General features: G+C 42.9%; 6 protein-coding genes and 2 long non-coding RNA genes across 32 annotated transcripts; 5 read left to right on the top strand and 3 right to left on the bottom strand.

The window, feature by feature from the left end:
• Positions 1-1,839: 1,839 nt before the first annotated feature.
• SERPINE3 (serpin family E member 3) lies at positions 1,840-22,640 on the top strand. Its single transcript, XM_049815652.1, has 8 exons — positions 1,840-2,098; positions 6,532-6,765; positions 8,050-8,247; positions 12,826-13,024; positions 14,111-14,211; positions 17,571-17,657; positions 19,966-20,049; positions 22,465-22,640. Exons 1-8 carry the CDS (start codon positions 1,840-1,842, stop codon positions 22,503-22,505), a joined length of 1,203 nt encoding a protein of 400 aa, XP_049671609.1. The 3' UTR covers positions 22,506-22,640.
• Positions 22,641-23,915: 1,275 nt separating this feature from the next.
• On the bottom strand, positions 23,916-69,302 carry INTS6 (integrator complex subunit 6). 3 transcript variants are annotated; one of them, XM_049815649.1, is made up of 19 exons: positions 69,131-69,302; positions 68,597-68,757; positions 68,239-68,316; positions 67,305-67,454; positions 48,383-48,472; positions 40,212-40,395; positions 39,085-39,210; positions 38,077-38,231; positions 35,046-35,198; positions 34,773-34,905; positions 34,162-34,256; positions 33,633-33,743; positions 31,796-32,011; positions 31,561-31,687; positions 30,169-30,311; positions 29,278-29,512; positions 28,157-28,528; positions 27,604-27,697; positions 23,916-24,496 (listed from the first exon to the last, which is right to left on the bottom strand). In XM_049815649.1, exons 2-19 carry the CDS (start codon positions 68,705-68,707, stop codon positions 24,403-24,405), a joined length of 2,667 nt encoding a protein of 888 aa, XP_049671606.1. In that variant the 5' UTR covers positions 68,708-68,757; positions 69,131-69,302; the 3' UTR covers positions 23,916-24,402. The 3 variants fall into 3 exon arrangements, with proteins under 3 accessions (XP_049671606.1, XP_049671605.1, XP_049671607.1); XM_049815648.1 differs by lacking the exon at positions 69,131-69,302 and having other exon boundaries at positions 68,597-69,118; XM_049815650.1 differs by lacking the exons at positions 31,796-32,011; positions 69,131-69,302 and having other exon boundaries at positions 68,597-69,119.
• Positions 68,228-85,698, top strand: LOC126045072 (uncharacterized). Of its 4 annotated transcripts, none has more exons than XR_007507901.1 (5): positions 68,228-68,342; positions 70,891-71,118; positions 75,036-75,183; positions 77,442-77,647; positions 78,954-85,698. It is a non-coding gene; the product is annotated as an uncharacterized LOC126045072 (long non-coding RNA). The 4 variants fall into 4 exon arrangements; XR_007507900.1 differs by lacking the exon at positions 68,228-68,342 and adding an exon at positions 68,587-68,694; XR_007507899.1 differs by lacking the exon at positions 68,228-68,342 and adding an exon at positions 69,542-69,753.
• Positions 85,699-89,313: 3,615 nt separating this feature from the next.
• On the top strand, positions 89,314-161,975 carry WDFY2 (WD repeat and FYVE domain containing 2). Of its 18 annotated transcripts, none has more exons than XR_007508036.1 (16): positions 89,314-89,575; positions 122,884-122,951; positions 127,979-128,052; positions 135,049-135,103; positions 142,552-142,702; positions 144,724-144,836; positions 145,676-145,802; positions 147,744-147,849; positions 151,154-151,255; positions 152,783-152,913; positions 153,258-153,366; positions 154,041-154,265; positions 155,582-155,663; positions 155,948-156,379; positions 158,721-159,810; positions 159,913-161,975. XR_007508036.1 is itself a non-coding variant. In XM_049816095.1 (12 exons), the coding sequence occupies exons 1-12, from the start codon at positions 89,439-89,441 to the stop codon at positions 154,068-154,070; spliced, it is 1,203 nt and encodes a 400-aa protein (XP_049672052.1). In that variant the 5' UTR covers positions 89,314-89,438; the 3' UTR covers positions 154,071-155,163. The 18 variants fall into 18 exon arrangements, 1 of the variants encoding a protein (XP_049672052.1); XR_007508035.1 differs by having other exon boundaries at positions 155,585-155,663; XR_007508039.1 differs by lacking the exon at positions 155,582-155,663 and having other exon boundaries at positions 155,944-156,379; positions 159,913-161,082; positions 161,827-161,975.
• Positions 161,976-163,546: 1,571 nt separating this feature from the next.
• DHRS12 (dehydrogenase/reductase 12) lies at positions 163,547-191,497 on the bottom strand. 3 transcript variants are annotated; one of them, XM_049816097.1, is made up of 11 exons: positions 191,380-191,497; positions 190,740-190,873; positions 188,332-188,414; positions 181,485-181,577; positions 180,015-180,096; positions 169,984-170,045; positions 169,123-169,227; positions 168,529-168,619; positions 167,049-167,186; positions 164,349-164,425; positions 163,547-163,910 (listed from the first exon to the last, which is right to left on the bottom strand). In XM_049816097.1, the coding sequence occupies exons 1-11, from the start codon at positions 191,433-191,435 to the stop codon at positions 163,818-163,820; spliced, it is 1,014 nt and encodes a 337-aa protein (XP_049672054.1). In that variant the 5' UTR covers positions 191,436-191,497; the 3' UTR covers positions 163,547-163,817. The 3 variants fall into 3 exon arrangements, with proteins under 3 accessions (XP_049672054.1, XP_049672056.1, XP_049672055.1); XM_049816099.1 differs by lacking the exon at positions 191,380-191,497 and adding an exon at positions 191,007-191,116; XM_049816098.1 differs by lacking the exon at positions 191,380-191,497 and adding an exon at positions 186,775-186,956 and having other exon boundaries at positions 190,740-190,792.
• LOC126045271 (uncharacterized) lies at positions 167,194-178,230 on the top strand. Its single transcript, XR_007508048.1, has 3 exons — positions 167,194-167,736; positions 171,803-172,050; positions 172,977-178,230. It is a non-coding gene; the product is annotated as an uncharacterized LOC126045271 (long non-coding RNA).
• Positions 191,498-202,979: 11,482 nt separating the features above from the next.
• On the bottom strand, positions 202,980-221,460 carry TMEM272 (transmembrane protein 272). Its single transcript, XM_049816100.1, has 4 exons — positions 221,403-221,460; positions 213,982-214,041; positions 207,514-207,596; positions 202,980-203,342 (listed from the first exon to the last, which is right to left on the bottom strand). Exons 1-4 carry the CDS (start codon positions 221,458-221,460, stop codon positions 202,980-202,982), a joined length of 564 nt encoding a protein of 187 aa, XP_049672057.1.
• Positions 221,461-235,806: 14,346 nt separating this feature from the next.
• CCDC70 (coiled-coil domain containing 70) lies at positions 235,807-241,797 on the top strand. The gene is given in 3 exon segments (XM_049815686.1): positions 235,807-235,906; positions 241,129-241,442; positions 241,444-241,797. Coding segments are annotated over 3 exon segments (768 nt in total).
• Positions 241,798-243,793: the final 1,996 nt, after the last annotated feature.

Here is a 243,793-nt window from a genome sequence, read left to right on the forward strand (position 1 = left end):
ACCTAAACACTATTGCTTGATTGTAATGACCTTTTCCCCCATGTCTTCTTTCCCATTTGCAACAGGAATGTATGCTGCAAAATAGCTAAGGGTATATCTAATGTCAAACTCTATGAAGATCAGTAAGCTGCAGTTTTACACAAATTTTAAAGCTGAAACCCCACTTGCCTTAGGTGCCGTTGTGAAGCTGTGAGGCTGAACCTGTGAATATGACAGTCAGGATTTGATCCCGTCACATGAAGAAATCCATGAACCGCTGCAACTGCTTTTAAAGCAGTCACAACCGCAGCTCTTCTGTCTCCGGTTCGTTCAAAGCGACCCCTTCCTCATTTGGTCTCCTTCAAGTGCACCGCTTTGTTGTTTCTTTCCTCCTGGAAACTAAAGAGTGAATGAAAATCTTGCTATTTGGGATGGCATTAAAAAAAAAAAATAATGGCAAATAAAGACATTTTAATTGCATGGGATTTCTGAATAAGGTTTCAAAGTGGGGGGGGTGGGGGGGGAAAAAATCGCTGTGTGCCTGGTACACAGAGAGCCCTTTCTCTTCCCCTTTGTGGCAGAGGAATCAATGGAATTCATATAAAAGAAGGAGGGGGGTGGGAAGAGAGATAGGAGATGCCTTGCTCGGTACCAGCAGGTCACAAGTCTCATGAGGCTCGAGCAGGGCTTGCAAGGAAGTTGCTGACTGTATCTCCATGTGTACCTTTTTGTTCCTTGCCTTGGATTTGCTGGTCAGTGGCATGCTGCTTTGCCTGGCTCTCCATAGAGCTTGTAGCCTACAGGAATTTGGACAGAGTGGTACAGACATCGCCGACAGAGACTCTGATCACTGACTATCCCTTTAAACGCAGTCTCATGACTTAGTCTTTACTCCACTACCTATTAAAGAAGGAGACAAGACGTACATAGACAGCTTCCATTCAGACACCCAGAAGGACACAGAAAGGCAAGACAATTTAACAGAGCTAACTGTGAGTAAATACTAGCCATTAGAGGTGCTCTCTAGAGCAAAGGGCATGGAGAAAGATTTGTAGGAAATCCTGAAGTGAAAGAAGGTGCAGTATTTTTTAAAATATACTTGCATACGATGTTCAAAAGGCGAAATTCTGTAAAGAAAGCTATTCTGTCATTTTAGCATTATTCCTTTAAATGTGAATCTAAGCGTCTCTTAATATAACGTTGACCAATGCTCAATTTCCCATAAAAATCCAAAGCGGTGACTTTGTGCTGCAAGCACTGGAGCCTTTTGCAAATACGACCTTTTTTCACTAGGATAAATTTCACAGAAGCAATATCGGGGTTGGGGGGGAGAAATTTGAAGCCAGCCTTTTGCCAACTTGGATCTAAAGCCCAGACTGGAACCTCCAGTTAGATACCTGCACCTCACGAGGGGTGGCCTTCCTTCTGGGAGTGCTGGATGTGACCCCCTTTCTGCTGGGGCCAGAACGGAGCTGTGGGTGCTCGGCAGCACGGAGACCGCACTAAGGTGTCCCATCACACGTGCAGGTAGCTGACCTTTTAACCAAGGGGCTCTGCGTCTCCATGCACTGTAATGGCCGACCATCCTATATGGGTACAGCATTCTGGAAAACTCAGTTCTTGTTAGTCAACAGTGTCACCAGCATGTCCCTACACCGGGGGGGGGTGGGTTAGGAAAAGAGCTACTGGATAGACCTGGACAAGTATTTTAACAGTGATCATTACTATTGCAAGTGATACCTTAACACTGATGGAAAGAGAACGTTCCTCTGGCAGCTCAGCCTATTGCTTTTCTAAATAGATCTTTATTATTAATTGCAGGTATGATTATCTGGCAGAGAGTGTTCCCAGCTCGCCTCCATGTTGCCCATTTTCTTCTCTGCGTATATCCTGTCTGCCTGCTGGTTAACCAAAGGAAACTGCATCTCCTATGATGAGCTGAAAGAGCTGAAGACTGAATTTGCCATCAATCTCTACCGGCATGTATCCGAAGCAGAGAACAGAACCAATCTGGTAGTCTCTCCAGCAAGCGTGGCTGTTTCTTTGGAGCTGCTGCAGCTCGGAGCTCAAGGAAATACCTTTACGGAGCTGCAGGATGCCCTAGGATACAACATTCATGGTAATGTACTGCTTAAAAAAAATACTTCTTGTCTTACATTTTGCAATAAATTCACAGCTTTACTAAGGAGACAGCAATTGCACACATCATACTAAACTTCTGTCTTCTGTCTCACTGCAAGATGTAGCTTAGGAGTGTTTTCTCCATCTTTGATAGCCAGGTATCAGCTGGACAAAGGAAACTCAAGGGAGTATTTGATACGCATTATATTCCTCTTTTTTCTTGAGCAGTGCGTACTCTTTTACAGCACTGAAATACAACTACATCTAGAAAAGCTCCTTCCACGAGCAGCAGAATTGTGCCTGGTTTCCCAGAGGTTCATCATTGTGTCCCGGCCTCCTCTGTGTCCTCTGCGAGGAAGTGCCAGGCAGAAGACAGTCATTTTCTCTCCTATCCCACTTACGTTTTCTCTCCTAGCCCATTAACAAATTTTATGAAACCTATAGAAATTGAATTATCTCTAAGATTTTGCACCTTTTTCGAATGTTATTACAACTGGGCAAAAAGATGAAAAGTTATTAGAAGGAGACTGGCAGAGCGATATAGACATTGACAGATGGATGGTGCAATTGCATCTTTCCCTGAAAGCAGGCTAAAATAAAAACTCACTGGGAATCTGGAAGGGATATGGAAAAGGCAGATGTCTTAAAATCTAACATTAAGTCAGCTGAATTTAAGGATGCTGTTTTCGTTTTAGCTCTGGATTATCCTACCATTTCACATCACATGTCAAAAACTATTTTACATTATGGGCACAATGTTTATGAAAAGCAGATGACTGCCTCATCCTCAAAATTTGCAGCTTACATACAAGACTTATGTATAGACATGACACTGCTATTTCTCAGCATAAAATTTACTTTCAGCGTATGAAGACTGAAGACAAAACCTACAGCAATTTCACCGTCCTGCGCCGTAACCTCCCTCAATCCCCATTACCATTCCGTATAGCATTGATAGTCAAACCCAACACAGCAGTAAGAGCCACCTCGGGCTGATACACACAGATACAGCGGCGTGTACTGATGCAAGGACGGCGCACCTAGATCATGAGCAGCCTTGCCTATAAGACTCCTGTTTCTGTAAATTCAGTAGGGTAATTTTAAACAACATTAATTCATACAAGGATTATACATTGCTTGACACTTCTGGTCATTAGGGGCTCAGTTATTAAGAACGAACCTTAAGAATAATATTGCACAGTGAAATTCAGGCACAGCTCTCCACACAAAATCTAACGACGAGAAGTGCAGAGGCTGTTAATAACCTGCCAGCTCTCTTGTGCTGCCTTACTACTTCTCATGTGGCACATCATATCAAGCAGACACTTTATCTCCATTTCAGTTGTCTGTGGCACAAGCCACATGCACTGTGGCTTTCAATAATACTAATGCATGAATGTGAAAATAAAGTAGGATGGAATCTATTGCCATTCGTTATAACAGCACATTTCCAGTGACAGAGAAGGAAACCGCTTCCTCAAATGGTTTAAATCAAATAAATAAATCAAATGCTTAGATCAAATTTCCTATCTGATGAGTAAAACCAAACCAAGTATGTACCCATATCTGGTAAAAATCCTTTATTCCATTAGATGTTTGCATTAATGTTTCTGTTGGTCTGTCTTAAAAAATAATGAAGAATGTGGTTAAAATCTTAGCAGGCTGAAAACAATGAAAACATTGATGGTTCATTCACTATTCATGGAGAATCCGCTCTTACATGCACTTGTAATCTTCTTTTAATGTTTGGAAGATTTGTTCACCTTTATTCTAGTACTAAGAAAAACAATGTATAAAGGGATGTCTCTCTAGACAGCACAGACAAAATGACATGCGTTAAAATGCTTTCTTCTTGCTGTTTTATTTTATCAAGGGTAGAGTATTCTAAAGCAATTTTGAACTGTTTTCCGAGTAAGAATTCAGGACTTTGGTTAGCTAAGCACTTTGTTAGGACCAAAGTTACAAGCTCAGGATACCCCACCTCACATTAACATCTGCTTCCAATTTACTATCTTTGATTTCTTACGTCCTCCAGAGAGCTTGCCAAATGCTCCTGCACTAATGCAAAACACACGAGAAAAGCACTTTACGCCTCGGGCCGTGTGAGTTTTCTTGACATCTGTTCAAGTAGTTCAATATTTTATCCCTTAAAGGGTAATAGATCTAAATGTTAATACAAAACTTCCCACAGGTGATTAGTCTTCCTGCAGGTTACTGAAGGAGCGCTCTTAGGTAAGAAAACACTCACCGGATTCTCAGGTGGTAGAAACCAGCAGACGTGAAACTCCCTTTTCCCCCATCAAGAACCTGAAGCAAGGCAGTAGAAGTCTCCCGACGATCCAGGGACCTGGCTGGCAGCTGGAGGCTCCCGGCGATGCTGCCCCTGACCCGACGCTCAGCCTGGAGCAGGGTGGTCCAGGTGGGATGGATCCTTCCCCGGTTAGCCACCCCAAAACCCCAGGTCCCAGCTGGCAACCCAGCCTGACTTCCATCCAATGCTGCCTGGACCCATGGGCATCTGGAGAAACTGGGTGATGCCTTCCTTTGCCTAAGGTCTCCCTGGAGTCAAAACCAAAATTTCCAGCCAGGGCCATGACGGTGAGCCCAGCCATGCCCATGGGGAGCCGGATAGCTGAGGGCTGCCCGGGGCACCCCGGGGTTTCAGGCCAAGGCAGAGGAGCACCTGAGCCAAGTACGGCACCCTGGAGAAGCGAGGGGTACAATACTGACCCCTCCTGGAGATGGCGGATGGCAATTTATTGCTTAGGTTTCACACAGAAATTGGGACATCTGGTGCCTTTTCCCTGGGGGAAAGCAAAGAGATCCTGGTGGTCCTGCAGAGCCAAGAGACACTGCTGTCCTGCTGAAGAAGAGCAAGCTCCAGACATTTCCCAGTCCTCAGAGGAAGCCTATTTATGGGAGGAAGGAACCTGCTGGAAACATCTTAAAGGCGAGTAACAATCTCAAGAAGATTTTTATTGGCTGGATGTAGTCAAGTCTCCTCCAGAGCACAACAAGGGATATAGGAAACGGGCTGAACCACAAACACACAAAGCTTGAGGAGCTTTGACACAGAGCCCATCAACATCGTTCAGGTTGGGTGCAAGTCCCAGGCCTCAGGAGGTCACCTCGGCATGAACCATCCCATCACAAACCACTACAGTGAGCAAAATAATGACAGCCAGAAACAGCTGCTACATCACCCTTCAGGGGAGCCTACTAGAAACTTTGTGATTTTGAAAACACAAGATCCCCTAAGTTTGCAGGACTCATGTTCCTGTTGGGCCCACACCTCAACCTTGTACCTGCCGCAGAAGCCACCACCATCCTGATCTAGTTGACAACGTCCCTGCTCATTGCAGGAGGGTCGGACTAGATGGCCTTTAAAGGTCCCTTCCAACCCAAACCATTCCTATGAACTACCATGAGCACCCCAGGAACAGGAGCCTAGGGCACTATTCAACTATTTTCATTAGTAGACAATGAACTAGAGAATACATTACTGACTTTTTGAATGGCACCGAGCTCGTAGTTGCTACCAGCATTTTGGAAGATGAGAATAGAGTTCAAAAGGATCCCAGCAAATCAGAGAAATGTGTGAAGTGAATAGGACACAATTCAATAAGGACAAGTGCAAGATTCTACATTTAGAAGGAATAATCAGCCATTCAAATTGGGGAACGATGAGCCAAAGAATAGATTTTTAGGAAAGGATCTGAGGGCTTGTAGGAATTTAAAAAAAAGAATATTGAATGGGAAATATAATTTTACTTCAGAAAATGCAGACGCTGTTGTGGGTTATATAAAGAGGAAAGTTGCTTGTAACACACATGAAGAAACCTATCAGCTCTACCTAGCATTGCCAGGGCTCATCTGTAATACTGGGCCAGTTTGGGGCACCATCCTTGAAGAAACAAAACAACACGAGGGCCAAGGGTAGCAGAGACAGACGTGGGACAGTCAGGGAGATGCCCTTCTGGGGTGGGGGGCATCCATAACGGCAGGAGAAGGAGACAGCGGTAGTGGGGCATCAGCAGCTCAGCCAGTCTCGGCCAGAGGCGCTGGGTCTCACTGACGGGAACCCAGCGACCTCCCAAAAGAAAATAATGTTCCTTATGAACCGCAAGAGCTGTGTTTGGATAGAGGTGTGAGCCTGATGCGAAACTGGCCACTTGACATATCTGCGCTAGAGTGATTTCTACAGCAACACGAAGAGTACTTTCCTGTGCCCAGTGTGTCACCGTCCTTGATGGTAGTGCTTAACAGTAACACCCCATGAAGTCAAGGGTGCTTCAGTTGTTACAGTGGTTTAACTTTCAGAGGACACCGGTGTCAGCACTGGAATTGAGAGCTGCTGAGCCCTGGTGCAAGCTCTGCCGTCCTTAGCCTCAACATGGCAACTGCATTTTCTCCCTCTCTCTCGCCTGGCAGATGAAAGTGTCCAGGATTTCTTGCACACCGTGTACGAAGGAGAGACCAACTCCAGCCAAGGTACAGTGGTTCAGCTGGCATGTTCCTTCTTCGTGGACGCTGGCGTGCAGCTCTCGCCCATCTTCACTGCACGTGCTGTGCGATGGGCAAACAGCAGCCTGCAGCAAAGCAACTTCACTGACCCCAACAGAACCGCGGCCCAAATACAGGAATGGATCACCAGTAACCTTGGAGGTAACGTAACAGCCCGTGAGAGTGACTGCACATGAATAAAATGTAAAATAAGAGTAACGAGAGAACCTGTATTTAACCAAGGATGAAGTTTTTTGCCACACTCTGTGTTATCCAAACCAAGGCTGAGTGCTGCAGCATCTAATTCTTGTGCTGATGCTCGTTTCTAATGTGAGGAAAGAGCTGGAATAGGTCTGAATCTGTGAGTATGAGCTTGCAGTATCAAGCTGGTAACCGCTTGGCCTTGTTCCTCTCATTTTTAAAGTGGCAATCCTTTGCAGTATTTTCAGTTTTAATGAGGAGCAGCCAAATTCCCCATGGACTGAGTTTGCTGTGTTGAACGCTTTCATGCTGCTGCAGGGAACAGGCAGGGCCGTAAGCTCAGTAATCAGACTCTGAGTTTAAAAAGTCAAAATGGGAAATAAAACAAACTTACTTTCCACACAAGCAAGAAAAGTAATGAAATTAAATTCTGTGTTAATGAAAAAATAATTGAAAAACTAAGTCCTTAGAAGCAGCAGACCAAATCAATCCCCAATTTGCCCCATTGACTCCAGTTACATGAGTGTTAATTTGGCCATCAGCATGTAAAGTGACATTAAACACACACATTAAAGCTGCCATCAAAAAAATAATTTCTATCCTTCTCAAATGAACTGTAATAAGTGATCCATGATAGAAAAGTATTGCTCTAGAAGGAGGAACTAAAGTGGGAGTTCACACTGTGGTACACATACGAGTATTGAGGAATTAAAAGTGGATCACACTTTCAAAAATCTTTGAGATACTCAAAGCAGGATCAGTCGAACTGCCAGTTGAATAAGAGAGAGGGAGAATTAGGATATAAGCTACATTTGGCTTTGGTACTTCATAAAGCAATCTGTAAGCACGAATCCATTTCATGAGGGATTTCTGGCACCAAAGATGTGTGGGCACACTTAGGCTACAAGCCCAGTTAGGGCCAGGGCACGGCGCTGAGCACCGGGCTGCTGTCCTTGACGCGGTCCTGCGCGTAGCACAGCCCTGGCATGACTTTAGCCCTTGGCATGGACTCACTGGAGCTTGGTTCGGGGGACAGCATGGACCAACAGGCAACCCCAACGAGGTCCGCGTGCTGGCGGGGAGGGGGGGAAGGCAGAGGGTTTGGCAGTGCCTTGTGACCTCTCCTTCTTGCCCTTAGGGATGGAGAGCGGTCCCAACGCGCTTTATTTACTCACAGAGACCTGGGCTTTAGGGCTGGGCGAGTAGGACGGCGTGTGTCCCCCTCCCCGCCTCTTTTCCCTGCAGATGGGGACGTGCATGGCATGCCGCTGGAGAGCGCCGGGTCACCGCTCAGCCAGGTTGCCCTGGTAAGCACCATGTACTTCAAAAGCACGTGGCAAAAGAAGTTTTCCTTTATGGATACGCAGATGTTGCCTTTTACCACGGCGGAGGGCTCAACCCTGAAAGTGCCCACGATGCATCACACAGCCGAAGTTAACTACGGTAACTGTCCTTGATCCAGATTTGCTCTTCTGTACAACATGGAACAGGTTTACTTATTTAATTTCCACAGCTACCACACTAAGATGTGTTATTTTCCCAGCCTGGAGAAGTCTCAGAAGAAATCCCATCAAACAAAGAGACCACCTGGGTGACTGAAATGACTCCTTATAATCCCAGGCAATTCTGAAACAGATCCTGGGTTCAAAATGGGTCCTAAAATACCTACTGTCCATGACCCATCCCTCACAGACCAACACCTCCCAGCACTCCATAATGAACTTGTTAGCTATAGCAAACAACCAAAAGGCACTGAGATAACGTGCCGGAGGAAGGGAACAGGAGAGACTGGAGGTACCTTGGTATACAAAGTCCTTTGCAATAGCAGGGAGCTTGTTAAATAAAGCTGCCTAGGAAGGGAGAACCCTGGGAAGCACATCTGATCCCATGACAGAGGAGCAGTTAAGACTAAAACAAGACCCAGCTCCTACCAATTTGATTTGTGGGGTGGGTAAGAAATTTCTGTGCCCTTCAGCCCGATCACTGTCCCTTGAGCGTGTGAGCACCAGATAGAAGATAAGGTCACCAGGAGCACAAGCACTGCAGCCCCATCCCTCCTGTCTCTGGTCACAGCCTTTCTCCAAGGCTTTAGGCTAAAACTGCAAGTCTTCAGGGCCAAATTCTGCAACAAAGGGGAGAAAAATTTTTATGGCACTTGTACCCAATCAGCAGATGCTCTCAGCATGGGCTTAAAACAGTATAAATACAGATCAAACATTTATTTGTATACTATACGAATATAGTGTATGCTCCTTTCAAAGGCCTGGAGTATGTGGGTTACCGACAGAAGAACTCATGCTGTAGGCTTAATTTTCTACCACCAGAAATTCTTCCATTTAGCTCTACAGTCTCTTTCAAAACATAAAAAGCTCCTTTCCATTCTACCCTAAATTTCAGAACTGCACTTGGGTAAAAACCTTCCTAATACCAAGTCTAAATTTTTTCAGGACCAATTTATATCTCTTAGCATCGTGCCAGCTTTATCCTTTAAGTTAAATAGTTTCTCTTCAGCTTTTATATTTACTCCCAAATGTATTTGCCAGTCACCAAGTTGCCTCTCAATTTCCTGGTAGCTAAGCTGAAGATGCCAGGCTCTTCTAATCTATTAAAAAACCAGCTACTCCAATTCTCTACTAGTCCTTTTCTGCACTTTACCAATTTAAATTAATCTTCCTTGAAAATAAGTGACCAGGAACGTACATAATACTTTTAATGAGGTCATACCCATGCTCAATAAAATGCTCTTAGTATTTCTATGACTTGCTGAAAATACCTTGCGTAGTGCGCTGCAGAATGAGCTCAGGGTGGATACTCAAGGTTGACTCCACCTGGATCTTTTTTCTTTCTCCATTTTTTCCAGCTGATGAGTCCTAGGTATGTCAAGGGGAGGGAAACCTCCACAGGTACAAACTTTTTTTGTGGTTTTGGACCATCATTTGATTTCCACCACTCCGGTCATCACGGTAACCTCACTGTTTGTCTTTGATGAGTCTTGAGTGTTGGCAATACTTTGGAAAGCCACTGGTAACCTCTTCGGAACCTGGGAGCCAGACCTTTAACTTGGCTCATTGTCATCTCCCCTTCAAGTGGCTGCTTGCTGCCTTTCATTTCTTGCTCTAATTGCCACCACTTCTACCTGTAAAGAGTGCCATAGTGAAATGATGTTTTATCTAAAACTAGATGGTGGGATCTATGCCTTTTTATCAAGTTAGTTATCAAGTCAAAAAAAGCTTATAGATTTGTTTGCTAGGGTCTACCTGATGTTGCAATTTATCTCCCTTTCTATTTCCCACTTGATTGTTCTTTTCTCCAGGGTATGTTCTAAAACATCCCAAACAAAGACCTAAAAGTTCCCAGATCATTTTCTTTTTCTTTACAAATATACTCCTGTTTTCCAGTCATGGCAGAGAACGGAACCTATAGGTCTACTAAAAATCATTGCTGACACATTTGCAATTTCATATCCAAGTTCTTTTCATGTTCTGGGGTGGTGATCATCCAAGGATTATTATTTTTCTCTCTCAAGTAGTTTAAACTTTGTTTCTGTCTCTGGTGTTGTAGTACCTCCTGTTCTTTCCTCATTTCCTTTAGAAACCTCACCATTATGCTTTGCTACCTCATCAGATTATTTCTTTCCCATCAGTTCCAGCAAATACTTGGGATGAAATGAGAGGTCTAAGATGACTGAAGGCAGGGGCTGCCAGTGCTTATACAAGCAGAGATCTTGGGTAGAGAGCAGTGACCAGGAATTCAGCAGCTGAGCTGAAGACTGACCACAGATTTGCTCCTAAGCCCTTGCAAACTTAATGTGAAATCGTTAGTTGTGCTTGCCTGACCACTTGCCTAAACACAAGAACTCTATCCTATTATCCTTAATTAAATATTAATTACTTAATATTTAAATATTAAGTGGAAATACTTAATTATATTAATATTTGCACAGAAAAAGGAAGTTAACCAAAAACACTGGAATTACCTTCTCATCCAGTCTGAAACGTGTGAGCCCTCTGCAGCTGGTGAGACTTTTGAGGAAAGTTGAAATGAGAGGGATCGTTTAAAATTTGCTGATTGTCAGATTTGACAGGGTCAATTCAGTCTTTGTCACTGGAAATGCTAGAAACATCTCTAACAAATCAGTTTGAAATTAATACAGAAGGCAGGTTTACTACAGCAAAAGAGAGGCATGAGATAACTTTCCTTCATTATCAAATTATAGCAGCTGTCTACCACCAGGATAAAAACACAGAGTGAGAAAGATTAGCTGTGGCCTGTTATCGATCTCAGCATTTACAACAGTGTTTATCCTTTTAACATGGCCACACAGAACAAATCAGCCTGGGGACAATTAACACTGCTCCAAGAAAATGTCAACATCACTATTTACACAAGCCTTATAAACACTGCAGCTATTTTACATATTCATTTTTTCAAGCAATTTGTTAACTATATTTGAATACTGATTTAGCATATATATAATTCTTATGGGGTGCTCAAAAGCAGTTCCAGTTAGGAAGGCTAAACGTTCTGACTCAACAATCTCAAGTCTTTGATTTTCTTTCTAATTAACAAATAAGATCTGTATAACCTTTGTGCACAAGGTGCTGACTTCAAAGTATCAGCACGCCCACTCACGTCCAGTGTGCTACAAACGTAAATCTTCCCTGCTTGCCTGTTACAAATCAGAAGATCTTTTTTTGGCAAAGCGATCCATGTGCTGGGAGGTGGTTTTAACAGCGCAGTTCCCACTCCATGTTGCATGGCGGGAGGGCTAATCGAAGAGCCTAAAATTTAATCTAGCAGAATAATCAACACTTAATGATTCCTATTTAATCCAGATCTGCAAAACAAACACGTTGTACACTAAACATTTGAGAAGTCCTATAGCTACTTATTTACTGGCAAATATTTAAGTATTATGAACACGAGCTATCTATAGTCTGTTATTTATAATCACTGACTCAAAAAGTGTATCTACAAGATACAACTACTTCAGGTGGGTGAAGAGGGAGTCAATTAATATTTTGGATGGCCTGCGGCAATGGCAATGGTAAGTCATTTGCTTGCAACTTGTGTTGTAACTCCTGGCCTGCTATCTATTGCTGAGTCTTTCTGAAATGCTATTCATTGGATTAGCAAATGAAAAAATCAGAAAGTAAAATTGTGATAATTGAATCTGTTCTAAGGTATAACAGAATCCATCAGAAATACCCTGGACTAATTGTTCACTGACATACGGAATTAAAATGGTACTTTAAAATGGCTGTTACAAATTGTTACATAGCTAATTACAAGTTCAGAAGCCCACCAGCTCTTACTTTTGAACCAGTTTTTATAACCTTCAACTGATTTTGATATGGTTTAGGCCTGTATTTTCAAAAATAAGAAATTTGGTGCATAAATAAGCATAAGCCTAACTACTTCATTGTTTAATGTAGCCATTTGTTTCTTGAAATAAGGTTAAACCTGATTTTTAAAGGTAGTAAAGATGGAAACATGAAGCAAAGTAGGTTTCAGTTAATTCACTAGGACACTCCTCATTTTGTTTTTGTAATTTCTTCCAGTAGTGAATTTTTAGTGAAAGATATTACATGGAAATCACAGAGAAAACAGTAAGCTTATTCAAAGAACAAGCACTGCAGGAACAGTCACCATAAAGTTACTGTCATTGCCTCGGTAATGTTTTTAAACTCTGAGCAAGGAGGACAGCTACTACATGCTCAGTTGAGACAGTGCTTCAGGTACTATTACGGTCATCGGCATTGTCCTGCCAAGATGTATACAGATATTTATGCGTGTGTTTGCTTGTTTATTTTGACACAATCGGCTCTCTTCAGATGAGCTACTGTCGTGCTTTAAGAGCAGCCTGAGCTGGCTGCAAGAGCCCATGCCTTAGAGACAAGCCCTTCTATCCATCCCTGGCGTTCTGGACCGCCTGCTGACCCAGGCTTGTGTTCTGGGTTTGGGGTTTTTTTTTTTCCCCGCTCAAATGACGAAATAAGATCTGTATCTGCCCACCCACAGGCCAGTTCCAGACTGCAGCTCTGGAGGGTTTCAGCGTGGTCGAGTTACCTTACCTGGGGGAGAAACTCAGCATGTTCCTAGTGCTTCCCAGCCACAAAAGAACAGCTTTGTCCCAGATTGAGTCTCACCTTTCTGCCAAAACCATAACCCTCTGGGCCAACGGCTTAAAGAGAACAAAGATGGACATTTTTCTACCTAGGTAAGCAATGTTAGTGCTCCAAGATGGATTCACCACTTAGTGGTCAGAATTGTGTGTGATAGCAGTGACACAAGCAATGTGTGAGGCAAAAATCAAGTGAGATGTTTTTGGTTTTGTTATTCATCACATGATCAGAAAAGCTCTAACCCTTTCTTAAGCCATGAAGAGGTGAGCTGGGAATGCCAAAACTTTCTGGTATGCTCTGTGCCGTTTAAAAAAAAAAAAAAAAAAGAAAAGAAAAGTATTTCAGTTGGTCCTACAGCTTTTCCTTCAAGTTTGTTTGGGGTATAACAATCCTTTACAGGATCTAAAAGCGAAAAATGTTCCTGCCCCTTTCCCACACTCCATTTTTCTCTTTGCTTAAGGAAGAATAAATATACAGCCTTTATAAAAAACACAATAGCTTCTTTTTACACCTTGTTAGTGTACTACAGAAGTATTCTACAAAGAACTTGGGGCCTCCTACCAGTCACACCCATCTTTCTGTGCACAACGCAAGTTTCAGCAATCCGTTTTCCACATTAGTCATTCGCTGTTGCTAGCAAATGCACATATCCTGGAGATATTTTCTATCATCCATTCAAATGAAATTGCATAGCAGGAGGAATCAGGTGCAGGAGGGCCTTTTGTGGCTGTACCTATTGTATGGATCAGCATGGAAGGGCTTCATTATGCAACTCTTACAAGGCATTCCTCACGTTAATGAAGCGCTGAAAAACAATTTGTACATTAATATTCCTTTTCTCCAAGCTAATCTTTGACAAATGTTTCAAAGACCCCTTGGCTACAGCCAAAAAGATTGTTTAAAAGAGGACACTTGGGGAAATGCAGAGTTCACGTGTCAAGAAGAGTGAGAGGCAGTCTGATTGCAATAGCTTGAGGTGAGAGATTCCTTCTGTTAATGTCTTCAGGTGAAGATGAGTTGCTTTTCTGCAAAGTACACTTAATCAGATGGAACGCACTGGGCTCACACAGAAATAGATGGATGAAATGCAAAGGCTTGAAATAAATTGCATCTGTTCCGCCTTTTAACTCTATGAAACTACAAAACCCGCATTTAAATAAAATCTATCATATTAATTTCAGGTTCAGTATTCAAAGCCTTTTTGACCTAAAGACAGTTTTTTCTGCCTTGGGAATTAGAGATGCATTTGATCCCATCACTGCTAATTTTAAAGGCATTTCAGGTAAGAGGCTTGACAGAATAAAAAACGATCACTGACCCAATAGTTGTAGACTCTTACATTTGAATCATTCAGTAGACCTGGGTCTTCTGAACTCGTTGTAATTCTTCCTCTGTGAAAATCTAAAACACAATTCACACTTAACTGTTCTACTTTATTATTGGCAATTATATTTTGAGCTGTTGTTTCGTAGGAAAGAGGAATCTGAAAGGAACAGGGGTGGTTTTGGTCTTGCTGCGGTTTTTTCCTCCTTTTTCTCCTTTCTTGAAGATTAAAATTGTCAAGACAGTATAGGCCTGGAAAATGGTTATTTATTCAGAAATTTAGGATGCTTTAGTACAACTTGCATTCCTATTTGTGTTTTTAAATAGTTGTTTAACAGGTAGGGATGCTGATCCAACAAGTCTGTGTTCCAGCTCCTGACATGGCAAACAACATTGGCATATGCCCATGCTATGCTGTCTTGCTAATCCAGTGACCAGTGGACTAAATTACACTTTCTCTTTGCTAAAATACTAGTGTTATGATTGTAAACTGTCTTGATTTTGGAAGTCTGAAATTATTCCACACCTTGGAAAATTTTTATCCCTATTTAATATTAAACAGAAAAAGAATCCAAATTATATATTTTCTTTTTCTTTTGACTACTTTCAGCAACACAAATTATTTCAACATAGTTATTTCTGCTCATAGCAAAGACTCAGAGTGGCAGCTGCCTGGAGAGATGCAGAGTTCATGCAATTCTTGTATGTGTTAGCGAATAAATGAAATTCCTCCAATTCAGACAAACCTACTTTTACAGAAGGGTTGCTTTCCTGGGATGAACCTCAGAAGGCATGTTACTTATGTTTTTTTCTAATGCTGCTTTTAAAATTGAACATAGCATTGTTTTGTTGCAGTATATATCTAAATTGCAAAGAGATGCACATTAAAATAATTTGTTACGGCACACTTTTTTGTTAAAGCCTCCTGCAAACAAATGTTAATGTACTGATAAAGTGCACAAGGATGTATTTTATAAAGTTAATGTCTAGTTAAATAAGATAAATAATTTGAGAAAATGAACGTCATCATAAAAAAACCTCATTTAGCAGCTTCTTTCCTATGTACACAACTCAGTGGCTTTTGTCATACAGGGTAAGGCTTACAGAAGTATTTGATCCTGCCCGTGACGGGGTTAGGGATTAAAGGATATGTTGAGGCCCTTCTCAGTTCTACTCTTACATTACTCAGTTACGTATCGTAATAGTAGGGTTATAGCTACAGTGGTCTACAAGTTCCATGAGGCAGTTTATAAGGAAGGTTTCTCTCTTATTTAACCAATAGACACAGTTGGAAAAAGAACAGGTAAGTTTTCAGTTCCTCTTCCATATGAAGCAGAAGCCGTAATCTTCAGAATAATTACTCTCAGATCACATTTAGCAAACAAACATGTTACTTCATTTCAGACCTGGAATAGCTTCTTTATAGCTGAAGGCTTCTATTCTTTTTCCTCCAAAATAAGTTAGATTTATCTAATTAAAAAAAATCTGCCTTTCCTCAGTTTTGTCTTGTTTCCATCCCAGATTTTTGACCATACAAAATTCAGACAGAAACAGGTAAAAAGCTCTTTTAGTACTTCCTTGTTTTCACCTGTATGTCAGACTTGATCCTCAGATTCAGACACAAAAGAAAAAAACCTCTCAACCTCCCCCACTTTCCGCCCTCCGCAGTCAGCTGAGGAGAAGCAGACTTGTAACACTCACCTTGTTATCTTTCTGAAATTAATTTTTTCCAAGCTCCCTTTTATGTCACAGTCCCGTTGTTCCTTCCTGAAAAGCGTTTTTTCTGCAATTTCCCTTCCAATGGTTCCTCAATTCATTCCTTGTCCCCACGGTGTGAATTAGTTTGGAGTCTCACCATGTAACCTTGCTTTCCACCACAACCTGGAAGCCTCTCAACCTAGTAATTCCCATTCAGCATTCAGTCCACTGTTGTCCATGTTGTGGGGAAAAAAGTCATAGAGATGAAAGAGTAGGTAAACATGGGTAGAAACGAGGGAGAAGAGGGTATTCGCAATTCCTGCTCATGCTCTCAAGGGACCTCTTTCCCTCCATCAGCAATACAGAGATCCAAGACACAATGTCTTCCCTAAAGCAACGAAACATTGCCTTTCTCATGCGTTATCTCACTCTAAAGATGTTCCTATATTGTGTCAAAGCAATGCTCTTCCATAGCCTGAACCCAGCTCCCACCACTGGACGCCACTGGAAATGGGCCAGACTGCAGCTAGCTCCATCAGCAGAAACCGGAGGACACCCCACAGCTCTTCCAGATTTACACCGATGCGCACACACAGTCAAAATCTCGTCATTCCCCTTCCCCCAAACTAGAAAGCAGATCTGAACGATGAGTAGTCACTAGCAGAAATGCCCTTAAGCAGAACACCCCAACTTTGCAACAGTAGTGATTCTTTCCTAAGAACTTCACTGCCTGTCTGAAAGCAGGATCCACGTTTCACATGAAAGTCGAGGCACTTGGACCAACAAGCAAAAGGACATGTTTAGGGAGAGAAGTTCAATACACACGAGTGTTTTAGCTTATTCTCCAAGTTCACACTGTTCCAAAACCAAAGTAGTCATACTATCTCAGCTACATGCTGAGCTAAAAAGTCTGTAACATTAAGCTAGCTTAGACACCCAGGCTGTCCACACTCACCCGTATTAGGCACATGTACAAAAAATCAGGAGTCACGTCAAAATTAGAACTGAGGATCTTCTAATGCAGAAGCCAGGTACAGAAAAAGCAACTGAAAGGCAGGTTTATACTGTGCTGTCTTTCTGAACGTGATGCGCTGAAGGAACCAATGAAAGGAATTTCTGACTGAAGAAAAGCTAATAATATGACACGTGATGTATTCAGCATCAGTTCACATGTAGTGAGGTAGAGCGCAATGTACTTCATGTTACTGCAGTGAATTCCTTGAAAGCTGAACGTTGTTTAAAATTATATTCCTTCCACTAAGCATTATTTTGTAAGCAGTGCTATCTTCAGAATATTTTAGAAATTTTTGCTTCATTTTTTAAAAATGGAATAGAGCAGAGGCCAGGCATACAGCACTATTTGTCCAGCAACATCAGGTAATGATGCACTTACTGCTGCTCCACCTAAATGCCAAGGGACTGGAATCCCTTGGCCCAGCCAGCATTTAGCGCAGTTTGGTTTTAGTGATTGAATTAGTTGCCCAGCTGAAACATCTAACAGTTATGTTCTGCAGAAAAAAAAAGGTAAAAGCATTCTGAATTTAAAACAAACAAAGCAAAAACCTGTTCACAATGAAATTCAGAAAATAACTACCAATATTAATTTCTGGGGTTTTGCAGGACAAGATAGTCTTTATATTTCAGAAGCTATTCACAAAGCAGAGATTGAAGTAACAGAAGATGGTACGAAGGCATCAGGAGCTACAGGTAAATCAAATATACAGACTTTACTTCTCACTTCTGGAGCTTATCACTACAGAAACAACTACTAGCCTTTGGGGGGGGGGGGGGCGGGGAGAAAAAGCATGGTAGCATTTAAATGTATGCCTAACCTAAATTTAAACTTTTGTACTTAACACGCTTTCATTTTGCCTTTGTAATTGTTCGTAAGAACTCTTTAATTTTTGATCTCCAGCTGATATATAAAGGTGCAAGTGAAAACCAGCTTTACCAGCTCAGGGAAAGTCCAGTTTGAGAAAATAAACCACTTATTTTTCTGTTGGCTAAATCTGTTTGCTCAGATCATAAAAGCAAAGAATGAAAAACAGTTACTAAGATTTTATCTATAGCTCCGGAACTGTTACAGGGCTTGTTTTTTGAAGATGATCTCTTTGGTAGTATTGAAGGTAATGATGGGAAACTTTCGTCTTCATGAAGATGAAGGCAGGCTTGTTTCTTACATACTTGAAACGTGACCTTCATGTGCAGTAGCTTCTGCTAACAGATCATTTCCACGTGAGCAGCCCCACGTGGCTGAGTGAGAAGACTCAGAGTAAAACCTCGGCTAAGGACTAGAGTCAATAAATGACCTTCATAAGCTAAATGACATCTCAATATGAATCCTCCATCATGATTTACATAAAACAGGGGAACTAAAATTACTGAGCTGGGCAATCCCCCCTTTTTTTTTTTTGGTCACATGAGCCTTATCAAAGAAGGCCCCTGTTTTTTTGTTTCCCTTTTGGAAGCCTCAGGAGATCCTACAAGTCAGCATGAAAAGCAGCCCTAGACCCTGGCGTGGATTACATAGGCATTACTGCCACTTGCTTCCTCCTCTTGGGAGGCTGAACGTGTCCTCAAGCTGTTCAAACATCAGCACGGCAGAAGGGCGATCCTTACTCACACCTTACCTTTCTGCTTCCCTGGGCTGTGCCCACTACAGATGTGTTCCACCTGCACATCGCAAACGCTGGTGGTCCTCGACTGCAGGTCATGGCAAGACCTGGGTCTCTCCCATTTCTCCTCACTGGCCTCCTCGCTTTCAGGAGCTGCCCCGGGAGGTACACCTCCCCTCACCGCAGACACCCCACGGTCACAATGCCGAAAGGAACCTGAGGACACTTCATTTGGTATAGGATTCCTCTAGCAACAACTTTGAATAAGACACATGCTGTACATGTGTGCTGTACATATTTGATGTAATGAAGCTAACCTTTCTGCAGAGCTGTACAGTTTTAAATTTTAGGACAATTTTCATCTCTACCGGGGAATTAATATTTTTAGTAATTTTTATGTTAATTCCCAGAAAAGAAAAGCTTTTACGTGGCTTCAATTACATACCAAACTCTAAGGGTAATAGCAATCAGACATCAGACCTTTATCCCATTGAAACCAATGCCAAAACTTTCCTTAACTCCAGCCAGACCAAGCTAAGAAGCCGATTTAAAAAGGTATAACTATGTTTACTGTTTACTTTAAACACTCTGGAACTAGTCGCATGGTGGCTTGAAAGCTAAAATAGGCAACTTTTTTAGGAGCACTGAAATAGTGCCACTCAAACTAGTTTTACTGAGTCTTACTTGAATTTTCAATTTAATTCCATGTTTTAAATAGTCATTAAAAAATAATCCAAATCTGGGGTTTTTAGCATTAGGGTTTTTTTGACAACATATTCTTAATAATATGTAGCTACAAGGGAGAATTTATTTAAACAAGATGTATTTTAATAATAGCTGAGCCATCATAATTCTTAAGGACTCTTGGTTTCATCTAATAGTTAACCCACAACCAGAGAGAGGAAAGACAGTCATAAAATGTGATCAAGGATACTTAGGTTTTGTTGAGAGCTCTGACAGAGAAATTCCAGGATGACACAGGTATTTCTCTGCTGTTTGTTTCCCATTTAGAAAAGGGACTACATTTGTGCCTTGCTTATCTTTTTTACCAGAACAGTATAGCTAGGAATTGGCTAACAGGTTAGGCAATAGCATTGTATGACTTCAGCAGGGTTAGCGCTGCAATAACAACAAAAATTACATCACCTTTGAAATCCAAAGCCAGACAGAGTCACTTCAGCAATGAAATACACACGAATCACCTGCAGGTAGTCTCACAACACTTGACTTGTTCATTCATCCAGACTGATTTCGCTGTTGAATAAAACTGTTGGTTTATTCTGAAAGCAGAGGAGGAACTCAAAACTTGGCATACTCAAACAACAGAGCTCGAGGGCACTGTGCAGAAGGGGGGAAGAAAACGGACACATTTTACTAATGTTTTCTTTGTTGCATTACAGCAATGGTGTTACTAAAAAGATCTCGAACGCCTATTTTCAAAGCAGACAGACCTTTCACATTTTTCCTGAGACAAGCTAATACAGGTATGCATGCTCTGTGTTTCAGTAGCTGAATCCTTCACAAGTAGCACTGAGATCAGTAACAAGGTCTTTGTAAATAGCATGCCATTCTTCAGTTCAGGAAACTTCAACAACCGTGGAAACAGTGGGTTTAGGGTTTTTAAATCATAAAGAATACAGTTTAATTTTTTTAAAAAGAATGCATGATAGTAATAGAAGTCAGGGAAGCCAGATTAGCCTCTTCTACATATATGCAGTATGTGCTCAAAAAGATTTCTACCATAATCATAGGCACTAGAAAGGTCCTACAGATCTTAAATGCTCCAGGATTAGGGACCAACCTCCACAGGGTAATTCAAATTACAAATGGGCTGGATCAGCTGGATTAATACTTGAAGTTAAAATAGAAGTCTGTCCCTATAAATGAAACTTACTCATGCCTACACAGATGGCACACAGCAACCTGTAGGCACCAGGACCTGAAACTCCCTGTATTAATTCCTACCTCAGAAGTTTCTAGGGAGATAGCTCAGAAATTCTGAAGACCAACAATCTTTTGCCCAGCTACAGCTCAGGATATGCAGAAGCAAATTTCTCCTCCCTCGTATCTTGAATAGCAACACCTTCAAGGAGGTAGTTTTACACATCTGGACCTTTCACGACTTCATATCCTTACAAGACATTCACGTTATCAAAAGCCATGGATATTCGCTGTATGTAATCAGGTAACTTAGCTCTGCAAAAAGCTTAACTTGTTATCTTCACTCTTGCAAGGAGCTGTCAAAAAATACAGGTTTCTTTTGCAACTGAAAACTTTTTTCTTGCTAAGAAGCTCCTCCAGCCCCCAAAACAAAACTGCAGAGCACATCTGGAAGAGTGAAGCATCACGGTGCTCTTTTGGCTTCAGTATTAGACTATGTCTCATTTCAGATGTCCAATCATCTAAGTTACTCCAGAATCTCTGCCAAAGGAAAACACCATTTAGCTCGTTGGCAATAATAAAGAACAATTGCATTATGAACCATTTAGCAGGTGTTTGCTCCCCCAAAGCACCAGGCCATCTCCAACAACTCTTACCCTTCTTAGCAGTGCAGTAAACTTGCACCTTAAGTATTCCTAAAAATCCTTCAAACCACCAAGTTTCTCTCTCATGTCCATTCAGATTTCCAGGGAACATATAGCCATTTATAGGGTTCAGTAAAACACTGGAGCCTGGCAAGAAGACCAAAGAGAATAATTTTCCTTATCTGCTTCCAAGCAACACACACCTTTCTCTCAGTCAGTGAATACCGGTGTAGGTAACGTTCTGCTTTAAAAACCTGTACCTTAAACTTTGACCAAATGCAAACACATCTTTTAAAGAGAAAAGCACTACCTTGGTGGGGGTTTTATTTTAAATATGCTTTGGCAATCATTACCATTCAATGAATAAAAGTATTTTTACTTGGCAAATACAGAATTTAAAAAAAAAAAGTCACTGAAAGCTGATCTATGAAACCTGAGCCACAGATGCTTCAGGATTAAGAACAAACTGATTTCGGTGAATAAAATTGCGCAGTTTATAGTATATATATAAATTATATAAATAGGAAGGAAATCAGATTGTAAACCAGGATTTTTATGTGAAGCATAAAAAAATATATACCTTCCAATCAACTCAAAATCAGAAATAGATTTCTGTAATTTAAGCTTTTTAATGCAAAAAGTGAAAACTGTGAAAACATTGAGTCATTTTGTTTGTTTAGACTTGGTGACTGAAGTTGTTCACATATGAACAGGGGAAAGGGTAAACAAGATCTGCTTTTAATACATTTTATTAACCTAGAGGTACTTAAAAGTTACTATCCCCATAAAGATCACAATGAGTCTTTATGTAGATCAAAAGTCTTCATTGCATCAGTCTCCTAGTAATAGCAAAAATATATTTTCCAAGACTTAAAATAGCATAGATCTGCCTGAAATAATTGAAAAATTTGGGGTTTCTTTAATCTGAATTCAGGTTTGAATGCATTCCTTTTGAAGGACAGGCAAGGTAACAGCAATGCAAACTGAACCACAGATTTGATTAATCTGAGGCAGTGATTTCATTCAAGGGGTTGCAATAATCTCTTCTGTAACAACAACATCAAGACAAAGGAATGAATTTAGGCTGTTTGCTCAGTTCAAAAGTGGTTCTTTAGCCAATGGTCTGGATAAGTTCCAGGTTTTGGAAAATTTCTGGTTTGGGCTACCAACTATTTGGAAAGGCCTTTTTATTTTTAATACAGAAATGTTCAAGTTATTCTAAGGCAAGCATGCAATTGCAGTCCATTTTTCCATACCAGCAATGAATAATCACAAATCTGCTAGTTCTGTGCTTAATTTATGTATGTAAACGGTACTACACTTTGAAAATATCATCCCAAACTGAAATAATGTTAATATCATTTTCATTTACAGGTTCAGTATTCTTTATAGGAAGAGTTACAAATCCTTCGTAATAAACACTAGACAAATATGCTGTCTTCTATGCCTCCTATGGTGAGCTTTCCTTCAATGAAATTAAAGGCTATATTATATCTATTTATTAAAAACACTGGTTTAAACAACATCACTTTTGCAGGAATAAAAGTGAGCAAGCCCTCCACTACCTTATTACTTTGTACATGCTGTTGGAAACTTACAGCTGGCTAGGAATCATTAGCAGCACAACTAGAGCAAAGAAAGTGAGCATATAAACATTTGAGGAAATACTGAACAGATTTTGCCACCTAAATGTTTAATAATATGGGCCAACAGCTTCTGCTTAACTTCATCATGGCTAAAGTCAGCTTGATGGTTGCAGAGTATGTAGGTCATCTGAAAGAAAGCATCCCACAAGAAAGCTTTGTGATACATGTTATTTTTCACGCACAACTTTATTTCCCTGTCCTGAAGTCAAAAACTTAAGAACAAAATTGAGATTCAGCCTGGTCCCAGACTTAGATATAATCCAGCTGAGATAGTAAGGTAACAAGCAAACAGCAAAATGCTGTCAAATGGAAATCAAGTTGAGAGGCTGTTTCAAAACTGACAGAACAGGTAGGAAGCAGAAATACCCACTCAATCAGTGGCCAAACAAATATTATTGCCAAAAAAGGTAGTAGTACTACCTTTACTACCTTTTATTTTACTTTTCTTTTTAAGTGAACACAACATAGAATGGACATTCCTGAAGAACACCAAATGAAGCTAAAAGCATCTAGAAAAATGCTTTTTTTCAGCATCCTGACAAAAGCTGGGATACAGTGAGTATTCTAGTACAAGATTCAGCAACTCATGGCACAGGCATCAGAAACCCAGGCCCATAAAGACTTTGGGTGAAGACTGCAAACCACTGACTCCTAGGAAAAGCGTGAGAGGGGAGTTGCTCCCACTGAATCAAACAAAGCTTTCCAGAATTTAGAGGCATCTAGCACAGATGAAAGACATGGCCAATAAAGCATTCAGTGCTATTTTGTGCCCAAGCAGCAGCACCTTCTGGCTGTTCCTGCATTTGTAAACATGTAAAAACTTCTGACACAGAAAAACTCTGTGCAGGATTCCTCAAAGGCTACTGACCCCTGCTTTACTACACTGTATCCTCATAAAACTGTGGGGTTTGTCATTGCTGTGGATGTGCATACAGGACATCAGTTTGTTATGTTACTCACCAAACAGCGAAGCGCAAAGTACACAAGGCCACAAGGGATCATCCTACTGTAGTTGCGATTCAGCATTAGCTTCCTCTCACTTGCTCTCTGATTAAGAACAGAATATCCAGTGACACAAAACTGCTCTTCACTCTCTAACACTGATAGTAGAACATATAAGCTCTGGAAAGGGAAGGCAAAATGAACCATTCCAATAAAAACTGTACTCAATCCTACACAAAGATTAAAATAGAGCTTTTATTGATGGAATAACAAAAGTGCTTTTCTTAAATATTTTTCAAAATACATTTATACAACTTACAATAATATATCCAAAATAACTGTATATACAAAACATTACCTTGTTTAATGTATGTGCTTTTTTTTGAAAATTACAAAGCAACTTTTTGGCAAAGTTCAACCTTAAGAGGTGATAGTTTTGAAGGTTGGATTAAGAAAAATAGAACCTGAGGGAAAGTGACACTTAAGTCCATGACAAGCAAGAAGTTCTCCATTAGTTAAATAAAAATGTTTTTGTAATATTTTTCACATTACAAAAATAACAGAAGTGGAGAAAAAAAAGATGATGGATACTTTTCTCATCATTTTATAGAGCAGCTTCTCATTCTTTCGGGTACAGGAACTTGAGATAAGAGTGCATGTCAAAAATGAATGCAACTAAGGACAGCAGCGCCCTGCTGTGGCTTTCTCTTGTGTGCAGTGTTTCTTAGCTGCTGTTGATATGGTTGACCTGATTGGATCTGCGATGGATTTCTTCCAGAAAACTCTCAAGCTGTTCTATCAGCATTCGTTTTTTAAACCTGTATTTAAAAGAAAGCATAATAATGGATGCACACAGTAATACATGAAACGTAGTTCACAAAACTTTCACTGAACCATGGAAACTTCAGTTATTATTTTAGGTCCAGCACATGATGAGGTTATATATACCTCATATGTATATACGCTGTCTCCTAAAGTTCTGGTAAACTACTAACCTGCTCTTCCATTTAATGAGAGAATACAAAACTATGCTGACTAGTCTATTCTAGCATGTTGCTGAACATCACTCAGCCCTCAAAGCCAGGAAAAAGAGAATTGAGTGCTTGCTGTTTCCAGAAGTGAAGTTCTGAAGTACAGAAATAAAATATATGTCTAAAGAACTATAACCTTAAAGCTGGCAACAGCTTTTAGGGATTATTTGCATGCCTTCATGGTGCATTCACAAAAGTTAAGTGAAGTTGCTACTGGTAAAGGAATAGCCATTACACAGTGCAGAGCAGATTTCCTGACAAGAAAATACAAATTAAAAGTTTGAGAAAGAAATTGAAGAAAATGCAGATGTAATCCATACCTCGAGTCTCTGCAGTTCTATTCCATATCGATTACATAAATTTGAACAGCAGACCATTTTGTCCCCCTTGCTCACATCCCTGCCTCGGTGCTCACAGCTCCTTGCCGTTTCCAGCTAGCCCTCCCCCTTGCAACATTTCTGCATCTGAGAAGCCACATCCGACCGGTACTTTGGCAGCTGTACGCATACTCAAAGATAAGCAGCAATGAAAAGACCACACACTTTCTCAGCTCGGTACTATTCTGAACTACAGACCGGGTTCAGTCCTGTGGCCTTAGTAAACCCCAGCAAAAGCCTCGAGTCCTGGCCAGGCCTCCCAGTCCATGTTCTTCACTCACAGAAACATGGCACGTGCCCTAATTCCCAGACCACAGACCTCCCCACAACCCCAGCTTGGCTACAGGGAAACAAGCTCCCATTGCCAACCACTTACTATCTTGTTGAATACCCATGCTCTGGGCCCCCTACCCATCCTTCTCATCACAGTTCTCCTCAGTAACCCTACAGAAATCCCACACCTCCAAGTACTGCTTCCCCTCCCTCCTTCCTCATTGCTTTCACAACTGCTCCCTGCTTGTTAAAAAGTATCAACCTGGGAAATAGGTCATTATTCCTTCTCACTCCCTGTAGTAAAAGTACAATAATCTAATAGCAAAGTGCTTTACTATAATACAATCCTAGTGAAAATTTAACATGCTAATACTCTGTGCAAGTGACTCAGTAACATTACTTTCCAGAATACCTTCAAGCCCCTCTGAAGCAGCTGTACAAGTTAACAGCAGACATTTCCTAGAAATTTAAAACCTGGTGGAAGGTGGGGAAAAAACACATTTCTAACTATTCTCACAAGAATTCAGGTTTACAGTGCACTATGTCAAGCCCTTCAGCACATCTCACTGAAAGTTCTTTTCCAAATGCTAAACTCTACAGCAATTTTTTCCAAGTCAACAGAAACAATTTACCACATTAACTAATACTGTAATTAACAGAATTAAGCATTGACTCTAATGCAACTCTTCACTCTAAGAATATAAGTTCCCTTAATAAAACTTCCTTGAGTAGTTCTAGCTATTGAGCGTAAAGCTTCATTATTCTTTTGAAATTGGTTGTATTACTTCTTGCCAGCACTTTTATCACTAGTGGGTATTGGTCAGCATTTTGCCTAGGTACACACTCTGGGCTTTGCTATGTGTATTAGTAGCCTAAAGCTCTTAATTTGGAGAATAAATAAAAGGGAACTGAATTTCTCATACTGAGAAGTTGGCTGATTTGGAGAATGTTGATCTGTATTTTGTCAGCTTTTGCTCTAGACTATTTCGCAGAGAATTAAAAAAACACGTATTCTTAGTGCTAGGACCATAAACGGCTTGCTATGCCAACTCCAGAAATACTGAAGACCTCTCCACTACATAGGCTACTTCCTTTTAGCTCTTTCCTAAATAACTCTTCAGTTTGTGCATCCAAAGTTATAGCCATCTATTGGGAAGTCATGTCTCTTGTGTTCAGTAAGGACTCCTTATAAGCACTAATACTACCCACCCAGGCTGAACCAAATTTGTATCATTAAGCATAAGAAAAGTCTTTGCCAGAACAGAAATAGCTAAGGATTTGAAATTGAGATGTGGTATCTCCTTGTCCTTAATATTTTCACAATCAACTGGAAGATGGAAAAAAAAAATCCATTATCTACCTCATCTTGATTTCTGCCTCTCAAAAGTGATAGCTTTTCTGCTATCAGAAGACGAACTGCAGGACAGTTTCCACAGGATGCTGAAAACTGGACTGTTTTAGAAACCTTCCTCTCTCCTCACAACTCTCTAGTGGATTAGCCTCCAGAATTCAATGGGGACAGTTTTTAAACACACTGTTGCTGAAATGCTCAAGAGCTTTCTTAAGTCCGTGTTCAGAGTCAGAGCTCCTTGGAGCAAGGAAAGAGAGCAGGCATTCCAAATTTGAATTGCATTCCATTAGCACTGCAAAGGTCATCTGTCAGTTAACAAAACAAGACTATCCTGAGAACTCTGGAGAGCCTAGACATGTTTCCTGCAGGGAGTAGGGAACCTTGGTTAAATGTGATAGCTTGCCTGGATAAGGAAAGAAGCAGAGAGCTGCAGTGTTATCCAGGTGGATGAAATGACCACACTATAAAAATCTAACCAAGGAGAGAGATTAAGCTCTTCCTACACTCAAACCAATAGAAATTAAAATTTAACAACAGTCAACAGAAACAGAATTGCCAACTTTTTCCACCAGTAGATACAGAAAACTGTTGACTATGGTGGGAGAGAGGATTTAATTCTGATGCATCCAACAGTAAAACTCAACTGCTGCCAAATTTTGTAGGAAGAGAGTCACATTTTTAAAGACAAAATCTGAGGCAAAAAGGTAAGCTTGTGCAAACAACACACATCAGGAAGTTTATGTGTTTCTGGATTTTTTTTCTAGGGAATTATTTATTTGCAGTGCAAAGCATTGTGTGGCAGGTTTCAAATAAAGAACTGCATGGCTGTCAAGCAGTTATGTATAGCAGTACATGGTGCAGTTTTAAAAGATTAATACAATTCTGTTACCTACCTTGAAGCTTCTTTAATAACATTTTGTAAAAATATCAGTCGGGTTTGTAAGCTTCCTTGTACATGCTTCAGTAAAAAGAAGATTCTTTCATATTCTTAAAGAGAAGAGAAAAATCATAGTAACTTAAGAAATGCCTATACAAATATCTGTTGTAATAGATCTGAGTGAAATGCAACAGATTTCATTCAGCTTTTGTAAGCTTTTAGGATATATCTCCTATGAACCAGGCCTGTAGCAATGACATACTGTTTAATGAACACTAGCATTAAAAAAACCAGGAAACTGCAGTTTAGGGTATTACTGGAACACCTAACAAGTTAATTCTAACACTAATAATATAAAAAACATGACCATCATGGACATTGATAAGTATAGCAATGTTTTAATCACTCATCTGGGAAGTTTTTAGCAGAGGTTTTAAAACAAACCTTTTCAGCTTTAAATTTATTTTGCTTCAGTCTCATGGTTCATCGTGTTTCTAAAATAGTGATCTAACGTGAATTCTTTGTCTAGCTCTCATGCCAATCACCTGAAAGAGATTTGGTATACTTACTCCTTCCTGGTTTTCGGATCTCTTTCATAATTTGTGCTCTTAGCTCTATATTAATCTCTCTGGAACTTCTGCAATGCGCTGTTTTTCTCCCTTTGCTGGGTGAAGACATCGGCAAGTTCTCTTCAGTACTTTGCTCTTTACTACCTGATTCCTCATGATTCTCCAAAAACCCATCAACATTCAAGTTATTCTCTAAATGTTCATGGCCTACATCCTCTGTATGAGCTGCTGATCGATCCAATGAGTTGAACGGAGAAGAGGGCATTGAAAACTCTGAATCCACAGTATTTGGGAAAACGTCTGATGAAAGTGGGTCTGTAACATGATTCTCAACCACATCATCCACTGTAACCTCATTATTTGTTTCTGATGCTGAAAAAAAAAAAGATTACACTTGCCAGTTTCACATTCTTTATCATCTGATGTAAGTCAATAAGTCAGTTCAGTATTAAACTCTTGTAAAGCTATGCTCCAGCTTGTATAGTCTACTGTACACGCCAGGCATAAGAAAATGTATCTGTGGGTTGTAACAGTGAGCACATTACTATATCTTCTGGCAATTAATGGCTTAAAAAAAAATATCACAGGTATATTCTATATATGAAAAGAAAAAATGCTATATGGACTACCAACAAAAGAAAAAGCACCTGTAAAATCTGTTTTAATGACATGGTTGTCTTTCCCCATCAAATTGAACTGACAAAGTTTACTTTAGTGCTGAACAGTGAGCAAGACTTACAGCACCTCAGCTCTACACCACTGGAAGTGAATTCACCACACTTGAAGCAAAATTCAAATTAATTTCACATTGTGGTACTTTTGGAGCATCTGCATTCCCAGGCAAAGGAAGAACACCCTTCTGAATGTTTACATTGTCTTCTCATTTAATACAGGAAATACATTGTTTATACTGGGAAGTTCATATAAAAGAGACTTCTGTCTGAAGGACTATTTTAACTCTTTCTGTAATTAACCCCAGATGCACACTTAAATACTTCATTTTCAAAAATCAGGGATAAAATTGCCATATCTGGGAAATCAGCCAATGGCATTTCTACATAAACAAGTTTTTTGCATAAATTAAAAAGCAAGCTCTCTAAAGATGATGAAGATTCACTTACTTTTGTGAATAGGAATAGGTTTAATAACATCAGGCTGTGCTTGAGTGATTGGCATTGGTGGCCCTTTCCCTCCAATGTGGTTATTCACAACCGGAGGAGTTTGCGGTCGACCTCTGAGCAGTGGGGACATACAACGTCGTCTTTTTGGAATCCCTTGCATATTTGGTTCTCCAGGTCTTTTATGTTTATTTTGAGGTCCTGATACAAATTCATCTGCTTCATCTATCATCATTCCCTGTAATTAATTTAACGGGGACAATTCTTAAACTTTACACCAAAAATGCATCATATGAAATACAATGAACGCTTTGATGTTATGATGATGTTTACCATGTATAAGGCAACTATATAAAACATGCCATTATATACTGAATTCTCAAACGTCAACCAAAACATCCCTAGACTAAATCAATGTGCTTAAGGCCCTTATCCAACAGTCTGCCTAGTAAGACAACTGAGTGGGCTGTAAAACTTCCTTTTCAGTAACTGCAAAATAACTAAAACATTTAAAAGAGCCGCTGTAAATGACATTGGTAATTTGGTCAAGTCCAAGACAGATTTGGACAAAAGGGAGAGTCCATGCTCTCAAGGTTAAGGGAAGCTTTTTATGGAGGAAGTTTGGTAAAGAAAACATGATTAGGTATTAATTATAATACAGTGACAAACATATTTCATTTATAATACAATTCAGTGGCATAATACTGATTTTCCAACAAAGACTGCCCTCCATAGGATACTATTAATGGAAAAACATCTGAGACACTTTCTTGCAAGCAGTACTTTTCCAAATACTGGAAAGTGATTCTCCAATACATTGCTCTTTGAATGGTCTAATCAGCAGTGCACACACTCACAACAGCACATTTTTAAAAAGCTTTACAAGAAAGTCACCTTCTTGTCCAATTTGAATGGATTGCCAAACGTATGAAGCCTTCGTGGTTGATCAGGATCAAGCTCTCGGAGCGGAGAAGGTATTTGTTTTAGATACTCCTGGTAGTTTCCCATTTGTGCTATAGGTACGCTGTGAACTTGATCTATCATAACAGAAGGGTTTATTAATATATGATACTGCTCACCTTATGAGAATTTAGTCTATATCCACTTCACACCTCCAGTTTTCAGTCTTTTATCAAATGCATTAACAAAATAGATTTGCAAAACTCACCATTATTCTTGCCTAACTGGTATTTATACCATCATGTTTTGAGTGCAGGAAACTTGCTTAAATGAATCAGTACGTGCCTTGTGTATTTATCATTATGACAGGGAAATAAGCAATAGTTGTCATACATGGATGTTAGTTTTCCAGTATGTCCCATAAGTTTTCAACAGGGCAGATGGGTGAAAAAACTGAGACTGGGAACAAATTATAACTAAAACATTACTACAAACAAAAGACACATTAATGCAAAGTAGTAATGCCATGCTGCATACAGCTTTGACACAACCCAATTTTAGCCACCCAAAATTTACTTGATGAGACTAGCATTTTCCCAAAGCAATGGTGATTTTTGACCACTGGAATCAATAAATTCTTAAAATCCATAGGACCTGATTCTAAACTTGTTATGGATTTAAAGTTGCAAAGCCTTTGAACAAGCAAAACATATGCTAGCAGAAATAACTAATGTTATTTTTTTTTCTGCTTTTAGTGGTTTAACCCCCTCCCCAAAGAGTAACTTCTCTGCATTTCACCTTACATTATCACTTCATTACAGATGTTAATCTGACCCAAGTAGTGGCAGGACTAACATAACATACACTTTCACTTGCATTGCTCTTATTTTCTCCACTTATTTCATCATCTTCTGTTGCCATAAAGCAGTATCAGAAGACACAGTAGAAAGGTAAAGGAATAAATTAGCAGACTACTGAACTATTTGCTGTTGGCCTAAGGCAGCACCCAGCGAACAACCTTACTTTTCCACTGCTAAAAATCCACTTCTATGGAGAGAGATCGTAATGTTCAGAACTGCCCTGTGATTTTTTCTCAGATACATCATGAAAGCTGGGAAAAAACAGTGAACAAAATCTTATTTAAAAGCCCAAGTCTCCTCATACAGACTAAAGGACAGAGCAGTGAATAGCAATCTTCTCTAGCCTCACCATTTTTTCTTCCAGTAAGTTATTTAAGGAAAAAAAAAATAATCTAAAAGAACATGCAGTTTAATGGCAGTAGCAGACATCCACAAAGTTTTAAAGAATTACGCTACTTGTTATAGTCCTCATTTTTTTTAGTACCAATCACATCACAGGTAGACAAAAAATAAAGTGTTATCTAACCTTCATCTTGTCCTTTGAGGAACTTGCGAGTACTCTTCAGTAAATTAGATCTCATTCGTGTTAACTGATCCAAAAGATTTCTTCTGGGTATGTCATAAGCATTTCTAAAAGTCTGAGGTTTCAAATCCTATGGTTTCAGCAAATAAAGTTCCAATTAATACCATGTATGAAACAATATCTAGCATTTCAATGGAAGTATATTGAAAATAACAACATTACACACAGTGGTGCTTACCTTATTCAGCAAAGCTATTTGGAACCCAGCATACTCCTTCATATTGAGGTCTAGAGGTCTATGAGGAATTTCCCCAGTAATCCCCTGTAGCAGATGTTGAAAATCGTTCCTATGTGCCATAGACAGGTTGTGTGATCTGCTTCTGACCTTAATTCCAGTCTCTTGCGCTACCTTTTTGCCTACAGAGCCAATGACTCTATCGGACTCTATTTTGGCCTTAATTTGAAATAAATAAATAAATAAAATTGACAATATGCTCTTAAAAGGATTAGTCAGACTTATTCATTTTAAATTCCTACCCAGAAGATTCAACAATGTGCTAATACACTATGACGACCATAACCAGGATGAGTGCTTAAGGAGTGCTTAATACATAACCACTTAATGCTTACTACAATTTTAAATATAGTGAACAGTTTGTGCCTAGGTCTTCTGCATATTTCTCCTCGGCTGCCCATTATGGTATCTAAGCACCAATATGCATGCAATGCTTTTATTTTCGTAAAATGCCATAATTTGACTAGTAATTCTCTGCAAATCTATCTGTACTCACATGGACTGTTTTCTACAATCACAGCTAAACACTATAGTTCTCAAAAGACTGATTCTCCCACAACTATAGTTGTGATCAGTCACACAATGGTATCAACTTTTTAAAAGCTCAATACAAATAGTCATAACATTAATAAATATGAAATACATTACAATACCCAATTCTGTTTGACTAGACAGACCTAACCCCCAATATTATGTTAGATTTGTACCAAAATCAAACATGTTCATAAATGCCAGCTTTTTGGCAGAATATAGTTGAACAAAGAGCCAAAAGTAATTTACTAATACACCTGCCAATGCTGTTTTCACAGTTTCATATAAATTTATAGCCTACTCAAAATTTGAATATATACTTATTAAGAATACTGGGTCTCTATTAGCAGTGCCTTTCAGAAGTTAGAAAAGCTTTGAGTACAATTTGCAGTGCATGTCATTACATCTTAGGAGTCTAAGATGTCTAGGTTGAGAGATCGGTTCACAGAATACTGAGCAACATGACTGTGATTTAATAGGATATACTATAAACTTCAAGAAGTTTGCTCCCTCAATCATTTTTATTAATGTTTTAAGAAAAAGCTGGTCAAACTCATTAGTTAAGTTACAAGTACTTGCACTACTGTTTCTTGAAGTTTCAAGCCTACTGCATTTTTTTATTACCTTGAACAAGAAAGCTTAACATGCACAGTTTAACAAAATAAAAGTGGAGGTAGCAAGGCAGAAATGCTTTAGCTGGTGCAGGAGACTAGTCAAAGATATGGGCACTATTCTGAACACAGTCAACAATTTCAAAAGGTCACTTGCCACTTCTATGACTGTATCCTTATTTGAGTTTCTGAATTATGTCAGTTTATATTTACGGAACACTTTGTTTCATTTCACAAGCCAAAGAAAGGACACTTTCCAATTCAAATGCACAAAGTATAAATCTCTATTTTCTGAAAAAAATGCTAGAACATCTTCAATATCTAAGGTAAGACAACATGTTTTCTTTTGGACAAAAATATGTTACTGTCTGTACAAGTAAAAATGGTCCTTAAATATAAAAAAAATCTCAATTTGTACCTGAATATCTATCTCTATAGTCCAGTCTATAAAGTCTATTTTTAAATGTTAAGTTTTCCCTCAATTCAGAAAACTAAAGGGCTTTTTTGCTAATTGCTCATGGGAAGGTATTAACTTGATCTTTCTGCTCTTTTTTCCCTTCAAAGCCATTGAACTTGAGTATTTTAAGATTATCCTGATATTAGAATAAGTTTTTACTGCTCTTTTGCTTCAACATTACCTGCTGACTCAACTTTTTGAGATATGAAATGACACTGTAACTAAGTCCATATTCCACATTGTCAGCTATAAGGTTTGGTGCTCCCATCATTCTCACAGCTTTCTTCAAAGGCTGAAACATGGAATATATTGTATAGTCATATTTAACTTTATAAGTGTTGTATACATACTTCAACTGTATCAATTTCAACTAGAACCTAAGGTCCTCAAAGTTAGAAAAGAAGAAAAACAAAGATTTTCAAGGGCAGCATTTTTTGTTGTTCTTTTAAAGCATTGTTTCCATTCATACACAATCAATTATGAACAGAGATATTATTTATATACGAGTCACAGCTGATGAAATTTTCATAACATTCAGGTCTCAAGCCTTCCACAGGACTCCAGTGAAAACGGGATTATTATGCATGAAGTTTAGCTATTCTCTCTTAAATTAATACATATTCTACTTGAAATAGGGACTACACCCATAGTGGAAAGATAACTATAGTTACATAACAAAATAGAAATTTTAACAGAGTAAGTCATCTTACCCCAAGATAATAAGGAGGCATTGTCTTCAAATAGCTTTCAAATGACTGTCGCCATTTCAATGTAGGCTTTGCCTTGTGTACTTTAAACAAGTCATCTGATGGTTATAAAAAGAAAAGAGACAAAATGAAAGGCATGTCTGGACAGCATTGCATCTTTTTTTCTAATAAAAGAAACTCTCAAACAAATGCCAATTGCTCAGTGCTTAAATTAATATACATATTTTAACATACATATAACTAAACTAAATATACACACAGACAAGATTAATGCTGCAGCCAAAAGATGGAACCTGATAAATTATTTATCAAATTGAATTGGTAATTGAGACAACAGATTGGGAAAAATGGATCCTAAAATAATGAAAAGCGAGACCACAACATATCCAAAACAGTGGTTAAGTAAATTATCTTACACATTGAGTCTGGGTCATGAAGGTCAGCCAATTGGTGACAAGTGAAGCAAGTTACTGATGACAAATACATTGCTCAACATCCTACCTTTCTACAGATGTGTGATTAAAACTGGCATTAATTGCAGTAATCTAATTAGAAGAGATCAATTCTTCAATTGCCTACCACCTAAGAAAATTTTTTTATGAAGTGGTATTTACCTAGCAGTGGAAGGAGGACTGGATAATTGTAAGGCATCACAAATAAATTCACACAATTCAGCGCTGTACTAGCTTTCAAGTAACCAAAAGGATGACCAAGTTCACTGTATTTTGCACTATTGCTCACATATACCTGCAATAAAACACATTATATTGTATGTAAATCCAAAATATTGTGTGCTGAAAATTTACATCCTATTTTGATTATAGAATAAAGTCTATGAAAAACAGCACTCTACAAATAACTTCCAATTCAGCATGCACTCTACTTGCCTGCCAGCAGGTCTGAGGGGATTTTCTTTCCAGGATAAACTGGGTCAGTGGTGAAGGTTCTAACTCGTATTTATCAAAAGGCAGTTTGTCAATGACCATCGGTTCACAGTCAGTACAGGAAAATTTCACCACAGGATGAGATGTGCGAGGTGGCTAAACATAAGCATTCACTGTTAATAAGTCTGCACCATGATTAAAATGCAATTGTGCTATGACAACTAAAGTAATACAGGTTCTTTGAAAACAGACATGTATTTAATAAGCCTATTCAATACAGGATTCATATTTATTGTGAGTCCTAAGCAATTAATTTATGACCTTAGCACTGTCTTACAATCTGAAGGCATCTTATTTTCTAAGTAAATGCCAATTGTTTTACCTAGTAAGTCCAGAACAGTATGCAAGTAAAACTCCTTGCATATATACAAAAACTTTGCAAATGGAAGTAAATCCCAGTAGGGACAAAACCATCTTCAATGCTACTCTGGGGCATGCCCATCTTTATTCCCCACAGAAGCAGGCACTGTACTTTTGCATTTGCTGACTTCCTCCAGCACTTTTCCTTCTTGGCAAATTAAAGAGTTACAAGATCCAAACTGAATTATAATGACCAAGAGCAGCATGAGTTCAGAAAAAAACAAGCTTTAGAAGAACTCACATTTTAACTAGGCCTGTGAAAAATTATTTCAATTCAAGCAATTTAAGTGTTTGGATTTTAATCTTTTTATTAATCACAGGGAAAAGGCCTTTGTGCCTTGAGTTTCAAGTGTAGGTTAACAACATATTTGACATTTCTTTTGCTGGAAGGGAAAGCTGATTTTTTGTGTGCAATGAAAATTGGAGCTGTACGCCTTCCACTCAAGGGTCTTCAGGAGAGGAACATAAGCTCTTATACTTACCCTGAGCCTCCTACAAGACCACAAGGCTCTGGGGAAGATCTCAATTGGGAAGCCTCCTTCCATTTACTCTCTTTACAAGAAGGTAACTAATAAATACATAAGATAAACTAGGGAAACACAGAGTTTCTTGGACCTTCCTACCACCTCAACTTGAAAGTAATTTTCCTACATCTAGAAACTCTAACCTCTTCCTTTTAGGATGAGCCACCCAAATGTTATCTGTCCACAGAGCTGGGTCTTGCCTTGAGCCTCTCCACTCTGCGGGAGGCGTACTGTCCAAGTGCGCACAAAACAGGAGGCCCAGCCAACTGAAGGAACCACAGTTCTCTTCAAAGAAGATGCCTCCAATAAATAATTGTGGTGGAGTTTTTGACCAAGCCATGAAGCAGTTATACTAGCAATAAAAAGGCTGCAAAAGAAGTTGAATGCTAAGACTTGAGAAGTCAAATAACCCTTGGCTGGACAGCAGAACTACTTTTACCTCACAGCAGTGGGAGCAGCCATTTATACGTTGATCTGCCAACACAATTATTAGCAGACTTTCATATACATTTAAGAAAGCCTTGATAGTATCATTACCTACAGTACACAAAACAGTTGTTGGGGTAGGACTGAGACAACTCCACTGTGGATTAGGTAACAGGGAGGAAAAGAAAAATATCTAACTATGGACTCTTAAACAGCCAAGAGTTAGAAAATACGCTAAGTTTTAATACCATGTTTTCAGAACAGTAAGGAAATAAAAGTCTTGAAACATTATCAGCAAACTTAGCTCCACAATGTTGCATATAGAAGGTTCAATGTGGAATTCCAATTGACGTCAACAGGAATGCAGCTGCACATGCAATAATCCAGTGCTTTATGCAGTTATGAGAGCTATACATGCTACAACTAAGAGAAGAATTTTCTCATCTTCTTGCCATTTGGGTAAGTCAACCTCATGTTTTTAGCAGATTCAGTTCAACAACTCTTCACTTAGCAAGATCTATTTTAGCAATCACAATCAAGACCTGCAGCAGCAGACAAACTGTACTGACTCTATACAGTGAACAGAGGCACATAAGCCATTGATAGTTATTACAAGGAGTACACAGGACAGTTTTCCTACAAAGCAGCTTTTTAATATCCAGTACACAATGGCATTTTGGTTTTTAAATGACTATAGAAGATTTACTCATATATGCTAGCTTGCTTTGTAGTTCAGAAGGGCATCCACGTCCTTCAATCAATGTGGCCACAGATGCCAGCAATATCAAACCTGTAAACATGACTAAAATTTCATACTTGTATCACTCCTCAAAAACCTGTATTTCAAAGAACTTTATAGATTTTTCAAACAAAGGAGATAAAATTTATGAAAAGATCAATAAGTTTGCTAGTCAGCACACTAGTTTCAGATCAAAAAACCCACAAAAATTCAATAAAAATCATGAAATGTAGGGAACAATTATACAACTGCATTATTTCTATTTTAATGATTCTCAAAGATTAGCAGAAATACAAAAATACATTATACTATACTAACAATTAGTTCTCAGACCAAACAAAAGGCAGTGGCACACATCCTTTTATGAAAAAGAACAAATAAAATTAATTCTCTGGGTAGTATTTAAAAAAACAAGACAAGTTTCTCTACTTGGGATAAACTTAAGGTATGGTTACACTGCACAACAGCAGATGAAATAACATTCACATGCTAGAATGAAGACAGAACTATCACAAGGATTCAAAATTGGGAAGATCATACTATCTTTTCTTAATACCATCTGCGAGGTAATAGAATTTGATAGGCTATTATCAAAGTGCCACCTTATTTCTGGTTTGATATTTTAACAGAGTCCAAAGAGAAACACTACGTGCATGTACTAGGTCGACATATAAATCTGTTACAGGCAGTTTCTTAATGCTTCAAAGTTACTAAAAAGCAAACCCCATGGTATTATTTGCTCATCAGTAATTTATCGGAGATAACTGCAACACAGGTTTACACGTGTCATTCCTTCTTGGGTCACCCCATTTTTATGGTTGCTACAATGAAGTACATATCTCAAGATTTAAAAATTGGTGAATAGGAAATCCTGGAATATTCCCCAACACACAAACCCTTTGCTTTATCTAACTTCAGTACGTACCAGCGTTGGAGAATTTTGATCTGGCCAAAAGGATTCAGGAACAGGCCAATGACCTATAGGAACCCCAGTTTTAGGGTTTGGTCTGACATAAATAAGTTTGTGACAGCTGTGCCAGGGTTGGGGTCCAAAGGATCTAGATATATCCACCTGCCCATCTACAGAAGAAAAAGGCTTTATGAGTCAAAATAGTGTTAGAACTCAAAAAGAGTATTAAACAACTTCTGTGAACTAAACCCACAGGGAAGCTCTTCCTGCAGTTAATATTTCTAAGAACAGCAGACAGTTGTCAGTAAGCATTTCTGCAAAACCCCAGAAACTATGAGAAACTAAATAAGCATTGAATGTTTAGAGGATCAGAGCTGAGAAAGCCAATTATCTGGAGCCCTTCACAATAATCAGCTTCTTTCTCCTCCCATTGTTATTAACAGAGAACCTTTAAATTTCCATGCATAAAATAAAATTTTACACATGACTAATACCACTGGACTAACTTTTTATTGCAGCAAAGCAGGATTAAAAAAATCCCACAAACACTTCTCAGTAACATCTTAAGAGAGACCTAGCTAAGCTATTTAGAACAATAAGTTAAGGCTGCAGTTGTATTTGCTATTTTAACTCTTAATACAGTCACTTTACTACATTAAACAAAAAAGGATAAGCATATAAACCCACGGTATTTCCATATCAAGCTATTTACATTTCTAGCTGGTTGAAAGCTACTGCTTAAAACTCAAGAACCCATTTAACCATTGCTTGACGTGAATAACTGCATTTAAAACTACCTGAGTGATATGACCAAATGTAGAGGTTTTACATAGTGTCTAGCAGCTACACAGTATTTTGAAAAAGAACAACAGAATTTCAGACACAGCAGGTCTTTTTTGTAGTATTATCTTTTAAATTGCAACAGTTTTCCTTTTGTTTTGCCAACTATTACATTAAGTTCACTAAATTATATGGATAGTGATCCCCGCCATTTGATATCATAGTGTAAAAAATTTCAAGTACCATCAACTGGCGAGGGATCTGGTCCAGCTTTTTCAAAATTTATTACCACTCCACTTTGCACTTTTTGCACCAATGACTCAAGACATTGATTCAGCATTCTTGGAGAGCACACACAATATGATCGACCTAGAACAAAACAGTCAAGGTTAAGGTTGTTCAGTGCTTCTGCCCTTATTTTAACTTGGATCATTTAAAACTGTTCACCCATCACAAACATTGATTTACATATGGATTGCTGATTTAAAGATTCTTCCCTCTTTAAGCAGCAAGGCAGCCTAGTGAAGCAGTAACAGTGTTACAGGCACCTCATTGGAAATGCTTGGGTTTCAGACCCTTAATGACTTTAACTCCAATTCTTGGTTGCATTCATGGAAAATGGGCTCCCCCTTGTGACAGACATCAACACTTAACTGTCCACGAATTCTAAGTCAAAGCACTGTTAGTATAGTATGACATTACAGTCAGAAAGCAGTGGAATCAAATCCTTTTGGAACACTTTTTAAATCCCTTTGCTTGCTCTCTATCACATCCCCTCCAATGCATCAGAATAATCGTTATGTTTTTAATATGTGATGTAATAAAAACCTTTTACAAACAAATTATAAAATTAAAGCCTGAGCTTGATCTGGAATATAATTTCTAAGAGATTAAGAATATGAGTTATGATGGAGAGAAGAGTACCAATTTTGCAGAAATACTATGCATTCTGCATTGCATTCTGCATGCTCTGGAAGGGGGAAAAAAAACCCCACAACCCAACACATTTCCTTCACTTTTGGCTTCTTCAGATCAGAGTATGCCAGGAATTTATCAAAACTGCAGAACAGACTCAATTTTTACAATTTCTAATTGTGATACCAAGGTGCATTAGGAAAGAAGTTTTCTCTTCTAAAAAGCTGCTAAAGAAAGTAGATTCACACTCATCCAAGACAGGTTACACTAAATTATCTGTAGCTTTAATGCAATAAGTGTCTTTAGTTTTATTATATCGGAGTTCTGAGTTTTCACAAATAATGTAAGAACTTAGAAATAATCATGTACATGGGGTGGAATGAGTAATAGACCTAAATTGAATTAATTTTCATTTGCAAAAGTATTCACTTGTCAAAGGAAACCAGGGCACTCACCTCCTGTGACTTCGCACATAGGTGTGATTGCAGAGTCATCCACCGGTACCCCTGTCATCTGCTCTGATTCTGGTGCTGTAATACCAGGCAAACGGAGAACCAAAGCAAATAACCTCTGATCCCATCGAAAGGGTTCCTTAGTCAACTCACTTCCAGGTAGAGGGGAATTGAGAGGCAAATGGAGCTGAAAAGGAATTTAAATCTGTGAATATGCTGCTTTAAAAATAATTAAAAAAAAAAATCAGGTTACACTGTGATGGCAATTCACTCTAAACATACTTATAACCTCTCCACAGATATTTATAATTTGATTCAGGTACTGTACATTACAAGCAAGACACCCATCATTTAATCAACACTTCAAACATTTCAAGGCAACATGATGCACAAAGTTGAGAGTTACAAACTAAGTGGGAACAACCGCTTTTTAAAACCGATCTAAACTTCAGAATCAATAGAATATTTTCTTTAGAATTTCAGCAGTAAGAACTGCTTCACTGCAGTGTTCTTCAAACAATTTTCTGCAGAACAGGCCCATTCTCAGCTCAGTCTTTTCCTTGATTCTTCAAGATAAAAAGCACAACTGAATGAAAAGGTAATGTTCATCTAAGATTCCTGCAGAAGAAATATAACTTGGGCATAGTTGCTCAAAAAATCTAGCTGCCAGGATCACCTGCTCCAAATAACTCAGCTTCAACAAGTGAACTAATGTGGTAGTTATGTTATAGAATCAGAAGGCAGAGATTTTACGTCACTTGGGTATATCCCACAACTAAACTCATGCCTGTGCTTTAAGTGAAAAACAGAGATTAAGATTAAAATCAACACTGAAATGCAAAATGAGTTCTCACTTTTAGGTAATAGGTAACAGTAGCCACAGCTACCCATACAAGGAAGAATTGCTTGCCACATGCTGTTGTGTTGCCTCTGTCTGGGAAGAACTACGCAAAAGTTTTAGTTCAAAATATTGAAGATACCATCCAGGGACATACAAAACACAGGAGCATTCTTTTCTCTTTAATTCCAAGAGACAGTAAAAAGATTCAAATTTCAGGCTTCAAACTTGCTGCACTGAAGATACAGCAATGGTCAGGATATTATTTATTAACAACTAACTGCAACAGCCAGAGAGACTAACAGAACATCTAAAATTCCCAGGGTTAGTGGCAATTTTATAACCAGTTAACTGAAACAAGAAAAAAAAATAATCAACGCATTAGCTTCTAAGGGACAGCACAAGGCGTTCAGAACACTCTAGCCACTCTTTTTGCATCCAGACACCTCAACACAGAGATTAGCAGGAAAAAGAAAGCTTATCAAAACATTCAACTACAGAAGCCCTGAACAGATAGACTAGACTTACAGTAATTACAAGTTTCAGAAATATTTGATAGATCCCTGGTTTATGATACCAGTATCAGTACAAGCAAAATTCTCATTCCACCTGGACCACTGCAGCCATAAAGGGGGAAAAAAATCCCCAAAGCAATGACTCAAAGTGGTGCAAACAGTTCCATTACCTAGCTAAATACAAGGGTTAAAAGCCCAGAAGCTGAAGCAAACTCAACACTGCCTCAAACACTTTCCTTCTCATGCAGCATTCAAAAAATCCCAATTCTCAATCTCAACATTAGCAAAGGAAACTGCTAGTCTATTCTGAAACATGATGCAAGTCCACAAAAGCACCCATTACAAATTGCCTTCAATTTTAGTTCGTAGTGGTTCATTGAGGAGTTTGCAACAAGCTGTTGAAAAAGTTTTCTTGTTTGCTTATTTTTAAGAGATTAACTTGAAAGCATTCAACCTAATTTCTAAATTGGAAACCTCAGTTATTTCTATTTACATAATGGCAAGAATCTCATATTGGGAAAAATACATGTCTTTGTGTTTGAAAAATAATCAATTTATTGATACAATCTCAAAGCCAGGAACAAACACAACAAACTCACTCTCTTAACATGCGAGCAAGAATGAGAACACTTCGGACTTTTCAGCACACCTGATACTTCACCTTGAATTTCTGCTTTTGCTGATGCAACCAGAAAGCACATGTGAGAGCAGCACTATTTTCCCCAAATGTTTCACGTGAAATCAGTCAAGGGGCACTCAGCTGTGTACCTCGTTTATTACTAATTCACATGTATGTATTTCCCCTTTTCACACAAAGGGCCAGCAATGCCTGCCTGGCAAAGGAAACTCAGTTAGAAGAATAGCCACATTCTCAGTAGATAGCCTAGAATCTTGACTGTAAGAGGACTCAATTGCAAGTACTAAACCGTCCTCACCTAGGGCTATTAAGGAACATCATTCACCAAACTTTCCTACTTAGATCTGACTGGACGGAAGATTTACTAACTCTGAAGAGTACATTTCATCTGCAAAACATACATATGTAACAGCACTGTTTTTCTTCAGGCAGCATATATACATATTTTTTAATATATGTATTTATATATAAGTATCCCATTGGGCCCTGCACCAACACTATCCTGAGTTCAGTTTATCTCAAACTACAAGACCTTTCTTTGACTTAGCTGGTTATATATATTGAGAGAAACCCAAAACCAAACAGCACTCAGGAGCAGGTCTTTGCATTATGTACATATTACTATCAGGAACATTTTCAAACTGCAAGATGACAAGCAAAGCCAGCGGCATCAAGTCAAATGTCCTCACTTTCCTTCCCACAGTTTAATTCCAGTTAAATTTAACAACCATGTTACTGGCGAAATTATAGATTCAAACCAGGCTTCTTTCTCCACACACATTAGTAACTTGGTCTTCTTAACCTCCAGTTATTTTTTTTTAACTGGTATTGTATTACCATAGCAACAGCATACCTAGCAGAAAATCAGATGAGCCTAGAAATGTACATCTTGCATTTCATTTCTCTTTCCCCACACATATTTCAATATAAAGGCACGCACATCTTTTCCTCTTTATCCTTCATACTGGTTGCTGAGAAGAAAGACTGAACAATTTAAAGGGAGGTTATTTACCAGCAATGGTCTTCAACATGTCTGTATATAATCACAGACAAGGGTCCTCCCAGCTCAGTACTAAAACCAGCTGTTTTGTCTCAACACTAGTTTGTAGGAGCACACACAAACCCTACCATTCCCCAAATGCCATAATGCTACAGTAAGGTAGCAGTGTGTGCCTTATGCCTCTTCCCTGCCATCAAATCCACTAAAATGTTCAAGAACCAGGAGAGGTTGGAGGACAACCTTTTACCGAAGAGATCTTAAAGAACTCCGTTATTGGCAAGCAGGTCTTTTGCTTATTCTCAGTCCTTGTTTCTACATACATTTATGCCATCATAAGAAGCAGCACAGTATGAAATCCTCAAAAAGCATCAGAGCATCCTAGAGACCCTAGGCTGAATAAAAGCTAGCTAAGCATTAGAAAACTCTGCAGTGGCACAGTAGCTGGTGAAAGAGAGCAATGCTCTTCTGGCAATGATTGCACTTACAGGCTCATGCATTAAAATGGGCAGCACTAGCACTGCTTAAGCTTTAGTACCCAAGTAATTACAGGCAGCTCCATCTTGGGAAATCTCATAAAAGGTTGATACAAGATTAGGTACTCAAGAAAAATATCCATACAGAGACAGTCAACTTCTCTTTCTGTATCTAAAAAAAAAAATCTTTAAAAAATAAAAATCTATCGGCAAATATCCTTTCTTGCAGGCTTTTCTGGTACCCATAAAAAGACAAGGCACATCTAACATTCCAAGCAAATGCAGCATTTCCTCCTTGGAGAACTGAAGGACTAAGGATGGGCAATGAGACTCAAGCCCAGCTGAGAAAACACACTCTTCATAGGCTGAGAACCTCCACTTAAAGTTAGCAGCATTATGTTTTCCTATCTTTTTCCATCCAATCGTATGCAGCTATAACACAGAGATAGAAAGCCACAATTTGTTCCTCCATAGGAAATAACTTAAGATCACTGAAGAGACACCAGGTCAACGACATGATACACTTGGCCATTCTTACGCTAACATTAACCGTAAGTGCACACTGAGCTGATAGCTCCACAGCATTCACATGTCAAGAGCTCTGGGGCTCAGTGCCAAATGCTGCGATCCTGCCAAATGCTGTGATCCTGGCAACTGCTGATAACAGGAATAACATGGATGAGAAAGAATGGGAACACACATCTAATAAGATCTGCCACATGTTTCTTGCAGAATTTGGTTAGAAATCAAGATTTCCAGCTGGAGGAACTATGATTAAAAATATTATGGAGCATTTACAGTTCCTGATTACTCTTGAAAGTAAGCAAGACCTTACCACTTGTTACAGTTATTACAGCAGGGATGCAAGATGATCAGCCCTGAGAAGGATCAATGTGACAATGTCAAACAATTCTGGGATAAGGAGTCAAGAAAATCACTGATTCCTCCTGTAAGAGTGTCTCATAACTGGAAGATCAGAATAGCAACATACAGAAGCCAAGCAGCGTTGCTCATGCTTTCTGTTTGCACAATCATTCACCAGAATGTATCAATAGGTCAATAGCCCAGTTTCCATCTTGCGAAGAGGAGTTTTATGCTTCCTCTTAAAACAGAGGGTAGGTAGAAGGAAGACAAGGGAACATAGCTTAGCAGCTGCAAAACTGGAGAAGTATGACATCTTATTTCATAACATAAAGAGGAATAAGAGAAATCCCCTCAAGCAATTAAACACTTGTTAAAGGAAAGATCAGGAAAGGGCTAAGACCAAATTTGAGGAATCAGGCCAGAAGTGAAAGCCACTCCAAGAGGAATCCATACCATGAGACCAATAATTAATGATGGTATTCCAACAGTATAAGCCCATCCCTTCCTCAAGTTATGACTGGGACAAGTGAATCCAGGGAAGAATCTGGTCAACATGTCATGCTGAGCATAGAACTGATGCTGGCACTCCAGTACATCAGCACTGGTGCATTAGAAGTCAGTGCCACAAGGGACAAGACTGAAAATCTTACTAACTTGTACTGGTGAAGATGATAATTGCATAGACTGCATCATTTCTGTCTTCAGTCTGAGGAACCACATTCATCAGAGACAAAGTGGTGCTGAAATGAGTAAGGCTCTTTATCTGCGAAACCCATATTAAATTCCACAAAGAACAGGACATCTGAAGAATTCAGCAAGAGCTCTGAAACAGGGTTTAAGCTTGACTGCTTCACACTAGGGCAAATGACAAGTGTTCCCACAGTGATAAAGCTGATTTAGTTGGTAAGAATGCAAATGTTCATCCAAATGACAAAGCTTTGAGAAAACTTGCCTCCAGGTTCCACGCTGGCTTCACAGGCTTTCCAAAAACAATGTTCTGTCGGTTCCCTTGTACTTAAGTTTTAAAAGAACTAAAAATATACTGCCTTAGTCTGTGATAAGAACTTTACACAGGAAGTAAAAACACTGTTGTCATAGCCAGTGGGATATGATCACTTCCAACACCAACTCTGAATAGCTTCTCCAAAGTCAGACCCAAAGAACAGAAGAGACATTTGAAAGTGACCAAAAAGCTTTGTTATTGAACAGAAGAGCAACAACAGACTTCCATATCTCCAGGGTAGTGTTACTGTATTAATTCTGCCTCATTTCTGCATGTCCAACTTGAGAGGTAACTGTAAAGGATGCTCAAGCTACACTAAGAAAAATTCTGATCAATAGGACACACGTTGACAAAAGCAAAAGATTATCCCTGAAAGACAGAAGCACCCTCAGATGCTTTGTTCCCCTGCTCTTTGATAGTGTTAAGGATGTTCCTACCAGTACAGCTATAGCAAAAGAGGGGGAAAAAAAATAATCGCATCCATTGCTGGGTATGAAATATATACCCTGTAAATACATACGGAAGAGCACTCAAAGAAACTTGCATTTTGTCTTGCAGGAAGTAAGAGCAGTGGTCACTTGCAGTTCCTCCAGAAGACAATGCCTTTAAATTTGCTCATTTACCAAGAAATCATTAGTTCACTATCATTAGTAGAGCAGATTCTGCATCTCAAATCATGTAAGTGTCAAATTTGGCCCAATGTCACAATCATGACACTAAAACTCTGGGTGTAGTACACACTTATCAGTGAGCACCACTCATGAGCCAAGCCTAAATTCAGTAGATTAAAGCAGCCACCAGAAAACCCGTTTTCTCAACAGAAGTTACAACAATTTAAAGATGTGAATGCGTGACCAAATGTTTGCCTGACCATAAGAAAATGTCGTCTTGTGAAGACCAACACAAAAAACTTGTTGGCTATAAAAAAATACTCTTGCTGTAAGAAAAAGAGCTCATGACACCCAATAGAGCTTTCTTACCTAAATCATTTTGGATAAATGAACAAGATGAAAGGAAATGTAATGTAGAACCATAGAACAGTATACATTAGAAGGGACACATGAAGGTTATAGAGTCCAGAACCTTCCGATTGCTCAGGGCCTTGTCCAACTCAGTTTTGAGCATCTCCAATAATGGAGATTTCACTACCACTGGACAACCTTTGCCAGTGTTCAAACACCCATAGAGTTAAAATTTTTCTTGATATCCAGTCAGAATTTCCCCAAGTACAATTTGCAGCTGTTGCCTCTCACCTCAGCCCTGTGTACCTCCAAAAAAAGCCAGGCTCCCTCCCCCATTAAGTTGTTGCAGATGGTGGTAAGACACCCCCAACCCCACAGGCTTCTCTTCTAAAGGCTGAACAAACCCAGTTCTCAGCCTCTACCCAGATGCCATTTGCTTCACCCCCTGAGCATCCTGGTGTCCCTCACTCCAGGATGTCAATGTCAGACTTTACAAGTTAAGTCACAGAGAAGTTGCTTCTCCTCAAGAAAAGACTTAAGACAGCTAAGTGACTACCCAATTAGCTCTTAAAAAAACAAAACAGTATTCTGCTAACAGCACTAAATGTTGTAGAAGGCTCTACAGGTGTCACACTACCCTCTGTTTAATTAACACTTGCTCACTGACAATCACTGTAAATATGAGGCTGCAATTTTACTCAGTATTTTGGACCACACCCAATCAATCACTGGATTAAGCTGAAATAAATATGATAAAAGTGAGGTTTTATACAGACAACCTACTTGGTATCATGGATCCAGGCATGCCCTTTCAGTTACTGGCTATGGCTATTTGTTAGTAGTCCACATAAAATTATGAGGTCATTCAACTTTCTTCCTCTAAGTCAGATATATTACAAAAACACTCAAATACCACTTTCCATACAAACAACTTCTGTAAGTGCTATAAGAATGTGATATAATTGAGTATTAGGAGAAATTCAAGTAAATTATGAACAATGATGTATGACAAGTTAATCTGTATAGTCAAATGTGGTGTACCACATGGAAAAGCCTGAATCCTCCTCTTAAGCTTCAGGACAGACCTTTGGATATTAAGCTTTTCCCCGAAAAGGCAATGAGCTTAGGGATTTTTTCTTGTTGTTGGGCTGGGTTTTCTTTACTACTGCATGGAATGGGCACTGAGCTGGTCAGACCAACCCTATCCCTAGTGACCTCTTCCGTCTTTTTAAGGAAAGAATTCAAAACCACCAGTAAGTTAAAATAATTCAGTGCCTCAGAATTTGCTATAGCTCTGAGTTTTCCAGATGTCTGAGCAGGTATTCCAGTATATTAAGATCTGGTGTTTTAAACTGCTTTACAGATTTAATTTGAAATACATTTCTTCAGCTCTTATCTTGGATTATAAGGATACTACTGATTTGATTATAATCACTTTAAGAGCCCAGTGCGAAAGTAGTACGTATTTCACATACTCCCTAGTGGCCACATCCTTTGGGAAATCACTACATTAATTCGGGTCTATACATTAAGAACTTCTATCTAGACCTGTTAAAGACATACAGGCTTTACAGAAATCAATTTCTTCTGCTAACAACATATTTGAAAATCCATGAACTCCCTGGATAGAAATAGCAAACTGATTCTACTAAACAGATGAACAGTTGTACTACGTTTCTCTCACATATGATAAGGAAAAAGAGATATCCAGATTTGTGCAGTACTATTGTATAAAATTACCTCAAATTAAAAAGGAAAAAATGCAGGTTTAAACTATTAATGAGCATACTTTTGAGAGGTCATTTATGCTCCTACATAAGTGTAAACAGTATTCTAACACAACATTTAGTACACATCATTGTAAACAGAGGTCAGATCTTACCTCTTCCTGTATCCCACTGGTAGTAGTTAATTTACTTCCATCAGTAACTGTTATAATTATTGCTGGCTCCAGAAAAAAGGGGTTTCGTCCCTAAGGGGAAAAAAAAGCAATTTCATGTAAAATGCTGTAACAAACTGATAAGCTTCTGTTCAGTCATTAAACAGCCATTGATACCCACAGACAAAACAATGAGGCCTGAGGTATTTATTCTCAGGTACTATATAGTAAAGTGCTATGGGCTTCTGAGTCTTCTTGCAGTGAGGACATGTAAAGCTAGACACTTAATATATCTGTATTCAATAAATGCATACAAAAACACGGCAAAAATGGCTAACATAGGACTCCAAGAACAACATGCACTGCAGTATTCTGACAAGCTACTAGCTGTTTAAAAAGAGGAACTGTCTCTTCAAACCAGAGATGCTTCCAATTCTCCCTATTCCAGGGCTGATTTTATGCATGATTTAATTACTGTGTGACCAACTGAAGCATTTGCCCAGTACCTTGTGATCACGATCTCCAGGTTAAGAACTAATACTCTATGTATTAAGGAAAACTGACATGAACATTTTGAACAAAGTGGTTCAACCATGCACACAAGACTTACTTCAGAAACAAATACTTGAAAAAGATAAATTTTCTGTATGAATCATTTAAGACAGACACATATACAAGGCAAGACATTCTGTGATCCCACCAAGACATTCAACTAGTCTAGCTGTAGCAAACACACTTGGTTTGCTATTAGCACTTCCTTTTCCTACTGCCAGTATGCCAGGAGCCTTCTGTCCCTCCTGAAAAAGAGGATCCCAAAGCAATCCATGCACATGTCAACTCCAAGCCCAGGCAGCACATTCCACTCCAGCTAGGGTTGAAGACCGACTGGATAAAAGCCACCACAAGCTCTTGTTTAGTGGGTCCTACTCTCCTCCTATTGCCAAGCTTAAGGCCTTGGTTTTCATCTTCAGAAAACAATAAAGAAAAATACAACTAGACCCACAGCCTAGCTCTGCTTATAAAGACAAACTGTCTCATGAATGCTTACAATTTACTCTAAAACATAGAGAACTAATAGGTTTTGCGAAAAAGACCTTTTAATCCACTTTTTTTATAACCCATTTAATATAAAGGATCACCTACCGAATGTGTGCTTAGAGCAGAAATATCACCTAACAATTTGAAATATATTTGGTGAGCGGTGTCCAGTTTTAATTCACAACAACACATTTACAGTGATTAATTTACTATATGCCAACAGAAAAATTAAAAAGTTATTTGGGCAATATTTTCCTCAAAGCTTAGTGAGAATCCTAAAATTTTCTTTTAAAATAGGATACCATTACTACAGACAAAAATACGCAAAAATAAAATTAAACAGTGAAGATCAATCTCTCCCACGAAAGCTAAGCTAGTTCATAAACCAATTTAAACAATTACTCAAAAGAATTTAAGGACTCTCAAAACATACTCAATTTTAATTAAAATAATTTCCTAAGAATGTTTAGCCTTATTTAATTCTGAAGAACAGTTATGGTGTGTTATTCTGCCAACTAATAGTTCACCACAACTGCAAAACATCAGCTGGAAGCTAATTACATTGCACTGAAATAATACTGAAAGCAGGGTTTCTAACTAGAGGTAAAGGATATTGTTCTCATGATACTGAACATAAAAACACTTTAATCCTATTGCTAATAAACGATTGCAAAAATAAATTGATAATTGACAAAAATGACAAGGTTTTAGATTTAGAATGTCACAAACAGTGCTCTTTAGGTCAATATTCTGGTCCAATTTGTAACATAGGTATTAAAAATTTAGTCTCTGACAACCTGTATTATCCAGATATCTTCATTATCTTAAACATTTTGTGTACCTCAACTATAATCTTTCGCAGGAAAAATATCTGAGGGAGAAACAACTTCCTCAGGCTATCCTTTATAATTTCACAAGCATTTTACCTGTACAATGGATGATCACCGACATACTAAGTCAAGAATCAACTCATATAGCAACTTATTTACAAAAGCAAGAATCTCTTTTTACCAGAACAAGAATAACACTCATTTGTAACCAGAGTTAACAACTGATTTGAGAATCCCTGACCCCCAAAGACAAAGTAACTCACATTTCCACACCTATCATCTACAGGACAACTTTGGAAACACTAGCAGTGCACTGTTGCAGAATACTTAACACCTGTTTAAGTATATAAAAGGAAAGTTTCCCCTTGAAATCTCTTCTTCCCTAGCTAGATGTGAAAACACAGTAATGTTGAGTTCATCAACTCATCAATACAGCTACATAATATTATCCTTTCTAGAAAGAATTTATGAAATCAAGTCACAGAGTACACAATTCACCACTGAATTATTTAAAGACAAGTGAACAGAGCTGAGTTCACTTAGCTGCACTTAGGTTCACAGCTCCATGCAATTGAGAAACATGAAATGAGTATCTACATTCCACCTACAGGGGCAGAAACATAATTAGAATATAAGAGTTTCAGATAAAACGGCTATTATTGAGTTTTACTATTTTTGACTAAAAATTTCCATGTCATTAATTCTTAAAGAACACCACTGACTCTCCTGACACCACTCCTCACCTTGTATGAAGGCATACAAAATAAAGGCATATAAAACCACTATTAAGTCACGTATTCCTAAAAAACCCAAACCCTTATTTTATACAAGCTCTCAAAACTCAGAGATGTTTTAGTAAATTGGCAAAATGAAATTCCAGGAGACTTACCAATCTCTTTAACTAAACTGCAACAATTTTGTCAATTACTGGTTTAGAACTTTATTTCAATCTAATGAATCTAATTCTATGATAATCAAATTATTTTCTACTGCTTTCCCTTTAGAAATATACTATTAAAATAAAACACTACAAAATTTACACATCTTAGAAATACCATATTCTTCGTAATAGGTGGCAATACCATTGACTGGGAATGCACAGGAAATCAATTCAGCACAGCTCAATTATTTTAGTTACACAGTGGAACAGTGAGTGACACAGCATATGTTACCAGCTCTTTGGCAGCTTACAGGTATGCTGAAATGCACTGGAAATCAGCTCAGCATACCAAGGTGTACAGAATAAGCCTGTTTACAACTTACTCTGACAACTAACTAATCACCATGAGGTTTTGTTCATTTCAAAAGCAAAAATAACCCAGCAGCTAATTTGAGTATCATCTTACATTCCCACACAGGAAAGTGAAAGATAGGAAGTGTGAAACCCTGAGTTCTTAAAGGAATTAGGTTAAAGATCAACTCAGCCTCAGCACCAATGCCTTGGGAAACATAAGGGCATTGCTCACAATTTAAGCTAGCATTATATAGATCTATTCCAAGAAGCAAAGATACTTCTGTTCTTGTGTTATCTGTTTTCGGACAGATTATAACAACTGATAGTGGATAAACATTTTAGAGTTTAGAAACTCAGCTGCTGTATTTAAACTCTGGCCGTTTGAGTCCAAATTTACTACTCAGGCTACAGTAAATTGAAAAGTATTTTGAAGATTTATTTTAAACTCTTATTTTTAAATAGATTTACTTACAAACAAGTATTTTGGAAAAACTAAATACAACTTACTTTTCCAGCTGAAAATTCAGTGGCAACTAGCTCCCACAGGGACTTCAGCTAATTGCCTCATGTAGGCAAACTGGCTCATTTAGTATCCTTTGCAGTCTAAACAGCTGCTAGAGTAATCTGACTGCAAATTCCTTTCAATAATATGCTTTTCCCTCTGAAGGTTCCTACCAGTGGTGAAAAAAGTACTAAGGAAGAAGCACCTAAGGTTTTAATGGCTGATGATCCTGTTCAACCACCAAGTACTGTAACGTGGTACAAGAGGCGGGTTTTTTCATTCACATACAATCTGCATTTTCAAGGACAGATATGCACCAAGACTACAAAAAGCCACACACACCCCTCTTTTTGGAAGAAAGTTATTTAAAAATCAGCATCAATACCAGGGCAATCTTGTAAGCTTGCTAGGCTAAAAAGGAACAAGCAAGAGATTCAAAGCCTTAAAACTAACTTATCTCTTACACAACACACATTCTTTTGAACAATTTGACAGCTTCACAACTATTTGTTCCAAATCACAAAGCAACTCGGTTACATTGGTTGCCATTTCTTCAGTTTCCAGCTGAAGTAGTTCTGTGCTCAGATAAGACAAAACAAATACAGAGCTGGGAGCCCCACCGAGCTCACACAGGGTCACAGTAAGAGGCACAGCCAGCCCACCCCAGCTTGTGTGATGCTCTCAGAGGGAGCCTCAGATCCAGCCAGAAGTGTATCAAATTATCAAGACACATTACTGTCTGGTTAAGACTCTCAAAACTAAGAATTCACTTTCATAGGCAAGTAAGCTTAGCAATGAGTTTCAGCATGACTAACACATTCATGGGTTTGGGTTTTTTCTTCTTCAAAGTGTAGAGGCAAAGCAATTCAAGAGCTGTTGTGACCTTTAGATGTGCAAGTATGCAATATTATACATGCAGTAAGAGAAAATTGATTTAAGACTATTGTTATCTCAATGCAAGCATTTAAATATTAATTTCCAAGTCCGAAGTGTTGAAAAATTGAAGAAATAGCTGAGGTAGAAACATGACCAAAAAACCACCAAGTCAGACTAAAAATGGCACATTCAACAAGCAACTACTATAAAAAGTATTTAGTACGACAAAAGCTTCATGCCCAAGAAAGGCTAGAAGTTGAAAGTAAACCTAAACTGAAATAAAGTGCATATTTTTCAACAGAACACATTACTAATCACTGGAAAAAAATAATTTTCAGATCATGATCAAATGTCTAAAAGGTACGCTTTCATTTCAGTAAATCACAAAGTTTAACAGAAGTTTTATTGCACAGCCATCATACATTATATTATCTCAGCTGAGCCTTTTTATTTTCAGAAGTATCAGCCCTGATTGCCAGTAAATTTAGTCATCTGACCAAGAAATACTAAAGTGCACTATCAGTTTTTTCAACTGAATCAGGTTTTTTAGAATTTAAAAGGTCAAGATTCTCATAAATGCTCATGAGAATCTGTGAGCAACTATTGCTCAAAAACAATAGTTTAAAATGAAATCTAAAAGTCAGAATGATGGCAAAATTATTAGCTTCAAAGCTATTTTTTTTAAACTGACAACAGCTTAAAAAAATACCAAAACTCTGAGCTTGAATTTTAACAAACTAAACCAGATGGTCCAAATCCATCATAGTTTTTTCACTTACTTTTTGTATCTTAGGAACTTCAGTTACACTTTAGCAAAACCATGAAATGTCTAAAACATTAATTTAACATTTATTAGAGACTTTCCTCTGCATTGCTTGAGGCACAACACTATCAGTCAAGTACACAGAGGTATTTAACAGCTGCTCTATGCTCTGATAGTCAGCTACATAAGAACTGTAGCAACTTGTGCAACTTCTTGTCCCACATGCATTTTCAGCGACTTTTACTATTTTCTATTATCCCTGCAGAACCAGTCAATACAGTTGTGAAGACCTATAGAATCAATTTTATTTTATGCATTCATGCAACTGTTTCCGAAGTCACAAACACAACTGAATACACTGACATCATAATAGTACTTCAGTGAATTCATAATTGGCAATATAACTCTTCACAAAAACTACTTTGCCTTTAAGATTTTTTCAAAAGTACGTAGACATGCACCATAATCATGCACATATATGTACACACTATAGTACTCAGGAATGAACATGCTTTCTACTTCAGTAGATTAGTAAATTCTTTCCTACTACTTGATAAGATGCAAAATGGCTTTAAATGGAAGCTTTCCCAGATGAAGCTATGCCGCATATCTCCGAATTAATATTTAGCACAAACACACTATGAAACCCTGTGATCTACCAGAACACAAGTAAGAATACACTGGGGGGAAAAAGAGCAAGAAGGGCAGTCAGGTTCTACCACATTAGCTTTGATAAACCTGACTTCTCGCAGGATATACCACAAGAGCTCCATGATTCTGTAGCCAGACTGAAAAGCACAGCACCTCTGAACTACATCATGGTGTTATCCTAGCGACTCAACCTGCACAATAAAAACAGCTCTGAAACCATATTTAAGTTTGTTATGGCTGTTTTAGAATAGAAACTGACCCCACCAATGGGAACCACTTGTCAGAGAGACTTCTGTGGTTTCAGCCTGAGTAAGAGCTGAAGAACATACTGGAATTCTGTACGGGATTAAGATCTCTGACAAACCAGGCTGTACACAAAGAAAGTTGCTAACTCGTCTCTGTTTTGCTGTCCATAAGATTTTGATATATTCCCTTGATGCTGTTGATTATTCAACAGATAATGCAGTTTTGCAGTGGTAGCAATTCTGTCTTACTAGTAGACGATCAGATATTTTGTACAGTGCATGTATTTCCAGATCACCTTCAGAAGCCCCAGAAGAAAGTTCAACGAAAGCGACACTAACCAATTTTACACAGGATTCAAGTGTTTTGAAGCCTGTTATGAAGTTTTCAAATCATAAAAGAAATTTCAGCATAAAACAGAAATCTCCCTTGATGCCTGATTAATGGCAAAGATAGATGCCAGATCAGTTGCAGACTGGAATCTTACAAAACGACCTAATGAAACACTATTCCAGGAATTGTACTACCACCAAGAAAAAACGCCCAGTGTTTTTCTGAAAGGGAGGATTCTTACTATTAACTCTAGTTAATAGTCCACAAACATCTGCAGTACAGACATACATTCTCTATCATAACACTGAAACCTTTTAGCTCTCCCTGCAGTACACAAGATGAGGACTTATGCTCTACCTCCCCTTCATGTTAGGCAGCTGGGAATACCACCTCACCCACAGAGACAGATTTCTGGAAGAACACAGGTAAATTATTCACCTGTTGAAGGTAATTTGAGAGAGCCCCTTGCCACACTCAAAAGAAGAAAGCTCTACATCTTAAGGGGAAAATGACTGCTATCAGAAATGCAGGTGACAGTAGCAGGTTTTATAAGCTCTAAGTTTAGTCCTCCATAGTCCTCCCAATAACCATAAAGATCTAGTTCCTCTCTATATGAAACAACATAGACACACAGGGTGGGTAAAAACACCAAATCACTTCAACTAAGGGATGAGGGAAAGAAACAGGTTTGACAAATAGTGAAGAAGTCTTGTGTGAGCCCGTGACAATAACTATGCACTATGAAAACACCAGCTCTCAAGACCACCAACTCTCACAAGCTAGGACTCACATGGTTTTTGCTGTAGTTTTACCCCCATAAAAAGGACAAAATAGGACCCCATAAATTGATGTTTGGCCAAAATAGCGTATCGGAGAGTACCTCACCTACATAAACTTGTATTTTTACATTGTAATTGGAAAACTAGCCAGCAGAGGGGGCACAAGTTAATAAAATCTATCCTTGTATGAGGTGTTTTGAGTAACAAGGAGGTAAATGTGAGGCATGCTCTGTTGGAATACTATCGCAAAATACATCGAAACAAGTAAATACTTCTTTTCTAAGAAACCCTACATCATTATATAAGTACAAATAAGATGTAATCACTCACTGAACCTTAATCTTAATCCAATAGTTAGTTCATAGTTTCTGATACCAGGGACAGCACATACTATCATTCCACTTCTCCCTGTTTTGCTGCCGATTGCCCATATTTTGGAAGGCTCAGCCACAAACACTCAACTGTATTACACAGACACACATTTTTCCTTTTCTTTTGAAGCTAAAAATAGTATTCTATCTCAAATTATTTTCTCTTTTGGAGAACACCTTCAAAACACAAATTTAAGGAAGTCTACTGGAATTATCAAGGTCTGAACTCATGCCTCCATTAACTCACCATCTTTTACCCCAAGGAGATGGAAAATGCTGTTCAAGCAGTCATGGTTTCTCCTGTACTCATTCACACTCTGAAAGTCAGGGTATCAACGGCAATGATTTTGCAGTAAGGATGACTACCAAAAAAGGCCTTTCCTCCATGAGGTGAGGAGATTCCAAAACCTAAATTCAGCTATGTACAGTTGTCCTTCCCTATAGCCTACAGCAAGGTTATTACAGGCAAAGTAATTTTTCACGTCCTAGACAATTCTTTAGTTAACTACATTACAAATACCGAAGAGTTACTATAATGCCCAAGACATGCACTAATCACAGTTTCTTATTGGGGATGTCCATGGAAGATTACAAGGTAGTTACATTGGTTTGCTTCATCCCTTACTGGCACTACAGATTAGCGGTAGATAAAATTATTTTTGCACACACAGTTAGGACATTGATTTGGTGGCACAACTGAAGCCTTCTGTATTTCAGGCGATTGGAACAAATGAGTCGGAGGTTTAAACAAACAAAAAAAGAAACAGTTGGCAAAAGGTTTTCAAAGCAGAACACAAATGCATCAGCAGACTTTTCCTAAAACCAAGCCAGAAATTAAACTCCTCGGCATACCAGTTACAGAATACAAGAATGAAGTTATCTCCCTAACATATACTATGTAAGTTCCATTTAAGAAAAGGAAGTTTAAGGTATTTTGGAAAATACATGGGATTTAAAAAGTCACTTGCTCCTCGGTATTTTGCTACTAAGCATTTTTTTTTTTTTTAAATCTTTTTAAAAAATAACCATTTATGGCTTCAATTAACTATTGAAGCTCCAAACATATGTCATCTTATACTTGTCCTGCCCAGTCTGGAAGCCCTACAGCAAAAATCAAAAGATCCAGTCAGATATCACTTCTGTAAAACAGCTATCTGAATTGTGTAAGAAAAGACACCAAACACTTTGTCCAAAAATAAAAAGAGAAATCTATTTAAGCATATCAACTGCATGCTTTGCCTGAGCTTGCAGGTTTGTGCTCTATAGGCAATGATTTCATTGCATATCCATCTTGAAACATGCAACAGGAAAATTCTCTGTGCTTAGTATCATTTTTATAGATGCTCATAACTTTACACATTCTGGGTTTCCAAGTCTGGCACTGAATGTACTGCTTAAAGACTATTTAACTGCGCAACTTCGGTCATTTTGGAATCCTACTCAAGAAGTTTGTGCTAATAACAAAACTAACAGCAAGAAAGCCCAAAAAGCACCCCAAAGCAGCCCGAAAAGGAGATCCAATGCAAGAAATCATCATTTTGGAATACAAAAATCTCCATATTGATGTGTGGAGTGGACACATGAAAAGGGAAGTGATGTGTGTCAAGGAAGCATTTTTAGACTATGTTCATACTGAACAATAAAGGAATGATGAATACGTGGTAGGATTTACTAAGACATCAAACTTAAAATCTCAAGACACACTGATGTCTTCATGTGCCTAAATCACAGAGTTCCCAACATTACCGAGCCACACAGTTTCAAAAAATGCCAGTTTAGTATAAAGGTTTGTCCTGTTTCTTTCATCTAAGAACAAATTTAATTGAGTTCTAAATAACATATTATGTAAGTTATAACTTCTTGATTAACTTCTAACTGCTCCAATTAGATGAGGTCCTTGGTAAGTTTCAAAAACAATTCAGTCCTTGAATCTTTCACAATTATGTGACATTCTCAAAAAAAACCCAACAAACAAAAAACCCACAAACAAACATAGAATGGACTTCATATATAGTGAATTCCAGCAAGTAACTAAACAGTGAAGAACAGCATTGAGATGAAGAACAAAAAGTCAGTAACATTTGAAACATGTAAGCACTGACATGACTGGTACATGATAATCCCAAAAAGGGAAAAACTTTACTTTTTCCTTACATTAATTGAAATACATAAGCAGCAAAGCAACTGTGGTCACAACTTGCACCTTATTTTTAAGGTAATGGAAACTGTCATTTAAAAAAAGATGCACCTTATCAGTTAGTTACAGCTTAGTAAGTGAATCGCTACTGGAATCATCTGAAATTGGATAAATCAACAAACAAATCCTGGTGGTTTCCAAAGTTATTTGACTGAATATAGTAAATGCAAGCTGCTAAAAATAGGGTATATTTGAGCTTTTATAAACTTTAAAAAAAAAGCTAAAATAATCATCCATACCAACTATAACTTTAAAGTCAGCCCCAAAGAATCTGGGTTTAAAGACCATTTTGGTCATATTTCCTAAAAATATTTCTGAATGTTTTATTCCAAAAATAACTGACCTTGTCAAGCCCTGGATCAAGTCCCTAATTACTGCAGCCCTTCTGCTTCACAGCAATGACTTTACATAGCTGGTCCTGACTTTGTCAGTGCAATTCACAGTGCCAAGCCAGGCCTCTGTTCTCCATATACTGGAGAAGGATAATGAATCTCACAGTTACCAGCACATTGAGTAGGGAAAACACCAAAAGAAAAAGAAAAAAACAAACAAACCCAAAACAAAAAACAAAAAACAAACAAAAAAAAACACAACCACCCAAAAACCAAGGGGAAAAGCCAGAGAGAGAGTTGTATACAAAATTCTCCCCGCCTTTTGGGGGTTTATCAATCCAGAGTGCTGACAAGCTGAAAGTAGCTTATCGACTCACGAACACAGGGCAATTCTTCTGAATAACTGCCCCAAGACTCCCCCACAACTCCCTCCCAGAGATTATCACCACTACAGCAAAAGCAACTTAGCTGTTTTAAAACACATTCTAAATCACTACAGTTCACAGACCACCTTATTAAGGATCTGAATCAACTGCTGAATTATTTTGCTACATGAAGTCACACAACTTGAAGCAAGTTTGGCACAACTATGAGCACATGAGAGGCCATAAGCTCGGGAGCGGAGTAGGCAGCTAGGCTGGATATGTCTTGCATATAGATGCATACAAGCAAGTCAGCATTCTGGGATTCAAAGCCCTGGGGGGTGGCGTATTGGTGGAAGAAAGAGATGGCCACTTTTCACTCATATTCTGTATGCTGAGCATCAAAAAAGAATGTCAGTGACCTAAACTGATTCCAGTGACAAATATTCAGGATTTGTTCAATGTAGCTGCTTGGCTTTGGCTCAAGGAGACATTGACAAAATGCACAGTATATTCAGGCAATTTATTCTCAAACATTATTATTGGTTGAAATCAGATTAACACCCTGCTCTCCAGAAGCAATAGCAGTTACGTGTAGACAGAAAAAAAACCCTTATAAATGAAAGGAAATGGGAGTGGCTACATTGAGCAGATACCAAATGTGGTTATTCAGGTGAAAGTTTCCTGGCCAAGTCAACAAGACATTAAGCATGATTTTCAATACCTATGACCCTGAATCACTGTCAAAACCCCATACTAGAGACCTCATCTGCACCACAGCTCCTGCTAGATCAGTCGTCTAAAAGACCTCTGATGTTAAAGCCACGGAACTATGTTAGACATAATCAGCACTTATAATCTGCTATTCTAGTTATCTACCAAATGCAGTGCTGCAAGATCCACGCTTACCACCCATATTAGAATAACTAGAGTAGGATCAGATTTTGACAAACCCTCCTGTCCTCTCATACAACCACAAGTCTTATCTATTCAGTGTCCCAATCACAGTCATTCAAGGCTCCTGACTAAGGTTAGTATCATATCTTGCAGCCAGCAACTTTGTACCTGTCTATTTTAATTCAGCTGTAGACACTAACCTAGTTTCCCAACTGGAAAAATTTAGGCTTAAATCTATAGTGGACTGTAAATTTATGTAAGCTAGGGCAAATCAATTAACTGAGGCAGAAATACTATCTCTAGAATGAAAACAGGTGCTTAGATAACAGATAGTTGATTTCTCATTAATGTAAGACTGAAATTGCCTATACAATAAATTTTTTAAAAATCTACTCCATGAGGGGCCAACTTTACAGAAGAGTGATTAAATACATCTCTTCCTTTTTTTTTTAATAAAATATACAGGCAATAATAAAGAACCTGAAATACTGTTTGCTGTCAATATGCAGACTTGTAATAGTAAAAATATGCTGATACATAGAAAATATTTCATGAACATGTGGTATCCTTTGTAGACATCACAGAAATATACTACAACATCATCAGAAGTCTCTCACAGCTCACAGGCTAGTCCACTATAAAAAAAATAATCAAGGATCTTTTAATACATATGAAAGATTTATCCTAAATACACATATAACCATTATCTCCTATCTGCAGTATTAATTTTTCTTTACATGAGACTGGTCTACAGTTTGGACAATTAAAATCAGCACCATAATCACACAATGCAAACTGGATGTTTGAATAAGAGTTCTGTACTAGCTACATACTAACACTCACAAATTACATCAAATTCCAATCTGTTGCATAAACAACAGGTGAAAACAACTTGAAAAAAGGGCCAGGCATTATGATGCTAAAAATCACAACATGAAGTGAAAACATTAATACGCTCTTTAAGTGGGCGATGCAGATATGGGAATAGTCTATGAACTAAAAGACTCGTTATGTTGTTAAAGGTACAGAATGTACTACAAGAAAAAGCAACAGCAAGCAAGACTCCCAAGCAACACAATCATAGTTTCAACCAAACCTCAGTTGAGTTAAAATTCAGACGCATACACAAATAACCGTTCTTCCTTTCAAGCTTCAGAGATACGGACTGTCTACAACAGAAATCCAAGACTGAATGTAACTATTCAGTAAGAAGAGCGAAAACAAGCTTAAAGAGAATAAACATAATGACAGAGACACTGGGAAAAAAAATAAGTACTTGTGCTTCACAAGATAACCAAAGTCGTGGCTCTCTATCTATAGGTATTTGGTTTGCCTCCCTGACAAATGGCTGTGATGAAGTGCAAATACATTTCAAAGACAAGAATACTTCGACTATGGGACATGTACCTTTAAGCACCCAAATGAGAAAGCCAGTATATCCAGGGAGTCTATAATTACCTGAGGCAAATAAACTGTTCCAGACAGCAAGCCAAGCCAAGAGATAAAACTTTGGTACTCCTAACTGTCCTCAGACTTTCTCTGATGACTTTTTAGTGAATCCAAGAATATCAGCCAGAGATGGACATCTGTATAATCTGCATAAGCTTTGGCAGCATGAATGCACTCACCTGACCCTTAAAAATCAAAGCCACAACAAACACATTATGGCACTGCCCCTTCCAAATCAAATTTATTGAAATACCGAGCACTTAAAGATTCAAAGTGGTCAAAGCATATTTGATATTCAGAACACAAGGAAGTATCTCATTTCTTTCTGCTAGTGAAACAGACTGATGAGATCATTTTCATCCAAAAAAAAAATAAATGACTTTGTGTAAGCTTGTTTTAACTTTTAAATTCTTCTTTAAAAATATACTAGATTAGAATTAGAGAAGCAATTTTAAGAACACGTAAGTCTCACGTGATTATTATTATTGAGACTTTCAGTGAACTTTGTTGCTCTGGGAAGGCTGAAAGGCACACAGTTCCACCTCACAATATGAAAAAACACTTGCAACAATGCCTGCCATAGTTCTCATTAATGGATACTATAAAACAAAACTAACTATTTCAAGAGCGGACAAGATGGCATGTTTAAAGGTTATGGCCTAAAAAGCATAAATTGGAAGCAATATGCTTAATTTCATTATGTAGTAGGTGAGAAAGATTGACTTTCACTAGCACTTCACATATAGATCTTTGACATTAACAGGCATATAGGTTTACGTTAAAACCATTTCTATCCCACAGAGAACTGAGAAATCCCTTCTTACATGTATTTCCGCCATTACCATGCTTAAGTTTGCTATGTTGTTTTCTACTGTCTGAAGTTCTCCCATTTATTTTTGTTGGGGAAGGGTGGGGGGAAGAGAATGGGAAAGCTGCTCTACAAGTGCAAAAGTCTGCCTCTACCAACACGAGAAGCAAACTGCCTGTGCAACTGTGCCAGCATGACAAAGCAGGAAATGCTAACCTAAACTTTGGTTCCAAATTTGGATCCACACTCAACACAGGCCATCCCAGTACAGTGTTTATGACCCCAGAGTGCCAAGATAAAAGTCATGCTTGAAGGATTTTGACTTTTGAAAGCAAAGAAATCCAGTAACAATCCTCAAAAACCAACTGGAAAATAAAACTGCTCAACAATTTAAAGAAAATAGGAGATATTGCTGCAAAAGCATAATGTATGCAATGTTAGGGGACAATATTTCATGTGTGTGATTGTCGGGGGGGGTTTTAAGCTCAGCAGATCTTAGACACAGGTAAGCACATAAGCAAGGAGTCAGTCTACAATGCTTGACAAACACAAAGGTGTCGTGTGCCTACAAGCACAATTCGACTTGATCTCCTAGGTATGCTGTTTACATGTATTTGGAATACTATAGTACTGAAGCCATTATGGCAAAACATGCTGATGTCTACAGACCCACACTACATTTTACTGTGTGAACACATCAGCAATACTGCCACTGTATGTACACAAGTGGGTGTAAACAAATATTCAGGGAAAACTATGAAGTCACAGTTAACCTAAGATTGTATCATTTGATGGTCATACATGCTAGGAATAGAACCCTTGGGGAAAACAAAAAAAAACCAAACAACAAAACTGTGGTGTTTAAAAAAAATGCTTCTATATGCAGGACACCTTCCAAATTCCTGGTCAGAAATAGGTCTTTCCAGCCCTTAGCATATTTTTAAGTTCCCAAAATATTCTTAATCAGTTGAATTCCATTTGGATTTTAGTCTACCTCAAAATTTCTTAGTTATGCTTTTGTACGTATGTGAAATGCACTGCAGAAAAAAAACACTTTCACCAAGACTGCACACAGCCTGGTAAGTCATCAAAACAGTGTTTCTTGTACCAGTTTAAATCCAGAGAGCACCTTATTCATCACTGTGAATGAAAAATACCTATCCCAAGTCCACTTGGATTACAGAAGCATTATAGTTGGCTTTTCTGTTTCAAACCAAATAAGTTATCATGTGCTTTTGTTACATCAAATTTGTTTAAAAGTCAAACTCATCTCTAAGCCCATTTTACCGTCTCAATAATAATTATGATGCTGAAGAATATGTGCAAGATACTCTAGTGAGATAAAAAGCTCATAAAAAGCTTATGTTATTGAAGAGTGCCGTTTCTAGCCGCAATACTAAAATGAAATTTCACCCTGAAAAAAACTGGAAAAATACCTTGATACATCAACTCAACCACTTTGAAATCCACTCAGATATGTACACTTTATCCTCTCAAACCTCATTCTATGCAAAATTCCATGCTGAAAAAAAAACCAGTAAGAGACCTTCATTATGCAAATAACAGTAGGCAAGGTGAAACACATGGAATATCAGAGAACCAAAGCTTTAGCAATTTCAAACATCCATCAGATTCAAGCTTTGGTAGTGCTGTGTTGGTCCTTTGCACGTGAGTATCAAAACACCATTGATGCATATTTTACCTACCTTAGATTCACAGCTCAGTCTTAGAAACTTAGCTACAAATTGCAAATAACTGAAGTACATAGATGGTTCAATTCAACCGTTTGTTTTTACATTTTTACTGCATTATAATAATAGCTACATTTGTCATGTTTTCTGTTTCCACAGAAAGAGAAACACATCTATTAGTATTTAACCCATCAACTATAACAAGCTGCATATTTGCCACACTCAAAACTACTCAGGTAAATTGTGACTACACATATACTGCTGAACAAGCCACAGCTATAAGATTTAAGAGTGTATTCCAAGAAGACAGAAAGTCTGCTAGTAAAAGGCTTGGTATTTCAGAAGACCTGAAACAATGGAGAAGCTGAACTGGGGAAAATATGACAGAGAGAAGTCAATTAGCTAAGTGCAAACTGGGCTAATGAAGTACAATATTTCGTGTGATATGACAGCGAGTGCTTACTGAATGTGTTTAATGTGTTTAAATTGCTGTCTTCCTGAAGATATCCAAATCCTGTATTTTTCCCTAAGCTTTCTATAAAAATGCAGAAGGTGAAGAGCAAATGCTAAAAGCTGACACCCTGTTTGAAGATTGAGTCTTCTGCTATTGTAATCAGCACAAAACATACTCCAGGGGAAAGAACTATAACTATTATTGGAGTCAAGCAATATAATACAGAATTTATCAATCTGAAAGTGCTGTAAAAACTAAGGGAATAGTCACCTTTAAATATGTGTACTTTCCAAAATCTTTTGTTGTTGACAAAAACCTTCACAAAAACGTCGATCTAACAACCCTAGGTAAGACAAAGGGTTTATAAAGCCATACCATAGCATCAACATCAGAAACAGCTTATGAGAAAGGTCTTCAGGTTCTTGACAATCTAAATGTGTTGACAGTGTCCCTTTAAGATGTGAATGCAAGATACTGTGATCAGCTAATACAGCTGTACACTTGGTAACTCTTATCTTCATGAGCAACTGAGTACTTATTTACTGAAAAAGTAATATGATAAATACTCATATTAAAAATCTGAACATTTATGTTGCAAGAAAATATGAAGCAGGAGATTTTCCTCAATTTCAGAATGACCGTTCAGCCATCACTCTTGTTCAGGAAGTCAGCTGATGGAGAACTCTGGTCTACTTTGGAAGAAATCAAGTATAGTGAGTCACACTGCCATTTAAACAAACAGTTCATACTCAGCAGGGGGACAAGACATCATGCCGTTGGATGACATAATCAGACAATCCCATCAAGCTTGTACCGTGTCTTGTCATTTGTATGTATAATAAAAATATGTTTTACAATTCATACATGTGAAACAAGTGGATCTTAGCAAATACCTTAGAAGCTTGTCAGTACACCAAAAAACAAGCATGATAGTCAAAAGATGTTAAGCCAGAGAAATTTCCCAGAGAAAAGCTTAATAAAAGTTTGGATTTATTACTTCACGTAATACCATGCCTAAGATCATCTAAATGTTGCAGTTTTGTAAAATTATCTTCTCCTCCCACTCTAAGATAATCACTCTTCAAACATGCATCTGCTATATTTAACTACTATTTTATGGTCTTAACATTTGTAGCTGCTTTAAAAAAAGTGAATCAGCACTTTATGTTCTGAGTGAAAACTATTTCAAATGCAACTGAGCATTCTGATCACTTTTATTATCCTGAACTTCTAAGTTTCTCATACCATGTATGTTTAAATACCCATTTATCTTGAGCAAATTTTAAGCAGTAGACATGAACAACAGGAAGTTGACAGGGTAACATGACACAGTGCTCAAAGGCCAGTGTGAAGTTGAGGAAACTTAACTGCCCTGGATCTCATCCTGTGAGTGCTGAAGGACCAGTTAAGTGCTCCAGACTTTGATCTGATTTATGAAAAAACGCTACTTTGATTAGTAGAGCCCAAATGGGAACCTGTGACTTCAGCAGCAGATGACCTGGCACTTGCAATATATTCATCTATTTTTGCAGACACTAAAAAGAGTTAGAATTTCTATTTAGTTACCTGACTGCACACATGCACACCTCTTCAACAGCCAGCTCCAGAAGTGGAACAGAGCAAAAAACATGCCTAAGCAAGGGTAGGTTCAAGCCCAGAGAGACTTGTAACCAAAACAGATCAAAAAGAAAAAGTCATTGCTCTACAGACAAAAGAGCAGCTATTTGCAGTAACGAACACTACTAGTGAGTCAAAACAGTCACGGCAACTCAACTGCTCACTTCATTGAGTAGTTGAGCACAGCTGGTTCACTTAGAGCAAATTATCTGACATGGGTTTAATCAGAATGTTATAATTATCAGTAGCAATGGGAAAGAGCAAGCATTTTGTGTGTGTGCCTACAGTGGCAAGTGTTCGAAAAAGCTTCGTATAGCTCATGTAACTAAACAAAAACATCAGAAAATGGGAAAGATTAGCACGCAGATGTATAAGAGGACAGCAGATGGTAATAGACAAAAAAATAACCATGTGTGGAACTAGCACTTTTTTTTTTTAAGTTTCATCACTGAACTGGCATTTTAAAAATGTTTAGGCTCACTTGATCACCTAGTGGCAAAGCCATACAATGCAACATGAGAGAGAGAAATTTCCTTCCCAAACAAACATGGCATGTTATCACATAGACTCTTAGAATGGAAAGGGGAGGGGTAGAAAGGGGACTTATTTTCACAACCACATTCCCATGTTAAATACCAAGAGCAGTAACTAATCCTCAGATAGTAGAGGAAGCATTACATGAGAACAACAAACGAACCAGGGAGGTTCAAGTTAGTACATCCCACATGAAAAATACACGATATACTTTGCCCAATACTAATAATGTCCTTTATGTGAAACAAATCCAGGGTTTGATCCAGTGCCAGAAAGAATTGGGTACGCTTCCTAAAACACATTTAACCTAGATTTTGTCTTTTAGCAACTCCTACTACTGAGCAAGAGAATGTTGGCCCACCCCAAAAAGAAGTCTTGCTTTAAAGGGATCGCTGCAATACAGACATTAGAAAAGCACAGCTTCTCAAGGCTCTGATACAACAGGCAGGTTTATAAAAATGCAGGTATGCAGAGAAAAGTTGTAGTAAACTCATTGGAAAGGAAGGGTTTTGAAAAAGTTGTGCTCCATTCAGTACTTTCGGACATGCAGTGTTGTTAGAAAAATGGCTCACCTCCCAGACTGTACTTAACTGATTATACAGCACTGTACAGAGAAAGCAAAGTTTTCATGACCCCACCAGGCTCACCAGCTAAGGTTCTGAAACCTGGACTTCATACAAAAGAAGACAAAGTTTAACTGAGAAGGTCAACCTGGAGGCTACCTCACAGTTTAAAAACTGAGGAATAACTGAAGTTTTAAAAAAAAAAAAAGATAGAAGGAAAAGTTGGGTACCAAAATTATAGTCAGCGACTGTATTTCTTCAAACTGTCTGAGCTCTGCTTACTTTTGAAGAAGCCCCCATATTGAATATTTCATGAAGATGCCACTTTGGACAACTAGCTAGCTGTTGTCTCTGGGAATTTTGTGTTTTACAATTTTTCCACCTATTAATAGTCAACCTACCTGCCCATAGTTGTCTATGCCAGTTACTAATCTATTTAAGTTTAATAAATCAAAAGCTGTCCTTAGAGACTGGCCAAGAGTCGTGAGTCCTTCAGCTTGAAGGTTTTTCAGTTCATTCATAAACGTTGCATGGTTTTCCTTCCAGCCAGCCTGAAAAGAGAAACGTGAGAAGACTTATTCTCCAGATACGAGCTTTGCTTCCCTGTTAGGCTACAAGCGCCTTCCTTGCTGCGTGCTGCTCACCGCAAACGCGAACGAAAACACCTTGGAAGTTACTAATGCTTAGTGTCGTTCCACGAAGCCTGAAAAGACGCACTTCTCTTAAACCGTAGAGCTCCCCACCTATGAAATGAAGATTTTTGATTTGTTCCACGGGACGAATTTCTGTGAAGTCACCGACGCACAAACCTCACAGCTATGGACACAGCTCTCCCACCGCCCTTTCCAGATGGAAGCCGACGGCACCGTGAAGCGACCTCCAACAGGTTCACCCCCCTGTGTCGTGCGGACCCACCGCCCCCTTACCCCCCAAATGCCGCGGCGGGGGTGAGGGAACCGCCGTCCCCTTCCGAGTCCGGACTCTGCGGGCTGAGCTGGCTCCTTCCCCCGCTCCCCCCCTCTTCCAAACTGAACTCTCCTTGGAGTTGCTGTCACTTCTCCCCAACTTGAATAAATATCCCCCACAGTTCATTGCTGCTCACACACACCACACAGGGAAAAAAAAAAATGTCGGCCATGTTGATGTCAGCGCCGCCGCCGCCGGAGCCCCCGTGTGCCGAGCTCCCCGGGACCGCCGGCAGCCCGGCCGAGGCGGGCGGCGGGACGGGGGAGGGCGGCCGCCGGTAGCGGCGCGGAGGGGCCGGAAGGAGACCGGGTTGGCGGGTTTGAGGTGGGGGGGCGGGGGGGGGGGCGGGGGGGGAGAAGCGAGGTTTACCTTGATCGCGTAGGGAGGCTCCTCGAAAGTGACCAGCATGTACCTGTCTCCTCTGCTGGCCGGGTCCCGGGCTCGGAGCTGCGGCGCGGGGGACAAAGCAGAGGGTGAGCCGAGAGGGCGGCGGCGGCGGAGCCCCCCCCCCCCCCCCCCCCGCACCGGCTCGGCGCGGCCCTCCCCTCCCTCCCTGCCCGCACACACACACGCACTCCCTGCCGCCCGCCCTCCCTCCCTGCCGCCCGCCCTCGCCCCGCGCCCCCGGCCCAGGCAGCCCCCCGCGCCCTGCCTCCCCCTCCCCTTCCCCGCGCAGTCACTCTCTCGTTCTCTCTCTCGCCTCCTTCTCGCAAGGCAGAGCCGGTACCTTCATGAAAGTCTCTACAGCGCCTTTGGCTATGTCCAGATAGGTGGTGCCCAGATGGGTGCGCTGGTTCATGGAGGCGGACGTGTCTATCAGGAAGAGTAAGATGGGCATAGTGCGGAGGGGCCGGCGGCCGGGCGGCTACATGGAGAGCGGGCGGGGGGCTGAGGGGAGAACCGCGGGGCGGGGTGGGAGGAAGGGGTGGAGGGGTCGGAGGGGGGGAGAAGAGAAGAAGAAGAAGACGGGGGACGGGAGAGGAGTAAGTGGCTGTGAGTGCTCTGCACGGGGAAGGCCGCCTCCCCGCTGCCCCTCTGCCGAGGCGAGGGGGGGGGAAAGGGGGGGGGGGGGGGGGCAGCCCTGCCTGCCCTGCCCTCCTTTGTGTGAGGGGCCTGCTCAGCCCAACGCAGGCTGGTTTATGAGGGAGAGGCGGATAGGGCTGCGCTGCTGCTAACCTTCCCCCCCGCTGCTACCACCACCTTTCCTCCTCCTCCTCCTCCTCCACCGCCGCCCGCCCTCCCCTCCCCCTGTTGCTGTTACTCAGAAGTTTCGGGCGGAGCAGCCGCAGCCCCGCCACCCCGGCACTTTCTCTCTCTCTGACTGAGGCGCTTCCTCGCTCGCCGCCCGCTTTTAAGGCAGCCTGGGCAGGTCGGGGACCGCCCCTGAAGGACACGTCCCCGCCCCACGTGACCGCCTCCCGGCTCTACCATAGGGCTGCCGGTTACCGCTTCGTTAGCATATTCAAATAACCGGGGGAGGGCGGCGAAGGGCGGGGTGGCTGAGAGCCGCGGAGGGAGAGGGCGGCGGGGGAGCGGGACGGCGGAGGGGCGCCGACGCGCATGCGCAGTCGCGGGCGGGGTGGCGGGCGGGGGGTGGCCAGGGTAGGGGGGGGCGATCGTTCCCTCAGGCGGGCGTCCTACGGGGCAGCAAGGATGGCGGCGGCGGGGGGTTGTTTCCCCTCGCTGGGTTATTTCGAGGGCCACCGGGTGCGACGCTGTCCCTCGGGGGGTGGGGAGGGGGGGGTGTAGCGCCCTGCCCGACCCGCCTGCTCTGAGGCGGCGGCGGGAGGGGGAGGCCCCGGGGGAGAGCGGGTCGCCGCAGGCTCCCCCGCGGCGGTGACTCCGGCGCTGGCGGTTTAGTCCCCGCCGGGAGCGGGCGGGAGGGTGAGTCACGGCGGGCGCTGTCCGTCCTCCCGTCCCCCCCGTCCCCCCCGCCCTGTGGCCGCGGATCTCCTTGAGGCTGCGGGAAGGTCTCCGGGCCGCGGGGAGTCCCCACCTGCCCCGGCGGGTGCTTCCCCCTCACCCGGGGGAGGGAAGGGAGCCCTTGGCGGTGGAGGGGGGGCTGGGTTGGCTGTACAGCGCTCAAATGCCAGAGCTGCCCCTTGGGCTCGGGGTGGGGGGGCGGCCGCGGAAGCCGAGGTCAGCCTGGAACCCGCCGGCCTTGCTGCTGAGGGAGCCGGGGGCGGGGGCGGGGGCGGGGGGGGGGGGGGGGGGGAACGCTCGCTGGTCAAGGGAACTTGGGCTCCTGGCAGGCAGTGCTGGCGTCGTCTGTCATGTCCACTGGGCTTCGGATGTGGAAAACGAGTGTTCGGTACCGTTTGGACGGTGAATTCCCTGAGACGTGGTCTGGGCTTTCGCTCGATGTTTAAGGGGAAAAAAAAAAAAAAAAAGAAAAAATTGGCTAGCCCTCGCTGTGACCTTTTCTCCTACATACAGGCAGAGATTAACACTAATGTTTCTTTGATCCACGCTAAGGCACTTCCTATAAATTTACTTCCTATAAATCATATAATTGTGGAGTGTTTCCAACCAATTAATGACGAAGATCTCTGTTCTCAGTTGTTGTTTGTTTGGTGGTTTGGTTGGTTTGGGGTTTTTTCCCCCAGCAGTTCAGTCTGTGCTGTTTCTGCTCTCATAGCCTTGGAGCAGTAACTCCGGAGCCATTTCTTAGCATAATCTGTTCAGGAGATTGTTCTGCTTCCTATCTGACTGATATTTTTTGCCTGATCCAGCTGATGTGCTCCCACAGCCACTGCTTGAGAAGGTATGAAGCCACTGTGCTCCTTCCTTCTCTCAAAATAAAATTGGCAGTGTCCTGGTTTGATTCATCTTGCTCTTCCCGGCAAGATTTCTGTTGTTAGGCAAGAGCTGGTTTGGGCTTTTTTTTTCTTTTTTTTTTTAAAGACTAATGAAAGATTAGCATTTAGTTCCTAGGAAGAGAGAGGGATAGAATCCTATTTCCATTACAGATTGGTATGCATTCATATGCCTGCAAGCAGCTTATTTTGGCTTTCCTGACAGGGCTGCATCTGTGACCTGTGCCATCCCTTCTCAGGCATTGGGGGGAAGTCAGGGACGACACTTCCTTTCAGCCCAGTGCACCATTCAAGGCCATTAAGGAATCTCCAGTCTCAAGGACCCTGTGACAGCTGGGAAGGAATCTCTGGAGCTGGTGCACACCAAAATACGGCAACTGGGTTTCTTTGGAAGCAACATGAGTATTTCTCATTGTGGATCCTGCTGGTGGTGGTAAGAGTGGCCAGGCTCCAGCACACCCAGTGGCTCTTGGGCTGCTTATGCCTTTCCAGCAGCTCCATGTTAGAGCTCCAGCAGTGGTGCTCTGTCTTGCGACCAGCAGAAAGGCTGTTCTGGTCCAGGTTCTACGGGTTAATCTGAATCCCTGCTGTCAGAGGAAGCAAACCAGCAGGTGCTGCAGAGGCCACATCGCCGGGTTGCCCTAGAATCCAGCTGCATGCCAGTCCCCATTACACAGTAAAACATTTGGACTGGTGGAGAGGCTTTGTTCACAGTCATTTTCTCTCCACAGAGGTGTTTTGGGACACCTTTCTTCCCCTCAGCTCCCCACAGAAAGTTGCAGGTGTCTTCTGTGGCTGTGAAGGTCAGCGAGACTGGCTGCTGCTAGAGTAGTAATTGTCTCCCTGAGGTGGTGGGGTTCAAGTTGTTGAGTAAGGGCTGCAGTGCTGCTTTAACAAATCGTGCCTTGGGATTAGTAACTTCATTTGGGAGTAGTGTTGAGTGAGTGTATGATGTTGGTCTCTAGTAGGCTTCCTTCTAAATCTCTGGGATGGCATGTCTGGAGAATGTGCCTATCTTCTCTCCTATTTGTATGTTGCTGATGTTTCATTCACCATCCCAATAAAAACAGCATCACCTTCACGTGTCGGGTGTCATATATCTTCTTGGAGAGCATCCCAAAAATGGGAAACTTCGGGAATGGTTCCTTCTGCAAAGTGCTGGAAAAAAGGCGTTTATTTAAGAGCCCTTGCCATACCAGGAAAACGTCATGGTGAAAGGCAGCCTGGGCCATGGAGACTTTGCATAAATCCTGGATGGTCATTTGGAATTTTTAAGTTTTGTTGCCAGTAAATGAAGAGAGAGGGGAAAAAAGCTACTCTTCGTGGCAGAATTGGTCATAAACCAGCATGAATTCTGGATCAACTTGGAAAATTGCAAGCTGTAGGCACGCTGTAATTTTCTTACGACACAAGAGGAAGGTGGAACCAAAGCAGCTGGGCTCACTCTACCCCTAGTCCCTTCAGCCCTGGTGATTATCACTGATAGAAGAATCCCACAGACAAAAGTTACACGTGGTTTCAGTGGGATTTATACAAGCAAAACCACTTTACTGTGCTTTTCTGTATGTGCTTGCTTTTTGCTGTTATCTTTGAAGCCATTTGGAACATTCAGTCCTTCCCGCTCCTGTGCATCTTATATTAGATCCATATTAGATCCCCTATAGGGCAGAATCAAGGCTGGGCCTGTGTTGTCTGTGGTAGGCATTAGTGCTTTTCTGCTGGGAGCGGGCCAATTTGATTAATATTGAGAAAGATTCTTTCAAAGATAGATAATCAACCCAAGCCTTAAGTGTGTATCAGCCTCTTGATGTGAGAGTCGTAATGGCTAGTACTGCCATCAGAGTCACATTTATAAATCTGTACGGGAGATTTGCTGCAAAGGAACAAAACCCAGTGATATTAGTGCTTATGCTCATTACTGGTAGAGCTGACACAGCTGAGCAGGGAGAGAGCTTGAGGCTGTCACTGAAAACAGATGCATCTTTCTTTGGTTTCAGCTTTTTTACGTGGTGGGCAAAGTTACACCCCATGTGTAGTCTAAATGAGCCAGTTTTACCTTTTCTCCTAAATCTAGATGAATGATTTCAGCACGGTTCTGTCTGGAGGAATGCTCTTGCTGTCCTGATGATGCAGAAGATTCCAGCTACTTTCATACAGTTTTTGTCTGTTATTTGTCCTGAGTCCATGAGGAAGGATGAACATATATGTGTGTCTAAGAGCACTCATTTTCTGATCTTCAGAATGGGCGTTGTCCGTTTGGGGACAAATAAGGTGGTGGTAAAAATGCAAATTTCACTGTAAATTTGAATGCTAAATCAATACATCAGAACTCAAATATAAGTATGAAAATATACCTGAAAAAAATATCGTGAAAAAATTGAACGTTTTTGGTGTCATTTGCTGTTACTGTGGGGTTTTTTCCTTAAACAGCTGCTTCTCCCAGTCGGTATTTGTGAGGTTTTTGTTGTATTATCACATAGCGTTAGCCTTATTTTGTCCTAAACTGTAGGCTTGAATGGAAGATGTTATGCTAAACACCTTCAAGCAGGTCTGAGAACTGAAATTGACAGTATAACTTTTTTTTATTATTATTTAAATTGGATTTCTCCTCCTCAATACAGAATTGTTTCACAAAGATTATTTCAAGGTCTCGGTCAGTCCAGGTTTTAATGACACAGGTAAATTTTTCAGAGTTTCCTTTAGAATACCATTCTGTAGCCTTGTAGATTGTCACCATTTACCTTTTTTCCCCTGTATAAAAGTCGTATATTTTCCACTGCCTAATTTTATGTTACTGCTTATCCTTAAAATATGTACCTTTACACAGCATTCTGAGTTTCAATTTATTATCTTTTAATACTTGTGTCCTATTCCTTTTAGTCTTCCTTTAGCCAAGTTCTGGGCATTCAACTTTTTTTTTTATAGATTTTTCACTTGTCTTGCATACATGGCAGCTTATATTGTTGGGGTTTTTGGTTGGTTTTACTAGTTCCAATTCAGTGAGTTTTGACCCTACTTTTTTTTCTCCTCCTGAAATTGTTACCAAAGAGAAATGGATTTAATCTTCTAGTTCAGGTAGCTTAGGTAAACGTATAAAACTCATCCTAGACTGAACAATTACTGAGAAGGCTGGGATCAGATAAGATGTAACCCCAAAATTTTTTTCAGAAAAGTGACATTAAGATAACTGGATCTCGGGGGTTTTCTGTATATTCTAGGACTTGGGCTGAGAATGCCTATTTTTCTAAAATTTGCAGAGGCAGCTGCCTTCCTTTGAAAGCATCTAGCACCTTTTAGAATTCTGTGCTTTGGTTTCCCCAGCACCAGAACACAGTGAAACTACATCCCTTTGCAGAATGATGACCTCTAAAAGAAGTCGCATTCTGGCTTCTCTTGGCCCATCTTCAAAGACAGCCTCCTTTTCATTGTCCGTCCATCGGGAAACCCAGAGGATAGCCTTTGAAGCTTCCTAGGGATTTTTGTATTCCCCACCACCCCTCCAGTCATCCAAATCCCTTGCTGTTTCCTGGCTCGGGAGTTGGAACTGCAGTGAACAGCACTGTACCATCCAGGGGAAGAATAGTTCATGTGGAAATGCAAGGAAACGGGTATTACAGTAGTTTGATATAGTTGTTTTCTAACTGTACAGACTGAATGTGGGTACTGGGAGACTTAAGTTCATGAATGTTTGTCACGTACGTAGGTTTTTCCAAAGAAAGTTATGATAGAAGTGCACAGGAAGATTATTTTCAGAGGAAAAACTAATCTCTTTGAGGACCATCTGTGCTGTGACAGCAGAAGTCAGTCAATTAATGATGGAGAGGTTGCAAGGCACCTGAATAGAAGATAGGCTTTTGTCATTAAAATCAAACTGTATGTTTGATACATGCTTTTCCTTTAGTATTGCTGGCGCTAGATTGAAAGGTCTTCTAGGCTGTGAGTTGTCTTCGTATGTATTTAGCAGTGTTTAACAGAGCAGGACCTCTCCTATTTGGTACCATGGGGGAATATTAAATCTAACATGGAGAAAGCTGCTTAAAACAAACATTTCAAAACTACAGTTGTAATGAGGTAGTACATATGAGAATTCAAATAGATTTACAGTGCTTAGGTATCCTTCCTGATGCATTACATTGCTCCTTTCACTTAAGTAAGGTAGGATTCTGGTCGAGAACAAAAACCTGTCTCAGCTCCGGGCCTTTAAATTTATTCCATCTCTTGGGTATCTCAGCCGGTGTGTCAAGACCCAAAGAGAACAGAAAACACCCTCTAGCATACAAAACCTAAGATATTTTACCTGTCTTTTTCTTTTCTTTTTTTTTCTCCTTGAACTTATTCTCCATCCTTGAGATGCTGGTAGCAGCAAGCAGCAGCGGTCCACTTGATTCCTGATGATAACCCCAGAGCGCCCAGGGAAATACCGGTACAGAATTCTCCGCTTCCTTCCAGCCCCCCAGGCCGAGAAGAAGGGAGTCTTCTGCATTCACTGAAACAACAGGTCTGAGGACACCTTTGCTTATTATGCCAGGGAAAAAAGAATAATCCTACCTTGTCAGGGTGGCCAGAGATAATAGTTCTATCTATCAGATAGTTTGAGAGAGATCATTTGTAGCAGCCCACCCTGGTTTTGTTCAGCTTTCTCTTCTCGTAGTCCTGGTGAAAAGCTCCTGCGTGTGCGGTAAGGGGTTAATGCAGTCCTCCACGCAAATACCTGTAAGACACAAGGTTGCCATGCAGGCTCTGCTCAGGAGGACAGGAACAGAACTAGGATATTCTTCCCCCACCACTCCACTTCTCAGACAGTGGTGACGTCCCTGCCAGGGAAGCGTTCCTGGGCCATCGGTGCCCTGCCCGTACCCGCTGACCTGAGCGATCCCCTGTCACCGTTCCAGCAATCGCTTTTGTTCGTTCCTCCAAGCATTCCTTCTTGCCCACACTACCAAGTTTCACTAGCTCTGGAAATCATATCCTTCCCAAAGCGCTGGACCCTCCCGCACATTTCATAGCATAGCAACGTAACTCCATTACCATGGATCCCAGACACAGGCGTGCAGAATTTATCTAACTAATCGAGCGGCTAAGGGACACCAGTTCCAGCTACAGTCAGCTTGGAGTATAAAGCAGCTACAGCTAAAAGATGGTGTACAAGCACTTTCCAGGGAGGCAAAACAGTGAGGTGTATTTTTCTTTATTCTTTCTTTTCTTTTTTCTGTTTTAATGGCCAAGGTAACGGGTATAGTCTTGGTAAACAAGAGGACAGAATTATTCATTCATCCCTAAATTGCTTCCCACTGAGGTATCACACCTGCATGTGGTATTTGAGAGCTGGGAGCATTTTCTTTAAAATACTGCCACGCCGTAGAAGTTTATTATCCAGCTTTTACTCTAAATGTGATTATTATGCATTGCCATCTTTTGCCCAAAATCAAAATGCACTCTACAAGAAAGGTGCACTTGGTTGCTCTCTGCAAAGCAGCTGGCACGACTGGTGTCAAATGGAATATAGACCAGTTGGTCTGTCTTTTGCCACTTAGCAGTTAACGAAAACTTACCAAACCTCAACTAGTAGCTAATTGGAAATCTCTACAAAAGCCATCTATAAGCTGACATGGGTCTTCCAGAATAAAACAAACCTGATAAAGCCTCTTTCATCAAGGGAAGAAACCTGTTCATCTGTATTCCCCGATTTAAGCACCTTTGGCAAGATGCTTGGGACTGTTTGCTGAGCATGTTATTCAAAAGATACAGTTAAAATGAAGTGAGAGGGGTTTTTTTAACTTTTATGCACACATTGAAGCCCTGATATAAGGCCTATTTGTTACAGCAAACTTGAATGGATGCCACAGTGGGCAGATCTGTCTTGCACCAACTTGCAGAAAAATAGCGTCTTGTTTTAGAAATATTTCAAATGGGAAGGAAGGACACTTAAAACATGACTTTGAAAAGCACAGAAGGATAATTCTTACCGATCTGAGATTAGAGAAACATTTCTCTTTAGGAAAATTTTAGAACTGACTTGAGACCAGCATATAACGAACCTTGAATTACAAGCGTAACCCTTTTTTCATAACAACAGTCTTCACTAACCAGTGCTATTTTGGTCAGCGATGAGTTCTTTTGTTGTGGGAGATGGCTTTCAATTTCATGATGTTGCAATCGGGAAGCCTCGAACATTTTGGGATCAGTTCTAATATTTTCCTGTTGGTAAGCCATTTTTAAGGCAATATACAGTTTATGGTTATTTTCCAAACGTGGGTCCAAAATAAAAAGTCCGAGAAAGCCCATCCCATAATTCAGGCTGACACTAAGTGCACGCTTCTCCAGGTTTGGCAGAGTGTGTTGTGTACGCTGGTTGTGTGATGAATGTAACATTTTCTCCGAGATTCTCCTGCTCCTTCCCTCTTTTGAGGTATTTCTATTTTCTGTTATTTCTGTTTTCCTAGGACCTTGACACTGTTATATGCATTCATGTTGGCTGGTTTATGTGAGCCATGAATACACAGCTAACCATGATTTATATAACTGGGGTCTTGAAGGAAGATGAAACTTAACAATGCAAAGGAGACAAAAAAATCAGGCTTTTGACTATTGTACCCATTCCATTTACTTTCAAGGTATTGTGGGGTGGTGGTGGTGGTGGTTGTATGTTATTTTCCTTGACCGATTCTTATTTTTCTTCACGTCTTCCATTTCAGGTCCTCTTGTCTTTTCCTACAGAAAAGGTTACAATATGTTTTTCTTGACATTTCTACTTAGATATTCAGTATGGCTCTCCTCAGCTGGCCGAGGGAAAAAAGCCAAAACTACTCATTTGCCCTGACAAGTGTTTTCACTCTCCGTGTTCTTGATGATTGGTTGTGCTGTGTGCTTGACTTCTGCAGCAGCTAATAAGTAACTCCTGATTCCAGAGTACCTCCTGATTCCAAAGGTTGACAGCTATCACTTGAGCTCTCGTTTCCGAGGTAGGTGGCAGCCCTTCAATCCAATTATAGTCCAGTGCAGCATAATTGGACTCACTTGCGATCCTCTGCCGACTGGCTACTACAGTTAACTTATGGGGAATGGGACAGTATTCCTTTTCTAAGGAGAATTAGGGTCTGTTACGCTTTAATTTATACATTGTTGGGAATGCTCCAGCCTACTTCTACCATAGCCCCAATTTTTCCATTGCTGCATCTGCTCATTGTTTCCTAGCACCCTTTTTTATACTGAAATCTATTACTCATGTGTTAACATATTTTACAGTAGTTTCACTGAGATGTTTGGAGTTTTTACTTTTGTCTTGTTAGCTGGACCCTTTTGTCACAGTGTCCCTCTAATTAATACAGTAAATTTTGGTATAATGTCAGTTGCTTTGTGGAGTATGTAACTGTAATTGTGACCGTCGTCTAAATCAGTTCCTTATCGCACTGATAGCAATCCAGCAGACCACTGCCACTAGCACCAAACTTTCCTGTAATTCTGACATCGTAGTGAATTCCTCCCCAACTGGCAATAAGAAGGTCTTACACGGCTTTTTCTCTGCTTGAATTCTCTGTTTTCTGGATTGTGAAATTATCCTCTGCATAATTCAAGAACCGTTTCACGATCTATGTTTAGCAGAATTTGTTACCCAACAGATGTCTGGACAGTTAATGACCTCTGTAAGTACAGCCCTGTGATTTCTTGCTACTGATGGTCCAAGAATTTTTAATCTCTTCTGCTACAAGTCAGCACTAGGGCAGCATGTCACCTCTTGTTAAAAAACAAAAGCATAAAATGTGTATAAATTTTCCCTTCAGAATTTTTATGCCTTATCAGAAGGCATAAAGAAAAGATTCTCTTTTGAATCTTTATGTTCACAAATGTGTGCATACATAAATGCACATAGGTCCATATTTTTCTGGCCAAAACCAAAGGACATGAATAAACCCACCTGAAATTAATCAAAATATAATTTCAAAGAAAACGTACTTCCATAAATACAAGTCAAAACTGACACTGCCAGCCTTCAAGTTGAGGAAAGGGTAGATGCCTAGAAAAGTCCATGGTAGGAAGGCCTCTTCTACTGTCACTTTTACATGTATGGCAAACGTAGTCTTAGAAGAGGATTTGGAGGCACTGGATCCAGATCATTACCCCCAGCCAGTGATGAGTTCACAGTATGAAATCATGCTGCAGCTGCACAACCATTCCTTCTTTCCTCCTCCCCATTCAGATCAGGCTTGAGCCCATCCCTGCATAGGAAAGTTGTCCTAGTTTCTCTTCTGTTTTTTTCTCTCTTTTCAGTTATCAGCACTTGGGAGAGGAAGACTATTGGGCAGGACTGTATCAAAGAGGAGGTAAGAAAGTCCCTAACATCTGGCACTCCTCTCACAGAGGAGAGAGTCAAGGAATTGAGTGCCAGTTGATACAGGTCTGGTCAGACGTCCCTGTGGAGGAATTCTGCAAGCCACATGCTGAAGTCCCTAGAACATAAATCTGCACAGTGAAGTGCTTGAGAGGATGGCTCATACTTCATGTGCCACTGTGAAGGAGAGAAAATGGACTGCCTGCACACAAGCGCTGCTGTAGCAGTCGGGCTCCTGGCACCTCCCTGGGACTCCCACCACATAGCTCCTGAATGCCAAGAAGTTTGCTAGATGTCTTGTTAGTACCTGCTTCTACAGTGGAAGGGTCATTGTGGCCAAACTGCTGGATTGGAAGGTACTGAAACCACGGAGAAAGATTAATCAGCTGGATCTACACTGGTAAGGTTCAGGGGCCAACATTCTGGCACTGCTACGCAGAGCTCTTACAATTGAATTGTAAGCATGTTACCTGGCAGTTTTGGGATGCGACTCTGAGCAGCCTCTCAGATGATACCTGGACATGCTCAGAGGACAGCGTGGAGCAGGGACCATTTCCTTGAAGGCAGTTTTACATCATCACTCTTTGTGAGGGGAAGAAGAAAATGTAGATCTGTGATGCAGGCTGGACATGCTGTTTGGCCTCAGACCCCAAAGAACAATCTCTGGTCTGTTTTATGAGCTAATAGGGCTGGACGCATCCTAGAGCAGGTACCAGAACTTCTTGCTACAGTTTTGGCCTCAGGCTCTCTAGTTTTAGGGAAAGGTTTCTTCTTTAGTTTGGTTTTGTGGGGATTTGGGGTTGTTTGGTTGGGGTTTTTTAATGAGTTTAAGTATGTACATACATGCATACCTACCCGTGTGGCTTTTCAGATTGGGAAACCTACTTCCAACGCTCATTCATTACAATTTGAGGGGCTTTAAATGTTCTTATTTACTACCTGTCCCTCTTCCAATGTCTTCTCACTTGAACACTTTGGGACCACTAACGTGGCCAATTCTTACAGTGTTTCTTCTTGTGGCTCAGTGAAAAATAACTATTGCCCTAGCTCCCTCATATTACTGGGAACTGATCTGACACACCAGACAAGTTCTTTTGCCTTCAGGAGCATCACTTGGCCTCATAGGGAGCCTTTTGAGCACCTTTATTTTTGACACTGATACCTGATTTAGATACTCTGTGCGGAAATTGTCCTGCACTCATATTAAGCATACAGTACAGAGGCTATTCCGGGGCCAGTTAGCCTGAACATGAGGGTCTAATCAAAACTACTGAGAATGTCAGACTTTTTTTTTTTTTTTTTTTTTTTCTTTCTTTTCCTAGCCAGTCCCAGATGGGCTGATTTGGGGGGTTTTCTTTGTTTTCCCATTTGGAGTTTCCTCAACCACTTTCAGAGGTACAAGATGTACATTCACCAGTTCCTCAGTCTTCACAGAGGTATTTCTACTATCTTGTCAGATTTTTTTACACAGGGAGGTCACCAAGTTACAGATGAGGACATGACCAAATAATTGGTTTTCCCCTCCAAACATGTGTGGCCTCCTGTTTCTAGAGCATCTACTATTTTACAAATAAAGAGTATTTCTCCCACTTTCATGAATTTTCTCACCTGGTGGCTGTTCTGGCATGGGCTAGTGCTTCCCCACCCACTCTTGTCCCAAAGGATGTCTCCCCAAAGCAACTAAACCTGACTCAGATGTGGTTCTTTCTTCAAAATCAAAGGGCACTCTGTAGATTCTGACTATAGACATATGGGCCTACTGCTCTGCAAGATGTTCGGAGCAATCAGACATTCTGGCTGTGATCTATCTAGAATAAAAATGATGCTTATCAGGAATGGCCATGAGGTAATTGGGGAACCAAATGCTCCACACCACCATCTGTGATTGTGCCCATCTAAACGTGGCATCACTGGGACATATATATGTGCTCACAGGCTGAGGAACCCCTTTCTGTGATGAGGGCCAGAAATGCTGACTTACCTGCTAAAGTGAAGGTGACTCATAATATTTGCACAGAATGAGACATGAAAAAGTTTGATTAGACAATCTGGGATTCTTTTTTAACTCCTTGAACAGCCCTATGGTACTGAGTCATAAGTCCCTGTATGCACTGAAACTTCTGTAATTTCGCTCTCAAGCTGCTTCTCAGGACTTCTTTGCAGGAATCATTTTCCACAGAAAGGATGAGTTCAGCCACCCTGCTTCAGGAACCACAAGCTTTTAAAGCAATCTTTTGTCACAGGTTTGAGTTCACAAAAAATGGCAGATTTAATGCAGGTCTACCTATTTTTTTAAAGACTCAGATGTTGTTTTGTACAATATGAAACTTTTCATGTAATTGCAGTAAGGGGTAATCTACAAAATGGCTTGACTTCAAGAAAACTGCCCAGCTCCAAAAACTTTCTATTGAAAAATGCATATTAAAATGACGCTAGAGCTTTGTTAGCAGTAGCACTGTTAGGATCTTTTTGGCCATAAGTTGTATCAGACTTTTTTTTTTTTTTTTTTTTTTGGTGAAATATTCTTTCATTCCTACTTCTAAGGTACTTTCAGTATTAGCGAGCAAAAAATAGTGTTCAATAGTTTAATAGTAGTTTTCTTGTTTGATTTTATATGCTCAGATCATAGAATCACAGAATGGTTGGGGTTGGAAGTGACCTTTAAAGATCATGTAGTTCCAATCCCCCTGTCACGGGCAGGGACACCTTCCACTAGACCAGGTGGCTCAGAGCCCCATCCAACCTGGCCTTGAACACTTCCAGGGATGGGGCAGCCACAGCCTCTCTGGGCAGCCTGCGCCAGTGCCTCACCACCCTCATTGTAAAAAATTTCTTCCTTATGTCTAGTCTGAATCTACCCTCTTTCAGTTTAAAACCATTACCCTTTGTCCTATTGCAACAGGCCCTACTAAAAAGTCTGTCCTCATCTATTTTATAAGCCCCCTTTAAGTACTGAAAGGCTGCAGTAAGGTCTCTTCTCCAGGCTGAACAGCCCCAATTCTCTCAGCCTGTCTTTGTAGGAGAGGTGCTCCAGCCCTCTGATGGTTTTCATGTCCCTCCTCTGGACCCGCTCCAACAGGTCCATGTCTGTCCCATGCTGAGGACCCCAGAGCTGGACGCAGGACCGCAGGTGGGCTCTCAGCCGATGGGAGCAGAGGGGCAGAACCCCCTCCCTCGACCTGCTGCCCACGCTGCTTGGGATGCAGCCCAGGACACGGTCGGCTTTCGGGGCTGTGAGCGCACGTTGCCGGCTCGCGCCCGGCTTTTCATCCCCCGGTACCCCCAAGTCCTTCTCTGCAGGGCTGCTCTCAATCCCTTCATCCCCCAGCCTGTATTGATACAGGTGGTTACCCCAACCCAGCAACAGGACCCTGCACTTGGCCTTGTTGAACCTCATGAGATTTCATATGGTTGAAAGCATTTTGTCAACCAAACAACATCCACTGTAGGCCCATGTGTAGTAAAGGTGAGAAAATTAAGACAAAAGTTGTAAGAAAATGCTCCTTGATGTTCCCTGGACATGTTCTTAATTGTATACTTCAGATGAAAGAAAAGGAAATACTTCAAAGCTTTCATATAGTTCGTGTATTATGTAAGAGAAATTTATTTACCTTTCAAGCAGGTTACATAGGTGATTTTAATGCATTTTCCAAATAGAAAGTGTATTTATTGACAATAATCTGTGATTCTTCAATATCATAGAGGGAAGGAAGATTTAGGAAAAAAAAAATTCTGAAGTCCTGAGGCCTAGAAAAATACAAGAATAATGAGCTTAGAAGAATTAGTGGTCAGAAAGTTCCACCAAAAAGACAGTGAATTAAATTACAGAGTTTTTTTACAGCAAGTCGGGAACCCAAAATGTGAGTAATACTATAGCAGGATCAATGAGGACAAAGGAAACAGCAATAAGACTGCATACAATGCCAGAACTGCTTATGGGGCAAAATGTATGAGCCAGGAGTTCTCATTTGCAGCCCACACACTGACACAGCATCACTTTTTTTTTGTTCTCACATGTTCACAGCCAGTTACAAAGCCAACAGCACTTCCATGGCAGCTAAAAATGAGTGCATTTCTTCTCGATAAGGTGCTACACAGTGATGCTGCCATGCATATTTTTTTAAAGCTAAACTTTTTCTCTATAACTTTGACCTACAGCAGTTTCAAGCTGTGTTTCTGATAGGTCCTAATTTTCTAAATGCCCCCATAAAACAAAACGAATTAAATACAGAAGAAAATGGTCAGAGTGAGCATGTAGGGCTTATTAATAGAAATCTGATCGGTAGTACTGTTCATTGTGTGACTGATAAATACCTGGAGCAAAATAAGGAGCAATGTCTAAATTTGAGGGTGCATCTTTATTACAAGTTTTGTATTTTTAAGCAAAATGGACAAGTGAGTTTTCTACAGAACATTTTGGTGCTCTGTGAAGTTTGCCTTTCTATATAAAGAGCTCATCTATATTTGTTTCCCACATGCTTCCAAGAATGATGTAGCATCGAAATTAAAAATATTTTTCAGTGACTATCTTTTGAAGGCTATCACTGCTGACAAAACAGGAGGAGAGAATTTTAAGCACGCATTTTTGCAGTTGCATAGAAGTGCAAGTTTTGAAGAAATTGTATGTCCCATATACTGTAAAGCTGGAAAACATTTAATTTACAAACAGGCAGAGAAGAAAAGCATGGGAGAAAATAAAATACTGCCACATTTGATGGCTACTGAGAGGCAGCTCTACTTGTTGCCAAGTGGTTTTACCTTTTTTACGTGGTTTTCTTTTGTGTATCTAAGTTCTTTGGTTTTGCGTGGGTGATTGAGGAAGAGGCCTCAGAAGCTGGGATCTGGCTCACCATCAATGGAGCAGTTTTAAATTTAAGCATTGAATCAGTCAAAGTGCAGTTTCGCTCCCGCACTAGTTCCCCTCTTGCAGAGTGAGAGCAACTGGAATCAGATTACTTAATGGCTCAAAGGGGCACATGTTTAATAGTTTGAGCCTAAAATTTAATTGCCCTGAAATAGTTTTTCTTTATTAAAGGCCTGTTCTTGGGATTGTTAATATTGCTCTTATTATTGTTGAGCGCTTTATCAGGACTGCTTTTCTTAGTATCTGCCAAGAGGCCAACCTGTTTATTAAATCATCCTACTCCTACTCAGTGGCCCCAGTGCTTGCCAGTTTTAGCTGAAAAGTATGTGAGATGTCACCAATGTTGCCAGATCATGTAATGATCCTAATTTTGCAGAAAAGTTACAATTATGCCAAAACAGAACATATTTATGTGCTTTTTGGCCAAGGGCTGCCCCCTCCTCTGCTAACAGAAGTAACAACTTTGCAGGCAGGGGTATCCGAACACGGGGCTGACAGCAGGGCTGGAGACCTTCCAGCTCCCTCTGCTCTGGGACATCCTCTCTCCTGCTGGTCTGAACGAACTTTCACACAAGACGTGATTACCTACTTTTTAAAGCAAATTTAGTTTGTAAAGCCCAGAAGAATCTCACCCTGACATACCAAAATAAATCAATTTTAAAAATCAATCCCAACACCAACCAACCAACAAAACAGAAGATGGAGCCAGAGAGCAGCTTTTAAAGCAAATTACCCATACGATGGGGAATTCGGTTTGCTCCAACTCCTAAGATTCAAACAAGACTGGAGGTGAGGAATTGGATAAAGCCCTTCAAGACTGGTGCAGTACGAGGGGATGGAAAGTGGCTCCACTGTGTGTGAACACATCGGTTCAAACCAGCACTGCTTCTTCCCAGAGGTCTTTGGGCGTCACCCTGGACATGAATACGTGAGCCGCTGTTAGTGCTCATAGGCAGGCAGCCTAATTCTGCTCTATCCAAATCAAAGGAGTGAAAGTCAACCCGCATCAAGAAAATAAAGGCCAAAACTAACAGAGGAAAGGATGTTTCATTTACCACGGTGACATGCCAAAACGCAGAGTAAGAGAAATGATGCTAAGAAACAAAGATGAGGTAATATTAATACAATATAAAGTAAGCTGCATTTTTCAGCTTGTTTGTCACTCCATGTTAGTGACAGATATACTCTTCCAAGAAAGTTCAAATAATCCAGTGTGGTGGGTTGACCCTGGCTGGACCCTGGCTGCCCACCAAATCTGCTCTGTCACTCCCCCCCTCAGCTGGACAGGGGAGAGAAAATAGAACAAAAGTCTTGTGGGACAAGGTAAGGACAGGGAGAGATCACTCACCAATTACTGTCACGGGCAAAACAGACTCAACTTGGGGAAATTAATTTATTGCCAATCAAATCAGAGTAGGATAATGAGAAATAAAACCAAATCTTAAAAACATCTTCCCCCCCACCCCTCCCTCCTTCCCGGGTTTACCTTTACTCCTGAATTCTCCAACCCCTCCCTCCCAGCAGCGCAGGGGGACGGGGAATGGAGGTTGGGGTCAGTTTATCACACCTTGTCTCTGCTGCTCCTTCCTTCTCAGGGGGAGGACTCCTCACTCTTCCCCTGCTCCACCGTGAGGTCCCTCCTACGGGAGACAGTCCGCCACAAACTTCTCCAGCGTGAGTCCTTCCCACGGGCTGCAGTTCTTCATGAACTGCTTCAGGGTGGGTCTCTTCCACAGGCTGCAGTCCTTCAGGCACAGACTGCTCCAGCATGGGCTTTCTTTCCATGGAGTCACGGCCATCTTCGGGTGCACCCACCTGCTCCAGCGTGGGCTTCTCTCTACCTGGGCTGCAGGTGGAGATGTGCTCCACCGTGGACCTCCCTGGGCTGCAGGGGGACAGCCTGCCTCACCATGGTCTTCCCCACAGGATGCAGGGGAATCTTTGCTCCGGTGCCTGGAGCATCTCCTCCCCCTCCTTCTGCACTGACCTGGGGGTCTGTAGGGTTGTCGATCTCACGTGTTCTTGCTCCTTTCTCCCGGCTGCAATTTCTGTTCTGCAGCAACTTTTCACCCTTCTTAACTCTGTTCTCCCAGAGGCACTACCACCATTACTGGTAGGTTCAGCCTTGGCCAGCAGCGGGTCCGTCTCGGAGCCGGCTGGCATTGCCTCTGTCGGACACGGGGGAAGCTTCTAGCAGTTTCTCACAGAAGCTGCCCCTGTAGCCCTTCCACTACCAAAACTTTGCCAGGCAAACCCAATACATCCAAGCATACCATACTAGTAACCACACTTTCTACCGATTCAGAATTATGTTAACAGGAAAAAGAACCTTTAAATGAAGTCATCATGTAAATTTCCTTCCATGTAATTTTTGTGATTTCCTGCAAAAAGCACATACCAGAGGAGCATCATATAATTTTTAACCCTACAATTCCTCTGAATGTAGAAAAAGAATGGAATAAGCTTGCTTTTCTTGGTTTCAAATTCAGTTACTAACTCATCTTGCTTTCGGTCCTAGCAGTATTTTTAATCCATGTAATCCTACCTGAAAGCTATGACAGAAAATGAAAAAAAATCTGCTAAGAGGTATTTATAAGATTGATTGTCTTGATTTTTTTTTCAGTTATATGGGGAAACGCTTTTCTAAACTACCCTAATTTTGCTTCTGTAGATACTCATTAAACTTGATGTCTACAGCGACTCTAACTTGAAGAATTTTTGTCCATTAGTTTTTGTCATTATGGGAAAATTCTTTTTTAAAAGGTTTTGATTGAACTGTGTGTGACAACAGTAGATCTGGGAGAACACTCAGGCTTTGTTGGTAATTTCAATGCCTTTTCCACTATTATGACAATATTCTTCTAGCCTGTCGGGTGCAATGCAGGAGGAAGCTCCAGGTTCCCATTTCACTTTGAAATCTTTCTATTTCTTCTCTGCTTACGTTCCTCCTCTCCCCAGTTTTCCATGCCTTACTTTTTCTTCCTTCAATCATAGCAAAACTGCTTTTGTGTGCAATAATTTCCCAACCATATTTCCCCATCTTATAAGGAAGAGTAGAGCATTGACCCCAAGTTTGGACATCTCGTAAAGTGATGTACTAGACCTCAGGACACCTTTCTATTATTCAGGTGCCTTCCCGGTCTTGGTCTTGTGGAGGAAGTCACCGTTACAGATAAGCTTTAAAACATGCCTATAAGATTTTATCTTGACTGGCCACTGGAGCCTCTCTTGCAATGTGTTTTTGTCATCCCCGTCCCGTTCCTCACCCTCCCCCCCCCAAAGGTAACTTATTTCCAAAGATCAGACCTTTATATAAAGCATATATTTGATTTCAGCATAATATTATTTGGCTGTGGTCCAAAATGCATGCCTGCCTTTCAGTGTTTTCCTCCAAAGAGTGTCTTAAACCTTGAAGGAGTAGTGTTGGACCTGTAACTGTTTAAGGATATAGGGGAGACAAGGTCAATAGGGAAACGTAGTATGTCTCAATAGGCAATTGAAGAAAATCCAGCTAATTTGGGGGATACATAGGACCAATTTCCAGTCCTGTGAACCACGCCTCTGCCTATCAAGACACTCATTTTCTCCATTACGTGCTTCCTTAAAGGCCCGTTTGGCAAAAAGTATTCTGGGTCTCCCAAGAGCCTGCAGCCTGTTGTCTCCGGCATACTCTCAGCCCATTTATCTGTCAGCAATGCACAGCGCCCAGTCTTGAATGCAAACAACTGCAAAGACAGCAGACCTTGCCGGACTTCAGTTTTAAAAGACGTTTTCAGATACACGTCCATTCTGAAAACTATCAAGTATACTGATGTCTTCAAGGAATATCTCACATCTCATCAAGTAGCGAGACAAGCATTTCTTTCTATCTGTAGGCCTGGCCTAGGACTGAAGAATCATCCATAGCAGTAAGAGGATTGGTCTTTGCCTCTTTAGTAGTAGTTCCCTTCTGAGAATTGTGAGAAAGAGATGTTATCTAGTGCAATCACACATCCTCTGGGAAATAGTTTGAGACTGCAGATTCATTTCCTATAAGCCATTATACAGCTATCAGCTGTTGCTGACCAGACCTTTCCCTCCACAGTACTCTTGTGAACCTCTAATAGTTTAGTCAAGTAAAGCTTAGAAGTCTTGCTGTGGTCCTGTAGATACTGCTTATTTGTTTAGCATAGCACATATTACTAGAGATTGTGAAAATTTATTTTCTGCCCCGAAAAATTTACTGTATCTTTCCTCTGTTGCCTATATCTACTGCATAAGCAACCTAAGTGGCGAGTCGGCAATCAGGATTTGTTGTTCTGTTGGGGACGCTGCTGTATGTTACTCCCAGGGAAAAAGTAAACTCCCGATCTTTGAGCTTTTCATGCCTGAACTCTTACAAGCCTCCTCAGTTTTTCTGCTGATGGGCAGGAGCACTGCATTTTATCACAGAGAACTGCTGCTCATCGGCTTAGCGTGGGTAAATTTAAAGTTACAGCTGAAATAATGCTTCCCAATCTGCTGACGAATTCTGTGATGTAGGACAGCAGTTCAGACATTGAGCACGATTTTCCAGAATCTTTTGAGACAGATTATGAAAGTTTGGTGTATACCTCAGGAGGAAGCGCTTTTTCACTGGCTTTCGCACAGAGCTTTGGGTATGTTATGTGACCTTGCTGGACCTCAAATCCGTCAGGAAAAGCGAGTGAAAAGCAGCATCGTGCTGAAAATGAGCTGCTGGAAGCCTGTTGCGTTTCTCTTAGGAATATAAGCTCTCCGATGGCGAATTTCAGCCCTGCCACGCTGCCAACCTGCTGCCAGCCCCTGCCTGCTGCAAGGCTGGCGCTGACCGTTACCTCTGGCCTGGCTGGCCCCGCGTTTTGTTTCACCCATTTTCAACACCAAGTACTGAAAGTCACCTAGAAATTGTTCCATCGCGTTGTGCGACGCAGAAACCACTGCAGAGAAGTTCGCTACAGCAAGGTCCCGCTGCCTAATGCGGCGGCAGAAATCCCTTCGAGTCCTCGCCTCACTGGCCGTCAGACCCGAGATAAACTCGGGCAGGAAAAAGCAATATACAGAGAGGGAAGCAAATCTCCCCGCCTGATCTTTACTCCCCTTTTCTTTCGCAAAAGGGTTCGCGGCAACGCGACGACGAGGCGGAGAGCAAAGCCGCCTTCTCAGAAGCGGGACGCGTTTACCTGGCTGCCCCCCCCCCCCCCCCACTCCCGAAGCGCACCCGCCCTCGGCCCCGACAACCTGCGCCCCTGGGAGGGCAGCCATTAAAGAGACGTGCGTTTAAACCGCCGCCTGACTAGAGGTTTTCCTTCGCGAAGGCGCGGCGCCGCAGCCCGACACTGCGAGATGGCGGCTGGGCGGCCGCCATTTTCCTCCCCTCAGGCCGCCGCGCCCGGGCCCGGCCCAGCTCGGGGGCGGTGCCGCCGCCGCCGCTTTGGTTCCTCCTTCGCAGGGAGCCCGCGGCGGAGCCCGGCTCCGGCGAGTCCCTCCTCCGCCTCGGCTAGTGAGGGCCGGCTCCCCCGGCCGTAGCCTCTCTGCGGTACCCGCCGTTCCCGCGGCGCCCATGGCGGCGGAGCCTCAGCCCAAGGCGCTGACTCGCAAGCCCCTCCTGCTTAACAAAGTGGAGGGTTCGCAGGAGGTGGTGAACATGGCAGCGATAGTGCCCAAGGAGGACGGGGTCATCAGCGTCTCCGAGGACAGGTACCGGGCAGCGGGCGGCTGCGGGGCCGTGGCGGTGGTCCGCCGCCTCCCCCGTCGCTCGTCGGCGGTGCTGGCGGTCGCCAGCACCGCCGACGAGCGACGGGGGAGGCGGCGGACCACCGCCATCGCTGAGGTGACTGTAGGCTCCGCCACCGGCGTCCGGGCGAGTGTCAGGGTCGCGCCGGTCCGGCCTGGGGTCGTCGCTTTAGGCAGCCGCATTTGGCCCTGGAGGGGAAGGAGCTTGGGGTCAGGGTCTCCAGCTGGGCGTCCATCTCCTCCTCCTGCACCGCCGTGTGGGTCGGGGCGGGGAGTGGGGCTGAGGGGCCGCTGAAACTTGCGGGACTTGAGGGACTTTTCTTCCCCGTGGGTAAAAAACGGGGTTTGAGATCGCCTTCATCACAAGGCTCGCCGGGGGGGAGGGGGGGGGCTGTGGAGATCCTTGACCTTGCCTAAAGATTGCGGTGGCATTGGCTAAAACAGGAGTTTTGGTTCCCGTTTCTGGCGTCCAAACGTTTCTTGGTAATTGTTTAAAAATACCCTGTATCACTGGTAGGATCTTGGAGTTAAAGCCCGTGTTGTAAAGGTGCCAAAGAGGAGAATGTTTTCGGGCCGTTTAGCTGGGCTGTGCGGGGTCTGGGGCTGCCCAAAGGCAGAGCTTTGTCTCTTCTCAAAGAGCCCAAACTTAATTCAGCCCTGCAGCTGGAGCTTCAAAACTCCATCCTGAAGGTGCCTGCCTTTAAAGTAAGAGCTCATTTTTCTTGCGGAGTCCATATATAATTATTTTAAGGAGAGAGGGTTTTGTTTTTTGGTTTGTTTTTTTTTTTTTTGTGTGTGGTTTTTTTTTTTTTTTTTTTTTTTTTCCAGCTCGGGTGCACGGTGTGTAACCTATGTCCCTAGCTTGAAAGACAAATGTTGACTGGTGTGTGAATGTTTTGATTCTGAAGGGTTTTGGTTTGGTTTTTTTTTTTTTTCGTGGACTGTTACCCTGTTGATTGTCTACTTTTATGTTTCTGCTAGCTTTCTGGAAAACTGTCAGTATTTCTTTCATCTTGTCTTTGTCCTCACTGTGAGTTAGTTTTCAGCTAGTTGTCAAATATGTGCAAATTTCAGATCGTTTAAGTTCATCTAAGCTGTGCTCTCCAGGTGAACTCTCGTGCCTCTAGCAAGAGGAACTGAGCTACTTAAAACAACTACACTGTAAAAGGGACCTTAAGCAGAGTTTTACATTGCTACATTGCCACAATTTTATTTTCTTTACATTTTTTACTTATTTGTTGTGAAGTTGAATAGAGCTTGAGTGTGTTTCAGCTCGCTGTTGCTTGTTAGGCTTACTCAGCCAATTCTTTTCACCTGTAAGAAAGTATTCCTGAAATTAATTTGCTCTTGTATATGTCTGTCTCTCAGTCTCTGCCTCCCCTCCCACCTTAGAAAAAATAAGTAGCTTTTGCTGTTTTAGCAGGTATGAATTGTTGCGAATGGGTTGATGCTCCAAGTTGGCATTTCTCTGTAGAGAAAGGGGTTGTGAGAGATCTTTGTTTCACCAACAATAGAAATGTCAGGTTCAAGAAACAAGGGGTGAGGCAGAAACCAGGGGTTTCCCACTAAGAAACTGCTGGGTCGGGAGCACCACCCTCTCCCTTCCTATTCCAGAGCAACCCCCTGCTGTAGGTCAGTTACGTCCTGCGTACTGATGAAACCCAGTAAAGAAAACTGCTGTCAGGTGTGCTGCTGATGTCTAAAGCTTTGCCGGTGACACAGGATAGCTCTATGGACGTTAAAATACTGTAGTAATTCTGGAGGTTCCCAGGTTATTTTCTGTTTGAAGGCACTAACCAGGTAATTTACCTGCTTGTGGGGCTGATTTGCGGTCTCTTTGAGATGCTGTAAGCTATGATCGTGCCTTTTATTTCTTTAGGCATAAAGGTGTTGAATGATGGCTTTTTCTTTCATTTTCCATCTCCATTAGCATCTTTATTGTAATTAAAAGGTTCAGAGTCTAAACTTACTTGGAAGGAATAGCAGGTTGGGAGTCAAACTCGGAGGTTTCAGGGTACTTGGGGTGGAAGCATAGCTTATCAGACTCAGTACCTGTGGCTGATGACTAGGCTTGTGCAGATCCTTATGGTACCTTCTCCTGTTTGGACCTGGCTTCCAGTGCTAGTGTTGACTTGGTTGTTTAATGGCCTTGGAATGTGGAGGGCTTTTAGAGATTCCTGGAAACCGTAAAGGACGGTTATGGAGATGTTATCTGTCTCTTGTTAGTCAAATGAGTGAGTTTTGGCCTCGTTTACCAGCCTGTGATGTGTACCGCTCATATGAGAGAAATGTTCTGAAACTTTTGCAGAGAGCTTCAGCTGGAACGACTTGCTATCTCCAGCACTTGCTTCAGGCTGGAGGAGGACTGTTGTCTGGAGGCAAAGAGGAGGGAGTTCTCCCTCGGTTTGCTGGCTAATGGCTGAACATGTAACTGTTGAAGTTGCTAGTAGTCTTAACATATGCAACAACCAAGTACCACTTCGAAGGTTTTTAGTGCATGATGTGGCTCTGTACCTGTAAACCCTTCAAAGCGGGAGCTCAGTCTCTATTTTGTATGGCACCAGTGGTTTTATCTGGCTTTAAAAGACACGGAAGTGGTTTCAGCTATAGCTTGCAGACATAGTCATGCATTATATAGCCCTGAATCGTTGTATTTGTAGCACATATATGCACATATTTTAAGCAATAAAATGAAAACTAAGTAATAATAGAGAGTGTGGCCATTCCTCATAACGAATGGCATAGAGGGGGAAAGAAGGAATCAGGGGAGGGTGTTTACATATTTAACTAGATGATCTAAACTTTACATAACCTGCAAGGTTGAAGTTTCTTTTCAGTGTGCATCACCTGTATGGTCTACATATTTTCTTTTCTGAATCCTAATCGGTCAAACAATGTGCATTGTGTCCTAATCTTAGTTCTTTTGTCTGATTCCTTATTAGGACAAAATAGACTGAGCCTGTATCTCTTTACAGTACAGCTGGTGTGCATTGGAAGGGATAAGATGTAATTTTATTTTATGTTTTTCTTCTAAGGAAAAGGGATGCACCTGTCTACGCAGGTGAGAGTTAAAGGAGTGGCAGCATTTGTTATTCAAGAATGTATAAATCTGATGCAGCAGGGCTACAAGAAAAAAATTATTAGCTTTCATCCATGCTCTTTCACCTGCCAGCAAACTGGTGGAATTAATAGACACATATATCCAAGCATGTAGAGTCTTGAGTGATCCATAGCACTGAATGCCCTAGGTGCTATGTATGAAGCTAAAGTGGGATTTTCCTAATGTGCACAGCTGGCCCTAAGTTGTCATTAGCTTCCTGTGTGTTAAAAGCATGTGCTCCCATTTCAAAATTGCTGAGCATCCTTGTCTTTTGTTGCCTTCAGAGGGAGATGTGGGTGTCGGGCATGTCTGAAAAGTAGGTCACTGGCATGTCAAGTTCAGACATATCTAACTCCATGCTTCGGAGAAGATTTAGTGTCATTAATCTTACCTGAGCATGGGGATATGGTGGGAGAAGTGCACTGACTCACCCAGCTTTCAGCGCAAGCAAAGCAGTTCTGCTTGGTGTTGGCATGCTTTTGTGTTTCTCCAGAGCCTTGCCAGTGATGTGAGTGCTAATTCAGCTGGGTGTCCGATGTGATCGTGTGTCATGGTGCAAGACTGGCAGGAGGGGGCTCGGTGTCATCATGGTAAACCTGCACTTTGCCGCTAGCCGTCTTTTTTGTCTTTTTTTCCACTAGCTGTATCGTAGGTGAGGAAATCTTAGACATGTGCTTCTGCAGGCAACTTTCCTGGTAATTATGAACTCTGGTCTGTGCCCTCTTTTGGGTGAGTTCTGTGCTCACTTCCATGCTACAGACCTTGGAAATATACATGTTGCAGTCAAGAACTGTTCTCTTTAAAGTATTCACAGGAGGTAAAAAGCTTTCATAGTCAAATGAAAATTGTCAAAATCCATTCTTTTTAAAAAACAAGCATTCTAGTCTCCTAGAAGGTGACAAAACATAGGAGAAAAATATTTATGCCATATGATTTTTTTTTTTTTTTAAACAAGGGAACAGAGACCTTTGTCTTCTCTACTACCTTGTATCATCTTAAGTTTCTTTTGAACTGAGATGTCTCAGCTTCTTTGTATGGATCACTGTATAAACAGTGAGCCTAGACTGTTTGTCACGTATGTTCATATTATTGTCTTCATCTCACGTACAGAAAACTGTACAGAGCTTGTATTGCTATGTTTGGTTTCCAGTTTGAGGTTTTTAAATGAAGATCTGTACTTAAGAGGTTTTTAAATGCAGATGTGCACTTAAGCTGTTGTTCAGGGCTTGTCTTTTGGGTATGCTAACTAGCAGGTTTTTTAGGGGCTACAAAAATGAATTGAGTCTTGTGTAGATGAAATCTCAACTTTGCTAAACTAATGGTGAACTAGGAATGGAATGTTCATATAACAAGAAGTGTGGGGGTTGTCTTTGGCGTTCTGCTGACATGCCTTCTAGCATGAAGGAGCGTGATCTTTCCGCCCTTAAATATATCAAAACCAATCTTTTGCTCCTTGTGGTTTTCTTGTCCAGATCCAGGGTATAAAGCGTTTAGTAACACGCCTGTGAAATACCTCTGATGGAAAGGCTGGACTCTTCCATTGGTGCTGCATCCAGGCAGGACGTGAGGAAACTGCAGACCCTCAGTAAACTCTCTGGGTTTCCTTTCTCCTGCAGTGGAGTGGTAGAAAGCAATTGCTTTGCCCAGCAGTGTGGTTGCAGTACAGGTCTGTAATTCTCATCTAAGCACAGGGTTATGTCACTGATGGCAGCAGAAGTGCAGGTGGCGTGAGAACTGCTTTTGATGCTGTCTGTGTACGTTTACCTGCCGAAGCCTGTAGGTTTCACACCCAGGTTATTGCAGCATGAGCAGCAGTTCAAGCAGTGCAGAAGGTGTGGATGCTCTTCACAGGTGTAAAAAGACTTGTCCCTGCCTGGAGGTTCTTTAAATTTTGATAAAAACATCAGTCACTGATGAAATTGTTGAGAGGAGATGAAGGAACTCTACATGAACAGTGCAAAGGTTTGTAAGAGACCTGTTACTGTAGATGCAACTTGTTTGCTCTGATTTTTTTTAAACTAATTGGATGTGTCGCAACTTGATGACTGTGTTTGGAATAAAGCTCAGGGTGGAGGTTTGTGCTGGCTGTTTGAGTGAAAGAAGTGGATGCTGGCAAGAAGTTTAAGAGAAGACAGGAGGTCCAAAAAGCTCTTGGAGTCAGAAATTGTTGCAGATGTTGAAAAGTAACTGTTCCTGATTTGACTAACATGTATCCTGTTGAGATGCCAAAATCCTGGGATTAGCGCTTAAAATGTTTTGCTGAGTACTTGCTGGGGATGATAAACTCTACTTAGTGACTTCTGGGAGACCTTGCAATGTATTTTTTTTTAACCCTCTGTGGCACTTTGTGCCACTTGAAGACAAACTTGCTGAAGTTTGCCAGAGCTTGTATGTCCCTTGCCTTACGATGCGCTTCCCCAAGTACTTAGTGCCAGTTAAAGATTTAAAGCACAAGCATTTAGTCTTGTCTTTCTGATTTGAGCTATCCTGCAACTGCTAGCTCATGTAGGTCAGTGCACAAATCAGTGCAACTCCTGCAGCTGTATTAAGTTCATGTCTTAACTGCAAGGTGGCAGCTGCAAAAATGTGGTATGATGTGGCTTGGATCACAGCTTGTAGAGACCCAGTTTCAGCAGTGCAATTAGACATCAAAATAGAGTGGAACATTAGGTGCTTAAGCATCTTAAGAGTCAGAGATGAAGTGGTTTTTACTCACCTCTCTGTTTTAGAGAATATTCTTGATATAAAAGGTGTAGATGGCTGTATCTTGTTTTACAAGCTTTATTTGGAATAAGAAGAGCTATTTAATAGATCTTCCATTTGCCCTGTAGTAGCCTCTTTTTCTGCCAGTTGCTGAACAATGCTCTTGAGTTGCAGCAAGTTTCAGGATGGTGCATCTACCTCCCATATTAACCAGTTCTCCTTTTTCTTCTTGTCTTCCCTGACCCATCACAATTTCACTAGCATGTGCTTACACAGAGACTGGATCTCTCATCAGCATGTCTTGTACCTGTCAGGCTTGGTGACCTTCCCCTGCAGTCTCTCCAGTCCTGCAGCTGAACAATGCTCCTCGCCGAGAGGGGACTGTACAATGCCACCTCTGTGTGTGCCCTGCAGCCCCTGGAAGAAAAACAAATGCTGGCTATGGAGTATGTGCAGTACAGACCTGGCATGTAACTAAAAATGTGCTGTTGCAGGAAACTGGTTGGGTTTTCTCCTAAAGCTAAAGATAGCTAGAGGAGGCGGTGATGCTGCAGCATTAAACAGCTGCGATACCTTAAAATGAAGGAATTGCAACAGTTTTGAAGCTTCCAGGCTAGTTCAGTAAGGCTGGCCTTTCATTGAGGGTCACTTAGCGGACTGAAGGTCTCAAATAGCTTGTGAAGTTGTAGCACAACAGAAGTATGTCAGTAGCTTGTTTGACCTACCTTATAGGATTTTGGTTACTGAGGCAGAGTCTTTTTTCTTTCCCTCTCTCCAGCTGCATGGTTCCTGCATGGTATCTGCTGACACTGATCTGCGCCCAGGTTTCCCAGCAACATCTTTGAGCTATGTGATAACACATACAAGACAACTGCTTGAAAGTGGCCCAAGTTTCGTAAAATGTTGTTTGTAACAGTCTTAAGAGAAGTTAGAATATACTTGGCGGATCGGAGGACGAATGGAAGGAGAGAATGGGAGGGCGTAATGCAGCCACGTGCATGCTTCTGTGCTTGGGAGCTCCAAAAGCTTCGTAAATGATGTGCAATGCCCTAAGGAGAGCAACTGGCTTTTGCACAAGTATCTTCTGTGCATCACTGTGTTCTGTGCCCTGTAACTTCTCGGATGTTGGAAGGCCGTTCGCATAAAAGCACCCCAGAAGCTGTGTTTAATTGTCTTGCCCGTGGTGCTTCTGTCACACACCTGTCAAACACAAATGGTTCTCTATAAAACTCTTGTCAGTATCTGTGCGTATTTGCCCAGGGATTTGATGAGAATTGCAGTAGTCCCTAGCGTAGTCTGCTGTAAAGACAGGAGCAAGAAAACCCACAGCTGTTTCCCTTCTGCATATGGTGTGAGGGAGCGATGGGCGCAGCCGTGATGCTGCAGGATGGGGCGCTGTGGGAGGGATCGGGAGCGGCGGCCGCGGGGTGCTGAGGATAGCCACGCGCAGCAGGACGCATCCTGTTCGGCAGAGCCTTTGTCCTGCATAGGTCGTTTTAGGAAAGAGAAAATAAAACTTCCCTCTCTATGCTTTTGTGAGGTGAAGTATGAAATGCAGTAAATGGGGAAAACTATAGAACAAACGTCTGCACAGGAGTGGCAAGTACCCCAGCAAGCAGGTTGGGTGAGTGGCTAGAGCAAGCCTGGAGAAGGAAAAGGGCAAGTTCACCAGGCAGCCCTCCGGAGAGGGAGCTTTACAGAATCACGAAACCATATGCATCCCTCAGGGTTCTTCATATGTCACAGTCTGTGTGCCTGATGGCTTGAAACTGTGCATAAATAAGAGTCAAAATGGATATTTGGCTATCAGAAAGCAGGTAATAGATTTTGCAAATTAGACTGTGCTGAAATTTTAGATGGTCAAAATACAGCCTTCATCCTCGTAAGAGGGAGAATGGTTGTGGAGGCTGGGTTAAAAAAAGTGGTGTTTTAATTTTTGTCTTAGTCAGGCTGCAGGAAATAGTGTTGTGTAACTAACCTTGGCCAGACTTTGAACATATGGGCTTTGCTTGTCATACCATGTGTATTCACCACTTAATTTAAGTTTTTTCAGGGAACTCTTAAGGTTTTGAGCACTGAACCAAAGATGATGCCAAAGCACAGTTCTGGGTAGAAGAGCACTGCTGTTCTGCTGCCAAGTTTACTGAGAAGTTTGAGCTAATGTTATCTTTTATTCTCTGAATCCTGTACCCTTCCCTCTTACTGTGAGGTAAAAGATCGATGTTCTTAGCAGGTTTTTTGAAATAATGGTAGTGATCGATCAGCCCCAGAAGGCAATGCTTGTGACCTTTACAAGTCTGCAATCGCGGTTTCCTTAGGAGTCGAGTCCCACAGAGAGAAATCTGAGGAAAGGCTGTCCTAATGTGAATTGGCCTGTTTTGCCACCAGGTAGAATTATCTGGGTTTGAATTATTTGGATTCGGGTGACAGAGCAAATACAGTGCCCTGTCTTGAAGGGATATGCAAAGAAGATCCTTGCCTGTGTTTAGAACGTGACAGTTAATGAGGTTTTGCACCTCCAGCAGTGAGTGCAAATTTGATAAATTTACCGTAGGCTTTGAATTCACTTATAATAGCAAATAAAGGCTTAATTGTATTCTTAAGCAGGTGGTGCATCTGCCTTGTGGAGTACTTTAGGGTCTTAGAGTAAACAGCTTTTTTTTTTTTTTTTAAAGCTGTAGTAAGGTTTAATCATGAGTTGGTGCTAAAGCTTTTACTTTAGCTTAAAAGGTAATAAGGTATAGTGAAAACATAATTACATTTAAGCAAGCTAATGGATGCTAGAGGATGGGAGATGAGAAAGGGTTTTGGTGTTGGTTCAGAGCAGTGGTATGTATCCTCCTGGTACAATAGTTTAAAGATTTAGATATATAGGTACCAACAGCCTCTGACTTCCACACTATTTGGCTTATCTGTGGCTTGGAATAAAAAACATATAGGCAGTGACTGAAAGAGGAAATCCAGTAGGCTTATTGTGGTGCAAGATAAGATGAAGCAGGAGAGCACTGAAAATTATTCTGTTGTGATGCTTTTCTTCTTGTAGCTGTTTAGCCTTTCTGAAGCAGTACAGCAAAGCTTATCTTATAGGTGTCTCCTCTGATTTGGATGCTTCTTTGAGAACATCTACACTGAGGTTTCTTCCCTTGCAGATGTCAGCCGACACTGCAAGGTCAAGTGTTGAACTCAATATTCTGTAAGGTATTTGCCTATATGCATGTTTCTAGGCTAGTTTATTACACAAAGATCCAGAAGGGGTTGCCTTTTCATTTAATAGAATTTTCCCTTATCTCAGAAAACAACGTAATCCCTTTTAAAAGGCAGGTCATCATTAAGTATTTTTCCCCCTTTATGTATGTTGGAAACTTAAAGGAATAAAGGAATCTGTGCCATGAAACAGGAAATGACAGCTTACGTTTAGTTTGTAATTATTTTGCACTTGTTTTGCTTATGTGCTGAATTATCCTTACTTAACATGTTTTCTTCTTGGTCCTTAGGGTTATTAAGCTGTATCTTCTCATTCCCGTACTCCATCCCTGTTTTCCCCTTTGATACAGAGAAAGTCTGTCCCCCATGTCAGCTCTGTGTTTTGCTAGAGCAAATGTGGGCTATGGGGTCATCCAATGAATGGTTCAACCTGACATTGCAAAGGCCTCGGGTTTTGCAGCACCATGTGCATGGGATAGAATGAAAGTAGAATTTCTGAGGAGATGCTTCCTGCTTTGATGGTAAGGACATATGTATGTAGCCTGTGGTCCAGCCTAGCTTCTACTGCATGCAGCTTTGATTAAAGACAGCTGCAGCATTCTGGTGGCAGGGGAGACCCTCTACCTGGTGTCTTGGTTGGACTTACAAATCATGCCTTTGCTTCACTGGCCATTTCAGCAGCTCCGCCAGCAATAAGCTGTTCTCAAAGGCTGATTGTGCTTCTGCAGTTACTGGCAGTCCAGCAGGAAAGCTCATGCCTGTGCTGTTCTTCAGCATCGGGCATACAGCCCTTGTGCCTGCTCTTCTCCTGTTGGTCCCATTGCTTCAAACTCGTTTGTCACAGGCGTCCTTGGTCAGGCAGTAACTTTGGTGTAGCCTGCTTTCTGCTGGCCAGGAGCTTGAGGGGGGGTGAAAGGGCCTTTGCTGAAGAGCCCTGCATTTGGCTTCTAGAGGTGAATGATCTCTCTGCTTTTAATATGCCATGGTTTACTTTAGCACAGGCAGAAGCAGGTACTGATAAAACTAGAGATCGAAGTACTACCACGCTGCCCTGCTAACATGGGGAAGAGAGGATTAAAGCTGGCTCAACCTTAATTGTGCTGAGGGAGGAGGGTGAGAAGATAATGTATCTGTCAAGTCAAAATCGACACCTTTGGTTTTATTGTACCCTAGGCCTGGACTAAAGTTACTTAATGACTGGAATTAAGAAGTTGATGCTTTTTGCTGCAGTGAAATGATGCATTTTATTCTGTTCCACTGAGCCCTATTTTATGTCCTGTTCAGTCAGAATAACTATAATTAAGCTCCAGAAGTGTGTGTCAGGTCTACCAGAGCCTTGCCTGGGCCAGTCTGTGTGCTCCCTTAGTAGCTGAGGCTTTTAGCGCTGTCTGAAGAGCAAAAGCCTGTCTGATATTGCCTCATGTTTCCTAGGTTATGTTGCATCTGAAGTCAGGAGTAATAGGAGTTTTTGAGACTGCATTAGCTGCCATTGCTGGTGAAGAGTGGATGTATGCTGGATTTCTTCGGGCAGGAGATAGCAGGGGAAGCAGCTACCTTAAGAGTATCAACTGCAGTGGGTTGTAGACCACTGTACTTGGCATGGTGTCTTATGTATCAGGGGTTGGTTACACAATGTATAGGCACTAATCCATTTCCAGAGAAGAAGGCAGTCTCTTCCCTTCAGGAAATGAATCAGACTTCATAAACAAATCTCTTCTTGCTAACTTATGCAACTGGCAGTAAATGAGTGGGAATAGATGAATCCATTGTCATGCTTTCAGAATATCAGCTGGTAAATGATCCTGCCGAACTTCCAGCAGGGACATCAACTTAGACCCATATAAACACGTACTGAACTTTCAGGTTCACGTTCTGATTCCTGTTGATGCTAGGTTTATTTGTAGCCAGAAAGCAAAAGCACGTAACATTTTGGAGAGCTTGCTGCGGTGCTTGGGAGCCCCGTGGCAGCCTGAGCTGCGAAGCACAGGCAGATGAAGGGCCTTGCTGAGTGGGACAGGCTGTTGCAGAGACATGCTCTCAGACCTGCTCCAGGCAAGGTTTCTGAGGGCCACGCATTTGGGACCTCTGTTTGGCAGCTCATCTTCCCCTTTTTATGCTCTTTAAGGTTGCTAGTATGGTCGGGGAGCACATGACTAGCAGGAAGGTAGGAAATCCCACAGTAGCTTGTACCACTAATTCAGTTCCAAAGTGTTAGTTTTGGAGTGGAAAATTAAAAGTAAAGCTAGGAGGTTTTTGTTAAACAAGAAATGCCATAAATGCTGGTGGTCATGGTCCTTAGGTTTCCAACAGTTAACTTTTCCTCAAATACTGTGCTAACCCGTATTGGATACCAGAGAAAGCAGAAAGGGAGTCATGAATGTACTGATTGTTTAAAAAAAATTTACAAGCTGTAATGCCTGAAAATGCATGAATTTTATCTGCATTCTGAAAGCTCCTCTGTGATTTAGGATGCTTTTACTCCTTGTTTCCCTCCTCCCCAGTAGGTTCTTTGGTAGATGAGATAAGCTTGGTGAGGGTTTCCTTAGTAAGTTTTCATTAACAGGAAGCCAAGCCAAGAAGTCTCCATCCCCAGCTAGTTTCATCCAGAGCATCCTTGTCATCACAGCTTATATTTATCCTTCTAAAAACCTGATGACTTAAAAACTCTTGAGGAATCAGGAATGAACGGCATTGCCTGCTTTTTATGAGGTGTTAACACATCTGAATGAACGGCCCAAGGACTGCAAATGTTGAGGTCACCAGCAGGAAGCTTGGGTAAATCTAACAAATGGCTTGGTCTGCCTCGGTCAGTGTCTCCTGTGGTCTTTCCTTTGCTCTAAAACTAAGCTTGTGTTCGCGTGCACTTTTTGACATGAAAAAACACTTTTACATGGTTTAAAGAGCCAGATTCTTTTAGAAAGAAGTCTAATTGTTATTCAGCTCTTAATCACAAAACCTGGACTGCTAACTATGTAGGGAAGTGTTTTGTATACAAAGTGATATGGGAGAAGTAGGTAAATAACCATTTTGACAAAAATTCTGGATGTGGGAAAAAGTAAATGACATGGGTAATTGCCTAGTGATCTGTGTTCCAGTGTTTTGCATGTGGATTAAAAAGTGCAAATGGTGGTTTCAAAAAGCAGGGTGTGTGTGTGTGTGTGTGTATTGGCACCCCAAACTCAATGGTATTTTTCCAGAAATAAATGATACTGCCTGTGTTTGCAGGCAGGCTCCTAATTTGCAAGCCAGCCATTGTGATGCTCTGAAGCATTACCCTGGCAATGGTTGTCTTTTTGCTTTGAGTTTGATTTCCCTTTATTGCTGAGTATGATGACTCTGAGCCAGAAATTGCTGTTTATTCAGTTGCTGGCCAATGCCTTTACACTGACCTCAGGCTAATAAAAATGAAGGAGGGAAAGTGGGAAAATGTGGACCACCTTGAGGTATTATTGCGGTGTACAATGTAACAAGAAAAGAGAGCTCTTGTGAGCAGAGACAGCAAATCCCTTGTTCCAACTTTACAATTCTTCTAAACGAGCCCAGTAATGCACAGGGTGGTGTATGTAGGGCAGACTTCAGTGGGATCAATATTGTTTCCTCTTTTCAATGACTGCATGAACCAGCTGGGAGAAATGGGCAGCTGAACCCTGGGGCTGGTTGCTATAATGACTGTATTTCTAATAAATTAAATAGCGTGAAGGTATGTTTTCAAGCACGGGGATCTGGCTGACTGTACCGTCTGGTTGTTGGTACCAGGCACTGTTCTTGCCATGAGCCAATTTGCACAGCGTCAAGCAGTCCCCAGACAGGGTTTGGGAGTCAGCTTGGAGCAGGGACCGTTCCCAGTACACAGCTTGGATGCAGCTGCAGGTTTCTGTGCCAGGTGGCCTTGCTGCCAGAGACTGGTCCCAGGCCTGTGTCATTTATTAATCTAGGTGTGTTTCACATCTCCGGGGCACCCAGATCATGTGGCTGTCTTTGCTGGTGGGGTGTCAGATTGCCTATGGGAAATTGGTTCTGTGACTTAAAAAAACAGATCAACAAATTAAGCTGCTGGTTTAAACAAGACACAGCCCTTAAAATGGGTCTGCCTGTAAACATTTCTGCTCGTTTAAGATCTGTAACAATAAGTTCAAAAAGCCTGAATTTGAGACCAAAAATAGCTTGAGATTCTTAAGACTAACTTCAACCAGATGTCTGGGGGAGGATGGGTCTCCTGGGGCTGCAGCGCTGAGCCGAAGTGCATGCGCTGCCAAATTCCTGTGTGTGACATCGGCCGGCGACCCAGGGGGCCGCAGCCAGGGCTGGAACCCAGCTGGAGCACTGAGGTGGCACTTGTGGCCTCTGTGGCCAAGTCCTCCAGTCAGACCAGTGCCTTCGCTTGCTGCATCACTGGAGGCCCAAGTGTTGGACCTGCAGCCTGTGTGAGTATATCTCCTCACGTTCCCCAACAGCCATCAAGATAATTTGTCTCTGTGAGCCTTTGCTTCTGACGCCCAGGGAAGTATCTTTGACTCATTCATCATGTCCTGTAGGTCTGGGAGATGGGACACAAATGCTTCTTTACGTGCTAGCTTGTTCCCTGCTTACACTGCCCTCGGGTGGCATCCTTCTAGTGGGCTTGGTGTCATTGCAGCTGCACTGGGGCTGTTCCACGGGCTGCCAGTAGGAAAGCCCAGGCTTCTTCAGGAGCCCAGTTCTGATAAGTATGATAGTCCCTCCACTGTTGTAGGCCAAGTGAAAGCTTTCGTCCTATATTTTTGAAGTCACAGAACAGTGCTAAGCTGTAGTAATGACCAGTGTTGAAATACAAGCTACTAATCGTCTACCCCTTTGAAACACATGTACAGTTCAGTATTCTTTGTCGGTGTAATCCAAAGGTAGAGCAAAGCTTGGAGAAGATCAAGGAAGTCCAGAGACCCTCTGCAGGGAGGCTTTACCTAAGCTTTTCATCTTTGAAAAGACTCTTGGTCATAAAAATGACATTTCTGCTCCTTTCAGTCTCTAAAATACTTGAAATAAGTTGGGCATACAGTCATCACAGACCTTACTCCAAGTGTTGTTTTCCACCCATACATCTGTCTTTTCATGTAACTAAGGCTTCGGTAAGATCTTTGCTGTTGCTGCCAAATGACTATGGAAAACTAATAGGATACGTAGGTTGTATTAAAACTTAAAGGTGGGCAGAAGATAAGAGACTTCCATTTCCTAGTAAAACTGGTAATGCCACAAAGGAACTAAGAAGAGGAAGTGTGCTACTTCAATAGCTTGTGAGCTGCTCTACCAGAGAAAAGCATAGGAAACTTCAGGTACAATAATTAAATTAATCTTCAAAGCACGTTTGCAATAGAAAGCACTGTACAGCTAGAGATGCTTGTTCTGTAACTATTGCGTAGGTCCTTCTGCCTTATCCAGTTTAGCTGCCACTGGTAATGTAACAGAAGTTATATGTATCATTGGGGCAAAGCCTAGTGAGAGAAAGACTTTCCTTCGTTGTCTCACATACCTTATTTTTGTACAGGCTGTTTTTACTTGGGTATCTGGTTCAGGATTCACATGATATTGATTTCAGTCCTTTTTCCCGCCCCCCTTTACTCGCTGATGTGGAGACAGTGATATCTGTCCTCTTAGAAGAAGTAGTAATTTGCTTTTGCTTCAATATATAAACAAACACTGAAATTATCACAGTTGGTTTTATCCTGCTCCAGTGTCATTTGAGAGTTTTGCTGCTGACCTCATTGTGAGCAGGATCAGATGAGCCCTTGCATTACTGGAGGAGTGCATCTACAGCTGCTGTGGTAGGCAGAAGGATGATAGGCATCCCTTAGCTGTCACTGCCACAATAATTGGGATGGGGCACTGGTGGACTTGGAAAATACGTGTTGGATGTAGCGTTGTTGTTCTGACACTCTTTGGCATGGTGCTGCCCTGTGGCGCTTGTGTTCTTGTCCTGCTCCTAAGCTTGGCCCAGGTTGCTAAGCTGGGTTTTGTGTCTTGGAGCCAAGCTTTACAGAGGTGAGGAGTGTTGGGCTTTCCTCATCTTTCCTGTGTTCCCTCCTGGATTGTGAGGGAATTTATATGTTCCAGTTGCGGTTTCTTGCATGGAGTGTCTTGTTGTGGGAGCCTTTTGTGTTTATTCCTTTTCTATGAAAAGTTTCTTGTGTAGTTTTTAATATCACTTTAACTGTTCTCAGGATGGTTGGTCTGAAATTATCCTCTGGTACAGGTCCTCTGATACTGAGGAAATTGTGTCAGATTATTTTAGCCCAGCCCTAAGATGTTACAAGATTATGATTGCCTTTTTAAGGTCCAAGATCAGAGGATCAAGAAAGCAACAAAATCTCCTTAGACTCGTATGTACCTTGAATACCAAGGACGTAAGGGTTTTGCAACAGTCTTTATAGTATTTTTCTAGAAAATCTGCTGCTTTTGCTGTACCAGAAGATTGCACTTTCTTACTCTGGACCCAAATAGAAATTCTGCTTGGCCTCCATTGCACAAAATCTTGTGGATACAGCAATTTTAACCAGATACTAAGAGAGAGGAACAGATTTGGAGTCAAATAAACTCAAATTATGAATAGCTATCAATTATGCAGAAGTAACATAAAAAATAAACAGAACAAGATGTCTAACTTGGCTTCCCTTCCTCCTACTTAACTAAATTGTTATTGTTTCCTGAAATCATGATCAGACTGACACTGGTGTTGCCATTTGGCAATGTGTTATGGTTATGTATTATCTGAAAAAATTAGGCAATTGGGGGGAACAAAATCAATTGCTGAAGCTGCAAGTTGAAATGGAAGGTTTCTTTGTAGAGGGAGAGAATGGGGAAAATGTGTGATTATCCATCCTGCCTTGCAGAAAAGTTTAATTCTTGTTCAGTTGGTGCGTATCCAAGTCTTGATGCTATGTAAAAACGTAACTGCTACATCTTTGGTAAGTTTGTATAGTAGTAAGTTGCAATTTTAAGAACTTAGCAGGTACAGGTGACTTCTCAGTCTCCTGGGGAGAAAACGGCCAGGCTAATGTCCATCCTACCAGGGGACCTAGCGTCAACTGTTTGTTTAATCATTTTTCACCCCCCAGACTTGTGTTTGAGATGAGATTCTGGGGAGGATGGTATTGATCACCATGTGCTCAAGAGATCTGAATAGCCTGCCTTGTCCTCCTAGTTGAGTCCTTTTACAGCTAAGCTGTTACGGAGTAAAAATGGGTGTCATGAGGCAGGGATTTGGGGTCCAGGTCCTTAAGCAGTCCAAGACAGGATTGCAGGAGCATTGGGTCTGAGGAGGATGTGGGATTTCACACACCTTTTTGGCATTTTGTGTTCGTTGGGTTGAACTGCCATGTTTAATGAGAGTTCCGTTTTTCAGTACCTACCTCTTTAGTGGGAGCAGTACTCCCAGACCTGTGCACTTACCCTAGATCTGCTGGTGTTTGTTATCACTGTCCTTAAGTTCTCTTGTGGAGCTGGGTCATGGCACTGCTTTCTCTACCTGTCCAGGACTGATTCAGAAGCATCTCAAAACACAGAGTGTTTATATTTAATTAATACTCATATTTTGTATGTATTTCCTAAATAGGATCAAGTTTGATTCTGTGTGTTTGTTTATTCAAAAGCTAAGCTGCTTTGAACAGAAAAATGTTTTATTCTTGAGACCCAGTAGTAACTTGGGGGAAGAAATGAGAGTAAGAACTTGCTGAGAGTCAGTGCTGAGACTTGAAACTTTCCACAAGCACTGCAGAGGAAGCCAGCTGAAGTGAAGCTTTTTCTCTCCCTGAAAAAACGTACAGTGACAATGTTTTCTTTCAAGTACAAATTTTGCAGTATGCAGTTGAGCAAAGATCACTTGAAATTGAATTCAGATAGTCTGCATTGGTCATGACTTCCTTTTTCAAACTTATTTTCCTCTATGCTTATTTTGCAGTGATAGATAATGAACCTTTGTCTTAAATGCCAAAAAAACCCCAACCCTGTCTGTTACAAGTAAACTGTTACAGCCTAATGGATTTGGTGTCCCAAGTAGCAGAGTAAGAACTTCATATCTGTGAGGTACCAAGGTAATTGCAAGTGCACTATCTATCTGGAGAAGCTGTAATGTGGGAAATACTTTGTGTTGTGTATTTGGAGGTTACATGCAGAGAAGTGCTCAGTTGTGGAGTGCAGCTGGAAGGATTTTCATTACCATGTCTGTCACCAGCAGGCTGCTTCATAAATGCAAAGTGTGGAGCTGGACTTCTCCCTTCCTTCCCTCTGGTGACCTCATGCACAAAACTACCTTGATACCACAGTAATTGGGGTGCAGGGAGAGTCTTGGGGTTTGAAGGGTTTGTCTTCAGCCTATTGCCTCCATTTGGATATATCTGTTACGACCAAAACACTATGCTGTTTTCAGTTTTCTTGTCTGAGGGTTACTGAACCAGATGCTTGCTGCCACCCTTACTGCAGGCTTTGTATCGTTTGTACTTTATAACCTGTTCCCTACTGCTTATTCTTCCCATTCATGTTTTGTCTCTAACACAACTCCTCTTAACTCGCTCTCTCCTCTCCTCACCTTCCTGTTTATTAATTCTTTCAGTGAACCCCTCTTATCAATTTGGAATTCAAAAAAGGCAGGCTGTCTCCTTCCTGCATGAACTCAGAGCAGCTGCACATCCTTGCTAGTGCTGAATGCTGTTAAATACCAATATCCAGCAGTCATCTGATATGAAAGTGAGATGGGGCAGCTTGGATCAGGAAAAATGCTAGTACCAGAAATCTGGTAAAAAAACCCTTGTGCATTGGTGTTGTGAAAGGCATTTGGTATGTTTATCTGTTTTATCTGCCAGATGTTGCCTTCTGAAAACCTGAAGTACCCACTGTATCTTTCTGTGTTCCAGCAGCTCTGTTCCTAGCAGCAGTCCATAGTAATTCCCAGTTTATTATTGGATATTTTTAAGCTGTTTAAATATTATTAGAATGCATTCAATTCTTCTGAGTAATTGAGAGACAGTGAATGTGTGGTGCCTCTCGGGCAATGGGGAGTGGGCTGGGATATTATGAGCAGCAGAGAAATGGATATCAAATGGGAAGAGATTCTTTCCTTTGCAGTGGGGTGGAGGGAATGGTAGTATTTGCCTTTGCCTCACCACTTCAAAGCCACGATTGACTTGGTGAAGAAGGGGACAACAGCTGCTTGAGCAGGTATGTGGGCTACCTCTGCAGTTGTGAAGGCTTGCTGCTGCCAAGGAGAGGTGACCTTGGTAGTCTGGTACCTGCTGGTTAATGAGCGTCTCTGAAAACGGGAGGAATGAAATGCGGAGGGAGTATCTGCACCTTTCCCACACACACATCCGCATCTGAAGCTTATGTTCTTGCAAATAGTTGTGAGTATTTTTAAAAGGCCAAGTCTAGCAGGACTTGTAAATCACTGTCAGCTCTTGCTGAACCAGAGTGCTGGAGCCAAAACTCGGGGAGGGGAATAGCGTGGTTGAAATGTGCATAAAAATGAAGGGTGCCAGGGGAGCAGACAGTGTGGGATGACTGGGAGAGCTGATAGAAGTATATAAAAATCTCTCTAATCTTTTAAGTGCGTGATCTGGAAGTAGGCTACTGGACGACTGTCGTCTTTGGTTCCTATGGCTTAAGTAGGGGTTACTGGTTGACCACTGGGAAAGCTAGGTTGTAGCTAGCTTTAATTAGCATGTAGCTGCTATACCATTAGCTTTTGTTTCTTTCTACAGAAATAGTTTCCTTTCAAAAATTGATCAAACAAAACCATTAAATGCTCTGGCCAAAAAAAAAAAACAACTGGGGAAAGCAAAGACAAACCTTGATCTTTCAGACTTATGTGAGTGAAGCAAGTATTTTAAAGGTGCAGTGCCAGGGGGGGAAAAATGCATTTGTGAAATGAGCTGGTTGTTGCGTTTCTAAGAGCCTTTGTTAGCTTGCATTTATTTCTACTGTGCAGTGCAGATGATGAAAATTTGTGTGCATTTCCAAAGCAACCCATTTGTTCACTGCAGTGTTCGAGGTCATAACTGTTCTGGGTCTTTCTTGTAAACTTGTTGTTCCTGTTTATTGGTATTATTTAGAGCAAGCTGTCCAGCTGATCTGTTTTAGGGGCCTGTCCACAGGACAGCTCTGTCTAATCTCTTCTACCTCCTCCCCTCCAGCTGGAGTAAAAATTGATTACAAAACCTGTTACCTGTTACCTGCCCCTGGCCTTTGAGTGAATTATTAAAATTCTGCCTTCCACGTGCGCTGCCTCCCTCCAGATACTCAGTAGTTGGGACATCTCTGAATTAAGTAAACTGCTTAACCTGCTGCAGATTGTTAATGATTTACATTTCTTGATAAATCCGCACAAATTGTGTATATGTCTCCAAAGCTCACTGTGTGTATTTGGTAAGAAGACACGATTCACTTGTATTAGATATGACATGTGGAAGAGATTTACTGGACTGTCAGGTCATTCCACCTGGATGTTTTCAGCGTGTTTCAGATACCAGAACAGGAGAGTGGGAGGAGGAACTGCTTGACACAGCAGAACACACATGGTTTTGAAACCAAGAGTGGGTTTTAGTTTGTGGGAAGCGTATTTCATAGCTTGAGGTAACTGGACGTATCGTCTGAGCCTTTTTGCGTAGTAGCTTAACTGTCTGCAAGGAAAGCTGTTCCTCACCTCCCTGCCCTCTGTGTAAGAAGCAATCCTGTCTGACCCATGAATAGCTGAGCCAGAATTACAAACTGATTTAATTTTTCAGGCAGTGCTGAACCTGCAAGGCAGCAGGATCAAAAAGAACCCTTCCCTTATTTACTGCCTTTACCCCATCTCAGCTCATTTTTTTTCCATGCCAGATGCTGTGAGCTGATTTTATGCTTTAACTAATAGCACAAGGATTTACTTGCCCAATGGGTGGTCTCTAGCTGTCTTCTACCTTGTATTACTATTTAAAATCTGTTGTCCTCTGCCAAGGTCAGTGATAGATCCAGTCTGCTTCAGTCTGCTGCCATCCTCTGCTTCCAATGGCCTCCGAGTAGCTCCGAGTCGTTGCTTCAGACACATTTCTTTGCGCTGTTGATGCCTATGCTAATAGTTTTCTGCTGGAAGGCGACATCTCCAAATGAAGTGGTCTAGAACAGGGTGTGTTCATGTGCATGCAACTCCTGCAGGTAACTCAGGCCACTGTGAAAATATTACTTAACTCAGAGATTGGTGATGTGTAGTTGTCTTGGTTAACACCAGTTAACCTTTCCCAAAGAGAAACTGTACAAAATCATCCTCTTGTTACTAGTTTAGTCTCCCTACATCTTTACTCTCCAAATCTTTACTATTCTTTAAAGAGGATTGCCTGATTTATTAATAGTAGTAACAGGCACGGCACCATCCTGACCACGATAGGGATGGGTGGTACAGCGGTTACTCGCAGAATACGCTGTCTGTGATGGTGTAGCACAGTGGGTGATGTGCTCTTCGTACCTGCACATCTGCTGTGCTGCTGTTGTAGGCCAGCTCTGTGGTATGTGCTATAAAATACTTTGCATCTGTTGTAATCTCCATGCCTGTCAGCTGTCGGTGTTCTTTTCTGAGTTCAAGAATCCTTACCTGTCTGAATTTGGGCAGGCTGGTGGGGGAGTTTACTGAAAGGAAGCTCCCTAGTGAGGAACCTCATTTTTATTCAGGATGGGGAAAGCTGATCAGCTTTTTCCAGTGATCTTGTACAGTTGCTCAGTAGTTAAATCGGCAATGATGTTGAAAGTCCTTGCTTTGAAACTACTCTGTCTGGTATCCCTGATTCCTGCGAATATATAAATATTGACACCTTTATTGTGATCACCATGTCCAATAGCATGACCTAGTAAGAAGTTACTACTTTTGAACTAAAGGATGTTGCCTTTTGTAGTAGCTTGGAATAAGATTTCAGTGTGAAGGGCTGCAAAACAGAGAAGCAGATTTAGAGCTGATTTTATCTCACAACCTCAAATCTGTTTCTTCCAAGATAATACTGATACTTCCTCTATGAATGGCAGCAGTAAAGATCTCTAGAGTGCAAGCTGAGACAGCATCTGGACAGGAATTGAAAAGGACTCTTCTTGTAACCCTCTAGAGAAAAATAAGTCAGTAAAGTAAGCTAGTGACAAGGTGCTGGCAGAGAGGTTTTAATAATGTTTGATGCTTTTGCCATGAACTGGAAGCTGTCCCTTATTGCAAAGTAGAAGTTACCTATAAGGCAATGACTAGACAAATGAACTGAATCTGCTACAGGATTTATTGGTTTGGTGGGTGCGTAGTAGTCATATAAGCACCAGCTTCCTGTCAGTACACAGTTCCACCAGGTGTCTTTCCAAAGCTGCACTGTAATGTATTGCACCATTTCACATATTCAAATAATGTATTTTTCCATACCCAAGGAGAGAGTTGGTCTTGTGTCTTCCCTATGCTTATGAATAGACATGGCTTTCCTGTCCTATCTTCACAAGGAGAAAGTGTGATGTATACCATCAAGGTTTTCCCTGGCGTGTGATTGCCTTTGCCTGTTTTTCTCTATCATTTTCTTTCCACCTCTTTTGCCAGGCACATGTGGTTCTGGGATTGCCCCTAGGAGCTGTGGCTGATGAATCCTCTGTTCCCTCCCCTACCAGTGTAGTCTGGGCCAGTTGTCTACTCCAAATTAGCAGATAAGCTGATTGGGTCTGGAGACATGTGAAGAACTGCAGGAGATCATAGTAAGTGTATCATGGAGAGAATCTAATATTGATAAGTATACATTTTTCTTTCATAGATATTTTGTAAGTTTCTAAATCATGCCAGTGTGAATAAAAAACGTGCAGCTGCTGCCAAATAAGCAAATACTGCTAGGGTACGTACGGGGAGAAGATGGATAAAGAAAAGAATGATAATGCTCTTATAATTTAGCAGGTTTGTCTGTGTCTGGATTGCTGTATTTAGTACAGAAGATGCCAGTTCAGACAGGATATTGCCTCACTAGAGGGATTGGAAGACAGGTAAGGAGAACAGGACACAAGAACAGCTTTCCCAAGAGATTGCAAAGATTGATTACCTTAAAGAGGAAGCGTGTAAGAAATGATAGGAATACATGCAGGAACTAACCAGTGGAGAATGTAGAGACAACAAAAACTTCTAATCTTGTAAAATACAAGCAAGAGGATGTTCACTGAAATTTGCGGTTAACTACCTTAAAGATGATAGAATAGAATTAGCACAGTATGAAGTTGAATGCTGAAGAATGGGAAAGCTGTAACAAGGCTATATGAAAAGAGTAGCTGGATGTGAAGAGGCAGTGCATGTTTGAGATGGATTATTTTAATAATAAAACCTAAAGTTTAGGTTGTGATATTCAGTCTCGTGGTAGAGGTTTGAAGACTGTTTTCATCTTGTGTTGATTTCCATCTCCCCATGCAACCCCCACAAGAATGCAAAGGTGACAAACTGACTGTCTTGTAAGCCCTTGAAATGCCAGATCACCTCTAAATTACAGAGTCAGAGGTTTGGGCTTTGCTGGCACCTCACAGGGCACTCCTCAGTATGTGTGATAAGAAGAAATCTGAGAACCCCTGGCAAAGCACTTCAGGGCTGCAGTTTCTTTGCAGCTGAAGAACAAACCTTTCAGGATGGGGTTGGGTTTGCATTGCTTTGCCCTGTTTTCTCTGTCCCTTTTTGCTGGCACTAAAGCTGCTGGGCTTGCTGCTTTCCTTCCCAGAGAGTACGGTGACTCCCCAGCCAAAGTTGTCCTGCTGGGTCAGAGCAACAGAGTGGATTCTTGCCTTCTCTAGCAGAGCAAAGCAGGTAGGAGTTGGGTTTGTGTGAGGACAGTGAAAATATCTGAGTCGCGCTGCCCTGAGAGGAAAATAGCAATGAGCAGAAAAGCTGAGGGAACATTTTATCACCCGTGAATCATTGTTCAAGTTCATTGGTAAACTGGAGGAACTGGAAATGGGTTTCCTCTGCAGAAAGTCCTTGATGCCTCAAGGAGAGCATTTCCAGAGGCATCTTGCTGTGGTGCAGAGCACGCAAATACATTCCAAGTAGATGTGTTTGCTGTCTCTGGAAAAACAGTGCCATAATTGTTCATCAGTATTTGAAAAACAAAAGCCTATCTGTTATTAGAGAGGGTGTTTCAATAAGCCTTCAGCATCTGCAGATGCATATGACCAGCTGAGGTCATTTTGGCTAAGGAACTTACCTATACCATACAGGTATGAGGGTTGAGTTGAGTTTTGATTTGGGGTTGGTTGGTTGGGTTTTTGTTTGTTTCTTCCCCCTGCCCCCCCCCCCCCCCCCCCCGCCCCCAAGAACAAAACCAGAGAAACAATTAATTAAAGTGAAAGTTCATATAGCAACAGAAATAAATCTGCAAATTGAGAGGTAATGGACTTTACGGGAACTACGTGAATGTTAGAACTTAGAAGCTGCGTGCTTGGGAAGGGGTTCATTTGCACTGGGATATAATTGATGCTCTTCTCAAAATCCAAGAAACGCAGGTTTTCCCCTACAACTTTGTGTTGTATGAATTAAATGTTAGGTGTTTTCTGACTGAATGTGGTAAGTATACTGTCAGGGGAAAGTAACACTTTTACAGGTTGTGCATGCTCTTGTCTTTTTGCAGCTAGGACCCTATTTTCCTTACACTAGGATTCTCAGAATGGTATGCAATGAATGGTAATATTCTGCTTAATACATCAAATATCCTCCAAGAAACAGTGAAGTACTTTATGATTTAATTTAGTCTTTTGCAATGGATGATGCAGATGACTTGCATCCAGAAATTAAAATGCTGAGAGAGAGCATCATCCTATGGCTGTGGAAGTGTGGGTTCCTTCCCCTGCAGTAAAGGCATAATTGACTAGATGCTGCACTGTATAGTTAACTAAGGAAAATATTTGTATGAAAAATAAATTGAGGCCTAAGGGTATGACTGTTTGAGCCAGGATCTCTCGTCTTCCTTCGTATCCCTTTATTACTTGCAAACTTTCTTCTTCTGTGTTCATCTCTCCTCCTGCTGTTTTCTTACTCATGCCGTGGTATCATTTCAGAGCAGAATGGGAAAGGAGTAAAACTGAGGAAATTCTTTCTGCTCCAGCATACTAGCATTTATGTTTGTTGTAAATTCCACCTAGGGACTTAATTTAGTGCTTGGGATCAAATATCAATCTTTTTCTGTAAATTAACCTATATATGAATATAATTTCTTAGAAATGTTATGCTGATGGTATGTATATATATTGAAAATTGGGTATGTCCAGCTTTCACTTCATAGATTTAAAAGCGTAAGCTTACTTTTTTATCTGTTGAGTAATGAATTCATTTTTATGCAGAGTGAAGCATGTGCAACTTAAATGATCACTAACTTAGTTGATAACCTGTAGCAGCTTTGGGGAGGGGGGGGGTGGGGGGAAGTGTTGTGTTCTGCTGGACAGATGTTCCTACCAGGCAGCTGGAAGCGGGCTGGTGACCTGGTAGGTTCTTGTTCTTTGCCTTTGCTACATGGACAACTTAGACAGGAGCTGGAGTTTGCTTTCTTGCAAATCATGGATCTGCTAGGTATTTTTAGCATGGTTCCACTGAGTCACTTATTGCATAGCAGGCCTGTATTTTAATCTAATTAGGACCTTTCTAATAACTTCCATGACTGAAACATTTGAATGTGGGAAGGAGGTGAAAGTAATTGGATTGCAATAATTAAATCATCCAATGCCATTACCTTCAAAAGGTTGTGTGTTTATGCTTCCCAAATGCAAACAGGAATCGATCAGTACAAGCACCGAAGCTGCATCTGTTATGGAAGGGAAATCATTTGGTAGGGTGTGGGTGGGGGAGGTCTGTGGGATGGAGACCATTTTGTTAACACCAAAGCTCTGTAAGGAAGACTGATGCACAGGTCTTAATGAGGGAGTTAATTTTGAAACTTTGCTTGAAAAAAATCCTAGTGTGATATAACACTTGTTTAATAATTTCCAAAGCTGTAGGCTGATGCTCACTGAGAACTCCAGCCCTGCATTTACCTGCATTTGCAGATAAAATTAGATTCCCTACAGCATTTACGCTGGAAGGTGGTGTAGTTTCTGCACTGCTTCATGTGATACATGATGAGCAGTGCTTTTGTGGAGCTGCTGAGGCAGCTTGGCTCTCTGAACCTTGTGTTAGTAACCTCAAGGTAACACAATACTTTTCTGTGGTTGTGACTTCTGGTTCATTTTTGGTCTCTTGTTACTTGCCTGAAGTTTCTGCAGTGGAAACTGGTCAGAATCTTGATTTTGGTCCAGTGCCTGAACAGCAGAGCATGCATTGCTTCCAGGCATATGTGCTCGGGTAACTGGAAGAATCACTGAACTGCATTGCTCATTGTCCAGAAAACTGAAAAATGGGTGGAAACTGTTTCACAGCTGAGTAGTAAACCTGTCATGTCGCTATCATTTTTTTTGAGTCATAAAAATCCATTTCTCCTGAGAGTGTCTCCTATGAATCTTTGTTTTCTAGTCACTTCCCACAAAATACCCAAAAAGCCTTCTATGTAAATCAAAACTGTGTTAAATAAAGTGGTGTCTCTTTCTCTTAGGTCTAAGTACCACTGAGGGTTATAACAGTTTTTCCCTGACAAACCCATGCAATTCTATAGCTGCATATAACCTACTAAAACTTTGTCATTTTTCCTATTATGCAATATGCATTTGCATTTAGTTTACGGCAGCATGAATTAAATGGGGAAATACCTTGTAAAGCATGGTTTGAGCTAGGATATTGTGTAAGCTTTGTGTGTTTAAAAAAAAAAAAAAAAAAAAAAATTATTCATGCCTTTTGGTCCGTCTGCCTGCTTGCTTGGCATACGGTTTTGTGCAGTGCTTTTTCTGAAGGTAGGTGGTAAATGTACAGTACTTCAAGTTCACAGTTTCTTCCCTAGTGTACCTTTACACTGAGCTTCATTCCAAGACTTTTCCACCACATTCCTCCTAAGCAGAAAGGAACTAGTAAAGTGCTCTGTGAGATCATTAACCTCTGAGCTTAGTTTGCACAACCTTTAGTAGCTCATTCCCTGTCTTCTCTGGAGGTGTTGGCTCAAAATGAGATTATTCATGATCAAAAGTTTTATATAACATGTATACTTTAATTTTTGTAGAATCCAGGGTCTTGCTGGAGTCCATGGCAGGAAACTATACTTGTGACTCTGAGAACGGATGAGACAAGAGACATTCGCAAGGGAGGATTATGAAGGAGAGCAAATAAGACTAGTTAGATTTAATAAGCAGAATCATTAACGGTAGCAAAAATCAGATTTGTTGCCACCAACTGATGGTCAAAAAAAGCCGATCAGTGAACCTCCTTGTGCGTTTCTCCCCTCCTCTGCACCAGACTGCAGAGTTGCTCCTGAGGTCCTTGTTCAGCATCAGATGGGTGCCTGCACTTTAAATTCTGCATCTGGCGTTGTTGTTGTGTGGCACCATGTTTCTCTGGTGCTTCTGAGCTTTGTGCATGAGGGTTGCTGGACTGGCGGTAATAGCAGCGGCATTTTGGATACAGTAGGATGTCAAAGGTGTTGGCTGTTGGGAGCTGGCCCAGCTTCCTCTTGAAGCCAGACCTGACTGCTCCTATGGCTTTGTTGCAGGGCTTGAGGCATACAGAGTAAAAAGTGCAATTATTGCTCAAAAGGCTTTTATTTTATAGGAAGCCCAATGCTTAAGCTACAGACTGAGGTTACAATGAAGATATTGTATCTTCTAGAAATGCCTTTATGTAATTGGTGCTATGAGATAACCTCTCTTAAAACAGCCCTGAAATAAACCCCATTCTTCAAAACGCTTTAATCTTTTCCCCACACATTGCCACCCTTTCCTGAACTAGTAGCTCTTGCACTTCATTTTAGAAACTGAACCTGCCCCTTTGTAATATGAGAGAACCTATAACATCTACAGTGATGTGTAGCTGTACACTGTCTCATAGTCTTGGAAAGAGTCCAGTGGGTAAACCCTTGATTAGTTTGGTTTAAATCGCACATTTGTTCATCAAAACCACTGAAAAGGAGGTAAAACCTGGAATGTGCCCCAAAATCATAGTGTTTATGTGGAAGAGTTGTGTGATGGGCTTTGTAGGGACTAGCATGGGTGAACCTCAGAGACACAGTCATGCACTTCCCTGGGTCTTTGCAAGTGGGTTGGCATGGGGGGTGTGTGGAGGGGGTGGAAGTGTTGGTGGGTTGCGTTGGTTTTGTTTTGGGTTTTTTTCAGGACATAGGATGAAGACCTGTTAGATAAAGTCGCCTTGCTGCCTGAGGTTTTGGCACTCTGCTATTAAATTTCTTTTTGTTTTCCCTGAAACACAAGCTGGCTCAGAAATCAGTTCTGGTTTTGACTTTTGCTTTCATGTATTTTCTTTCAAAATTTATCAGAGAAACAAAACTCCTCATCACTGGTTCCAGTACACTGACTGTGGTTCATGAGCTGCCACTAAACATGGAAGATCTTTTATTCTTTCAGAAAATCCCAGTAGCAGCTCATGTCATTAATTGGTCGAAGCCAGAATCTCTTCATATGTCTTGCCCACAAAAGTCCCTGGAGAAGTTGGGGGGGTTTATAGTACTGTAGTATCTTTAATGCAATTGTTAAATGACAATGTTTCTTTGTTAAAGGCAGTAAAACTGTCAATGCTGTACTTGGACTTCGAATACTACTATTGTCATGTTTATTTAATGACAGCAGATAAAGCTTTTGCTGTTTCCAATGCAGATGTTTAGTTTCCAGAGAGATATGGCTTTTGAATACCTCTCAATGGTCTATTATTGGATATTTAGGAGCAGGTGGAGTCTTTAAATTTTTTGTTTCAACAGTAAAGAAGGCTTCAATATATTGATGGTGAGAATATGTGCTAATACTCCATTAGGTATGCCTGAAACCTCACAGGCTGCACTAACCCTGAAAATAGTATTATCCTAATCTCTTTTCTTTTATTCTGTCAATTAAATAGCTAGATGTGCATTTTAAAGAATTTTCCAGAATAGTTTAGTGTCTTCCTTTTCCTATTTGGAAACTGTTCTGTAACTGTGTTCAGTCATTTCTGTGGTTAGAACAGCTGACAGAAGGGGATGTCTTTATTTTTAACCATGTAATGTCATTTGCACTGGTGACCTACCTCCCTTTCCCAAGGAGCAGTAACGCGCACAGGGCAGGCGTTGATCTCTGGATGAGCCTGATACGACTTTAGAAAGTGGCAGATGAAAACTTCTGTACCAGATGCTTACTACAAATAGGAATAAAACTCATTTCACACCTTGTACTGGGTTTGATGCTTACTCCTTTTGGTCCCTTAGCACGACAAGAGATCAAAACAATCCACAATATATGGTCCAAGGTATAAACAAGAATGAGGATTATGTTAAAATGCCATTTAAAACCATTTCCTGAAGCCCAAGAAGACCTCCAAAATATTGTAGTAAATTGTATGTGTTGAGGGTTGCCTCTGCTCTGTTATACAGCTGGCGTGTGCCTGGGGCATGAAGACGACAGTGTGTTACACAAGTACATCTCAGCGAAGAGGAATGTTTAAAAAGGCAGGAGTAAGGAAGGAAAAAGTTCACAAACAGGAGAGCAAGGATCTGTTATGGGAAAATGATATATCGTGCTTCTTCACTCACGCTGTGCCACTAGAACTGGTGGTTTTATGGATATTCTGGAGAAGTGGAGTGGAATAGGGATCACTTGTTTCTCAAGGCAATGGTGGTGTTGGATCTCCCTACAACAGAGTTCACGGTATTGCAACGTGCAAACATCTTGGGACAATGCTTAGACATGTCTAGTATGTCTGTACTGTATGCAACACCAGTATTTGTCTTTTGCTTTAATTTCAGTCAAGGCACCAAGGAGAAAAGACAAGAGCTCTGTCTATGAGTCAAAGAGACTCGATTCCAGAGGTCCAAGCAACACTGTTTTCCAGCAGTGAGATGATTGCTCAGGCCAGCCTAGGGATCGAGTAGAGAATCTTGTATCCAGCCCCGCAGCACTACGCAGACTTTCGTGGAGCATATTGCAACCTAAATGCACAAATGTCTTTATCAGAAAGAAGGTACATGGCACATACCACTGATTGAGTAGGTTTCTGTAGCTGGTGAAGCGCAGAGCTGCTGTGCCAAGGTGGATGTGCTGCTGTTGACATAGGCACCTCGGTGAGGAGGAGGTGCTCAGACAAAGCCTACCTCCTGTGCAGCCTAGCAGGGCATTCGAGACCTGCTGGTACAACCACAGCCACCTGGACTTGAGACATGTACTCTTGAGCTTAACAGAGAGAAGTCATTTTTCTTTTAAAATACACATTTTTCACATCCCCTTAATGTATGAAGACATAGCCTGTCTTATGTGTGGCAGAATTATTTATGTATAGCCTGTCTCATTTAAAAAGAAATCATCTCTGTTATGAAAAGGCTAGAAGAGTATCCATCGATTGGACAGGTTCTAAAAATCTTTCCAAGCCAATTCACTGGCAACAAAATGAAGGGACAACTCATTTCCACGGTGATGCAGACTGAATCACTCTAGAGCAGTTGAAGAATGGAACCTGACCTGGGTGGGTGTTGTGTTTAAGTCCAGTAACCATGCAATCAGCAAGTACTTTTCATGCTATATATCCATAAAAAAGCTTATTTTTATTAATGCTTGGTTTTTTTCTTTGCATTCTTTAGAAGCTTCAAAAGCTCTGGGTTTCACATCTAGTGGGTAGTGTTAAGTACACAAAAATGTGCAGAACTGCAGCTGAACAAAAGACGCTCTCTTCCAAGAGCATTTGGCTTCTCCTAAGTTCAGTTGTTGGTGCAATTTGTTCTTTAGCCCAAATCTACTTTGAGAAAAAGTTATCCAGAAAAGTTTAATAAACTGAGATCAGTTTTTCTTTTTCAATAAAATGCCTTACCTAATTCAGTGATCTTAAGAGAAGAAAATCATGAGTTGTCATTTTCTGACATAAAGAAGAATTTTTACACTTCTACATCAGCTTATATATAGATATTGGAACTTTATAATGCTTAACATAACTTTTAAATGCTTGTTTTAAAGTTGTGCATAGTAATCATCCTTAATATAAAAATAAATTGTTTATAAGATCTTTTGTTTTCCTCTATTTAAAATGGTTTTACTGGAGAGAGAAGTGTTTCTGTAATGAGTTAAACTGATTTGCTGGTTATGTTCCCTTTCACACACCTTAGAGTTAGGTAATATCTTTTCATAGTCTTTTTATTCTTAGAATGCTTTGTTTCTCATTTTGCATGAATTAGTCATTGAATGGAAATATATTTGACTACATAAAGAAATGAGCATACTGCGTTCCTACAAAAGAGGCCTACACTAGTAACAGTAGTTTCACTCTTAACTAGGAACTTCCACCAGTTTTTTTGTTTGTGTTTTTTTTTCTCTAAGCCTAAGCAGAAAATATTTTTTTTGTTTCAATATCATTCATGTAACAGTCTTAACATTGACATAATTGTCACATTAATTAGTAAGTCTGCAGTGGGTACAGTTTAAAAAACAACAACAAAAACAACCCAAAGCATTGAAATTATTGCCATTTTTTCAAATAAAATTGATTTTTATTTCCTCCGGCTTTTGAAAGATCTTTTCTTGTACACAGTATTTTTTAACAAGCTGAATTATCTGTAAGATGTTGTACTGGACTTACTATTTGCCAGAGTCTTAAAGTAGAGAGGAGAGGCAAACTTGTGGAAGCCTGGGAGTTTTGAAACCGGTAACACTGAATATACAGATTGGGATGGTCAAGAAAGACAAGTCTCTCACAGGATATTGGTGCACCTCCTCAGGGCTGTTTCATATTGATTTTTTTCAGCTCCCTGTGATTCATCCCACTATTTTTTTGTGCACACTCATTCATTTCCACAATAACTTCACTTGTTGAGGATAAACATGTTAGAGCTTGCCTGGTTGGGAAACAGAGCATCTGATCTGCTTTGAGAATTACAGTGACCACCTTCTTAGCAAAAGTGGACCCAAAGCTTTTGGACCCTGTCCCAAACCTGGAGTACAGCCCCATGACTGTGGACATCTTCCCAGACCTGTGCACTGAGGTCCAGAGGCAGAGTGCCGCTCTGCCCACAGCTATGGTTAGCTACAGGATTTGGCCCTCTCGCTATAGAAAATAGGATAGCGTTGTTATCAGCTGATGAATTGTCCCTGAAAAAGTATTGGTGGTTTTGCTTCAGATCTGCTGAAGAGCTGCTGATGTGTTTATTGCAAAAAGGCCTGTAGACTTAGGAGGTAATCATGCTGAATTTTGTGTGTTTTGAGTAATTTGTGAAAGCTTTCTAACTGCGGGACTTGCTGACCCAAGGAAATGTTAGTTTTTAGAGCAACATACTGTGTTGAAGTGTACACAAGACATTTCTAAAATGATGCAGCTTGTGTAGTGCCCAAATACACAGGTCTCTGAATTATTTGCTGGAAAATGAGTTTGGATGCGGGGCAGGATGAGCAGAAGCCTGATTTTGGATGTATGCAATCCAGGAACACATAGTAGTGCAGCCCTTAACTTGACATTTGCAGGATAGATAACTAGTTCTTGAATTGCTTTATTATGTTGTACAGCATTTATGTTCAGACTGGATTTGTGTGTGTAATGTCTTATAGTGTATTATATTAATGCATTGCTCTAAACTTTTGCTGACTAAAAAGGGCTGAAATCTGCTTTTCCATGAAAATGACATAACAGTAGGAATGACTGTGTCGTCTTCTCCATAAGCTATGTTTCCACGTTTCATGAACTGCAAAGAACTATTCTTGCTTGGTTTTTTTTTTCCTTAATACTATCAAGTGCAAGTTATAGATTTGCTACAGGAAAATAAGGCTTATGTTTAACAATAGTTTTTTAAGTCTCTCTTGTATCTACCATTGCATACTAACTTTGGTGGAAAAGACTAAATAGAAGTGGGTGATGGGTTAAAATCTATTGTGCTACACTTAACATGATGCTGTTTTGGATAACTGAATTTTCTAGAGAAGGTTAATACATTGGGTGTAAATCACTAAAGCATGGTATACAGTATTTTATGGAGAGTTTACCAGTTAAAATTAAAGAATATAAGGATTTGAGGAACAGTAAGGCAAGTAAGTTGGCTGTAACTTAGATGACAGTGAGCATCTCATGCAGGAACAAGCAGGAGATTACTGGTTGCCTGCTGCTTTAACTGGTGACACTGTTACTAGGCATGTTTTAATGTAATTAGCTGATGAACTAAAGTTAAGAGAGAGCTTCAGTTAGAAAGAGTCTTCAGAGATTGGACCAAAACAAGTGAATGACAATGAGGACTGAAATAATAAATATTTAATGACCCAGGTGGTCCATCAAGTCCAGATCCTCCACTTGGGAAACAAGCATCAAGCGTCTCAAGTGTGTGAAGGGCATGGCTTGAGTCACAGGGAGCTGCTGGTATGATATGATCATAAGAAAGAAAAAGTAATTCTGAGATATATTGGGAAGGCCTTCTAGCAGAGAGGAAACCACTGCTGTGTTTGTAGGAAGGCCTGGAGCACTGCGTGGTTCAAGGTGCCTCTATTCAAGGTTGTAAACTCCAAACTGATGGGGCAGAGGGCTTCAAGGCTGCCTGTTGCCTTGATCATCCTCTTCAGAGAAGGATAAGAGTTTGGCTTCTTCAGCCTAATGCTCAATGGGCATGCGATAGCACTCTGAGTGTACTGAGGAGCAGGGAAGGTGCTGAAGCTGAAGAGCTCGTTGTGGCGTAAATGGACGTAATCTTAGTAAATAGAAGCTGACAATCTCGGAACCTCATTCCTTTGCTTAGAGGTTTTCCTGAAACAGAATGACAGAGCAAGAGGTGGCAGATGGACCAAGGTCTACCCTGAGAGCAGGGGGAGGGCTTCTGCAGGGGACTAACAGGCTGATACAGGAGTGTTTTCCTGGGCTATGTAGGGTGTCTCAAATCCTCATGTGAGGCGTTGAACGAACAGTCATGTTCCATTCCTTGGGAAAGGCAACGAACAAAAAGCCATAGCAGTTTCCAAATACTGTTGTGGTGTGTTCAGCCAAGATGTTGAGTACTACATGGAACCAAGGAATGAGCTACCTAACCTATAGAGGTTAATCTGAGGTTGATGTATAAGGCTGCTGTAGGATTTTGCATGTTTGTTTTCCCTCTCAGCAAAATAAATTAATTTTGAAGAAGGTCTCTCTTGCATTCATTGTCACCACTTTGTTTTCATTCATGGTTACTTTTTCATTCTTCCTCACTTGTGTGTTGTGTTTTTTCTTTCATAGAACAGTTCGTGTCTGGCTGAAGAGAGATAGTGGGCAGTACTGGCCAAGCATATACCATGCAATGCCATGTAAGTATAAGGAGATGTTCGCTATCTACTGTGTATTTGCAAAATGGCTTTTCTGGTTTTGATGAAGCTTCATGTTTATGATCACTTGCAAGCTTACCACTCCATATTAAATACTATTCTTGAACAATCCTCGTGGTTTCTGTGAAGCTTTACCAAGTTGCATGCTAATGCTTCTGAGAGGCATCAGGGATTACAGCACCATAAAGGATACAGACATGCTAGCAAGGGATGAGCATTTAATGCAAACAGAGATTAAAAAATGTGGGAGCTCAAAATGTAGTCTTGCATTCTGCCACTAATGGAGTCCATAAAGCTTTGTAAGTCTCCAGTATAAATCACTCTGCCCTTCCTACTGCATGTGCTCAGTCCATTAGAGTGCGACGGTAAATGGTTTTATTTGGTAAAAACTTAATATCCTGTGGCAGCTAATATGATGGAGAGGATACTAGACAGGGAAGGCAGCTCTTCCAGTGAAGAAGCAGAATCATTTTACCCCTGCAATTAAATGTGGAAAACCAAATCTCCCAGATGGATCCCTCCAGTATGATCTGCTGTATGTCTCCTCTGCCAAAGAGAGTGTTAATGCTTTAAAAAACCCTGCAGTTAGATGTCTATTTTTCCAAGAGGCAGTTGAAGAAATCACAGCCCTAGCTGTGTGTCATAACCCCTGTGTTGAGTGCAGGAGTTATAACTCTGCAGGTCACTAGCAGCAGGGGTATGTGGATGCTCCTCAGTCAGCTTCAGATATGCTGGGTTAGCCTGTCTTTGGAAAGCTTACGAAGCTGACCTTAATTTAAATCCACAGACTGGGGAGCATTTATCAAGTCCCATGGAGGTATTCTTACTGTCTGGAGAAAGAATTACTTTAAGACAGCTAGATTTGGAAGAGACATCTGTCTCCATGATATGTAAAATATTTAATAGATCTAAGTTTTAGTACCATAACACCAACTTGGGACCCTAGAGGGGCCATGGTGTTTGACTGCCTGCTCTAAGAAAGTGTTGATTTGGTAGAGGGGAGGATTCCTCTTCTTCCTTTGGTGATGGACTAGCTCGTAAGAATATGTCAAGCCTCAAAGGTACTTTCTGCTCAAGATTTTGCACAAAAAGATATTGGAAACGAGCTACTGATGTGGCAGTCTGGACCTCCGTCACAATCACTAGCAGCGGCCCGAGTTCCCTTGACCCATCCCAGGAGGTTTGCTTTCCCCAGTCAAACTGCTATGAAATGGCTATTCTAGCAGTTTGGCGTTGATACTTCTCTTTTTCCATGTGGTGTTTTTGCATACATTTGCATTTTTAAATCTTGTTAGGTTCTCCTCTGGTCTTAGCAAGGTTGCGTTATTGCCAGGAATAACAGCTTCACTGGAAGCGATCCTCTCAAAGGGGGGACTATTTTAAAGCGCCTTCATAAATTTGAACACCTGACACTGCTCCTTCACTTGGAAGGCTGGTAAGCTTTTGAGCCATGAGATGTTAAAATTATGCTGCGTTATTCACCAATTTCAAGAATGATCAGGTATAATTAATGACTGGAGCAATGCCAATTACGTTGTTATCCGCCATGGCTTTAAGCTTGGAAATTGTAGGAAGGGCTCTGAGTCAGTCTCTGCACAAGTCTGGTCTTTACTGGAAATGATCGTTTTGTCTGTGTCTATGTGGATCACCTTTTTGGATGGTCCTCTGCTTTAGGTTCATATTGGGTTTTGTTGTTTAGAGAATGATTGCCCAGAGGTTCTCTATGTAAAAAGGCAGTAGGCATTATGGTGCCTTTGTGCAGCTTAGCAAGCTGCGAGTGGCAGTCCAACCTATAGATACCCCGTTGGCATGACTCGTGACTTCGGTTATGGTGGTGCATGATGTACACCATTTTATGATTTGATATCAGTTAGCCCTATTAACTGGGCCTGTGCCTTGGGTACGCTGGGAGATGAGGAGGATGAGGAGCTGGGCCGAGTCAAGCCATCTGCTTTGTTCAAGCTCTGCACCCAAATGGGGCCATCAGTGCATCCTGAACATGAAATCCATTAAATACCTGGAAAAAAGATCAAGATTGTAGATCTCTTCTGAGTAGGGACACTTGCTGCTGTTCAGAGGTGGGATTTCCCCAATTACAAAGTTTTATGCCCTGCCTATGGGTGTTTCTGTGGTTGGAAAATTCTGGACAACATGGTGGCCACATTTTTGATCATCTCCTCTAGCCAATGAGAAAGAAAGAGCTTAGACTATTATACACACTGTAATTTTGTCAGTAAGGCAAAAAAGGTAAGCTGGAAACCTGGCTAACCTGCCTCCTTCACATCAGCGTTGTCTCAACAACTCTATTAACAGCAGACCTCTGACGAACATATTAACCCTCATGGTTAGATGTGTACTCTTGGTTATGCATGTGTAACAGGTTATATCTAACCATGGTTAGATGTGTGAGTTTTGGGTAGTGTCTGTACAGGAGAAAAAAGCCCAACTTAGTAGACACAAAAAAGGGAAAGCAGTTTTAGTCAAGAGAAGTAAGCTTTTTGCCAAAAAAAAAAAAAAAAAAAAAAAAAAAAGCCACCCCAAAAGAACCAAACCCAACCAAACAAAAACATCTCACAGATGTGGAACAGAGTAAAGGCTTTATTGTAGTGAGCAACAGTGGAGTATCCAGTCTTTGAGGCAGATAATACACTGTCTGTCTTATGATGGTTTTCATAGCTAACACTTCGCTTTGAATTGGAGGGTAAAAAAACTGCAAAGCAAAACATGCTCCTTCAGTCTTAAACTATGCCACTTTTAGGCACTTCAAAGGGGGGGTCCCTGAAACTGCAAGGACAAAGTTTGTATTTCTCTTCTACTTCTGTCAGCCTCTAATAGAGGTGACACACTGTTGAGAGCATGAAGTATATAATTGGGCTTTTCCTCCATAATTCATTTTCCAAAGGCTAAAATCAGTGTGTATTTGCCCTGTATTTAAGATAAAGACTACAGCCAGACTTCTGCATCAGGAATATTCTGCCTGTCCTCTGTAAAGTATCTGAATGTCATTTTCACTAAAGTGTAAGCTGCTGCAGTCTTGTTACAACTGGCATCACTTTAACTACATTAGCGTAGCTAGTGTGGATATAATTTTAGTGCTGACATAATGATTTTTCCAAGAGCACGTGTTACTGAAGAATTCCCTTAGGAAAAATGATTATAGCAAAATAAGTATCTTTATGCTGCTATGACTGTGTACACACAGGTCTGGAATTTAGAAGTGACTTTTTTTGTAATCAGCGTGTGTCAAGCAGTTGCTTGCACCTTTTATGTTTGAAGTGTTTTAGGCTATTTGGGAAAAGCATACTTCAAATAGCTAATTTACCTGAGAGTTTTTCTCTGCGAGCTGTTCATTGCCTTCAGAGTTACTAGTAGCTCTTCCAATGTACGCACAGTGTCTAGCGTTTGAAAGCTGATATGTGGAATATGCCCGTTCTGGCATTAAGTGCCTTTAAAAGGATTTGATGTTTATTCTGCTTAGAATTGCCTTTTTATCTGTCTGTTTTTCCTACAGCTGTCTTATTCTGCTACAACCCTAGAAGCCTCAATATAATAGCAAAGCACCACCATCTAAAGGGACAATTCGAGTTTGCCTTTTCTGAGGGAGAGATGTGGGAAGGAGCAATTTTGTCGCTGTTAGTAGCCCTAATTTAAGTGTTTCCTTTCTGGCAATTTCCTTGAACTGAAGCCTTTTCTTTGATTTAATTCAGTCAACCCTTCCAGGAAAGAAATAAATTGAGATGCCTGCCTGGATGTGGGTCTGGTAGGCTTTCTGCTTGCCACTGGTTGTTGGGAGTCAATACTTTATGTAGAACAAGTTTTGTTAAACAGTCAGCATAGACTGTCCTTCATATAGTTTTCCTGCCAACTAAACTGTCGAGGAAGGTTTGCTGAGCTATGGACTGTTTAATCCTAGGTGAGACATTACACAAATTGAGAATATACCAGATATACAGTACTGCAAAAAAGTGGACTCCAAGCTTGTTAGTAACAAAAACACTGCGAATAATCACAATGGAGAGTGGAAACCAGGAAAGGGGAAAAAAGCAGAACTAAAAGCACATCTGTCTGTACTCTATATTTATCACAAGAATATGTTTTAAAAACCACTCTTATCACTATCAAAGGAGCAAGAATGCCTGCCCCCCTAGCTGCAGTTGGCAATTGCTGCTGAAAAATAATTCCTGAAGGTTTCTTTTGGGACAGCAGGACTTCTAGCTGTGTGCTGCTGTGTTGAGCAGTAAAAACAATCCCTGCCTTTTGAATGCAACTTCACAATTTCTCAGTTAAACCAAGCATAGCTCTTGAATTCTTGCAAGAAAATTCTGGTTTTACCCTTGATGCGAAACTTGCCTGATCCTCGAGGGAGTGTAGTATGACTGACTTGTGTGCAATTTAAGAGTATATCCTGATGTTTACTGGAGTAATAGTGATACAATAAAACAATGGCTAGTTTTTGATAAAATCTTTTCTTTTGGCCATAGTATGTGACACTGTCATACCGTTGTCTGTGGTGAAACTGGAGTAGCGGAGAGTTGGACTTGCAGTCCTTAATATTGGCTGATATCTTGATTCCTACAGGTTAACTTTTTACTGCGGGTATAGGATGGAAGCCTCTGACATAATACAGTGTTTTCTTTTATTGTCAGTAAAGTCCAGGCAAATGTAAAAAACCTAAATTATTCAGCTAAGTAATCTCTCAGATTTATACTGAAATGTCAGGCGCCTCATATCAAAACAACACCACTGGTCTTGTATGACATGCCTGTTTTTAGATAACTAGTAAGCAAAAACGAAGAAGCTGGAGCAAGAAATAGCCATTGTTCCATGTCCTAATATGATAGGGTTGAATGAATTGCAAGAATACTTTTTTTTTTAATGCTTGTCTATTAGACGGGGCAAAATGCTGAACAGCATCATAAAGCATGTTGGCTAGTTTTAGGCTTTCCAGAACTTCAAGAAAATGAGAATCGCAGTTTTGTTAACTTCATCAACATGTTCATTTTTTTCAGCTCCATGTTCATGCATGTCTTTTAACCCGGAAACCAGAAGGCTGTCCATAGGTCTAGACAATGGTACAATCTCAGTAAGTACATCCAAAGATTTCTAGTTGAAATGCTTCCCTTTTGAGAAGTATATGTGTGATGTTGTGGTGAGGATATTTTTGCTAGTGTTTGGGAGAGAGACTTTTTACTGCTAGTGGAACTGAAGCTGTAGTGTAGAAAATGGCAGATTATTACAAATTTCATTCCAACTGCCACAAAGAGATTGAGTGGGGTTTACAATGTTTATTAGGCAACTCAACAAACTGTCTTAATTTGCATATCTCTTTAAAAATAACAATGCAGAAAAACAGCTGTTGTTTTATTAAATTTGAGTGCCTTGTTAATCATACCATACCAAAGTTTTTTGAAAGCAGCAATTAAGAGGGGAAAAAACATCTTCTCAGAGGCAGAAGGTGGATTTCTGCTCCATATTTAGCTGCTTTTCCAACCTTCAGGGTTAAGATTTTGTTTTCCTCTCACTTCCTTCAGTGGAGTTGCCCCTAACTGGAAGTGCTGTTGCTGAAGGATTTGGTTCATTAACATCTAAGATGTGTGTGTGTGTGTGGAAGGGAAGCAGAGTGGTTTTTAGATCTGGGACAGAGGGTAACAGCTGACCTTATTCATTGGATTTTTCTTCTGGAGTGATGAGTAAAGAACTATATCACTTTGTGGAAGGGTCATGGGTCAGTGAGGTATTTTTCACCTATGCCTCATCAATAGACTCCTCTTCCAGTTTAAGATCATTTTAAAATCATTGCAGATTTTTACTGCTGTTGCCTCTGCTTTATGGGCTTTATAACTGAATGAGTGTTTTGCAGGTTGACATAAGGGCAGCTGTCTGCACGAAAGCCAAGATGGTATTTGGGAAAGGGTGTGTGACCCTTTTAGCTGTTGCCTGTGAGCTGCATCAAAGATGTGAAGGTTTTGACCTATAAAGCTATTAATGGCTAGTAGCAGAGATTTTTTTGTGCCTGTAGGAGATTTCTCCTTTTGTATCTAGAAGATGGGACAGCTGCCAGAGAATTCCCTGCACCTCTGAAATTCCCTCCTTCCCACTCTCTGAAATAGCTGTAATTTGCCAGTCCTACTAGGCACTTCTTTTTCACCAGGCCTTTGAGGAATGTGAAGGCGACTGTAAATAAGGTATTTAAATACTGTGGCATGATGGAAGAAATGTGTCCTTTGTCTTCAGGGCATTTTGCCTTGAAGAGTCAGAGGGTGCTTGAGTCTGAATGGAGTCAGATATTTTCCATTCTGAAGCTAAAGAAGGTAAATGAGATATGCAGGTGTTAAACCAACAGGTGACTTCAGGTACTTATAGGCATATATTGTCATGTCTAAGGCAGATTCTATTTGTTGCTAAGCTGGGCTTTTCTTTTCCCATTCTTCTGGATACAAGTACATAGGAGGGGGGAAGGGCTTATGAGTGTTACTTGATTTAGTCCCCTCTAGCTGCAGGCATTTGTGAGGTAGAGGATTGTGCAGAGAATGTGCTCCACAAACTTCCACAAGCAATGAAATGTTTCCTCCCCCTGTAGCAAACCTAAGGCTTGTAAGAGAAGCCAAAACTGTAATGTGCTACACAAGAAGTGGTGGAGGTGGGAATGGAAGAAGAGCAAGGGTAGCCCCATATTCAAGTCCCAGCAATATTGGGGTGTTAGAGAAAATCCCTGAGTACTTTAAAGCGGGTTACAACCACCCTCTGGAGGAAAGGATAGATTTTTCCTTCCTGGGCACAGCTATAATGATTAGTTTAGCACAGGAGTATACAAGCAGGGCACACTGACCACAAAATAAGAGAACTTACTACAACAAAGTGACCTTGGTGCCATTACTTTTAATTGTGTGGCCCTCAAAGGCAAAGTACAGGCAATTTACTTGAGCAGCTTGAAATATTTGGGAATTAGTCAGCTGTTCCATGTTAGCACTTCTGGTAATGCCCAGTGTATGCTGGGTGCAGGACCAAAAAAAATGCTGAAAATCATTCTGCATCTTCACTTCAACTGTGTAGCAGGAAAGGACTCCTGGCAAGGGCTGTAAGCTGACACAATACTCATGAGAGTGCCACGTAATCTCAAACTGATCTTTTTGCAGTGCAAAGAAGTACTGCTTTTACTTTCAGTTGTAAATGGAGATAAAAAAGTAGAACTGCCTTTTTTCTTTTACATGAAATTTATGTAAACTGTATGGATTTTGGTTATAAGCCTGGCACCTCATTAATGTGTGTAGTACATTTTGAGAAGGATGGGCAGCAATGCTATTGTCACAGAAAGACATTCCAGCAAAGCCACCATGAGGTGAGCTTGTATGGCCACCTTTTCTTGTGAAACAGGGTGACAATTTTTGCTTCTACAGAGTTGAAGAGATTGTTTTCAACCTTTTGTAACTTCTCAACATGAAGGCTGCACAAACATTTGTGCAGCACAGCAGACCATTCTCTTGTGCTAAAGATTGTCTGGCATCTTGCTTGAAAAGCAGTGTGGTACCTAAAGTAAAAAAAGTTTCTATGTTTTTTTTGGTTTGGTTTGGTTTTTTACACTTTGCAAACCCTTTTTGAAAAGAAATAGCATTTCTGTTACTTTACGTCTTAGGGACTGCCTAAGGTCCCTTTTGGAAGCCAGAAGACTTTATCATGGTCATAAATTTCTCGCTCTGAAGTGGAAAAAAGCATGTTTTAACAGGTGCAAGTCTCTCAAGATACCACAACAAGAAGCAGCAGAGGAAAGGTCTATTACTTGCAGTAGACTGGAGAATTCCACAGCCAAGATGAGACTCCTCACCTAATTTCATCCACTGAAAGTTAGCTTCCTAGATAAAGTTAATCATTAGGTTCTGCAGGCAGTAGAGAAGACGTGAATTGCCTTTGGACACACCCATGTTACTTACCCGAGAAATTGTTTTAGAATGGCATAAATCTCTCTCCCCATTTCTGGGGAGATTTAAATGAGGGATTTAGTTTTTTAGGTAGCTGAAGCTGAATTAAATTGATCTTTTTTCTGACCATGCTTGTGTCTAAATGAAGCTGTTACATACTTCAAGGAGGGCCACAAGGACAACAGGGCACCAGAAAAAAACCCTTTAGAGTTCTTCCTTGGGGAAGAATTATTAAGATAAATTCAGTTTCCACATCACCTGATCTTGCAGGTGTCTACAGGTTCAGCCATAAACAGCACTTTGAATACCTGAGAATGAGTCAGGCTCTGCTTGCTGATGTATACCCTGGGACTGTGTACTGCCACTGTGGGAAGTTTACTATTTTTTCCTTCAGGAAAACTACAGGATAGTTTCTGTCCTCTCCCAGTTTTTTTACTTTATAAAGTGAAACCACTGTAGTAATTTTATAGAGGTTTCCTTGCAACAGATATGGATGTAGGGTCTGACAGTAGATTTAAAAGTCTTCATTCTCTTCCATTTCTGAAGCGGGTTTGTTGTTCTCTAGAAGATGTGAGAGTGCTGTCGGTCACTTGTGTTAACAGGACGAAGTCAAGCCTTTAAGAAGATCTGCCATGTGCTGTCAAAATGGCATCATCTATGAGCGTACAGACTGTAAATTCCCTGGGGTGGGAACTAGGTTGTGAATGGGTAACACATAACTAATATATAAAGATTATTCACTCTCAGAAATGGATTCAGTTTCCTAAGCAGAGGTATCTAGTGCTATTTTGGGATACATCAGTTGACGTCCACCTGCAGCTCTGGAAAGGCATGGGTCTTCCTTAGACCCTGGGCCATGTCAGCTGGCCCCGTGACCAAGGACTCTGAAATGGCACACGCCTGAGGATGGGTTTTGTTTGCCTTAACAAGAGTCATTTGAAACAAGATGCTGACAGTATTTCCAGGATGAGGATTTACAGAGGTCTTAGGCTCAAGAGAGGTTTGTCGTTGGTGTATATGTTTCAGTGTGAGGGAGGTGTGCTCCATGAAGGTATAGTTGAGAGTCTTTGTATAACAGTGGGCACTAGATTGGACAGTCTTTTCAGATGCTCAAGACTTCTCCTTTCTGCTTTGTGAAGGCTTTCATGGTACCAAGTCACTGTTCTAATAATAAGCTAATAACAGTCAAGACTGATCACTAACATTGATGGTAAAAAAGGTGGTAAAAAAGGTAGTAAAGTAGCTCAAAAAAACCCTCTAAGGAGCAATCTTGCCAGAAGAAATGTTTTTAATCCCTGCAAGGAGGGGTTTTGGTTTTGCCATCCTGAGCACTCTGATATATCCCAGCCCCTTCCGTGCTACAGGGCTTGCTTGCATAGGACTTGGAAATCTTTCTCCATTCTGTTAACAAGCACCAACTGGGCTGTGTGGGTGATCTCAGCCTTTCTAGCTCATTAAGAGGAGCCAAAAAGCTGCCTAATGAGAACTGAACGTCAGCAGCTCTGGGAGGAGCAAAACATCTGTGTATGGAAGGATAAAAACCAATTTCTGCTGGTACAATGTTAGAGATGTAGTCGGTGTTTTTGTAGCACAGATGACACAATGTATGTGCAGTAGGGCATTAATTTCTTGAGCAAGGTGCCCTGTGCTAAAATATCTGTCTATTGATGCAACCAATATATTTGGCCTTGAGAGGGAGAGGGGAACAAGTGCAATGGAAGAACACATGATAGTGTAAAGGGGAGCAGGGAGTAAAAGACCTGGGGAAATATTAGAAAATGCAAAACAAGGAAACATTGCAAATTATCGTATGCTTTCAAAGAAGAAAATGAGAAGCAAGAAGTCTTCAGGGGGGGAAAAAAAGAAGAAGAAATTATATCCAGCATTAAAGTTAATTGGAGCTGTGTTTGTTTTGTACTGTATTTGTTTATCTTTTTGGATGGAGCAGTGTATTAATAGTACATAGCTGTGGTTTGAATTAAAGCATACAGAGCTAATCAATACTTGGGTAAACGTTACGAACTGCAGTTGTGTTTGATTCACTGTTTTATAATGGAGAACTCAAAAGCCTTTTCAGCCTTCCACTGAAACCATGGGACTGTTCGGGTCACAGAACAGAATGGCCACGTCAAATTTTTCATCAGAAAACTGCAAACAAAAATGAGAGTGCAAACCGTGCTCTTCATCCCACCTGAAGTCACCAGCATCTGTGTGCCACCAGTCAAAGTTGGGGACAGCCAAGTCGGTAGGAAAGCCAGTCATATTCTCCTACCCCATTTCTCTTTAGGAACCAACAGCAGAAAGTTAGCATCCATAGTAAAGGGTCTTGCTTCAAGTAGGCTTTGTAGTAAAGCATTTCATGTGGTGCTTTACTATTCTTCAGGCAGTGGGTAATGAAAACCACTTCCCCTGTAAGTAGCTAGAGAGGTATAGCAGATTTTTAAAGTTCTGTGGTCTGTAGAGTTAAGGTGACCCTGATATAGAAATCCAGCTGACTTAATTCATTTGTTACTGCTGTTTAAATAACACTCCCCACTGTAGTCTTCAGTTGCCAGGGGAAAGCTAATGGGAGGTGGAGCAGATTAAGGGAAGGAAGATGAAGTAGAGCAATTCCAGAGAACATATTTATAACTAACTTATGAACAGAAACCTGGAAACGGCAAAATACATAGCTGCCTCAAATCACTCACGGTTGTTTTCCTGGAAGCTGGGATCTGTAGATGTTCCACAGATAAGTATTGCAGCCTCTCCACCTGCGTGCCAAGCAGTAGATATGATGTGTTAGGGTAATCCTGGTGCCGGAAAGCCATGCACATTACCTACAGTGACCCCACAGAAAATGCAGAGAGAGACTTTTTTTTTTCAATTCCGGTTTGGAAACTGTGGGTAAACACGGGCTTTTTGGTGGTTAGAATGTCTTCGCATGCTCTTTTGCACTAAATATTTGGTTTACCTTAAATATAGTCTGTAGGCTCCTGAAGTCCAGTCTTCTATACTGTTGCATAGTGCCTTTGGCAGTGCTTATACTCGAACATTTCCCAACTGTGTTCTTTAAAATTTAGTTTATCTTGTGTTTGTAATGTTTCTTTTATTTTTTTCACTCTCTTTCAGATTAAATGACTTAGGTTTTACTTCTTCTGCCCCCTAGGTAGATTAGCTCAGGGAGTTTCTATGTAGTTTGCTATAAATTATTAATATGATGTGTTTTTACACACCTTGGTTTTTCTCTGCGTTTCTCTGAGTACGTGACGTACGCATGTAGATACCTGACAGCAGTTTGAAAGCTAGTTCACGTGGTGGTGCCACAGAGCCTACCCTTTGCCTGGGTGTTTCCTCCAGAGAGAATTTGCAGGAGTTTTGTTGTGGCCACTCTGTTTCCCCAGCTTTGAGCAACTCTCCTCTTCAAAACGAGCAGCAGGGACACCCAGGCGCTCAGTCAGTTTAGCCACATGGGTTTTTCCAGGAGCTGAGGCTGCCAGGCAGACTCTTAGCTGCTGTTTTCATCATTGCCTCGTGCAAAAAGCCATACGGGCGGTGAAACAGCAGCACCAAGGCAGCAGGACTGCAGAGCCGGTCCCCATGGGTGTGTGGGCTCTTGCCTGGCCGCAGGAGCGCGACGGCTGGGTCACACCACCCATCTCTGCCCAGGCAGCCACAGCCTGTGCTAAGGCACCCTCCATCCCACGCACAACGGCTTGCGAGCCGCAACAAAGCAGTAGCAAAACAAGAAAGTCTGCTTGTGATGTACCAGAATAAACATTAACCACTAGTGGGAAAAAGTCTGGGTTTCTATTCATCCGAAGCACTGAGAGACTTTTAAAGAATGTATTCCTATCATGGATTATTGGTACCTAGTTTGGACCAAGCAACTTCAAGGGGCTCTTACGTTCCTGTCAGGTTTTTTTTTACTTCTTTTTTAATAGTTCCTCTTTTATCTCCACCGTTCTGTTCAGAAGCACTTGTGATGTTGTCTCTTAGGCAGCTTTAAAAAGTAAAATAATTTAGTTTTTTAGATGAAGGTACTCAAAATTAGCAAAGGTATACACAGGGCTATGCTTGCAAAGATGGGAGAGTTTACCTTGGTAACAAATTCAAATGAAAACACTCAAATGCTTTGCATCTCTAAGCACTGTTTCTTTTGTTCTTTCTTTCCCCTCCCTCAGGAATTCATTTTATCAGAAGATTACAACAAGATGACACTAGTGAAAACTTACCAGGGTAAGAACCATGATCCGTGTTAATTGGTTTGTATTGTCATTAATTTTTGTTAATGTTCTCTTAAGGAGTGCAAATGGAGAGAAGTCTCCTTTACAGTGATTGATTTTTTTTTTTTTTTTTTTAAACGTAAATGCTGGTTTTATCAATAGATCAATAAGGTGCTTTGTTCTGAGATTACAAGACTTTTAAAGAGCTGTTTCATGTTCTGTTTTTCCTTTTAAATGTTCCTTTGGAATATCATTCTAGACAGCAAACTGCCCAAAATCCAGACCACGTTTGGGGAAGAGGAGTATTAATTTTTAATCTTTAGTAATCCAGTGTATTTAATGAAACGACTGAGGAAACTAACCCATGTTTTAGGGCTGAGGCATTTAGGTCTGTAGCTTTTGGGGTTAGGTTATATGTCAGTAACTGTCGGCTTCAGTAATCTCAAGATTATCAGTGAATACCTGTCATAGTAAAAGGTCAAGAAATGCTAATCTATACCTTTTCTAATTTTATTCTGGTATTCACTAATTTGATGTTCTAAGAAACCTAGCTATTTATCCTTGTCAAACCTCTAAAGGACACTTTGCTTGGGACAGGCATTATTATAAAGGTAACAAATAACATGTCATAATTTATTCTTGTATCTCTTTTGCTGTTAGACTAAGAGGTGGTGTGATATTATACAGTATCATATCATATTATATGCTAGGCATCATGTTTCTGTATAGAAGCCTCTGACATGTTGTATGTGAGAAATCTCAAGCCATTTTAAAATATGTATTTACTCATATATTTTGAGTTTTATACCTTGAAATGTTGACAGGATAATTTAAATCTGTAAATGGAGGCTCTGGGGATTGCTTTATAACATTTAGATTTTAAGGTATGAAGACAATCTTGATTTTTGCAGAGCATGGCTAACATGCATTGGCTTTTGAGTTTTTTACTTCAGTTCTTTCATGAATGCCTGGTGTGTTGTAAAATTAAGCTAGAATGCCTGCATTTTTTTCTTAGCTTGTAAAACCTGAACAAAAATATCCAGTGATGATAAAATACATATGTGAATCTTAAATAAGATTGCTGCAGTCTGACTGTACAAGTCTTTAGTATCCGAATTTGTGATTGCTCCACAATCACCAAAGTTTGACACACCTAGGTTTCACATTTAGGGCTCCTTGCTCTGAAAAGTCCTACTGACTGTCTGTAGCCCCCTTTGTTATTAGCTCATCCATTTGTATGCTTGGATTCAGGCTTGCAGGCTTATCACAACCTGTGAAGGGTGAGCTGAAGTCTTTTCTTCTGCATATGCAGAACAAGATATGCATGAGACCACCTTTCCTGCCGAGCTCTTCAGGGAAAAGCCTGAAAATTTTGGAAGGGGGGAATGTATATCTTGGCAGTATGGCAGAATAGTCAGTTGACTGTGGCAGCCCACCCAAGGCCTGGGGAGCACCCTGCAGAAAGTTAGAAAAAAATTAAGGATAATGAAGGCTGATCTCATGGCCTTCTGCTGCAGTGTGCCAGATGTGCTGCTGCTGCAGAGCATTGGAGGAGGCCTTTGGATAGGAAGATGCCACGGAGAACCTCCATGGGTTGTCCTGTGGGAGAATCCCAAGACTTCAGATGGCATCCCCCAGATATTGGAAAACAGATGACTCTAATAAAGGTCCATTAACATCAGTAGAGAGGCAGTACAGCTGACCACAGTCCCAACTGAAGTCACATTCCTAGACTGCCAGTCTCAGCATGAGGGTTTTTGATCAGTTCTGGTCATTTTGTGCCAGGACTCTCAGATGATGCGTTAGCATATTTTATTTGAAAGCTGTGGACTTATTTTAGGGCAAGAGAAGCAATACTTGTGCCCAGAATAGGCATCATTTCGGTTCTAGCCCAAACCACAGCGAACACTGACAGCGGTCGCTGTCTGCCTTCAGGCGCTTCAGCCAGTGCCTGTGATGCTCGCTGCTGCTGTGTCCTTCGGGTACGGAGCCCCTGCCCCACTTTCCTCCCTCACCTTCAGAGTTTGATGTTTGGTCTTTTTCTTGTTTAAGCTGATGAAAACTGCATTCCCCTAATTTAAAAAATAGTGACAGTGTGCGAGTGACGTAGTTTGGGGAGCAGAAAGTGTGGTGATCCCAAGGCTGCTGGGATACCCCAGATTCACCTGTGTGTGGGTGTCTGTATAGAAATCCCCCCCGATAAAGAACCATTAGGGCTGGTGTTCTGCTTTCTGCACACTGCCAGCCACATGGGCTAAAGTTTGGTTTTGGAAAAATACGCCCTCAGGTACTGTTGGAGATGCTTTTTTTTCTTTTCTTTTTTCTCCCCCCACTGCTGGCTTAGGAAAAGCCAGACTGCTGTTAATGCTGCAAATGGAGATGGCAACCAGAGAGGGGGGAAAGGCAGTCCCAATTCATAGCTACAGGAGGGACAAGACTCAGTGAAGGGCCATTCAGATTCGGTAGGAAATTTTCCCTGGAACAGAAGTTGACAGCTGCCATAACACAGCCAGGCAGGGCATGGAGATGGAGGAGAGCTTCCGCATGAAGGCACGCTCTGCCCAGCATTCCAGCAGTCCTGGCAACCCATGCTGAGCTACACAAATCCCTCTGGGCCACTCCTCTGTCCAGACCAGAAATGACATGGCACTGAGTAGGTTACAGCAACCCAGGGACAGTCTTGAGTTGCCTGAGTTCCACTAGAGAGTGTCACCCAAAGTCCCGAGGGGCAATTGCAGCAGGCAGGTTTTTGATGAAGCAAGGGAGGAAGACAAAGCACGAGATTCCTTGCTGTTTGCAGTGCACCCATGACCTGAGGCTGCCTGCTGCTTCGCAGCACAGTGCCTCTCGCCACCCCCATCCATAGAGACGTGCTCCCTGATTCTCCGCTTTTCACACTACATGTGGGTGGGGGAGCCCGGCACCCCCTCCACCACTTCCCCTGGGCTCATCTGAACCCATACTGGAGGTCTGGGGTGCTGGGGAAACATCACGAAAGTGAGATGCTCTTGGGAGCTGCTTTGAGTCACGGGTTCCTGCAGTTCCATCGGACTGTACAGCAGTAGGTACTTCCATGCTCCTCTTGCTACAGCTACCTCCATCCAGGGCACTGGATCTGGGCTTACTGGGGGTGTCACTAGGGCCAGAGTCCGGTGGTGCTGCTGGGACACAGCAAGGAGGGAAGAGCCTCATCTTCACCATGCTCTCTGGGAGAATATGCACGGAGGGGCTGCGTAGTCCTTTGGGTAGGCATGTCATGATCTAACAGAGATGAACCTTCCTCACCTGGTCCAGGAGGACTCCCCTCCACAATCCCATTCCTGTAGTACGCCTTCCTCATGTGGCCATACCGAGGTGCAGGGGCTGGCATAAGCACCTTGGCAAAGCCCTGAGGCAGGGAAAAACATCATTAAAAAGGAACATGTAGTTTTGTTGGGGATGGTGGCCTTCTAGTGGTTCATTTGTTAAAAGTCTCACTTTTAGGAAGTGTTGGTTTTGTTTAAAGTTTTCAAGTAAGGCCTTTGTATTCCTTAAAAATATTTTAGGGGGAGTAAATAATTTTATTTAGCCTACCAAGGGTCTTTAGCCTTAGCTATGCTGGCTGGTTTTGTGTGTGCTAGCTTTGTTTGTAAATGTTCAGCAGTGCTCTTAAAAGTAGCACCTTGCACAGCAACTGCTGGGCTGTCGATTGTCTCCCACAACAAAGTATTATTATAAGTAGCTGAAGCTGCTGTAGTGATTAAAGGACGTTAATTGTGTCTTGAAAGGCCATGAATATATCTGCCAAATGATCTGCTAGTGGTGGAGAATGACAGCACATGCCTAGGCTGTGCTTTGGTCTCGGCAGGGGTCTGCGGCCAGGTCCAGTGTCATATGGTGGCCCGGCACCAGCAGCGTACGTGGCTGGACATGCTCCGTGGAAGTTTTGCTGCAACGCTGCGTCTGGAGTTGCGAAATCTTGTTTCTTGAAAGGGATCAAAACACAGAGATTGGGGATGTGACGCAGTGTTAGTCAGGACTCCAGGGTGGGTCACGGGGCGTTGGGCTCCTACAGGCACTAACTCCTTCCCTCGTCTGGGGAGGGGTAGTGCAGACGTTTGAACGGTGCCGTTTGGGATGTGCTGGGAAATTAAACTTTTCATTCTGTGTCGGTCTTTCATAACTATCACCGTCCCCCCTTCTTCGGCCACAGCACCAGCTGCAGGCGTGGACAACCTCCGCTCATACTGACCTCTTTTCCTGGGCAGCTCCTCTTGCATTCCTGCGAGACTGCGGGTGTTGAAGAAACCCTTCCCCCCGTCAGCAGTCTCGGCTTCCAGCCCCTCACCGGCTGGTCCTGTCGCATGGCTGTTGCCTCTTCCCACTCGGCACAGCTTTCTCCACCCTGCTTCTTGCAACTGCACCTTGCCAGTCCTTGGCCCCTTTGGATGATATAACAGCTCCTGCTTTTTTTATGTGTTTTTTAAAATTTATTTAACACAGGCTTGTTCTGCCAAGCAGGATTTGTAGACCTGCTTCTGCCCTGTGCTTTCTGCAGCCTGCCTGTTTTGGGGGTGTCCCCCTGCCTCCTTGGCCAGCTCACGCCATGCCCTTACTTCTGCTTTCCCTTATGTACAGCCTCTTCTCTTGTGCTTTTCTTGCACATGCTAAGCTTTTCTTTCTTACTCCTAACTTCCACCTCTCTTTCGGTGTTTGCTGCTGCTTTTCACTGTTGTAACTCTCCCTTTCACCCAGCACAGCTTCTTGCCCTGCACTGTGCGTGGCCATGCACTGGCTGTGCTTCTCGGACCTCTGCCTTTACACACAGCACAGACCCTCCTTTCCCCTGCGCTCTGCCTGCTGACGTCTCGGCGTGCACCTCCTGGCTGCAGTCTCTTTTCTCTAGGCACCCTTCCATCTTCTCTCCAACCTGCTCTTTGCACGGTGCTCCCTGCTGCTTTCTCATAGCAGGAGTGCAGCCCCCCTGCTCCCTCCCACCCTCCAGCTGCAGATGGACCTGCTCCCTTCTCCTGTCTGCTGCTTCTCTACCTTCTGCACAGCGTAATCTTCCCACACACATGGGCTCTCTTCTCGTGGTGGCTTACACAGATCTGCTCTTGCCTGGTGCTTGCTGTGGCTTTTTCTGTACTGTGACCACATTCATCCTCCATCCCCAATTCTCCATCCTGCTGTTGTTGCAGTGAGCAGCTTTGGAAGTGTTTGCTCCACGTTTTTTTCTGCACACAAATGGTGATCAAGCCTGCCGTGGATGAAAGACCAGCTTTTTGTTTGCTGCTTCACGACCCTGAACCTGTGTTAATCCTAGGGCCCAGACCTCTTCCTTGCTCCACTGCCAGCTTCCAACCTTCTGACATTTTGCTGCTTTAAGCCTTACGTGGGTCAAATTCCTTCTAAATGACAAGTGACTCCCTACTTGCATTTGTCCTCTCTTTCCTCCCTTACTTAGATGATTTCCACTGTGTTCTTTCACTTGGTTCAGATATTTCTGCCATCAGTGTGTGTGGGGTGGCACCAGCTAAAACGTGCGGTACTTGCAGGTGGGCAACGGAGTGCTGAATTGAAAGCTCTTCTTGGGGATAAGCAAAGCTATCATGTGCACCCCTCCCACCTCACACATTTCTTTAATGTCTACTCCTTACCTGCCAGAGACAGCTGCCTCACCATCCACAGGCAGTACTTCTAGCAAAAGGTACAAGCCCTGCCTTTTAGAAGAAGTTTTAGGAGGAGATTTAGGGCAGTTGGCTGGTGCCAGCTATCCCCACGGCCAGTTCAAACCATGGGGAGCTGACACCAGCAGTAGCAGTTGCCACGTGCTGAGAAAACATTCCTGGACAGGCCTTGAGCAGCCTGATCTGAGGCAGCTTTGCACGCCCTGTGGAAGTGCGTGGGTCTGTCTGCAGCACTGCTGGTGCACACAAGCCCCTGGGACACGTATACGAGCGCACCAGGTGCTTGTAGCAGCGTACATCCCATCGTGGCTAGTGCGGGTGCTCCCGGAGAGACCAACAGATAGGTAAAGGCAAGACCATGGGGTCACTGAATTTCTTCCCAGAGAAAACTGGAGAGGAGAGAGGATCTGTTTAAAAGAGCTCAAGTGACTCCTGGGTGGTCCCCATCCTTCTATCTTGATTACAAACCCGGAGTTTAAAAGGGTGCAGAAACGAAAGCCAAAATCTGGGCTCTTCTATGGGTAAGGGTGAAAGAATCTGGGCACAGTTCATGTCTGACACTGTAAACTGGTCTAGCTGCCAGTCGCAGTTATGGGAACTTGTGTCAATGCATCTATTGATTTTTCTCCGCAGGGAAAATCTGGGTTTAAAAAGCAGTGTGGATCAGGGGCAAATATTGCCTTGTGCAAGCCTCCTCTTCTTTGCTACAACTAGTTCCCCCTCGTAGGGTTTGAACACAGCTCTCATCTGTGCTGTATATTTGTATAGGGCAGGCAGCAATCCTCCCATACGGTTCTGAGGAATTTCTCTGCATTTCAAACAGAGGTTTCAGGCTGGTTTTTAAGCTTCCAAAGATATTTAATCTTTCCAGCGTGTCAGCTTTTACACAAACAAATACAAGCAGCCTGCTTTGTGCGGCACATGTTGCCAGGTCTCAGAACAGTAATAAACCAGTAGGGCTGTAGATTGAGGAGTATGGCATTTGCTGTGAAGTTACAGCTGGGAATAATTCTGCATGTCTTTCCAGCCACTTGTTTTATTAAAAAGTCGGCTCAATTGGCACTTCACAACCAAGCCCACTGGTCATTCATACAAAAAACCGTCTGTGCAAGCCTGAGTTCCCTTGTTTTAATGAAAAGCCTTGGATGGCTTTATTTAGGTAGCAGTAGAAATGTATTCCTTCAGCTGTTTTATTCATCTTTCCCAGCTGTGATCTTTTTGGGGGGTTGTTTTTTTTCTTTTAATTTTATTCCAATGTCCTTTTCAGCTGGTTTGCATGCAATGCTAAAAAGTCCCTTTGGTACAGGGTTGTGCCTGTGCTATAACTCATCATTCTGCTGGGGTACCACAGTCTGCAGCTCAAATCCACCAGACCTCACAGCAGGAGGAGCAGCAGCGTAGGCATCTGCACTTCTGTCATAAGACCAGCTCAAAAGAAGTTTAAGTAGAGCCCAGAGTCCTTTCCACAATGGCAGCTTTGTTGGTGATGATACAATGATGGAAGGAAGACTTGTGCTACTGTAGCAGATAAATGGCTGCAGTAGGCATGGAAGGAATTAAGTCTTGCTTCTGCTCTTTCTCAAGCAAACGCTGAATGTGCAGAGCAGGGATCTTACAGGCTGGCGTGGTAGCTCGTGTCAGCAGGATTATTAAACACCAGCTTCTTCTGTAGGGAAGAGTGAGCGGGTGAGTAGGGAGCGGAGCAGTTGGATGCAGTTGGTATTTGCAGTGGTCTTCTGCCCCTGTGTCCTTCTCCACTATGCGATTATGTGTCTGTCTGCTTCATTTTCAGCTCATCAAAGCAGGGTCATGATGATTCTCTTCGTCCTGGAGATGGAGTGGGTGTTAAGCACCGGACAAGACAAACACTTCACGTGGCACTGTTCAGAGAGCGGCCAGCGGCTGGGAGGGTACCGCACCAGCGCAGGCGCCTGTGGCCTGCAGTATCCTTTGCTGAACTCTCAGTTTTACTTCTCTTTGGTACTCAAACAGCCCTTTTAGTTTATTTTTCTAGTTGTCCTCCAAATTTTGTGCTGTGTATAGGTTCAGTGCTTTGTGAGAGAAACTGTTATTTAAAGCCAATTTTAAAAACTGTCTGTTCTCCTTGCTTTGTCTCCTTAATGTGCAGTGGCATATTTAGGTCTAAGCATTTTGAGCAAAACAATGGGCGATCTGCAACCTATTGTGGTCTGCTATTGTAATAAATATGGACAGGGCCTTCATTTAAACATGCAGTGCATGCTTTCTTCTAAGAATTAATGGTAGCAAAGTAGGTCGGTGATCAGGTCAGTGGGCCTGTGTGTATGCATGGTAAAAATTAAATGACTTTAATATAAAATAATGAGTACTTGTCCTTCACTCTGGAACAGCCCACTATGTATTGGGAATTTGGGTTAACTAAAGAGTAAATGGCTCCAGAAATGGCACTCAGGTGGCTTATTCACCTAGAGCTGCCCCAGCTGCCTGACAATAAAAGAAATATTAATTCAGCTTTATTGCAAATGAAAAGGGAAGTGGAAAAGTATGAGCTCTTAGGCTGAAACCAGGGGTTAGCATAAACAGAATTTTAGTGCCCTGTAGTGTATGCGGTATAGCTGATGTGTGTTTTACTAGTTCATGGGAAGTACGACTGACACAAATTTACTGTCTGAACGTGGACTTGCTTTGTATCATCTGGTCATTCAGCCAGTCTAAATAGCATAAAGACCAAATTTAATTTTTAATTAAATGATAAAGACTTTTGAAAGTGTGATGCAGGAATTTGTCCTGTATTCCCTAAATCTCTCTAAAGAATGGATCATTTTGAGTGATTTAAAATTTTGGAGGACCCTTTAATTTGGGTCATCAGATCATGCTGGTGGAGGGCAGGAAAAGGGAGAATCATTGACAAATATTGCAAAAAGCTTGGCAGTACCAGGAACGTGGGGGTTTTTCCCCCAGTGTCCTGTGTGCATAAAATCAGTGCTAAGCAGTTGCTCCTTAAATATCCAGTATGGACTCTGAATGTGGAATTAAAGTGGAAAGAGGTCAGAATCTGTCCAGTTAGGTGGTTCCAGTAGGTGGTTGAATGAGTCCAGATTTTATTCAGTTTAGAATATGAAGTGTGATGCACCTGATGTCACTGACACTTCCCCAAATATGACATAAAACAATACCCTTTCATTGTATTCATAAACTTGACTACAATGAAGAAGCAGTGCGGTGGGCTGACCCTGGCTGGATGCTGGTGCCCCCCAAAGCCGCTCTGTCGCTCCCCTCCTCAGCTGGACAGGGGAGAGAAAATTGAATGAAAGGTTCGTGGGTCGAGATAAGGACAGGGAGAGATGGCTCAGCAATTACTGTCATGGGCAAAACAGACTCAACTTGGGGAAATTAGTTTAATTTATTGCCAGTCAGTTCAGAGGCACTACCACCATCGCTGATGGGCTCGGTCCTGGCCAGCGGTAGGTCCGACTTGGAGCCGGCTGGCACTGGCTTTGTAGGACATGGGGGAAGCTTCTGGGAGCTTCTCACAGAAGCCGCCCCTGTAGCTCCCCCACTACCAAAACCTTGCCACACAAACCCAATACAAGCAGAAAACTAGTAATAGTTATTTTATACAGTTTTGGGAAGGGAAAGAGAGAGTGTACACCATCTAACTCTAGCACCTAAGTTAGAAAGCCTGGGGAGATGACTCCTCTGTTCATGGAAAAGGGCTGCTTCAAAGGTGTTTCATAACAAAAACACAAATTGTGTCCTCTGGAATAGTCTTTTTTTTTCTCACTCTTTGTTTTACTCAGGGAGACTGCACTATTAATATGCACAGGTATGAGCTTGATCCCTAAAAGGACACTCTGAATACCTCCTTGAGACTGGAGCACTATTCACGAGATTGCAGTATACTTATGTTAAAAGAATTAACAAGTCATGAAAGGAATGCAAAGCTTGTATAAGCAATGTATTTTCCTCAGCATTTACCCATCAGATTTGATGTGGAAACCCGGCACGTGTTTGTTGGTGATCACTCTGGGCAAGTGACCATACTCAAACTAGAGCAAGAGTCCTGTAGCCTTGTTACAACATTTAAGGGACACACAGGTAAGGCCTCAGGAGACCCAATTTGGTCCTTCATCATGCTCAGCGTCATGATGGTTTGACTCTCCTGTGAAACACTAGGATGGCTTGTGTCAGTGCATAGCATGGAAGGGAGATAGACCTTAAATGGTCACTACAGCTCAGGGAAGTTTATTCTTTATTGGTAAAAATGAGAGTGATCGGACTTCAGGTCAGAAAAATTCTATGGCAGAAAATGCCCCAATCCGTAGCTGCTAATTAGAACAGAGTAAGACTAGAACAAGTTGTGGTAATTCTTGGGGGAAAAGGATGCTCCTCAAGGGAAGATCCATGCTGGGACTTGTGCCTCATCACACTTTAAAAACAGCAACCCTGGGATGTGATCCTGCCGTCTAAGAGAAGAAATGGCAGTTGGCATTTTCTCTCCATATCCTTCCTCTGTTTGAACGCTAATAGCTCAATCACAAGGTAGCACACAGTAGTTCAGTCCTCGTGCTGGGATAGTGTGAAGATGCCCATAATATTCCACACTTCTCTTTTGTAATCTCCTGGGAATGATGGAGATGAAAAGCTGTGTAGTCACACCATGATCATCCTTCTATCATGCTTTACCACTCAGTGGATTCATCTATGTGAGTGGCAGCAGAACCCTCTGCCCACAGAAGAGCAGGATGGGGCTTCAGTAGGTTTTCTAGGCTGTAAGTTTTCAACTGGCAAGTACAGTGGCTGCATGGCCTTTGCTAAAGAGACCTGCATTTTAATCACTCTCCCTATTTTTGGTTGTATGTCTCTATATGTTTAGCTACATTCCTTTCTTCCACTTTCTGTAATGAAATGACTGTTGTGTGCATCTCCTGTTTCAGGTGGTGTCACTGCTCTCTGTTGGGACCCAATACAGCGAGTTTTATTCTCGGGCAGTTCTGATCATTCCATTATAATGTGGGATATTGGAGGAAGAAAAGGAACAGCCATCGAGCTGCAAGGACATAAGTATGTTCAAAGCCCTTCCTCCTGCTTTCATGGGAGAAAAGCTAAAGGTAGAAGCCACATTGGGAAACAAACAGCTCAAAGGTTACAGTCTTCACAAGCCTCAAGATTGTATCTGTGACCCCCTGTGGTCCATATACAACAGAAGTAACTTGCTTGTAGTGTTTTTCAGCGTTGGGCCCACAGGCTGGTTTGAGATGCTACAAAAGGTGATGAAGGAAAGCACAATATCTATAATCCTGAATGTGTTATGCCAGAGCCTGCACCTTTATTGGAAAGAGGAGGGCCCTCAAATGAGAACAGCTGCAGGGAAATTCTTGCTTTTTAGGTGTCAAGGTCTTTCCTTCCCCTAGAGGGAGCATCAGGCTTGACAATTATTCCTTTTTTCCTCCACGCTAACTTTTTCCAAGCCACTTTACTTAGAATTCAGGCTGTAGGTAATGTGCTTTACCCATAGGGGCCTTCACCAACTCCTCAATGCAAAGAGGCTTCATCTTTGCACGTACAGACCTCACATTTGCGTGGCATAGTAGGTGTCTTTTGAAGAAGAGTAAGCCTGTGCTGGATGTTGAGTAGAGGTCAGAATGGCTCTAGCTGCAATGACCTCCTAGCCTTTTAGTATTGGCAATGCAACAAGTTTGTTTCAGTGTACTGGGAGTGCATGTATGTGGGACTTTTGTGCCAGGCTCAGGTCTGGAGAGGCAAAATCTCACGGTGGTTTTGGTCTAACAGTTTCTTACATATTCATATGTTTCTTCTCAACGATGCCGCGCTCTGCTGAGTGATTTGGATGCTGCTGGGATTTCAGAGCACTGCAGAGCTCTTGCTGAAATTCCCAGATCACCCTCGTACCCTACCAGTGGTGCTTGCTAATGCACTGCTGCTAGATTTATTGACGTGAAAATTAGTTCTCCTAATATGAAGTTAGCCTCTGGATCTTAATCTGTGGCATGGCTGTTGGCTTGCACTGTACAGCATAGAGACCTGGTCCTAAGGGACGTAAAAAACATTTCCCCTGATGGTGCCGCTGGCGTCGGCAGGCAGGCGCTGGGAAGGCAGACTGTGTTGTACCAAACTGTCCCATAAACACCTTCCCCTCTGGAAATGTAGCCACGTGCACAAGAATATGCATTAGTGTGGAAGTCCTTTGGATAGACAAGACCAGTGGTGGTAGCAAAGAAAACCAAATGTTGTGGGTTATTTCCAGTTGCTGTATGCTTATTTACTGTCTTTCCATAACTTTGGGGTTTTTTCTATAGCAGTGTTGTATGGTCTTTGTTTCCCTGGTTGTAAATAGCTTGAGATGAGGCCTGGTTTTCTTTCTTTTATGAAAGAATGAGCACGGCTTTGGGGGTTTAAACTGACTTATTTCTCCCATGTTGCTTTTAATTTAAAAGAAGAAGCAAAAGCACCTAAATCTTCCGCCTTACCTTGGGAAGGCTTAGGAGCAATTTAGTGATTCCTATATTATTTTTGAAACTCTCTACGCTTGTTAGTGCTGAAAGAAAATCTTCAGTAGTTTCTCAGCGCTTCATTCTTAGATGTTGCAGAGATTTATGAAGACAAAGTTGTTCCTGACTTTCTGACAGAAAGGTACCTTACCAGGGCTGCATTTATGCATCTAGATGTGCCTTTGGAAAGGGCTGGAGCTGCAGGTCTGTTCAGGCTTCCCAGTGCATCTGGGACCTCCTGTCTCAGGAGCAGCAAAAGTAGTTATCAGAACAGGTCTTTGCTTTTGTGGATGCCACCCAGATGGGCCACACTCTGGTCTGGTCCCAGCTGGACCGCAAAGATGGATTTGCATCTGATGGATGCCCCGTACACTGAGGGGAGAGGGAAACATACGAGCAAACAAGTGGCTTATACTGCTTTATTGTATATTCTATGCTTACTTGTGTACTAGACATAGATGGTTGATTAGTAACTGTCTTGTTTCTTTTTCAGCGATAAAGTTCAGTCTCTCTCCTACGCTCACCACACTCGGCAGCTCATCTCCTGTGGAGCAGATGGGGGAATTGTCGTCTGGAACATGGATGTTGAGAGGCAGGAGGTAGATACTCAGTTCTTGTCGGTTTGGTCTGAAACAGTCTTGGGAAGAAGGGGCCTTTCTAAAATGTGCAACTTTCAACCTGAGCAAGATCATTCTAGGCTTTAAAAATGTTTTTGGACATGCTCCAGTTGTTATACAGCAATTATGCTGTGCCTTTGATAATCTAGTACAGGGGAAATTGTCTGGCAGAAAATGCATATTAAGTAGGCTGCTAAACAGCTCTTACCCTTTACATTACTGTTCTGAAAGACATCATCTAAGGAGGGTAGTGTGAGATGTTCTGCTTTGTTTCTCAGGACTTCGTGAGAAACATTATCAGTTCAGAGGTAAATGGATGGGTTGATAATTATTAGGGGGTTTTAAGGAAACAAAACAAGAAAGCTCTTTGTCATCTCTGGAAACCTGAAACCCAGGGGGTTTTTTCCTGTTCTTGCTAAAAAGACATTTAACTAGGGCTTCAATCTCACCCGCTACTCGGTCTTGCTTCCCTCCGGTGTAACCACATAGAAGCAGGCCAAACAATGACTTTGCCGATCCAGACAGTTAGATTTCACCCACGCGCTCCTAATTGCTTTTGTGCTGCGTGGCCTATGAATGCAAGCGGGTGCAAAAACGCACCCCGGGTCTTCGGTGCTGTGGGAGCAGCCTCCGCTTGGCAATTGCTGAGACCTGACTCAGAGAGGGGGAGCGAGCACCGCGCCGAGTGAGTCAGGCATCAGCCCTGCTCGGCAGCCTGGCAAATCCTGGTAACGTGAGTCACGGCAAACCTCTGCCCTGTTCCTGCAGGGGTTAGGAAGGCACCCCCAGCCCCTGCAGTGGGTAAGTGTGAGCAAGGCTTTTGGCAGCATGGGCTTTCACCGGCTTTGCTGGTTCTCAAGGGTTTTGGCCTCCCCAGGTTGTGTGTGTCTCCCTTGAGCAAGGAGGAAAGCTAAGTGGAAAATTGGATTTAAAAAAACTACTGAAATGGGCATAGCCAGAAACTGAGCTCCCTTTTTTATCTGGATTAGCATTCCAGTTGGCTCTCTTTAATTGCTAATCTAATGGCCAATTATGTCATCGGCTCCAACAGTGAAACGAAAGCAGAGTGGCTTCCTCCTTCCCAGCAGATGTTTCATTTTTGCTGCAACTCAAACATCCAGAAATGAAAACCTTTATTTATTTGCTGCCTTTGAAAGGCTACAGTAAGGGTTAAGACTGGCTGGCTGCAAAACAGGCAGCAATGCTGTGAGAAGGCTGGTTTTAAAAGTGGAGGAGAAATATAATTAGCTAAATGAGAGCTTAGCAGCAGGTGCTAATGGGTGCGCTGCTTTGTCAGACTATGGCTATGTGGGCTTGTTATCAGTAGTGCAATAGGGTGTTCATGGTGCTAAACCACTCCTGAAACATGAACCTTTGAGATTTTTAATACCAAACCTTGCTTTGGGGTCCTGGAGCATTTTCCTCTGGATTTTGGCTTTGGCATTTTTGCCTGCATTTAAGAGTTCTCTCCATGTGATGTGTGCTCAGTAGTCACCTTCATGCTATCAGATTTTCCCACATCTGTGAGACTGCATTAGAGTGAAGTCTGCCATTTTAGCCCTTGATTCTTTATTTTAATCTCTGTTTTTAAAAAGCTATAAGGCAACAACCTCTGAAAGGTGGTAGAAGCTGTGTTTCTATTTGACTACAAAGCGGTTACTTGTCACAAGCAAAATGTCATCTTCATCTGTCGTTTTCAGATGCTTAAGCGATGAAAACTTACACACGCAGGTGTAAATCTGTAGGCATTAAACAGAAAGACTGTTGTGCGTAGAAAAGACAAGGATTTGCCCCAGCAGAATGAACTGCCTTCAGAGTAACTGGCAGAAGAAGCTGAAGCAGGTGGTCGCTTTATTGCTGGGGGTCAAAGCTATCCTGGGAGCTGAGGGTCTCCATCAACCTTACCTTACCTTTGCTTGGCTTTTGTATTATTTTTAAATCTCAGCCTCAGCTGTGTTTCTTGCCATTTTAAATTGCAGCATGTAAGAAGCCAGTGGCTCTGATAAGACAACCACGGTTTGCCAATAGCACTTCCTCACAAAATATTAAACCTAATTTAGTGTTTATTTAATCTTGTGTGGTTGGTGGGGCTAGTTGGGAACATGAGGCAGCGCTGGCAGGGCTGTCCTGCTGCAGGGACAGGATGGACCTGCTTGCCAGCAGTGGCTTTGGGCTGACCTCTTGTCCTGGTGGGGCAGAGAAAGGAGAAGTCGTCATCTGCTGGGAAGGAGTGTCGGTCTTGCTAGGCCAGGTTAGGACAGACAGACTGACAGCCAGCTGGAGAGTCATCAAGAGCCAAGACTCTTCCTGAGTCTCATGTCCCCTGGAGGGTTTCCTAAACACTGTGGGGAGACGTGCTTCGTGTCCTCCAGCAGCCCAGTGCAAGACAAGTGTCCGGGGACCCAAATGTAGGGGAGGAGATGGGCTGCCCCCTCCACGTGCCCCCCTGCCACTTCAGGCATTTCTTGAGCTCTTTCAGGATCTGGCAAGACTTGCTTCCCTACAGGGCATCTGGTCCATGCTACACTGCACAGCAAAACCTGGCTGCAGGAGAGAGAAATGCCTTTAATATTTTCTTTCTTTAAGTCTTCTTACCCGCTTCATCCACAGCATGAGTGCAAAACTATGCACTGTGTTAGGAAGTAGACGACGTTCTTTCCATCACCTTTGTGTAAAAGCAGGGAAAAGAGCTGGTTTCGGTTTTAGGCTTTTTCAGGTGAATCTCATCTTTCTCCCTGCTATGTGTGATTTGTAGCCCAGATACCTCTGACAGCAGGAACGCCTCTTACAGTATTAAAGAAAGAAAGAAAGAAGAAAAATAACAAAACCACATCAGTATTTCAGATACTTTCCCCTTCCTTCCAGATGAGTAGCTTGGCAATTGGAAATACTAATTGCCCCCAGTTCCCACCAGAGGCACTAGCAGATGGTAAATGCTGTCCAGACAGGACAGAATATTTTTATATGATTAATTCCAGACTTGGAGAGGTGGGGGAGGCTTTGTCTCTTCCTGCGTTATTTTTGTGGTCTTATAATTGAACTCTGCTTCATGATCTGGGTGAGAATTGTTCCTCCCGTGTCCTTGAAGGCTCAGAGCTGAGCCAAAAAAGACATCTCAGGGAACAGGCAAAATGGCATCTTGTGAAAATGGGGATTCTTAATCAAGTTTAATTGGCCACATTACCGCACCCCAATACATCTTTCTTGTCCTGTCTCTAGGCCCCATTGGAAGCTTTTCTGTTTGTTGCTCACTCCCACTTTGCATTTATGTGTGTGTGTGTTGCAGACCCCAGAGTGGCTGGATAGTGACTCCTGTCAAAAATGTGACCAGCCTTTCTTCTGGAACTTCAAGCAAATGTGGGACAGTAAGAAAATAGGCCTCAGGCAGGTTTGTATGCGTCCTTCGCTGTGTTAACATTGTGCAGTTAGGCTTTTCTCTCATAACAGATCGTGGTAACCTTTTTTTCCCCTAAAGCCTTGAGAACTTGCGCTTTGTTCTTCCACTGAGTGCTCATTAGTGGGACAGCGGGCTTAGCACTGATGAGGCTTGGTTTTGTGGTCGGAAGGAACACACTTTTTCTTCTTCTAATTTTTTTTTCTCCCCTCCCCCCCCCCCCCCCCCCCAATAGCAAATGCGTGTAATTGGCCTTGGGCTGAGTAAATTGTTTTTGAGCCTTCTGTAGCTTTAGTCATGTGGGATTTTGCTTATTGTTAGTTGAATGTGCTGTAGATAGAATTTTGCAGCTGATTTTTGGAGACTGTGCTGGAACAAAAGCTGTTTTCAATGAGGTTGGGTAAACATCTGTAACTGCTCAGGCTGCAGTGGAAAAGGCTTATTGGTCTGCTTGGAACATGCTGCTGCATTTTCCTGCCCAGTGGGAGGGGGCTGCGGATCACAGACTTTTGGGAGAGGGGCGTCAAAGTGCTGAAAGGGATGTTCTCATGGAGCTTGGAGAAGTCAGGTGTCTGGCAGAGCAGAGCTACATCTTCTCTTTATGTGACGCTCGTCACTGCAGAGCCTGGCTGTCCTGTGGCCGGTGAGGCAGCCTCGCAGTTCTATGCAGCCAGCGCATGAGAGAACATGAGGCGGGTAGCGTCAAAATGCAGAAACACTAGTGCTTCTGGGGCTGAAAATGGCCCAAGGAGTTGACCAAGATGATTAGATGGTAGGTGTTTACACTTAGAGGCTGGGATGGGACTCTAGAATGACGCTATGCTAATGTAGCCCTGTCCTACCTTGACCTGGAGATGTTTTAATGTGTCATGTGCTGCTGAGTGGTGGTGTCATCCCCTATGCCCCAAAAGAGAGACTGTCAGGGACGGGGGTAATTACAGCTCCCAGCCCCTGAAGCAGATGCCCGGCTGGCTGGGACCATCTTCTGGGTGCGTAGCGGGGCTCTTTGTCCTGTCCTTTCATCTCTAGCTGTGCTACTGAAAAGAGAACAGCTTGGACTTCTTTCTTCCACCTTCTACCCTGTTGAAACCCCCCTGTAACACTGGTCACGCTCAGCGTAGAAGCCCTGACCACAGCTACATCCATAGAAGCCAAGCGGTGGAGGCAGTGATAATTTACTGGGTGGTGTATGGTGTCACCCTGGGGCTTGGGGGAGAGGTAGAGTCCACCTAGCCTGGGTGGTGCTTTATCTGCCTCTTCCCAGCATCCCTGCTAGTGATCAGCTGCTGCTTGCCCCAGGTAGCAGAGGAAGGGAAAAAAAGTAAGATTCCCCCCCACCCCATTTAAGGGGGAAGAAGTCCTTGCCTGTTTTCCTTCATCTCCCTTGGAAGAGTCACTTTCCTGTTTGCTGCAGCCTCAGCTGGGTCTTGCTGGAGCGAGATGGTAGAGCCAGTGGGACCTGAGCAGTGACCTACCTGGGTTTGTGGCTGAAGATGTCTTTCTGCATGTTGTCTCCTATAGCATCACTGTCGGAAGTGTGGGAAAGCCGTCTGCGGCAAATGCAGTTCCAAGCGCTCCTCCATCCCGCTGATGGGGTTCGAGTTCGAAGTGAGGGTCTGCGATAGCTGTCACGAGTCCATCACGGATGAAGAGTAAGTGTGGACGCTGAGCCGGCTTGCACTGGAGTGGGGCAAAACTCCTGCATCTGGGAGAGCCTGGGCAGATGCAAGGCTCCGGGAGGGAGCAGCCCGGCGGGGTTGTCCCTGGGCTGTTTCAGCAAGATAAGCCTCTGCAGTGCCTACCAAACTGGGAGGGATAGCGAGGCTTCCACCTCTGCTCCTCTCGTGCCAGAAAGGTCTCAAAGTGGAGTTTACAGGGAGGTTGCTGAATTAATGACTCACAGCAGCATCCAAATACTGATTTCCTCGATAGGGAACATTTTGGGGGAAAATCCTGCAATCACACCCTTTGCTGATTTTTGGATTTCTTTCTTTAGGCGGGCGCCCACAGCCACTTTCCACGACAGTAAGCACAACATCGTTCACGTACACTTTGATGCCACAAGGGGATGGCTGTTGACCTCAGGGACAGACAAGGTTATTAAGGTAGGAGTGAGGAGGTTGCTCTAGCTCCTGTATCTCATTTCCCCTTCCACTCCCGTGTGGTGGCAGGTATGTCCTACCTGCTTTCTTCCACCTAGAGACCTCTCACTGATGGACTTCTGCCCAATAAGGACCAAGGAGGTCTTGGTCTGTGAAGTTACTGCCTGAAGGGGCTGAGACAAGTGCTCACTGTAGCTTTTTCTCTGGGGGGACAAACTGTATTTCAACACAGTGAATCTCAGTTTGTGCAGCTAGGTAAAGAAATAGCTAGAATAATGAGTAAGTTTATAGCAAAGCTTGAATAATTAAAAAAAAAACCAACACAAACTCATTATGTGTTATGACTATGCTAATCATTCAAGTTAGCAATATAGTATGGGGTTTTTGGTTTCTCTCAAGGCCAGCTGTGAACCTGGCTCTTGAGGGTAAAGCATAGTGACATACAGAATGTCATTTGGTCAACTTCCACCAGTCTGATGCGAGTGCTGGAAAATGAAATCAAACTTCTTCAGACTTGCTGCATCCACTTCTAACTATGTAACCTCTCTTAAGCAAAAAAAAAAAAAAAAAAAAAAAAAAAAAAAAAAAGTACTAATTATTAGAGATGACATTATATACTACATTTTATTATCCTTTACCATCACTCACTATGTTGTTATATTTTATTATATTAACAGCTGTGGGATATGACACCAGTAGTTTCTTGATGGTACGTCAGTGGAACTTACAGAAGAAACAGATTTCCTAACCCTAATCATACTGCAGAAGATAGGTAACGCTGGGTGCATATGGCAGATCAGAAAGGAACTAATGCGTTTACAACGATTTTACGTCCTCTGCTTGATCAAGGCTGAACATTTGCACGAAGACTCTTTCCACTTATTCTCAAAATATACAAGAAGGTATTTTTTTAACTAATGGTTTGTACAATCTGACCGGTTGTCTTGAGTTTGTTTGGAAAATCCGTGTGTGGTGCAATTTTTAGTTTTTATATTTCACTATGTCAACAAACTTGCTGCTTTGTACAGAGGGTTCTTGGGTTGCATCTTACCATGTGAGTTTTCGGGATCAACATACTGTGTAAGGCAATCGGCTCTCCCTGCAGCGAGTACCTATTGATTTGGGATGTTTTGGGATGTTTCTGCTGACCATGCTCTCTCTCCAGTGGAGGAACTCGAGGCATGGTGTTGCATGTTCTCTGGGTGCATCACCGAGGAGCTGATGGACTATTGCAATTCCTAAAAGGGCTCTACCATTTACTTGTCCTAGCAGACATCATCCAGAGAGCATTTTATTGGTTTGTAGCAGCTAAAATCCAGCTTCCCGCCTCTTTTCTTGCTGCACAAGTTGCAAAACCAGGGGGCCAGGTTGCTTAGCAACTAATTTCTACAAAAGCTGAAATACTTTTCCAGCTCAGAGCATTACGAGGAGCACACAGACCTCTGTGAGTTTGATGAGGCTGACAGGCTGATTCAAATTAAATTATTGGCAACAGGAACTTTTGGGACAGTGTGCATTGGGAGAGGGGGGGCGGGCAGATCTGAAACTGGTCTAGGTCTGAAAAGTCTGGTTTACCTCTACCTCTACCTTGTGCAGCAACATTTCAGCATTTATACCTGTCTGTGTTGTTGAAGATGAATTTGATTTTCCTGGTTAGTCATATTTATTTTTTAAAATGCTGATGTTTTTTATTAATTTCCTCTATATATAGAACAGAAACTGATATTGCTGAATGACGCCCATTCTCCTGTTGTCATATTTTACGGTTTCTTTTAAAAATAAAAATTATTTAAAAACCTGGATTGACCCAAATTACCTTTTTGGAAGGACGTTGTCAAGACGAATAAACAAAAAGAGCCCTTTTTTTCCAAAAGGGTTCTTCTCTGAAGAGTAAACCCTCTGTTCCTTTAATCCATTTCACTTTTTAGCACGCTGTTGCTCATGTGCTTCAAAGATACTGGTGTAGAGAACAGAACTGCAGACCAGAACTAGGGCTTTCCTGCATCTCCTATTTAAGCAGGCCTCATGGTCTGTAGCTGCTGTGACAGCATGTCAGTGGTGCTCAGTCTTGCCCCATTTTGGACTTTAATATTCCCCTCTGAAGGAGGGAGGCCATGATATTTACCACTACAGAGCACATTGCTACCTAGAGAAGCTTTATGGTTTTGCTTGAGTGATAATGCCAAAAGAAAATAAAGCTTCTCCTTTCTTTGCCCAGCAGTAGTTCACTTTTGGGGAAACAAAAAGGTTAACGCAATCCATGGCATTAATTCTAGACTGGTGAGCTGCCAGAGTAAAGGGTGAGTGGACTTTCATGTGTGTGTTGCAGGACTGCTACGTATTTTCAGGGAAACTTGTCTTTTCAAACATTCTGTAAACTGTGCTTAAGCATTTTGCAGTCATGTTCTCTGAAATGATGCCACCTTGGCTTTCCTGGTCATACAGCCTGTTGTTGGTTCCCCTCTAGGCAGCATATTTTAAAGCATATTTTCAAATATAATTCACACAGCACTAAAAAGATTCTTTTTCCAGCTTGAATGTTAATTGTTTTCTAAGTCCTCCCACTTTCTCTCCTGGAAGCTAGATGCTTTTTTCCTCTTGGAAGGCTTTTCATTACACCTTGTGCATGTTTTCTGATGACTGAAGTGTTCTTGGCTGACAAAGCTATCCAAGATGAGCAAGTTGCCTGCCAATATTTCACTCCAGCTGGAGAAGATGTATGAAACTTTGCTGGACTGTGCTGGTCCACGTTACCTTGGGCTCAGGGCCTGTTGGCCGAAGACCTGACTTGCTTTGCTCTGCAGAGAGTATCTCTTGTGGTGGCAGAAACACAGGAGCACTGAAGTGCACTTAAATCACTGTTCAGCGCTCTGTTCCTGAGGAGACAGCGGTCGCAACAAGCCTGGGACTCCAGCATGAATTGCGCTTACACTGATGGAATGGTGGAGTCAGCAAGCTGAGGATCTGCCCCCGGGTCAACGCCTAGTCCTTTTGAACACGTAACGTTCAAACAGAGGTGAGGAACTGACTCCAAAGGAGACTAAATTGGGGAGCGAGGTGTATTGGGACTGTTCTGCACTAAACTCTTGGCCACCCCCGCATTCTCTCCCAAGGAGTTGTGGTTTCTGTGTTTCTTATGGGTGGATGTTGCGTATACAAATCCATTTTGCAAAATTTCCCTTGCTGTTTTTTTTGACTGAACTACCAGCAGGGTTGTCTTGCAGTCTCAGGACAAACTGGTCTTGGCTTAGAAACTGGTATAAGCTGAAAAGGAAGCTGAGGGGGAAAGGGAAGTTTGTCCCTTTGCTATGACCTTAAGAGCTATAATGTAGAGATGTGAAGGGAAAAGAGGTGTGTCTACTTCAAACAATAATTCCTTTACCTCCCAAATGAAACAAGAAGGCTTTGACGTTGGGAGAGTTAAAATGCCTGCTTTCCTGTTCTGCTATGTTGGGGTAACAACCTCAGTTTCTTCTGTCTTCTAGATCCGCACAAAAAGGTATCCCTGTTGCCTGGTCCTTTTCTTTCTATTTTAGTTGCTGAATAACAAATCTGTGCTATTAGTTGTATTATTGGGGGGATGTCTTTTGGTACAGATGTAAACTAAGCAGCACCCCCCACACACCCACACCCCCATGCACTCAAACGAAGTAAGGTCCCCTTTCCCCAGGGTTGCTGAAGTGCAGCAGCAGGCTTTTAGTGGTATCTCCTGCTGTGCCAAGGGGCGTGCAAACAATGCTGGCCGCCTTCTGCTCTTTGCTTTAGAAAAATTGATTTTCATTTCTCTCTTAGCTGCTCTTTCCTTGGGGGAGGGAGCAATGTTCTTCAGAGCATCTACCTGCTAGTTTTGGCTTTAAAATGAAGAATATCTGTAGCACTTAGGTGGGTGATGGGGCAGGCGCTGGTCACATACACAGTGCCTGGGCAGCTGACTTGAGCTGCTTGAGTTCCAGGTGGCTGAAGGAACATCAACCTGAGCCCCAACCTTCAGTCTTTTAAAGCTGAATATACTTAGGTAAAAGGAAAAGTATTGTGGGCAGCTGCAACGATAGCACTGACGGTGCTTCCATCTGTAGGAGACTAACATTGTGGTTAGTGATGGTTGAAACAGGGTAGTGCCTAGGGCTAAAAATCAGCCAGTGTGACAGAGAATAGTCCCGATTGGTGACATTAGTGTGCTCAGCTGTTAGCACTCTTGTCTACAGCTGATTTTTATAGTGAAGCCCAAATGCCCTCCCCACCTGGTCCTCTGGAACGTGAGGCCATCACCTGAATGTCAGCACAGTGACTCTTAGAACGTCAGAAGTGATGGTTGCACTTTGCCTGAGGGGGTGGAGTATCTCCAGTACCAGGAAAAGGAGGGATGTGTTTCTTCTGGGGCGGGGTGGCTGCTGGTAAGAAGGTGGATGGCCAGATGCACAAAAACGATTGTGCATGATCCAAAAAAGACGTAGGGGAAAAAAGGTTTACTTTATGCCTGCTGCAGAAATCAGTTAGAGAGGAATATGCAACTTTTTTTTTCCCCCAGCTGTGTCCAGTTCTGGGCTCCCCAGTACAAGAGAGACATGGACATACTGGGGAGAGTCCAACAAAGGGCTGCAAAGATGATGAAGGTAGAGGAGCACCTTCTCCTATGAGAAGGAAAGGCTGAGAGAGCTGGGACCGTCCAGCCTAGAGGAGGCTCAGGAAGACTCTTATCGACGTATATAGATACCTGACGGGCGGGTGCAAAGAGGACGGAGCCAGGCTCCTTCCAGTGGAGCCCAGTGACAGGGCCAGAGGCTATAGGCACAAAGTGAAACACGGCGGGGGTCCCTCTGAACATCAGGAAACACTTTTCCACTGTGAGGGGGACTGAGCACTGGCACAGGTTGCCCAGGGAGGTGGCGGAGTGTCCATCCTTGGGGATACTCAAAAGCTGTCTGGACATGGTCCTGGGCAACTGGCTGTGGGTGGCCCAGCTTGGGCAGGGGGGTTGGACCAGATGAGCTCCAGAGGTCCCTGCCAACCTCAACCAGTCTGTGATTCAAAGTCCATTTAACGTCTGTGTCTACTGCACGGGTTAGAAATTTTTTTAAAAAGTCTCTTTCTTTAAATCTAAAATACTAGGGCTACTAATTAGCAAACGCTACATATGTCTGTTCTCGCTGTTCCCAATAGGATTTGGATAAGAACAACCAAAACTCTGTTTTGTAGCACATAGGAAATAGGTCTACAATGTGCGGTTTTACAGGGCCATGTCCTTTCCAGGAGACCCCATTGCTCACATGGATGTTTTCTATTAGGATTTAGAAGACTTTGTTTCTATATGTGACAATAGTATGCAACAGTAACAACAAACTTGATCCTTTTTTCAGGATGGATTCCTGTGCCAAGTCCCTTCAGTGTTGTCCTCTTGCATAATATTGAGGAAGAAACAGATTTTTCTCTTCAAAATTGCATGTGAAATTTGGCAGGAAATCTTTGCTCCTCAGAAGAAAGAAGTGGTCCATAGTTTGTCAATAACCTGAAGTTCTGGAATTTAACTCTGGTCGCTCACATGTGATTTTTTCATTGCATTTTCCCAGTTTGGGGGATTTTTCCCTTATGACCAGTCTTTGGCCATCTCTGAAATTTTGTTTGCTGCAGGATAACACTGTGCTGCTAAGAACAGAAAGAGGTTGAGCTCAAAGGCATTGAAATTGGTGCCATGTGAGGACATTGAACTCAAAATAAAATCAAAACAAGAGAGCACAGTCTACTGGCAAAGTCTTTGCAAGGAAGAGATGCCAAGAGAGAATGTTATCGGCATACAAAAAAAGCCAGCAGTGTAGAAATGAATATTCATCAGAACTGTGCAAAGCCGAACCATCCCCTCTCCCAGCACTGCAAGCTGACCAGCAGCCCTGGTCAGGAGCCAGAAGCCACAAGGAGTGGAGTTGTTCTAGTGATGGGGTGGTAGATCGAGTCTATGAATATCTGAGTTAAATGCTGATAAAGAGCAAGAAATTTATCTACCTCAAGTAGTGCTGTAAGAAATGCATTAAATTTGGAAGCACTTCAACATTAAAATGATGGGGAAGAGACACATCACTACTGAGATGGTGCAGAAGAGGTGTCAGGCCTTATGAAGATACAGGTTTTGCCTCTCTCCAGTTACTTGTTCCCTATACATTAAATAATCTGAATTTATTAAAGGTTTTATCACCTTTGTACTTTCCAGGCTTCTTTACACAATTTTTTCATCCCTGTTCACTGAATTCAGCACCTTTGCAGATACTAACCAAATGCAAACATTTCATAACAGGTCAGGGCTTCCCTCAAAGGTGAAAGACCCATCATTAATACCTCTACTTTGTCCTGTCCCAAGAAAATCTGGTGGGGTTGCCACCACCAAGTAATCAAGAAAGTTTCAGAAAAAAAGGAGTTAACGCAAACTTGATTCATCTTTGCTGTTACTAGTTCCAGGTGTGGTTTAGTTTTCCAAAGGCTGAGCATTGCTTCTGACTCCACTTGGTAAGTTAACTTCACCATACCGACCTGTATCTTGTGGGCTTTGTTGTCTTTCAGAATAGAGGGATTTTACATCAAAAAAAATCTTGCTGGCTTTCGATCAGGTCAGTGTTTACTAGGAGTACTGCTCAGCAATTTGACCATCTTTTCTGCTAATTATAGTGTAACACTTTCTAGTTCTGTTCCATTATGTAAATAAGTGTCTCCAACAAAACCAAGTAAATAGTGCTAGTTTAACCCCACTAAATTAATTTCTATCAGCTCCTGGCTATTACTTTTCCTTCTCTATGTGTGTGTTGATTTGTAATGAGGAATTTGGGTTATTGAGTTCTGACTGGACCTGTTCACCTACATGTTCTCTGAGCTGGCATAGAACTTACAACTGTTGCGTGGGCGAGCAGGGTCATTTCTTTGCCAGGACAAATTCTCATTCCGCCCGGCCGGCCGTGGGTGACCAGCCCAGGACGAGGGTGTTTGGGCAGTGAACGAATTGCGCAATTTTCTGCATTGCCCTAAGGCTCTGTGTGGGTTGCAGCTTCTCAGCTGGAAAGTAAAGGGAAGATGCCCAAGAAGATTTTTAACCATCAAGGAAAACGCCACTTTTTGGGAGCTCCCTGAAGTTTGTACCAGTGCAGGTTTTACCCCTCTTCCTCTGTTCTAGGAATGTTTTTATCTGTGAAATCCTCCGGTACTGCTGGCACAGCAAAGGTTTGAGTTGTTTCTCATGCTGGTAGGCTGAAAACCTGCCTGTGCAAGACCTTTGGGCAGGCTGGTGCTGTGTCTCTTTGTAAGGCTTTTGTCTTGAGAGAGAACAAGTTTCCTTCACACCATTTTTCCTAACATTTATCTGATGGCTCCCGCTAGAGAGAGGAACATAAATACTGACCTACTTCACAAATTGAAGTTGATTTGGTCACTTTTAGTTCTAGAAGTGGGTTTGTTACACTTGCTCCCCGTTAAGAGTCCCTGCTTTTTCAATGCCTTCTTTCTTTCATTGTCTAGATCAGGATGACTGCGGGAGTAGAGAGTTTTCAAGTCGTCTCACTTGCATTTTGAAATTATCTCCTGTAATCAATCTCTGGATCCACACAAATGCACCCAGAACTACCTCTCCCAACGAAACAAGAGATGTAAGCCTGATGGACAAACAAGGAAGTACAGCTGAGCTGAGCCAGGAGGGACCTGAAGCTTCCCGCTGCCATTCAAAGTGGTAACAGCTCGTTTAAAGTGGGTGAATGTTGGTTGACCAGCACTAATTTTAGATAAGGAGGATCTAGTGTTATGAGAAGGGGCACTTTATTTTTGCATGAGGTGTGAGAGCAACACACACAGGGAATGGAAGATGGGCATGGGCAAAAGGAACTTACAAACCAGTTTAATCCTTAACTGCCCTTCTCCACTGGAGTCAATGACCACCACATTGGTCTCTGAAAGAGTAGCTCTTATGTTCACTCTCCACTCACCGAGTTAAACATTGGTTGATGAAAACTAGTACTGCTCCGACTGCTATGGCTTTAAAAAATGCTCTGTCATTCAAAAAATACAAGCAGTGATTGAATTGAAAATTGGCATGTCTGGCCCAGGGCTGTGTCCCACCAAATAAATTGTTTACATTGAGTTTTTCAGCACTGACCTAAGTCTGTCTACATTGACGTCTGTAGTACAACTCCCATCTTTGAGCCCGGGCAGGGGATTTCATCACCCCCCCCCGCCCCGAGCCTTGTTTAAGGGGGTGTCCCTGCCTGCATCTTGTTCCCAGGGGTGGAACAGGGCGTGGGGAGAGCTGGGACAGCACAAAAGCTGGCGGGGGTGCTGCTGCAAACACAGACAGTTGGTACGTGCAGTTTACTCCAAAATAGTGAGGTATATATGGGAATGCCCTGCCATTCAAAGGCAAACAACAATTGTTTATAACTTTAATCAACCACAGATTGCTTTTTTTTTTTTTTTTTTTTTTTTTTTTTTACAAAGAATAAACATTGGCCCAGAAATGAAGCTTTGAAGAAGAGGAAATGCAGGTTACAAAATCATCTGATATCTCTTACATTGACCTAAAATTTTCACCAAAGACAGAGGAACGTTTCAGTGGCATCACTGCAGTCACCTTCTATTTCTGGTAATCTGTCACTGGGTGCTGTTTTTCTCTTGCCCCTAAAATTATATAGGTGGCACTAAATGTATATGCTTACATGCAGGTACAAGTCATTCTGAATTGCATTAACACAAAGCATCTTACTGGCTTTACAGCCACAGGCCATGTTTGCTCTTGAGGAAAAGGGCTGAAATAAAGCATTGTCGGGACCATAATACCAGAGTGTGGGAGACTCTGGATTTTGTTTCTAATTGCTGTCTTGTGTTTTAATTCTCTTTAAATCACAACTGTTCTTAAACCACAGTATCTGGCTCTTTTACACTGTGACCAAACCTTGATTAAAGCAGCTTTCATACCTTTGGCTTCATTTTTAAGCTGTGACTAAAAAGAAAAATACAGGCTATTCAAATACATCAGTACAGAATGTGGACTAAAATACATGTTATATAGACTATGAACTTTGGTTATTTTTATGAACTATTTAAATAGCAGTCATTAAACTTTTCTACTATACTGCAGAGCTGAGAAGCAACTTGACTTACTCAAGTATGCAAATGTTATTAGCCTTGCAGCTACTGGATTGAGAAACATAGTTACTACATACACTTCCAGCCATGCTCTTGTTTTCAGTAACTGTATTTAACAGTTTGAACCATGTAAAATGTTAATACCAGACTTTTAGGAAATAAATGTCTGTACAAGTCTTGCCGTTGTTTTCCTTCACTGTAGTGTGGGAAGGAGTTAAGTTTCTAAAATGAAGCAATAGCTTGAACGCTGATCCAGCCTCTTTAAGAAGAGCTGTGACGACCTGACTTCTCAGCACTGCTTATCATGGGAAAACTTATTTCAGGGCCTCTCTTATTTGCAAGGAGACTGACAATAGGCTGAAAAGAGGAGGGGTTTTTTCCTAAACTGATACTTAACAGGATGTCTTTGAAAAATGAGTAAATGCCATCAGCCAGTAGGATGTCTTTTGGGAAACTAAGTTATGTAAAGCCCATCAGCACAGCCTTGGCTCTCAGTCACGGTAGCTTGCTCAAGAACGCCTGTGCTCTAGGTGTTTCTAGGCCTTTTGCCCTACCACAGCGGTCTGCAGCCATGGGTAACACAGCAGGGCAACTTGGTCAAGGTCTGTATGCAGTTTGCTATCAAACACACTCAGTTCAGGAGAAAATGTGTTACCACTATGGTTATCAATAGTCTTAGCTTTGCAGTAAATCTGAAATATGCAAGATAAAATGAATCCCACCTGAATGGAATAGTCTGAGCTGATTGTCTTTACCTTCAGTAGAAAGATGTAGGAAGGTAGGTGTCATTTTTAAACTAGATCCAGTAAATCACTGTGAAAAAGCCTGGTTTCTCTCTACTGATTTACAGCGAGAATCCTAATGAGTAATTCAAATGTCCACAGGTCAGGTAAGATGAATCCCATCCTCTGTGTCTGGAAATAAACACTTCCAGGCAAACTACAACTCTCTCATCAGGAGGTAGACTGCTCTAAAACCTGTGCCCCCACCCACCGTGTTCCCTTCCCCCCTCTTAATCCATTCATAATGATAAAGCAATTCCCCTTGATCTTTCACAGAAATAGCAAACACGTACAGCTTAGCATGTTATTTATTCTCAATACCTAGAGTCATGCAGTCATTTCTCCGTTGGATCCAGCCATGTCTGGGTGTGGTATGTGTTGAAACCTCCTACTTCATGACTTCTTGACATAAATGGGATAATATTCAGCCTTGGCTCCATAAAGTAATGTGGAAGGCATTTGGCAGCGTTCCTAAATTCTTGCTGTTTAAACATGAGGACGCAGATCACTTCTGCATACCAGCATTGATTTATAGCTGAAGGCCATGAGGAATCCTTCCATTTAGACTAAACAGGCGATGCAGGAGAGAGTTTCTGCATTCCCAGTTAGAGGTTTGAGCCCAGTCACCCCCACACAGGGAAGGAAGCCACTAACCTGTCAAATACAGTGGTTAAACATTGTTTAAAACATTCACTACTTCTTTCCTGGAAGGTACACTCTGCATTTCTCTGTGGTGAGAGTTTCAAATTATGTTGGGTAACTTCACAAAGCCTTGGGTTTTATTTTAATGCCTCCCAATTTTTCTTCCAATTCAAAGAATGCAACCTTACTGTGTCTTGAGACAGCAGGTGCATATTCACAATGGGAAAGACTCTGCAACAGAAAAAACATGTTGTAGGCACTGCTCTCCCCCAAGAACACCTGAACCCAATTTATTTTTAACAGGCCTATGGCATCCTACTTCCCCTCAACAGCAGGCACACTATAGCACTGTCACTGTGTAATTGGAAGCTTTATGGTTACGCTGTGTCAGCAGTGGCACTAAGTTCCTGGAGAAGTGGATTTAAACTTCTGGGAGAAATCTTCCAGCACCTCCATTAGCTTCTCCTCATCCTCCGGTGGACTGTGGGTGCTTGCCAGGGGTAAGTGTGTAGGGACTGGTTGCCTGTCTGGAAGACAAAAATAGATTTAAAAAAAATTAAAAAATCCTTATGGGTACATTTAACCACCTCTTCTAGCACAGAGGAGATTTTTCTGCTTGGCTTTATACTGCCCAAACATACGTCATGGTCTTGAAGCCAGGAAACTTACCTTCTAGGTATCTGTAAACAATTTTAGTTAAGTGTATCTTCCAAACCTGAAATTAAGCTAATTTCACTTGTATTCTGGAACTAGAGTCATTGTCCTTTAGCACAATATGACTTAGACTGGGGAACAAGACCTCATTTGTAGCTGAGGACAGTATAGCTAAAAGAAGGCCTTACTCTGGGGTTACACCTGCTCACTGTCTCTACTGCAACTCCTGTAGACAAAGACCAATAACTTTGGTGTTGCAGGCACAGGTTGCTTTTGCAGCATGAGATAGGGTTTTTCCTTGGCTTCTGGATAATGTTTCTAGTGCTACACAAATTCCCCAGCTGGGACTGTGTAGTTTGGATTATTTTCAATCTTAAAATGCTTACTTTCATCCTTACAAATAACAGTTAAATTCTAAATGCTAAAGAACTTAAGCTAATTGCTTAGTCATCTTCAGTAACATTTATCCAACATAAAGATGTCTGACCAACTTTGCTCAATTTGATGCTTTGCTTGGTTTTCCAAATCTCATATGCCTCGCTCACTCTGTGTAAATACAGCTCTATTGCCATCCATTCTAAGGGATTTTTTTTCCCCAAAAAACACGGTATCTAGAGCCTGGGAACCTTGTGACAATGCTCTCAGATGTATGTGAAACAAACATCAAAGCACTGGCGCAGCACTGCTAGTTTATTTAGTAAGTCCTTCCGCAGTAGCCAGCTGAGACTAAAAGAAGAAGCTGTTGCAACACTGGGCAGCAGATTCCTCTGGAAACCTATCAGGCTGCCATCGGGCTTCCCAGGGGAGCAGAGATGTTTGCTCTCTTAAAAGCAAATGTAAATGGCTGCACACACCTCATAACCTCTGCTCATGGAAAACTGAGGAGAGAGAAACATGCAGAGGAACATTCCCTTCTCCATCACTGAATATGAACTGCTTCTGACCTAACTGTACTGCTTCCAGTAGCCTGTGCTAAAGTTTGGGAACTATGTGTGAAAGCCAAGTTCATCACGGAGAAGATGCTTCTAGTCTTTGGAAAGCAGGATTCTGTCAAACATTTTTTATTTATTTTGGCAGACGCAGAGAATTCTGGTTGTCCAAGTCAGGTTCTCACTTCCCTTTTTTTTTTTTTCCTCAGGAAAAAAAAAATGCTGGCTTTGGTTTGCACTCAAAGGGAACAGAATAAAAGAGAACAGAAGAAATGGAGGGAAGGTGTGACTGATGCAGGTAATGGCCGTCAAGGACCAGAAGGTCTGTGGTGAAGTGCTCCTGCACACAAACCCCTTTACTGAAAGGGCCTGAAGAGGGCCCATACTAAGCTGTGGCTTCCAAAGGGCAGCAGGAGAGAAATAACTGATTTCATCACTATTTGATAAGCACAGGACACAGATGCAGGACTTCTCTTGCAGCCTTAAGAACAGTGCCAAGACCAAAGCTCTCAAAAGTCAACAGCTATAGCTAAAGAGCCAAGGCATGTGCCCTGTTTACTAATGCTGGGGGTAGACAGAGGCCAAAGGCAAGAGCCAGGTGGAATTATGATCTAGAGAAAGAACTAGACAGAAGCATGATAACTAGAAAGGTGACAGGAGCACGAAAAAGGCAAAGCCTACTTCTACAAAGATGACTGACCAGCTGGCATGTGGGGTTTCTGCATGTGCCACATGGTGACATGAAAAAGGTCTAGTTAAGTATCTGTCAACCAACCCTGTGTGACTGTCTGAGAGGGGACAGAAGGGACAAACTCAACCCAGCTCAGGAAAAGTCTGAACTCCCTGTGTGCTCCACCTAGAAATTCAGTGAATCGGGATTTGAGTGCCACATCCAACAAAAGTACTGGGCTTCTGTAAGCAATTATCCTGAGCTTTGCCTTTCTCCTTCTGGACTGACCTGCATCACCATTAACACATCTATGCTTCCACCTGCTCCTACTAAGATGCCTGTCATTCATCTGGGAGAAAAGAAGGGCTCTGCCCTATTTTTCCATTCCCTATGCTCACAGTGCCAAAAATGACTCTGCACTCAAGTCTCTGCCAGCATTAGAGAAAGGGGGAATTGGCAGTTTTAACTAGCATGGAGCAGTAGGAAGAAGAGCCTGTCAAAGCAAAGCCAACCCCTGGTGCTCTGTGAGAAGGATGCTAGTTTTCCAGCATCATAAAAGATGCTGTTTGACTGCTGTGATTCACCTTCCCTTGGCACAGTCCTGCATACAGCCATTTTCATTAAAAAACCCCCCACCTCTCCCTAAAGAAATGCTTTGAAGTCTCTATCAGCTACTTTAGAGGACAAAAGCAGAAACATAACTTAACACAGTCGTTCTCTGGTTGCACAATTCTCACCTGAACCTTTAGTCTGGGAACAATTTTGAGTAATACTTTATCCTTTGAACAACAATTGCCTGGTGGAGCCTTCATCCCCTTCCAGGCCAGATGGGGATCCTACAGTTCAGGCAGCTTAGGGATCTCCACTGCTGTGCAATGTAAGACACTGCTGCCTTACCTTGGAAGAACAAGCCACTCGGTAACTTTATTGCTTGAGATGATACTGCCAACCATACAACAGTATCAGCTCCCTGGGCCTCTGTGCGCAGGGTATTCTTCATCTTCTGATAGAAATCTGGCATTGACGATCTCACAGCTAGAAAGAATAACAATGGAATGGTGATCTGCCATGCGAGGTTTTTTGATTAAAAAAAACACAAAAAAACCCCAGCTTAAAATTGCCATTGTGAGTGTAGAAGGAAGAGAAGGCATCTCAGAGTTTATGAAGGAGAACGGGTATTTCCCCATAGCTAAGAGTACAATGTCTTCTGCTGGAATAGTGCTAAACTGCCAGATCATCCACCAGTTGTTTGTTTGGGTCAAATTACAGGACCAAAACTAGTAGGAGCTGAGAACAGGATCAGCAAGAGGCTCCTGAGCCAATTCCATTCTAAACTGCAAAGAAGCCAAGACATGGGGGAAAATACCAAAACCCAGGGGTTTTAGCTCTTATTTTCTCACCAGTTTTAAGAAACCAGTTGCAGCATTGTATTTAAAAACTGTATGGTGAACAGTACCTAAACCAACTATGTAATAATTCATGTTCAAACTCTGGTTTCTTTTTATTTTGTTGAACAGGTGATGACTGAAGGCCCATCCCCTGCAGCTGTTTATTTTTGGGGGTAGGAGAGTCCTTGAACTTTAAGGTGGGGTAACTTTATGGTTCATTAGGTTAAAATCCACAAAGAATGTACAGAAATAAATGTATTTTAAAGAAAAAGAAATACTAGGATATTTAGTTGGAAGGGGCATTTTTCAAGCATAAAGTAGACTGGGTAAATGCTTCTGTCATCAGAAGCAAATTTGGGAAACTGCATCCCTAGAAAAGACCTAGAAATCAGACTGCTAGCCTGCATCCCAAGCTTGGGTGTTAGGGGCTGGTAACATATTGTAGAACACAACATGCATACTAGATAACTGATGCTGGCCCGCCTGCCGAGACACAGTCACTGAAGAACAGCTGCAGCTCAGACAAAGGGCTGTCTGGCCAAACACGCTGCTTCTCAACAGCAGTAAATGTTTAGAGGAAGAGCAGAGGAACAGGGCTTGCACAATGCTGCGTGCTCGCTCTTTCCTATATGCCCTCACAAATTCCCAATGTCTACACGTTGGTACTTACAGAGGCAGAAGCTCTACCTGTGGGTTTAACAGCCCCACTACAAATGTAACTTAAAGGTTAGCTTAAAGCACTGTGGCTCTGCTGTGCATTTGCGTGGGGCTGGAACCATTCATTGCCCATTATTATTCCCTAGACATACACAGATAGCAGACACTGTGCAGAACAGAGCTACTGGGGGGCATAAAACTGCTTCAAGCACCAGTGTGGAGCCAAGAAATCACTGCACCTGTTGGAGAAATCTACCAGAAAGTTTCATTTCTCTTAGGTTTTAGACTAATCCTGAAAAGAAAAAATATAGTCAGTGTCAAGCAGATGTTACCTGGAGTGTCTGCCCAGCCAGGGTGCATCACAGAGAAATGAATGTTTCTGTGAGCTTTTGCCCACTGTTCTGTCAAGACAACTTGCTGCCTCTAGGATAGAGCAAAAAGAGCCAGACTAGCATCAAGTTAGTTCCCAGAGAGATAAACTACATCAAATGTGCTGTAAATACCAAGGCGTGCATAGCAGAAATATACCCTTGCTCATCCTGATTGGATTTATTGGATAATTTTGTCAGAGACCACCATGGTCATTGCAATCCATACCCTGGCCACAAGCTTACTTTTAAAGTGGTTACACTGCTTTTACTGACCATGTCTACTTGCTGCAGACTGTAGGTAAGAACTAAGCAGGCAGAAAGGGTTTGTCAGCTAAAGACAGTTCTCCCCCTTGAGACTTGTATCAAATCAAATGGAAGTCTACCCATGCTCTCCGTTCAAGATGGTATGCACGCATCATACTTCTGAAGATTATTGCTTGTGCACCTCTGTATGGGTTGGATGCAATGGGAAAGCAACAGCTTTTTGCAAAGCAGATGGTATAAGCCGCCTAACAAACAAGTGCTGGGCTTTGTTTTCAAAACCATTGACTGTACCTTGTTCTGTGCATACACCATAGTTCCATCAAATGTCCCATTTCCCGACTGCAAGTCAGATATGTTTAATTTTTGAACTAGCATGCCCCCAGAAGAGACAGTTATCTGTAATCAAATGAATGAAAAGCAAATGAACAAAAAGCAAATGAATGAAAAGCAAAACCAGGAACTCCCCACAATCGCACTCATGCATGTAATGGGGTCTTCAGGCCATATTTGGAAATCCCTAGGGAGCAGGATCCCTCTCCATACTCTTTGCACTACGCTTGTGCTCATGTTTGGAGCATACCTGGAGATGAGGTGGAAGAAACAGAATTTTTTTTAGAAAGTGATTTTCATTCAAAGTGGTGTTGACTGCTTCAGGGAACTTTGTGCTTCTTCCTTTTGAGAAGTAATTGGGAGAAAGAAAATAGCAAAATAGCACTATTTGTTGTTTATATGTTGAGCAATTATAGAAGCTAACTAGAAAACAAGAGACTGTATAAAACTTGGGAAATTTCATTTTAAAAAAAATATGTACCTGCTGTCCTATTTTACAGCAAGATCTGTAAGGTTCTTCTAAGCCTATACTCCTGTTATAGGTATTTTGCACTATGCTGCAGGAGATAACATGCCCCAAGGAAAGTAAAAGGGGAGGCTTCCAAAAGAAGTGTTTTACTCTGATTTCCAACAAAGGGTTGAGAGTAGCAGGCAGGAGCTTTGCCTTGGAGAAGGAGGTGGTTGTTAGCAAAATCCAAGAGGGTTCTAGAGATGCTTATAGCATTACAACTAATCCTGCATTGCTAGCATAATCAAAGAAATGCTGTCACAAAGCAGAAGGTAAGAGTAGTAAAACACTTTTCAGCAGTATCACAGACTCACCACTCTGGCATCAGCTTCTTTTTCCAGGAGGGGCAGCAGGGCAGTTGTCAGAATATATGTACCTAAAAGACAGACAGGCACCAACATTAACTCATCTTTTTAAAAAAGCTTTCTTCTCTCCCCACCCTCTGTAACAACCCAAAGTCTCTTTATTTCTGAAACTTGATCTGAATTTAATGACGACTTTTTTTTTTCTGCTTTACCTACAATATGCCAACTCAACTTGTAGTGGTCCACGTTGCTGCACGCTTATCAAAAGGCACGTCAGTTATTTTATAGACTTTTATGTTTATTGTATCTGTAGAGCAAACTGCTAACTACATTCAGCCATGACTCTGAAGGCAAAATGGCTCAGGTATGGATTTCCTTGGGGTTAAGGTGATGCCAGCGAAGAAACAGGGAATGCGTTTCCCCTCCATGTGTGGCATAGATACGTGTATCTATGCCAGGTCACAATCAAGAGAAGGAAACTGTGCTTCACACTTGTGTTTCTTAGGCCCTTGCATCTGCACTTAAGACTCATCCATTTTTGCCTTCTCACTATGAAATCACTCAGAGTACACTGACACTTTTGATTTGTGTTGCACACAAAAACCACCTCTTAAATCCCCAGCATGACTATTACAGAAGATAAGGAATCCTTGGGGGGAAAAGTATTAATGTTGTGTGCCCAAGGCCGAGCTAAATAAAATTACTTGGGAAACTTAACTCTGTCCTTCCCCACTTTAATCATGTTCATTTAGCGTAGGTTTGTACACACCACACAAATATATTCCATTACAGCTGTTACCATGACCAGCAGAGTTTGTTATTCAAAACATTGTTCAACTGCTAGTGTATTTGATTCAGACACACCTAGTGGTATTTCATCCACTCAAGTGCAACACAGGGATTTTTGGTTTTTTTTTTTTTATCTCAGAGATATTTTTAATTGTTTTCCCTTTAAACTGTATTTTAAAAAAATCTGTTTAATTCAAAATTAATCTAGCCCCATTTAGTCTAGTGTTTCTGCACCAAGTATAATACTTACCTCTCATCTCTTCACAAATGGCTCTAGTTCAACAATTCTGTGTCAGCAATAAATGTATTTTTTTCCATGAGCTACTGAGGCTATGTTTTTCAGTAGACATGAAGACTTCAGCATGTGTCTTTATAACCTCTCTTCCGCAGAGGCAATGAGATCACCCAGTTAAAATACAGTGTGTTTATAAATACGCTACCAAAAATCAAACGTGTCACATGCTTGGTGAACAAACTGTTCAGTTCCCCTGTCAGTCACAGCACTCTTCATTTTCTCTATATAATCAGAGGGACATCCATATGCACACAATATATTTAAAACCCTGGCAAATCAAAGCAAACGCACAGCAGATGAGTAAATGCAGCCTGTCTTCAGCAGAAAATGCAAGCAAAGGCAGTTGCCAGTGAATAACGAAAGCCTGTTCGTCTCCCCTGGTAGTGCCGGGGAGACTGAACAATGACATCATTAGGACAAGAACCACCGCTGATTGTCATGGGAGACTGCTGCGATGTAAAAAATAAATAAATAGAAAATCACTTCAGTACAAGCCGATAGCCTGGATTAAATTTTGATTTGCTATGGATTCTCCAAATGCAAAGTAACATCATGTCTTGGTTAAATAAGCTGCATCTCCAAAAGGCAGAGCTGCAATGCACCAGCTATGACGATGCTTGATTTTACTGTCCTGCAGATTAATTTACACTTTTAAGGGGCTTCATGTTGATTTGTTAATTCTAAAGGGATGCAAAGATGAATGCATTAACATTGCCTCATTAACAACTGAGTTTTGTTTTCCAGCTGGATGATAGGAATGTTCAATGCCAAAAATCCTGCTTATAGCAACTACAGCTTGTCAGAAGTTTATGTGCTTATTTAAAACCACAAACTAACTGCAAAGCCAGCGTCTCCTCTCTTCCTCAAGTTTATTAAGAATTCAGTAAATCCCACAGAGCCAGAGCATTCCATCTTTTTGCCCCACAAAACCACTTGCTCATTTGCTTTGAGACAGAGAGCAAAAAGACCAGTTTTGATCCCAGCTTCCTATGGTAAGCACTAGTATCTCAAAACACACACAGACGCGACACATCAGGCATTAAGACTGAAGCGTTTCTCCCATTACTAAATATTTCGCCAACTATTGTCACTGTTTTAAGTGTTCAAACACAAACTCCTTAGTACTTTAACAAATATACTTGGATATTATACGCTCTTATTTGCATGGGTTGGTCTGTCAGGCAAAACAGCCTGGACAAGAAATTTAGTACAATAATAGTGGAATAGACATACCTTATTAATAAGGTATGTTATTGGCTGGAATGCATCATCATCAATTGAAACCTCCACATTTTTATTCACGTAAAAGCTGGCACATAGTTTGATAGTTATGTTCAAACTAATAGGAAGAATTCTCAGTACAGTCAGGGTAGAGACCTGGCATGGCCACGTACCTCACGGCATGTATTTTGCCAAGCACAGCTGTATTGCAGCATTCAGTAATACAGAAATGAATTTCTAAGTAAAAGGGGAAGCTGCAAACAAATGTGTTGCCTGCCACAGTCCTCATAAAAACATGAATTGCATTAACAGTATAAAAGCAAAAAAGGAAAGTTTTCTTACTTTCAGTAAAACAAAACAATTGCAAGGAAAACCAAAACTGATTTCTTAGAAGAAACTACGTTCCCTTCTCCCCCCACTTAAGGAAATCAAGAAAACATCCAAATTGTATATCCTTTTGCTAATAATTGATTATTGATACCAATGTACTGGATAGCTGGCTTTCCAAAATGAACACTTCAGCATTCTAGTATTTTTCCTTGACACAAAAATAATTTTTGTCTGTTAAAGGAGGAACCTCCTCCCACAGACCTTAGTTAAAAACAGTAAAGCATATCAAATGTGATTAATACTTAATTATCACTGCATTCAAACTGTACAGATTTTTCTGAGGTTTCTTTTTTTTTAATTGTTTAAGACCAAGAGATAACACAAAGGTGCATGGAGGGATAGGCAATGATCAACAGTGATGTGCCTTGCACTGAAAGCATTAAGCACTGGGTATCTTGGTGATCCTGCCCCTCCTCTGAGAGGACCTTCAGGATTCTGCGAGAAAGAAAGGACGACCTTTTTTCCCCAGAAAACAAGAGCTGTCACTACTCCTGGGGGGTTCTGGAGAAAGCGAGTCCTTGTCTCAAGCAGATACTCTGTAAATGGAGTTGCTCAGCCTTGAGGCCACCACAGTTCCCAGTGCCTGCACCCCAGCAGTTGCATCCACAACAGAGGAGAAACAGAGAGCCCTCTGGTACACATGGCAACTGGGAGCAGGATGTTCCTGTCTGAACAGTTCTCCTGGACTACGGCTCATTTCTTGCACAGGTCCGAGTGCCTGTGGAAAAAGGCAGGCTACTTTGAGTTACTCACACAGCGGAAACTCGACCAGCAGCCTCTCTCACACGCATCTCTGACCCAGCAGGCAGGGAACTACGAGTACACCTACAAGGCAGTGCTAGACATACAGCTGGACTACCTGTATTTGTGACTGTGTGAGAGGCCAGACTCATACATCACCTTCTCCTGCCCCTGGAAGGTGTACTGTCTATATGGCCTGAAAGCTTGACTCCCACTAGGGTAACTGGGCAAAAAGAAAAAATAAATTGCAGTGAAATGGTATACAACACTTCCCCTTGAAAAGGGGTATTTGCTGTGCCATAAAGGAGTCAAGCAAGATGAATTTGGGAGCTCGTTCAGAAACAGCAGGAACACAGAAGGGGGTGAGTAACCATCCAGTCTATCACCCCCATGTACAGGATTTCATCTTGCCCTCACTGAACTCTGCTGAGGTGAAGAGTTGACTAGAGAAACCTATTGGACAAGCTTCAGCCCTGCTCTGTGTAATGAGGTTTGACACAGTACTTGCTGGCCATGTTTTCTCCAGTTAAAGAGGCTCCTGGGATTGATGCACAGTTTCTTTTAAAGATAAACATCCTCTCAACATTTGCTTTTCTTTGGAAAAATGCCTGTAAGTTTTATGTCTTGAAGCTGGGCTCACATAATAGGAAATAATGTATAATACAGTGTAATTAAAACTTTCCTATAGGGATACAGCAACTCCACCATTCCACACCATTCAACCAACTCTATCATAGCAGATTAGACACTGCAGGTTGTCAGTCTGTGCATTACACATGGTAATTCCAGTAAAACCAACGAGCATGGCACTTAATGAGAACACACTTTGTTCATACACGCTTCCTCCCAAGTGCTGATCACATTAATGTTTAAGTTTCATGTTTACTTGCTCAAAAAAAAAATTTGAATCGCCATACATTCCATTGTGGTCCATTTTGTAATTGCTCCACTGGCTCCGAGATCTTCTCAATTTAGTCGAGTAATGTGATATTGTGCTCTAATTAACAACTCCCATTTTTAACTCCATACAATGAACTCCTCTGTCAACCTGTATGAGCAGTAATTCAGTGGTTTCATAACCACAGAGTGAAACTTTAATGATGCAAATGTAGAAAGTAAAGAGCTGTTATGGAGATAAAGATTCAATTTGTACACTAAGTTGTTTAAAAAAAGACCAAAACCCTACAAAAATGAGCCTGTCTGCTTCATAAACTCCTAAATAAAAATCACACTACCTTTCACATGGCCTGAAGCAGAAGCTGAGGGAACTGTATGGAAAACATTATTGTTGGGTCTTGCACAGAACACTATTGCATGATCTTGCAACAGTTAGCTCACTGTGGATCTCACCATCTCTACCACAGCATAACCAAAATGAAAGCTATCCCCGTGCAAGCGCCAGAAGTCTACAGTATACGAGACACTGGTCTTTCCCACAGAAGGCTACAATCTTTCTGTACTAGAACATGAAACTAAGCAGTACACAGGAGAGTCCTAACAGAAAATGTAAAGAAGCACTATGAAGGCAGATTTCCAGAATGCTAGTGGTGTTACTCAGCTTTAGCCTGCTAAAACCTGGAAGACTCCTTAGGATTCATACATTTCAGACTTGGAAGTCAACGGGGTATCACATATAATATTGGTACATGAACACATACTCCTATCTGCTTTACAGATTTACAGTGACCCCAAAACCTGTACTTTAAAATTGATTTATAAAGAAAATTATGGTTTTAGCAGAAGTAATATTGTAAAGCCACTACCTGTTTATAACATCAAATTAATTGATGATGCAATTATTGCAGACGCAAGTGTCTTAGTGGACTCTAGAATAGTTTTTGCTTGATGTTCTATCTGGCAATTAGTGGTAAATTGTTGGTGAGGTTTTCAATCTGCTAACATTCAGGGTATTATTAGGAACAGTGTTATTTCAGCTGTGAAAAAAGTGGGAACAAAAAAGAAAAAGGTTCATTCATCTGGTAGGGGAAAAAAAAAAATCAGTGATATTGGCTTGCTTTTCTTATGTCCAAGTCTTAAAACCAAACAAAACCCCTGACATTCTTCCTTGACCTGGTTATCTTTTCAAGTCTTCAATTTATGCAGTTCCAAGTAAGAGACATCCCCGAGTCTGTTTCCCAAGTACAAGATCAGGAATGAAGATTTTAGTGTGCTGTCTCTGAGGGCCAATTCCAGCCTTCAGCAACAACTGAGAGTGTAGGGGAAGAGCTCATGAACATGAAAGACAAAACAAAGGTTTACATTTCCCTTGAATTACAAAGCTCAGCTCGATGAGGGTTCCTCTGTGTCCTGAGAACATAGGCTTTAGTATAGCTAGTTGATATGCAATTACATTCAACCTTATCTTTTCACATAGCACCTCTCATCCGTGAGTTTCAAAGCTCTTTAGAAAGAAAATTGGTATCATGGTCTGATCAGGCACTGACCTTACAGCAGACTGACAGCTGGTACCCAAGTTGCCCGACTTTGAGTAGTTCAGAACACAGTCCACCAGGCAGTGCTGGCTTGTATGAAACACCAGTTAGATACAGTTTATGTGTAGGAAAGACTGACAAATATCCATATAGGTAGGCAATTTTCCATAGATAGGCTGTACTGCTACTGTGGTAGAAAAGCATCTTATTTCCTCTGGCCCTACTCCTTCTTGCACAGAGAGTAAACATATATGGCTATATTATTAAAACATGAGAGCACGTTACACTGAAGAAAATATGCATACTGGGAGCATCATTTATTTATCTCTAAGTGTGTTTTAGCATCCCCTTGGCTGGTAAGTAGCAATAAAAATGTAACATATATGCCATTTTTCCATGTCAAGCAAGATGTGTTGAGTAAAAGTAAAGTGAGGCAGGCTATAAAATAGAGGAATGAGGATTGTTTCAGCTAAATGACTAGTGCTTCAAAAAGAACATGCTGCTGTTGCCTCTGCTTGCCTACCAATGCTGACAGTTTTTTCCAAAATGACTGAATACTGCCAGTTTGAATAGTCTTGTTGAGAGTTTTACTAAAACAAGTAAAACAAAATAAAATAAACAAATAAATAAAGTGTTGACTCAGCAGTCTGCAAGACTCTTCAGAACAAATGATTGCTTGTCACTGCCCAGCTCCTGGATACAACTCTAAGTACAAGGCCAGCCCACAGGAGGAAACACAAGGGCAACAACACACAAACTAAAGGATATACAAATAAAATCTGCCCATCAGTATCAGCAGCTCCCCAGAAAATCTGCCCACATTACCCCAAGCCAGTCACTCAACTTCATAGTGAAGGTGTGATTCAATCAGCCATGTGCAGTTTCAGACACATGTCCGGCCAGTGCTCCCACATTACAGTCTAAGCGCTCCACAGCTATTCTGCTCTCTACACCCTCACTGAACTCCAGCAATCAGAGCAACAATTCTTGGGGGTGTAGCAGGAAAAAAAGGTAAGGTATTTCATGTGACAGCAACAACAGGTCCACAAGCCACACAGCCTTTGTGCCTGAGCCCCATTTTAAGGATGCTAGGCACCAGCACAGATACGGCTGCCAGTGCCTGCTCAAAGCAGTTTACAGTTTGAACTTGAATATTAGACAAACCATACAAAGCCTGACTTTTTAACCTGCATTTTGCATTTTCATGACCTTCACCCACCTGTATATTCTAACAACATCAGAGAGGACTCTGTACCTCCTATTTCAGTGAGGCGTCCTCAATTAGCCAGTCAGTGGTGTTCCATATTAAGGGAAGTTTACTTTCTATTCTAACCAGTATTATTTTTGTGCATATTCATCTGGTCTACCAGAGGACTTGAGCATTCATTTTTGTCCCATGTACAGATCAGGATATAAACTATGTTTCACAAGTCAGATGATCAATTAGAACTGAACTCTAACATCCATTATGCTTGAAAACAGACTAACAAGTCAGCCAAGAGCAAAATATCCCAGCCTGGATTTAAAAGCTCCACAGCATTTTAGACACCTAAATGATCAATTTTACAGCTTATATGAATGTTAATCAGATATCAGATACAGAATTCAAAGACTCTTCCCTGCCTTTAAAGCATGTTATAGTTCAAATTCTTGCATTCTTAGATAGTTACAACCTACACACTCCTTACTAGACCAGAGCTAAGATCCACAGTAGAAACAAACAGTGAAAGAAAGATGGAAGGAACACCCTGCATGTGAAGATCTGAAAAAAAACATTAATATTATTCTATCTTATTTCTGCAGAAACCAGGCAGTCATGAGTTATTGTTTCCATGCTGCTGATGAGGGGGACAACTGCAGATTTTCAAAACAGGGGCCCTGAGCCCACGTCATCCTTCAGGCTTTAGCTTTTCTGGGGAAAGTTTGTTCTCTCGGACCACATCCCAGTTTACAGCCAGCCTATATACCAGCCATATCTAATTTAGCCAAGTTTTTCTCTAGGAACCTGTAACCACAGATAGTTACTGATACAGAAATAACTTCTCCAAAGAAAAGCATGCCCAAAGGTACCTAGTGCTTAGGGAAATGACTTAACACAGCATCTACTCTGACAGGCATTTCTGCATACAGCTTTCTCCTACTATGACTCCAGCAGATATGATTTATTACTTCATCTCTGACTTTGAGAAAAAACCCAACCCTGCACTGTTGATGGCATTTGGTCCTTCATGTGTGTCTGACCTGCAAGCACAGAAGCTTTCTCTTGCACACACAGCCTCTTCCAGCTCAGCCAAGACCCACTCTGTTCTAAAAGCTTCAAAATTTAATCCTTATTGTTGCCTAGAGAGAACCTGTCTGAGCAAACAACCCAGTCTTTGTCTGAACTCTGCAGAAGTTGGACAACAGTAGATGACCTACCCGTTTTACATTATCTACTCAAATGTGCAATCATCTCCTTGATCTTCTTATACAGTCATGCAGCAAGTGATACATAAATGAATAAAGGAGATCTATATGTAACATTCATAAAAGACAATACAAGTATTTTCCTAGTTTACTACAATCGTAATTCAGCTTCCTCTATGCAGCTGTATATCTCTAGTGAGGCTGATTTACAGCTGGGAAAAGCAGAACTTGCTGCTTCTACTTGTGTAATAAAATCTAATTCAAGTGAAGCACTAGTACAGTTCCTCAGCAATTAATTTTCTCGATGTTTAGAACTAAACCAAAACATGCTTTCATGTTCAGACTGTTGTACTTGTTTCATTCTGCTTCTCTCTGGAAGAGCTGCACCTTTGCACATTGCTGGATTTTTTGCTTGAAAGACCACAAGAGGGTTAAACTAATTTAAGGTGAATAAATTTCTCAAGGTACAGGTTCTTGTACTTCTGCAGTGAGGGGAAATTTGATGGCAAAATAAAATTAATTTTGAATTTTGACCATGAGAAACAGAGGAATGTTAGCAGAAAATTAATTTGAAGGAAATGAATCTGTGCCTTTATACTTGAGTTGTCAGTTTAATGTAGTCAGACTTGCAGAAAAAACAAGCTATATGCACCATTATCAGCTAAGCACAAGACATTTATACCCAAAATGTTAGTTTTCAGAAGTAAATAGGAGTTAAGGAAGCAACACAGGAAAAAGGCTAAGAATAAAACTGAACAATGGTTTCCAGGCTATATTAGTTCTATAAATGCCCGACCTTTATAGCCTAAGCTTCCCCCTTCCTCATCCCAGATATTGATGAACAGGAGGAAAACATAGAAACAAAGCACCACAGCTCCTCCTTAATGTGTCACTTCTGACTATATTAAAGACAGTCACTTGAGAAAGCCACCTACCCTACACAGAAGCAGAGGGGAAAAGAGACCATCAGGACCGTTGGTTGATGCAAGCACCACATCTCTTTGCAAGAAGTGTAGCTTTCAGTCCTAGAGATACCAGTGACGGCAGATAGCTCTTCTCTCTGCTGGCTGGCTGTTCACATCTTTTCCATGGCTTTTATAGGGGAACCTTCCACTTTGCTCAGTCTGCCCTGCTCATCCACATATCCCCTTTCCTCCTTTACTTGCTTCCCTTAATTTGTCCCTTGTACACCTCTACCACACAGTTCATGGGATATGCCCCTTATATATGGAGAGCCTAAGACTTACCCAGCACTGCTCAATCACTTGACTAGATGTTGCATCTGTTTGAGAGTGTCCAGGGCACTATATAAGGCACAGTCTTCCTACACAGTGCCTCTGTCACGTCAAACAGAGCTGTTCAAGCCTACTGAAACATTTAAATGTCTCTTTAAATATCTGAACATGCTCCAAGCTCTATCCAAGCCACAGGAGCACATGTATTACAAAGAGAGTATAATTAGCAGGATGGATTGGAACAAAATTTCCTAGCAAATTTCAGAATCAATTTAATTAAATCTTATCTGCATTTGTCTGCTGCTGCTATAATAAATAAAGGCACTGATATGAGAACTGAAAAATGGAGAAGTTAAAAAATGACACTCCAAACAAGGTGTAATATTTCTTCTTTTCCTTTCCTGCTTCTTCCCTGGCATAGCAATGGTACAATCCTCTTTGAGCAGGAATACAGACCTCATGAACCCAGCTGTGAAAACACACTGCTGTAACCAAAATATGTATATTTCAGAACTAAGCCTCAGTACTCACCCAAAGTGTTTGTTGCAAAGTTTTTTTCAAGTCCATCTTCAGTTAATTCTCTGTTATTCACCATACATCCTGCATTGTTGATCTGCAAGACAACTCCCGTAAACAAAAACAATCTACACAAATATCTACAAACAAAACCACACATACAAGCAGTCCATGTTAGTTTGCTGTTTTCCAACACTGCAACAGAAAGCTACAAACTGTTTCAATAAACCATGCTATTCCAAGTCACACTACTCTGTTGCTGCCAATAAAGGTTTTTCACAAAATAAAGGATCTTCAGACAACTGGCTGACCACAGATGTATTCCACTAAGAGGTAACAGTCCTCTTAGTGCCTTACTCCATGTTTTTAAAAACTCTTTTCTCACAGAAAGTAATATGCAAATTGTAAAGCAGATATTAGAACACAAATATGCAGTGTAGTTTGTTAGTCTCATCTGAGAGACCACACTGACTCCACATCATCCATGCTATGTGATGATGTATTCTCCATTAGGTGAAAATTCATGATGGGAAGCTGTGCAACATGCAGAAGAATGGCCCGCAGGAACTCCCACCCTCAGGAAATTAAAAGAATTGGCTCCAAACTTGGCAGATTAGCCAGGTCAGCAGGTTGCTGCATCCTAGTTAGCCCTGAGAAGAGCAGAGCTAACCAGCAGAGGTGCTTCATACTTTGTGCAGGACTGCCAGGCAGAGAGAAAAGCTGGGGTCCCTGCAACAAGGGCACAAATACCCCACCTGACTCTCACATTGCTAAAACAGTGCTCCACGACACAGCATGGATGCATTGTAAGGTAAAACCTCATGAACAGTCAGAAGCTTGCAAGCAGCTAGCATATTCGCAGACGTGCTTCTTTCTCTGCCTTACTTTCCAGGGGAAGCTCAAGCTTTTCTCTCCCACCTCAAAGAGATCTGCCTCTACATACCTTCCTGCTCATTCGCTGCCACTCCTCAAAAGCCGTTTTCCCATTTCTGTCAGAATTTCCTCATCTATTAAGTACCAAAACAACTGCTCCAGGTGCCTCAGTTTTACTACAGCCCCCAGAGCAAATTTTCACTGCTAAATAAAGGAGAAAGTGTACTGAGCCCCTTACCAGCCATGACGCTTAACTGTTTGCTCTCTCCCTGGCTCTGTTTTAGACTGCTCTAACTAGACTTTCTATAAAAGTTTAATCTTTAAGAAGGACAAAGTTATTAGTAATGAAAGTCAAACAAAAAAGCATGGTAAGAACCTCAAAAGATGCAGCTAAAAAATTCCTGCTTTTCTCTTTTTTTTTTGTAGCATGTCTCTGTATGTGAACTGAGAACAGACAAGAGCAAACAGACTATTGAGACTACTGCAGAAACATTTAGAGAAAAATCAAGAAGGGAATTGTGGGCCAAACTGTGAAATCTACACTACCTGTTGGACAAACTCATAGGCTACGCATTCCAAAGGCAGACATATGATTTAAGTATGCAAACTTACCAAAACATTTAATTTATGTTCATTTTTGAATTTTTCAGCAAACTTCCAGATTTCCTTGGGATTAGATATATCCACAACATGCAAGAAGATATTCTAAAGGGAAAAAAAGTTACAATCAACAGGGACAGTGAAGAGACCTTGTATGAAAAAATATTATCTCCAGAACACAATTAAAACACTTAAGTTAACATGCTCAACTGGGAAATCTAATTCTAGTCCTGAAAACATGTTTAGTCACTTGATTCAGTTGCTTCTGAGCCATAGCTTTTTAATGCCAAATTTATTGAGAGGCCTACTTGGATAAATACACGTGACAGACAGTCAGGCATAGCAGAGAACTAGAAAAATATTGCAAAGCTTGCAAAAATTCTGTTTAAACAATTCATACACCAGCTTCCTCTTTAGCTGAAAGGATCTTTCCAAAGCAATGCTCAAGGTCACAACATTTGAGAATAATTTAGGTTGGAAGGGACCTCTGGAGGCCGCTTGGTCCCACCACCATCTCAAGGCAGGTAACTGAGATCAGGTTCTCCAGGGAAGTTTTATTTCCAAAGATGGCGATTCACCAGCCTCTCTGAGCCCCCTGCTCCAGTGTTTGACCACCCTCATGGTGAAAAAAAATTTCCTACTATCTAGCCAGAATCTTTCCCTGTTACAGTCTGTCTGCTGCCTCTTGTCCTTTCACTGAAGGCCTCCAAGAGAAGCATGGCACTGCCTTCCCTACATCCTCCCGTCACGTGGCTGTAGACCACAGTAGCACCCATCTCAGCCTTCTCAACACAGCAAAAACAGCCATCTTGGCCTCTCCTTGCACATCACACATCCCATCTCCCTAATCACCTTGGCAGCCCTCCACTGGACTCACCCCAGGACATTGGTGACTTCTTTGTCCTGGGGAGCCCAAAGCTGGGCACAGGACTCCTACTGTGGTCTCACAAAGGCTTAATAGAGAGGAAGATGCACTTCCCTCAGCCTGCTGACTAGTGTTCACACAGCCTGGGGTATGGCTGGCCTCCCTTGCCCCAGGGCACACTGCTCACTCAGGGACAACTTGTCACCCCAGGTCCTTTTCTGCAAAGCTGCTTTCCAGCCAGCTAGTCCCAGTATGTACTGCTCCATGGGCTTATTCCATCCCAGGGCAGGATACACAATCTGTGCGTGGTGAACTTCATGAGATTCACGTCAGCCCATTTCCTCACCTGTTAAATCCCTCTGAAGAGTGGCCCTGCTCACCCTCCCTCCCTGTTTGAGATCATCTGCAATCTGACAACTATCACACTTCGCTCCATCCTCCAAGTTGTTAAGAGAGACATTAAATAGTTTTTGCCCCCGTATTGACTCATGGGGGATGCCACTTAAAAATTGTTAACAGATCATCTTTGTACTGTTGATTGCTACTTTGAGCCAAATGTTCCAGACAGTTTTCCACCCAGCTTGTCATCCACCAGTTCAAACCACATCTCTCTAAACTGGCTACAAGGATACCATGGCAGACCACGTAAAAAGCCTTGTCAAAGTTAAGGAAAATGGCAAGCACTGCTCTCCTCATGCCCATAGGCAGAGTCATCTTGCCAAAGGCAGCAACTGGGACGGTCAGGCCAGGTTTGTCCTTGATAAACCCATGCTGTTTTTTCTCAATCGCCTTCCTGCCTTTCATGGCTTCCATGAAGATTTGCTCCATAGTTTTCCTGGGGAGCAAGGTGAGGCCGACCAGCCTATAGTTCCCCAGATCCTGCTTGCCTTTCTTGAAGATGAGTGGTTTGCCTTTTTCCAGTTAACAGGAAGCACCTCCTGCTTTGAGGTTTCCCTTGAAGATCAACTAGCTTTGTCAAGGCTTTTTGCTCTCCACGTCTGTCTCCCATGGGATCCTGCCAACCAGGTCCATAAAAGAGACAAAATCTGCTTTCCCAAAACCAAAGACTGTAATTCTACTACTCATCCTTCTTGCCTGTCTCAATCTTAAATTCCACAATCTCATGGCCAACTCCACCAAGGCAGCTATTCAAGGCTGCTAGTTATAGCAGGTCCAACAGAGATCACCCCTAGCTGGCTTGTCCAACACTCATATCAAAAAATTGTCCTCGATGCTCTCCAGAAATCCCCTGGATTGTTTATGCCCTGCTGTGTTGACAGCAGGTAGCAGGATTGCTCAAGTGCTCCATGAGTACCAGAACCTGTGATCATGGGGCTTCCCTAGCCCTCTAAAAAAAGGCTCCATCTACTTACTCTACTTTATCAGGCAGTCTGTAGCAGACACCCACCATGATGCCATCCACATTGATCTGACCTCTGTGCTTTACCCATAAGCTCTCAACTGGCTCATTACCCATTTCAGAGCAAAGCTCCATGCATTCAAGCCACTCCTTTGCATAGAGCACAACTCCTCCTCATCATCTTCCCAGCTTGCTTTTCCAAAAGGGCTTGTATACATCCATTCCAGCACTCTAGTCATGCCAAACATGTCTCTCTAATCCCAGTGAGATCACAGCTCTGCAACCATGCATAGATTCCTGTGTTTCTTATGCTATCTGTGTTCATGTACAGGCATCTGAGATGGGCTCCCAGTTATGTTTCTTTCACCTGAAAACTGTGAGAGCCTCCTCCATTTTGCTGTCCCCATGACACATACTCACTGTCCCCATGACGCCACTAGTCTTCTGGGTTTGGTCACTATCCCCCAATGAAACCAGTTTAAAGTCCTCCTCACTAGCTTAGAAAACCTGCTGACAAAGATACTCTTGCTCCACTTTGCCATTCCTGCTTAGCAATGCTCATTTCTCAGAGAAGGTCAAAAAAGTCATAAAGGCCAAAGACAAAGCAACTAAGCCTGAAGTGACACCAGCTGCACATTCAGGTGTTGACCTGCAGGGTGCCTATGCTCCTATCCAAGCCTTTCCCTCTCACTGGAAGGATTTAGGAGAGCACTACTTGGGTCCCCATGCCCTTCAGCCTCTGTAAGCACTCTTGATGAACTCAAGGTCACCCCTCACCATGTCATGAGTGCCCATGTGGTTGGGCAACAAGAGGTACTAGTCCAAGGTCCAGACAAGCCTCAGCAGACACTCCACAATACCCTAGATCTGAGTCCCCAGCAAGTGACAAACCTCTCAAGACATCAAGCCAAGACTGCAGGTGGGTTCCTCCATCCCCCACAGGGGGGAGCCCCCAACCATTATCACCCACCACTCCCTCCCAGTGCCAACAACAGTTCAGGCTCACCTGTCTGTAACACCTCCCCTGACAGAGCTTGTTCTTCCTCATCTGTTATCATGGCACTACACCTATCTTATAAATGCACATCTGCAGGCAGAGAACAAGCCTGCCTTCTGTGGCCAGCAGTCACAAGCTTCCATTCCTTCCCATCTTAGGAGTCTCCATCCACCACTTATTCAAGCATAGCTTCCAGCTGTCCCTCCTTCCAAGCAATGTGGGGTTTGTGCTCTTCTACTCTCTGCAAAGACCCTGTCAGTCTCCTCTTTCTGTTCCCTGCAGTTATGCTCATCTCTTGCTGTTGCTTTGCCTGGCAGCCCAGCACCTTGACCACAACAGAACCCAACAGATGAGGCCACCATCACGCTCTGCCCCAGGCTGAGGGAAAAGTACCAGTCACTCCCTGCAGCCCGACATCTACCACATCATTCCTCTGGAGCTCTGTCTGGGCCAGCCTCCCACATGCAAGGCGCAGTCGCTCCAACCAGGACAGGAGAGCATGCTTTCAGGTGCATCACTGTGCCCACTCCGGCCGTCTCAGTGTTGGGTGCCTTCTGCACCCCCTTCCACGCTAACTGCTGTATTAACTGCTAAGTCCTTGTTAGCCACCCCATGTCACAACGGTCTTGTAATGTTTTAAAATACTATGGCCAGGAATGTGGATGCAATAGAATAAAAAAAAGGAAAAGCCTAACATAGAGCAAAGTTATAATTTTCTAAACCACTAAAGCTAGAAATATTCTTCTCTCCAAAACATCAAAAACCTTTTACTGTTTGTTACAAGCAATTCTTTTGCTTTTTGCAGATCTGTGTTCTACCTAGTACAAGCACAGTGGCATTTATCAGGATACAAAAGGCATGTCAACTCCTAGTCTTCTCCTAGACAGCACTTAGTCTCAAAGACGCACCACAGATAGTCTTACGACGTATCTCACAAAAAGGCAGTTTTAAAGTAATTATGCAGAGGATGTGTTCTCATGCAAAACACCAAATAATCAAAGGGGCTCCTCTCTTTCCAAGTTATTTCTTTAAATACCTACCATACAAGCAAATGAGATAAGTGAAAAACCTGAGAAAATTATAAAGCATTATTCCCTGCCTATAATTCTCCTTCCCTGAAGATAAAAGACACATGACTTTCTCTCTAGCCATTGGATTTCAGCTCCTTAGTTGAGTTCAGTCAGAATTTTCTTATCATAATGTTAATATCTGACCAAAAACTTGACACTGCTCTACTGTTTCTAACTGGATGGATACCTCTCTAAAAGCTTTTTACTTTTAAAGCTACTACCATTATTTGCTGGTACGGCAGAGCTGAAGTTTTTTGGGCAGATGTTCAATATTACAAGTGATTTCAGAGACTGAAGAATATCTAAATCAACACTTATCTGCTGAAGACTGTCACATTGGCTCAGAAAAAGGACCCACAGGCCTGTTCCCTAAAAAAAGTCCTCGATGGTAGCAAAGCCATTAAAGTGAGACCTAATATCTGTGACTAGATCTACTTTAATAGATTAGGAGAACTTCCCAATTCCCAGTTCTAGGTGCAGGTGTCTGCCAAACAATAACTCCATTTCAGCACTGAACTCCGGCATGTGTTGTTGTGGAAGATGGAAAAAAAAAATCTTTGGCATACACTACAACAGGATCTCCATCCAGATGATCAGGAAGAGCAAGTTAAGTCTGGATACAGCTTGTCAAGTTGCAGATAAAGCATTTTATTATCTCTCTGGATTGCTTCTGAATGAGTACTTATAAAGAAGGATGTTCTTGTGGACTCCTTATTAAAATGACTCTTCCCCGTGCAGTCACATGTCCCACAGGGCCTCTTGTACAGCTCATCTAACACTTCACTGAATGCTGCTTTCCATACAAGAGCCCTGATCCCAGGGTCACGAACAAGCTCTGCAGTGCCCTCATGCTCTTTCATGACTAGAGAAACTACAGGTTTGCAGCCTACCAAGAAGTGGGAATGCAGTAATTGTGTTACTTTTAGAGGAAGAACATTATTTGCCTCAAGTTTTGTTTCACCAAGTGACAGAAAACAGAACATGAAGGAACCTTCAGAGGTCAAACTCACCCCTCTTCCCAGGCTGTCTGGCTGCAGTTAGAAAAGGAGGCAACACAGATAATCACCAGTCTTACTATAGTCATGGGATTACACAGTTAAAGACAGCTGGAAAGTATTTGTTTCTACAGAAGGACTGATCCAATTCACCTCCATTAAAGAACTGAAGTGTAATGCTGGTTGGTTTCAGCTCCCTAGTGTGACACAAAGAGCAGAAATCTAGTCAATGTCGTAACTCTAACCATAAAAAGTCTTCAGAATTTTTTATCCACATTAAATACTATTACTAGAATCAAAATACTGCATTCAAGAGCCAAGTTAGTACTTAAAATGAAGACAGCTCTCCATCCAAGTGTTGTGCATTAGCCACAGTAGGCAGTTAAGCCCCATACAAACACTTGCTCACTCCCCTCCCGGTGGGACAGGGGAGAGAATCAGAATGGCGAAACAGACTAAACTTGTGGGTTAAGACAGTTTAATAAGTGAAGCAGAGCTGCATGTGCAAACAAAGCCAAATAAGGAATTCATACACTACTTCTGATTGTCAGGCAGGTGTTTAGCAATCACCAGGAAAGCAGGGCTTCATCATATGCAACAGTGATTTAGAAAGCCAAGCACCATAACTGCAAATGTCCCCCCTTCCCCCAGCTTTTATTGCTGAGCACAACATCATATGGTACAGAATATCCCTTTGGTCAGCAGGGGTTCAGCTGTCCCAGGCTGTCCCCTCCCAAGTTCTTGTTCTTGTGCACCCCCAGCCTGCTTGCTGGTAGGGCAGCGTGAGAACCAGAAGAGGCCTTGCTGCTGTGCGAGCACTGTTTAGCAATAACTAAAACACGGGTTGTCAACACTGTTTTGGTCACAAATCCAAGACATAGCACCATAGGAGCTGCTATAAAGAAAAATAACTCTATCCCAGCCAAAACTAGTACACCAAAACTAGTACACCAAGATAGAAAGCCAATGACTGCACTTTTCAATAAGCACACCCTCCTGAATAATTAGCAAAAGCAACAGTGAGAGCTACAGAGGTATACTGCAGAGTGCTATATGCAGAAGCAAAAAGAGCATGTAACAGAAGAGAGGAGGTGAGAAAGATATTGTACGAAAAGGAGATGGAAAAGTATGTAGAGCATGGAACTAGGGCCACACACAGGACTTCACAGAGCCGCCAACCTTAGCAAATCCAGAGCACGTTATTCAGACACATAAATGCTGTAAATGATGTAAACTCATAAACATTGTTGCAAGAGTATTGCAGTGCATTAACTTTTAAAAGCCTCAGCCACATAGTTAGGAATAGTAAGTAGGCCATCACAAAACATATCAACAACAAATATATAAGTAAAACAGCATGCTGCTGGTGATGCTAATAATCATAGAAAATATCACCTAGTGAAATTACATCAGTTCAAACCATATGAATGATAAACTACTAGATGTTTCCATGTCTGTATGAAAATACTACTAAGAACAGCAAAATGACAAAACATAGCATCTCCAGGCTTATGAGGTCTTTAATATTAACAATCTTTCTAAAAGTAAACAAAAGACTGAAAAACAGCTCACCTGATTGCCCGTTTCTGTCACTATTTCTCCTTTGGCGACCTCAGCCCGTTCCTTATTTCGGCAAAGCAGATGAACCGTGCCACCTGGTGGATTTCGACAAGAAACACTTTTGATAATTACTAACTGTTTGGGGGAGGCATCTGCAAAGAGGGAGGGCCAGGAAGTGATGTGCAATTTGCGGTTCTTGTTTGGGGTTAGTTTTTTGATAAAATCCAAATGAAACAAAAAACCTTTTGTGATTGCATTCCAGCTTGTGGGAAATCTATAGCCTGCTAGTAGTAGTGGCCATACTGGTCAGATGGTCACTGAAATACCACAGGAGCATCCCAGCAGGAACAAGCCTCAAGGTTCTTCTTCTGAAATTTTCTAACATGGTCTGATTCCTCCACTGCACTGCCAGAGTTGGCTTGGTTACTTTTACCAAGTGCACAACTGCAGGCAGCAGTGGGAAACTCCTGAATTTTGGATAATCATACAAATGACACTAATCAATGTTTAATACAGTTTCATCTTCAATTTGTTACACATATACCATGCATGGAAGGGACCATGCACAGACAGGCACTGAATAGATACAGATCAGAATGAAAGACAGTCTTTGCCTAAGGGAGAACATATTTCATGAGCAAGAGAAAAGGCTATCAGAAGGGGCAGTGTCCAGTGCTCACTTCTTCAGCCATTCTCATAGTGACTGCAGGCTTCACTGCAAAGGAGGGCTTTAATTACAGATCTCAAGGCAGTTAAGGATGTACATTTACAGATGTTTAAGGAGCTCTTCCCAAAACACAGGGGACAGCACAAGTACTGTGCGGGTACAAATTAAACACATGGAAGTCACTGGCCTTCAAGCTGATCAGGAGCATTGTCATAGTCTACAGTGGAAAACATTCCATGAAAACAGAGGTGGGCTTTAAGGGCTTTGAATATGAACATTTTTCTTGCTGTTAAGGAGAGAGGGAAGCTTTGGTGTGACCCATGAGCTAGGAGAGGGATTTGAATGTACTTTCCATGTTAAGGGTTGAAATTATTTGAACAACACATGGCAATTGTCAGAGTGGTTGGGAGAAGACTGCGTCAAACTGGAACTGCAGTTCACAAGACATGCAGGAAAGCCCAATCTGCAATACTCACGAGACACTGATTCAGAGAAAAGCTGAACTTGGGTAAAGAAATTGTCATCAAGACCGTCATTATTTACAAAGATCTGAAGTGCTTTAAGGTAAAGCCAACGTAGCCTGGTTACTCTTTTCCCCAAGTCCGAAATCCTTCTTTTCTTGTCATGATGTACTTGAAGAGATTCAGCTAGAAGCCGGAGCCCCAAGAGCTGACATTGAGTTTCAGAGCAACACAGGCAAGGTTAGGATCAGGAAGACACCGTTAAGTCATTTTAACTTCATATGCACAGCAACGCCCACGCAAGGTATCACGCAAACAGTCTGAGCCCAAGGTTGTTCTTTGGGCTCCAAATACTAGATATGGTGACCAAATCCTATGCAGATCCAGTCAGTCTGACAGCTTGCAAAACCTGGCAGGAATTTCTATGAGCAAAACAGTCATCAGACAAAGCAATGCTTACGTAAGGCTATTATAATGGCAGTAGTGGGAACCTGAAATCAGTCACATACTGGCACTGATGGGGATCTGTAACCCAAAGGCTCTTCGATACTAATAATTTTGAATTAGTTTAATTTAAATCGAGTCACCACCTTCCTTCATAAGACAGTTACGAAACCTAAGCAGGCAAAGAGAGAGCAAAGAGCCACAAGCTCCTCCCTTTCATTCTACATACCAAAACTCCTATCACTCTTGCACAACAGGAATTATTTTGTCAACTCTGAAAAGGATTAGGTTTATCCTTCAACAGCAGCTAGTTCCAGTTCATACCACCTCCTTGCTTACAGAAAGCAACAGGAAAAAAAAGTTGCATGTAATCAGTTAAAGGGCACAAACTCCAGGTTATTGAGATCAAGCACAGCTACATTGCTTCTTTTACACTCTCCCATCTCAACTTGGTAAAACCAACTGTTTTCTTTCATCGTATGATACATCTGTAGGTTCTCCAAAACAGTTCAAATTCAGCCAGGCTGCTAATTGTACTGAATCAGCCTTAAACAGACCTTGATCCATCACCAACATCCTTAGATACCACTATAACACAGAGTTTTGGTAAAGATGCACTTGAGAAACACTTTGCAGATCCTCTCCACTAATTTTGTTTCATTATTCCAGTTTTCATGGCACTGATTGTGCTTAATCCTCTAACCCACACTACCAGCCCTGTAAAACAACACGCCTGACCCCTCATCCCAGACAGCTGGGTCTTTGTGTTTGCACTGGAAGGCCAAACCTGCTTCCTTCCATCTTCTCCATCACAACCCCTCAGAGCTCCTCATTCCAGCCCACCTCACCTCTCCTCGCTATCTCTTTGGCCGTGGCCTTGCCAATGCCACTGTTTGCACCGGTGACCAGAAAGGATCTTCCAGCCACATTCACCTCCACATCAGCTGGATCGAAGTGCCTGGAAGCAGACTCGTAGCCGCTCCTAAATAAATTAGAGACACCTGTGAGAAACTAGAAGGGGGCACTTCCAAAAAACATATGGGAGGGCACTCTCCCCTCACATCCCGGCATACACTAAACGCCCCCTCCCCCCCAGCCCCCATTACTCTCCGTACTCGTGGGACAGGTCACGCACAGCGCCCGTGGCACTGCCACGAGGGTCGTAGCCCCAACCGACGGCCACAACCCACGCAGCCCGACCCCGGGCGCTCAGGAGGCCGCCCGCCTGCCGCCTCAGGCGGGGCCTGAGAGGACCCGGGGCGGGCCCATGCAGCGCCGCCGGGCCAGCTCTCACAGAGGCGGCGTCGAAATCTGTCCGCTCTGGCGGGGGTGGGGAGGCTGCCATTAAAAATATGTAATAAAAAAAAAAAAAGAAAGAAACCCAACACCTCCAATTGGTTAAACGCCCGCGGAGGCACAGAAACGCCCCCAGCCTGCCCGCGGCGCCCGCCCCGCCGCGCTCCCCGGCGGCGGGCTGCCTGCTTGTACCTGGTGTACTCCCGCAGCCCCTTCACGAACCACACGGCGTTGCGGTACCAGGACATGGTGGTGGTGCCGGCGCCGCCACAGCGCTGCTGGCGCCGCCTCAGCCCTTACATAAGGCGCCCGGCCCGGCCCAGCCCTGCCCGCCCGCCGTTAAGTAAGGGCCGAGGGGCGGGCCCGCCCTGCTTCGCCCGCCGCCGCCATTACGGGCTGGCGGCTGGAGCGGGGTGTGAGGGAGGGTAGCGTGTGTCTGCGAGGAGGAGTTGTGCCCCCTTCCTCCCCTACAGCGAGTTGTGGGTTGTTTTTTTTCTCATCCCTTCTATTTTCTGCCCTTCTTCGTTAGCCAGCAAGGAAAAGGGGCTGCTTTTAGCCTCCAGCCAGCCGGCTGCTGTGGTGAGCACTGCACCTGGCCCCCGCTGCGCTGGAGAGTGCCGTGCCCCGTGATGGCGGTGGCAGAGGAAAGAAGGAGAGTTGCCCAGGGTACCTGCTTGGGAGAGATGCTCCTGTCAGCCAAGCTGGGGCTGGAAGCGGGGTGTCACGTTTTGGGAATGGGGAGCGGTGCTGCAGGGCCTGGGTCTGCCTCCTCTGCTGGGGAAGGCTGTCAAAGGGACGGACGCTTCTGCAGAAACCTAAACAGCTGTGTTGTGCCATGCCAAGTAGCATTAAATAAACCCGTGAAATTCCTGGCTCCTGCTAATGGGGTAAAGCATACCAGTAGGAAAGGGTACACAAGTGGCCGTTGCAGTAGGGGGAGTGAAATTTACAATGTGTTTTCGGTTCCTCTGGTTATGTGCGTTGGAGCTGTGAAGCCCAAACGAATCACTGGGAGTTGCACATCTGGACAACCAATGTTAGCCATAAGGAAATTGTCATTGCAGGTATAATTATGTTTTGAAGTACATTAAAGGACTATGCACTTACAAAGTTCAGTGTGCAAGTTAGATAAATTCATGTATTTTATGTGGTATGCGGGGCCACACACATAGAAGCTACTTTGGGAACCCCATCTAAGTTTTCAAGAGCTTAAGTTACCTGGTTTCAATAGCAGAGAGGGGATGAATGGGAATATTTTGTCTTTTTTGACCCTGTATGATAGCTGGATACTTCTTTTTCTAAATCTCTTCACTCTGGCAATGGCCTTGTACTGAAGCCTTCCACTTTCTCAGCATGTTCTGCGAGTATTAGGCTCACACAAAAGTAATTCCCACCATGAAGTTAAAACTTTTGAACTCAGCACTGTCCGCTTGTACTAGGTATTGCGTGTGAAATGAGAGTTTTCAGAGGGCAAAGAGATACATTTTCACAGCGATATTTTCTTCCATTCAGAGACCATCCAGCTAAATGTCATATCTTTGCATGAAATCTGAAAATGCTTGTTCTTATTAGAAGTGTTGAACGAATTTATTTAAAACCAGCAGCCTGAGTCAGTTTAACTGATTTTGTTCTTGGAAATGGCTAGGAGTTTTTGACTGAAGTGTTCCTAAACAATTCATACTGATTCTAATGCTTGAAATGGAGACTTCTGGCCCAGAAAGGAACAGCTTGGCAATAGCGTGAGTGGCAGAACGTTATTTCCTATAATGGAAAATGAATGGCAGCCTGAACTACAGTTACGTACTGTGATGTCTGTAAGTATATAATTGTGAGCTATATGGAAATAGTTTTGTGATCATCACCTACAACATGCAATTAGCAACCAAAACTGTACAGCCTACACTGCTATAATGATGTTAGATAATCACACTCGTTGTGAACAGAACAGATGTTAGGCTTGTGCAAGTCCTGCATACAGGCTGAGATAATGTCCCTTCTTCCTACTTCCAATCCTGCTATGCCTTCAGCTTCTCCCTTTCCCTCATGGCCTGTAAAAGTCTGCCTGGTTACTTTCCTCAAAGTGTGGCTCAGAGACAATACACAGCAGGGGAAACCCAGAGAATTATGGGGGCACGCCTGCCGTTATGAATATCCAGGCAGAAAACTGCAGCGCTGCCCCACATTTTTATGCTAGTTAGAGAATGTCTCACCTTGGGGTCTGTGACTCTCGGTGCATCTCAGTGTGCTGTTAGGAGAACAACAAAGTTCCACGGTTGCTTACGCCATAGAATTAGCTGCGTTCTTTACAGGAAATACGGTTTCAGTTCGAAAAACATTAGCAAACCCCAAACAAAACAAAACCCCATTCCTGTGAGTAAATGCACTAAGCCAGGTTGTGCTTTATTGCCTTGTCATTTCTTTGTTTACCCTGTTTATTTCTTAAGCACTGAGACTATGGCTTAGTACAAGCAAAACTGGATGATGACTCTGATGTGTTTTGTTTGTAGTTTCAGTCTATGTTCTCATAAATTGGGGGGTACATCCCTGCAGTCTGCCGACCTCTGAAAGTAAATGGCATGTATGTAGATACAGAGAATTCCTTGCAGGCTAAATCATTTGCACTGCAATCAGCAAGATGCTGGGTGGTGCAGCCCTGAGGTACTAACCAATGTGAGTATGTACGGCAGAAGCTGTCCCTGAGTCAAACACAAAAATTTATTAATGGCAGCCAGACAATGGGAGCAGCTCATAATATTTGGGGGTTTAAGCAGTGACGGACAATTACAGCATATTATTCTTATTAACAGAGAAGAGAAGATTGTTAGGAAGACACTTGAATGTAGGTTTGGGAACCAGTGTCACCCTGGTACACACACAAAATTTTCTGAGGATATTAAATAAATAATGTAGTGCTACTACTGTGATGTTAGCCATACCCTTCTAACAAATGCCATTTTCAGGAGATTTTGTAAGCACCGAGAAATGATGCTCTTGCCAGAGTGCAACAATTCCTGAGCATACTCAGCTGAGAGATTTCTGCTTGGAAACACTTGCTTTTTCCATAGTAAGGGCCTGAGCTTGCACCCAGAAAGGAATTGTCACAGCACGTACTCTGTGTGTCTGAACAGCTTTACATCAGAAGCAAGCTGTTGTACACTGTCCTGACACCTAGGTGTTTCTGCTACCTCATTTCAACCCCTGTGATGGTTTGCTTTTGAATTGTTGTTCCAGAGGCAGGAGACTGTAGAGGTTGTATGAGTGCTCTCTGCTAACACAACCATCGCAGCGATGAGGCAGTATGGGTTGTGTGCAGGAGAAAGGTAAGGCATAGTTTTTGCCAAGAGTTGGCTGGTCCTAATGAAGGGCCTGCCTCGCAGTACTCTCACAGGCAAAATTTCTGCCCGCATCAAGAGTTTTGGCTGCATATTGCCTTTTGTACTGAATTCTAGGTTGATAGACCTTGTGAGCTGAATTAGAATCTGTTCTGGAGCTTTGGAAATTTGAAAAGTTACAGCTTTTGGCTTCTTTCATCATTGCCGCTAGCTTAGCATTAAACTCTGATAGGACACTGCTCTGAATGTGAGGGATTTTTTAGACAAGGAATTCTTCTTATGGATTGGCAGCCAACATCTCAGATAGTTATCACAGCCAGCAACTGATACATATGTGTAGCCTGGTTCCCCCACTGGAAGGGGGGGGGTCAAGTCTGTTGAGCTCCTGACATTTTCCTCATTTGAGCACAGAACAAGATGGCTTCACTGTGGCTAAACACAACCCAGTGTTTAGCTCTGATAAAACCTACCCGAGTTAACTGTTCCCCTTGAGGACTACAACACTTCAGGTATATCTACACTATCAAATAACTCATAGCATATTCCAGGTCCTGATCCTCTTATTGCCCATACTACGCCAGCAGTTGTTGATGCCCCGGCTCTCTTTAGGTATTAATCAGATACTTCTGTCCAAAACAAGCTCAAACATCGTCAGGGGGGATAGTTTGCTCAAGGGATAATTTGTTCCCAAGCACTATGGATGAGACTGCACCAGGGTTAACACTGCACAGCTTGGCTTGGCACTGGTGATCCTGCATTATCCCAGATATATGCATTTACCAGTGTAGAAATAGCCCCCGAGTCTGTTATGCAGGCCCTCCATGAATGCAGATAATCCTCAAAGCAAATAAAAATTCTGGAGCATTGTGACTGTGAGCCTCCAGATATTAGGATTTTTCATACAGTAATGAATTGAGAATCTCAGTATTAAAACACAAGAGCTGGTGAAAAATGCCTCTCTGGTCCCCAGCTGGACTAGTATGAAAAACACACCTTAGGCTTGATCCATCTTTGTACCTGTCAAAGAGCAAGGAGTTTTAAGCAAAGTTTTAATTGCCTCCCATCACAAAAGAAAAGTTGAAAATACCAATTGCTGTTACGGGCTGTTTTTCAGCATGTTTCATATCTTCTTCCCACGGGACAGATCTAAAAGGTAGATAAGAGCTGAAAAGCAGTTATATATTATACAAGATGTTTAAAAGCAGCTTCAAGGCCATCTTTCCAATCTCTTTTATTATCCTTTTTTTTTGAGAGAGAGAGAGAGACAAAGGCTAAAATGTCTGTCTTAAGGACAACTGTCTCCATTGCTTGCTTCCTACCAGAGATCTGGCAGGCTGTTGCGCATTTTCTCCTTTCCTTGCAGTTACCAATTTTCTAATTAAGTCTCTGTGCCTGCCCCCATTAAATCAATCAGAACATCGCCACTGATTGCAATGGGAACAGGAGCAGGCTTTAAGGGCCAGATCTGCAAAAAAGCTCGGCATCTGTAATTGGGGCTAGGTTTTCGAAGTAAGTGGCAACTACGTGCAAGCCACTGTTGCTGTGGGAGCTGCTCCTAACCCTGCATTTGCCATGCCGGCCTCAGCTCTGGGTGCAAAACGCTTGGAAAACGCCAGCTTTAGAAACCAGCGCTGCCCCAGTGAGTGTAATAGCAATTAAGAGCTGTCAGCAGCCTGGGGAGAGGCAGTCGGCACTCTTCCTTTTGCCTGGCTGAAGCGGAGGGTTTGGAGAGTGGTCAAAGAGGAATATCCAGGCCCTGAGGTCTCAGGGACGTGTCTGAAGGGCGAGAGAAGCAAAGGCTGCTCGTCCTGAATGCAGGGAGCGGTCAAAGCTCTGGCATGTGTGGTGTTTTTATGAGCAGTAGGGTATTTTCTTTGTCGTGTGCTCTTATACCCAAGTTATTGCGAAGTTTGCCAGCCGCTGTCATCGGCAGTGCTGTTTCCAATGAACAGTCAGGCTTTCCCCAGACCAAATAGCCTTTTGTTCTCGAGAAACAAATGTGGCAGTATGTCATCAGCTCAGCTTAATCACTCCTTTTTACTCAGTAAAAGGAATCTCTTGCTTTGCCTTATCAGAAGTACAGGTTTGCTCCATCAGCTGCTGAGGACCCTGGTCTCTGAGAGCCTGCGGGGCCTCCCAGGGACAGGCATGTCCTGGCAAGGAGAGGGACCGCTGAGTGTCCTCCCAAAGTGGAAAGAATTGACTGGGAGGAGCAGCTAAAGCTGCTGCTAACCTAATTAATCTCCTACGTATCAAATAGTTTATGCATGCTTTAGTATATAACTGTTTTGAAAATAATAGATTTGTAGTTTATTTTCATCTTGGAAAATAAAATTTTTCATCAATAAAAGATCAATTTTATTATTCCCATGCCTGAAGAATTATCTTTATGTCCTTACAGTAGGCAGCATTCTTGAATGTACACGTTTGTTGCTAGACTGTAACAGTAATGCAGTTATCTGTACTAATATTTTCTTCAGCTTCCTGTTTCTGTTCTTACTGCTCTTCTACTGCATCTTACTGTTGTTACTACCAGCTGCTGGACAGGGATGCTTATGGGTTTACTGGCTCAGGTGAGTTCTGCTATACTCCATTCTTTTCTCTTATTTTTCTTATTGTTCTGCACATATTACAGCTTATTAGCGTTGATTATTCTAGCACAGTTGTTACCAAATTGCAGATACTATCGAGTAGCATGTGGCCACCAAGAGATATCTACAAGCAGGGCAACAGACGTACCTCAGCTTGTATGGTTGCTCCATGTTGTGTTCAAACGCCAAAGGAATGGGCTGAAGTTTTGCGTCTGCGAGCAGTCCACGAGCTGTGGTAACAGGACCCACAGAGATACATAAAACTTAGCCATGTAAAGCTGCGGAGCCAAACCCTCCCCTGCAAATAAGTAACCACCAGACCTGTTTATTAAAAGTCTTATTTCACCTGTTGTTGGATAAATTTTTTTAAAAGTCCATTAAAAATAATGAAGCAACTCTTTTTTCTGATATATTTTGAAAATAAATAGAATTGGCGAACTAGTAATGTGAAATCCATGCAGAAATAGAATAGCAATACACAGAGCAAATATAAGCAATGATAATAAAAGGTGTTGTCTATGGCAGCTTGTGAATAAGTGTGCATAGTGGATTTTTTTTCTCCACTGTTTGCACCCTATGTACTCATTTTATATTGATACTGAAAGGCTAAATATTTTTTTCCAAAGGACTGACATCAAATCCATAAGATATGCAGGTACCTAACTTACATGGACATCAAGAGGACATTGTTAAAGGAAGCTTTCATGTATGTTGGCCTACAGGGCCACAGTTCGCTCCTCAGAGCATCTCCCTCATTTGAGCTGCTATACTGCAGCACAGGGAAACATATCACAGATTCTCCCTTTGCTTGTGTATTAAAGATCGTTCAGAAGAGTCAGTATGGCTTAGATTCAAATCTGTGGGCGAAATCATTCTCTGGTATAACTATTCATCTCAGTGAAATTGCAGCAGGGTTGATCATAATTAGCATGACTGGTAAATGTAAAGTACCTTAATTTTTAAACTCCGATCACATAGGCTCATGCACTTACACTGGTCAGTATCTTCCTCCCTGCATTTTTATTCAAATAAGACATTTGGTAGAAATTCACTGTTACAAACATGTATGTGTGATTTCTCAGAACTTCATACAATTTTCTCAGAAACCTGTTCTTGCAATATAACGTTGTTCTTTTTAGCAGTTTTCTTGTACCTTGTTTTCTTGTACTGTGCAATATCAGATGGCACTTGTCAGCCTTTTTTATTTTCCCTCATACTTTCTAAAAATGTTTTATTTTTCCTCTTATGGCTAGCACCTGTGGGGCTTTCATGTACTCCTGTAGTGAACAGGAACCTCAAGAAACGTAAGCCAAGAAGCAACAATTTCAAATTGCAGTCCTGATGTAACAATCCTTTCTATATTATATGTAGAACTTACATAGGTCTTTATTGTCATGCAGAGTCCCTGTCAAGTAGAGTCTGGGGAAGATGAATTATCAGAGATAAGATTCAAGGTAACTTACAGAAACTGAGCTGGTTTAGAATGTTGTGCAATGCGTAGAAGTTATCACTGGTTTAATCTTCGTAGCCCTTTGCCTGTAAAGTCAAAGCATTTAGGCTCATTTACACCAACTGTTCACATTTGAGACATTCAAAACAGCTCTTGACATAACTTAGAATAGCTTCTGCTTCTTTGTTTTTTTCTGCACAGTCACCTTGTAGTTTTAAAGTCTGATGTCCTGGGACCTCATAAAGCTCAGAGCAAGTGCTGTGTGAGAGATCTCTTCTCCAACAGCACAACGTTCCTGTTTCTACTCCTGAGGAGATGAGGTCTCTGATATATCTGATGCTCATCTTTCCTCTCTTCATTGGGTCAGCAGGTAGGAGCTGTCCGTGTTCAACATTTGGAATGAAGGAACAAAACATTTTGCTTGTCTGGCTGCAGCTTTTGAAATAGCTATGGGAAGCTGCTCCCTAGAGCTTTGAAATATTAAGCCCATTGCTAAAGAAGGTGGAGTAGTGGGAGGAGAAATATACTGTAGGCAATAAACTGTAATAAGTGTGATTTATTTCATGGCTGCTACCATTGCATTTATGATATGTATATGTCTAGAGTCTGTGTGTGTATGCAGAAATGTCTTTGTGTCTTTGTATTATTAGATTTCAGTAATACCCGCAACTAGCAGTGAGCAGGCTATCTAATTCATTGAAATCATGTATATTTTTTCCTTTAAAAGCTAGAAATAAACCTTTGTTTCTCAAGAAGGGGAGATGATTTAAGTGCAAGTTACAGCTGTTTTCCTGCATTGTAGTCAATACATTTCTGAGTTCATAATAATTAGCTTAAGGGTGTATATTGTTCAATTTCCATAAGGCATTTATGTTACTGTGGAAAAAAAGCAAACTTTTTCGATTTGTAACTTTAGTCTAGTGGCAAAATAGTAAACATTTTCATACCAAGGTGTAGATTGCATTTTCAGCTATTTGACCTTTGGGCTGTAATGACTTAATTCCCCGACAGCTGTGGGGCACTGAAATGTGCCTGCTTCTCCAGGGACTGAGCATATGTCTGGGACACCATCAGTTTGTGGCAATTTAAAAAGTTGCTGCTCGCAAGTTAAGATGCCGCGGACCATGCACGTGTTCTTAGCTTACCCCAACGTGAGATAAAGTCCCGTCAGTTAAACTACTTTCATTTGGGTTTAAGCTGAGTGCTTTATTTAGACATTGGAGCAACCCAAGATAAACTATGCTGCTGATGGTGGGTCAGGAGAAGAGCAGTAACTTAGTAAGTCACTGTAACGCAGTTGTATTTAATCATATGCGCAAAACCAGGTGTCCCTACTCCGCACCTGCATGATTCCAGCCTGCTGAAGGAGGCAGTAGCAGTGAAAGTACAGAAGGTGTGCTCAGACCTCTCTGGATACAGAATTGATGGCTCCAACAATTTTGGAGGTGTTGGTGTTCACACTTGCATGTGCCATAGCTTATTGATGTACACAAGTAAAGGTAAATACTATCAATTCAGAATTTTCCTCTCCCAGTCCTAACAAAGCTTTTTGTTTACTCTGTATAACTTCAAAGTATTTCATAAATGCCTTTTGCTTTGTTAATACCTCCTCTATCATTTTGCATTTGTGCCAGCCAGGTACTGAACGTAGCGCTGTGATTTGGCAGCACTTTCCCGAGGTGTCAGTGAATGCACTGGGTCCTCATACCTAAAGAATTAAGCCTCCACGGTAGACTGGAGAGAATCAGTCAGTCTTAGCACCCTGTGAATGAGACATAGGCCTCAAGTTTACTGTTGTGTAGCTGAAGTTTGATAAAACATTGCACATCTGCTGAGCTGCGGTAACTACGCTCACATAGGCACACAGAAAATGCAAGGCAACGTGACTTAGCTTACATCTCTTCTCCTCCAGGCTGAACTAAAATCCCCTCATATTTGCTCAGATAGGAGCACACACATCGTCACTTGCTGCAAGGTCACTGGATGTGCAGTGACGTGGCAATCAGTTCAGACTTAATCAGGAATATGAGCCCTTAATTCTCTGTGATCAAGAATGATTCTAGCAGTATTTTGCAAGAACGGGGAAGTTTGTACTGGAGTCCTATGGGTGGAGTGTGTGTACCTACTTCCTTAAGTTAAATTTCTTTTGCGTTATCAACAGAGTATAATTTTCTTTTTTATGCCTGTTCCAAGCTTTTGGGTAAAGTTCATGTGTAATGATAAACAGATGCTTTGTTGCATTTGAGTGATGGATGGAGTTATGCCTGCTGATAGGCAATTTCTTAAACACTTCGGCATCTTAATGAATGAAAGATGCTCTCCACTGAAGGTAAAATCACTCAGATCAGTTCAGAAGTGAATGCTGAAATCCAGGAGCCCAAGGGCTGAGCCAGTGAAGTATTTGGGGTAGGAAGGAGGAATTCTAGCATTCCACCATTGGCAGCAGTTATGTTTCAGAAATGTGTAGTACCTTTAAAGAGGCAGTGGAGAGCGTGAGGTGGAGCAGCTCGTGGGAAAACACAGCCTGTGATTTCTCCCAGACATAATCTGAGGCCCATGAATAAAAGGGAAGATTTCCATTGGTTTTATCTCCCTGCATACAACTGTGCATGGCCCAAGTCAGCCAGCAGCATTAGTAATTCCCATTCCATGGATTTCTGAGCAGGGACAGCCTGACTGTGACTTCTCTTGAGTGGCTGCTGCAGAGCAGACGGATGCTACACTGATGCTTCCCTCTTGTCAGATTATTTCACCCTTTATCCTACCTTCTTTCTAAGATTAGTTTTCTGGAAATAAATAATTCTTAAAGCCAGAGCCTGAATTTAAATCCTTATGGACCAAATGCACTTTTAGTTACCTATATCATAGCCCCTGAGATTAAATGATCATGGTTGCAGACGGGTGGTTCCCACAGATGTTACACTACGTTCAGCCTCAGTCCCAGGAAGGGTGGTTGAGCACAGCCTGTACAGCTGTGGCATATTGTTGAGGTTCTTTTACAGATCTCACCCTTCCACAGGCGTCATATAACTCTCTTAGGTTTCTCTAAAACATAGGTTTCAGCTGCGTGGGTTTTAACAGGAAAAATACCCCAAACACACATCCTCTTCCTGTGCCTGGGGCCACCCTCATGCTTGTATAGGGGGGAGCCCCTCCATTTTGACCATGTTAACAGAAGCGCATAAAAGCAGAAGCAGAAAGAGCACTTTTACACTGCATTCATCAACACAAGAAAAAACAATCCACCAGGACCAGGCTTGTTCCATTACATGTCACAAAACAATTGTCTCTGTGCATGCTGGTGCTTTTAAAGCTGACGCTGCTGTTGACTTAAAAGCTGTTTGTGTTACATCTGTCTATTAAGTATAGATTTCCATATGTACAGCACCAAGGTGAACAAATCAAACGTACACTCACACCACAACCAGAGAACTGCTGTAGTGAACACATCCACCTGAAATTCTCACATCCCTGCCCATGTCTTATTACTGTGTTTTATATTTAAAATACCAACATAACATGGGTTTTTCTATGAACTCAGTTACAATGGTTTGACCAAGAATGACCATCTTTGTGTTGGTGTGGTACTGACAAATTACGGCTATACAAAAAGTGGAGGAGTCTCCCCAGAGTGGGGAATGCTGAGCCCTGGTTAAAGCACTGATCTGGTACTCAGTAGCTCAGTTCCTTGTTCTACCAAAGGCTTGCAAAGTGGCCTTGGCTCAGTTTGGATGTATTCGATATATATGGATATATTCAGACTATCTGTTCTAGCACCAAAGTTAGATATAGACACTTTCTAATCCAAGTTCAGAAGAGACCTGGGGGACATATTCAGGCTGCCTTTTATACATGCTTGTATCGTTATCATAGCTACTTACTGGCTGGTCTAACAGTGGCCTGAATAGCTCTCTGGTGAGCATCTAAGTTACTGTCAAAGTCCATGGGCCATGCAAGGTGGTCTGAATACAGCCCTTTATCTCTTTGTCTCAGCTCCCTCATCTGTAATGCAGGGACAATAACATACCCCAGCAAGGCTACGGAGATGTTAGGATCCCGGTGAAGAGGGCTACTTTTAGAGGCAAAGATGTACCATGTTGAAACAACATAAGGGAACCTGGTTTTAGAGGAGTTTGGTGTCTGCAAGAGCTTACTCCAGGTAGAATATCCAAGAGTCAGAAAAGGGATGTAGAAGTTAGCAAGAGTGCACCCTGGCATCTGTAGCAGCAATTTTACATTGACTATGCTGTATTCCAGCTTAGCTATTTCCAGATGGCACTGTATTTTACAATTTCCTCTTGCAGTTGACTGCTATCATACATATATATAGTACAACAAAGATGTACACAAGGGTGAATTATTGCCTGTTCTTTGTTGTATACTCTTTCCCAAACATCTGGGGCTTTATTTATGTGGCATTTAGTCTTCCTCAGAAGAGTACCTTTGCCTGGAAAAGCAATATATGCAGCAGCTACAAAAGATAAGGAGAAAGAGAACAGTATGGCTAATAACAAGGACACCAACAGCAAAAATGTACAGGGTTTTGTCACAGTAATCCTGAGGCTGATGGAAAGGTGGGATGAAATTTGGCAGGTACACAGAAAAAACCCAGTAGTTCCCAAGAATGAACCAGAGAAAGAGGAAAAGGCTGAGGGTTAGGTGGATGTAGTACTTGTGAGCATTCTGCCTCCAGGGATATTCGTCGTCATCATCATCATCAATCACAACAGACTTGGAAAGCAGCTGCCTCATCCTGGTGGAGTCATACAGCAGGAGAGTCACCTGGAGGCATTGGGGGAGAAAAAGGAATAAGTGAATTGGCTGCGGAAAATCTGAACACCTTCTGGCCACTGCCAATCTTTGGGCCAAATTAAAATCGGTTGTGGGAAAATCATGTAAAAGAAAGCTGAGGAGCCACAAATGAGGCAGATCCTGCTGGAAAATAATGCATTTTTTCCCTGCAGTTTATTCACCAGTGAGATTTAGGCCAGACATTGGAAAAAACTTGCCAATGGTAAGGATGGAAAGGCACGAGAACAGATTGTGTAGGGAGATGGCAGCAGCTCCCACGCTGGAGACTTTTGAGAACAGATTAGAGTAACTGCTAAATGACTTAAGTAGAGTAGTTCCTGCCTTGTAGTGGGTGGATTTGTCTCTCCTAACTCTATTTCCCGTGGCTATATAGGTGAGTCAGCTTAAATAAAATTACGAAGGATCTAGACTTCGACCTAAACCCCAGATAAATTGCTTCAGATACTTGGAATGATTCTGTTAAGTTTTCTTCAATGAAGTGTCATTTTCTCAGATTGTTCCATTCCTGCCTTCAGTCAGAACCAGCAGAGAAATAGGTGGAATACCATGATGTTAGGAAGGTCTGGTCTACAGGGGAATGCAGTAGGACTCATCAGCAATGCTTAGATTTCTAGTTTAGTCTTGGCAATACAAGGTGTGTAGGTAAATTGACTGCAGTGCAGAGAAGCTTTCAAATTTCTGTCCTCTAAATGACTTTCTTAATTTGGGTAGATTTATATGAGAGGTATATACTGGGCCCAACAAGGATTTGGGCCAAACATTGTGAAACCTGTGTTACCTGGCTACACCTGAAACACTTGGCCCAGTCCTCAAGGCACTAGCTGTTGTAACTGGAGCTCCTCTTTTTAGGTACCGAGGTTCCTGTGCAAGCCTCCCTGCAGCGAGCTGTGTCTTTGGGAAAGGGACTCCGAGACACCCACTGAGCAGGAACCTGCCTCAGCAAACCAGGAAGGAAATTCAGAGGGAAAGGTAAAAGATGTGGATTTATAAGTGGCTATGTGGAGGGGCGTACTGTCCAAGCAGGGTTCTCGGCCATATTCTCTTTCCCAGATTTATATTCTGTGCTCATTTTTCTGCTTGAAATGAGAGAGAGGAGCACCCCTCATCTTATGCTCTCCCTTCTCCATTAGTCAGTGGTTAATGGTGAGAACACTGGCTAAGGAAAACCCATTTGGGTATATGTTCTTCCTGGTGCAGATTTTAGTCCCTGTGCCCTGTTTTCTAGAGGCAAGGCTTAGCAGGAGCATCCAGGACGTCCTGGGAAGAGGATTTTCTTGCTCTTCCCTGTAAGACTGTTCAATTATGTATAAATAATTAATTATTTGTTCACAAACCCAGCTGTTTTTCTAGCCCAGATGTTGGTGCCAGTTTGTGAGAAATGAAGATTAAAGTCCCAGCAGCAACCTAAGCAAAGAAAATGGTGGTTCCACTGGATGTCTCACAGCCAGCTGAGCACTCAAACTGGTAGGCTTGTTCAAACCAGCAGAGCATCTTCTCAGGTGAACATTTATTTTAGGCAGGCAGGCTCATGACACACAGGAGGGATAAACCTATGTGGCCAGTGGGTCTGAGGTTTCTGTATGGGGACCTGTGGCTTGACCTGAAGCTCTGTGCAGCTCATTAGCTTTGAGGTCAGCTCAGCACGCAGGCAGCTGCTTGTACTCCAGCTTCACTGAGCTCAGCGATGGGAATGGGGTTAAATGGCAGATGAGCATTGGTTTTGAGGAAGTCAGAGAAACCTCCTAGGGGGATTTATGGATCTCAACTGCATCTAACCAGTTCATGGAAAGTGCATTTAATTCTTATGTATAGTGCCTTGCCAACTGTGATTGAAGCAAATTCTGGCAGTTGCTCACATTGTTAATAACTGCTGAATATACATTTATGGAGCAGCGTGACATGAATTCAGCAGGCCTCTCCAGATGCTGTAGAATGGTTCAGTTGCCTTGGTGAACACCTGTAGGTTACCATTGCCTTTAAAAGACTGGAGGTGGTAAAGAGACTGATGAGCAGCCTGCAGATCTGTAGAGATGTGGGCCAGAAGGACTTGCCGTTAAATTATGTCCATCACAGGACAGCGTTCATTCAGACTTCATCCTATACCCATTCTCTGACCTTTTAACTTTCAGAGGTCAAGCAAAGGTACTGCTCAGTGAAGTCGGTGCAGTCTGATGAACATAACAGAGGGCAGATTTGAGACAGGTGGTATTTGGCTACAGATCAAGCACTATGAGATGACACATAAGTTAGGCCAGCCAAATTCTGACCAAATATATTGCCAGACTGCAAAATAGGCAGTCCTGCTGTCAACTGAAGCCAAATTCAAGCCATTATTTGACATCGGCAGGAATATTAACTGACCCACTTACCATCTTATTTAGGGTGAGAAAAACTGACTTTAAACCAGAAATAGCTAAGAAACAGTCAACATTTTTGATCAAGGCTTCAACTCATTAGCGTGAAAATTTCCTTTCAATTGTGCTCTAATCTTTTCTAAACTATTATTAAATGAGCCTTTGATTATACAGATAAGTCCACTGGTGTGATCGAATGACTAAGCATTTGCCAGTAGAACTCATAGAATAGCAAATTCCTTATGACAAGATTAAGCACTTCCTTTTTTTCTCCATTTACTTATTTACTGACCAAAGGTCCTTGGGGGAATGATTCATATCCCAGTGCTGTACTGCAGTTTGGTTACCACTGTGAAAGAGCGCAGGAGATGCAGAGACCTGCAGAGAAATATTATTTCCCCCTTCTTTCTCTTCTGGCAAAGAAAAGGGGCTAGAAACATGATCAAAGGGGAACGTAGCTAGCTCCTGTCTGTGGCAACTGCTGGCTGCAATATGCAGTGCCGTCAAGACGGAGACTAGCAGGTTCCCTTTCAAGGGACAGGCTGCCTGTACTGAAACATGAGGCCACAACCTGTCAGGTCTAGCCCGTCTGCTCTGCCGGTGCTGGCCTCCTGGGAAGGTAGGCTGGGTGCTGGGTTGCTGCTGCCCCTGTTAGCTATGCAGGACAGCCAATGCTGCCAGTGCATTCATTCTCTCCAGCAGCAGCACTTGCTAGTTTTAGCCCTTCATGCCCCAGCGTTGCAATTCCAAAGCTTTTCCTTCACATCTGCCCCTTTTCCTTCCTTTGGCAGGAACATCATTGGGACAGCAAAAAAACCCCAGTTTTGCCTAATCCTGCTGAGAAGCCTTAAAGTAGCTCTGCAGTTTGTTGTGACAAGCCTCTTCATGCCCACTAGCAGCCAGTTAACACTGTCTGCAAAGAGACTGTCAGAACGGGGAGATCCTTTACCCTAGAGTCAACGACGAGTTATGGCTTTATCGTGGCCGGGGTGTAACACGGATATAGGGGTGTCTCAACTTGTCAAGCTGCCAGGCTCTGGCTCAGTGAAGATCTAAGTGAGCACAGTCCCATACAAGACAGGTAGCGTGGTTAGAAAATGCTGTGCCTAGATTAATAAGCCCTGCTGTGATGCAAGAATATATTTACTCTGGAAGGAAGCCATGCTGCTGTGTAGTCATTGCTTCTGGCCAAGTCAGAGTGGGAGTAGATTGAACTTGTGAAGGACTATGTACAAACACCTGTAGTTTTATAGTATTCCCAAAGCCAGGAGAGTAACTTCACTTTTTGTCCAGCCTGTGTGTCTGAAAACCAAGGAGAAAACTCTGGTAGGCTTGGAGGACTGCTTGTAGAAATAGGACCCCATTTACCACAGGCACCCATGTTATATAGTCATTTAAAGGCCAGGTTGGATGGGGCTTGGAGGAACCTGGTCTAGTGGAAGGTGTCCCTGCCCGTGGCAGGGGGGTTGGAACTAGACGACTTTTAAGGTCCCTTCCAACCCCAACCATTCTATGATTCTATGATTTCCCTCAGTAGGGATGGTAGCACAGATGCTGTGATGTAGGAGAAAGTCACAGCACAATGTGTAGGACAGTGCTGAATGCTGAACTCATTAGCATCTCACTTGACTGACAGGTGCTTTAGGTGCTGGAACAAGCACAGTTCAGTCCCGGTAGCTCTATTCAGTACTGCATGCACATAGCTGTCTGGAGCCATCATTATGTCTTAACTTGCAAGTCAAAGTCTAGTCACACAAAATATTTTTCACACACAGAAGGCACATTACCTTTAAGCTGCCAATCACGCCACCCACCAACAGATATAATGGAATTAGTGGCTGAACTGGGCAATCTTCCAAAAACTTCATTCCTGAACAGCAAAAATTAATGTTTGTTATCTCAAGTGATCAAATAGTGCAACGAGCTGTACAGTGAAAATTAAAGATGCTGTAAGTGCAGTGCTTAGACCCAAGACTTTTATCCAGTGTCTATCGAAATGGGGGCTGAATTAAAGGGGGTTTGCATCTCCCACTACAGGAGTGAAGGCCATGAACAAACAAAAGGCAGCAGAAGGAAGAGAGAGTAAAGGTAACAACAGCATTACTGTTGTTCTGGCATTACTGATTGGAGCCACGTACACAGGTCATTAGCTTCAGCCACTGTGTCTTTGTTAAAATGAATGATTGACTGAGCTGGACAGGAAATTTTCATCAGCAGTAGAAAATTCATTGAAAATCAAAACCGTTTTTGAAAAGAAGGAATTCTGATAAGATTCTCCCAGGCCTTTCCTGCTCATTAGCTCCTGTGAGTGCGGCATGTTCCGAGTTAGATGCCTCAAAGCTTGGGAGCCAGTGCCCGTGGGAGCGCCTGGAACCGTTTTAGCTTCCCAGGCAGCTGATAGAGAACCACAGAAGCTCAAGTTCCCAGGCTGTTTGGGTTGCTGGAGCTAAAAGCATTGGTTGTTATGGAGCCAGGGATCCTGGCAACCTTCAAATCTACTGCTAGAAAGAGAAAGCTGGGTAAGTTTTTGCGAAGGGAGTGTATGGCAGTATAAGGATGTTGCTGGCAGTAGACACTGAAGCTTGTGATACAGGTCTGTGGCAGTGAGACTCATCTGTCCAAATATAGATGACTGCAATGCAGGCATCCATATCTGAACTAGTTTCCTAGACTCTCTTTATAGTCAATAGGGAGAAATAGACACTTGTAAAATTCAATTCATCTCATCCTAAGATAGGCATTTAAAATAGGTCAGATGAGTTGGGCCCTGAAAGTGCCTCTTTCTCTCCATGGCTATACAAGGAATCTAGACAGCCAGCTGCAGATTTCTAAAGTTAGCTGAGATGAATCCCCTGCCCAAGTCTCTAACCCAGTAGCATCTTTAGTCAATTTTAAACCGTTCATTACACTGTAATTTTATTGTTATTGATCCCATATTTCAGGGCTTCTAATGATCAGTTACAGAGGACAGAAAGTATTTTCTGTTTTCTTCTTGTTGTATAAGTTGTTTTCAAGGAGAAATTTTGACTTTTCTCTGAATAATTGGGGTTATCTAGATGCAGAATACTGAGCAATGTGCCGGTCTTAGTGCTAAACATCTCTCAGGTGGAATGTCTTGCCTCCATGTTCAGAACTACACTGAACAGGAGGGATGAGGAAAGAAGTACCAGTGGTTTGGTTTGGGATTTTTGCCGCCTTCTGTAGCTGTAATCCTCTTCATCTTGACAATTTGCCCACCAAATTTACTGCTATTGTTGGTTCAGCACACTGCTGATGTCTTGAACCTCTCCTGCGCTCTTTGCATAGCATAATACAGGTGTTCCGAATTGTGGTTGCTTGCTATAGATCTGATGTAAGTCATACGATACAGGGCAGTGTTTTGTGATCTGCTGCATGTAAGGGCTGGGGAGCCCAGTGGACTCTTCTACACTAAGTATTTATTACCAGCTTTCTCATAATTGAAAAGGGCTGGACTTAGGTGGATTTGGACTCTCTCCCTTTTTGTCCCCTATTGCAAGGCTGTAATTTTTTGTCCATTTTGCCACTATGTAACACTGAGACCTGCTCAGACTCACAAATTTACAGGAGTGGGCAGCAGGGAAATCATCACGAATTATATCATTTTCAGAAAGCAGCTGCCAGGGTTTCCAAAGTCCTTGGCCCTGTAATAGCCTGCCACAAAAGCAGCTGGCCAGGGATCTCGGGGAACATATTTCAGTTTAGGAACCTAGGCAGTTGCTATTTCCAGTGCGTTACTGAGATTTTTATTTGAGGCCAAAAAAATATAATCAAGAAAACATGCCAATTTTTTTTCATGGAGCTATGATTCTAGTTCCCAGACAAATCTATTATGGAGTCCTGTCATATATGTAACATGACAGCAGTCAGTCTTGGGAAGGATTTGAATGGCAGGCAGTGGTACTCTGTAGGTTTGGGGGGAATATTGCAGGCAGATATGACAGCAAAAGAGGAGGTGAAAGGGGGTAATACAGTAGTAACTTAAAAAATACAGCACTATGGGTGAATCGGAACTATGGACCTACTCTTGACAGATGGGCACTGATATTTGTTACAGTGAAATCTAGGCACACACATCATGTGCCAATCAATTCACACACAGCATGTGCCTGATTTATTTGGGAACACCAAAACTAGTAGGAGAGCATCAGTGCTAGCTCTTCTTTCCCTGAGCACCAGATATGTTTTCCTTTGACTGTTAATGATGGGATATATGGACCACGAGAGATCGAAGCTGTGCTTCTAGTGCAATGCTCCCTGCAAGCCAGAGCTATCTGTGGTTTAGAGTGAAGAGCAATTGAACTTGCCCATGACACAGACCAGCGCATGAGTCCAAATGAATAAACCAGCAACTTTTGCAAGATCAGACACAGCAAGGATGTCCAACGGCTTGCACAGTGTCCAAAGCTAAAAAAGAGATGGGAGGCTTGGGGAAGCAGAGGTACTTGCACATTTTACTTCTCGGCTACCAGAGAACAACACTGCAGTGGGATTCAGGACACAAGTGGAAAGACCACTCGTGAGTGATGAGGGTATGAGCTTCTCTAAGGACACTGTTTTGGGCAGTGTTGTGGCATGGCCCACAACGGATCACTGCTAACCACGTGTCCTTGTGACTCACGATTACCCATGAGATGAGGGGTCAGGAGGAATGAAAGCCAATACATCGCTGGCCTCATTTTAGCTGCTTTGCTCTTCTCAGGTAGCTGAAAATGGCTGAAGTGCATCCCATAGTAAAGGAGGGCTGCTGTACAGCAAAGCTAATCTGGTGTCTGGTGCCCGCTCCCCACCTTCTCTTCTAATAGGAGGCAGAGAACACAACATTTGAGGGCATTTTCAGTTGTTCCTGGTGGATGACTGCAGCTGCCATCCTTTAGCGCAGACCTCCGTTGGGCCCTGGACTGTGGGCTTTACACTAGGATCTAGGTGCTGCACAGGATTTATCTCAAAGGAATTGCTTCTGGGCACCATTTTACCAGAAAACATATCAGCAAATCGGAGGAAACTCACAGAAATGGTGAGTGGCTGAAGGACTGAAACGCAAGATAAGTTTATGTTAACAACAACTGCTAAAGAACAGGACAGGCTCCCACATAAATGTACAGAGTATGAGAATAGGTTTCAGACAACTATCAGGAGCACTTGAGAGTTGAGGAATTATTTGGTGTAGATATGAGCATGAGGAGTATTACTGGGTTAAATTTGAACAGGGGAAAATTTAGACTGCCTATTGAGAAAATGATGTCATCAGCTTTCAAATGTGATTTAGCTACCCCTGGGGAACACTGTGTATAAAGGTAGTCTGGACAATGTACAAGACTGTGTTATTGGGAGCAATCCTTCACTGTCCCAGAAATTTAAAAAAAAGTTCTCAAAAAAAGTCTATGAGGTCCTTCCATAGCTCGCTCAATTTTTGGAGTGGTTAGTGAAAAAAAGGGGATCATCTCTACCCGTAAAAGTTAGAAAGCTGCTAAGCAGTCTGTGGCTTAAATGATGTCACAAGTCTGGAGCTTGGAATATTTGCTGAGTCCTTTTCATGTATCTTGACTTACATTGTGATTTACAGTACTACCAAATTTTACAAGTGTATAATGTTAGTATATAATTATTACCAGAGCTACCAGTTATTCATCTATGAGTTTTAACAAATATTATTATAATTTATTTGTTAACATTTGAAAATATCTCACAGTTTTCCTCCGCAGAAAGCAAGAGCCAAAATGACAGGATGCAGACCAGCAAGTTATTTTCTGAGATCATGGTAACAGAATGGTACCAGAAAATCAGAGGCTTTTGCTTGGATAATAAATATCTGCATTTTCCTTGACATTTCATTTTCCTAAAATACCTTTGCAGATATGTAGCTGCAGGAAACCAATATCCTCTGACAACACTATATTACAGTGACATTATCTCTTAATTTCAGTAAGTTGTGAAAAAAAAGAGCTCTGTATCTGATGCAGGAGATACCCAGAGCTCCAGGCTAATATCTTACCATACACTTTCCACTTCTCACTGATCTTAAAGATACTGTGAAATATTCCTAGGAAATTATATTTATAAGTGGTCAGATTCCAGCCCTGGATTCATTTCCAGAAGGCTGGCTGTCAATATGCATGCAAGCTGTACCACACTTTGAATTATACCTTCCCACCCCTGTTCCACAGCTCAGGCGTATTCAGCCTGGGGAAAAGCTAAAGCTAAAATCCTCTTAAGGGATAAATAGCAATTTTAAGTCATGGATAAGCATAAGAGCCTAAGTGTTGAGATGTAACAGTTCAGTCCGTTTCCCTACTTCCTAATTGCTCCTTAATCCCTCATTAGAACTCCCTAATTCCTAATTAGGACGTCCTAATCAGAATCCTACCACAGTCATCACTGGTACTTGGAAGGCCCCACATAAAGGAAGCAGCACCAGCCTTTAGCTGAACACTTTTTTTGTGGGTTCGGCCAACTATACATGCCAACAGGCTATGTGTCCCGACTCCCTTAGAAGACATCTCATCTCCATGCAGACACCTAAAAGAGGTATGGGACTTTCACTGTCAGAAACACCCGTTTCTCTTAACTGCCTGCAAGGGCGACACATGGCACTTCTTAGCTTGGTTACAGATGCATACAGTCCCAATCTAGGTGGGATGCATCTTGCCCACAGCATCTGCATGTAGAGTTCATTTGCACCATCTTTCATGAGTAATGAGGCAGAAGGTGAACAACTTCTCAAGGACACCCATCTGGAATGATTGTAAGGGCTCTTGAGGACAGGACTTAAAATTCAAAGTGATCTGGGTACACTGGAAAAAAACATCCAAAATCTACGAGATGACAGCGATAAAAGCTGAACACTGTGTATAGAAGAGAAAACTTCAATGTAAATAAAAAATGAGAAATGTCTGATACGGAGCAGCACTGCCAAAAACCATCTGGGCTTCCAATGCACCATAAACTAAATTGGAGCCAATGAGCTGGTGCACAGAGAGCATCTTTCATTTTGAGGTGTGTTTACAGGAATCCTGCATGTTAGACAGAGGAGCTAATTATTCTGCCACTGCTCATTCCTCAGGTCTCAGCTGGAGTCCTGTGTTCTGTCTTTTTTTTTTTTTTTAGGGGAAAAAAAATAGTTACATTGGCCAGAGGCCAAAGGAGGGAGGCAAAAATGCAAAAAAAAAAAAAGCTACAGAAACAGTGACCTGTGAGGTCGGAATGAAAGAAGTAGGTTTTTGAGATCTCTGGAAAAAGAGAGAAGATGGAGTAGGGTTATAATAGCAGCCTTCAAACAGTTCAAAAGTTCTCTTGAGTAGGACGATGACCAATCTGTCTTTGTGACCACAGTGGGTAGGACAGGCTGTAATCTCTTTAACTTGCCATAGAGAAGATTTAGGTTGGATATGGGGAAAAATATTTTTTCTGTGAGAGCAATAAAATGCTGAAATAGGCTCCTTGGGAAGCCATGGAATTTCCTTGAGCAAGGGCAAGTCAGACATCTGTCAGGGATGCTGTGAGCATGCAAGCCTGTCTGAAGGTGGAGGTGGGCTGGTGTCTCTACCGGTGTTTCTCAAGTGGGGGTCGCAACCCATGTGGAGGATGTGAAAGACCCAAAGGGAGCAATGAAGTGTTAGAAAATGATCAGTTTAAAAAAAAAAAAAAAAAAAAATATGTTAATGGTAAGGAAAAGGTGATGCTCAGGAAAAGAAGAGCCTTGTGCAGTTTAAAAATGTATAAAAGTCTGCAGCTCAAAGGATTTTCCTTTCCTTTCTCAAATATTTGATCTTGAAATGCTACTCACAAATCCAGCCTTTGGGGGGTTATACAGAGACAGATCAGCCAAAAACCAGGTCTCATTTTCAAAAAGGTGGAGAAATAGCAGCCTAGACCATCTCTTCTTCCCTTCCAGCCCTAACGCTTCTAAGACTTTCACAGTGCAGTTAATACAGAGGGATCCTGATCAATGAAATCTTCTTGTGTCAGATTCTAAGCTTCCTCCCACAGATAGAGCCCTGTACTGAGGTAAGTCACACTGGAGGGGTATTTAAGACAAATAAGGTCAGAATACAAGCAGTGCTTCCTCTCCGCCATGCAGTGTGGGCTGGGATTCTGCCTGAAGCTAAAGTACCAACCCAGAGGTTTAACAGTTGGAAACTTTAAGTTTTCCAACTCCTTTCTCCCACCAGATGTGTTAACCTGCCACACAGTGCTGGCAAGTGCCTATCTGCAAATTGCTTTAGTAGTCAACTTACCTATAAAAGTCATGGACAGTGGTAAGGCAAGGAAAGCGAGGAGCCCAAATATAAAGCATGCTGTGAATGAGAAAAGAAAGACAGCGTTATTGGGGCTGGTTGAAGTTTAGAGACCAGCAATTCCATCCAATGCTTTACAGATGCTGTTTATCTATAAAGTTATGTAGTGAGAAATGCAGTGCACTCAAAGGGGTGGGAATATGGTGTTTATGGTGCAGCATTTGAGGTGATGGGACCAGCAAGTGGTTTATCACTCTCCCAGAGCTCAAGGTTCCATTTTTTAACTCATATATTGTTAGTCCTTGTATCAGTGGAAGAGCAGTGAGAGACACAAACTGCTTTTGTGGCTACTACTTCCAGCTGTCTTATTGCAAGGGCAAGGACTCAGCCACTGCTGCCTTAGCTTGAGGGGCACTGCCAGGTGACTGTGCAGTAACAAGTAACTTTGCATCAGCTAATCCATGGCGACTGATGAGCCGTATCTGTTTGCTAAGCAAATGGCAGCTTTAATGCCATTCCACTTAGTTTTCACTGATAGCTAAATAAACTGTCTTTATTGCAGATGTGATTAGTTTCTGGCTGGTCTAACTCCCTGACCCAGCTCGGCTCGTGAACACGAAGGCAGCAGCCCCGCTACAAGGAGTGGGACTTGTCATTGGGCTCGATCAACTTAAGCTGCATGGAAGGATGCTCTTGGGGGTGCACGCAGACTGTTCCTGCAGACAAGTGGATCCGAGGTGCTTAGTTACTCCCCAGGGAGCTGCTGGTGTATCTGAGCGCTGATATTTTCCTAGCACAGCCTGACGCTGCAGAGGATGAATGCTTACCTTTGCAGAAAGTGGGAAACAATAGTCAAGAACAGTGTGAGCTGCCTGTCTTAGAAGAGCTGTCACCTCTGCGCCTAATCATGAACACTTGGCAATATTAAAGTGAAATGCTGCCCCGCAAAATGAGAGTAAAACATAATGAGGACATTCTGTGGCGAGCGTCCCTGTAGAGCCCTGCAAATGGCTCAGTCTGCAAGTAGGTGCCTAAGGAGGCAAAAGGGCGGTGAGCGGAGGTGGGCAGAGATTGCAGAGGGGCTGAGAAGGGCATGGATAAGAAAAGGAGTAGGATGTCTCCTTGGAGGCTTACGAAAAAAGGCAGGCATTCAGGGTCGGTTTGGGACCAGCCTTTCCCCAGGCAAACTGTGTCATGCGGTTCCCCGTGCCAGAGAACTGCAACCTCTGCAAGGCGAATGGCATCCTCCTCGCCGCGCAGGAGCGGGGACACTGCCAGCACCCCGCGTACCGTGCCGCTCCGGGAAACTCTGCAGCACTGCCCAAACGTCACCCTCAGGGTGCCCTGGAGAAAACGGGAAACATCGTTGCCTCCATTTTACGGAAGGAGAAACCGAGACAGAGGACATAGGAGCGGCATCAAAATTCAGAGCAGATCCACCAGGCTTTCTGACTCGCAGACACTTTTCATGGGAACTCACCATCCCCCACGCACTGCTCGTGTTTTCTCCGCAGAGAACGAGGATCTTGCACTTCAGCGCTTGAGAGACATCCTTCTTTCTCAGAAGCAGCATGTTTGTTACCTCTATGAATTGGTAGAGACTGAAGATATTTAGAGCTGAAGAAAGCACTTCTGTTCCTTTGTGCCACCCCTCCTCCTCTCCCGGTCTCTCACACACACATTTTTGCTCAGGATCTCCTATCTCTTGAATGCTGCACAGTACAGAAATTCTTCCTCTGCTTGAATAGTGTCCTACACTTGACTAAGCTCTTTCAAATGCTGACAGCCTCTCATTAGAACAACTCAGCCTAGAGCCTCCCTTTTCACCACATGTCACATCTCATGCTAAGTCCTCTTGCTGTTACATTATCTAGACTATTATTTTCACATTTGGGTGTTATGTTATTGTAGCTGAGTTAGGCTTCCAACACACCCACGAACATCACCTGCAAATAGTACCCACAGCCTGGGCAACTCATTTATCTGGTATCCAGATGAGTGCAGCCCGCGTCTGCAGGAGTTGCAGCGACTGCCCGGCGTTGCCAGAAGTCCCGTCATCGCCGCTCAGCTCCCAGAGCAGCATCACCCCTCATAGCCGACTCCTGTTTCTGCCCTCGCTGCGTGGGCAAGCACTCAGGAGCCGGGCGGGAGAAGGCATCATGTCGTTTCTTAATCCTGCAGCACACGGTCTGTCTGACCCCCGGGGAGGGGCGCTGCGGTAAGCTCTGTAAAAGGCTCCGGGGGGGCCCCGGGTATACGTGGGGCTGCGCATCTGGCACGCAGGTGTCCGTGTTTGCTTGTGTCTAGCATCTACCCAATAGCTTGAGTTTGGAGGGGAGAAATGGGAGGTAGGGACCACTCGGAGCTCAAGAGAGAAAGATAATGGTTCATTAATTCCCCTCCCAAAGCAGTCGCTGGGAATGTATTTACTCATTATCTCCCCATTCAGCTACAGCCTCTTAGGTCTTGAATTGGAGGGGCAGATGCATAGTCTGGGAAGGCTTCCAGATCCATGTTTAACAAAGTGAGACTCTCAACAACTGACTACACAACTGGCAGGGCTCCGCGGCCGCTCTCAATGCCGCTAGCAGCAGTAAAGACTGTTTTCCCCAAAACGTGTGGGGTTTGCACAGAAATGCCGCTCAGTCGGGACACATGCACTCTCTGCCTGGATTTGTCTGGGTTGTGCTGCCCCGTTCTGGTCCAAAGACAAATTGCTCAAGAAAATGATATTTGCCGCAGGGTAGCACAGCTCTGCAGAGAGGACGCTGCGATCTGTGCAGTTTCACATGTGGGGCTTGTGGTATCTTTAAGTCGGTGATGTCACCTCACAGGCTGGTCAGAGAAGCCCCTGGACCCATTCCTAGCAAAAGTAGCAAAAAAAGGGCTGGTAGTCTCCAAAACCCCAAGAGGGTGAGGGAGGTGTTTCCAGGCATGTCTCGGAAGGACATCTCCTCCGCGAAGCTGGTGTCAGGGCAGCGGGCAGGAGAGCCCCGTGCTCTGTACTGCCAGGGCGGCGTGTGGTGGGGCACTGGTAAAGTCCTGCTTTGGGAGGCATTAGGGAGCAAGTCCTGACGTGCCGGGAAATGGGTGAAGAGAAGAGCTCGTGTCTGGGATCACAACAGAGGAAGAGAGCAAGAGGCTGTACATCTGGCACGTTCCTTGAAATCTGTGGGCACAAAAGTCAGATCAGCGGGTGCAGATTTTGTGTCTCCTGCCCAGCAGGATGGCCAGTTGATATAAATCTGGTATTTAGCTGAGTTACTCCTGCCAGGGTCTCCCCACGGCAGTAAGCAAACTCGAAATCACCGTTCACGTTATGGCTGTACACCATGGTCTCTCTTCTATCTGACGCCTGAGCCATTACGTCTTCCGTAGCCGTGCCCCTGCACTGCAGCTCCCCTCCCCTCCCTCGGCTGCCCCCTTCTTCTCCTCCCCAGTTATCTGCCTGGCCTCAGGGCACCCAGCAGCTGAGTTGTCCTCTGGCGTGTGGGACGCATCTGGAGGCAGTATTGGACGTGACATCAATTCACCTGTGGGCTCGTCAGACTTGATTTCGCTCCCGTGATTTTTCCAAGCACTTGGAAGTTTCAAATGAGCTCAGGCTGTCCCTGTGTACTTTGAAGATAGAAAAAAGTTTCTTCCTTTTCAGGTAAGACGAGTCCTCACGGGATTTTCAGAAGTGATTTATGAGTATAAATTTCAACCTACCCACTCTTCTTAGGTAGTACGCTAATACAGCTGTAGTGCAACCTACTCAGTAGAGTGTGTGACAAGCTCTCTGATAATAAATACAGGAATAAATGAAGTGTTGTGTACATTAACATCACTCCCAAATGCTGTTTGTTCTACAGGCTGTCAGGCTCCTGATAAAAAAGGATTTTTTTAATTTTTTTTTTTTTCAAATGAGATGCTACCAGCTTCCAAACAAATTCAGCAGTTACCCCAGGATTTATCTGCGTGAGCAAGCTGAGGAGCAAAACTCCGGGTGTAAACTCACGGTATTCCCTTCGGATGCCCCATGGGAACGCTGCTCTGAAGGGGGCTGACTCCCAGCAGTCTGGATGGGAGCAAAATTCGGGTCAGCTGGCCAGCCGGAGGACTGGTCGTGCCTTGAGGCAGATGCAGTAGTTTAGCAAGCAGTGTCACGGTGGGCTGTACAGCAGCACGGACGCTGGTGGTGTAACAGGCTGGAGTGCAGATGGGGAGCGGATATTTTCATCCATGTTTTATCTCTTCACAGTATCTGCAGGCATCCCCTGCAGTATTGATAGGGACTTGGAGAAAAGAAAGGATGCGGTGTGTGTGGATGCTGCAGTGGGAAAGCAAGTCTCAATGGATCTCTGTGGGGAACCAGCTCCCAAAAGGTCGTGCGTTTTGCAGACCAGGGACGAGTCTGCCCGTGGGTTTGGTAGCTGTGGATACCGCCTGTCTTTCTGGGCTTGTGAGTGACGGGAAAGTGTCACTACATCAGATGGGATATGCAGAAAAGGCTTGAATGAGCTAACTTTGAAGGAAAAGAATTAAATCTATTCAGCTTGGCTAGCCAATGGCCAAGTGAGAGAAAATAACAGCAAGGTTTGAGCACTCAAAAAAGAACCTCTGAAGGATCCATAGAGCCACGAAGGTAGAGGCATGAGATAAACTTGAGCAGAAATGAAGATTGCTCTGTCCATGAGGCTAAGTGCCACAGCAAGGAGATGGAATAGTCTCTGGGGAAGAATGGCAGGAATCCCACCCCTGGGCTGATTTAATCCCTGGACCAAACTAGATAGTCAGCAGCTGGAGGATTCGGTGTAAGGAGCAGCCATTCCCATGGAGGTCTCCAGCCCCAGTGCAAAGCGTCCATAGGAGGCAGGGGAAATGTGGTAAAACTGACGTGCAGACCAAATCCCAGCTCAGGGCCACCAGCTGTTTGCTGCACGCCATCACTGTTTGCTTAGACAAGGTTGCGTTACTGTGAAATAGCACCTTAGTACCCAGATAAGCTATGCCAGCATCACACCACCTAAAATTTAAGTTCCAGGTTCCAGCACTGGCAGCAGCAATGCTGCTGTCATCAGACATGGTGTGGAATAAGGAGGTGACAGTAATCTGGGAACCTTCAAACTGGGCAGGATGTAGATACAGATGTACGTGCTTTCAGGGTTAGGCAATATTGCAGAATGGCTTGTCTGAATTTTATGCCATGCCTCTAGCTACTGAACTACAATTATGCCACGGTCTAGGTTCTGGATTTGGCCCCTTGTGATTAATTTCCAGATGTACTTTTAAAACAAGATTTAGGCATTACATAAAGAGCCACCAGTTTGCTTTGCAATAGACCCAGGGTAGTGGATTAGCCTTCTTTTTTTTTTTTTTTTTTTTTTTTTTCAGTTAGTTAAAGACTGCCCTAATGTTCTGAACTTAAATTGCTGTACCAAGAATGAAAAGAATTTAAATGATGCTGCACAGGTAGGTTGACTTTTTGGAGTCATTTCAATATCAGGAGACCATGAGTACAAATGTGGGGCTGTGCTGAAATGATCTTTGAAAAATATACACAGGATGATGAGAAAAAGTGAAATTAAGTGTCACTGCACTTCAGGAGGGTTTGCATTTTAATGAACAGAAAATCAATTTTGGATGCACTAGCTGATCCATAGCAAAAGCTGAGTTGATTTTGAACTCAAATGTAATGAAAACCTAAAGATAATGAGTTTCCTGAAACGGTATTTCTGAGTTGACTTACACATGGGTAACTTTGTGGGTACCCCATAGGGTGCTCCTGGTGTAAGAGAGCATAGATGAGATCAGAACTACCCCCTTTCTTTCAAAAAAATTTCGGAAAGATCTTTTATTTTCTCTGTCATCATTAAAGTCCCAGAGGCAACTTAATACCAACAGGGAACAGTGACATTTTGCTTGTAACCGGTAGGAACAAAAATCAGAGAAAATACCACTTTAGCCTTTTTTTTGTTGTGATATGGGCCCAAATCCCCCCACGGGGTGGAGGGAACCCACGCCAGCCCAGTCCTGCTCCCCGGGGCTCGTCGGGGTGTAACGAGAGCATCTCATCGGGGTGTAATGAATGCGTGCTCCGTGCCCCGTTCATCGCTCCCCAGCCCTCCTTTCCCCGGGGCAACGATGAGCCCAAACAAGGGGGCCAGAAAATGTCCTCTCCTTCCCCGCCTGTGCCAGGTTCCTGCGGGTGGGCCTGGTCTGATCCCAGGGCAGGGCTGTGTGTCCCTCGGCTTGGTTTTCTCTGAAGGGTTGCAAGGCAGCAAGCAGTTAAGGGGCTTAATCATTAATAAAAGTTTGTTCTGAACTTTGAGAGCTTTTCAAGTGAAACCAAAAGCAGGACTATAAAAGACCCCAAGGTAACAGCCCTAGACTGGCGAATGCAGCAATTAGTGTGTGTGAAGTATCAATTACGGTGAGCGGTCAAGGGGTTTTCTTCTCATATTCGAGTGGAATTAGAAATTGCGACTGCCTAGAAGTGAAAGCAAAAGGCACTTGCAGCTCGGAGTGAAAAGGAGATGCGGTCAGCGGGAGGAAGCTGCTTGGATTTTAACCTCCTGCCAGCCGCGCTGCTTCCCTGGTCTTTTACAAAAACCCACCCCTGAAGCCTATTTCTCCCGTACCTCTCCACGCGGCTCGTACGGCCCCCAGCCCGGGTCAGCTTTCTGCCGCCTCGCTCCTCAGAGAGCAGGAGGTGTAACCTCCTTACACCCCTCCGCCTCCTCCACCCTGGCTGGGACGAGCCGGTTGTTTTAAAGCCGGCGTGAGGCCAGGCTGTGGCGCGGAAGACCTCCGTTGGGATCACCGATGCTTCCTACCCGCACCACGTGGCCCATTACGAGGGCTACCCGCACCCTCGTGCCGGGCAAGCGGAGGGAAGGAGACCCTGCTCCAAATGTCTCTGGGCGAAAAGGGGGCTGTTCCTGACCATGTTCTGTCCCTGACCTCGTGTCCCCGCGTCAGCACGCAGGCTGGCAGCAGTTTTGCTTTGCAGGAATTGCTCCTGGGGGGTTTCAATCCCGGGCTGGCCGAGCTGCTCTTTACCAGGTGGTTTTTCCCTGCAGGTATTTCTGCTGGACTACATGTAAGGTAAAACCTGAACCAGGAGACAAACACACTATATTGCTCAGGTTGTCTGTATTAGGTACTTAGTGGTGTTTGTATTTGTTTGAAATTTTACACTGGTCTGCTCTAATCCCAATACTGCGGCAGGCAGGTGCTGTCGGGGTAGAGTTACTATTGTGCGCTCCATCACGCCCAAAATTGCCTAGGAAAGGAAATACCTCAGAAAGGAGGGAAGAAAAGGAAACTTCAGTGGAAGATTCAGGTGGGACTTAATACCGTCTTAATTTGCTTATATACTTGCCTTAGCGACAGGGCTGCTTAAATACAGAAGGTGATTACCACCAGAACTGCCTTACCATTGCTGGCAATTTTAGATATGCACCGGTGGCAGGCTTTCTCCAGGCCAGCAGTCATTGTGAAGAAACTTTTGGGGTGTCTGTGGGGATACAGAAATGAATATGGTTATAAAAAGTGAACTTACTAAATACCTTCACTCAGAGTCACTCACACACTTTGTCAGGCTTTCCCTGCCCTCAAAGAACTCAAAGCATCCAGAAATCCAGCCAGCAGCGTGGCACACGCAGAGTCAGGTAAGCTTTGGGCTTTGGGCTTGCCCGCTGGTGATGCTAGAGCTTTGGGGTCACAGGGAGGCTGGGGGAGAAGAATGAACGCTGTCTTCCTGAAAACTATGAAAGGTTCTATCTTGACTTTGGAGTTGGGGCAGGACGAAGTGTATTTAACTGTTACGAGAAAACGCAGTGAAATGGGTAAGGTTCACTACACAAACCTCTGCAAAAATTATTTAGCGAGCAAAAATGAATTAAAGGGGAGGAGAGAGATAAAAATAGTTGTAAGATCAAGGAGGATTCTGAAGAGGAATGTGGAATAAAAACTGCCAACCACAGGGAGCCCAGAACAAGATGCCTTTGATAAAATAGTAGCTGGATTAGAAAGTAGCTCTTTGTAAAGAAGAATTTTTACGAGGTGGGGTGAGGGATGAGCAAACAGCTAGGCATCCAAGGCCTGGGTGTCAGACAGCACCAGACAGTTCAGTAGCATCCAGCGTCAATGGAAGTGTGGAAAGCTCACAGACACACACACACATGGTCCAAGCCTCGGGCCAGGGTCACCACAGGTCTACCACCAACGCAGCCGGGTGACAGCTGAAGGTGTGTGCGGAGGAGGCTGCGATGGGGCGAGCTGCCTTTCTGCACACCCCTCAAATTAACCTCTTTAAATTTCCTGATGACTAACGGGCAATATTTTAAGCTTAGCCTCATTCCGTTCTAAGCTGACATGAAACCCACCCCAGTGGGATTTCTCATCATGCAATGCTGAGCCCAGCCTGCCCCAGAGCCTACTAGGGACCACAGGGCCCCAGGCACGTCTTGAAAATAAAGACAGACTTGTACCACCCAGCCGACATGTGGCCGTACCCCCTCCACAGCCTGTCTGAGCCCTACCAGATGTGGCTGAGCACATCTGGCTGTCTCCTGGGAGCCTGCTTTCTCCTGCAAGCCCAGAGACCCATCAGCTGCAGCAGCACAGGACCCTCTGCTGCCATGGGGAGTGGGATGGGGTTTGCTCCTTGCACGTCAGCGTTGCAGTTTTTATTTCCTGGCAGTGATGGCAGGAATAGAGGCAGGTCTGGCTTTACCTGTTGGTGAGCAGTCAAGCAAGTAGCAGGGACTGAGGCTTTCGCAGATATCCCCCCACCGTGTCAGTAACCCATGCTGAGACACTTGCGTGTAGCAGCCAGCATATATATCTCTAGGTTTCTAGTGTGCGTCATCACATCAGGTGTCTCATGAATTTTAGCTCTCCTTCTCCAGCCCTCATCTTCATACTATGCCACAAGCCTCATTGGATGGGTGGTACTGCTGTAACAACCCTTGCAAATCCCAGTGGATATCTCCATCAGTACTGAACGATGGACTGGAATGGATTCCATAGGAGTGCCTGACCTCTGGGGAGCGCACGCTCCTTCTCCCGGCCACCAAACCTTCTTCAGAAGAGCAAACACTCTGCAGCCTTTGGGCTGCAACTATTGACAAATATTTTAGGGAAGGAAATGAGCACTGTTGCATGCTCAGGGAAAACAGGAAGAAGGAAGGGAAACTGGCAATTTCCACAGCCAAATGACGCATTCATTTTAAACTTTAAAACTTTTGGTGCAGATCTCTTCCTAGAAAGTGCACAAACAGGCATTCGTTTTGAGTATGGTGTTGGCTGCTGACATATATGTTCTAAATTATGCAGAGAGAGGTAATATTAGTCTTTATATAAATGTTCACAACTAGAATTACTTTTACAGCAGTAATTCTTACAGAAACCATGTTAACAAAACTAATGCCATGTTAAAAATTGGTTGAATACCAAATTCTCTTGAGCAGTGTGGCTGGAAAAGCTGTATTTCCATAAGCAGAGGGTAAAAACATATGTTTTGTCTAAATTTACTGTTATTTTACACTAACGGAAAAAAGACAAACTGAAGGAGGACTCAGTATCTGGGAGCATGTCACCATCTAGTGATGGAGCCCAGAAGTGACTGTGAATCAGAGCTCTGTGTGTGCAGTTTTAACAGGTGAGATAAAGAAAGCAAATTCATGATGGCTGCACACAAAACGTGTTCACACAAGGACGCAACACACATCACCACCAGGCAATGGTTTCAATCCTTCCTCAGATATTGGCTTTGACTCCTACAGGACCGGTAAATCCCTCAGAGAAGTCATTATGCTTGCTGGCTAAATAGGTGTTGCCCCTTTCCCCCAGCCCTTCGGTGATTCTGCAGAAGCTGCTGTGGGTGTTAAAGATCAATAATTTCCTGTGTGCCAATGCGTGAGGGTGCTAAAGTGCAATTCAGCAGCCAGGCAGCTGGGGAACCGTTTTGTTCCCCAGCTGAAACAGGGAAACGATCGCTGAAACTCGTGGGAAACAGCAAGCGGTGGCATGCAAAGGCAGGGCGGATCGTCCTGCCGCCCAGTGCCCGCTCCCGGTTTGCCAGTGAGTTGGGAAAGTCACAGGCGAAACGGAAAACTCAGCCACCACTAGAAAAAAAAGTTAAAGACCAAAGCCAACTTCTGGACCTCCTCCCCTGGGGTCATTTCCCCGAGGTGAAGGCACCTGCTCTTGGGTTACAAGGGCCAGCGAGGTGGGGGGACGAGTTTCTGAGCCCCTCGCAGGAGGCCGGGGCTTCTCCACGCAGCTGCTTTTCGGGGTGGCGGATTGCAACCCAGCCCCAGCAGAGCCCCAGCATCCCCGTGCCTCCCCCAGCCTGTCCGGCAGGTCCCCGTCCCGTGCACCCCCGGCCAGCGGCCGGTGGCCAGGTTGGCCCCAGCGTGCTGGCTGCCGCCGCCTGGCCTTCGTGCCGTGTCCCGCACGGCTGACTTCTGCTGTAACTCAGTTCCCTGTCCCTGGCAAGCAGCAGAGAGAAATCTCTGCGGCACAGACCCTCCATCCCAGTGCCTTTGCTGTATTTCAGCCAGTTTTAGCTTTGAACTATTTTTCTGGTCGTTATTCTCACCCTAAATGTTTAAGTAACACGAGTCAAGAGGAGCACCGACCGGCTGGCGCATCCCTGACCCACGGCGAAGCCGAAAGGCAGCGTCACGCCGGCCCCACCGCCCGTCGGCCCGAACAAGAGCCACCTCCACGCTTGTCCCACGGCGTTCAGACCCAGCTCTGCCCTCTCCCAGCTTCAGGTGCCCCACTCTGCACTGGGGAACACAACGGGCAGAGTCGCTGGGGCTTCCTAAGACCCCGGGTCCCACTCAGCGACTGCTGGGGGGTTCCGCTGGCACACGGTGGGTGCACGTGGGCCAGCAAGCCCCTCCGGAGCAAGGTGTCTTCTCTAAAGACTGCTAGAGGGAATGGTTTCTTTTTATCTCTCTAAAATAGTCAGAGCAAAGTCCTCTTCCAGGGCCAATTTCTTCCTAACAAACCACAAAGCCCCACGCTAGCTTTTATCCCGGCACATTACCCGCTTCCCAGCAAATCCCCCTTACCTGGGAGTGCAGCGGGTGCCGAATCCGTTCACCGGCGCCCGTGGGAGACCGGGCAGAGGAACAGCAAAATCCAGCCTTCAGCGACAGCCGGCTGGGAGAGTCGTCTCCGGTGGGACCCCGGAGCCGCGCTCGGCTCCCAGGGACCCTTCCCGTGAGCAGTGGGGTGCAGCGGGGGCTCGCTGGCTTCTATTCCTCCCGGCCGGCCGCTCGCCCACCTCTCGGCAGCAGCACCGTGGGAGCTGTGGGATGCGGGAGCGCTCGCCGGCGGAGCCCATCCTCACTAGTTTCCCCACTCCCACGGTTGGCTGGAACCACAGCCCACCCTGCGCCGTTTCAGGGTGTCAGCAGGGGGAAGCAAAGGACCCCACATATCTGTGACTGTACTGGAGGGAAAAAAAAAAAAAAAAAGCAGTTTCTTTTGTGAAGTCTTTTATTTTGGAAAAAAAAAATAATTCATTTATTCAGAAATCAGGAGTGAGTGGTAAGTACTTGGTTTGTTCTTTGTGCAATTTGCCCCCCTTCCTATCGATGCGTTTGATAGAGCTCCTTGCAAACTGCAAACTCCCACATCTATAACCTTAAGCGTTGGCTAGTTCATATGTCTTGTGTCATCCTGGCAGAGGTCTATTTGCTAGGTCGCCTTCCCATCAGCAGGTGACAGTTTGGTATCTCGGGTCTAATTATAGGTGTGGCATCATCTTCTGGAAAGCTCTTGTTTCTGTACGAGAGAAAGTGGGTTTGAGGGAGAACACCTCTGCAGGAGGAGTGACAGCATTAATAGGGATTGACGAGTATTTTGAATCCTTTTGGAAGGGCCTCACAAAGAAAGAAAAGGTTACCTGCTGCGTTAGTCACCGGCAGGGAGCTGACAAAGCTCCGGCTCAGGAGGAACAATTCTGCCTTCAGCTGTCAGGTTTGCGCAGTTCACCGCCAATATCATTCCCGGTGCTAAAGGTCTCGCATTAAGACAAGGGCATCCACGCTGGGGTCAGCCAAGGGGAGGAAAATGATGGGGTTTGATGGCTAACTTTGCGCACTGCTGGGTTAGCAAAACATCTGTGCATGTGCACAAACACAAGCACATGCTGGTTTTTCTACTCCCCGTGCTTTTCCCTGCTGCATGGCCACATGCACTGGAAAATGCACTGCACTGACCCCATGGTTATGTGACTGCCTGTTTTCCAGAGCCTAGCAGAGTGACAGGGGTGAAATACCGAGCTCTTCCCTGCTGCTTCATCCCCTGGATACTCCTGTTCGGAGCACAGGTAACACCAGGCAGCAGAGAAGCTTGTACCACCCCTGCAGCGCTGCCTGCCCCACGCCTGCTCCGTCCAAACTAAGGTTTTAAACATAGAAAACGTAGTGCAATTGAAGCCTTTGCTGTTCTGGTTTGGCCCTTTAGGTCACGTCTTTCGTACACAACGTGAGGCCTCAGAGGGGGCTGTGTGGCTCAGGGAGACCCGCTGCAAGGGTGCGGCACTGTGGGAAGACCACCAAATGTTATTAGATCTTTTTGATAAAATGGTGAGAAATATCATCACTGAAAGCAATGGATCCAACAAGAGGCCCAGCCTCCCACACTGACAGCTTGGCACTTCCATGAGCCGTCAGCTCCACGTGAAGAGGTAGCAGCATCTCCTAGGGAAGGTGGTAGGTGCAGAATGTGGGGCGGCAGCAAATGCAGAACAGGGTAAAATCCCAGAGAGAGCTGATTCTGCAGCTATAAAGCAAGATCATTTCAGAGAGCAAAAGAGGAATTTTGCTAGTGTGTCTTCAGGTCCAAGGCTGGAAGCCTGGAAAGTTTTGCTTGAGGAAGTTTGGCAGCAAAGCAAAGAGTGAGACTAAGGAATTTATTCGTTGCACTTAAGCAGGGTTTTATTTGAGCACTTAAACAGGGAGCCCAACTCCTCTGTCTAGTCAGTGAAGGGAGCAGGGACACACTTCTGGAAGACGCTGACGCTCTCCACCGGTGCTGGAAGAGACACAGCAGGAAGAGACTGAGACACGCCGGCCGAGTGTCCAAACCGCACAGCTTGGCTTTATGTGGCCCGAGTTCTCTGCTACAGCCTCATAAAGCTCCTTCTTCCAGCGGAGAAAGCCGCTCTTCCCACGGTTGTTCCCAGGCCGGTGCCTGGCACGGGACATCAACAAGGATTTCGGTTATCTCCGATGTCCCTGCCTTCTGCTGGGGTGCTTTCTCAGACCAGGAGGGACTTCTACATCCCCCCACAACACACATTTGGGATCCTTTCACCAGGTGCCTTTTTTTGGAAGCAGTTGCTCCTTGCCATGGATTTTCCTGGCTACTTAGTGATTAGCATGGAGAGGGAAAGGGCCCTGTAGCTGTCTTTCCTTTTCAGTTTGTGTTTATTTTCAGTTTACTTTCACCCTCCAAATAGGGCGAGCGCTTTTGCCACAGGGCTTTCTCCCAACTTGATGACTCAGAAGTCAAAATCGACATGAAAACAGTCCCCCATCTCCTATGTTATTTTGTTCTTTTCAGATTGGAAGAGTCTCTGTTTTCTTAAATGCTGCATGTAATCAGGAATGTTACATTTTCTTGTATAAATTATCATTGTGTATTGAAATATAAACAACCCATGGGAAAGAAATTCGGCGTATATTTCATTTCTTCCATTGTTCAAGGCAAAAAAAGTGTACTTATCTGCCAAGAAATACTCTGCATACACAGGGGAAACCAATCATCAATACCGACTACCAGCATTTTAATGATCGCCTGTAGGGATCCCAGAAATTATAATACTCAGTCATGACGAGAAGATCGTGGCAAAAAATAATGGGGACCAAGAGTCCCTGTGGCAAGCGCAGCTGGTATTGTCAGTGACAGTTTGGGGTACCGTTAAACTGCTTGATTCTGGTGATTCTAAAGGAAAATTGTAGGCAGCCTTAGGAAGATACTGGGACTAGAAGTGCTGTCAGTGCAGGGAGTCACTGTGTGCCCAGCCCAAAGTCCCCTGGGCTGGGAGAGCCAGGAGGTGACCGTCTCCATCTCCTGGGATGGGCTGGAAGCTGCAGAACTGGGTGCAGGGCAGATGCTGTGAAACGCTTTAGCCTGCCGACACGTACAAGATCAGCCCAGGCGCTTTCTTCTCACCCGCATCACCGAGGAGATGGTTTTGTGTGGCTGTCACAATAAATTACGGAGCCGCGTGAAGCTTGCCGCTGTGGATGTTTCAGTTCCTCGACTTCTTCCTACAAGACTGTCTTGGGGAAGGGAGGTTTATGTGCCGGTCTCTGCGGCAGTTTACTTGGCCAATGCCCAAGAGGCAAGGTGGAAAATGAGAAAATATCAGACTGTCTGCTTCAGGCTTCTCCTTACTCAGAACACTTTATCATAATGTAATCCAGGCCTAAGGAATAGAGAGACAAAGGACAAAATGTGCTGAATAACCTATGGGGAGAGTGACTTTAATGAAGTCCAGTAAGTGTTAACTGCTCGTGTTGCAGCTTTCCCTCAGCCGGGTTTCTTAGAGGGTCTCTTTTTTCTACTTTAGATGTGCCACGTGCAAGCAGAGCAGGATGAGATTTGCCTTGTTTCTGTAGGAAAGGAGATTGCGAGACACAAAGGTACCAGCTGTGGCTGAGGCTGTCTGCGAGCCTCCAGCCCCAGATGCTGGGGGATAATCCTGGGAAAGTAACAGGAGATGTTCCCTGGGTCTGTAGCCGCTGTCCGAGGCAGGGTAATGAACTAGACGTCCTCACCGCAGCTGCTATCTCTGAGTCTTCAATTACTCTATCAAATTCAATCGAAATCAGCAAATAGATTCACAAGTTATGAGAGGGAACAACCAGACGGCAAGACCCAAGGCAACAAGCGCCCACAGTGCGTTTCCATAGGAAGCCAGGCTAAAACGAAACACCGGTGTTTGAAAAGTTACTAATGAAATTGCTTCCTTAGGAACGTTTGCTAGTCTCCTACAGAGGAAAAAAAGCTTTATGTCATTTTTATTGAACGGCATTCATCAGAGATTGTCTCCCATTGGTAATTCAGGAGGTGAACCTGTGCGTTGTTCTGCGTAAAGAAAATTTTCCTTGAAACGATAAATACATTTGTTTGAAAACCCCGGTAATCTGTGCCCCTGCTTACCCACCAAAGTAACGAATTGCCCAAATTAATGTGAGCAAAATTTACCCATAAGCCCAGAATATTAACCAGGAAATTCCAGTGCTCTTGAAACCTGCAATAAGAGAAAGTGGAATTACTAAAAGTATAAAAGCCAAAGCCCCCGTATTCTTTGTTTATGCCACCACAGAGTGTGCTAGACAAATGTGTAGAGACTGTAAAATCCTCCAGGAATCCCTGAAAAAATGAAGTGGGGAAAAAAGATCAGCTCCTCACACAAGGGCATAATAAAACTACTGAACATTTCTGTCTTAATTGTGCTTCGTGCTAGAGTATAATGGAAAGTTATCGCAGCTGAATAAAACGCTAAACTCTCCTAGCAGCAAAATGCCTCCTTTAATGTAATAGCAGGAATAAACCTCTCACTTCTAAAATATAGTTGACAAAAAAAAGGCTAATAACTCATAAAGGTTCTACATACAATGAAAAAGAAAGTCAAAATCTGTAAAGTTACTATGCATGAAATATGATCATCTAAATCAGCAGTTTAATTTGCACTTCTGCAGATCAGAGCTAATATTCCCAGTGCATACAGGCATAATAAAACCTACCGTTCCAGTGACAACAGAAGAAAACATTGTGCACTTTCATTTGTTTTATTTCATTTTCTCACTCGTAAAATATGCCTTTTGCCACCTGTCAGTGCATTTATCCTCCTCAGTTGGAGGAGAGCAAACCATACTTGACACGGTATCTTTTCAACAGAACTGGAAATATTAATCCTCTGAAAGCAAGGACCACAAATCCCTACTTGTAGCCTTAACTCATGGGAAACAGAACCATATGTTTAGTGTAGAGTAATTACGGTGAACGATAACAAGAAAAGTTGCTGAGGGGATTTCAAAGCAGGAATACCACAGAACAGTAAAGTGACTGCAAACGAGTTCGGATGGAGCTCAGTGCAGTACTGAGATGTGTGGAGTTGGGAGTCTCCGGCGGAGTTGTCTACCCGTGAACTTCCATGAGGGTCTGGGGACAGCGATGGCTTGATTTAGTTCCCTAAATGCATCCCACCTGGGATGCTCTCAGTATCCTGCCTGGCCCGCAGCCACCAGACCAGAAGGGTGCGGGTCTCCTGTAGGTCCCATCTCATAACTGCCAGCCCTGGACAGATGTCCTGGGTAATCAAAGGCACCTCAAACACTTCTAGAAGCCTATATTTATCTGAAGAGCTCTTGCACTGGCGAGGTCTGCACTTTGATGAGGGGCTGGGCACCTACGTTGTGTGTAGAAGATGCCTGTATCGCTGACAGCCTGTCCTGGTTTTGGCTGGAATAAAGTTAATTTTCTTCCTAGTAGCTGGTATAGTGCTGCGTACTGGATTTAGGATGAGAATAATGTTGAAAACACACTGATGTTTTAGCTGTTGCTGAGCAGTGCTTACACCAAGTCAAGGACTTTTCAGCTTCTCATACTGCCCTGCCAGCGAGGAGGTTAGAGGGGCACAAGGAGTCGGGAGGGGACACAGCCAGGACAGTGACCCAAACTGGCCAAAGGGGTATCCCAGACCATATGACGTCATGCCCAGTATATAAACTGGGGGAAGTTGGCCAGGGGATGGCAGCCCGCTGCTCAGGGACTGGCTGAGCATCGGTCAGCGGGTGGTGAGCAATTGCACTGTGCATCACTTGTTTTGTGTATTCTAGTAGTAGTAGTAATTTATCTTCTTTTTCTGTCCTATTAAACTGCCCATGAGTTTTACATTTTTTCCCCCTGATTCTCTCCCCCATCCCACTGCGGGGTTGGGGGTGAGCAAGCAGCTGCGTGGTGCTTAGTTGCCGGCTGGGGTTAAACCATGACACAGCCTCATTTAATTATCTGCAGTCTGGACCCCAATGCCACCACTGTGGTCTGTGCAGGCAGGAAAGGCAGGAGTCGGTTAAGTTTGTGTTTCTTTCTTCTGTAGGGCTGTGTCAGGGGAGGGGGGTGCTGAAGCCCCCCGTGCAAGGCAGAAATAACCCTCCCCTCTCTGCACCTGTACATATGTATATTTAGGTAACGCATCCAAATCTCTGCTTTGGGAGATGAAATCTTGCCTTACGCAGCCCCTCCACGTCCCATAAACCAAGACTGACGCCACTGGGTCCTGATCCCCGTCGCCTGCCCACGAAGCGTGGTCCCAGGCTGCAGCCGGGAGGTTCCAGGTGGGAGACCGGGCTCGGGGGATGCTTGTGGAAAGGTGCTTCAGTGGCAGCCAGCCCCGTGGTTTCCATGCAGAGAATTGTCTCGTGGCTGGAGAAGAAGGCATCTAGAGCAGACCCTAAGCCTTTTGTAAAGTAAACGCCTTCTCCAACAGTGATGTTTCCTTCCAGGCCAGTTTCTATTTGAGCAAGAGCCCAAGGGGATTCCCTGGAGAGCCTGAGATCTTCCTCCACAAAGAGGAGGTGATAGCAGCTCTCCAGGCAGCTGATGCAATATTGTCATGGCACAACAAACCCAATATTTTGGGGTCCCTTTGGGTCTGTTCAAGAACTCTCTGTATCCTGGGCTTTAGGCATCAAAAGATGCAATTTTAGACCTAGTCGCAATGGGTGAAAGCTGGGTTAGGATCCAAGTCAGCTTGGAGCTATAGTAAATCCAGCTGGTACTTGAGCAAGCAGACCCACTCGTGGAAATGATCCGTTTTTGGTGAAATGCTAGGCCTATCGTTGCTTCTCCCACCAAAAATCTGTTTCAGAGGTGTGCTGGCATTTAGGCCCAGTTCTAAATTTTACTGTCCCAAGGGGTTTGTGAGCGTGACGTGAGGTTACTTGTTCGGGCTGCACGAGCGTCTCAAGTCTCACCAGATGGCACTGTGCTCAAAGGTTGACTCTGGACGGCACCGGGGAGGACAAGGTGTCCACGCAGGACATGTAGAGGTGGTCGTATGGAGCGTAGGTACATGAGCAAGTTCCCAGTACGTACCTGCTGGGCTGCAGCTCCTGGTGCACAACCTTAGCGTGCCCCAAATGAGTCTCCACTCCAAAGCGGGGGAAGATGTCGAAACTATGTCCCCTTGCACGTGGGGTGGGCTCCAAGTGCCTCCAGCACAGCCCTTGGGGGAAGAAGCACCATGTCCCGCGCATTGGGCACACCAGATGGCAACCCTATTCACCGGGTGTCTTGCGTTTTCATGCTGCCTCGTTGGCACAGCCCTTCCAGAAGTCCTCCTCGGCCAAAACGAGCAGTAAGACTCACACGAGGAGCAGCGGCTTAGTGCTGCCGAGCTCACAGAGCTCTGCTGATGGCCATGCCCATGAGCTTAACGGGCATGGAAAGGCCCAGACAGAGGTCTCTGCACTGGGGACGGTTCTCACCCCTCTCTTGTAGGCACCATTGGGAGACCACCCGTCCTGCACCACAGTGACCAGCTCTCCGGCATGTAGCCAGCTGGCTACGACCATCCTGTAGCTGCCTGACCACGAAGCTGTATCAGGAGGGGCCGTGGTTGTAACCAGCCATGTCCAGATGCCCTCTGAGAGAGTTAGGAAACGAGGGGAAGTTAGGAAACGAGGGAAATACGGTGCTGAGGAGCCACAGTGATGCTGGAACACCCGCGCCTGTCGGATGTCGGGTGTCTGAGCGCTTGCCCATCCCTGCGTGCCCTGGTCCTCTGCAAGGGGAGCTCGTTCACAGGCTTCGTTCACATTCTCCCATGGCACAAACTGAACAGCCACCTCAAGAGTGGCAATTGTCAGGAAGAAGCAATCAATCATTTTAAAATTCAGCTGGATCCTTAATTTGTATGGAGAAGTAAAGACTGGGAAGAAGGAAAGGGAGAAGGAGCAGAAGAGATGGGGACATGAAGCAGAGGTGTTGGATGTGTTGCTGTTAACACTGCTGTTCTGCTCTATATCTGCTTGTGGTTTGCCTTTTGTTTTGGTTTGAGAGCAAGTAGAAGACTGAAACGACTAAGGTGCTCGTATATCTTGGTCCCTTCTTATTTACAGGTGGAAAAGAGAAGAGCAGCAAAGAAGATGAAATCAGACGTACATGCTTGGTGACTGCAAGTAGCACAGTTAGAGCTGGTTTCAAGGGATACCAGATTTGATACAGGCTTCAGGTAAGGTCCCCAACAGGAACCCAGCACAGAAAGATGACTACAGTGTGCTTTTGCTCTGAGCCAGAATAGAACCAGAGTATTCAGTATTTTCCACTAGCCTTCGAAAAGAGTGTGCATATGAGGCCTGAAGTGTTGATTTGCAGTAAATTGCATGCTCCATGACATTTCTCTGGGGTCACAGGATCCTCAGATCTATAAGACCAGGCCTTAGAGAACAGTGAGAATTAGCTAAGAACAATTTAGGACTAGAGTTTCCATTGCCTGTAGCCAAATTAGCTAAGAAAGCATTTCACAATACGGACTTAATATCTCTGCAGGGGAGGAAGGGTGCACTGAAGACAGAGCGTGAGACTTCTGTTGGCTGTACTTTGCTCTATGTAGTAGGGAGATGTGAGCAGTAATTGAAAAGAAAAGGTCTTTGTCCTTTCTGGAGTTTGTTCGGCTCAAACCCTGCCTGTGTGTAACAGGTACCTGCCTGACCTCAGGCTACAACACAGAAAAATGATGTTTGGTTTTTTAAAATCTTACCATTCTGCGTGTTCACCTTTGAGGTATTACAGTGGGGCGACTGCTTTGGAAGATGTTCACAAGTACGGTCCCTCCTGGTGGGTCACTGTCTGCAGCCTGATGTCATTTTAGTGATTTCTTCCCGCAGTTCACTCAGGTTACTTACAGCCTAACATTTAATAATTTATTTCCAGGAAAGTTCGCCCATGCTTTACCTGACCTTTTGGCCATTCATTTTTTCTGCAGGAGATATTGATTGCGGACGTTGTGCTTTGATGTGTGCCCGGTTCATTAAGCCACGCAGGGTGCCACTTGCTGCCAGCTGCAGAAGAGCCCAAGGCAGAGGTCGCAGCAGTCCTGCGCTGAGCAGGACAAGCCAGCTCTCTCCACTTTGCATCTCTTCTTCCACACATATTTAGTACTTGCTGGTGGAAGAGAGCATGATGATAACGTTTGAAAACACTGATCGCTTTTGCGGACTATTTGGAACAAATCAAGGTCTTTATGCTGGTAGGAAAGAATGCAGAGAGCCTTTTCCCTTTGCTTCACTAGACAGCGGATCAGGCTCCAAGTTTTCCACCATCAGTGTGGCAAATCTACTATTCAAGAACACCAGATCCACATGAATTGTAATATGTACTAAGCCTTTCCATAATGCACGTAAGGCTTTGCTGGTCAGTCTTGCATGGGAACGTGTTGGTCATTTAGTAGCTGTGAAGGCACTTCTTATCTGATCTTTGTTTCTGAGCTGTAGAGGTGATGATGCACCTTTTTTCCTCTATTGAATGTCTGTTTAGTCTGTTTTGGCTAAATTCTCCAGGGTGGTCACTGTCCTGTTTTGTACAAGCAGCATGCAGTCTGAGCACCAAGGCTGGTGGGACCCCTGTGGGTTACTGTCATGAATAATAATAATAAAAACATATGGTGAGTCTTTTTAATTGACACTGCTGACATGAATTTATTCAGTATTAGGAAAATAGCAATACTGATGTTTGCTAAAAATTGTAACAGGTTTTGCTAAAAATTACAGCAACAGTAGAGAACAAGAAATTTTAAAAAAGAGAAAATCCATTAGAAAAGACAGAGGTGTGGGGAATCTGGTTTTTTTAGATGAATCTACAGGGTTCAGTCAGCCTAGCCTACTAAGACAAGAGCTAAGGGCATGTCCTTAATCTCTGTAAATATACCAGGGATAAAGAAAAGAATTGCTGATACAAAATAAAAAAACGTGATTTATAACAAATGAGTCTAAATGGACCATGAAATAGAAACTGATTTCTAATCATCAGAGTAGCAAGGGTCCGAAACAGCTTCTCGCTGCCTATAGGAAATGTCTTTTACTAGGCTGAGAGGACTAGCGATGCGCAAGCTCTTCATCTGGTCTGAAACAAACTGCTCTGAAACTTCAGACCATCTACAGTTACTCTGAGTTTAAATTCATTGAATTAACCAACTGAAGGTCTTGGTTTGGGGTTTATTTGGGGGGGAGGTGTTTGATGGCATTTATGTGTTTGGGATAGGTTTGTTAAGATGATTTCTCATTATTTCTGGAGTTGCATGGCTGTCCAGTGTACACAGCGTTGTGTGCAGTGGTCAGAAGGCTGCCATGGAAAGGACTCTCTGCACCATATTACTGCTTTTGTAAGGTGATGGTGTGATGGAGCATCTAGGAGAGAAGGACACTGAGCCTGAGAACTCCAGAAGGCTTTTTCCTGCTAAAGCCGAGTCTTACTGAATGGGGTTGTAACCAAAACTTGGCTTGATTCACCACTGGAAGGTGCCTGAAGTTCCTTCCACAAAACATATGGCATATATGGCATTCACAGGGCTTTGCTTAAAGTCAATTAAGATATTTTGTGGTTCTGTAACTCTTGCCATCTCATTTTGTCTCTAAAAATACCTGCTTCCCAAGTCCAAAGATACCTGAGCACTCGCAGCAAAACCAGATGGTCCCTCCTGTGCACAGTAACGTTTCCAGGAACACAGATGCTCCCTTGAACGATTTAGCTCCACATGGGCAGAATTTAAGTCTCCTGGTGAGGAAATCTGGCCAGACAGCGATGAACATTGGTCAGAACGTGACTGCTGCTATTTTGGTGATGGATGAAGGACCACTGAGGCAGAGCAGTCACCCATCCACTTTGAAGCCCCTGCCCACTGGTACGCAGTGGATGTGGTGGTGTCACCAAAGAGCAAAGCCTTTCCTGCCTGCACAGAGCAACAAATGAGTGAAGACACACACACACGTGCGCACATAAACATTAAACTGTTGCCACCTAATGGGTGGCATCTAATGATCTAGACAGGGCACGGACTCAACTTCCACCTCTACTGGCCTCCTTGGCTGGGAATCAGGTCCAAACTGCAGACACCAAAATGTTGCTGTTGAGATGTCCCAGCTGTCATGAAGGCCAACGGAGAGCTGCGCAGTTACAGCCAGTGGGCTCTGTGGTGGGATTCAAGTCACCGTGAGGCAGCACGTGCCTTTGGTCAGCCGAATTCCTCGCTGGACACTGCTGGCACGTAGACACCAGCACTTGGACGCCTACACGCAGTACGGACCCGAATTGCCGACCTCCCCCATCCCATGACTTCGGGTGGGTGTCATGCTAAGGCACAGCAACGTGTCCCCCGTGGGCTCCTGCTCGCAACGCGTGTGTGATCCTCGGAGCCGAGGCTTCCTCTCCCCCCACATCACCTGCCCGCCAGCAGCACTGGGGCCAGAATCTGAACTGGGACCTGGACGTGCTTCTGTGGGGTGACCCAGCAGAGCAGGGAGGTGCCAGGGCTGCGTGGGGCTTTGGTCAAGGTTGCTGGGAGGCTCTTTGTCTCCCGGAACCTCTTGGTTTTCCAGGTGTTGCTGGTATGGCAGCAGCCACATGTCAACACCACACAAGGCGATCTGGAGGTGAAAAGGGTCCTGGAAATCCTCATCCATACACAGAAGCCATCCAAATGTCCAAGTCCCAAGAATGACTCATGCCTTCCACCCAAGAAAGGACGTTGAGAGCTTCCCACTCCTCGTCCTGGAAAGGAAAAGCATGGCGGGGTTTTACTGGTGTGTCAGAGAGCAAAGTTTTATCCATCTAGTCCTTCCCAGGAAGGTTGTTACTGGTAGCAGTGATGTTGAACGCACTTTTGACTGAAATCCGTCTCCACGTTTTACCAGGAAATTTGTGTTGAAATAGCAAAGGACAGGATTTGAAAGCTGAAAGACCCTTTTTGTCCTCTTTGGCAACAGAATTTACTTTGTGAGGAGGCAAAAGGGCTATTGAAGAAATCAGAAGAGAAAGAAATAATATATCATGCTGCTGCAACTCCATGGATTAATGGCAAGAGCTGGAATGTCAAAAATTTACACACAAAGGTTTCACCACATCACTGCCGCATGCAGGGTTTGTTGTGCCGTTTGCTGCACAATACATTGTTTTCCTTAAAGTTCAGAAAGTATTTGACTAAATAGTATTCTCTCCATCATCTGCGTTTTCCAGCTATAGTGTCAAACGGGGAGCTATAGTGGGAACATACAGCTCATGAAAACACTCTGGAAAGAAGAAACAGCCCCTGGAGGAAGGGATGAAGCAAACTGAGAAAAGAAGGAAAAACCTTTCCACAACCCAAGGCAACCCATTTGCAAAGAGGGAAATATCTCATCTGGGAAGAATAACAAGAGGCTTGCCCAGACAGCAAGACTTTCTTAATGAACAGCATTGTATCTACCTGAACTATCCCCATATAAAAAAAAAATATTTTCTGAAGTGCAGACAAGGAACGTCAGAGCCATCCCACAAGGAAAAAAGTATTTTGGTAGAAGCTGCTTCTAGCTGAAGTACCATGACCTTTGAAGGTCTGAAAAAGCCTTGAAACAGAAAAAAAATGGAACAGATTTCCAAGGGTTATTTTTAATCTTGGGTTTTCTTACAGTCCTCCTGAATTATCTCATTCTTTCTGCCTGTCCTGTTACTAGCTGGATAGCTGTTTTTATCATCAAACAAGCAGGGTTACTGAGATGAATTTGGCTCAAGGTCTCACAAGCAGAGAGATCACTGTGACTCAGTGAAGCGCTCTACAACAAAACAGAAACTAAACAGCCTTCTCCAAATTTTAGTACAATTTCAACAGAAAAATAGAGACAACTTCTTCCATCAGCAAAGTGCCTCTTTCACGTCCTGCAGTATCAGGGGCTGAGTTGCACTAAATGCATTTACAGTGTATATAATTAAACATTGCATGGTTTCACAGAGAAGAAGTTCAGCTGACCAAAATTTCAAAGACTAGGAACATAAATCCAGGTTAAAATACCTACTATAAAGACAGGTCTGATTTTCAAATCCATTCATCGACCACTTCTTCCTAATGACTGTAGTAGGAGCAACCCATTTAAAAGTCAGGCTACTTTTCTAAAGGAAGCTTTCAGGTAGATGTAGGATCACAGTTATACTTTTGAAAGCCAGCTGGTCTTGGCTTGATCTGTGCTCATCTTTAGCTCCATCACTTGTTTTTGTTCAAATAACACAAGACACAGTAGCATTTACACTGGGTGCCAAATTTAGACATGCAACCGAAACGACATAATCTAAGCACGTGTCTCACATTTAGTGTAAGTGCTGTTCGTGTCTTCCAGCCAGTTTCCCTAAACCGGGAGGGGAGCTAGCGAGGGTAATATAACCCACGGATGGGTGTTCTTCAGAAACAACCAGCATGAAGACAAAGCAAAGCACCAGTTGTGGCTCATACTCTGCCAGGAGCCCAGTGACTCCTTCCAGCTCAACTCAGCATCACTTGACTCTCCATCAACGATTTCAAACTTTGTGAAATTACGCCACTGTAGGTGATCAATGGGTCACAGTCACCAGTGGGCGTCAGAGACACAGCTGCCGTAAGGACTGCACTTCTGCAAGTACTGCATGTCTCTGCTAGAGAGTTTTACAAATGCTGTTTTCCAGTAGCATGACCACAATTACTAGATATCTTTGGGGCTTTATTTTTTTGATGGCAGGAGATGGTAAGAGCGAGAAGAATAACAGAAGTGATACCAAGTAAAGACATAATTTTTTCAATTTCATTTTACATCTATCCATAAGACATCACTTTAGCAAAAGAACAGATCTAAACTAGCATCAAACTTTTTAGCCATTAGTTCTGCACTCTTAGAGATGTCTGCAGAAACCCAATGACTATTATTTTGATGACAATTGAAAGAGTGTTTGCAGACTTGTGGAACAAAATGATATAATTTAGTCATTTTCTGTGAGGTAATAATGATGTTCTAATTGAAAAATGTACTCTGATATAATTATCCTACATCTTTATAAGCCTGCCTCAGGAGTGCAGTAAAAGAACAAATGGGAATATTTTTACCGTACCACGTGAGAAAAGGCTCTCAAAGTTTTATTTGTGTCACTCGATGCATGTTCAGGAGATGGAAGCCCCATAAAAGCAAAATGATTTACTGATTTGGTCTGGTAATCTCTGGGGCAGGATGTAAAGGAAGCTTTAGCCACATAAATCAGAGACAGACTTCAAGGTGGGACTCACGCATAGACATGGGTGCCCTGACATGCATTGGGACATCTCCCCCAGCTTCCACCTGCAGCTCCCAAAGGACAAAGGTCTCTTATGTGTTATCTTCTGCCTGTCCATCCGCAGATAAGCTAAATATTCCTGAGTGTCTAAAATGGCACTGGATGCTTCTGTTTAAGCGCCTGGGTTGCTTCCTCTGTGTCAGAGTCAAATTCGTTTTCCTAAGGATATTCCAGCTGAACCCTGGGAGGGCAGGAGGGAAGAAGAACTGGCTCCTTGTTTCTCCCTGCCCTTCTCTGCCACGTTTTCAAGAGCAAGTCTTCTTATGCAAAGGAACCAGTCTGAAATTGCTGTGCGGGGCGGTCTCAGGCTCTGGGGCAGGACAGGACACGATCACCTGCGGTTTCCCATGGGTTAGCTCTAGGAGATCCCGTTTCTGCACACAGGTTTCCAGGACTGTCCTTCTGTCAGTCATCTCTGCGCCAGCAGCACATGAGCTCCGGCTCTTCGACTCCGCTGCATCGCCATCACTGACTTGTAAGCACCTACGTCCTCCGCGGGACCCTCCGGCTGGTTTTGGGAGGATATCCTGGGGTGTAACCTGAAAGCTGCCTCATCCTCGTGGTGCTAACAGTAACGCCAGGCAGAGCGAGAGCCCGTCTGGCTTCCCACCGCCTGCAGCGTCGGAGGTGCCGGGTCGAGCAGGGCTACGCCAGAGCCCACGCAGCGCGGTGGGACACGGGGTACGCGCCCCACTGCCGTGGGCTACAGGGGACCTCACCTGAAATAGCCGTTATACGGCGCAGGCTGATGAGCGTGGCAAAATTAGCAAAGCAGAAGCACCGACACCTTCATTTCAACAAAGAGACGGTGTATTTGAGGTTGTGAATGGGCTGGCAGCTGGTGTCGGAGCTGACAGGGATGGCTGGAACGGGACTGCCGTTGCCCTAAGTGCTTCCAACTGCGATCCCAGGGAGCGGAAACTCGGCACGTCCTATTTACTGGCATTTCTGCTGTGAAGGAAGAGGAACTGCCAGCCCGGGAGCCCCACAGAAGGTGCAGGGAGAGCGGAGCCCACGTCAGGAACCCCCTTGGTGGAGGAGAAGTGGGTGCTGCCTCAGCAGCTGCTCTGAAACTCAAGTGGTCACAGGCTCCTGGCAATTAGGTTTTGGCACATTTACTCACCTGATTTTTCTGGCCTCCTAGGCACGTGGTATGGTGCCGCTAACCCCCCCAGACGAGCCAGCCCAGCTGGGCGTGCACACCGCTGGTTGTTGGGATCCTTCTCACGCTGAGCAGGGACAAACTGGAGAGCCCAGGAGCTCCACGAGAGGGAAACTGCAGACGGACACCTTCCTCCTTTCCCCGCTCCCGTCTCCCAGGGAAGCCCCAGCTGCGGGAGGAAGGTTCAGGAGTCAGGAAGCAGCCTGAGGAGGCAACAGCAGAACCGAAATTCTCCTGTGTCCACCCGAATCCGTGGGCTGGCCGGCCGTCCCGCCACCATGCCCCGGATCTGTCACGCAGGCACGGGGCACTCCCCACCTTCTTGTTCCTCACGCAGAGCAGATGCATATTGCCGTGAGCTGCATTGCATCCGTAAAGGTCCCTGGGGCCTTTTCTGACTACAGCGAGGGATAGGCAGGCTCATAATATATTGACGATCAAGACTTTTTTATTTATAAGGCAACCTGCTCCCTGCTATGGAGCCGGAGGCTCTGTGCAATAAGTCATAATAAATCTAATGAAACAGTATAAATAAGTAACCAGCTTTAATCCTAGCTGTAGAATTATTAGGTAGATTAGCAAACAGCGAATTAGAATTTTGGTTTCATTGCTCAAGTTTCGCGTGATTCTGGAAGCTGTAAATTTTGGGGGCGAGTCTGTGAAGGGGCAGGAGACACAGCCAAGGGTCAGAGAGAAGAGAGTGCCTCGAGCACCCAAGGGAGAAGGGCAGAGGTGCCTCTTCTTCAGATTGGGACCGGCTGAGGGGGCCCGGGAGGGCCAAAGGCTGGTCCTGGCACAGCCCCGCGCCCTTCTCCATCCCAGCAGCACCTGGAGTCAAGAGAAGCTCATCAAGAAGCCGCAGGCTGAGAAAGCCTTTTGGGAGGAGATTCAGAGCTTTCAGGAGACAACGAGGAGCTTTCGGGAGAAGATCAAGGGCTTTCAGGAAAAAAACAATAATCAGAGATTTCAAGGTGGCCATCCAAGCCTCCACTTGGGAGGAGGAAGCTGCCTTTTGGGAGGAGGAAAAGGCTATTCAGGAGGAAGCAGAAGCCTTCTGGAGAGTGTATGGTGACTTCTGGAAGGACTGCAATGCTTTCTGGAAGAAGGATAAGGATTTCTGGAAAGAAGGTCAGCTCCTCTGGGAGAAAGACAGAGTCCTTCTAGATGAGGACGGAGTTCTATGGGCAGAAGAAGCAGCTCTGGGGGCAGATGAAATGGCTCTCCTGGACGAGGAGACAGCTCTCTGGGAAGATGCGGACGCCTTCCAGGAAGATGAAAAAACCTCAAGGAGTATGAAATGTTGATCTGGGAGGAGGCCTTTGGTCCCGAGAGAGAGGATATCTCCAAGGATGCCACTGTCCACAGGGGAAAACATAAATCCTTCTGCTAGGATCAGAAACGTGGAAAGCCACGTACACTGTTGTGGATACTTTATTTAAGCAGTGCTGCACTTCAGCCAGTTCTCTCAAATAACATTTCTAGTTCTTGGAGTAAATCAGAATAGGGGTTTTTTAATGCAACTTGCCTTAAAGCCATTGCGATTATTTATTTTTCTGAGGTCCTGTAGCCTGAGGAATGGGGTAAACCTCTGTTTTCCTGGCCCGTCACCAGGAGGCATGTGGGTGGGTAAAGCCACAAGAAGGTGATGGCTTAATGGCTGAGATCATCTTCTGGAGCTCAGAACAGCTCACCTAACTCAGTGCAGTTCATATCAACGGAGTCAGTGCCACAATAAGGCACCGAAAAATGGTAACCTTCGGCTCCCCCATCTTCAAGAGTCAACAGTTAACACTGCTGAATCTTCATGAGACAACTCGTGCTGTTCCACCAGGTTTGGGCTTTGACTTCCCCTTTAACGTCCCACTTCTCCTGGGAGCGTGACGGGAACATTTACGGGCTCGGTGAGCCCCCCCGCACCCGCTGTCTGGCTGAGAGCGGCTTTGGCATCAGCCTCGCTGACATGGGCAGGGGACAGGGAGAGAATTGGGAGGGATTACAGAAGTCAGCAGCATGTGGGAAAAGATGCGAGCTGGAGGGAAAGTTGGCAGCAAGCCCCTCAGCAAGGGGGAAATAAATTTAGCAGTGTGAGTATATATGCGTGTGTAAGAGCAGGAGAGGGTGCACACAGGGACCGGGATTATTATTCACCTGCTGAGCTCCTATTGCCAGCGCAGGTACAGGAGCCTCTAACAGAAAACTCTCGGTAACGGCAGTGCAACACGTGGTCAATATTTAGCGATGTTTTATGGGATGTGAGTGCAGAGTCAGTGCCTTCTGCTGAGCTGTGGCACAGGAATTGCAGTTTTTCTTTCCTCTTGAGAAACTGAACTCGGATGCTTCGCATTTTCGACGGCTGAGCTGTCAAGGCTGGTCTAGAGGCAAATCTGCATTTGACCCTCTGCACATCCAGGAGCGTGGGGACGAGAGCAACGGTGAAAAGTGCTCATCTGAGTCAAACCGGGCATTGCATTGTTCTCTGGTATGGTAGCATCAGTAACTTATTCTCCTTCGATACGGGATTTTAACACTGAAAAGGCTCAAGGACACAATGTAATAAGTCTTAACAATTGCTGTTGAAGAATCTGATGACTTCTGCAACTGTCAGGCATACTTAGGCTGTCACTCAAGCCTGCCACTCAAGTTCAATCCTTTGTGATCTGCTGTAGGATAAGGCTGCCTGTCCTGTTTAATTTTGCTCAAGACAAATTATGCACTATGTCTTTCCTGAAAAATCCATGAATATTTATTGCTCAAATGAATAACCAGCCTGTAGAAAAAGCCAGCTGATTCAGCCAGGGTAGCAATGTTTCGCAACCTTTGTTATTATTATTCTATTATTACCATGTAACCCAGAGATAAAAATGACCTGTTAGACCATTCAGTGCAACTTCCTGCAAAATCAGGACTCTTACGCATTAGAGCTTTATCATTAGATGCTATAGAAAGAAAGAACCTTTCAGAGAATAACAGTAGTCAAAAAGCACTTGTCACTTAATATATTTTAATGTCAAAAAGCCAAGAATTTATCTCAGTGATTCAAATCCACACGTCAGATTAACATGCATTTAAACTAAAATTAGGTATGCTGTCTCTTGCAAAGAACTTGAAGCACAAGAAATGCTCTTAGGAGAGCTCCTAGTTACTTCTTCTTTCACAGGAGAGCAGAACAGTGTTTCTCTGGTGCGAGCGCTGTCAGTGTAATACAACAGGCGTGAAATTTAAGGCATCACACAATGCAGCACGGAGGATCCAGAAGTTTAGCCAGAGAAAAGCATGTACCAATATGGTTTCAGACTTCTG

The sequence above is a fragment of the Accipiter gentilis genome, chromosome 13 (assembly GCF_929443795.1).
Source record: "Accipiter gentilis chromosome 13, bAccGen1.1, whole genome shotgun sequence".
In the NCBI taxonomy this organism is placed as follows: Eukaryota; Metazoa; Chordata; class Aves; order Accipitriformes; family Accipitridae; genus Astur; species Astur gentilis.

Coding starts and splice junctions, on each gene's coding strand:
- SERPINE3 (XM_049815652.1), top strand. CDS start 1,840: ATGTTGCCCATTTTCTTCTCTGCGTATATCCTGTCTGCCTGCTGGTTA. Junction 6,766..8,049: donor GATCACCAGTAACCTTGGAG/GTAACGTAACAG, acceptor TTTTCCCTGCAG/ATGGGGACGTGCATGGCATG. Junction 14,212..17,570: donor TAATTTTAAAGGCATTTCAG/GTAAGAGGCTTG, acceptor GGGGTTTTGCAG/GACAAGATAGTCTTTATATT.
- INTS6 (XM_049815649.1), bottom strand. CDS start 68,707: ATGCCCATCTTACTCTTCCTGATAGACACGTCCGCCTCCATGAACCAG. Junction 68,317..68,596: donor CTGTAGAGACTTTCATGAAG/GTACCGGCTCTG, acceptor CCCGCGCCGCAG/CTCCGAGCCCGGGACCCGGC. Junction 34,906..35,045: donor CCCCTCAGACCTGCTGGCAG/GCAAGTAGAGTG, acceptor GTTTTATTGCAG/GTATATGTGAGCAATAGTGC.
- DHRS12 (XM_049816097.1), bottom strand. CDS start 191,435: ATGTCCTGGTACCGCAACGCCGTGTGGTTCGTGAAGGGGCTGCGGGAG. Junction 188,415..190,739: donor CAAAGAGATAGCGAGGAGAG/GTGAGGTGGGCT, acceptor GAAATCCACCAG/GTGGCACGGTTCATCTGCTT. Junction 170,046..180,014: donor CTTTGCAACAAACACTTTGG/GTGAGTACTGAG, acceptor TCTGTCTTTTAG/GTACATATATTCTGACAACT.
- WDFY2 (XM_049816095.1), top strand. CDS start 89,439: ATGGCGGCGGAGCCTCAGCCCAAGGCGCTGACTCGCAAGCCCCTCCTG. Junction 135,104..142,551: donor ACTAGTGAAAACTTACCAGG/GTAAGAACCATG, acceptor CTTCATTTTCAG/CTCATCAAAGCAGGGTCATG. Junction 145,803..147,743: donor ATCGAGCTGCAAGGACATAA/GTATGTTCAAAG, acceptor TTTCTTTTTCAG/CGATAAAGTTCAGTCTCTCT.
- TMEM272 (XM_049816100.1), bottom strand. CDS start 221,460: ATGACTGCTGGCCTGGAGAAAGCCTGCCACCGGTGCATATCTAAAATT. Junction 214,042..221,402: donor ATCTAAAATTGCCAGCAATG/GTAAGGCAGTTC, acceptor TCTCATTCACAG/CATGCTTTATATTTGGGCTC. Junction 207,597..213,981: donor ACTGTCCATGACTTTTATAG/GTAAGTTGACTA, acceptor TTTGCTGTTCAG/GAATGAAGTTTTTGGAAGAT.